The sequence below is a fragment of the Anser anser genome (genome assembly GCF_964211835.1).
Source record: "Anser anser genome assembly, chromosome: 24".
NCBI classification, from domain to species: domain Eukaryota; kingdom Metazoa; phylum Chordata; class Aves; order Anseriformes; family Anatidae; genus Anser; species Anser anser.
In genome coordinates this window covers 3,580,939-3,809,763 of record NC_139745.1, presented here as the reverse complement: position 1 = coordinate 3,809,763, position 228,825 = coordinate 3,580,939, and the positions used below count along the sequence as shown (strand labels likewise).

Below are 228,825 nucleotides of genomic sequence, written 5' to 3'. Positions count from 1 at the left end.
CTGGGGGGGGACAGGGCTTGGGGGGGGACACGGGGCATGGGGGGGACACAGGGCGTGGGGAGGACACGGGGTGTGGGGAGGGGACAGGGATAAGGTATGGGGGGCATCACAGGGCATGGAGGGGGACACAAGGCATGGGGGGGACACGGGGCATGGGGGGGACATGGGGCACGGGGGGGACATGGCATGGGGTGGGCACAGGATGGGGGTGGACACAGGGCGTGGGGGGGACACTAGGCATGGGGAGGGGGACACAGGGCATGGAGGAGGACAGGGACAGGGCATGGGGGGGGACAGGGCACGGGGTGGTCACAGGGCATGGGGGGGACATGGCACAGGGGGGACAGGGACAAGGCGTGGGGGACACAGGGACAGGACACAGGGGGTGCCCAGCAGCAGGGCACCCAGCTGGGCCGCTGGTGTAAGCCCAGGGGGACACCCTGCAGCCCCCTGACACCTAGGGGGGACACAGGGCGTGAGGGGGGACACGGGACACAGGGAGGGGACAGGGACACGTCGTGGGGCGGGACACGGGAACGGCACCCAGCTGGGCCGCAGGGGGCTCGGCCTCCCCGCAGGTCTCCCTCGAGGCCTGGCCCTTCCACGGCAGGCGGCTGGTGGTAGCCCGCTGGTAGCCACGGGGCTGGCACCGCTTGTGGGGAATTGGGCAGCCTCCAGCAGGCACCAGCCCCACAAAAGGCAGGTTTGTGCTCGGATTTTCCATACATGGCTCCGGCTGAGGCTCCAAAAAGCTGCCTCCAGCCTCCAGCTTGAGAGCCCTCGGTGCGTCCTCCCCAGTCCCCCCCCAGGGCTGTGCAGGGACGGCCCGGCGTGGGGCTGTGAGGCAGGGCAGGTTGCCGTAGAGCCGTAATCCTCCTCTGCCTGGAGGAGACACCCTCGGGGGGGGGGACAGGAGGAGGGAGAACAAAGATTCCCATTGTCCCAAACCGCGGGAGCAAACACCTGATAGGAAACGAGCAGCGTGCTGCTGCCGTGCTGCTGCCGCAGCGCTTCTGCCTGCGCACCTGGGGCATTAAATCTTCCCTCCCCTGCTGGATCACCGCCACCAGCGCCGGGCTCCTTTCAGCCGAAAGAGGCTGGAGGCATCTGTTGGGTGCTTTGGAGCAAGCCGCAGCGAGTAAATCCCCGGCAGTCCTGGGGCTCCCCCGCTGGGAGCACCCAGACCCCCGGGTACCCGCGGTGCTGGGGGCCTCGTCACCACCACCCCTCGGCACGTCCTGGCCGAGACGGGCGCGTGATCGTGGTGGAAATGGCTTTTTCTCGCCCGTTTTGCGCCGCCCCTCCATGCGCGGCGTCCCAAGCAGCGGTGCTCGGCCGTGCCCCCCCACCCGTGGGTGCGAGGCGGGGGCCGCGGGGCGAGGCGCTGCGGGAGGCCGCGGGCTCCAGGTTTTCCAGGCTGCCAGCGAGCCGTCGCCTTGAAGAAGATCTGCTTCTATCTCAAGGTGTCACAGCCTCAAGGGAACCACCTAATCTGTAGCTGCGCTGCAACCTTTATCTCTCCCCGCCTGTGTGAGAGGCTCTGTTTATAGCTGCCGAATAATACCTGCTAAATTGCGGGATCCAGCCCCCCCGCGGCACCCCCTGACACTTGTTTCTCTGCGAGAGGGATGCTCTCGCCTGCCAGGTGCCTTTTTCTGGAGGGAAATGCTTTGCTGGGGGACAGACAGCTGGGCTGCTCCTGCCTCTCTCCTGGGTGGGCTCCGGCCGCATCCAAGCCCCCCTAACCCTAGCAGGGCCCTGCCCCGCGCTGCTGCCCCCTCCAGCTCCCTCCTGCCGCTCAGCCTGGGCTCTACTCCCGGCTAAAATCCAGCAGGTCCAGCCTCATCCCTCCTCGCCACACCCCAAGGACGGGGATGAGCAGAAATCCTCAACGGGAGGGACAAAATCACAGCTTATCTCGCGCTGCGTGCTGCCCCAGCCTCGCACGAGGCCGTGACCGTGTCCTTGCCCGGAGGTGCTGGGGGATGGTGGCCAAGCGGCTCTTGAGTCCCCCCCGGGCTCTGCCAGGGAGCCTCGGGTGCCTGTCCCTGGCCAGCTGCCCCCGGCGCTGTCCTTGCCTCCGGCAGCTCTGCCTCCCCGCTGCCCCCGTGCCTCACAAAATGGCCGAGGAGCGCGGCACGGCGGCTGGCGCGCAGGCAGAATGGCTCCAGCTGCAGCCCCGCTCCCCGTGGGAAGGCAGCCAGGGCTGTCAGCACCAGAGCTGCGAGGATGCTCCGGAAACGGGCACCCAGCGGCGTGCTGGGGGCTGGTCCCAAAGCCCTGGTTCCCATGAGTCGGCATCAATCTGGGCTGCGGTGGCAAGCCGGGGTGCGTGGGGCACACGGGGTGCACGGGGTGCCCGGGGCTGGTGGGATGCACAGGGTGCATGGGGCACACGAGGTGCGTGAAGTGCGCAGGGTTCCTAGGGCCTGGGGGATGCCAGGGGGGCACAGGGTGTGGGGGGCGTCTGGGGGATGCACAGGGGGCACGGGATGCACAGGGTGCACTCAGCATGGAGGGGGCATGAAGTGCCCAGGGGGCACGGGGTGCATGGAGCACGCAGAATGCAGCAAGTGCCTGTAGTGCGCAGGATACATGGGGTATATGGGGTGCCCCTGGTGTGCAGGACATGTGAGATGCACAGGGTGCCCATGGTGCCCAGGACATGTGGGGTGCCCCTGGTCCCCAGGACACATGGGGTGCTCAGGACACATGGGATGCCCCTAGAGTCCAGGACACACAGGGTGCCCATGGTGCCCAGGACACAAAGGACACCCCTGGTGCCCAGGACATGTGGGATGCATGGTGTGCCCCTGGTGCCCAGGACACTTGGGGTGCCCATGGTGTGCAGGACACTTGGGACACATGGGGTGCCCATGATACGCAAGACACACGGGGTGCCCCTGGTGCCCAGGACACGCAAGGCACATTAGGATGCCCATGGTGCCCAGGACACGCAGGACACTTGGGGTGCCCCTGGTGCCCAGGACACATGGGACGCCCTGGGTGTGCAGGACAGACCGGACGCACGGGGTGCCCACGGTGCCCAGGACACACGGGGTGCCCGCTGCCCACCGGGGCCCCGGGCCAGCTCGGCGGTGGGCAGTTGCCGCGCCGCTGACATTTACTAATCAGCTCTAACCTCGGCTGCACACCCGCTCGTCTCGCTTGCTGTCTTGTCTCCATGGAGACTCCGCAACCTTTGCTCACTCGTTAATGGTATCTCAGCAAACGAAACTCCAACGCCACCCAGCCTTCCCCTCCCGGCCCCGGCGAGGGGGAGGCTCGCCCACGGGAGACATCCTCCCTGCTCCCCTCCATCCCCGTCCCCTCCCGCAGCCGGGGATAAAAGGGACGAGTCCTTGTTAACGAAGGACCGAGCCAGGCTGGGCCGATCCGGGGGCAAGTTCTGAAGGCGGCGCGGGAGGAGGGCGAGCCAGCATCCTCCTCGCCGCGAAAACAAGACCTGGCGATTTTATTGCTGCGGCAGCACCGATGGGCTCCGGCTGCGGGATGCCGGCCAGGAACCGGCTGCGGTGCCCGCAGCTCTTCCCAAGGAGGATTTATTTTGTGCAAAGCCCAGGGCGGTGGCCGTGCCTGGCGCGTTTGTGCCCCCCACGCCCCCACCCCAAACCCCGGGGTGAGCGGGGTGGCCGCGCACCCCCTGGGAGCCTGCTCCGTCCCCGGCGTCCTGCTCTCGCCAGTTCTGTTTTCAAATTAACATGGGAAAGATGCCCATTACCTGCTTCCAGATAATGACTATGATTAGGCAGAGCTCTGCTGCCAGCCGAGATCTGAAGGATTTCTGTGCACTCCAGCAGCGCTTGCCGGTGCAAAAACAAGAGCAATAAAGTGTAAATAAAAGACTAAAGAAAATAGCGTGGTCCATCAGCGGAAGGGTGCGAGGAGGCAGCTCTAATGACAGCCTTTCTGCGGCGGTGTCGATGGTTTCAGCCCCGCTACAGACAAGGTGAAATTGGTGAGGGGCTGCCCCACGCCTGCACCCCACGTTTGAGCCTGGATCAGCCTCTGGTCGCTCAAAACCGGGGGGTTTGGAAAGAGGGAAATAAATAAATAAATAAATAGAGATGTGCGCTTGTTTGTGCTGGGCAGGAATAGGTGAGCTGCAATATAATGAGCAAGGCTGGCCTTGGGGGACTCCCGGCCCTGCAGGAAGAGCCGTGGAGAGGAAGGAAAAGCCAGCCCCATCTCCCGAGACCTCTGCGCCAGCGCACAGAGCGCTCCTGGCCGCGGTGCTGCCCGGGGGTGCCCCGTGCCCCGAGGGCTGGTGGGGTTTTTGCCTCCCCAAAAGGATGCCTGCGGCCCTACGGGGATGGGGATGGGCAGGGGGCAGCGCACGGAGGGGAGGATGGGATGGGGCACGCCGCCCACACAAAGCTGGGTGCGCAGCTCGGCTGGAGCACTGCCACCCTCCTGGTCCCCATCCAGAGCCCTCGCTGCCCTGCAGGCTCCCTCGTGTCCCCAGAACCCCGTGGTACAGCCCAGCCTTCATCCCCAGGAGGATGAGGATGGGCCGGGACACATCAAGGGGACCTTGAGACGGGGACACCCATGGCACACGGCGGCACCCTGCCCGCCCTGCAGCCCCGTCGGGGCGGCTCCCTGTGAGTCAGAGGCAGGCAGGGCTGAGCTGGCAGCGGGGCACCGCTCACCGCGGGGCTCCGGGGCGAGGAAGAGGGCGGCCGACACGGGGCGAGGAAGGGCGGGCGGCACGTCCCAGCCTGCGGCACCCAGCCGTTCACCCGCCTGCCGGCCTCGCCTCCCCCTGGGGCTGCGTTCCTCACCCATCTGTGAGATGAAGGGGACCGGTGTCGGGCACGCATCCTGCGGGGAGGCCGGGCACCCCGAGCTGGCCGGTTTCCATGGGTTCAGCATTTGGGAAGGCAGAAACCCCCTGCCCATGCTGCCGAGTTGGGAACGTTTCTCCCGGCCTCACCTTACGCCGATGGTGCCCAGGGACAAGGTGCCACCACGCGCAGGGACAAGGCGCTGCTCCCCACCGGGGCTGGAAGATCCGCGCGGTGACCGCTGCCTCCCAAATCCTCTCCCACGCGTGGCTGCAGGCAAAGCGGCTCCCCAGGGACCCCGGTGGCCCCGTGTCACCCTGCCAGGAGGGATGACAGAGCCGCAGGGCTGGTGCAGGGTGGTGTCCCCCCCAGACCCCCATCCTGCACAGGGTCACCGTGGTCCCGGTGCCCGCGGGCGCTGTCTGTGGCCGCAGCCCGGCCGGGCGGAGGCCCAGGGAGGGAGCTAATCTCTGCCCCGATTAGGCAGAGTTCCCAGCAATGGAGGTTTCTTCTTTTTTTTTCTGCCCCCTCAGTGATAACAAATAATAATATAATCCCCTTAATCCCTCCCCGAGGAGCCGGCGTGCACACCGAGACAGGAAGCGCGGCGCTTCTGCCACCGCTGATAACTCGCACAATTTGGGCCCTCGGAAAAACAAACACCGGGGCTGGCGCCGTACCCCCCCAAAAAACCCGCACGGTGCCCCCGGGCTCCCACCCCAGCACCCCCAAACCAGACCCTGACCCATTGCCAGCCCCAAGGGACGCGATCCTGACCTCATTCCTCCTGCAGGGCACAGCCGAGGCCCCCACCACAACCAAGCAGCTCCAGCCCCCAGTGGAGCTCGCTCAGCCTTTATAGGGCGCAGCTGCCCCCTCCCCACCCCATAGCCCCACTGAGCCTAAAAGGCCTCCTGGCGGCCTCCTGTGTCCCTTGCAGAACCCCCCCCGGAGCCTGAGCACTTTTGGGGTGCCGTCCCCTTGCACCCCCCTGTTCCTCGGGGGTCAGGGACATGCCCTGAGTGCCCCCACCCCATGAGGCCCCCCCAGCCGTGCCCCAGTGGAGCTCTGGCACTGGGCGATTCCCCTCTCCCCCTCACCGGGGCCCCTCTGTGCAAGATGTGGGATCCTTGGCGTGGAGCCCCCCCTTTTTATCCCCCCCCGGTCACTGGGTGCCAGGGAAGAACCCCAGCTGCCAAACCCCATCCCCGTAACGGGGAGCCTCCCCCTGGGGTGGGCGCGCAGCCCCCCCCCTGTGCCAGCCCCCCCCGGCTCCGCCAGCCCCGCCAGCCAGCAGATATTGCTAACAGCCCGCAGCAGCCCTCGCTTTTATTCCCTCACTTTCCTGGCCCCTGCTCTGCTGATCTCAGCTCCTCCGGCTCCAAAACGGCTTTTAAAATTACCGGAGAGTGGAGACCTCTGCGAGCGCTCTGCCCCCGGCTGCCGCGGCCACCCGCGGCCCCCCCACCCCAGGCTGGGGGCAGCTCCAGCGCCAGCACACGCTGGGGACATGGGCACACGCTGGGGGGGGGTTACTGGCACACACTGGGGACATGGGCACACGCTGGGGGGGGGTTACCGGCACACACTGGGGACATGGGCACACGCTGGGGGGGGGTTACTGGCACACACTGGGGACGTGGGCACACGCTGAGTGGGGGCTCTGGACACACGCTGGGGGCTACGGGCACATGCTGGGGACACGAGCATGCACTGGGTGGGGGCTACGAGCACACACTGGGGGCTGTGGGCACAAACGAGGGCCACGGGGGCACAATGGGGACACTGACACACACTGGGGGACATGGGTATACATGGGGGACACGGGCACACGCCAGGGACATGGGCACGCACTGGGGGGCACTGGCACAAACTGGGGGACATGGGTATACTGGGGACACTGGCACATACTGGGGGCCATCGGCATTGCACTGGAGCCATGGGCACACATGGGGGGACATGGGCACGCACTGGGGGACATGGGCACGCACTGGGGACACTGGCACACACTGGGGGATGAAAGCATGCACCAGGGGACTCAGGCAGGTACCGGGGACACGGGCACACGCTGGGGGACACTGGCACATGCTGAGGGACGTTGGCACACATGGGAACCATGGGAGTGCACTGGGGACATGGGCACACACTGGGGGACATGGGCATGTACTGGGGGACATGGGCACATACTGGGGACACTGGCACAAGGGCGCATGCTGGGGGACACGGGCATGCACTGGGGAACATGGGCACATACTGGGGACATGGGCACGCACTGGGGTACATGGACATGCACCGAGGTAAATGGGCACGCACTGGGGGACACTGGCAGACACTGGGGGACACGAGCATGCACCAGGGGACACGAGCACGCACTGGGACCCGTGGCAGAGGTGGCCCCGCAGCCAGCAGCACCCGTGGGTTGGCGCAGAGCAGGGTGCCGTCCGCCCCGGTTATTTAAAAGGCGCCAGGCTGGGCTTGATTAAAACAAAGTAAAAGCCAGAGCCAGGGCAGAGAGGGGATTAGATGGCTCGGGGGAATGTTAATGGACTCCAGAGCTTTCTGCCCGGCCGGCGGCTGGGCCGAATCCAGCCGGGGTGGCTGGGGATGGGCAGGGCTTGGGCTGGGTGGGCGCAGCGAGCGTGTTGGGGCTCAGCGGGACCCCGAAACGGGGCTGCGGGCGCTGGGCTCGGGCAGAAGTGGGTTCGCCATCCCGCTGGGTGCTGGGGGGGCCCGAGCCGCTGCCGGAGGAGCGGAAGGAGAAGGAGGGTGGTGGGGGGGGACCCGGCGGGGGGGTGGTGGAAATAGCTTCCAAGGGCCTGGCCCTTCCTCTGGGAAAAGCAGGGGTGGTCTGGTGCTGCAGCTGGGCTCCGCGCCGCCCCCGCCGCTGCGCAGGGGGCCCTCCCCGCGCTGGGAACGTCCCGGGGACACCGCCACCGCCACCGTCCCCTGCCCGCAGCCCCCTTCCCAGGGCTGTCCCGGAGCAGGGGACGGGGACAGCTCGGCCAGCGGGGCTGCCAGCAGCCGGAGTGGGGGGGCTTCGGAGGGGCGCTGGCGGCGGGCAGGGGCTGCCAGATGCACTGGATTGCAGGTCTGACGTGGGAAATCGCCTCCCTTCCTCGTTAGCTTGTGATTAGCATGTCAAGTGGTTGAAGTTCGTGGGTATAAAGGATGCGAGCTAAGAATAATGGCTTCAATTTTCTTCGCGGCACAGCCATTAATTTGAAGGAGAAGGGTGGTGGTGGTGGTGGTTGGGGGGGGGGGTGTCCAAATCTCCTGGGCAGCTCCAGACAGCGCCGCCGGCCCCCGGCCCGCGCGGTGCCAAGGCTGGGCCCTGCCGCGGCCCCGAAATCGCTCGTGGGGCGAAGCAGAGCGAGGGCGACCTGCGGCGGCACGCCTGGCACCGGGGCTGGTGCCCCCGTGGCGATGGAAAGCCCGGTGATGGGCTTCAGCTGGCACCGGGGGGGGCGCATGGAGGGTCCCCCCCCCAGACACTGTGGGTACGGGGGTCCTGCGTGCCGCCCCGTGCCAGGTGCGCAGCCGCGCGCCCCGTCTTCGGCCCCACTCCTCGCTCCCCTTGGAAAAGGGGCATTTCCACGGCCTTGTCGTGTGTGTCCCCCCCCCCCCAGCTCCGTCCCCACGCTGGGAGGTGGGAGGGGAGGGCAGGGAGGGGAGGCAAATTCCTGCTTTGTTTCCGAGGGAATGGGAGAAGCCGAAATGGCAGCGAGCCGCCTCCGAGCAGAGCTGCGACGTTTGGGCTGCTTAATTAAAAAATGGCCCTGTTGGCCCCGACCAGGCACAGCCGGGGCTTTCCTCCGCCTGCTCCTCCCGCAGGCTCGGTGCAGCGCACAGCACCGTGCGCAGCACCCAAGGCTGCCAATTTTGGGGGAAAAGCTCCTAAATCCTGGTGCTGCGCCCCCCCTGCAAGCGGTTCCCCCCCAAACTTCAACAAGCGCACGCTGCGCAGATAAAGAAAGGGCAAAGCGAGCGTTTCCCATCCAAATTTTGAAGGCGTTTTGTCCTTTTTTTCTTTTTCCCCCCCCCCCAAGCAGCCTCTGCTGGCAAGACCCAGCCGAGAGCCTGGCACGGCGGCAGAGCCGCTGGGCCGTGCCGATAAACCCCCGGCGATCAGCCCGACCGCCGGGCCCCTCCGCCGCAGAGCCCGCTCGATGGATTTCATTTCATTTATTTTTAAAAATAAAATGTAAAACGTTATAAAATAACTCACCACCCCCCCAGCCCCTTCCCTCGCCGCTGCTTTCCGCTAACCAAAAAGAGGCAAAATGGTGGGGAAACGGCTCACGGGGAGGGCAAGGTGTTGGCCTGGGGTCGATGCAGGGCACCCATGGCACACCCCCCCCTCGCCTGCCTCAGTTTCCCCATTGAGCCCCATTGCAGGCAGGGAGATTTGGGGGGGGGGGGGTGAGCACAGTTTTGGGGTGTCCTGGGGGGGGTGGTTGTCCCTCTCCCATGGGTGCTGCGTGTGCAAGGGCTGTGGGTCGGGGGGCTCCAGCCTCCCGGTGCTGGGGGGCGGGGGGATTGCCAAGGGTGGGTGCCCCCCACCGACATCCCCAAGGGCATGCGGCCTCTGGGGAGGGTGGGGGGGACCCCGATCGCCCTCCTGGTGCCGGGTGATGCCGGGGGGGGGCCATCAGGGGTGCACCCAGCGCTGGGGTGCAGGCAGTGAGCGTGGCGGGTCCCCGGGGATGGGGATGCTGCAGCATCGCAGGCGTCAGCAAAGCCCCCCCCCCGCCCCCTCCCCTCCACCCTCACCTCTCCCCCCACTTTACCCCAAGGACCCTGGGGGGGAGCACCCAGGGTGCTGGAGGGGACTGCAGGGGAGCCGTGTCCCCCCCCCCACTTTGGCCCCTGCCCCGTGGAAATACAGCCTCCTCCAAACCCCAAACCGCACCTGGGGGGGAGCCACCCCCCCCTCCCAGCACCCCGGCCCTATAACGGGGTGCGGGGACCCAGCTGCACCCTGTGGGGCATCCCCCCAACCCCATAACAGCTTTATCCTATTTTTTTTTTGGGGGGGGGCCCTGCATGGCACCACGCTCACTAGGTGCCACCCAGGGAGGTGGGGGGGGGGACATGGATGCCGAGCCCCCAGCGTGGCAAGGGGGGGGGGGTGGGGGTCACGGCTCCCCAAAACATATTGCCCCCCACCTTTAGCCCCCCCAGAGCCATCCTCGGAGCCCGGCGGCGTGGCGCTGGCAGCCTCGCTCCCCCCGCACCCCCGGCCATCAGTATGCACCGTGTGTTGCTCTCCATAGCAACCTCTTTCTTCCCCCCCCCTCGGTCCCCCCCCCACCAGCGCTGCACGAGCACCTCGCTGCAGCAGCCGTGACCCCGCCGGGATTGCTAACCTCTCCCACCCACAGGTAGCTGCTGCCCCCCCCCCCCCCAAATCCCCCCCCCCCAAAGGATGCTGCAGGGCTGAGCTGCCCATTCCTGGAAGTTGCGTTTTTTTTTTTTTTTTTTTAATTGAATTTATTATTATCATTTTTTTTAATTTTTAATCTTTTTTTTTTTTTTTTTAATCCCTCTTGGCGCTTCGCCCAGCCCTTAACCTGCCCGCAGCCCCATGCCGCTGCCTCCTCCGTCACCCACCGGGGGTGGCACCCATGGGTGCTGATGGTGATGCCCCCCCCCGCGAGAAGCAAGACAGCAGCGGCACCGCTCAATATATAGGTTTCTTTTAATATAAAAAAAGTGCCTATGAAAAATTCCTTCCTAAATACACAAAAAGACCAGCTGAGGGCAAGAGCGGGGGCCGGCGGGGCCGGGCGCGGGGGCTTGGGGGCTCTCCGGGGGGGGGGCCACGGCCACAAGCACTGCGTGGGTCAGCTTGGGGGGGGGCGACACGAGGAGGGAGGGGGGGCTGCTGTTTTGACCTTTTTTTTTTTATATCCCCTCCTTTTTCTTTTTTTTGGGGGGGCATTTCGCCCTTTTCTTTTGCGCCGTCTTTCCTTTTTGGGGAGGGGGAGGTCAATTTTTTGTATGGTTTTTTTTTTTTTTTTTTTGCACAATCCACGAAGCCGTACAGGAGTTGCCAAACCCTGGGCTGGGGGGGGGGGGAGCAAAACGAGGGGGGGGGAGCAAAGTGAAGGGGGGGAGCAAAATGAAGGGTTGGGGGGAGCAAAATGAAGGGGGGGGGGGGGACAGAGGGAAAAGGTTGGGGAGAAAAAGAGGAGCCAAACCCCCCCCGGCACCCACGCACACACACACACCCTGAGCTCGTCACCGCGGGAAGGAGAGCAGCCCCCCCGCGCCCCCCCCCCCGGCTCCCCCTCCCCACAAAGAGGGTGTGTTATTGATTTCTTTTCTTTTTTTTTGTTTTTAAATCCTTTTTTTTTAAACTCCTTTTTTTTTTTTTAAACTCCTTTTTTTTGTTTTTTTGGTTTTTTTTTATACAAATTTGGATCTTTGGGTGTGTACTGCCAAAAAAAAAAAAAAAAAAAAAGCGTCGTCCTTATTAATAATAATAAAAATAAAACTCAAATCATCGTCATTAAAAAAAAGGCAACGGAAACCCAAGGAACCCATGCGGAAGTTGCACACCACAAAACCACAGCAGATGTACAGAATGCAATATACAAGACACGATTTATAATAAAACATTATATACAATAAATAGGTTATTGTTACTTTTTTTTTTTTTTTTTGTCGATCGATCTGTAAATAAATTTTCTCAGTGCATACTGGTGGGTTTTTGCTCTTCTCTCCTGCATATTCGCCTCTCTTTCGCTTTAGTTTTTTTTTATTCTCTGTCGCTTTTTGATTCTCTCTCAGGTGTGTGGCTCTCCTTTATTTTATTTTTTTTTTTTGTGAATTTTCGTCTTTTTTAAATTTTTTTTTTTCCTTAAACATTTTTTTTTTTTCTCCTTTTCTTCAAAAGTATTTACAATTGCTGGTTTTTGTGCAGAAAAACGAAACTTAATAAAATAAAAAATAAAAATCCAAAGAGTCCCTCTGCTTCTGGCGGGAGGAGAGCGCGGCGCCGGCGCCACGGCCGGGGCGGGGGCCGGGGGGGGGGCGAAGCGGGGCGGCAGGGCCGGGGGGCACCGGCGGCGGCCCCCTCCTCTCCTCTCCTCCTCTCCTCTCTGCTCCGGTGGCCGGGGCCGTCGGGTGGGCGCGGGGGGCCGAGGGCGCGGGGGCTCCGCTGGCTGGGCTGGCTGCGGGGAGAGGGGACAGGGGTGAGCGTCCGGCCGCCCCCCCGGCCCCCCCACTGCCCGGCTTCCCGCAGGAGGGATGGATCCGTGCCCGAATGGGTGGTGCCCGTGTGGCCCGGGGGTCTGGGGTCCTGTACATCCCAAATCTGGCAGCCCCATGCCCAGGGGTCTGGGGTCCTGCAACCCCCCCCCCCCCGTCTGGCACCCCCATGCCAAGGAGTCCGGCACCCGCCTGCCCAGGGGGTCTGGGGTCCTGCACGCCCCAAATCTGACACCCACATGCCCAGGAGTCTGGGGTCTCCCACACCCCAAATCTGGCACCCACATGCCCATATCCAGCACCCCCATGCCAAGGGGTTTGGGGTCCTCCATGCCCCAAATCTGGCATCCACACGCCCAGGGGCCAGGGGTCTCCCACACCCCAAATCTGGCACCCACCTGCCCAGGGGTCTGGGGTCCTGTAACCCCCTCCCCGCTCCACCTGGCACCCAGCTGCCCAGGGGCCTGAGGTCCTGCACACTCCAAATCTGACACCCACATGCCCAGCCGTTTGGGGTCCCACCTGCCCCTGTTTGGCACCCACATACCCAGGAGTCTGGGGTCCCACAAATCCCCCATCTGGCACCCACACACCCAGAGGTTTGGGGTCCTCCACACCCCCCATTTGCCGCCCACATGCCCATGGGTTTAGGGTCTTGCAAACCACCCCCCATCGAGCACCCCCATGCCAAGGGGTCTGGCACCCACCTGCCCACGGGTCTGGGGTCCCACAAATCCCCCATCCAGCACCCACATACCCAGGATCTGAGGTCCTGCTCACCCCCATTTGCCACCCATGTACCCAAGGGTCTGGGGTCCCGCTCACCCAGCACCCACGTACCCAGGGGTCTGGGGTCCTGCTCACCGGGTCCAGCACCCACCTGTCCCCCCCCCGTCTCCAGCACCCATCCACCCTGTCCTCCAGCACCCCGCACCCTGGGGACCAGCACCGAGCACCCCGTGCTCCAGCCACCCACAGACCCTGGGGCAGCCGAGGCCTCTGGGTTGGTGCTCGGCCACGGGACACCACCGGCAGCACCCATGGGTGCTCGCAGCCCGAACGGTGCCGCGGCCGTCGGGGGACAAGCACCAGCGGGGCGCACGTGGCACTTACTGGGCACCGGCTGCGTCTCCGAGACCCACGGCGAAGCTGCCAAAGTCTCCGTGCGGCCAGCTCTCCGAAACACCCATCGGCGTCATCCGGCGAGAAAAACACCCCCAGCAAGCGAGCAAACGGGGAGGAAAACAGAAAAAACAAAACAAAAAAAAAACAAAAAAAAACAACAAACAAACCGGACCCTCCGAGGGCGGCCGAGGGTCCCCGCGGCACCGGGGAGGGGGCTCGGGGCCGCTGACCCCCACGTCCCGTGGCCGCCTCCTGCCCAGCCCTGCCCGCCCGCCCTGCCCGCCGGCTCTGCCCTGGGCTCGGCGGGGGCCGGTGCTGTCCGTCCGTCCGTCCGTCCGTCCGTCCGATTGTCCTGCTGCGGGGCGGGAGGGGGGGGCGGCAGTCCGGAAAGCAGAGCCGGGTCATTCTCAGACGGAGCGGGTTTTAGTATGAAGGGGGGAAAAAAACGGGGGGTTTTCTCTCTCTTCCTTTTCTCTTCTTCCGTTATTTTTTTTTTCTCTTTCATTTCACTTATTTTTTAACTTTTTTTTCCATTTTTTTTCTTTTTTCCCTTTTTTTTTCTTTTCTTTTTTTTTTTCTTTTTTTCTTTTTTTTTTTTAGAAAACAAACAAACGGTTCCAATCCCAGTTAAATACAGAACTTGAAAAGTGTTCCAGAAAAAAAGTGCTGGCTAAATTACCTCTGCAAGAGAAACACAACAGCGGGGCGGGGGGGTGAGAAGGGCCCGGGCGCCCCGTGCCCCCCCACCCCAACAGCTCAGCACCCCCTTGACCCCCGTCCCGAGGGGGGGGGGGGTCCCGCACCTACCCTGTAACAAAACCTCGTTGTCCGGTTGGCACGTCAGCAGACACTACAATGAGGTGACCGTAAAAGTGTCCTCGGGGTGCTGTTGCTCTACCATCGGCCCCAAAAACCCGCTCTTCTGGGTGGGGGCCATGACGGGGTGCCCTTGGGGTGCAAAACTGGGGTACCTGTAGTTGTCCTGCAGCTGCAGCATAGAGTCTCTCGGTACGGGGGAGATATTCAAGTCATTGATCAGGGGGCAAGCGTAGGGGCCTCGGTGGTGAGCCCGGGCCATCTCCAAGGGCTCCTTCTCGCCCTTGGGGGGGTGGGTGCCGCTCGGGCTGCTCAGGTGGGGGTTGAGACACGAGGGGTCCGTCCTGCCCATGAAGTCCACCAGCATGCCGGCCCCCGCCTTGCCGTCGTACGAGGAGGGGCTGCGGGTGCTGGCGTTGGGCGAGTACCAGTAGGGGGGATTTTTGCAGCTGGGGGAGTCGTAGTGTGGCTGAGGCATGGGGAGGTCGCGGCAGGCCATGTGCGGGGCGTGCGGCAGGGCCCCCCCCTGCATGCTGTGTTTGAGCGAGTCGCAGGCGGGCAGCTTGCGGAGGTCGCCCGCCCGCAGGTCCTCCTTGAAGGCCAGCGTGGGCGAGCAGTTGGGCGAGAAGGCTTTCTGCAGGCCGGCCTCGAAGACAGTCTGCTGGCCGGGGGCTGCCAGCTGGTGAGGGAGGGCGGGGAAGTGCTTGCTCTCCAAATCCGGCTGCCCCAGGCCGGGGGAGTCGCTCTGAAAGCCCTGCACGAACGTCCCGTCCGAGGGGGTGGAGGGGTTCATGGAGTAGGGCCCGGCGTAGTCACAGGGGTCCCGCTCGCCCACCCCAAAGCCCCGGGACTGGGAGGGCAGGGGGGACATGCTGCTGTCCCCGCTGTAGTAGTCCAAGCCCAGGTCCGTGCTCTCTTGGAAGAGGGGGTTCACCGGCTGCGACTTGGTGGGGAACTTGGCCTTGCCCGTTCCCCGCTCCTTCTTGGAGGCGCAAGCCCCACGGGAGCCCCGGGGCTGCCGGGGCCCCGTGCTCCTCTTGGAGGGGTACACGGACGAGGAGGAGGACGAGGAGGAGAAGTTCAGGTGGGACGTGTCGAACATGTCCACCTTCTTCCGCCGGCCCCGTCCGGGCTTGGAGTTGCTCTGGAAGAGGACGCTCTGGTTCCAGTTGTAGCCGGGGGCCGAGGACGCCTCGTTCCAGTCCATCATGAGCTTCTCCAGGCTGGAGAGGCTGGACTGGCCCTCGCTGGATGAGGCCTCGCTGTTGGCGCGCCGGTAGCCGGCCGGCTGGTTGAACTGGGTGCTGTCGGAGGAGGACTCGGAGAAGGTCTCCGAGACCGTCTGCTGCTTGGCCTTCTGCGGGGTGTAGTTGGAGATGTCCAGGATGACGTTGGGCTCGTTGAGGTGGCACTCGAAGCCCGGGTTGTAGAGCTGGCTGAAGGCCTCCGAGCTCCAGTCCAACCCGCCGTAGCCCTGCCGGAAAGCCCACTGGGACGCGCTGGGGAACTGCCGGCAGTTCTCGGGCGAGGGCTGGAAGGAGGCCGAGCCTTTGGGCACCATGTAGCCTCCGGGCGAGACGGTGCTGGCCCGGCTGTCGCAGCGCAGCGGGGTGTGCGCGGCGCTGGAGAACTGGCCGCCCTCGGCGCTGTTGAAGAAGGAGGCCTTGCCCAGCGGCAGGCTGGGGCCGGCCGTCTGCTGCGCGTAGCCGGCGCTGTGGGCGCTGCTGGGGGAGGACGGGAGGCTGCTGCCGCTGCCGTAGGCGAAGCTGCAGTCCTTGCTGGTGGGGCAGTCCTGCGCCGACGGGTACTGCTTCCCCGGGGGGAAGACGCTGGCGGGCGCCACGCTCTGCCCCGCGCTGTAGCCGCCGTACTGGGGGTAGCCGGGGGTGCCGCTGGCCGCCGGGTGCGCCGTGGGCGACCGCGACACGGCCGAGGGTGGCACCAGCTTGGGGAAGGCCTCGGCGCCGCGACACTCCGAGGCTCCTTGGGCCACCCCGTAACCGGCGGCGGGGCGGCCGGGAGGGAAGGCCTGGCGGCCTTGCATGGCCGCATGGAAGGCGGCCTCGGCGCCGGGGGCTGCTGCTGACGCCGCCACTTTGCCCCCCCGGGCCGGGTAGGCGGCCAGGCCCCCCCGTTGGCCCGCCAGGGCGTTGGGGGGAGCCGTGTAGGCGGCCGCCGATTTACGGGACTCGGAGCGCGAGGCCGAGAGGGCGAAGTCCAGCAGGTCGGAGGAGTCGTCCGAGTCCAGCAAGGAGCGGAAATACCCCGTGAAGAGGCTGTGCCGCTCCTGGCTGACCTCGGCCTGCGAGGACGCTGCGCTGCCGGCGTAGAAGCCGGCCCGGCCGGAGGAGCCCGACTCCAGCGCCGCGGCGTGGAAGGGCCTGGCCTCGGCCCCCTGGTAGCTGCAGTTGCGGCTGGCCTGGCTGGCGGCGTGGCCGTGGTGGGGGGCCCAGGGGCTGCCCTTCTCCCCGGCCCACTCGGAGGCACTGTCGCTGAAGCTCTGGCCGGGGTTTTGCTCGGGGAAGAGCACCCCGTTCTTGCGGGTCCGCCGCTTGCGCTTGGGCTTGCCCACGGGGTCGGGCTCCGGCCGGCCCCTCTTGCGCGGGTGCACGGGGTCGGCGTGCACGGCGGCGGGGGCCTTCTTCTTCTTGCCGATGCCCTCGAAGAAGTCGCTGAAGGAGCAGCGGGAGGCGCGGGCGGCGTGCCCACCGCCGCGCCCGCCGAAGCCGCCCGCCTTGCCGCCGCGCCGGCGGAAGCCCTGGACGCGGTGCAAGAAGTGGGAGATGCTCTGGGTGTCGGGTGCCTGGTGGATGGACTCGGGCTCGCTGGGCGTCCAGCAGCGGGGTGGCGAGCAGCGCCCCGAGCACTGGCTCTGCCGGTTGAGGAAGGCCAGCTTGGCCAGCACGTCCGAGTAGTCGGCTTTGCTGTCGTTGGTGTCGGCGATGTAGGAGGGCTGGGGCGAGGCCAGCTTCTGCTTCCTCCTCCTCCTCTTCTTCACCTCCGGGGCGGGCTCCTTGGGTTTGGCCTGGCCCAGCAGCAGGTTCTTGGGGGGCCTGCCCCGCTTGCGCTTCAGGATGATGGGCATCTCGCCGGGGGGGAAGACCACCACCACGTTGCGCCCGTTGTTCTTCATCTTGAGCAGCGGCGTGGGCTCCATGGAGCTGCTGGCCGCCAGCTCCTTGCCCTCCAGGTTCAGGTTGCTGCTGAGTGACGAGACCTTGTAGGTGGTTTTGTTCCTCCTCCCCAGCGACACGGGGATCTTGGCCATCTTCACCACCATCTTCCGCACCCCGCGGCACTTGCTCTTCTTCCCCGCCACGGCGGGGGCCTTGGGCACCTCGTCGGGGTCCAGGGCTTCAGGGGGTGGCGGGGGGGTCAGCAGCAGGGTGCTGGGCTCCTCGGGCCCCGGGGGCACCTCAGCGGGCAGGGCGAGGGGCAGGACGCGGCTCTCGGGGGCGACGTCCGCCCGGCGCCCTCGCCCTGCCCTCCTCCTGCGGCACAGCATCTTTGGCTTGTCAGTCCGGCGCAGCGCGTACTTGCGGTGGTCCTCGCCGCACCTCCCGGCCCCCCGGCCCCCGCAGGGGCCGCGTTTCACCACGCCGCTCAGGGGACACCCCCCTAGGCGGGGCTGCAGGCCGTGGGGCCGCAGCGGGTCCCCGGTGCCCGCCTGCGCCTCCAGCAGCTCCGGTACGGGCCCCAGGGTCTGCGCCTCCAGCAGCGAGGGCTCGGTTGCCAGCAGCGGGGCCCGCGCCTCCAGGAGCTGCGGTTCCAAGGCTCCGGGCAGCGGCTCCAGCGTCTGCAGCCCCAGCGGCTCCGCCAACGGCTCCAGCGACTGCAGCTCCAGCGATTCGGAGAGCGGCTCCAGCGACTGCAGCTCCAGCGACTCGGAGAGCGGCTCCAGCGACTGCAGCCCCAGCGGCTCCAGGTTCTGTAGCTCCAGCGACTCCGGCAGCGGCTCCAAGCTCTGCGAATCGAGCAGCTGGGGCTGCGACTCCAGCGACTGGGAATCCAGCAGCCGGGACTGGGAGTCCAGCTCTTGGGCCGGGAGCAACTGGGGCTGCGCCTCCATCGACTGCGACTCCAGCAGCTGCGTCCCCGGGCACGCCAGGGAGGCCAGTTCGTTCAGGATGTCCGCCTCGGCCAGGTCCGAGTAGTCGCCGGCGTCGGGCTGGGAGCAACCGGCTTCCTCCGCGGGCACTTTGGAGGCTGGAGGAGGCTGCGGGGCGCTCCCCCCCCCGCCCTCGGCCTCCCCGTCGCGGGCCGGGGGCCGGGGGTGCCGCGGCGGCTCCGCTTTGCAGAGCACCCCGCGCTCCTCGGGGCTGCGGATGCTGTTGGCCAGGGAGGGCGAGGAGAAGAAGCTGTACTGGAGGTCGCGGTCGGCGGGCAGGAGGCGACCGTCCTCGTGGCCGCCGCCGCCGCCGCCACGGAGGCTGCCGCAGTCCAGGTGCACCCCGCTGCTCTTGAGGTCCTCGGAGAGGCGGTTGAGGTCCTTCATGATGTCGATGAGCTGCACCACGGGGTGGAGGTTGATGTGCCCGTTGCCGCACTTGCTCCGGAGCAGGGCGACGATGCTGTCGACGTTGCAGCGGCCCGAGGCCAGCGTCGCGTTGGGGAAGGTCTTGGGCGCCCGGTCGCGGGCGGCTGCCTCCTCCGCGCTGCCCCCCAGGATCCGGGGCTCGCCGGCGCAGCCCAGCAAGTCCTCGGCCGCCTTGGTGCCGCCGTGCACGCTCTGGCACCGGTCGGCCGGGTCGCCGTGCAGCAGCGAGCCTGCCTGATGCTCCCGGCCGAGCGCGGGGCACGAGCCCTCAGGGAAGCTCAGCACGCTGCAGGATAAGGCCTTCTCCGCCGGGCAGGCCGGGGGCCGCTGCGCCGGGTGCCCCGGCGGGTAGAACTTGGGCTCTCGGACGTAGTCGGGCGAGCCGCGCACAACGCTGGTCGTTACCACTGGGCCCGGGGGCTTCACGCGCATCCTGAACTCCTCCTCCCCCGGGTGCCGCTTGGCCGAGCAGTTGCTGACATGGGGGTCGGGGATGGTGAGACAGGGACCTGGACGGGGCAGAGAGGGGACAGTGAGGACCCCAGGGTGCCGCCGGCCAAAGCAGCCGGCTGCGCCCGCTCCCTCCCCGCTGAGGGAGAGGGGGGTGCCCGGATTCGGCCCCCCGCTCACCCCGGCTCCGTCGCCAGCGGGGATCAGGCCGCGTTCCCCAGCCTCCTCCCTCGCCCGGCGCAGCGGTGACTTACCCTCGGCTTTGCTGCTGCTCCTGCTGTTGCACTTGAGCTCTCTGCAAAGGAAGCGGGGCGGAGGGTTAGCCCCGAGTCGGGGGTCCCCGGGTTGCCTCCCCCCCCCCCGTGCCCCAGGGTTCGCAGCGCCAGGTCCCTGCAAGGGACATACCAGGGGCTGGTCCTCCCTGGGGTGCTCCCAAGCTGGCGCAGCCGAGAGGGCAGCCTGTGCCCATCACCCTGGCGTCGGGGCTGCGAGCGGGGCAGGGGGAGGCTGCCTCCGATCTGGGGACAGAGGGGACAGGTTGACCAGCCCCTCCACGGAGCCGGAGGGGACGCGGGTCCAGGGATGCTCGGGTTAACACCCCCCAAGTCCCCCCCCCCCCCACCACCACCCCGTACCTCCCACCCCATCCCCACCACCCCCTCCCCTCCCCGCCCGTCTCCCCCCCCTTGGGGCTCCAGCCTCGTCCCCTCGCGGCGTGCCCCGGGGTGCCGGGGCCGGGGGAAGCGGGCGCGGTGGGGGCCCTACGGCCGCGTTGCCGCTAGGTGTCCCCGGCGAGCCGCGCTGCCCGCCCGCCGAGCCGCCCGCCCCGCTCCCGGCCACCCGGTCCCCGCCCCGGCCCCGCCGTGCCACCCCCCCCCGGCACGGCCCGGCCCGGCCCGGCTCGGTTGGGGGACGGCAGCGGGATGGGCAGGGGCCGGGGGGGGCTCGGAGCAAAGTTCTTTGTTCGGGGGTGGGTGGCAGGGGAGGGCTGCTGTGCGCCCCCCTACCCGTGCCAGGCACGAGGGATGGAGGGGTAGGGGGGTGTCCAGGTGGTGGGGGTGGCCCCAGCCCAAAGGCACGCGTGGGGGGGCTTCCCGGGGCAGCAGCGGGCACGCAGCTGGGGGACCGTGGTGGTGCCCCCCGTGCCACCCCGGCGGAGGGGACGTGGCACGGGACGGGGGCGCACTGAGCCAACGTCTCCGGGGCGGCACGAGAGGGCTGAGGCACCGGGGACACCCCAAAATCCGGGGGGCTGTCACCCCGTCTCCCAGCCCACCCGTGGCCACGGCTCGTGGAGAGTCGGCGGCCTGAGGAAGCGACCTCGGCTCCTTGGCCAGCCCGGCCGGGCACCGTCTGTGTGCCGCCCCCCCGGCCCTGCGCCCAGCCCCACTTCCTTCCCTGTGCCCCCCCAGGGACACCCCACCCACAGCTGCCACCCCCGGGGAACTGCAGCAGGGCAGCACCCGAGGTGACACCACCCAGTGGCAGCAGCCCCAGGGCCCCCGCATCGCCCCCTGCCTCAGTTTCCCCTCGCTGCAAACGGGTGGCACTGCGGGGACAGCTCCGGGGTGCGCACGGGGACGCGTGGCGTTGGCACCCAATTCTGGGAAGGGGTGCCCAGCACCCGTCACGGGGCTGACACCCACGCACCCATGGCACAGCACCCTCCCAGCACCAGCACTCCGCACCCCTCTTTGCCCCCAGCCCGCTAAGCCAAGACATCTGCCAAGCCTTGGAGCCCCCAGGGATGCTCCGCAGCCTCCCCCCAGCGCCAAGGCAGAGAAGCAGCCAGCTTTGCCGCCCGCCCCCACCCCCGGTGCACCCTCTGCTCCCCGTCCCGGGGCGAGGGCCCCCCCGGGGTACCTGGGCCGCGGGTGCTTGCAGTGCAGGTTCACTTTGAAGCTGCGGTCGGGGCCGTCGCCGTCGCTGCTGGGCTGGCGGAGGCCGGAGCCCTGGGCGCGCGGGAACCACTCGGCTGGCGGGCTGGCACCGTTCTCCAGTGCGCCGGGCTGGCAGGCGACCGAGCTCCCATCTGCTCGAGCAAGCACAGAGACCCCCGGTGCATCAGCCCGGTGTCCCCCCCGCCACGCCCCGGCCCCCTGCCCCGCACCGCTGTGGGGCCGGGCACGCTGCGCGCCCCGCGTTCGATGCCTCGCCGGCTGCACCGCGACGCTTGCGTCCCCCCGGGGACATTTGGGGACGCAGACGGGGCGCGCCGCTGGGTGCCCAGGGACGCACGGGGGTGCATTTCGGGGCTGGGCGCCCCTCTGCTCCCCGCTGAGCCTCGGGTTCGTCCTCCCAGGGCGCGACGTTTCCCGCACATGTGCACGTGTGTGCACACGCGTGTGCGCGTGGCTCTGCGCTGCCTGCTCCGGTGGTGCCCGCGCGATGCCAGCACGCCTGGGGGCCGTGTGCCCGTGCCCACCGGCGCGGGGGGAGCGCGGCGGAGCCCCCCCCCAGCCCGGCGAGGTCCGGCAGTGCCTGCGTCTGGCTGCATTTCCCCCCCCCAGCCGCGTGTGAATCTCTGCCTGTTCTCTCCCTCCCCCAGCACACACACACACACACACACACACACCCAGCCACACGCACCCGCTCGGCGTGATCCAGGCTGTTCCCGGTGTCTGGATTAGCGTGACAACTTATCAACAAGGCAGGGAAGGAGAATTCAAACCTGTCAGGCCGTCCTCAGCCCCCTCCCCGTCTCCCCGCGATCCTTTGGGCGCAGCGCTGGCACGGAGGCGCAGGCACCTCTCCCGCAGCCCAGCGGAGAAACGCGGCTGTGTTGCCTGCACGGTGTAGAGTTACACCAAGGGCAATGTGGAGCAGGAAAATATGTGCTAGAAAGACCGGTCGAGTCTCTGATGAATCTGCTAATGTGCCCGGAGCTGAGAGCTGTTGGAGGGGAGTCAGGCAGGAAGGAAGCAAACAGGAGGCTTTCCAGAACAGCCGCTGGGACCCGCTCCCTGCCGCACACGCTGCGCACGGCTCGCCGGGGAGGACGGGGCACGGCCGCGTCCCCTCCTCTGCGCCCCGGCTGCCCCCGGGGGGCCGTGGGGTGCCCCTCGCACGCACCACGGGCGCACGGAGCCGCCTCCGAGCTTGCAAACCCCGGCACAGCAGGACGCCCGGGGCTCCCCACCGGTGTGCGCGGCACCCTGCCGTGTGCACCCATGGGTGCGCGCCCCACCCCCCCTTCCCAGCCGTGCCCGGCGCAGCCGGCTCTTACCGAACGCTGCCCGGCGCCGGGCTCCTGCCCTCGGCTCGGTGGGGCCACGCGGCCGGTGCCAAGGCGGGCGACGCTCCCCGCGCGGTGCCAGCGCTCCTCCCTCCCTCTGTCCAGGACCACCTGCGCCCCCCACCCAGCCGCGGGGCTGGGCAGCACCCACCGGCCCCCCGCCACCATTTGGGGGCGAGGGAGCCGGGTGCGCCGGGATGCTCGCCGCGCCGCCGCGCTCACTTTCACCTCCTCTGCTCAGCCCCAGGCAGCTGCCACATGTTTCGCATTAGGCGCTCTGGACTTCGCCATTCCTGGGTTGCTAGCCAGGGGTAGGGCCGTTTTCCTTCTTTTTTTTTTTTTTTTTCCCCTTCTTTTTTTTTTTTTTTTTTTTTTTTCCTTGCTGGTTACAAAACACCAGCCGAGACCACACAAGAGAGGAGGGATGGAGGGAGCGAGCGAGAGGGAGAGATGGATGGGAGAGGCGGGCGGGGGAGAGGCGGCGAGGCCGGGCGCTGCGGCGGGCGAGGCGGGCGGCAGGGGGGGGCGGGGGGGGGATTGCAGCCACCTCTGCATCCCACCTCCTGACCCCTGGAGCCTCGCAAAGATAACAGCCCCCGAAGACTGCTGACTCGCCTCGCAGAAATCCAATATCCTCGCCTGGTGAACTAATCGACTACCTGGGCTCGCCACCTCCCCTGCCCGGGCTTAATCCTGCTGCTGCAAATCTTTAATTAGTTTAACGGTTTCAGGCTCGGCGCAGGCTGGAGGCAGGCGGCACGGCCTCCCCCCCCCCCCCCCCCTCCCCGGCCCCGGCTGGCTTCCCGGGGGGCTCCCACTTGGGTGGCAGGGCCACCCGGTGCCGCGGGGTGGAAGAGGTGCCACGGTGAGGGCACGGGGAGGGGAGGGGGGCTGCGTCCTTCCCCCCCACCTCCTTCCCCCCCGTTCCCTGGGGCTGCTGGCACCCGGCCCCCTCCCCGGAAGGGCTCGCTTGGCACCGGCGTCGCGGCAGCTTGCGGCGGAGGGCCGGCCCCGCAAGACACGGACGTGGTTTGGTGCCCGGCTCCGAGGCCACCCAGACGTCAGGGTGGGGCCGGAGATGCCACCGGGAGACAGCCAGGCGGCGGGGACCCAGCCGCCACACAGATGGGGACACGCCGGCCCCGCGCCGCCCACCCCGTGCCGAGATGCCCGCAGCGCTGGCGTGGGGTGCGGGGGGGGAGGGGGGTCCCCCCCAATCGCCCCGCCGCCTGCCCGGCCCCCTGGGCACCGGGGGTGGGTTGTGACGGCCCCAAATCCCCCGTTTTGGGCGCCCCCATCACACGCGTGCTGCGGGTACGGGCTTGCCACGTCCGTCCCTGGTGCGCGTGCACCCATCTCCCTTGCACACACGCACGGTTGGGGCACTGTGGATGTGCCCCCTCCCCCCCAAATTGTGGCATCACGAGGGTGCCCCACTCGTGCACGCGCACCCCTTGCACGCTCCCGGGGACGCCGCCCCTCCCTCGCACACACACACACACGTGCACCCCCAGGGCACGGCGGCGGCTCTCCCCCCTTGCACGCACGCGTTTTGGGGGCACCGTGGGGGCTCCGCCTTGCCTGCTGCCGTTTCCCCCCCCCTTGCACGCTTTCGCCCCCCTCTCGCTCGCTCACACGCACCCGGCCCCCCCCCGCCCTGCAAATCCCCACCGAGCCCGTCCTGCGCCTGCTGACACCAATGGAAAATCCCCTCCAGTGACAGCTTCCTGGCAGGCGCTTTCCGAGGGTTTCCGTGTTCTCCATCCAGCCCCCCCCGGCCACCTCCTCCCCGCGCCGTGCGGGGGGTCGGGCAGGCGGGCAGACCCCCCCCCCCACACTTCACCCCCACTGCCTCCCCCCGGCCTCAGCATCGCGACCCCCGCCCCAAAGCACGCAGCTCCTGCTCCCTCCTCCGCCTCCCTACGCCCCCGTCACCCCCGTGGGGCGTCCCCGGCCACCGCCGCGATGCCACCGGTGCGCGGTGGTGCCTTGGGACTGGGGGGGCCGGGGGTGGCCGCAGGCGGGTGCCGGGGGGCGCGGGGGCTTGCGAGCAGCCCTGACGCCCCCCCCCCACCGCCTTCGGCCATCGCCCGCTCCCGGGGCTGTTCGATCCCATCCGTCGCCGCTTCCCCCCGCCGCCTCGCCCTCTCCGCGGCGGTGGTAATTAGGAGCGGGAGCAGATGGTGCCTGCGTTTCATCCTAGGGAACGGGGTCCAGCCGAGCTGCTCGGCCGCCCCTTCCCATCGCGGGGCCGTAGGTCACCGGAGCGGAGGGGTTTTGGGGTCCCCTCCCCACGCGGGGAGCTGCCGGGCCCCCCGCGGTGCTTCGGGAGGGAGACAGCACCGCCGGGAAGGGCTCGGGCGCTGCGGGGGGACGAACGCGCCGAGGGGATGAGGTCCGCAGGGAGAGCTGGTGACACCTCCCCGGGGCACCCCAGGGTGCTCAGGCACCTGGCGTGGCACTGGGGAGGGGGGGAGGCTGTGGGACCGGGGGGCTGGAAGCGCCGGGTACCTGCGGGTCTTGGCACCCCCCCCCCCAACCACACCCCGCTGCAGCAAGGCACTGTGGGAAGCTCCCTGCCGAAACAGCCCCCAAAACCCAGCCGGGGAGGCAGGCCCCCTGCGGGCGCCGCTGCCGCATCCCTCGCTGCCGGGGGGGCCACGCGGAGCTGGGGAGGCAGCACGGCCCCCAGCCACGACCCCCTCCCCTGCCGCCTCCATCCCCCTGCAATCACCGTTTGCCCCTGTACAGGCCTGGGGGCTCACAGCCCCCCAGCGGGATGCTCCCCTTGCTCCTTGGGGGGGGGTCAGGACCCCCCCCACTGCCTCCCCCCGATGCCCAGGTCCCCCCACCCCGGCGGCATCGTGCAGCACGGACGCAGCCCCCTTCGCGCTCCAACCCTCTGCCCCCCCAGCCCCCGTCCCCGGAGGGGTCTCGGTCCCCTCGCCAGGCGCAGGGAGGGGGCTGTAGGGCTGTGCCGGGGGGGGGGCGGGGGGGGGCCGGGGAGGTGGGGCCGCCAAAGCGCTCGACAGATGGACTGCAGAGACGGTGGCACCTCGGCCGGCTGGAGCCGAGAGCCGCAGTTCAGAGCTAGCAGGGAAACGGGCTAAATTTAGCTGCTTCCCTCGGTGCCAGCTTTGTTCCCCCGCCCCGCTGAGCCGGCGCAGGAGGCGAGCAGCCGGCCTGGCCCCCTCCTCGGCCCCCTCCCCGCTGGGGACCGCGGGGACGCCCCGACAGCCGGCCCTTGGGGCGCGGAGCCGGGTGCCGGGGCCGGATTCGGGGGTGCCGGGGTTTGGCACGCGGGTCCCCCCGTGGGTGCCGTCCCCGGTGCCATCACGGGGTGCCTTGCCCTGCGTGCCCCGGGCCCCCCCCTGCATGCCGGCAGGCCTGAGGCTGCGCAGACGGCCGCGGCCCCCCCCCCCCCCCCCCTTTTCTCCCCACGCTCCCTCTTATAGCCACAGCATGAGTCACAGCTCCGGTGCGTCCCTGCCCAGCGCCCGGCCACGCCGGGTCATGTAACACCCGCGGCCGCCCCGGCACGGAGCGGGCTCCGTCCCCCGGCCCCGTGCCACCCCCTTGCACGCACCCCGAGGTGGCTCCGCAGCCCCCGACGCCCCGCTGGGGACCACCAGGGGGGTCGGTGCTCAGCTCCCCCCCAGGCCCCGAGCCTGCTGCGAGGCCGCGGTGCGCCGCGGGTTAACGCCAAGCGGGGCCGGGATGCTGCGAGGCCAGTAACATTTGGAAGGCGCCAGATGGATGCGTGCCCGTGCCGAGGTCTCGCTCGGCACAGGCGATGCTCCCCCGGCGCTGGGGCTGGGGGGCTGCCCGGGGAGGGCGCAAAGGGGCCGAGGGGGGCACCGGCGACGTGCCCCGTGGGCTCCCGAGCCACCCACGCCCACCCGTGTCCCGTCCGCCCCACGGCACCGTGGGGAAGGGCAGCGGGGGGAGGCCGGGGGCGGCGGGGGCCCTGTGCCGGGCCAGGTGCACCGGCTGAGCCCGCGGCATCGCCGCTGCACCCCTTCGGTGCCGGCCCCGGGGCCAGGTGGGGAGCAGCCCCCGCGGGGCCCAGGGGGGGGTCCGGGCAGGGGGGAGCCGCCAGTTGCCTCCCTCGGCCAATTTTAGAAACTGGCTAGACAAGAAAGGCAGAAAGGGCCGGGCAGGATTTACGGCCGGGCTGGTGTCAGGGTGGGTTTTTTTTTTTTCTTCTATTTCTTTTTTTTATCGGAGGCACATAGGAGTTGAGCGGAAACTCCTGGCTGCAGATCCTGTTTCCTGGGAGATGCGGCGCGGTGCGGGGCCGGCGGGGGCCGAGCTGGGGTGGGAGCCGCCGGGGACACTGCCAGCGTGGCGCGGGGAGCACCGGGCACGGGCGTGCACGGAGCTGCTGCGCTTGTGCACGGGGCCGTGCACCAGCAGGTGTGCGCAGGCACAGGGGCGTGCACATGCAGGTGCACCCGCGCGTGCGGGATGGGCACAGGGGCAGGTGCACAAGTGTGCACGGGCACAGGTGCACGCACAGGTCTGCGAGGGTGCACGCAGCTGGGTGCACACGTGGGTGAACGGAGGTACGCGGACACGGAGGCACCGGGACATGCAGGTACACGGACAAGGAGGTACACACAGACGGAGGTACATGGACACGTAGGTACACGGACACGTAGGTACACACAGGTACACGGACACGTAGGCACACACACAGGTACACAGACATGCAGGTATGCAGACACACAGGTACACGCACACGTAGGTACACACACACATAGGTATACAGACACGCAGGTAAACAGGCACGTAGGTGCGCACACACGCAGGTGCACACACACGTAGGTGCGCACACACAGATAATACACACATAGGTACACGCACACGTAGGTACACGCACACGTAGGTACACACACACGTAGGTGCACACACACGTAGGTGCACACACACACACTCAGGTGTGCCGCCGCAGCCGCATCCGTCCCCGCGCCCACCCGCAGGCTCACCCCCCGCCGGGGGCGCAGCGCAGCACCGAGCACCTCCTGCGCCCTCCCGGCCACGTGCTGCAAGCACCCAGGCGGCACCCACGGGTGCTCAGAGCACGGGGACCCCCAGCCCCCCCATACAGCCGGGTCATCCTCACAGGCTCCCCCATCCCAGAGGCTGTCAGCGGCTCCCCAGGCTCAGGCCCCCCCCCATAAATCCCTGTGCGCGGGGGGCACATGGGGCTGGTCCTGAGCACAGCAGGTGACCCTGAAACGCAACCGAGACATTTGTGCTGCTGTTCACGAGACCCCATAACTCCCGTGGTTCGTCCCCAAAAGATCAGAGTCAGCAAGGCGGGGCGGTGCGAGCAGAGCAGCGGGCACGCGTGCGCACGGGGAAACTGAGGCAGACAGCAGGGCGATGCCTCTCCCAGGCACGGGTAGAAACCGCAAGCTGCGGCGCGTGCTCCCCGGGGAGCTGGGTGCCCTGTGCTGGCCCCAAACCCTGCTCCCACCACACCCGTCTCCGGTGACAGGGACCCGGCACGTCCCACGGGGCCGAGGTCCCCCGGGATGGGGATGGGGGCACCCAGCTCATCCCGCACCCCCCTGGGTGCCTCATCCTGCACCCACCTACACGGCGACGTGTGCTTCCCCCACCCTCGCCGGGGAGCTTGCCATTAAAATTGGAAGAACACAACTTGCCGGCAGAGCCCCGGCGCGCATCGTACACAGCCTGTCACTCACACATCACTTTGTAGATGCCCATAAATTGCTTCATTACCTCTTCTAATTGAGGAGAACGCAGCTGCTGTGGGGCGGTGACAGAGCTCCTTCCCTTTGAAGGATGCCTCGCTCTCCAAAGACGGGTCCGGCGGAGCCGCAGAGCCCCCCCAGCGTCCCAATAATAATAATAATAACAGCGATAATGGCGATAATAACGGTATCCGAGCAAAACCCCCCGGCACAGGGCAGCGGTGCTCACGTGCGCCGGAGCCCGTGGGCAGGAGGGGGACAGGCAGCTCGGCGGGCAGGGGGGAAACTGAGGCACGAAGGGGGCTGCGCCACGCACGGGGTGGAAACACAACCGCCTGCGCGGCACCGGGGGGGGGACCACGGCGGTGGCACGGATAGAGGACGGCTCGTGGTGTGAACCCCGATTTGGGGATTTGGGGTGGGGGGTGGAACTGGGGGCTCAGCGCCGCCAAAAGTCCCTTGAAAAGTCCCCGGGGAACTTCGCAGCCCACTCAGGGCCGTGTCCTCCCACCTCGGCCAGCAGGAAGCCGCCGCGGGCGCCCACGGCCCTCCCGCGTCCCCGTCCTCGTCCCCGTCCCGGGCAGCACCGCTGCGCCCCGGCCCCCCGCGGGCCCCAGGCTTTGTCTGGGAGGAGGCAGCGGCTGCGGCTGGGCTCGGTCCCCTTGCAGGATACTGCAGAAGGATTTACTGTATTGCAGCTCGCGCTGGCTGCAGCCCAGCGCACAATAGATTAGCTGTAGCCCAGGGCAGCACGTTGCGGGGGAAGGAAGGTGGGACTCATTCGGATGCAGATTGCAGGGCATTTGCTGCAGTATACTGCAGGATCCGGCCGCCCGGACCCCCGCCACCCCGCTCCGAGCTCTGCCGAGAGCGGGGCCGCCGGGGGCCCATGCGTCCCCCCCCCCACGCCCCCCGCATCGCCGCCCCCCTCCGAATCCGACGCGTCCCCACGGGGTGCCCACGCTGTCCCTGCCTGTCCCCTGTCCCCAGCAAGGGGCTGCGCGCGGGGTCCGGAGGGGCTGCGCTCCCCGAGGTCCCCCCCCATGCGCTGCCAGGGACGCCGGGCCCCCCCATGCTGGGCGCGACGGCACAAAGCTGGTGCAGGGCGGGAGCCGGTGGCTGCAAGCAGCACTAATTGATCGCGATTAATTCAGCTCCTACCTCCCCGGGTGGCAGGGAGAGATGCTGAGACACAAACCCAGCCCACGGAGCTCTCCCAAAACGGGCTCCGCTCTCCTCCGCGCACCCCTTCCCCCAGCGGGGGCACCCGGCCCCGGGGGACGCGGGCTGCCCGGCCCTGGGGACGGTGCGGTGCCCACGGGGTGAGGGCGCTGGGACCCCGGCTCCGATGGGTGCTCGGCTCCTGCTGCCACCCAGAGGTGTTGGGGGCCCACGAGGACACGGTTTGGGGTTGGGGCTTTGGGGCGGACCCCCCCCCCCCCCTCCCTGCTTGGGGTCCTTTTGGAAAAGCTGCTGGGTAAGGGGGGGGGGGGGTCTCTGCAGCTCATCCCCCTGGCACCCCACGGCTGCGGGATGCGGGGATGGGGGCACCCAGGGGGATGATGCTCAGGGCTGCGAAGGTGCTGGGTGGGTGGGGGGAGCAAGGGGGGGCACTGATGGCCTCGTTGGCTTCACCGTGGCACCTTCAGCATCACTGGGTGCAAGGCAGGGGAGCACCCCGGGCGCCGAGGCAGGCGCCCACCCCCGTTGTGGGCACCCCGAGGTGGATTTTTGGGGTGGGGTTTGTGCGTGTGTGTGTGCACGGAGAGGGGGGGCGGGGGGGGGGGGAAGAGTTTGGAGCCTGCAAATTCAGGCTCCGTAATCCGACGTCGGATGCAGTTTCCACAGCAACAGCGGGTCAGAGGGCAGCGAGGGGAGCTGCCTGCTCCGCGCCCGGCTGCGATTGTGCCGCAGCCGAAAAAGCCGCCGGGGCGAGGGGCGAGGGGCGGCCGGGAGCCGGGGCTGCGGGGGCGCGGGGGCGGCCGGGTGGGTGCTGCCGGGGGAGGCGGCGAGCGGCTCGGTGTGTGCCGCTGTCAGCAGAGATGTCACTAATTGTCTGCAGGAGCAGCAAACCCTCCTCAACCCTTGGGCAGCCGGCGGCGGGCGCGCTGCTGGGGGGTGTGGGGGGGGAGCCGTCACCTATGTGGGGCTGGGGACACGAGGGGACCGCCACCGGGCGCCGCGGGGTTCGGTGGCATGACCCCAAAGGGGTTGCCTTGGCGTGCCAGCGGTCACGGGCCTGCAGGGAGGGTGCTGGGACCCCGAGTGGGTGCCCGCGGCAGGGGGGGCAGCCCCTCTCTCTCCCTGCCCCACAGGCTCCGGCTTTGCCCCCGCGGTCGCAGCAGCACGGGGCCGAGGCGAGCGCTGGGGACACCGGGGCCACCAGGCTGGGGACAGGGCTGGGGTCCCGTCCTCCAGCCCAGGGCACGAGGCTCCCTGGGGAGAAACCAAGCCTGGGAGAGCCCCCAGCCCCGCTGCCGAGCTGGGAACGCTGCGGCCGCCCCCCCCCCCCAAAGTGCCACCACCTCTCGTGGCAGCGAGGCAGGGGCACGGCAGAGGGACGCGCACCCCTCGGGGAACACAGCAGGATGCGTGCACGGGCAGAGGGGACGCAGAACCCGCAGCCCGGCCACCACCGAGCCCTTGCACCCCACCGCGGTGACACTGGGGGACACGGAACAGGCCCCCCCCTACCCCGAGAGGTTTTTCCTCTGGTGGCACAGAGGGGACAGAGGCAGGAGCGGCTCCTCCAGCGCTTGGCTGGCTCCGGTACCTGGGAGCTGCTGGGAAGCGCTGACGCCGGCAGGAGCGGGGGGGGGGCAGCGGGGGGGCCGGGGCGAGCGGCAGCAGGGTCAGCAGAAAGCCTCCAGCTCCTGCCAGCCGCCGAGCGGGGCTTTGTTCCCGTCCTGCACCTCTCCCACCACCCCCAGCACCGAGCCGGGGGGGACCCTCTCCGGGATCCCGTGGTTTTTGGGGAGCGAGGCAGCGGGAGGAGGCTCGCATCGCTGGGGATGCGTAAAGGGGGGGGGGGGCGGGGGTTTGTTGTGCCCCCAAGGTGGGGTGAGCAGGGGGAGGTGAGGCTTGGGCGGGATCCGAATCCAACCCAAGTCCCTGCGATAGAATGGGGGACACGGTGCAGGGGGGGTGGAGGCAGCGCAGCCCCCCTCTGCCGTGTCCCCTGGTGGTCCCTGGGCATCGCCCCATCCCCAGCTGCTGCCCCCAGTGCCTGGCCGTGCCCAGGGGAGGGGCCGGATCCTGCTCCCTGCTCTCTCAGCACCCTCCTTGCTCAGCCAGGAGCTGGGGGCACTGGGGGCAGCTCCCGAGACCACCAGCCCCGGCCCCACGGGCAGCAGCGGTGGGACAGAACCCGGCCACCATGAGCACAACACCTTCACGTGGCAGGAGAGAGGGAGGAAGAGGAGGGAAGGGAGGGATGAAGGCGATGGGATGCTGCCCAGGACCCACCGAGCATGGGGACAGGCACCCTCCTGGGGACAGCCAGCAGCAGAAATGGGGACAAAACCAGTGTTCCCAGCACATGCAGCCAACAGGGACTGGGAGGTACGCAGAGCGCAGCCCGCTACCTCCACCGCAGCGTGTCAGCGGGGTGGGGGCACCAAGCTGTGACCCCCGGGCACCCCCCTGTGGGGTGACAGCACCGGGGACAAACTCCAGTCCCCAGGCAGGCACTGGGCAGGTCCCTGCAGCACTGGGGACTCTCCCGGTGCTTTTGGCTGGGATTTCCTGCGGGGCCGTGGGTTCGGCGGTGTCGCAACGCTCCCCGAGCCCTGCTCCGTCCCTGCGCGCCGCCAGCTGCGTGGGGCTTTGCAGAGCTCCCAGGGCGGCGCTGCCAGATGGGGCCGTGACCGCAGCGCCCGCCCAGTACGGCTTACTGGGCATACTGGGCATCCTGCAGCTGGCAGCTGGCACCGGCTCGACGCAGCTCGCCTGGTTTCAGCGCTGCCTGGGGCTCTCCTGTCCCCCTGCATCCCACCAGGAGCCCTCCAGCTGGGGCGCAAACACACCCTTGGGTGCAAACGCAGACCTGGGTGCGAATCCATTGCCAGGCCAGGTACAAATCCAGCCCCGGATGCAAACCCGTCATTGGATGCAAACTCCTCCCCAGGTGCAAACCCATCCCCGGGAGCGCATCCATCGCCGGGTGCAAATCCAGCCCCAGTTGCAAACCCATCCCCGGGTGCAAACCCATTGTTGGGTGCAAATCCAGCCCCAGATGCAAACCCGTCCTTGGATGCAAGCCCAATCCTGGATGCAAACTCATCCCTGCGTGCAAAATCCCTTGATGCAAACCCAACCCTTGACGCAAACCCAGCCCTGGATGCAAACCCATCCTTGGGTGCAATCCTACTCCTGGGTGCAAACCCAGCCCTGGGTGCAAACCCAGCCCCGGCTGCACATCAGACCCACGGGTGCTGCGCCCCACGACATCGCCCTCACCCCAAGCCCCTGCTCCCAGCACCCTACTCCTTCCCTTCCCGTCTGCGCCACCGCAGCCCGGTGCCACCCCGTCCCCCCGCGCGGCGCTGCCGGTCCCCTTGCTGCCAGCCTCGCCCTCCGGATACAGCAGACAGGTCTCCCCCCGCCCCCCCCCCCCGCCCCGGCTCCCTGCTCGGCGTCTGGCTGAGCTAAGCGTATTTAGCGCTTTTAATTGTTCTTAATAAATCAATCCCGCCAGCCCCTTAAATCATTTTTGTGGCTTCCCTCTCAGCCGTCCCCGCGGCTGCGCTTGTGTGGAGCCTGCTGTCTGCAGCGCTGCCGGGGGGGAGCACCCGGCGATGGGGTGGGGGGGCCGGGTGCACCCACCCTGCCCATCCCAGCACCCCTTTGCTGGGTGCTCGGCCCCCTGCTGGGGCGCTGTGCGGGGTGCCCGTGCCTCAGTTTCCCTCCCCGTCGGGGCAGGCTGGCGGCTTGCCCTCTCCGTGCTCTGCGCCTTCGGTGGCCCCGACGCCGCTGCGATTTGGGGGGGCGCAGGAGGGGCGCAAGCCCCTCACCTTGCTGCGGGCTGGCTCTGCGCCTGCCCACCCCGGGGAGATGCAGGGCTGGGCACAGCACCCTCACCCCCCGCCCCAGCACCTGCAGCCCCCGTGCCTCAGTTTCCCCCTCCCCAAAGCTCACCCCAGCGCCACGGGGACCGGCGACGAGCAGGGGCCACGCGGGCTGCGCCACGCACCCGATCCCGCGGCACCCCCCGACCCACCCAGCCCCTCGCCCACCCTCCCCACCCCATCCCAGCACCCAGCACCCATCCTGCACCCCTCCAGCACCCCTCCAGCACGCCGCAGGGCCGCCAGCCCCGGGAAGGGGGACCACGTTGGGACGCTTTCGGAGCCGGGGGGGACACCGGGTACCCTCGGCGGGCGCCCCGGGGCTGTGCCACGAAACAGCCTGCGCTGGCTTTGGGCGGAAAACAAACCCTGCAGGGCTTGGAGGGAGAGAGCTAACCTTGACACAGTTGCAGCAGTCACTAATAGCAGGCAATATGCCTGTTCTTGGGGGACTGTTGCAGTTGCTAAGATACTGGCAGCCGTGTGAATGGAAATGGGTCAGTAAACCTGTGGAGAGATAGTGTGACACTGTAACCAGCACAGCTGTTGCAGCCTACATCGAAATCCCACCCTTTCAATATTTATCACTCCCGCCTTCGGCTCCTTCCTCGCAGCAATTTTCCACGTTGCCTCCCCGCTCCCCGGGCTGCCGAAGGCGCCCGAAGCCTCGCGCGGCAACAGCGGTAGGGGAAGGAGGAGGAAGAGGAGGACGACGCGGGACGAAGGAGCCGCCACGGGTCCGGGGAGCGGGCGGGGAGGGAAACCCAAGCCCCCCTCGGCCGGGGCTCCCCCAGATCCCCCCCCCACCCCCCTTCGCCAGCAGGATGGAGCCGGTTCTCGGCGAGGTTTAACAGGAAACAGGCTGTAATCCCCCCGGTAGGAAAACGGGTGAAAAGGTCGATTTGCTCCTGCCCCTCGCTGAGGCTCTGCTGAAATTACACACTGCGGCGGGGAGCGGTGCTCGCGCCCGGCCCCTCCGGCCCCTCCGGCCCTTGTTCCTGCTGCGGCCTCGAGCGGCGGCCACGTGGCTGATGATGGCTCGGGGCTGGGTCTTGCACACGCGTGTGCACCCGCGAGGGGCTTGCACGTGTGTGCGCAGCCGTTCCCGTCACCTATCATGCCAGCCCCAGCATGGACGGGCGAGGAGCATGGCGCGACCCCCCGGCGCGGCGGCATCGCCCCAACGCTCCCAAACAGTCCCAGCACCCTCCCCAACAGCCCAGCGTTCCCCCAAATGCTGCAGCATCCCAATGCTCCAGCATTCCCCTAAATGCTCCAGCGTCCCCGAAGTACTCCAGCAGCCCCTAAATACGCCAGCAGCCCCCGAAATGATCCAGAATCCCAAATACTCCAGGCTACCCCCAAATACTGCAGCATCCCAGATATTCCAGCATCCCCCAAATGCTCCAGAATCCTCCAAATCCTCTAGCATACCCCCAAAATGCTCCAACATCCCAAATACTCCAGCGTCCCCCCAAATGCTCCAGCATCCCAAATACTCCAGCATCCCAAATATTCCAGCATCCCAAATACTCCAGCATACCCCCAAAATGCTCGAGCACCCCAAATGTTCCAGTACCTGAAACACTCCAGCAACCCAAATCCTCCAGCATACCCCCAAAATGTTACAGCACCCCAAATGCTCCAGCATCCCAAATACTCCAGCATACCCCCAACGTGCTCCAGCACCCCAAAATACCCCAGCATCCCAAATATTCCAGCACCCCAACTGCTCCCGCATCCCCTCAAGCACGAGGCCCTGGTGCTGCGGTCCTGACCCCGACGCGTGTGGGATCCCCGTCCCTGCTGAGCTCCCTGCGGCGTTTGGGGCCATTCCAGCCCGGATGGGGAGCACGGGGGGAGCCGGGGTGCTGCGGCGTGGGGCTGAGCCGCGCGGGAGGACCGCGCCGCTTGCCATCCCCGTCCCCAAACCGCTCAGCCCTGGCCCCCGGCCAGGTGTGGGGCAGGAGCGGGGGGGACCCGGCCAGCGGTGTCCCCAGGCGGCCACGTCGGGCTGGCTCCCGCCCGGACCCTGCCGGGGAGGAGGGAAGGAGGAGGAGGAGGAGGGCGAGAACATCTGGTCGCAGGGAAGAGGGACAGTCCAGGAAAATGTGCAGAGCTGTTGGAAGAGGCCCTCGCCGCGGAGGCTGGGGTGGAGCGAGGCCGGCCTCCCTCCTGCGCCGCAGCTGCGCCGGGGCTCGGCGGGGAGCGGGGGCACCGGCACGGGCAGGGGCAGGGGCTCGCTGCGCCCCCAGCCCTCCGTCCCCCGAGGGAAAGCTGAGTCCCAGAGCGAGCAATAACGTGATTTTGGGCTTGCGTCAGCAGGGTCAGCACCGCCACATCTCCTGGGCGCATCCCTTGCGCCTGGCGATGGCTCGAGGAGCGCGGGGCGGTCGGGGCGGATTTACATGGCACGGCACTCGGCACCCCAGGGGGGGTCGAGCGGGGAGGGGAGAGGTGCGGAAAGGTTGTGGCGAGCCCGCGGCGAGCTCGAGCTCGCCTCCTCCCCAAAGGCGCTGGCTGCCACCCCCCCCGCAGGTGGCTGGAGCAGAACGGTTGGTATGGAGACAGGGAAGCGCGGGCTGGGTAAGGTGACATTCGCCAGATGCCAGGTTCACACTCGCTCCAGCCAGTGGGCCCCCCCCAGGCCACCTCCCCGCCGGCCACCCCCAGCAAACACCAGGCTGGCGGTGCCCCCAGCAGGGCCACGTGTCCCCGAGGGGACGGCGGGGCCGTGGGGACAGCAGGGGACAGCGGAGAAGGGCCCCCCCCCACCCCACCACCATGGCACGGCGTCGCAGAGGGGACAATCAGCGGCTGGTGGCTAACGAGGCAGAAGCCACCTTTGGGCCGAGCAGGGGTTTTGCGCCTCCTGCCCGGGCAGGGTGACACCGCGCGAGGCTGTCCCTTGTCACCAGGGTGGGGGGGTCCAAGGTGCAACCCCCGCCCCCCCCCGCCTCGGTCGGTGCAACCAAAGCCCTGGTGCCGTGGCGGTGCTGGAGATCAAAGGGCCGTCAGCCGGCGCGGTGAGCGGGGCCGGGACAGATTCCCGTCACGCAAGGGGCCGGGGGGACCTCATCCGTGCCGGGCAGGGAGGCTGGGGGCACGCAGCCGGTGAGGGGCCGGGGGGAGCGGGCCTGGGGGGGGGGTGGGGGGGGCCCCCGCTGCCAGCCCACACAAAGCGCCTCCGGCCGCGCTCCCCACGCCCCCTGCCCCCGGCTGCTGCTCTCTGACCCCCGTGCAGGGGAGGCTGGAGCCTGCTAATGAGCTCAGCGCCTGCTCAGCATCCCCGGGCCCCCGCAGCCCCCGGCAGGTGTGGGGGGCACGGCTCACCCCGGAATCGGGGGGGGGGCGGGGGGGGCCGCGTGGCCCGGAGTGGATGCGAACGGGACGCAGGCGGCGACGGGGCCGCGTGATCGGGCTTCGGGCACCGCTCACGGTGCTGTGCCTCCTCTGCACCCCCTCGGCCCCCCCGGATGCCCCCCACCCGCTTTGCTAGGGATGCTCTGCACGGGCACAGCATCCCCCTGGGGCACGGGGACACCCGGCGGTCACAACGGGGGGCGCACACACACGGCCCCCTCTGCTCCCCGCTCCCTCCGCTGCATCCTTCTCCTTCCTCCTCCTCCTCCTCTCCGCCCTGAAGCAGGAGACAGCCCTCGCCGCTCGGCTGAGCGCCACCGAACTCCACTTCCAGATTTTCAGAGCGACCTCCTGGCTACCTGGATCCGGCGCTGCTCGATGCCCCCTCTGATCTCTCCTCCCCTCCGGCCCCCCCAGCATCCCCGAGGGAGCCCCCGGCGCGGAGCGGGATGCAGGGGGAGCTGCGAGAGGAGAGGTCAGCCTGCACCTGGACGCAGCCTCGCCGCGCCGCGGGGGCTCTGCCGCCCGCCCCCGGTGGCTTTTGGGTTTGTTTAACCCAGCCGCCGGGCCCACGCGGGCGAGGAAGAGGAGGGAGCGCGATGAAGGGCGCCTCGCAAAGCGCTCGCACCTGGGCACCCCGAAGGTGGTGCCCACGGGGATGTGCCCGTCCTCCCAGGCTGATGCCTGAGCAGGATTCAGCCCCGTGGGAGAGGTGCAGGGTGCGGGATGTGGCCCCGGCTCCCCACGTCCCCCAGCGTCACCGACCCCACGTCCCCCAACGTCACCGACCCCACGTCCCCCAGTGTCACCGACCCCACGTCCCCCGGCGTTGCCAACCCCACGTCCCCCGGCGCCGCGCCACATAACCGGGGGAAGGCTGGGGAGGGGGGGGAGAAAGAAGGGAGGGAAAGACGTAAAAGCCCCAAAATATCCCAAACCCGTGCTGGGGAGGGGGAGGAGAGCAGGGCGGCGAGGGGCCCGCGGCGGCGAGGCAGCACCGCAGGGCACCGCCAGCCTCCGGCCGAGCCCTGCCTTCAAAAAGCGAGCGGAAAAAACCCACCGACAGGCAAACAGATGGAAAAAGCACCGAAGCGCCAGGTCCGTCCCCCCCCTCCCCCCCCACCTCCCCGCCGCCCAAAGCCCCCAACCCCTCTGCCCCCTGCCCGCGGGTTGTTCCAAGCCCTCCGCTCCCCCCGGCACCCTGCTCCCCTCCGCTCTCCCTTGCACTCTGGTATTTGGTGTGTTCCTCAGCTGCAGGAAATTCCTGATGCTCTCCATCATGCAGGCTGCGCTCGCATCCCCCGCCCTGCCAAGGCTCCCCTCCAAAGGACAGACATGTGCTGGACATCCAGCGCACACGACGGCAGGAATCTCTCCCCTCCCCGCCGCGGCCGGGGATTTGCTCTCCCGCTCGCCTGCGCCTTTTCTCCTCTCTCTCTCTCTCTCTCTCTCTCTCTTTCTCTCTCTCGCCTTTTTATTTTAAACTCCAGCCCTGCAAACGAGCCCCCTCCTTCCCCGCGAGAGCTGGCGGGAGGCTGCGGGCGGGTGGCAGTGTCTGAAGCAACCCAGCCCTGGCCGTTCCCCTGCCTGCCTTTTTCCCTCCGTCTCTCTCTCTCTCTCCGCGAGACCGCTCCTGATCTTATTTTAATTCGTCTCAGACGGTGTTGGAGTGTTATTTTAAGAGAGAGGATATGCACAGACATTGTGTTTTCTGCTTTTTCCTGGCCCCAAGCCAGGCTCTCTGGGCTGTCAGCTACCCACTGTGTTGCAGTCACGTGTGGGAAGAGGCAGCCAGAGCCAGCCTCACAACTCCTGGTAGCAACATGGAAATCAAGTGTGCACTTTCTTCCCTCTGTATGTGTCTGTATTATTAATAGCGTCTCTCTCCGTGAGTTATCCATAATGTATCTTAATACCTGTCCGTCTCTAAATGATGTATTACGGTGTGCACGCACAATGGCGGCGGTGCCACTCGGGGGGAAGGCGCCGTGCCGGTGCCGGCAGCGCCCCGGGGTGAGGCACGGCTGCGATCCTGCCCCACGGACACCGACGCCGGGTGCTGGGAGCCCACGCAGGGACACAAACCCGTCCCACAGGGCCCACACAGGGACACAAACCCGTCCCACGGGGCCCCACCGGGGCCAGCCCGGCGGTCACCGTTTGGCCAGGCTGGGGACGTCGCGGGGACGCAGCGAGCCGCTTGCGGTGCCAGCACCCCTGGGTGCTGGGGGCTTCGAGGCTCCCTGACAACACCCCACAGCTGGCAAAGACAAGGCTGGAACGGGGAGCAGGCAGACGTGGTCTCTCAGAAAGGCTCGGGGGCATTTTGGGGGCTCAGAGCTGAGCAGAGCCTCCCCCCACGACCAGACCCTTGCAGTGCCCAGCAGCCAAGTCCCCACGCGGCGGCTGCCTCATGCTGCCCTTCCCCGGGTGGCTTTGGTCCCCTGTTCCCATCACGTCCTGGGGACGTTAGGGCAGGGACAGGGCTGGGCGCCTCCCCACGCACCAGTAACGCTGACACCCGCACGTATTATCGATAAATACTGAACCCCCACACCCCCCCGTACCCGTACAGTGCGCAGGTGGGTGCACGAGCGTGCCCACACGCGCATCACACGCACGCTCGCGGCACCACCTCGACACGCAGACCTTGTCCCAGCCTCCACATCGCTGCCCGGGCACGGGGCACGTCCCCAGGCGCCCTGCACCACCCACGGGTGCTGCAGCACGCTTGGGGTGCCCCTCGCTCCCCACAACGTGGCAGCACCCCAACCCCGAGGGTGTCCCGGGGCCGACGGGAGCAGGAATCCAGCAAAGCGAACGGGGAGCTCGAGGCTTTGCGTTTCTGGATTCTGGTTCCCGTTTCTGCTCCCGGCTGTTTCCATGGAAACTGGCGTCGGACCTGGGAAAATAAGGTTAGGGTTTGCAGAGGAGGCCCTCCGCCAGCGCCCGCCCGCCAGAGGGGCACGCGCCCGGGCACCCGCCTGCTCCTGCACCGAGCCACGGTGCTCGGGCCCGGGGGCTGAGCGGCACCGGCGCGCTCCGGCATCCTTCCTCCTGGGGTGCCAGGATCACGCCGGGTAATCTGGGGACCCGCAGTGCCAGCCCTGGTGGCCTCGGTTCGTCCCAGCGCAGCCGGTGGCGCAGGGAGGTGGCAGCGACCAAGGCTGCTCGGGAGGGACGCAGCCAACCCGTGTCCCTGCCCTTGCCATCCCTGCGGGACCCCGCTCTCGTCCCACCGCTCCAAACCCATCTCGGCTCAACCCTAACGGGAACTTTGCAACGACGCCCAGCTGCCTGTGATGCCCCAGCCAGCCCCACCGGCACAGGTACCACCAGGACGGTCCCCAAAAGCACCCGCTGTCCCTGGCACACCGCTGGTGGCCCCGCTGTCACACCGCCAGGGCTGTACCCGTGGGTTTTCCACGTACCCGGTGCCCTCCGGGAGCCAGGCCCTCCCCTTCCCCGGTTCAGGATCCCCATTTTTGCTCTTGGGAAGGTGGGGAGTCGGCGCGGGGAGAGAATGAGGACACGGCACCTCGGGGGAGCCGTGAAGACTAATGAATGGAGGCTTTTAAAAAGCACTTTGAGTGAGAAGGGCTAGAGTAGGAACTAATTATTCCTCCTGCGTGCGCACACACTTGTACGCACACGCGGGCGCGTGCACGCGCGCGCAGGCGTCCTGCTGTCTCCGGGAGTCGCAGCTGCAAAATCGCAGCAAACCCCAGCACCCAGCACCATGGCAGCAGCATCCTCGCCAATCAGCGCCGCCTCAGCCAGCACATCCCCTCCGAGGCGCTGCTTTGCCTCCTGCCCCCTGCTCTCCCGTGCCCCCCGGCGCAGCCACGTGCCCCCCTGCTCCCCCCAACCCCCCCCCCCCGGTTTTGCTGCCGCCGCCTGCCCAGCCCTGGCGCAGCGCTCGGCCGCGAGCCGATGGCACGGGGCGCCGCTCGCCCTCCTCTCCTCCTTCTTTTCGCAGCGCCTGCTGGTTTTTTGGAAGGGTTTCCTCCGCCCCCCTCCCCGTTTTATTAACAAGCCGCCATTTTACGGCGCTCGAAGGCCGGCCGCTCCCCGGGGATGGACGGCACCTGGCGCCCGGCTCCTCGCCGCCCCGCGCAGGTGCGACCCCGCGCGAGGCCGGCGGCACCGGCCCCTCCGCGGGCGCAATTATGGGCTGGCTTGGAGCAGAGCCCAGCCCCGCCGGAGCACGCAGCCGCCGGTGCCCCCGCGCGCCCCCGCTGCCTCCCCAGCCCCGCTGCATCTGGACGTGCCCGGCGCTGCCGCCAGCTTTGGGGCACCGGGGCCACGGGTGCCGTCCCCCCGCGGTCCCCGAGGCCGGCGCGGCGCTGAGCGCTGCACCATTTTGCATTCTGGTGCTGACCGGGCCCTGCTAACCTCCCACTCCCACCCCCACAACGGGCTGTGTTTCAGCTGCTCTTGAAATCTGTCCAGGCTGGATTCATCACAAGAGCCCTCAAGCGGCTGCAAACAAACAGAAAAAAAAAAAAAAAAAAAAAAAGGGAAAGAAAAAAAAAAAAAAAAGAAGAGGGAGCGAGAAAAGCGATCGATCGGCGCTGGGGGGCCCAAGCCCCTTCGGCGGCTCTGAACCAGCCCTGCAATGCTGCATGCCCCAAACTCATCTCCTCGAAAAGGGGCTGGGGGCGAGGGGCGTGGGAAAGGGGCTGGAGGAAGGCACCGCCGGGCATGGGAACTGGGGGCACGGGGCCGGGCCGTGCCGCCGAAGCCCCCGGTTGCGGTGTGGCGGCGGCGGTGGCACGCGGCTGCTCCTCCGCTGCTCTCCCTTCCCTGCGGAGCCGGGCTCGCGCCGCTCTGAAACTTCCCTCTTGTGGTTACTGCAGTTAAAAAAGCAAACAGGAGGCTTGGGCGCATTAAGAAAGAAATAGGAAATCGCGCGGATTGGAGCGCGGGGGCCGGGGCTGGGGTGCGCCCTGTGCCGGCTGCACCGCGGCCGGGAGCTGGGGACGGGGCACGGGTGGGGACGGGGCTGGGGGACAGGGCACGGGGCGAGCCCACGCCCTGGGGAGGACGAAGAGGGCTTGGTTCATACGGGGCCGGGAAAGGTGGCAGGGCCGTGCCGGGCACCCGGGCGCTGTTTCCCCACCTGGGCCCGGCCCGGCTGGGAGTTAAGGGCCAGGAAAGCGATCGCCGCCACCGCCGCCCCGGTGGGAATTGCTGCCACGGGAGACGCCAGCTCGGGTTGCTGCGCCGGGGTTTTTAAGAGGGGGCTGGGTCGTTTTTACCACCGCCAACGATCCCGGCCGTGACCGCCACGCTCCAGCTCCGTGCCCGGCGTCCCGTGCTCTGCGCGGGGCTCGGCCCGAGCGGTGCTGGTTCAAGGCACGGCTGCCGCAGCACCGACGGCCGACACGGCGCCGTGCTGGGCACCGGGCAGGAGGAGCGTGGTGGCTGCAAACCCCCGGGCTCGGCGTTTGCAGGAGCTGCACCGGGGGTTTTTGCAAAGGTGCCTTCGAGCCCGAGCCTCCCCGGCGGCCGCGCGGCAGGCGGCCGTGCTGCAGGACCGCCGCCACCGAGCCCAGCTCCTGCTGGCTGATTAGCAGAGCCGCACGCGGAGATTTACTGCTAATTACCCGCGCCGCAGTTGTGCTCGCAGGCCTGGGCACGACTAGGGACACGGAGGGGCTCGGGGGGTGAAAGGGGCGGCTGAGCCCCCGGCCAGGCACGCTGCGGTGCTGGGGGCTCAGCCCCCCGCTGCGTTGTGCCACCAGGGTGGCCGTAGCTTGAGATAATTTTGTGGTGGGTTGGAGAAAAGCACCAGAAGGTGGAGGGGATGCCGTTTCGGATAGCACCACGCACCTGCCCCCGTGGCCGGGGAGCCCCGTGGGTCCCACAGCGCTGACGGGGACGGCGGGTGGTGGTGGGACCGCGGGGGGCTGCCAGGCGCCCATCGCCCATCGGCCAGGTGGGGATGCCTAAGGACCCTGAGTCACCCAGCTGAGAAGCAGCTGAGGGGGTTCTGGGGGCTGCTTCCCTGCTAACTGCAGCCCACGGGAAGCAAGGGGCTGCTCAGCACCCCGTGGGGACCGATCCTGCCCCCCTCTCTTGCCAGCCCTGTGGCTTCTGGCTCTCCCTCCGCCTGCAGGCACGCACCGAGCGCGGCACCAGCCGTCCTCCTGCCGTCAGTACGCACAAACTGGGCTGAGCCTGACCCTCCGAGCTGGGGGGGGCACTGCCAAGGAGATCTCCGACCCGGGGGACTGCTCCAAGCCCGAGCCTCCCTGCCACCCATGCCCACCCCAATCCCACACGGGGTCAGCTCACCGCCCCGGTGCCAGCGCGCCCGCTGCGCCCCTCGCTACCATCAGCCCAGGGGTGCAGGTGCTCACGTCCTGCGCCCAGCACCGCACAGACAGCCCTAACAAAGACCTGCCGCAGGACGGGGTGTTTGGTGGCAGCATCCCCCAGCCCGTCACCCTCCCGCAGACCCACCGGTGTCCCCCCCCATGCCCCCGCCACCCCGCCGCCCGGCAGGAGGAGAGGGGCGCGGGGCCGGTGCCGGCACTGCAGGGCTCCTCTTCCTCCCGCAATGTCAACCTGCTGCTCTGCACCCGCCAAGGCTGCCCTTGGAAAAGCTGTCGGCTGCGCTGGCTGGGCTGCCAAGCCCAGGACAAGCTCTTTAGCTCGGCTCTGCCAGAACAGATGCCTGGCCTACTGTAATTCTTCCTAGCGTGGCCGGGGAGGGGGGGAGCAACCTCATTGAAGCACTGCAGAGGCTGCTCCTCCAAAGCCCACCCGCCGCAGCGCCGTTTCCCCAAGGGGGGGGTTGGGGGGGGACCCCAAAGGCTCGGGCGCAGGGCAGGGTGGCCCGAGGGGCTCCTCGGGGACGCTGGGTGACGCTGGAAGGGCCGGGCGGGGAGGGAGGGGAGGCGGCGCACGGCGGGAGGACGGCGACGCGCGGCGCGCGCTGGAGCAAAACGCGGCTCTGCCGCCAGCTGGGGAGGAGAGAGCGACCCGCTGCAAGGACAAGTGGGAGCCGCCAGCTCCGTGCCACCGGTGTCCTTGCAGCCGCTCGCCTGCTTCGTGTCGACGCTCCCCGCGAAACAAAGATCCCGTTCTCATGGCAATGTCCTCTGCGGCACAGGCAAAGAGCAACGCGCGGCGCAGCCAGCGGAGCCGTGGGGAGGAGAGAGCCGAGTTCAAAAGGGGCCGGAGGAACGGTTGCCTGCGCCGCTCGGGAGGGTTCGCGCTCCTTCGCACGCTCTCTGCAGGTTTCTCCCCGTGCAAACCCCCCCCCGCGCCGCACCCGAACCCCCCCGAGCCGCCCCCGAGCCGCTCGGCCATGAGGGCAGGAGCTCGGAGAGCCCGACGGGAAGGGGCCGCGCCGCAGCCATAGCGCGGCACGAAGCAGGCCGGCAGCGTTTCCACAAAGACAGTTTCTTCCACTGGCTGCAGTTTGGGGCTGCCAAAAGCCAAAACAAGAATGGAAACATCCCATTTCACTGGCCAAAATTCAACGCAGGTTTTTTTTTTGTGTGTGTGTTTTTTTTTTTTTTCTTCTTCTTTTTTTTTTTTTTCTTTCCCTCGTCTTTGGTTAGGAACGGAAATTCCCTGCCATGAAAACATGACGAAACCCCAAACCAAAACACAGCTTGGAATGAAACCTTCGCCCGGGTCCCTGGGGATGCCGTGCGGGGCAGGTCCCGGGGCTGGGGCTCGGTGCGCGGGGGGACCGAGTCCGGATGTCGGCGCCAGCGCCGGCCCCACGCGCGGCAGGGGAAGTCGTGCTGGGGGATCTCTCCAGCGGCCGATGTGCTTCCCCCTCCGTGCGCCTTTGGGGTGAGGCCACCACTTCCCATCCCCGCTCTGCGCTGCTGCACCTCGAAAACTGCACGAGGGAGCTGGGGACGGGCCCGAGCAAGGGCTGCTCTGCACATTGGGAAAGCCAGAGGGAGGTGGGTCCTGCCCGGCCCTGGTGCAGCGCAGCCCCCCTGGGTGCCCAGCTCAGGGGGTGCCGGTTTCTGGCTGTGCTCGGCTCCTCTGCAAAAGCAGCCGCTGGGAATGGGCTCACCCATCACGTCCCGGGGTGCTTGGGGCCGGCAGAGCCCCAGGCATCGCCCCTGCAGCTGCACCCCACCACCGCACCCCGGCGCCGTCCCTTTCCCTGCCCGCGCCCAGCTCTGCTTTCAGCCAGATGTTCGGCCGCAGGATGAAACAGCTCTTCCCGCCCCAGCCCCTGCCGTGGCTCTCTCCGGCTCCCGTTCCGGAGGCTGGATCCGGCCACGCAGGCTGAATAAGGCTCTGCCTTTGTCCGGCTCCCCCCGCCGCGCTTCCCCTTATCTAGCCCAGCCGCCTTGCCAAGACCACGAGGCAGCGGGGAGGACGCGGCGAGCAGGGAGAGGCTGTGCCGGCGCCTCCCGGGGCCGTTAACTCTTCTCCTGCCCCGTGCACGCTCACCCGGCCCCGTGCACGAAGCCCCCGGGGGACCACCGGCCCCTTGCCGAGCGCAGCCGGCCCCTCTCCACCCCTGCGTGCTCCCCAAACGCAGAGCATCCCCCCAGCTCCGCGCCGAGACACCTGGCCGTGCACACCCCGCCTGGTTCCCGGGGACACCGAGCATCCCCGGGAGCTGCTGTGGGGCTCGGGGTGGGCACGGGGCCCCTCGCCCCGCAGTCCGTCAGGCGTCCTCGGGGGCAGAGCGGAGCCCGGCTATCTGTCTGCAGCGCTCCGCGCGCAGCAATTAACCTCGAGAGAGCAGCCGCGGCTCCTGCCAAGAACCACATTAGGTGTGTGTGGCAGTGTCTAGACATGCAAGAGACCAGAGGCCTTGATCTGTAGGAAGGCGGCTCAGTCCCTTCCCCCCCCACCCCCAGCCAGGCGCCCCCTGGCCCCCCTCCCGGCCTTGGCACGGGGTTGAGCCGGCCCCGGCCAGCCCTGGGGCTGCTTTTCCCAGCCGGGACCACCGAGCGCCGGGCACGGGGATGTGTGGGGTGAGGCTGAGCCCAGCCCCGCATCCCTCGGCACTGGCACGGCTTGCAGCAAAGAGCCCCGTGCTGCCTTCGAAAGCATCGCCCTGCCCCTTGGCACGGCACCGCGCTGGGTCCCCGTGGTGCCGGACCCCTCGCACGGGCTGCGGGTCCCCAGAGCTGTCGGGAGGAGGAGGAAGGTGGCTGCAAGCTGCACCCAGCCCATCTCCCCGCCGGGAGACGCAACAACCATCCCAACCATCCCAACCATCCCGGGGGAGCCGGCAGCAACCCCCCCGGTGCCAGGCGAGCCGTGGAGCCGAGGACGGAGCTGGGCAGGGACCCAGCTCGACGCCTCCCAGCGCCCGTACCCGATGCACTCGGCCACGCCGCCCGTCCCGACGCTGCCATCCCGGTGAGCGGGTGGGTGCTAGAACCCCTTTTCCCCGGGCAGGGTGCTGCAGGGACGGGATGGGCACGGCGGGGATGGGTGGGATGGGTCCTCGCCCCCTCCCGGAGCCCCTCGCCCTCGCGCCCCCAACACCCCCTGCTCTCACCTCCCGGGTGCAGCCACCCCAGACGGCTGCAGGATGCTAGGGAGAAGAGATTTTCCCGACGTTAATTAATTAAAATAAACAGCAAATTAAATACAGCAAAATTAAAATAGCTCCGGAAATTAATTTTCAACAAAACCCACCTGGAAAGGCTGGATATTTAAAGAATTAATGGAGCCCTCTGAGACCATAAAGAACCGCTGAGCTCCCGGCATCCACCAGCCCCCTCCGAACAACCCCGGCCTCCCCGGGGACCCCAGGCCATGGGGAAATCGGGACGGCACCCCTGCTCGGAGCCCACCCTGAGCCCACATCCCTCGTCCCCTCGTCTGGGCGCTGCCTGCGTGGCCCCGCTCGGAGCCGCCTCGCCGCGCGGTCGCACGTGCCTGCGTGCTGCTGTGCAAGTGCGAGGCAGGGAGGGAGAGGAGGGATGCGGATGAAGGCTGGGGACGCGCCGGCCCCACTCCTGGCACGGCGCAGCACACGGACGCTGCTGCCTGCTTCTCTCCCCGGACACGAGAGCAGGGAGCGAGCACCGCTGGATGGCAGGACCCGCTCCGGCGTGGCACGGCACCCGCATGGGGACATCCCCTCCCGGCCAAAACCTCCAAAAACCGGGCTCCCCAAAGCTCTCCCCAAGCCTAATCCCATAGCCGAGGCAGGATTAATAGCAAACAGGCGGCGGGGCTGGGCAAAGCTCCTTACCAGGCGGCACCCATCGGCCGGGGGGCTCCCGAGGGGCTCGGCAGGGTGCAGGTCGGGGGCGCAGGGGGCGAGGTGCCGGGGAGCACCCCCAGCCCTGCCGGCTGCGGTGCCGGCGTGGTGCATGGGGCTGGAAGCCCCCTCGGCCTCCCCGGCCCCGTTTCCTCTCCCCGCAGCTGGGCGTGTGCAGAGGAGCAGCGGCAGGGAAACGCCGGCGAGCGAAAAAGCTCCGGAAGGAAACGGAGAAAGCGAGAAGAAGCCGGCAGGTGGGGAGCAGGAGGGGCCGGGGCCGCCTCCACACCCGCCTCCGAACCCCGCCGTGCCGCCCGCACCCCGAGAGTCCCACTCGGGGAAACTGAGGCACGGGGCGGGCGCGCCCCTCGCACCCCGCAGCCGGCGCTCAGCCCCCCCCCCCCCCCCTCTCCGCCGCCCCGCGAGGGAAGCGCACCCCCCGCCGCGGCCGGGATGACACCAGCTCCCCGGCCTCCTCCCGCTCCACCCTGTTCCTGCAGGAACCCAGGAGCCCCGGTGCCGGGCCCGTGGCCAGCGCCGCTGCTCCCGCCCGCGCCTCCCTCCCCGCCTGCGCCCGGGCGCCCGGGGCCGGCCCCAGCCTCGCGCCCGCACCCAGCCCGCGCAGCGCCCGCGGCGTGTCAGGGCGACCTTGGCCCGGCGCCCTGGCCGGTTTCCCCTTCATTTGCCAGCGATGCCGACGGGCAGAGGTGGAGGGCGATGGATTTTTTTTTTTTTTTTTGGGGGGGGGGGGGGGTCGTTGTTTTTTTGTTTTTTTGGGTTTTTTTTCTACCCCCATTGGGTTTTTCGCCGCGGGCGCTGCGGCAGTGCCGGGCCGCGGGCAGGGCGGCGGTGCCGGGCGCTCCGGGGGCGCTGGGTGGCCGCTTTCCTCCGCACACAGATGGCTGTTCCGACTCAGTCGAGCGCTTGACCTAAATCTCCTCCTGATCCACGGGAGCTGCGGTCCCTCGGCAGCACAGCTCAAGGCGAGGAAGAGGAGGAGGAGAAAGAAGAGGAGGAGGAAGGGAAGCCGGGGCCAGCTGCGGACCAGCGGCAGGGTCACGCCACGGGGGCCCCCACCCCGGGGCTTGGCGGAGGTGGCCGGGGGGGGTGGAAATCTCCCACGCTTCGAGCCCCGGCGCCCTCTCCCCGTGCGCCTGCGCGCCCGGCCCAGGCCGGGGCCGGGGTAACCGCCCCGGCAGCCTCGACGCCCCGGCAGCCCACTTCCTCGGCGAGGGGCCTCGCGGAGGAAGCTCCAACGGCTCGAAAGTTTCGGCTGTGACTCAGCGGCTGGCTGGGGTGGCCGGGGCCCGGCCCCAAGCTCGCGGGGCCACGGGACCCCAGCGGTTTTGGGGGGACCGGGGGGTTTGGAGGGGGTGGGCGGGGGATTTTTGGGCTCCCCAGACGAGGGCTGTCTGCAGCGCGCCGCGCTCCACCCCCAGTGTCAGAGCAGCCCAAACCGGCTCCCAGCGACAGCAGAAAGCTTTTAAAATCCCCTACGCGCGGCATGACTCACTCCAAAGCCAGTGCCCAAAACAAGCTCCGACACGGAGAGGAATGGAGACGGCAGAGATGCTGGGGGCGGGCAGGAGGGGCTGGGGAGGGCCGGGGAGGGGGGAAAGGGGGAAGAGAGAGGGAGACAGAAGGAGGCAGAGAAAGAGAAGAGGCAGAAATAACAGCATCTGAAACTCTGCCTGCTGGAGGCTAATTGGTTCCGGCACAGCCTGGTTTGTTTGGCAATGTTTCCTCTAATCCTTCAGGCTCTGCGCTCCCAGCCCCAGAGACACTCGGGGACATCTCTCCGCCCGGCACCGACACCCGGCCAGCGCCTCTGCGCCGCTCGGGCCCAACGCTGCCACCCCCCCCCGGGACGGGCACCGCCTGGCCTGGGGTCTCCCCGGTCCCCCCGTGCCGGCTGGCGAGCGGGGAGCACCCCAAGGTGGGGGCACCCGCAGCCCCCTTGGGCCGTGTTGGGCGCGAGGATGCTCGGAGGCGGGTGCAGGAGGCGGCCGGGGCGAGCGGGGCGGCAGAGGGAAGGGAAAGGAAGGGAAGGGAGAGGAAGGGAAGGGAAGGGAAGGAAAGGGGGGGCCCCACGGCCCAGCATGGCCGAGCCAGAGCACTCGCCAAGAGTCGGCAGCTTTGTTCCAGGTGCCGGCTCCCTTTTTTTCATTAGGCTAATGGGATGCGGATGCATTATTCCATTCCACATGCTGCTAATGAACCACTCAGGCCAGTGCATTTGCATTAATGTGCAAAGCACTGGAGGAGGGTGGAGTGGCTGCATCTGGCCAAGCCTGACCTTCCCGCGCCGCCCAGCCTCCCCGACGCACGGCCCCGGCAGCCCCCGAGTGCTGCCGCGCTCCCGCGGCTCCGCGCGGACCCTTGATCTCCCCGGGACGGCTCCGGCACACATTCCAGGACACATTAACCAACCTTGAGCCCCAGTGGCCCCAAGCACGCTGCTGTTGCAGCGAGGTGGCCGCCCGCTGGGCTCCATCACCCTTCCCCGCACAAATCCTGGCCAGGTGCTGGTGCCCCGGGTGTTGGGGACAGTGGCATCCCTCCTGCACGCCCTGACACTCCCCGGGACGCGACCACGTCCTGCAAGGAGACCGCTCGGAGGTGCCTCCCCTTTCCCAACCACGAGCCCCAGTCCCGTGTGTGTTTGCAGCAGGACCCCCCCAGGCTGCCCTCCTGCCTGGTGCTGTGCGAGGGGAGCGGGGGGCTGTGTCCCCCCCCTGCCCGGACCCCCCCCGGTGCTGGCACTCAGCGCCAGGCGCGGGCGTCATCGGAGCCCTTCGGTTGTTTGTTACAGCTCCCAACTGCCTCCGTCCCCGGAGAGGTTTTGAAGGCGAGTGACCCAAGAACTGGAATGCGCAAAGCCTCCAGCAAACAGAGCCAGCTGCCTGCGCCCGCGCAGGGGGGGCGGCAAGGGGAGAGCAGCCAGCCCCGCGGCACGGCACGGCACGGCATGGCACGGCACGGCGCTGCATAGCACGGCACTGCACGGCACGGCATGGCACTGCACGGCACGGCACAGCGTAGTAAAGCACGGTGCAGCACAGCACAGCACGGCGTGGCACAGCACAGTGAAGCACGGCACAGCGGGGCATGGCACGGCACGGTGCGGTATGGCACGGCACAGCGTGGCATGGCACGGCGCCGCACGGCACGACGTGGCACAGCATGGCACGGCACAGCACAGCACAACGTGGCACGGCACGGCACAGCCCCACGCACGCGGGATGCACGGCCCCAGCCCGCTCTCCCGGGGTGGGCAGCTGCTTGACTGGAGTGAAACGGGGCTGGCACATTCCCAGCTCCACCAGCTATTGCGAGAGGCCTCGCTCCGCCCCACCAAGCGCCTGAGCCCCCATCTCCCCCCTCCTGCCTCGCTCCCAGCCTGGTTTTTGGAGGCATGCGGGCGTCCTGGCACGGTGACGTGTGCAGGGGAGCCATGTGGGGAGGCTGCGGGGCTCCCCACCCACCTGCGTCCTCGGGGGCCTGAAGGACCTCTAGGACAGGGGACAGCACGGTGGCAGCGCCAGGCGCCCTCCCAGGTGCCAGGAGGGCTCCCAGCCAGCGGGAGGGAGGATGAGGATGGCCCTGCTCGCCCTTGGGGGGCCAGCGGGGGCACGGCGGGGTCTCAGGCAGCTCCGTGCCCGGCAAGCATGCGAAGCCCCAGCGCCCGAGCGCGTGCACGCGGGTGTCTGGGTTTGTCACAGCCTGGTGAGCAAGTTAATCTCAGGCTCCCTGACACGTGGAATAAAATCGCGATCCCGTAATGGAATTCATTCGTCTTCCTGTCCAGGCGGAGAACAAGCCCCCCGCCACCCGATGGAGCCAGGGCGTGGGAGCCGGGGCCAGGCACCCACCGGGGGGACCCTGCCAGGACCGCACCGGGACCCCACCGAGAGCTTCTGCCTGGGGACGTGCACGGGGCACCACGAAACACCCACTGCTGTGCCATGTCCCTTTCCCTGGGCACCTCGGCCACATCCACGGGGGGCAGTCGGGGTGGCCAATGTGGGCCAAACCCCCTCCGTGATCCGGGGTCCCTCCGGACGGGAGCCGGCGTGTGCGTGAGTGGGAAGGGAAACTGAGGCAGGCGGCGGTGCCGGGGCGAGGGCAATGCTGGTGGCAGGAAGAGGACACGGGACAACGTCCCTCTGCCTCCCCTCACCTGCGGTATCGGCAGCGCAGCCGGCCCCAGGGGGCTGCAGGGACGTGCTGTCCTGCGCCACCTGGCCCACGATGGCCCCGCACGGTCCCACGGGGACCAGCGTGACCCCGGGGACTGGGTCACCCAGCACATTTCCCCTGCTGACGCCGCGGCTGTACGCGCTGGAAAAAAAAAAGCCCTTTGGGGACGCCGAGCGGGCCAGGAGGCTGCAGGACAGCCCGGCTGCCATGCTGCTCCGTGCCTCAGTTTCCCCCCAGCACCCAGGGTGCCCCCTGCCCCTGGGGGTGTCCCCCCACGCACCACGGCCAGCAGCGGGCAGCACGGGTACAGGGGGGGGTCTCGCCCCGGCCACACCGGTGTCTGCACCACCTTCGAAGTCCCCTCGGACCAGAGGGACGCCGCGGGTGCCCAGCTCAGCACCCCGACCAGCAGCACCGAGCCCCAATTACGCAGCGCCGAAGGTTCGCCCGCGCTCCTGCAATGTGGGGAGGAGTAGGAGGAGGAGGAAGAGGAGGAGGAGGAGGAGGAGGGCTGCTCCTTCCCGGGCACACAAAGCCCCTTTCATAGGGGCCGCCTTTGGGTTTCCTCCACCAGCCCAGCACCTCGCTGCCTCCTGCCCTGCCAGCGCGGCGAGGCGGGGAGGAACGCTGTGGGGGGAGCGGGGCCGGGTGCCCAGGGCCCATCCTGGCCCTCGGGGCAGCGCCGGGCACCGGGATTGTCCCTGCCGGTGGCCACGGGAGCACTTCGGGATCCCGCACGCCCTGCGAGGAGGCAGCCCCCCGGGGCTCAGGCTGGGGGATTTGGGTGGCCCCTTCCCTCGGCTCGACCCTCCCTGTAATTTTCGCCTCCCGTCAGCTTTTAATTACACCCCTAATAAAAGTGGCTTGCAGGAAAACGGGAGCTTTGTTGCTTGGGAGCTCATCTGCTCCCGCTGCTCCTTCCCCGCTTTAAACCCTAATCCTCAGCTGGGGACGCTGCAATTAGCCACCGCGGAGCCGGGCACCGTGTCACGCAGGATTAGGGCTCCCTTCGGGGGGGGGGGACGGGGACGGACGGACCTGGCCCCAATGGGTTGATGGCCCCACAAGGGATGGGCTGAGCCCCCCCCTCACCGCCCCCAAAATAGCAGCCGGGGCAGGGGGTGGGCGACCTGCGGCCCCGATAACGGCGCTGCAGGAAGAGCAGGTTTGGCAGGAGATTAGTCCGGCGGGGGGGGGGGAAGGAGGGGGACGAGATGCTCGTTTACAGCCTAAGGGCCCCCCCCCCCAGCCACGCAGCCCCCCCCCGCCCGCCCCTTCTGCGGCACCCACAGACCTGCCCCCATCGCTGCTCCAATGCCAGCGCCCGCGGGGTGGTTTTGGGGTGGGGGCGTTAGCGTGGGAGTCGCGGATCTTCGACCCCCCCCAGGCGGATAGGCCTGTGGAGGGGGTGGGTGGCTGCGGATGATGGGACTAAAAACGGGGCTGGGGGGGGCTGACACGAGCCCCCTCCCCAAGCCACGTCCCCGTGCTCCCAGCCAGCCCCAGCACCCACCCGCCCAGCGGGCACGGAGCGGCGCTGCCACGCCTGGGGGGACGGTGACAGCCCCGTCCCTGGGCGGGAGGGTGGCACGGGGCAGGGACACGAAACCCCCCCGGGGGGGGTAAAAGCCCTGCGGAGCCATGCTCAGACCTGGCGGAGGGGCCAGATTTGGCACGGGGACGGGGACACGGGGCCCTCGTGCGTGGTGCGGCGGCCACGTGCAGGGCGCGGCGCAGAGGGAAGGCTCACCGGGTTGGGCTGTTCGGCCCCTTGCAGCCCCCCAAAAAAAGCTCCTGTGCACGGCTCCCCCCGTGCCTGCTCGCCAATCAGCCTCTTCCCGAGCAGGCGCTCGTTAGCGGCCGTTCATTAGGAGCCCTCTGGGAGGTGGAAGGTACCCGGGGCACCTGCACCTCCCTCTAATGAGCTGCAGCGCCAGCGCCGCTCCCCCAGCTGCAGAGGGGACCTTTGGCACCGCGGGGCCCTGGCGTGGGGGCTGACCCCCCACCCTGACCCCGGTGTAGGGTCCCCAGGCCAGGACAGCAGGGAGGGACGCGGGGACTTGAGTCACGGAGACAATTGCAGGCGGTGGCAGCGGCCGAGGGACGCCCCGAGCTCCCTGCCCTGCGCCCATGGGTGCTGCGAGAGGGCTGCGAGCACAACGAGGGCGCCGATGGCTGGCGCGCTGCATCCCACCGGCACCCACGGCGATGCTCAGCCCCTGCACGGCGCACCGGTGTCCTCGGGGCCGTCCCTTTCCCATGGAGGGTGGCCCCAGAAGGGGACAGGGCCCCCGGTGTCCCAGCCCTGGGGACATTTCCCCCGCCAGCCCCCAGCAGGGCGCAGCGGGGGGCGCAGCCCGGCGAGGGGTCCGGGGATGCTCCCGCTGCACCGGGCCCCCGCCACGGCTCCGAGAACCACCCCCCCCCCAGCTCCACGCAGCCCCCAGCCCTGACCCGCGCGGGGCTCTCCCTCGTTAGTTAATGTTTACTCGGCTTCGTTAGCGCCAGCGCATTGCCATGGCAACCCTGCAAGCTGCGCGCCGCCATCGGCGCCGCCGCTGCCACGAGGCGCGGGGACGGCACGTGGGGTCGCCGCGGGCCCCCCGCCGCGGCCACCGCCCGTCCCCGGTATTTGGGGCTGGGGGGGACAAAGAGGGGGGGCACGGGGACATCGGGGTTCGCCTCCTGCTTGCCGGGGTGGGGTGGTGGCCCCGTGTCACCCGGATGGGGTGACAGCAGCCTGCGCTCGCCCCCGTGCCAGGCCGCCTGGGCGCTGCATTATTTATAAAACAGGAGCAGAGGGCTGGGAGGCAGCTGCCACCCTGCCCAGCGTCACGGGGCCACCGAGCGCGGTGGCCTGGTGGCACTGCGGCCCCGCCGACCGGGAGGGACAATGGGGACGCCGGTGCCTGCAGGGCTGGCAGAGCCACGGGGTGAGCAGATGCCACCCTGGGCTCTGCGGCACGCGGCTGTCGCGGCACGTGGGGGCATCCAGCGCGTCCCCGTGTCCCCCGCGCTGGTGCTGAACCCCACGCTGAGCCCGGCGGCTGCAGGAGCCCACCGCAAACAGCTCGGTTTTGGGTGACGCCGAGGGCCAGCCAAGACACCAGCCCCACGCCGAGCCCCGGCTGCACCCCAGCAGCCTCCAACAAGGGCAGGATGCGGCCCCGGCGCGCTCCCCTGCTGCCTGCCCGCGCCACCGGGCTCCGCTCGCTACGGCAAACAGGTTTTCCTTAAGCCTTGCACAATTCGCCCGCCTCCTCCCCCTGCCAGTCCCACCTCCGGGCCGCGGGAAGGCTGAGTTGGGGCTTTAATTTTTCATTATTAATTTCCCATCAACGCCGAGAGGCGCCGGTGCTCGCCCAGCTGCCCCCAGCATCGCCCCCCGCGCTCCCTCGCGCTCTCCTGGAGATCTGCACCAGCTGAAGGCGAGCCAGGCTGCCGATAGGATTAATTCTGCATGACTGCCCATCTCCACAGGGGTATCTAAGACCCTCAGGCCTGCAGCAATCTTTAAAATTCCTCCAGCCCAACTTAATTCCCTCTTCCTGCAGAGCTGGCGCATCTGCTGCAGTCAGGCACAGAGAGAGAGAGACGGAGGGAGAGGGGAGACGGCACCCAGGACGCGGTGGCGTGGGGAGAGGGGTGGGGAGGGGCTGGGGGAAACTGAGGCACGCTGGGGACAGCCCCGGGGACGGGGTTTTTGAACGGGTTCAGCCCTCGGCCCCCTGGTCCCGGTGCGCTGTCACCCCCAGCACGCTGCCAGCCCCCAGAAGCAGGAGGCTGACTTGAAAATGCCATTTTTTTTCAACTACCCGCGGGCTCTGCCTCGTTGGAGGGCTTCTTCCCTGCCCCCCCGCACTCCTCCTCTGCTTCCCTGCAGCCCCCGGGGACAAAACACCAGGACCGAGCATCTCCCCCAGGCACTGCGGGGCCTGGGATTTGGGGACAGCTCCTGGAAACGCAGCTGTGGCTGGGGAAAGGCACCCCCCAGCACGGCCTGTGGGTGCTGAGCCCTCCCCAGCTGCCCCTGCCGCATCCCTGGAGCTCCCCAACATCCCCCCGAGATCCTGGGGGGCTGCGAGGATGAGCCCCCCAGCACCAACCCGACAGCCGTGGGGCACGGAGCGGGGCCCCAGCCCCACTGTCACCCCCACGTCCCCAGGTGAGGCTCCCGCGGGACGAGGACCCCAACGTCACCCATGGGAGCCACGCACAGGAGCTGCAGGACCTCGCCGAGACACCACCGACCGCAGCCGGGCTGGGGACCCCCCCAAACCCCCCCCCGTGTCCCCCTGCGTTTCCACGGCTCGGCCTCCACCACAACCTCCGGGGGGGCTGCAGGGAGACCTGGGGGGCACTGCCAAACTCCTGCCTCTGCCAGCACCTGGGCTGGCCGCCATCCTCCTCCTCCTCTTCCTCCTCCTCCTCGCCGGCAGCCGCCGCCAAAGGCAGGAGCCCTGTCCCTCTGCCTCCTTCCCCGCACCTTGCCCCGCTCTCCTGGCAGGCAGGAGGCAGGAGGGGAGCGCAGCCCACCCCAGCTGCTGGCGGAGCTGGGGCTACGCGCATTTAAATCACTTATATCTTTACTTTCTCCTGCGCTGGCTGTGAGATGGGCTTTTTTTGCATGCGTAATTAGGGGGTGGAACAGATGGCGGAGGGTTCGTTTAAAGTAATGCATCCATTAAAATAACCTTCGCTGTCGGGGACTGCGCTCCGACAGGGGCCTGCTTCACCGGGGGCGGCGGGGAGGGGGGGGGCTTTGTTCTGCGGGAAGGGGTCGGACTTTGGGAAGGTGGCTGCGGGATGCATCGCCCCGCTTACGGGGGCGAAGCCGCTCCGGGTGCGCCGTCCCATGTTACCATCACATGCAAGACTGGGAGCCTGGACCAAACTGGGGCTGAACTGGGGCTCGGTTGGTCCTCTCCAGGGCTAACCCAGTCCTTCCCAGGGCTAACCTGGTCCTCTCCCAGGCTAACTGGGTCCTTTCCAGGGCTAACCCGGTTCTCTCCGGGGCTCAGTTTCCATAGCAATACCATGGGCATCTCGCAGCGAGATGGCGGGGATGGGAAGTCCTCTGGCCAGCCCTTTGGGCCAGCCCTCCAAGCATCGCCCACGGTGGTGGGTTTCGGAGGAGCTTCCCCATAACTGGGGGGGATTTGCTGCTTGGTGGGGCACCGGGGTGAGGCTGAGGGTGGGCACGGTCCCCGCGGTCCCCACGCGGGGCAGCTCCAGCCGTGCGCGTTGGTGCACGGGGACCGCGGGGACCGTGCCCACCGCCGCCCACCCCTGTCCCACCGCCTGGCTCCTGGCACGGGACAGAAGGGAACAGCTCGCCTTTCCCATCCACCAGCAGCCGCCTCTCCTGTTTCAGGCTCCCGGGAGAGGCAGGAGGCTTTGTTCAGGAATCGGAGGAGCGGAGGCCAGAGAAAGCGCGAGTGCCCTGCCAGCTCTTGTGTTTCACTCCCGAGGAATGCCGGGGAGGGGAGGGGAGCGCGGCTCCCCCCTCCCCGACACGGGCTCCGGGCCCGGCTGCAGGGTGCTTTGCTGCTGCAGGGAGGAAGAGGAGGGCGTGGGGATGAAGGACAGAGGTCCTACAGCTATTTCGGGGAGGTGGGCGGCATCAGCACGGCTCGCGGTGGATGCGGTGGCATCCGCGCCGGGTGCCCGTGGCGGCACGGCAGTGCCACGCTGGTCCCGTTGGGGCAGCCGTAAGAATTCCGAGCAAGAGCCGCCGAGGAAACCTTACACCCTGTCTCAGACGAGAGGAGAAGCACCCATGGGTGCCCTGAATCTGGGGAGAGGCGCACACCACCAGCAGCAGCAGCGTCAGGGCCGGGGAAGGGCGAGAGCCGCAGCGAACCCAAAGCCACCCATGCGTGCTCAAATATTTCGTGTGCACTTGCTGAGGTGCCTCTGCTGCCTGCGGGGCATCTCCGCGTTTGAAGCAGCAGAGGGGAGCCGACCTGGGAACAGGGGGGGATGGGGAGCAAACGCCAGCCCCGGGGGATAAGGGGGGGGGGGTCTCTCCTTCCCAGCTGGGCTGGGGGTGGGCACGGCAGGCCCTGGGCTGTCCCCGGCCCCGGGGATCCCAAGGAGGGCTGGGATAAGCTGAACTCAGCTGTGCAGAGCTGCCCAGCCCTCGCCTCCCCCAGCCTGGCCACGGCCCCCCAGCCACACGTCTCCTCCTCCGCCTCCTCCTCCTCCTCCTCCTCTCGCCAATCCCCTGTGCTCACTCACTCGCAGCACCCTGGGGAGTCCCCGAGCACCGGCGTGGCCCAGGGCAGAGCCCGTGGCTGCGGCAACGCGGCGGCCGATGCCGGCACCCTGCAGCTCCGTGCGAGCAGCGAGACGCCGACGGCAGCCCCGGCGCACGGCGAGGGCCCGGGGGCCACGCAGCACGGCACCGCACCGGGGAAAGCGACGGCACCGGGGCTGGGGGCACCCCGCAGGGCCGAAGCGCCCCACTTCGCCCCGCTCCCATCCCCGTGGCTCACCCCTTTCCCTGCTCACCTGCGGTTCTTCCCCTCCTGCTTTCCCCGCCAGGCCCCTGCGCCTCCATCCCACCGGCACCCCCCTGGCACCCCGCGTCCCGCCGGCACCCACCGGTCCCGGCCAGGCCACGAAGCCAGCGGGAAAACCTCTCCCTGCGACCTTCCAGCCTCCCCACATCCGCGCCGGCTCCTCCAGCTGCGCGGTGAAGGCGGCGGGTCTGGGGGGGCCGCGGGCGGCCCCCCGCTCGCCAAGAACAATAGCGCCTTGTTGCAGCCCGGCTCCGGCCTCTCCTGGCCGCCGGGCTGCCAGCACCTCCCTGGGCACGCCGCTGGCCGCGCTCACCTCTACGTCTCGCTCGCTGTTTCCCAGCTCCCTCCTGACAAATCCCCGTTCCCGAGCGCTTCTCCTCCCCGCGGGTCCATATTAAGCTACATTCTCCTTTCAGCTGGGTGGAAAACAGCAGTAATAACCATGTGGAGAGAGCCGTGCCCCCCACCTCCACTTCCCTCCCACTTTGGGGTTCAAATTTCATTTCAGCAAAAAAGCTTCCCCCGCCTCCAATTTCTTCCCCCAAACCGAGTCGCTGTCGTCTCGTCTGATCTCGGCAGGGGCCGTATGGATGCTCAGCTCCTCCTGGTTCAGGATCTGCTGCCAATCTGGACCTCGCAAACTGGTTCTCACACAGCTCCCGCCTAGCGCCTCCCTCTCAGCATTTATTGTCCCTCCTCAGCCACCGAGCCCCAGCCCGCTCCCGTGCCACCGCCCCGGGTGCCCCTCGCTCCTCGGGCGCTTCTGTCCCGAGCCGAGCCACCAAGTTTGCCGGGGCGAGATTTATTCCCGGCGAATTCCCCGGGGGCCGGCAGCTGGAGGAGCCCGGCGCGGCCCCGCCGCCTGCAGCGGAGCAGCCTCCCTCTCTCCCGCAGCTGAAGATCTCATCTCCCTCGCCCAAGGCGCTCCTCCGTCCTCCTCCAGATATTTTAGGCCCAGGTTTTGCGAGGAATTTACAGGCGCCGAGCCCAAGCCGATGCGCTGAAGTCAGCAGGAGGCGAGGAGCGTGCGCAGGGCTCGGGGCCCCGGGGGCGGCGGCGCGGGGAAGGGATGCTGCTCCCGCCGCCTGGAGCTCGTTTCGCCGCGGGAAGGGCAGAGGTTGGGGCTGGCGGGTGCCAGAACCGCTCTGCTCTCCCTCCGCCAGGACCGACACCACGTTGCGCCTCTCCCTCATCTCCCCCGCGTCGCGCCAGGCGAGGCCGTGCCGGCCCTCACGCTTGCGCCGGGTTGGTTTTTGGCCGGGGAAGGGGGTCCCCGCGCCCGGGCGCCCCCATGGCACCGCGTCCCCTGCCAGCACCCACCTGGCGCCCACCCTCGCCGCCGCCATCCGCGCGCCAGCCCCGTCGCCGCACGCTGCCCGCACATGTGCCGACCCCTCCCGCTCACGCCTGCTGCCCCCCCGCCCCCTTTCCCTGCATCGCCCGAGCCCCCCGCCAGCCCCCCGAATCCCCACCGCCTCGGCGTCCCCGGGGGCTTCGCCCCGGCGCGGAGGGAGTCCCCGGCGCTGCGCCTGCCTTTGTCACGGCCCCGCTGGCACGCACCCGTCCTACGTGCTCCGACAGGTGAGCCCCCGGGGCAGCGTTCCTGCCTGGGCCAGTAACTGTCCCCACCGGGCAGCCGGTTCCACCCGGCACGTCCCTCCCTCCTTCCCCGCCGCATCCCGGCCGGCGAGGCGCACGGGGAAAAGGGGGGGGGCCGGCGGATTTAATGAGCTCCCCGGAGGCATCGCCGCGCGCCCCCCTCCCGCGCCCGGGAAGCGTCGCTCTGAAACGCAACCCTCGGTGGCAGGGCTGGAAATAAAAAATAATTAAAAAAAAAAAAAAAAACACAGGGCACATCGCTCTTCCCCCCCCCCTCCTCCTCCTCTCTTCCCCGCCTCCCCCAGCTTTTTTTTTTTGCTCTCCTGCCGATGCCAAAGACCCAGCCGGGCTCTTGTGCTTTCACTCGCAGCTGCAGCTGCCGATTTTCGCTGTAAGCCCTTGTGCCTAGAAGGCCCAGAGCGAGGGATTCTGGGACGCGCTGATTGAAGACAGCACCAGCGCGGAGACCATTGCTCAGACTTTCCCTGTCTGTCGCCCCAACGCTCAACCCACAGAGAGGGAAATAAAAAAAAAAAAAAAGAAAAGAGGAAAAAAAAAAAGGCAGAGAGCAAAATGGACTCGCGCTCGCCCCTTCCCACCCACGCGGCGCTGCGTGCTTCGCTGCGCCGGCACCGCGCGGGCGCGCGCCAGCCCTCGCCCGGGTCACCCAGCCCGCGGGGACGGACCCCGAAACCGGGCGGTGGAACTGGGTGAAGCTGGGTGAAACTGGGCTGCGTGGCGCCCAACCACCCCCGGAGCGCGTCGGGCCCCTTGCAGCACGGAGCTCGCCGTGCGCCGCGGCACGAACTCGCAGCGGGCGCCTCAGAGGCACCCTGTTTGCGTCCCCGCTACGGTGTTTTGGGAGGAAAATAATAACAGCGCGGCTTTCGAGCTACCTTTTGCAGCACGAGGGAACGCCGGCACGCAGGGCCGGGCAGCGCGCACCCGGTGCCGTGCACCACACGGCCGGATCCTCGCGCAATGCCCCGGGATGGGAGCGGCGGGAGCAAAGCCCTGCAGGTGGGGGAGCCCCGCATGCACCGCGGTGCCCCACGCCGTGCTGGGACCGTTGGGGTGCTCCCAGAGCTGGGCAAACACCCTGGGCAAACGTCCCCAGGTCCCTTCTGCACGCAAAGGCCACCGAGGGAGGGGGTCCCCAGCAGAGGGGTGCAACGGCCACCGAATGCTCACCCACCCCAGACCCCCGCACGGGACCAGGACATCGCTCGGCGCATCGCCCCGCTAACCCCGGAGCAGCAGGACCAACGCCAGCCTCGACGGACAAGCAGCGGGGAGCAAAGGGACACGGAGCACGCCGCGACCCCGCGATTTACGCCGGGGGCTGCACCTCGCCCCTCCCGAGACGGAGCCCGCAGAACCACCCCAGCCATTTGGGGGGGCTTCGCAGAGCATCCCCCAGAGACCCGAGCCCAACCCGGCACCGGCACCCCCCGAGGACCGCGAGCGGGCCGCCCGGCGCATCCCAATCCCGAAATTCGCCGCGCTGGGGAGGGGACGGGGGGGGTCTCAGCGCAAGCCGGGGGCCACCCCGCATCCGGGCGGCCCCACCACAGCCCAGCATCAGGCAGCCGGCCCCGCGGGGGGGCCCCGCTCCGTCGCCAAGTGACCCCCCCCCCGGCCCCGTCCCTCCTGCTCCCCCCAAAACGCTCCCGTCGCGAGCCCGGAAGTAGGAAACAGCCCTCCCCAGCGCTGCCCTGTTTACCAAGAGCTGGTTCCAAGCACTCGGGAGAATAGCAGGAGCATTTCAAGGCCCTGTTTCCACTCGGCTGACACACACTATTTATAGAAGCCCACAATTCTCCCAGAGCTTTCCTCGGGATCTCAGCAGAAATAGCCTGCCCCGGGTCTCTGCTGCCTCCTCTAAGGAGGCCAGGGCAGCGCCGGCCCCCCCCCCCCCCCAGGCTCCCTATAACCTTCCACGGGCTTCCATCGCTTCTCCCCCGCCGGCCGCCCGCTCCCCGCGCGTCCTTGGCTCCCCCGGCCCCGCCGCGGTGCCAGCCCCTCGCCTCTCCCCCCCGGCCGCCTCCGGCTCCTCCCGGCCCGGTGCCGGCGGGCGCGCGGCGGCTTCGGTGGCGAAGGGAAGGAGCCGGGCTCCGGTTCGGTACGGGGAGCTGCTGGTGGTGGCGGTGGTGGTGGTGGTGCTGGGGGGCAAATTGTGGGGCTGGGGGGGGGGGAGGCGAGAGCGGCCGGGCGAAAGCCACCTCCTCGCGCCTAACTGCATTGGAGCGCGGCGGAGCCACGGGGGACTCGCACCAGGGATGGAGTTGGCCTATTCAGGTTACAGAGACATGGCAGAGCGGAATTTGGCGCCGCGCCATCCCTTCTCCAGCCCCCCCCACCCCCCCTCCCTCAGCCCCCCCCTTCCCTCCCTCCCTCCTTCCTCCCCTCCCCACCACCAGCACCACCAGCACCACCACCACCCTCCCCTGCAAATTCCTGAGACCAGCAGGAGAGCCAGTGTAAGGGGACACCTGGGGGGGGGGGGGGTTGGTTTGGAAAGCCTTGGGGGCCGCGCGGGGCCCCCGCTTCGGCCGCGTGCCCCCCGAAAGCCCCCCACTCGGGTTCCCGGCTGCAAAGCGTCGGGCAGGATGCGTGCCCGCGCCCTCGGGGCTCGCTTCTGCTCTCTGTCACGCCAGGATAAATCTGGAGTGACTCCCCGGCGCGCCGGGGGCTCGCAGCAGCACACAATGAGCTCAGACCGCGGCTTTTGGTCGCTGCTCTCGCAGCAGCCGGCCAAGTGGCTTCGTGCACAAGGCCACCTGGTCGCGGCCGGGGCCAGTTCCTCCCACGGCAAGTAAACAAGCGGGGACCCGGCCGCCTCCACCTGCCCCCAGGCCTCCCTCCCCGGGGCTTTTCGAGGCCGCCGTCGGCGTGACCCCCGCGGGGCGGCCGCAGCTCCCCCCCCGCCCGGGGTCCCCGCGGTCCCCGGTGCCGTGCGCGTGCCGAAGAAGCGGGGGGCTCGGAAACGGGGTGCCGGGGGGGGTGAGGTGGAGGGGGGGGGGTGCGTGGAAGGATCCGATGGCCAACCACGTTTTGGGGTGGCCGGGGTGGGGGGGGGGGACGGCAGCAGAAGCCACAGGCACCCGCCGAGCCCTGCGCGAGGGGAAGGCGCCGCGGAGAGCACGAGTTGGGGCCAGCGCCCCCTCCCCGGTGCCCCCCGCCACCGGCTCCCCGCGCACCCGGCCGGGCTGCAGGGGGGCGGGGGGGGGGGGCAGGCTCTGCCCTGGGGGTCAGGGGGTTGGTTGGGGGGGGGGGGAGCTCCTCACGCCCCCCAGGGCTGCGAGGATAACCCCAAATTTTGTTGACATGTTCCGTTCCGCCTTCTAGCGGACGGAGCCGGCTCTGACAGCTGTCACTCAGCGCTCGCAGCCCGGGGGGGAGCCGGGGGGGGGGGGGGCCGGCCGGGGGAGGCGGCTGAACTCGTGCAAATGGGGCACGGCGGGGGATTTTTTTTTTGGGGGGGGGGGGGGGAGGAGGGGGCGATCGCCAGGACGCCCCCCCCCCCCCGTCTCCCCCCTCTCCCCTCGCCCCCCTCTCCCCTCCCCAAGTGCCATTAAACTCCTGCAATTTGGCACCAACTCGCCGCGCAACTTCAGCGGGGGGACAGCGGGGGGGGACACACACACACACACACACACACACGGTGGGGGGGGGGCGCGCCTCCCTCCCCCCCCACCCTCTCTACCAACAAGCTGGGTGCCCCCCGACGACACCCCCTTTCCCTCTCTCCCTCCCTTTCTCCCCCCCCTCGCCCCTCCGCCTCCCCACCCACGACCCCCCCGCCCCCCCCCGCCTCCAGCCACGACCCCCCCCCGGGTCCCAGCCTCACACAAAGGCAACGGTGGGGGGCGGGGGGGGGGTTTGGGGGGGGGGGGGTACACACGGACACCCCGGTACTCACCCGCCGGCTGCTGCGCTCCGAGCCCCCCGGAGCCCGCCCGCTTGGGGAGGCTCCTGCCGTCCGCCGGGGCTGCGTCCTGGCCGCCCGCGGGAGTCCCGGAGCCCTCGGCACCGCTCGCCACCTTCAACGAGAGCATTTCCAGCGCCTCCTGCTCACATTCTCCCCAGGCAACTCCGCTCCTGCCAGCCCGCCCCCTCCTCCGTCCCCTGCCTGCTCTTTTCCTCTCGCCTTTCCTCCTTTCCCCTCTTCCCCCCCAAGCCCCCCCACCCCTATTTGATTTTTTTTTTTGCCCTGTTTTTTTTTTCCTCTCTCCCCCTCTGCCTCTCGGCTTTTTATTTTTTTTCCCCTATCCTCCTCTTATTTTTTTTCCTCCTTTTTTTTTTTTTTTTTGCGGTCCGCTTTTTTTTTTCCCCTCCTCTGTTTTTTTTTTAATTTTTTTTCTCTCTCCACCCCCCCCGCCACCCCCCACCCCCCCCCCCCCTCACCCCCCCAACCCCTTCGCCTCGCACACACACACACAAAAGGCAGCGGAGCGGGAGGCGGAGGGGAACCGACCTCCCCTCTGCGCCTCCGCCGCTCAGCCGCCTGCGGAAAGCAAAGAAAGACACAGCGCAGCAGAGCCCTGGCTTGCTGCTGCCTCCCCCCTTCCTCCTCCTCCTCCTCCTCCTCCTCCACCTCCTCCTCCTCCTCCTCCTCCTCCCTCGCTCTTGCCTTCTGCCGCTCCCGGCTTTGTGGGGGCTGGGAAAGGGGGGAGCGGAGCCGGCGGCGCGGCGCGCCCTGCCCTCTCCGTGCGCGGCGGGGACCGCGGCTCCGCTTCGCTCCGCTGTCAGCGGCACGGCCAGCATCCGGCACCCCGGGGAGCCGTGCAGCACCGCCGGGGCATGCCGGGCCTTGTAGTCCTTCCTTCTTTCCCCCCCCCGCCTTCTCGTTTCTCTTCCCTCCTTCCTTTTTCCCCCCCCCCGCCCCTTCTCCTCTCCCCGCTTTTCTCCTCCCCGTCGCTGCCGAGCGGGGAGGGGCGCAGAGGGGCGCGCAGCTCCGCGCTCTGCTTGGGGAGGGGGGATCAATTTTTTTCGGGGGGGGGGGCATCCCGGGGGGTGTTTTGCCCCCCCCACCCCCGCCGGGATGTGTCCCCCCCCCCCTCCCCAAGTGGGATGCGCGGGGCGTTGCTGCCCTCTCCCGGGTTGCACCCGCACTGCGCTCCCCGTTAGGATGCGGGGTTTGGGGGGCACGCAGGCAGCCCGCGGAACCCACCCCCCCCCCCCGCCCCAATCCTCGGTCCGAATTTTACCCCGTGACACACCCCCTCGAAGCCACCTAATTAGCCTTTTTTCTTTTTTTTTCCCCACTTTATTTATTTATTTTTTAAAGTTAGCCGTGGCTAGGGCCTGGCGGCACTGGAAACTTCCCCGCTGCTTGCTAACACCCCGCTCCTCCATCCCTAGGGCACGGTGCTGTGCAGGGATCCCCTCTTGGCCACGTCCCCCTCGGCACGGAGGGGACACCGGGGGGGGCAGGCGGTGACCGAAGCCACCCAGGACGGTGGCGGCGGAGCGGGGAGATGTCCCCCAGCTGCCATCACGCCCCGTGACCTCCCTCCTCGTGGCTCCTCGAGCATCCTCAGCGCCTTCCCTCCAAGGCTCCGCCGATGTTAATGTTCCCAGAGCCGGCAGATACAATATAATTAGCGCAGATAATCCCACTGATGTTTGTTGTGACATCGTGGTTTGGTGAGTGATGAGTGAAGGGTTAACTCCAGGGAATTGGGAATATTGCCTGGCTGCTAATAACACGTGAGTCATCGATGAAATAACACATGGGTGCAGGGAGACACACAGCACCTGGCTTTACAGCAGCCCTCTGCCTCACCGGCGCGCTGCGCGTTGGGTTTTGATGCGTGGTCTGGGCTCAACAGGCGGCAGGGAGTGAATCTGCGCCCAGGATACGTGCCGGGCTCCCCGGCTCCGCCACCAGACTGGGACAAACTGGTTCAACTGGGGTCGGATCGAGAGCTGCCTTCCAGCATGGACTCATCGCCGCGCTTCGTATCCGAAATGCCAGCGGCTCCGTCCCCGGGCTCTGCTCACCCCGGCAGGCTCGGATTTGGGACCGGGGTGAGGACGGGGACCCGTCTGCACCGCTCCCAGCTCCTGGAAACCGTGCGGAGAGGAGGCCCGGCGCTCCAGCCCGGTCAGCAGAGGAATCTGCACACGCAGACAGGATCGCTGCAATTGCTGGTGGCTGAGTGAGCAACTTTGCAGGCTTCCTCGTCCCCTCGCCCTGAATGTCAGCTTTGAATTTTCTTGCTATTTTTAGGGGTGGTTCAAAACCGAGGAGGATCCCTCCCCGCTCGCCTCGCGGGGCTTTGCACCGTATGAATATTGCAAGGCTGTATCTTGATGTACCTGCCCTGCGTGCGCGTGTGCCGTGGGACAGCGGGACAGAGGGATGCCTTGCGTGTGCGGGGAGAGAAGGAGGTCGTGCAGAAAACATTACATTGCAAGCAGAATGGGTTGGAATGTAAAAGATTTATTAATTTAATCCGAAGCATTAAAAGGTCATGTATTAATCAAAGAGATGCTTAAAACTGTCAAAGTCCTTTGTCAGGTTTGAAGTGCATCTCTATAGTTATCATAAAATATATATATCCGTCTGGCATGGAGCCCTCGCCAGGGCTGGGAGCGGGCGAGAAGGAGCAAAGCGAGGTGCTTCGCAGTGGGGTCCCTGCAGAGGGGCACCCACCGGGGCTCTGCCGGGCTCCCATGGGTGCCCAGCACCCCCACATCGAGCTGGGTGACCCTGCTTGTCCCCAGGCGCGGGTTTGTCCCCAGCTTGAGTCCAGCTGGTGGTCCCCGGTGGTCCCCAGCTGGCCGCAGGGCTGCTTTGGGGCAGGATGCTCGTTGGGGTTGGATTTTGGAGAGGGGTCCCCCATCACCCCGAGCCCCCAGAGCTGCGGGCGGGCAGCGGTGCCAGGGGGCGTCGGGGCGGGGGGCGCAGTGCCCACGCCACCCGTGTCCCGGCCCCACGCGTGGCCGGCCCCCCGGTGCCACGGGGCGGGGAGGGGGGTGGCCGAAACGGGTCCCCAGGGCCCCCCGGGTCACCCGGGCCCCCCCGTCCCTCTCGCAGCCAAGTGCTGTGTCAGCAGCGTTGGCGTGGACCTACGCTACCATCTAGCGGCTGCTTTGCCGAGCCGGGGCCACCGCTGTCCCCGGGTCCCAGCCCCGTGTCGCCGTGCCACGGGGGTGGCCGCACCGGATTGAGACCCCCCCCACCCCACCCCGTGCCCACCCACCGCTACCCAAAGCCAAGGAGGGGTTTGAAGGCTCTGCTCGCCACCCTCCTTGAGATTATAGGGTCACCCGGTGACCCCACCGCCTTGTCCCCACGCTGCATTTGTCCCCCGAGAGCTTGTGGTGGCTTTGCTTGTTAGGGGCAGCAGCTGGGACCCCCCCTCCCAAAGCCACCCCCGGGTGGGATCTGGGGGCTGGGGGGGCTGGGAGACAGCGGGGGGAGAGGGGTGCGTGGTGGGTGGGCGCCAGGAGGGGATGGCAAGGGGGGGGTGCTGGATGTGGGAGCTGCCTTTGGGGTGGAGAGCAGCATCCCCCGACCCCAATTGGGGCTGGGGGCTTCCTGCCCCACTGCCGATGTTGGGGCCGTCCTGATTTTACCCCAATAACTGCAGCAGAAGAGACCTCGCCCCCGTGCCTCCGAAGCCCTGGAGCAGGGCGTTCCCCAGGCAGCAAACCCATCCTGGATTTAGGATTTTGCCGAAAAGCAAACATCTCAGTGCCACCCGGCAGCACCAGGTCCCAGCAGAGCATCGCTGCTGCTGCGACACCTCCGCGGCTGCCACGCTTCGCCTCGCTCCTAAAACCCCACGGCCCCAAACCCCCCGCCAGCAGCAGGGTCCTGGGTCTGTGGGGCCGAAGCGATAGGGAGAGGTGGGGGCAGAAGGGGCCGTGCCGTCGGGTAGCGCCTGCAGCGGGCGAGCAGCCGCGCACAGCCTGCCTCGCTCCCCAGCTGCAGGCACAGATGTTGCCGTGGCCGTTCCCAACCCTCGGCTGCTTTTTCCATGGAAAAATGCGTCCCCTCCCAGCAAGCGGTGCCGAGCCGCCGCGTGACCGCGGATAAATCCCCCCGTGCCTCAGTTTCCCCTCTGGGCACGGTCCCCGCGGGCCTGGGCCAGCAGTCACGAGGCTGGCCAAGCCTAAAATTGCATTCTTGGCCACCTTCCACTGTTGTCTGGCCATCGCCACCGCGGGGACGATGGAAGGACCGGGAGCGAGGCGGGCTCTGCCAGCCCCTGGGGAGCGTGGGTCGGGGGGAACGGGGACACACGCGGGGTCCTCGGGGCTGTGCCGGGTGGGGACGGGACCTCGCCGGTGGCGACGGAGCCGCGGCGTTTGGTGGCAGTGAGGGCCCCCCCCCCGGGGGGTGCTGGTGGTGGTGGTGGCAGCGCCGCAGCTCCCTCGTGCCAGGGTCTGCAGCGCCGGCCATCTGCAGCGGTCTCACACCTGCGCCCACCGCGCTTGGCACCGCGCGGGCACCCCCGCTCCAGCACCCCCCGAGCGGGGAGCGCGGCCAAGCGGGGCGGCACGGCCAGGATCTGCGGCAGCAGGGCTGGGGCAGGGGAGATGGGCCTGGGCACCATGGGGATGGGGGGTCCCGGAGGTGTAGGGGGGGTCCCGGAGGTGTGTGTGGGGGTCCTGGGGGTGCGTCGGGAGGGGGCTCTGATGCCACGGGCTGCGTGCGCGGAGAGGGGAGGTGATGCTGAGCTGTTTTCTTTCCTCTCCAGAAGCTGCTGCAGCCACAGCTCGGCTCTGCGGCGCTACCTGGGATGCTGCAGGGACCCTGGCAGCGCGGAGGGGAAGGGGCCAGGCCAGAGCCTCCCCCCCCACCCCCACCCCCGGGTCTGGATGCTGCTCTCTGCCCTCCCCGGCCCCCCCGGGGCTGGTGGCCGTGCCGTGCGGTGGCTGTCCCTCCATCCCCGCTCCCCAGGTCGATGGAGCCCGGCATTAACATAAAATCAATGCCCCCCTCCCCTGCCCAGCCTGCAGGCACGCTGGGCGAAGCTGCGCCCTTTAACCCCTTCGCCCCCACCTCGAGGCACCCGGGGGGGGGAAAGGACAGACGGACACAACAGGGCCCCCCCCTGCAGTGCCTTCAGCAGGCCCCCACGGCCTCGAGCCCCACTGCCTGTCCCTTAAAGCCTCGTGACAGCAGAGGGGAAAGCTGGGGACGGATGAAGGGGACAGGACCAGGGGCGTGCAGGAGGCTGCAGCGGGGAGGTGGCTGAGCCCCAGCTCGGCCTCGTCCCCGGGCTTTTTGCTGCCCAAAACCTGCTGCCAGGCCGGTGCAGGGCACCGCTGTGGCGTGACCGCGGGGAGAGATCCCTGCAGGGTCCCCCCGGGGGCACGGCACGGAGCAAACACCCGGAGCCAGCCCTGGGGCAGAGCAGGGGGCACCCGCACCGATCCTGCCGCCGGCACAGCTGGGGACGGGGGTCCTGGGCTGGGGACACGGGGGTGACATCGCATCCCACGGGGTGGTCAGGATCCGGCCCATGCTGCAGGGAGGCGGCAGCCAGGATGCCCGCACCAGCCACCAGCCTGCCCCTCCGCACCAGGCCCCGGATTTGCATTTTTATTTCTTTTTAAGTGAATTTCATGCTAGAGGAGGAAATTGCCGCCGTGGCAGCCCGGCAGAGCGGGGGCTGATCCTGCCCGCTGCTGCCCCCAGGGTCACCCAGCCGTGGGCTCAGCCCATGGGGCCGGGGCTGGGGCTCAGCACCGTGCCCCCCCAGCCCTTCGTGGCACCCAGGACAGAGGTGACATCTGTGGGCACAGCCGTCGGTCCCCATCGCGGTGGCCGTCCCCTCTCCTCCCAGCACCGCCGCTTCCAGCCCCCTTCTCCTCCCCCCGGGTGCCCAAAACGTGCCGGGGGGGGGGGGGGGACACACATTTCCCTGGGGTTCTGGGGCTGTGCAGGGCTTGGCGAGCAGGGGGTGAACCAGGCTGCTCCCCCCTGGCTGGAGGGTGGTGTGGGGGGCAAAGGGGGGACAACACAGGTGTCCCCATGGGGACAAGGGACACCCTAGGGTGGGGGACTTGCTCCTTGCGCGTGGCTTTTGGGATGCTTGTGCACCCCAAGTAGCTGGCTGCGCACACCCACACGTGCGCGCAGGGGTGTGCACGGAGCTCGGGCAGGGCTGCACCACGTGCGTGCACGTGCACCACCAGCTCCGTGTTGCGTGTGCACGCCGAGGCCGTGCGAACACGCGTGCACCGCGCACGGAGCACGCTGGCAGCAGCTGAGGGGGGGGGACGGAGCCGCCGCAATGCCCACGGGGTGCAGGCGGCCCCGAGATCCCGTGCGCCCCTGGGTGCCAGCGGCCGCAATTTGGTGACCTGCGGTGCGCCAGCGCCGCTCTGCTCCCCGCTGGGCACCAGATGGTCCCCCAGGGGATGGGGCACGGGATGGGGCACGGGATGGGATGGGGCAGGGGATTGGGCATGGGATGGGGCACGGGATGGGGCATGGGATGGGATAGGATGGGATGGGATGGGATGGGATGGGATGGGATGGGGCATGTGATGGAGCATGGCAAGGGATGGGATATGGGCTGGGGCACAGGATGGGGTGCGGGAAGGGATGGGGCATGGGATGGGATAGGATGGGATGGGATGGGATGGGATGGGATATGACACGGGACATGGGATGGGATGGGGCACGGGATGGGGCACGGGGTGGCCTCATCCAGCCCTGCCCCGCTGCCTGCCCAGGGGACGGAGCTGGACGAGGGGTGCGCGGTGTCCCCGAGCCCCTGCCCCCCTTCCCCACCTGCTGCCCCCCCCCCCCCCCCCAGTGCTGGGGAATTCATTAATTCATTAGCGGCCACAGCTGGGCCCTGCTGGGGAGGCCGGGCTGCAGGGGGAATTAACCCCTTCCTCCCCAGCCTCATGCCTGGGATCCCCCCCCTTCCCCCTTCTCTGCCTTTGAGCAAAAGCGGCTCCCCCCAACCCAAACACTGCTCAGCCCCCCCGGCTAACGAAGCCGGGGCTGCCTGCCTCGTTAGCACAAAGCCCCGAGGGGTGGGGGACAGCAGGAGGGGACAGTGCCCCCCCCAGCAAGGGCGCTCCCCTGTGGGGGAGCAGCTTTAAAACCCCAAAGCTGCCCCTTCCCCTGCTGGTTTTTGGGCTTTTATTTGCGAGGGCAGCTTGCCTGCAGCCTCAAATGGCTCAGCTGGGGGGGCGGGGGGGCATGCAGCCCCCCCCGATATGGGGCTAGAAGGACCTAGGCTTGTTAGAAAGATTTTTATTTCTCTCTATTTACAGACTGGAATTAAAAAAAAAAAAAATTAACAACAAACCTGGCCCTTCCCCCAGCCCCCCCCCCCCCGGGTGGCACAGCCTGGGGGGCACGGCTGGGTGCCCCCCCCCCCGGCCCTGCTGCATGGCTGGGGGGGGGGTCCTGGCCATGGGGGGCAGGGCCGGGACCAAGCCTGGAATATGGGGTAGGGGGTGCCCAGGTGGGGTGACCCCCCCCCGCCCAGTGCCATCACATTCACATTGCGCCCCGTGCCCCCACAATGCCCCCCCCCCCCCCCCAGTTAATGCTTGCTGCAGGGATTGGAGCCAAGCCACAGCCCCCCCCCCAGCTGCTGTGGGGGTGAATCTTACCGGGTGCCCCCCCGGTAAGGCAACAGGGCTGTGGGAACACCCCCCGGGACAGACCCCCCCCACCCCAGCACCCCTTGTGTCCCCCCCCCCCTGCAAGCAGGGGTTTATGGCTTTAAGGATTTGGCTCTAATTTAAGGACAGGAGATAAAAGGGGGGGGGGAGAAGCAAGGATCCTGTCCCCCCCCACATATAGGGGTCCCTGTGTGTGGGTGCAGCTGGGGTGTGTGGGGGGGGTGAAAATATAAATTAAAGGCGATATAAGGGGGGGCTGAGCCCCCCCCTCTGCCCCCCCCCAGCTGTGTGGAGATGAGCTGGCAGAGCTGGGGACAAGGGGATGGGGCTGGCGTGGGGAGGGGGCACCCTTGGCCCCCCCCCCCCCCCGAGGCCTCTGCTGCTGTGGGGTGGGGGTGTGGGGGGCACGGGGGGGGCACCCACCCTCCTCCCCCCAGCCAAAGCACTTCTCAGGTTCAAAGCTGGCTGTGAAGGCAACGAGAGAGGGGCTGGGGGGGCCGGTGAGGGGGGGGGGGGCACATCTGGGCAAGGCGCTGCCCCCTGAGTCCAAAATCCTTGTGCAAAGCCCCCCCCCGGGGACACCCCCTGCACGACCCCATGGGCGTTTACAGGGGGGCACGGGCAACGGGAGCGAGAAACCCCCCCTGCAAAAAGGGGGGAGATTCCCCAACCCCCCCCGGCCACCCCCCCCAATAGCACGGGGTCACTGGTTGTCCCCCGGCTGGTACTGGGGCTCGGTGGCCGTGAAGTAGTCCTCGAGGAAGGACTGGAGGTACTCGAAGGTGGGGCGCTCCTCGGGCTCCCGCTTCCAGCACTGCACCATCACCTCGTGCAGGGAGGGGGGGCAGTTCCCCGGGCACTGCATGCGGTACCCCCGCTCCACCTGCTCCAGCACCTCCCGGTTGTTCATCCCTAGGAGGTAAGGATCCGGCCCCGGCCATCAGCATCCCGCACCCCCGTGGCGAAAGCCGCCGGGGAAACCGAGGCACGTGGGGGGTCCTGCTGGGGACGGGGGGGGGCCCTGCGCCCCGCTGCCCAGCCCACCCAAGGGTGCCCACCCTGCCAGGGGGGGGCTGTACCTGGGTAGGGCACCCGGCCTTTGGTCACCAGCTCAGTCAGGAGGATGCCGAAGGACCAGACGTCCGACTTGATGGTGAACTTCCCGAAAAGCGCCGCCTCCGGGGCCGTCCACTTGATGGGGAATTTGGCACCTGGGGGGGGGGGCAACGGGAAGCAGGTGAGCCACGGCCGGGGCACCCCAGGGCACCCACACCCAGGGTAACCCACACCAGGGGTACCCAGCACCCAGGGATCCCAGCACTTGGGGTGCCCATCATCCAGGGTGCCCAGCACCTTGGATACCTATTAATTGGGGTGCCCAGCACCTGGGGTACCCAGCACCCAGGGAACCCATCACTTGGGGTGCCCATCATCCAGGGTACCCATCACCTGGGGTATATATTAATTGGGGTGCCCAGCACCCAGGGAACCCAACACTCGGGGTGCCAAGCACCTGGGGTACCTATTAATGGGGGTACTCTGCACCTGGGGTACCCTGCACCTGGGGTACCCAGCACCCAGGGATCCCAGCACTTGGGGTGCCCATCATCCAGGGTACCCAGCACCTTGGGTACCTATTAATTGGGGTGCCCAGCACCTGGGGTGCCCAGCACCAAAGGAACCCGTCATCCAGGGTGCCCAGCACCTTGGGTACCTATTAATTGGGGTGCCCAGCACCTGGGGTACCCAGCACCCAGGGAACCCATCATCTGGGGTACCTATTAACGGGGGTGGCCAGCACCCGGGGAACCCATCCCCCAGGGAACCCATAATCTGGGGTACCCATCACCTGGGGTACCCACCACTCAGGACACCCATCACTCAGGGCACCCAGCACCGGGGGTGACAGCTCCAGGCCTGTGCTGGGACCCAGCCCAGCAGGGACATGGCAGAGGTCCCCAAAGCTTTGGGACGAGGGGGGGGGGGGGGGCTCACCCTGGCGCGCCGTGTACTCGTTGTCCTCGATGAGGCGGGCGAGGCCGAAGTCAGCGATCTTGCACACCAGGTTGTCGCCCACCAGGATGTTGGCAGCGCGCAGGTCCCGGTGGATGTAGTTCATCCGCTCGATGTAGGCCATGCCTGCGGCGATCTGGGGCGGGAGGAAGAAGTGTTGACACCCTTGGGTGTCCCCCCCCGGAGGGCACCCACCCCGTGCCAGCCTCCCCGGTACCTGGGCAGCCATGTCCACCAGCTGGGGCAGCTTCAGGTAGCGGCCGTCCCCGTCCTTTAGGAAGTCCAGCAGGCTGCCTGGGGGCAGAAGGTGCCAGTCAAAGAGCCAGCTGTGCCCACCCAAGGGTGCTCTCCTTCGTAGGGACCCAGCCATGCTCACCCAAGGGTGCTCTCCCCATAGGAACCCAGCCGTGCCCACCCAAGGGAGCCCTTGGACCAGGTCCCTGCGCACCCTGGCCGTGCCCAGGCAGGGTGGTGCTTGCAGAAGAGCCAGGGGCAGCTCCGAGGGACCAGGGGGGGCACCCATGGGTGCCGCCACCCGCTCACCTTGGCTCATGAACTCGGTGACGATGTAGATGGGCTCCTCCGACACCACGGCGTAGAGCTGCACCAGCTTGTCGTGCCGCAGCCGCTTCATGATCTGAGCCTCCTCCAGGAAGGCCTCGGGGGACATGGTGCCCGGCTTCAGCGTCTTCACCGCCACCTTGGTGGTGCCGTTCCACGTGCCTGGCCCGGGGACACGGCGTCACCTGGAGCCCCCGGGGGGGGACACCCGGCCCCGGCAGGGCCAGGACGGAGGGTGCGTGGACGGAGGGTGCGTGGATGGAGGGGTGCATGGATGGGGAGCCGCATGGATCCATGCATGGATGGAGGGGTGCGCGGGTAGGTGAAGGGTGGATGGTCGCATGGATGCGTGGATGGAGGGACGAGCAGAGGAGCAAGGAACTCGGGCCAGGGCAGTCAAGGGCCACGCTACCACCGCGCCCAACCCAGGACAAGGACTCCTCCTCACCTCGTGGCACGGGGACGAGGCACCCGTGGGCTCACCTAACCACAGCCGTACCCCGTTCCCCATCCATCCGCAGCGGAGCGGTGCCAAGCGCTGCCCCACCGCAGCCTGGTCCCCGCGATGCTGCCTACGGGGCCGCTCGTGCCCCTGCCCTCCCCCCCGGCCGGCTGGGCCAGCCTTACCCATCCACACGTCTCCGAAACATCCCATGCCGAGTTTCTTGTCCAGGCTGATGGATTCCCGCGCTATCTCCCAGGCGTCCTTAGCTAATCCCAGGGTCTGGGGCTTCATAGCGGGGCACGCGCGGGTGAGCAGATGGCACAACCCGTCGTTGCACTCTGCAGGGGCGCAGGGAGGGGAGGAGGGGAGGGAGGGAGGGTGTGCGATGGGATGAACGCAGCATGCACGCCGAGCGGGGGGAGCACGGGGCGCGGGAGGAAGAGGAAGACGACGAAGGACCCCCCCCCGGCCTGGTTTTGTCTCCTGCTCATGGTCCCATCAGGGATACGGGGGGTTATATGGGATATATGCTTGCGGGTAGGGGTCAGGGAGCCCTGCAAAAGCAGGCGATGGGACATTTCCCTAGGGCACCAAGAGCCCACGCCCATCTCCGGGGGGGTGCCAGGCCTGGGGGTGCCCCCGCCGCTTCCCCCCCCTTCGCCGCTCGCCCCGGCTCGCCCGCCGGGCCCTACCCATCCACACTTCCCCGAACTGCCCGTTGCCCAGCTTCTTGAGGAGCTGGAGGGACTCGCGGGGGATCTCCCACACGTCTTTGGTTTTGACCGAGAGGTCGGCCAGCTTGGGGGTCCCCTTGGGGCACGGCACGGCCAGGCGGCAGCACAGCCCGGCCGCCCGCTCTGCGGCACCGGGGAGAGGCAGGCGTCACCCCGGGGTGCCCCCGGCCCTCGCCCCCGCCCTGCTCCCACTGCAGTCCCCCCCTCCCCAAAACACATACATGGGGTGCGCTCCCTCCCACCGGGGACAGCCCTGCACCCCCCCAGCCCCGTTATAGGGTGATGCCCCCCCAGACCCAGGGGCTATTTACCTTCTCTGGAGAGGCCGGGTGCTCCCTGCACCGAGGACACGGAAGGCTGGGGACCCCCGGGGGTCCCCCTCCTGCTGCCACCAGCACAGCCCCCTCCTCCTCCAGTTAAACCCAGCTGGCCCAGCAGCCTGGGTCTTGCCAACCGGTCCCCTGGGCTTTCCCCACCGCCCCCTCCCACCCCGCCACAGCCCCCCCACCCCACCCTACCTATATAGTGCTGGACCAGCTGCTGCACGGTGTCGAACTGGGCCCGCGTGGTGATGTAGTACCCCCCACTGTCCAGCTTTCGGATCTTATAGTGCTTCACGTGGTCGCCCTTGGCCTCGTCCCAGTCCCGGATGGAGAGGGAGTAGGCGCCTGGGTGGGAGCGGGGGTGAGGGGTGGGACACGGAGGGGCACGGGGCGCAGCCCCCCTGTCCCCACGGCCCCCTACAGCGTCCCCACGGCCCCCTACGCTGTCCCCACGGCCCCCTCCCTACCTTTCGTCGTCTCGCTCTCCCGGATGAGGAAGGTGCCCCTGCAGTTGCCGTGGCACAGGAGCTGCCGCTCTGCATCCTTGCGCCCGATCTTCCCGAAGTACCACCTGCGGGGGGGGGGCTGGCATCAGCACCGGGGGGCACCCGTGGGTCCCCCGAATGCCCTTGCCGGCACCATGGACATCGCTTTGCACCAGGGCCAAGCAACGTGCGAGCATCGTGTGAGCATCACGGCACTGTTATGGGGTGCCAGCACGCCTGGGACCCCCCGCCTGTGTGTGTCCCCCCCCCGTACTCACTCCTCTGCCTGGATGGAGTCCACGGGGGCCACGTAGTTGCTGGGGATGTAGCCCGTGTCGCCTGAGCTCAGCGACCTGGCCTCCCACCAGTCACCCTCGCTGGGGAGAGACGGACGGACGGACGGTGAGGAGGAGGGACGGACGGACAGACGGACCTGGCCGCCCTGCGCCTCCCCTCCCCACGCACAGCACCCCCAGACCCCGCTGTCCCCCACCACCGAGGGCACCCACCCCAGGGCTCTGCTGGGGCCACCCAACTCGTGACATACACAGTTCTCTTACTGGTAAGGAGGGTCCCCAGCCTGGGTTGTACTGGGAGTACTGGGAGCACCTCGCCAAGTGGGATAGGGGGGCCAGGGAGGGTGCGGGGGGGGGCTCACGTGTTGTTGATGATGTGGAACTTCTCCCCTTTCTGAAAACTCAGGTCATCCTCCGTCCTGGCCTCGTAGTCGTACAGGGCGATGAAAAGCGTCACGCCCCCACCTGCGGCACACCGTGGGTGAGCCCCGTCCCACCCAGCACCCACGGGTGCAGCCGGGACCCCCCCCCCACCCCTCCCCAGCTCACCGCTGACCTGTGATGCTGCTGCTGTGCGCCTGCAGCGTGTTGGAGGGGTAAAAGCCCGGCCCCGCGAAGGGCGCGGCGGTGGGCACGGCGGCGCCGTGGAAGTTGTTGAAGTCGGGGATGTGGGTGAAGGCGCCGCCGAGCTGCGCGGGGTCGGGGTCGTACTGCAGGGTGGGAGCCGACGAGGGCCCCGCGCCGCTCCCCGCCTGCCCCTTGCCGGCCACCTTCTCCTTGCAGTGCACGCAGCCCATCCTGGCACGGCCTGCGGGGCGGACGGACGGATGTGGGACGGACGGACGGGCACGCTCAGAGGCACCCGCAGCCCAACTTCCCCTGCTCCCCCCCAACCCCAGCACCCACGGGTGCTCCCGTCCCCGGCGGCCCCACTCACTGTGACGGCTCCGCGGGTCACTTCAGCTGCTCCATGGCACCGTGGGGAGGACGAGAGGCACCTGCGGGCGGCGGGGAGGGCGTCAGGAGGGGGGCAGAGCCCCTGCGTGGGCTAAAACATCCCCGCGAGGCTTCCAAAAACCCCGCACGGGCTGCGAGACCCCCGCGAGGGTTTAAATATCGCTGCACGGGCTGCAGCAAGCCTGCATGCTTGCAATACCCCTGCACAGGCTTCAATACCCCTCCCCAAGCTGGAACGCCCCTGCACAGGATATAATACCCCTGCAAGGTCTTAAATATTGCTGCACGGGCTCGGAGGACTCTGCACGAGCTAAAATACCCCTGCACGAGCTGCAGTCCCGCTGCACGAGCTAGAATACTTCTGCATGGGCTGAAACCACATCCCGCCGGGTCCCCCCGCGAGCCGAGCACCTCCTTCCAAGCAGCGCAGCGTCCGCCAGCCGCCCCGCGGGGCCGGAGGGAGCGAGGCAGGGCGGTGAGGAGCCCCCGAAACGTCCCCGTCCCCGTCCCCTGAGCTCACGGGGGAACTGGTGGCTCGGGGCAGGAAGGGCCCCGCTCGCCTCGCTGCGGTCGCGGCCGCGCTTTTCCGGCCAGCGCTGTGCGAAGGTGTAACGGAGCAGGAGGAGGAAATCGGACCGCTCCCGCCAGGGACGGCGCTGGCCCTTGTCCCCTGTCCCCTGGGGACAGCTGCCCCGGGAGGGACGGAGATTCGGGGGTCCCAGCCCTGCGCCGTGCCCAGCCCAGGAGCGCGGAGGTGACACCGCGGAGCCGTGCTCGGCCCCGCAGCCACGTCCCGGCCCCTGGGCAGGAGGAAGGGAGGCTCGGGTCCTGTCCCCGAGATCTGAGAGGCAAATGCCGTGGTTTTGGGGGCGAGGAAACGTTTCACATGGATTTCCCCCGTCCCAGTCCCTGACTCTCCTTTCCTTCTCTCGGCAGCAGGTTTCTAAACATCACACAAGCTCGAGTGGCCCCGGGCTCTCCCCGGCCACCTTCGCTTTCAACACCAGCCATTTGGCAAGGCCGAGGCTGTTGCAGCCGGGACAGAATTGCCAAACCTGAGAGGGCCTGGCCGGTTTTTGGGGCTTTTTTTTTTTTTTTTCTGAGAAGAAGTTGGTATTTCAGCTGACAATCGTTCCCAGCTCTCGCAAACCCTCTTTATGAGAAACACCGGCCCCCTCGCTGGCACCGCGCTCCGAAACTTCCCATTTTGCTGAATTTCTCTGCTGAACTCAGCAGCCGGGGGTCAGGGAGGGCGCGGGGCAGCTCCTAGAGAGGCACAAACCCCAAATACCCCCACACCTCGGGGTTTAGCCCCAGCCACCAAGCAGCATCCCACCCGCCTTCGAAGGGTGGCCCCCAAAACAGGTCCCTGGGGTCATTTTTGGGGAGGGGACGCGCTCGGCCCCGCGTGCTGGCGGCCGGACCTGGGAGCAGATGGGCAGCGAGCCCCCCCCCGGCCGGCTCCACCTGCACCGGTGCCGCCGCGGTGCCAGCTCGCGCCCCGCCGTGCCCCCTCCGTGCCACGCGGACGCCCGGCCAACTTGTCCACCCTGCCGCCGCGGGTCTGGGAATTGTCACCGGCCGCCTGGCCATCTGCTCCTCCTGTCCCCCCCCCCACATCCCAGAGCCTGGTTTCCAGGTCCCGGTGGCACGGGGGGGGGGTTTCCAAAGCGGGTGGCCAGGGGGCTGAATGAGCTCAGCGGTGACAGCCAGGAAGGGAGGGACCGGGAGCGCTGTCCCAGCCCTGAGCCGTGGTCTGATGTCCCGGCGTGTCACCCCGCCTGTCACCCCATGGGATCACCCCCAGCCCCCCGCCGCCATCCCCTGCCTCTGGGGACTAACGGGGACGGAGGGGTCGGGCTCGTGGGGGCTGCAGATGCACGGAGACCTCCGGAGCCTCTCCGAATATCGCAGACCCGGTGCCTTGGGGACAAACCGAGGTGGCATCGGGACCAACGCCCGGACCCGGGGCTCGGCCACGACCCCACGGGCGCAGCACAAAGGGGGGGCCCCGCAGGGACGAGGAGCAGGGGGCACCCCGCGGGCCCTGCCGGCACCCAGGCCGGCACCTTCACAGCAGGAGGAGGAAGCGGCCAGGGAGCGCGGCGTGGGGGAGGAGGAGGAGGAAGAGGATGGTGCCGCGGCCTCCAAGGGGGAACCTCGCGGCTGGCAGGGTCCCAGGCTTTGGGGGCGGCAAAATGGGGTCGTAAATGGGACACCGGCGGGGCTGAGCAGCGACACCGTGGGCTGCAGCCCCTCGGGGACCCAATGCCCCCCAGGGCCGTATCCCACCCCCTGCCCTGCACACTCACGTCCTTCCCACGTGGCCCCGCACCCCTGGCAGCTCTCGCCACCTTGCCACAGCCTCCCTGGGGGAAGAGGAACCGAGATCGCTGCGCGGAGCAGCCCCGTGCCTGCCGGGTCCCCTTGGTCACCCTGCGGCACCGGGGTCCCAGCTGCAGCCCAGCAGGGGACGGTGACGCGTTTCGGGTGCCTCGTTAGGATACGGGGCCTCCAGCCACGTCCCCTCCCGGCAGCAGGAGCCCTGCAGACACCTCTGCTGGGGAGGGGACGAGGGGGCACCTCCTGCCTCCCCGCTGCCCGCTTCTCGGCCCATGGGGACACCAGGAGAGGTGGCGGGGGGGGGGGGGGATGCAGCACCCTGCTGGGACCCAGCTCCCAACAGCATCAGAGCCTCGCCTGCGGCGGTCCCAGCGGGTGTCCCACCCTAATGGGGACGTGGCGGGGCAGGGAACCCCATGGCTGCCCATGGGACGCGCGGCCACAGAAGCCCCTTCCCCTCCTTTGCCACACGCAGGGCAGGCTGGGGAGGGTCCGCGGGGGTCCTGCTGGCCCCCCCACCAACCAGTGCCTGCCCCAGGAGGTGGCAGAGCATTGCATCCCCCCCCCCCCTACAATTATACTGGGACTATACAGAAGAGGAAGGGCACAGCACCCCTACAAGCGATCGGCCCCGAGAAGCCCACCTGCGCTGCGCCCCCCCCCAGCCTGGGGGTGCCCCTCGCCCCCCAGCCCAGCAGGAGATGCCCACAACGGAGCGAGCCGCGGCCCCCGCTCTGCTCTCCCCCCCTGCCCCCCCTCCAGCCTCCCAGCCCCATCGCTGGCGGGGAAAGCAGGATTTCCGCTGGAAGAAGAGCAATTCCCGGATCCGAGGGGCTGCAGGGGAGGAGGAAGGCAGCCAAGAGCGGAGCGCGGCCCCAAATACAATGTCCCGGGAGGAGCAGGGCGGGGAGGGAATTGTGCGGGGCAGGAAGCGCCGAGTTCCTGCTCCTGCCTGCCTGGGACACACCAAGGGCCGGGGACGAGGCAGAGCCGCCGGCCGTGGCGGGGGGGGGGGGGGAGCACCCAGCTGCAGCGGGGCCCCCCCAACCCTACGTGCGCCCGGAGCTGCCCCCCGACTCCCAGCCCCAGCTGGGGGTGGCGGAGCTCAGCACGGTGGTGCTGGCAGGCTGGGGACACCCATGGGGCTTGGAGGGGGAGCAGGTGCCCCCCACCCGATATGGCCCCCCCCCTACCCCCCCAGCCCCCTCCCCAGCTCTATTTTGTCTCAGCAGCCTCCCCGCGGCTGCGGCGCCGCCGGTTAGTGCCGGGAGGGCGAGCTGGAGGCTGCCCCCGGCCTCCCCGCTGCCGCTGCCTCCCCCCCCAGGATGACAGAGGCCGGGGGTCTCCTGCTGCACCCCCCCCCCCAATCTCCAGCATCACCGCAGAGGCTGGGGGGGCGGCGAGGCAGGGCCCCCCCCATGGTGCCCTCCGTCCCCATTACTCAGCGCCCCGTCCCGAACCCACGCCACGCTCGAGGCGGGGGGCAGCGCACGGAGACCCCCCCCCCCCAAAAAAAAACACTCAGAGAGGGGATGAGGGACCCCCCCCCCGCCTTACTGCAAGAGGCAGCGCGAGCCCCCCCACCTGCCCTCCCATCACCCCCGTGCATCCCTCCTACCGTCAGCCCTCCTGCTCCGGCTCGCATGGAGCCCGGCGGCCCCCGGCCCCCCCCCCCCCGGAGGGGGTCCCACCGCAGCACCCCGACCCTCCCGGCGCTGGGGGCCGGGGGACGGCTCGGGGGGGGCTCAGCAGGGCACGGCTGGGTGGGCGACGAGGGGAGAAGCGGGAGTGCGTGTGCGTGCGGTTCCCCGCCTCGCGAGCAGCTCTCGCCGCCGAGCCGAGCTTCCCCTCCCCTTGCCCCCCCTTCCTCCCCGCGCTCCCTGCGATGCTTCATTGTACCAGCCAGCCCCGCCGCCCGCGCCGGGGCCCAGCACCTTCCCCGTGCCCGTTGGGGACGCGGTGGCGTTGGGGACACACACGGGACGGCGGCTTTGGGGTGCCCCATCCACGGCGCAGCCCCACGCGGGGACCCTGCGCGGGGTCTGCTGGTGATTTACGGGGTGCGCGCGGGGCTGCCGTGCTCCCGAAGGCAGCGTGTGCGGGGTCGGGGTGCTGCCTGCCCCCAAACGCATCCGTGAGCCCCCCCCCGGGCAGGGGATGGCAACGGGGACAGGCACGTTGCAAACATGGGGCAGGGATAAAATGAGCCCAGGAGCGGGGTCTGTGCCGGGGCGGGATGAGCTGGGACGGGGTGAAGCCGTGGGATGGCGAGGAGTGTCCCAGCTCCCCGGGTGGGGTGGGACCGTGTCCCCTGGGGGCTCCCGTGGGTCCCCAAAATGGGCACGCTGCTCCTGGCCCACTCCCGCGGTCGCTGCGGCTGTCGGCAGTGCCCCGGACACCGGACTCCTTATTTACGCCTCGCCCGGGTGAGGCTGCAAGTGGGAGGCTCCCGAGATTTGGCACCAAACCCCAAACCCCAGCCAGCCCCGGGAGAGGCGGTGAGCCCCCCCTGCGCCCCCCCTGGGGCTCCCAGTCCAGGCGCTCGGACACCGAAAACCCCTCGAGCTTTTGGCATCCCGGCTCCGGGGGGGTTCCAGGGGGGTCCCTCGCAGCAGGGGTCCCCCAGGCAGAGCATTTGGGGCGGTGTGAGGTGCTCCCCGCAGGCGCTGACCCCTTCTTTCCTGTGTGACAGCAAGTCCGGCCCCGGGGCTTCCTGTTCTCACGCGGCGACGGGGCTGGCCGAGGCCACGGGTCCCCGCCGGGACGGGCACGTGGCCACCGGTGCCCCTGGGTGGGGGGGGGGGGGGACGGGGCACAGCAGGGGGGCGGCCGCTCACCAGAACTGTCCCATGGGTGCTGCCCCCGCTGAGGAACAAGGGCAGCTCCCGGGGTGCTGGGGGAGGCTGAGCACCCGTCCCCAGGCAGAATGTGGGCTCAGCCCGGCTAAACCACGGGGACGGGAGCCGGCTGGAGGGATCGGGGGGGGGGGGGCTGCTGTGTGCCCCTGCCCCCAGGGGCACAGCCTGGCACGGCGCGTCCCTTATGGGAACAGCCTTGCCAAGGGGGCTCCAGCCCCCGCGCGGGGTGGAGGTGGGGCTGGTGGTGCACAAACCCTGCAGGAGCGCTCCCCTCCCTGCCCTACAGCTGGGGAAGGATGGAGCCCTGCATTCGGGGAGCCCCCAGAGCCTTTGGGGTGAATAGGGTGGGTGGCTGGTGGCTTCCCCGTGCTGCTGGATGAGGCTCTCCCTTGCAGCCCGGCTGCTCTCCCCACCTGCTGCCTCAGTTTCCCCCTCGCAGCTGAGCAAGGAGGACACACATCCCCTTCTGCTGCGCGGTGAGGAGCTCCCAGCTCTCCCCTCGCACCCCGAGCACCCCATAGCCCAGCCTGTGGGGCTCCCCCCAATGGATCCAGCCGATCCCATGCGCCCCATCGGGCACCACATGATGCCGGCTCCTTCCCTCCCCCGGGGAGGGCCCAGGCTCGGCCTTAAAACCGGGAGCAGGTCCCGGCGAGCGGGGGCGACGGGGGCGAGGATGGGCGTGCTCGGCTGGCTCGTGGCCTCCGCGCTCTGCGCCGCCGTGCGGGGTGAGTCCGTGCCCCGGGACGGTGCCGAGGCACCGGGGGGGTTTGGGGGCGCCCCGAAGCTGGGGGATCCCCCGCGGGTCTCGTCTCCCCGTCGCTGGGTTAATGGGAACGCAGGGCAGGATGGAGAAGGGTTTCTTATAGGGTGTGCCAGGCCCCTTGCTCGGAGCCCCTGGGAGAGGAGGGCTGCGGGGTGGTGCAGTGCCTTGAAGGCTTGGCAAGGGGGGGAGGATGAAAATAGGGCTACGCCGAGCCAGACGGCTTTAACGCACGCACCAACCCCAGCCATTTCCCTGTTTTTGCAGAGAGCAGCGGGGGGAGGCGGGCAGGTTGTTGCCGGAAGCGCTGGGGGGGACAGGGGGAGCCGTGCCCCCCACTTCCCCTCGCCGGGTGCCTGGGGCACTGCGCAAGTCCCGGGGGTGCTGGCTCCATCGCCGCTCCCTGCGTCCTGGGCACCACCTGTGGGTGCCCCGACCTTTGGGAACCCCCTGATTTTGGGGTGCTGGGGCCCGTCAGAAAGGTGCTGACGGAGGGGAAGGCTGGCTCCCAGGGCGTGTTGGCGTGGGGTTGCACAAGCTGCGAGCCCGGGAGGAGCCGCAGGGAACGGGAGCGTCCCGCCGCAGGCTGCCCCGCGGCCCCGCAACCCGGCCCCAGCCCCGCTTGTGCCTTGCAGGACAGGACCAGGGGCTCTCCCGGCCGCTGCCCCACTTCGGATCCATCTACCATGTCAGAGGTAACGGCCCCGTGTCGGGGCTGAGGGCGGCCAGGACCCCCCAGCACCATGGGGGGAGCGGATGCTCAGCACCGGGTCATCCCAGTGCCCAGCTGGCACTGCAACTGGTGCATGTGGTGGTGGTGGTGGGGTCCCCTGGGGACAGCGGCTTGGTTCGGCTGTGGGGCCGCGTCCCCCGTGGGTGCCAGGGGTGTCTCTGATGAGCACGGTGCGGCCGGGGGCTCGGGGAGGGATGTGGGGTGCCGGGGCTGAGCCGTGCCCCGTGCTGGGTGCTCCGCAGGGGTCATCAACCTGCCCTACGCGGAGATCGAGGAGCCCTTCGAAGCCTGGTACAACCTGACGGGGAACAAGAGCCGGATCCAGTACTACGGGGGTAGGCAGGGGGGCACAATCCAGCTGGCCGGATCCATCTGCGCCCGTCCCTGTGCGAAGGGAGGCTGAGCGCGGGACCCCCGTGCCTCATTTTCCACCCTGGCTGGCGCAGGGCAGGTGATAACGTACCAGCTGGCCGGGGTGAAGCCCTACGGGATGCAGTACAAGATCACCCCCGAGACCACCGAGAAGGAGGTGAACGCCAGGAAATGCTTCCAGCTGCCCGGCTCCAAGGAGGACGCGGTCAGGATCCAGAGCGTCTTCCCCAGCCTGGATGGCTTCAAGGTGAGGGGGGGCAAAGGAGAGCCTGGATCCGACCCGCTGCCCGCAGCATCCCTGGGGCTGGGGGTGCTGGGCCGTGCTCCCCTCCGTCCCTGCTCGCCTCTGCGTGGTGCAGGGTGCCGGGGCAGGCTGCGGCAGGTCCCTGCACCCATGGGTGCAGGGAGGGTCACTTCCCCACCCGGCTCGGGGCCAGACGCCCGGCTCCTTTCCCAACCCCAGGAGCCGTGTTGGGACGTGTCGCAGCCCACACAAGCGCTGGTGTTTCGGGACAGCTCGGGCAAGTCGCTGCACGGCGGCTCGGCTCCCCCCGTCCCCAGCCTCCGGCGGGGCTGGCCGCGGCACCCGCTTTCCCCGCTGGCCACACAGACACCGGGTGCACGGTGCTGCACGTGCGATGGGTGCCCACGGAGGGGCCGGGTGGGGAGGCATGGACACGGGGTGAGATGAGGGGTCGGCACCCCAAGAACCTGTCCCCGTGCCCCCAGTTCCTGCGGGAGGAGTACTACCAGGGCCGGTACTGCGCCGTGTGGCAGAACGTCACCCACTGGGCGCAGAAGAAGAACGTCTACACCCTGTGGGTGACCAACTCCAGCTGCGGGGTGGCCCCCGTGCACTACGAGATGCGGGGCTACAACAGCCTGCTGGGCTCCCACTACGACAAGTACGAGATCTCCTACACCGACTTCGACAACAGCTTCCCCTCCTCCGTCTTCGACATCCCCGTGAATGGTGAGCGGGGCCGGGGCCCCCACCCTGCCCGCCCTCGGCTGGCTCTCGGGCTGACGGCGTCCCCTAATTGCACCCTAGAGACGAAGAAATGCGGGCTCCTGCCGGGGAGCACGGCGGAGCACCGGGTGCTGGCGAACCCCATGGAGGACCTGGTGGGGCGGCACCAGCCGCGGGCGCACGAGGTTTTCCACCACTACCGGCGGCGCTTCGGGCGGCGGTACGGCTCCGCGCGGGAGCTGGAGCACCGGCAGCGCGTCTTCGTGCACAACATGAGGTGCGGGCGGGTTGGGGGGCACCTACCGACCCCCCCCGGGGAACCAGGTGCTGCGGTGGCCTCAGCGGTGCCGTCCCCGTCCCCAGGTTCGTGCACTCAAAGAACCGCGCCGCGCTCTCCTACACGCTGGCGCTGAACCACCTGGCCGACCGCACGCCCCAGGAGCTGGCGGCGCTGCGGGGCCGTCGCCGGAGCGGGGCCCCCAACCACGGGCTGCCCTTCCCTGCCGAGCGCTACGCCGGCCTCATCCTGCCCGAGAGCCTCGACTGGCGCATGTACGGTGCGTGCCGGATGGGGTCGGTGCGCGGTGCTGCTCTGCCCGGGGGGTGGGTGCTGGTAAAGGGGGTTGGTTCTTCCCATCGGGGTCGGTGCAGTGTCCGGCCGAGCTGGCTCGTGCTCCTTCCCCATGCCAGGGAGCTCCAGAGGGACTCATCCAGCCCGAGGCAGCTCTGCTGGTGCTGGTTCCCCCATGCCCCCATGTGCTGGGAGCGATGCTCCCTGGGGATGCTCTAACCTCGGGGCGTGCAGCCAGAGGTTTGGTGCTTCCCCCACCACGAGCTGGCACCAAGCCCTGCCTGCGACGTGCCCGGGGAGCGCGGGGAGTCCTGCCTCAGTTTCCCTTTCACCCACCCCAATTGTCACCCTCCTGCTGCCCCCAGGCGCGGTGACCCCCGTGAAGGACCAGGCTGTCTGCGGCTCCTGCTGGAGCTTCGCCACCACGGGCGCGATGGAGGGTGCCCTGTTCCTCAAGGTGAGAGCGAGCGGGGACGGCCGGGGTGGCCGCAGGGTGCTTGTCCCCGTCCCTGCAGCGTGTCCCCTCCCCGCAGACCGGCGTGCTGACCCCGCTGTCCCAGCAAGTCCTCATCGACTGCTCCTGGGGCTTCGGGAACTACGCGTGCGACGGGGGCGAGGAGTGGCGAGCCTACGAGTGGATCAAGAAGCACGGCGGCATCGCCAGCACCGAGTCCTACGGCAACTACAAGGGGCAGGTGAGGGTGGCCCCGTGCCCCTGCCGGGGTCCCCAGCTCTCAGGATGGGTCCCTCTGGTCACCCTCCAGGGATGCTAACGGGCTCTGGGGATGGGCGAACCGCCCTTTCCCCAGGGCACGAGAGTCCCTGCGGTTCTTTGCAGTGCGAAGCCAAGCCCTGGGGCTCAGCCAGGCGGTTTCGTCACTGCTGCCTCAGTTTCTCCTCTTGCACAACAGGGACGAGGCTCCTCTGCCGTGGGGTGGTGACACAGCCACGGCTCCCTGGGGCGCAGGGATGGTGCGGGACTGCCCAGAGACAGGGGGACAAGGGCAGAGCGAGGGGCTTGGGGACAGAGCAAGGCGCCCCTGCTCCATGCCAGGGAAATGTCCCCATTGTGGTGGGCAGCAGGGGCTGGGGCAGGGACGCTGACACATCCCAAATCCCACATTGGCCCCTGCATGGGAGCAGGGGGCAGCCAGGGGCATGGCGGGGGGACCTGGGTGCCCCCGCTGACGCCGCCCCCCGGGGTGCCGCAGAACGGCCTGTGCCACTACAACCAGTCTGAGATGCTGGCCAAGATCACGGGCTACGTCAACGTCACCTCGGGCAACATCACGGCGGTGAAAGCTGCCATCTACAAGCACGGCCCCGTGGCCGTCAGCATCGACGCCTCGCACAGGACCTTCTCCTTCTACTCCAACGGCGTCTACTACGAGCCCAAGTGCGGTGAGTTGGGTGGCCCCCCGGTACCCCCCCCCGGACGTTGGGCAGGGCTGGAGGGGGTGAGGATCCCTGCAGCCCCCCGGGGGCTCCTGTCCCAACGCGCCCTCCCCTGCAGCGAACAAGCCGGGGGAGCTGGACCACGCCGTGCTGGCCGTGGGCTACGGGGTGCTGCAGGGAGAGACCTACTGGCTCATCAAGAACTCCTGGTCCACCTACTGGGGCAACGACGGCTACATCCTCATGGCCATGAAGGACAACAACTGCGGCGTGGCCACCGAGGCCACCTACCCCGTCCTGGCCTAAGGCACTTGCCAGCTCTGCGGGGGGAACCTGCGGGCACCCAGCCCTGGAGCAGAGCCTTCGTTGTGACCCGGGGTGCGGGAGGAAGATGGGGACGTGGGGGGACCCCCGTGGTACAGGAGGAAGCTGGGGACATGGTGGGACAGAGCTGCTGGAAAATCAGCCGTGGGCTTGCCAATAAAGACCCCAGAAAAAATAGTTTTGGTTATAATTATAATATAATAATAATACAATATTTTTTGGCTAAAATAATTTTGCCCGCCTGGCTCAGGTCCCTGTCCCGGCCCTGGGGACAGCCAGCTGCCTTCAGCAGCCCCCCCGGGACGAGGGGGGAGGCTCTCCCAGCCCTATCTCGAGTGGAGCACAAACACCCCCAGGGCTTTCTGCTGAGACGGGACATTCCTGGAGCACGGGGAGAGGGGGGGGCAGCCACCCTCTGCCCCACTGCCCTGGCTCTGTTGTGGCTCTGGAAGGGGGGGTTGGCACTTGTGGTGTCCCCAGCCGGGCTCCTCAGCACCCTGTGGGGCTGCTCCCTGCTGGGGGCGGGGGGGACCCTACAAACCCCCCCAAGGAGAGCAGGTTTGGTACGGGAACATCCTGCAACCAGCACGGGGAGGGCGAGCTCTGGCTGTCCTCCCCGCTTTGCTGTCGCCTCTCTGGGGCAGAAGCATTTTGGGGGGGCAGCAGCCCCCGTGTGCCTTGCGGTGCGTGCGGCCATCCCGCGCCCAGCCCCTATCGGCGTTGTTTGGGGCTCGGCGGCCCCGCGGGCGCTCGCTGTCACCTTGGGCCGGGGTCCAGCTGGCCCCGCTGCAAGTGGGGGGGGTGAAGGCCACCGCTGCGCTCCTGCCCGGGTCCTCCTTCCCCACGGCGCTCCTGACGTCTGGGCTCTCTCCTTTTTTCCAATTAACCCCCCCTCTAATTGCAGTCCTGGGCTCGCCCTGCTAGGACGCAGGGGTGCAGAGAGTCCCGCACCCCACCGTGGGGACAGCGGGGACAGCGGGGCATCCAGGAGGGCAGGGAGCACCCCGAGGGGCCACGGTGTGGGTGCTCTCCTGGGTGCCCTCCTGGGGCAGCCGATGGGTTTTGCCTTGTGCCTCTTTGCCCCGTGCTGCTGCAAACGCTGCCCCTGCTCGCTGCAGGCAGCAGAGCCTTGCTGCAAGCTGCAGTGCTGGGGGCACGGGGGCACCCCCAGCACCCACCCCTGGGTCCCTAATCCATGGGACCCCCCACCCCTCACCCCAGGGGATGGCCCCACCACAGGGAACCGGTGCCCACAGGGATCTGGGTCCCACCTTGCTCCCCCTGACCCCAAGCCCTGCAAGCGCACGGCATCAGCACCCACCCTGCTACGGGTGGGAAGGGCACCCCTGGGTGCTCGTGGGGGGGCTGGGGAGGGCAGCACAAAGCCCCACCTCCCCTTTGGTGTAATCCTGGCCAACGGGAGGGATGGGGCCGTGCCCGTCGGCTGCCGGCAGCTCCCTGCCCACCCACCGGGGGTATTTAAGGCACCCGTGGACGCAGGGCAGCACCGTGGGCTGGGGCGTGCAGGATGGAGGGGTTGGGGTGGCTGCTGGTGCTGGGGGCTGCCCTGCTGCTGGGTGAGCGCCCCCCCTGCCCTGGCTGCACCCCAGGGTGATAGGGGGAGGTCTGGGGGAGCGGGGAGCCCTGCCTTGGGGACCCCCAGTCTCTGCCCTGCCTGGGCAGGGTGCGCTCCCCCAGGTTGTCCCCCCTCTCCTAGGGTTTTTCTGCAGGCTTTGAGGCAGCCCTGTGCATGGAGAGGTGGGCAATCAGCAGCTTAAAAGGCTTTTTTGCTTTTATTTTATGTTTTTTAATTTCCAGGAGCAGAGAGCAAAGCTCTGCTGGAGATACCCACGTTTGGGGACATCTACCACGTCACAGGTACCGCTCGGGGACCCAGCACCCTGCTGGGACGGTGCCAGCCGAGGGGCCCAGCACCTCCGGGTGCCCCACATCTGGGGCTGGGCACGTCGCAGCCGTGGGGTGCTGTGGGTGGGAGCGGGGTGGTGATGCCGTGGGGTGCCCGGGGTGCCCGCAGGAGTGCTCAGCCTGCCCTACGCGGAGATCAGGGAGCCCTTCGAAGCCTGGTACAACCTCACCGGGGGGAAGAGCCGCATCCAGTACTACGGCGGTGGGTGCGCGGGGGCCGGCGGCCACCCCCATCCCTCTGCTCCCTCTGGGGGCCCCCTCCACACCGGGCTGGGCTGGAACCCGGTGCCGTCCCCGTCCCCAGGCCAAGTGGTCACCTACCAGTTCGGCTCCGTCGAGCCCTTCGGCGCCAGCTTCAAGGTGACGCCGGAGACCACGGAGACGGAGGTCAACGTCCGCAAGTGCTTCCGCATCAACGGCACCGACGGGGACCTCGTCACCCCGCAGAGCGTCTTCCCCAGCCTGGAGAACTTCAAGGTGAGCCCCGGGCATGGCCCCCGAGGAGCTGGAAATGAGGCAGGGGAGGGGACAAGGGACACCGGTGGGCATGGGGTGGTTGGGAGTGGGCAAATGCCTCCGTGAGAGGGCAGAGGTGGTTGGGAATGGGTAAACACGTGGCCAGATCCAGCCCCGGGTGCCGGAGGAGGAGGAGGAGGGTTCTCATCTTGCACAGCGCGGTGTGGCTGGGGTGTGCTTGCAGTGGGGTGCTCGCCGGGGACACGGTGGTGGCATGGCGTCCCTGACACCCGCTGTGCCCAGTGGGTTCGGGAGGAGCGCTTCCGCGGGCAGCGCTGCGCCGTCTGGCAGAACGTCTCCTACTGGGGCCGCAAGAAGAACGTCTACACGCTGCGGGTGGGCGGCTCGGCCCGCGGCCCCGTGCCCCTGCACTACGAGGTGCACGGCTTCAACAGCCTGCTGGGCTCCCACTACGACAAGTACGAGATCGACTACTCCACCTTCAGCCACCGCTTCTCCCCTGAGGTCTTCCAGCTCCCCGACGGTGAGCGGCCGCTCAGCCGGTGCCGCCCCGCGGCTCTGCGTCCTCTGATTTATTATAATTAATTTCCTAGCACCCCGTAATTCGGGATGATTGGCTGGGGGGGAAAAAGGGAGGTGGGGAGAAACCTAAAAATGCCGAGAGCTGGGTGATCCCGTGCTGGGCGCGGTGCGGGGACGCTCCAGCACCAGGTCTGGAAGCGGAGGGTGCAGACCTCGATCTGTGCCCCCAGGGTTTGGGGTGCGGGTGCTGCACCCCGCTGCGGGGAGGGACCTGTCCCCGCTTGGAGGCTGCAGCCCTCCCCGTGCCCCCCGCAGGCGTGCAGTGCGAGCAGTGGCCCGCGGCCGGCCCCGAGCACCGCATCGTGGCCAACCCCATGCGGGAGTTCGTGGGGACGGACACGGAGCACGTCCACCACCGCCTCTTCCACCACTACCAGGAGAGGTTTGGGAAGCGCTACGGCAGCGAGGAGGAGCATGAGCACCGCAAGCGCGCCTTCATCCACAACATGAGGTAAGGGGGCGGCGGGGGGAGACCCGGGGGGGCTCGGGGGTGCTCCCCTCGTCCCGCAGCACCTTCACCCTGTCCTGTCCCCAGGTTCGTGCACTCGAAGAACCGCGCCGCGCTCTCCTACACGCTGGCGCTGAACTACCTGGCCGACCGCACGCCCCAGGAGCTGGCGGCGCTGCGGGGCCGTCACCGGAGCGGGGCCCCCAACCACGGGCTGCCCTTCCCCACCCAGCTCTACGCCGACCTCCACCTCCCCGAGAGCCTCGACTGGAGGCTGTACGGTGAGCAGGGACCCAGCCTGGTGGGGTGCAAGCCCAGACCGTGCCCAAGACTTGGGCTCTGCTTTGCACTCCGGGCTTTGCGCAGGTCCTCGAGTCCTGCCTCAGTTTCCCTTTCACCCACCCCAATTGTCACCCTCCTGCTGTCCCCAGGCGCGGTGACCCCCGTGAAGGACCAGGCTGTCTGCGGCTCCTGCTGGAGCTTCGCCACCACGGGCGCAATGGAGGGTGCCCTGTTCCTCAAGGTGAGAGCGAGCGGGGACGGCCGGGGTGGCCGCAGGGTGCTTGTCCCCGTCCCTGCAGCGTGTCCCCTCCCCGCAGACCGGCGTGCTGACCCCGCTGTCCCAGCAAGTCCTCATCGACTGCTCCTGGGGCTTTGGGAACCAGGCGTGTGATGGGGGCGAGGAGTGGCGAGCCTACGAGTGGGTGATGAAGCACGGCGGCATCGCCAGCACCGAGTCCTACGGGCCGTACCTGGGGCAGGTGAGGGTGCTCGGGGTGGGTGTGCTCCCACCTGCACCCCATCCTCCCCACCAAGCTTTGGGGTGCACAGCGAGGCTCTCCCAAGGCTGCCATCACCCGTCTGGCACCGGATGGCTGCTCCTCTTTGGGTTATGGATGCTCCACCCAAGCCGACCCTTCTGGGATGGGTTGGATCCCCCTGGAAACCTCTCCAGGACCCTGGTGCCACCTCCATGTCCCCCCCAGAACGGCTACTGCCACTGCAACCAGTCGGAGCTGGTGGCCCCGCTCGCCGGCTATGTCAACGTGGAGCCGGGCAGCACCGCGGCGCTGAAAGCCGCGCTGGTCAAGCACGGCCCCGTGGCCGTCAACATCGACGCCTCGCACAAGTCCTTCGCCTTCTACGCCAACGGCGTCTACGAGGAGCCCCACTGCGGTGAGCTGGGTGGGCGGTGGGGTGGGGGGCACCCAGCGGGGTCCCCGTCCTGCTCACGGGGTCTGGGCTTGGCACGGGGATCTGCACACCTGGGGCGTAAACGTCGGTGCGGGGCTGGCCGAGGGGCTGCACCCAGAGCAGGGATGGGGACGGAGACATCTCCGTTTTTCTTCTTTTCTCCCTCCCAGGGAACGAGACGTCAGAGCTGGACCACGCGGTGCTGGCTGTGGGCTACGGGGTGCTGCACGGCAAGAGCTACTGGCTCATCAAGAACTCCTGGTCCACCTACTGGGGCAACGACGGCTACATCCTCATGGCCATGAAGGACAACAACTGCGGCGTGGCCACCGCCGCCTCCTTCCCCGTCCTGGCCTGATGGGACGCGGCCCCAGCGCGTGCCCCGTCCCCACCGTGTCCCCCTGTGCAGCTCTGGCTGGATTTGGGGCTCCGCGAGGTGATTGTGGGGCAGAGGGGGGGCAGCGCAGCCAGGAGGGCAGAGGGTTTTGGGGGAGGTGCTTTGTCGTTTTGGCAATAAATGCTGTGAGAAGTGATCCTGTCCATGGCGCTGGGGTGTCTTCTCTCCCCCCCCAGCCTGCCCCTGTCTGCCACAGCCCTTGCTGGGAGCGCCTTCTGCAGCCCTCCGGGTGCTGAGCTTCACGCGGTGCTCAGCCCGGCCGTGCCCCATTTGGGTTCTGTGTCCCCTAACCCCAAGGATTTCAGTGCCAGCACCCCCTTCCCAGCAGCTCCGGCTGTCCCTCTGGATGCTGGGCCCTCTTCTCTGGGCTCCTGCGTGTGTCAGTGCCTGGTGGCACACCACACGTTTGGGGAGAAAACAGAATTCCTGGGGCTTTTCATGTTCCGAGGACGGAAGGAACCCAAACGGTCCCCTGCGTTGTGGGTGCTCCTGGGGGTATCAGAGGGACCCGGGTGCTGGGAGGACACAGGGGTGCAGGACAGGGCAAGAAGGTGGGTGACGGTGACAGAGCCACGGGGAGGGGGACAGAGCTGGTTCCCAGGCACATCCCTGGGGTGGGGAGGCTTTGTTCAACCCCACAGGGAGCAGCCAGGCGTGGAGCTGCCACCCCAGCTCTGCCATGTTCCCTTTTTCACCCTTCTCCAGCGCTTTACCCCAAAACTGCACAGCCATGGGGAAACCCAAGCAGGAGCCCCAAGGGTTTAGGGAGGCCGCTGCTGCTGTGGGGCTGCCCCCAGAGAGGGTCCTGGCTGTCCCAGTGCGGTGTGGGGTCTGCAGCACTCAGGGTGCTGGTGCCCTGCTCGTGTCCCAGGTGGAAGCTGTCGGCTCTGCCCTCCCCACCTGAGCCCATTTAGGAGCTGGGGGGAGCCTGCAGGAGGGGCAGGGTCAGTGCTGGGCTCCTGGTGGTAATGGGGAGGGAGGCTGGGGGCTGAGCCCCCAGGGTGCCCCTTTTATCCTGCCCCAGATGCCCTGGCTGTGCCCACCGCCAGCAGCTGCCGTCCCCGGGGATTTCACGGGAAGCAGGCGCGAGAAGCAGACCAAGGAACCAGAGCTGCAGCTCCTGGGGGGCTGCGCCTCCACCTCTGGGGGCCTCGGAGAGGGGGCATGGGGAGGCTGTCCCCAAATCCCACGCAATTCGGGGTGGCAGCTGGAAACGGTCCCAAGGGTGGAGAGGTGAGCGGTGGAGAGCTGGGGGTGCTGAGCGCACCGCGGGGCTCCCGGTGGAGCAGCTGGTGATGGGGACCCCCTGTGTGTCCCCTGGGAAAGGGGTGACCTTCTGCCAGGGGGGTGTGTGAGGAGGTGGTGGGGAGAGCATGGGGACAGCGGTGTCCCCAGGGTGTCCCGTGCGGCGTGGTGCTCCCTGCTGGCACCTCCTGGGAGGCAGCAGGGGTGGGGGTCCCGCAGCAAGAGGAGCCCCCAGGGGTTTGAGCTCTGTCCCCTTGGCCACGGGGCACAGACCCCACTGGCTGTACTGGTGGCAGGGGCAGCGCCACCCAAACCTCCTGGGGGGCTTCCTGGAGGGGGGACGTGGGAGCCCCTGCGCATTTCTGGCCGACCTCTGGCTGCTCCCAGGGAGCAGAAGCGGGCTGGGAGCTGGGTTGCTGCTTCCATCGGCGTTCTGCATCGCCCCACGGATGCATCCCCACCCGAAATGCCAGCCCCATCCAGCACAGCCGCAAAATCCTGCCCAGGGCACGCCACGGAGAGGGCACAGCGGCACGTCCATGGATGGGGCTTCCCCTCCTGCATTTTTTTGACCTGCAAAACTCCCAAAGCAATGGGGTCGAGGGCCCCGAGACCGAAGCAATGGGGTCGAGGGCGCCTGGCCCAGCACCTCCAGCTGACGGCGATTCCCCTGTGCATACGTGGGCTGCATCCTTCCCCAAAGGGGCTTGTGGTGGCTGAGGGCAGCCGTGCTGAGCAGCTACGCCCTCGTTACACCCTTATTTTGTCTAGCAAATGGCCGGGGCGAGCACCGTGCTTCCTCCCCAGGAGCGCCGCGTCCCTTCCAGGCGGGGCGATCGCTCCCGACTGAGGGTGGCAGGCCGTAATATCGCCTTGTTTTCCTCTCCCTCGTTCACCTGCTTATTTGACAATTTGCTGCACTGATTTCTGAAGTGGTCTTTAATCATTCCCGGCGGGGGCGCCGGCTCGAGCGCGCGGCTGGGAGGGGAACGATCGCGGCGCAGGAGTGATGGGGTTTGTTCTGGGGGAGGCCGGGGCTCCGCAGCGTTGATTCTCTTGACTGCAGTCAATAAAACAGGCTTTGACTTTCAGGGAACCGTGACTTTCAGGCTCCCTTCGGGCAGGCGATGCTCTGAATTTGCTGCTGAACACGCAGGAGGCTGCGAGCGCTGCAGGGTTTGCGCCCCCAGGAAGCGTTTGGCAGGAGCCTGGAATTTCGCGTCTGTGGCACCGGGGACAGCCGAGGCTCTGAGTGCGGGTAGTTAAGCATGGCTGGGAACTTAAAAAGATGGGTTTATTTATTTTGGAAGGGGAGAATTTAAGAAAGGAGGCACCTGAGAAGGGAGCGGCTGCTTGCTGAGCTGGTGCTGGGCTGAGCCATGAGCCCCAGACCAAGCACAGCGAGGAGCAAACACCCTAAAACCCTCCTTTAGGGAAAACAAACGTGGCCTGGAGATTTACCCTTAATAAGATTTAATCCACACGTTTAAGCTTCCCTTTGGATGAGGCGTATTGTCTGCACACACCCCGCATTCCCAGCCTGCCAGCTACGTGGGAAACTCCCCAAATTTGATACCTGGCTGGTGAAACACCAGCTGAGGCTGGGTGCTTTAAAGGCAGCAGGTGCCATGAGCCAAAGTTGATTTTTAGCACCTACTTTTTGTGTGCCCCCTTGGAGATCCCAACCCCCAAACCTTCCCTGGTGCTCGTAACCACAGCAGGAGCGCGAGGCGAGATTTGGGGGGTGGCTCCATGTGGGATCCCCTCCTCAAATGGTGCTGGGAGGTGGACGTGGGGCCGAGCAGGCAGCGAGCCCGGGCAGCTTGGAGCCAGGCCGTCCTCGGGGCTGGTGGCCCTGTGCCCTCGAGACAAGGACGGGTGCTCCATCGGGGCGATGGTGGTGTCTCCTTGGGGGGGGGGGGAAAGGGCTCCCTGGCTCCCCCGTGGGACCCCTGTGCCCATGAATTCCCCTCTGCCCTCACCGGGCACGGGACAGGAGTCGCTGTCCCCCGGCACAGCCAGGTCCCCATGTGCCCGGTGGGGCGAGCAGGGGGCTCTGGGCTTCTTCCCCCATCAGCCAACATCATGTTACGCCCCTAAAATGGAGCCCCTGGGCTGCAGCCTTTCCCCTGCAGCGCTGGCAGAGTTCCCCCAGCTCCGTTTTCCCTCCGTGGGGCTCCCCGAGCTGCCCAGGCGCCAGCTCCCCGCTGCCCGGCCACCGAGCCCCGTGCCGGGTCCCCAGCTCCCAGCGGGGTTGGAAGCCTCCGGGCTGCCCCCGAGCCACTCCGACCCCAATCCGTGGTGAGACGGGGACGGGAATTCGGGGACAATCCCGGCTCCACGCTGGGCTCTGACCCTCGAATTCAGAGCCCAGCGAGGCGAGACAGAGAGCCCCATGGCAAACAGCCCCCAGGAGGGGTTTTTGTTCCAGGGAAACGCGCTTTCTGCGGGTGAGAGCACCCAGACCTGGGGGATCGATCCGTCCCCGCGTCCAGAAACTCCATCCAGAAGCTCGGGGCGGGCCGAGCTTGCCGAGGTAAATAATCCTCCGAGGCAGGGAGGCCGGGATTTCAGCGGGGTTTGGGTTTCGCCCTGCCCTGGGCCGTGCTGGATGCGGCGCTTCCCTCCCGAGAAGGGAGCCCGTGCAGCACTGCCAGGTGGCCAGAAAATGTGCTCCGGCCCCAAAGCTGGCTGCCTGTCAGCGCCGGATGAATTACCCGCGGAAACCTCTCGCGGCTCGCGCAAAACAAGGTAATTATTCAGCAGGCCGGGGACACGGAGGGAGCCAGGATGTGGAAATATTATCCGCGAGCGATTCGCAGGGCACCACAGGCGGAGTCAGGGGGCAGCAGCTGGATGCAGGTCGGCTTGGCAACTCCTGGGGTGGGTTCCCGGGGGCTGTGGCGAGCTCCCTGCACCTCCTGCGCCGGGTGCGTGGACGGGGGGACCCGGGTGGAAGAGCCACGTTGGTTTTGGGGTGACAAACACTGCGATTTGGGGCAGGAAACCTCGCTTTTTGCTATGGAAACAAGCATTTTAGTTGCCTCCAGTAAGGGCAGAGCAGTCTGTTGGCCTCCAGGAGACGGTGAGCGAGAGGCTGCTCGCTGCTGGCGAGGCGATCCTGGCAAACCACAGAGGCAGGGCCTTTCTAAACGGCTCTCCTTACCCTTCCTTCGGTAGCAGCCTCACAAACGCTCGTCCTTAGCCAAATGCTTCTCCCTTGGCGGCCGTGGCTGCTCTGGCAGGTTTGTTGCTCACATTCTCAAACGAACCGTTCCCTTTCCGCAGCTCCAGAGATTTGCAACCCCCCTGACTTCTTTTCTCTTTTTTTTTTTTTTTGGAGGTTTTCATTCCTTGCAACAAGCCGCTCGTGGCGTTTACGTTTTCCAGGTGCGCTGTCAGACCCCGGGGAGCCGGGCGGCCCCGGTTCCTCCACCTCCGCCCCGTTTCCCTCAGAAAGCCTCCTCCGAGCATCCCAGCCCCTGGGCGACGCGGAGGGTTTTTGTTTGAAGCTCCCCGGCCGCCTCTGCCAAGCTCCGCTCTGCCTTCTGCTTCCACCGCCTGCTATTTCCCCATCACCGCCACGCATCCAGCGCAACGCAACGGATTTCACGAAATTAAGTATTTCTCCTACACACGGCATATTTGCCCGGTGATTATAACTAGTCCCCGAGGTAGCCAAGCACAGCAGAATTTCAGTTTAATATGCACACCCACGCAGCCTCGCTAAAAACCCAAGGCACTCCCCCGGTCCTGCTCGGGAAGCGCTGAGCGCCGTGGCGAGCAGCTCGGGTTTCAGCTCCACCACTCGCACAAGCTAGGACTGGGAATACTCTGTAATCTGCTGTGAGGAGGGGGGAAAAAAAAGAGGAAAAAAAAAGGTGGGGAAGTAAGTTTCCGAAAGATTTCAAGGTATCCCCAGCGGCCCGAGAGCAAGCAGGGTTTAAGAACGCAGGAATGTCAGGCAAGGCAGGCACAGACGCAGCAGCTGCGGGTTTGTTAACGCAGCCACGACTCCCCGCTCGCTTTGTCTTGGGCTCGCAGCGAACTTTTAACTCCAAAACGCGTCAGTTCCCCGCTTTGTTTGGGGGGGGCAGCACGTCTGGAAGCTCGCAGCACCTGCTCCGCGTCACGCTGTAAAAACAACAACTGCTCCGCTGAAAAATAAAATAAAAAAGGAGAGAATTACCCCGGTTGCGCAGGGGATGATCTGCAAGCGGTTTGCAGCGCTGGTCCTGCCCCGCCGCCCAGACCCACCCAGCCCACGCAGATCGCAGCCGGGCTCGGCTCTGCCTGGGACCAGCTGCCCTCGCGGCGGGCCAGGAGTCAGGGCAGAGGAAAACAAGGCTTCCCCTTGGCTGCAGATGCTACCTCCTACCTCCTTTTCCCTTCCTTTTCCTCCTATTCTTACGTCTGACCTCTCAGGCGCAGTCGAGCTGCCCTGCCTGCACCCCCCCTGCCCATCCCCGGCCCCCCCCGGGCTCCGCTCCCCCTTGCCCCGCTCCTCCCGCAGCCCCCCGCTCCCTTCCTTCCTCCAGCCCCGCTCCTCCTTCCCCCCGCAGCCGCTCGCTGCCTCGTGCCCCTCGCCCTGCGCTCCCCGAGGCAGGACGGGGCAGTTACAGGCTCGGTGTGACCCCGATTCCTTTTGGCCCTGGCCTGGCTTTGGGCCAGCACGGGGCCCTGTGCTTGGCACAGCGGGGATGGAGCACAGCCTGGAGCAAGGCCGTGGGCAGGACTAGGGCCAGGGCCAGAACCCTGGATGGGACCAGGACCAAGCCCCTGGAAAGGATCAGGGCCAGGCACACGGATGGGACCGGGACCAGGACCCTGGGTGGGACCAGGACCTTGTCCTTGACCCAAGTCCCTGCCCTTGGACCAGGACCAGGACCCTGGACAGGACTAGGGCTATGCCCCTGGGTAGAACCAGACCCCTGGACAGGACAGGACCAGGACCCTGGACAGGACCAGGGCCAAGCCCCTGGACAGGACGAGGACCCGGGTCAAGTCCCTGACCAGGACCAGAACCAGGCCCCTGGACAGGACCAGGCCCTTGTCCTTGGCCCAAGCCCCAGCCCTCAGCCCAGGCCCAGGCCCCTGCACAGGCTGAAGCCCCTTCCCTTGGCCCCAGCCCCTGCTCCTGGCCCACCGTGGATCACACCCGACCTGGAGCGTGCCCCTGGACAGGCCCAGGACCCGCACCAAGTGCCTGGACAGGACCAAGCCCCATTCCTTGGCCCACCAGGGATCGAACCCCACTTGGGGGGTGCCCCCGGACAGGGCCAGGACCAGGGCCAGGACCATGCCCCAGGACAGGCCCAGGCCCCTTCCCTCAGCCCCTGCCCGTGGCCCCTGCCCCAGGACAGCCCCAGGACCCTGCCCTTGGCCCTGCCCCAGGCCCTGGACAGCCCCAAGCCCCCTCCCTCTGCCCAAGCCGCTGCCCCCTGCCCCCTGCCCTTGGCCTTGGCCCTTCCCCATCCCCTACCCCCCCCCGCCCCGCTTCCGGGTCCCCCTCCCTCCCCCCCCGCCCCACCCCGCCGCGTTCTCGCGAGACCTCCCCGCCTCTCCCCGCGCGCCCCCGGGGCCGCGTCACGCGCGGGGCCGTTGCATCACCGCCGCGCGCCCTCTGTGACGTCAGCGCTCCCCCTCCCCAACGACCGTCGCGGAGGGGAAAGGGCGGGGGCCTCCCCGCCCCCGCCCTCCCCGCGGAGCGACGGGCACGCCGGCCAATGAGAAGCGGCGGCGGCGCGAGCGATGGGGGAGGCGGCCAATGGGAGGGGAGGAACGGGCGGAGGGGGCGGGGCGGAGAGGCGGGGCGTTGGGGACGGGCGGCAGCGGAGGGTTGGGCTGCGCCTGTCAGCGCGGCGGCGGGATGGCGGCGCTGTACGCCTGCACTAAGTGCCACCAGCGCTTCCCCTTCGAGGCGCTCAGCCAGGGCCAGCAGCTCTGCAAGGTGCGGTGCGGCGGGGCGGGGGGCGAGGGGAAGGGGGACTGGGAGGGAGGTCTGTGAGGGAAGTCTGTGAGGGAAAGGGGGGGCTGTGAGGAAAGGGGGGGGGGCTCTGAGGGAAAAGGGGGGGGTTCCTGAGGGAAAGGTGGGGCTGTGAGGGAAAGGGGGGGGGTTTGAAGGAGGTCTCTGAGGGAAAGGGGGGGTTGTGAGGGAATGGGGAGGTCAGGGAAAATGGGGGGGCTCTGAGGGAAAATGGGGGGGCTCTGAGGGAAAATGGGGGGGCTCTGAGGGAAAGGGGGGGCTCTGAGGGAAAATAGAGGGTCATCTGAGGGAAAAGGGGGGCTTTGAAGGAGGTGTCTGAGGGAAAGGGGGGGGCTGCGAGGGAATGGGGGGGTTAGGGAAAGGGGGGGGGTCCTGAGGGAAAAGGGGGGGGCTATGAGGGAAAGGGGGGGCTCTTCTGAGGGAAAATGGAGGGTCCTCTGAGGGAATAATGGGGTCTTGAGGGAATAGGGGGGCTTTTAGGTAAAGGTGAGGGTCCTTGGAGGGAAAGTGGGGGGCTTACTGAGGGAAGGGGGGGGATCTTGAGGGAAAGTTAGGGGGCTTTCTGAGGTAAAGGTGGGGGTCTTCTATGGGAAAGGGGGGATCTCTGAGGGAAGATGGGGGGATCTTGAGAGAAAGTGGGCAGGGGGGCTGGGAGGGAAGGTGAGGAGGCCTCTGGGAGAATGTGGGTGGGGGGACTCTGAGGTAAAGGTAGGGAACCTCTGAAGGAAAGTGTTTGGGGGGCTCTGAGGAAAAGGTGGGGGTCTCCGAGAGAAAGTGAGGGGGGGCTCTGAAGGAAGGTGAGGGGCTGGGTGAGGCAGGGCTGCTGGGGGGGGATTTGGGGCCTGGGGGCACTTGGAGGGACTGAGGGTAGCTGAGGGGGCTGCTGATGGGGACGTCTTGGGGATGCCTGGGGCCTTGGGGTGGGCTTTTGGGGTTCATCAGGGAGCTGTGTGTAAGGGGGGGTTTCCAAGGTATGGGGGGAGGATCTGGGGGCATCTTCACGGAGTTCTTCAGGTATCGAAGGAGGGAGGTGGGTCTGGGGGGGCAGCGGGTGGGGGAGATGAGGATGGGGCAGGGCATGGAGCAGCCTGGGGGTGCTGATGGGGCCAAGCAGGGGGGCGTGGGGAGAGGAGAGCTGGGCCGGAGGCGCTGTGGGCACGGGAAGCTCGCGGAGGGAGGGCAGGGGTGTGAAGAGCTGCGGCAGGACGGGCCCTGCCCCGGAAGGTGAGGCCTTACCGTGACCCTTGTGTGGGCGTCGGGCACGGCTCAGCCCTCGGGGTGAGTCTGGGTTTACTCGGGGATCACCTGTGCCACCGTCTGCTCCTGTCACCCTGCTCCCGGCCCTCGTAGGAGCGGCACGGGGAGGAAACGTTTGGGGTTTGACGAGTGCCTGTGGCGGGGTGGAGGCCAGCAGGTGACTGGGGTTTGGGGAAGGGCGCGCTGCCCCTCACCGACCGCTTCTCTTGTGGCAGGAGTGTCGCATCGCGCACCCCATCGTGAAGTGCACATACTGCAGGACCGAGTTCCAGCAGGAAAGGTAAGCGTGGCCGCGCCGGGGAGGCCGAGGTTCGCCTTACAACGGAACCGTAATGGTTGCACACCTCTGTGACCGAGCCCGATTGTTGCTCTGGAAGGCGTGGGAGACCTTTGGTCGTCTTCGCAGGTCCGTTGGGCGAGTCGGCGTGCCTGCGCAGTGCCCTTAGATCTGTACCTCTCCCTTGGATTTTTGTTTTGGTCAGCGCTCAGCTGCGTCACCCGCTGAAGGCTCTGGGTACACCTGCCCATGAGTTTTCTCTTACCTGATTTCTGGTACCCCAAAATTATTCCTTAATATGCTTCCTGTGCTTCCGCCCTTGTGCGTTTTTACAAGTTACAGAGGAAGGATTGGTGAGCACAAAGTGTGTGGACGTTGTGTGGGGTGTTCTTCCCTGTGTTGTTGGACAAATCACCTCCGTGCTGACCTGCCTTCACCTCGTAACTGAGCGCAGACCTCCTCCAGAAGTGAGGCTGTCGCTGCTGAATCATGCCTGCCGGCAATTAGCCGGCAATCAGACGCCTGTGTTTGTAAGGACAAAAAACTGGTGTCATCTGGGGGTGCCTTAATTAAAAGATACCTCCTAGTAAGACCACTTTTTGCCAAATTATCCTCGACCAGATGGGGATAGGAAGCGCACTTTGGTATCGGAGTCCCCAGTGAAGATGAATGCAGTCTTGTCACTGGAGACGGAGCCTGCGGGGGGATCCTAACCACGGAGGTTTAGTGTTCTTGGGGGAAGTGCTAATAAAATGATCTGTCCTTCTTCCCAGCAAAACCAACACGATATGCAAGAAGTGTGCTCAGAACGTGAAGCTCTACGGCACAGTAAGTGAGCGGGGCCCGTTCGCCCCTGCCTCTTTTTCCTTTCATCTCTCTTGTCTTTATCCTGCTGGATCCCAGAGCAGTTTATGGGCTGGCTCTGTTGTGATAGCGTGACTGATCAATAATACGCAGGTCCCTCAAGCGTGAAGCTTTTACCTTTCTCTTCTCTTAGTATGGAAAAGAGCAGCCTTGCATCGTTTTAGACCAGGAAATGAACTACTGGAGATCCAATAGAAACAAGAACGTGGTCATACAAACTGAGACTGCCCCAGGAAGCGGGGATAAATCCGTTTTCCTGCTTTTCTGAAAGCTGAAGCAGAGATTTAGATTGTTTCCATTTTGGTGATAAATATTTCTGAAGATTTCGTAGCACTTGATAAATGGTCGAGGTGTCATGGCTAAACACGCTTAGCTGGAGACCAGGGGCCCAAATGCAGTTACGTCTCCTGGCTCGGCATTACAGCTAGATTGGTGTGGGGAAATAAATGTTCTGAGGTGCCGGGGAGAAGGGGAAGGAGCGATGCGTTAATGTCGTTAGAAGGCGCTACAATATCGGCTGGTCTGCTTCCTTACAGCCCAAACCCTGCCAGTACTGCAACATAATCGCAGCGTTCATTGGAAACAAGTGCCAGCGCTGCACGAACTCCGAAAAGAAGTACGGACCGCCGCACTCCTGCGAGCAGTGCAAGCAGCAGTGTGCGTTTGACAGGAAGGATGACAGAAAGAAGGTCGGTATCTGTAAAAGGAGCCTGAGGAGGTAACGGGGCTGCTCGCAGCGACTGTCCGCGCTTTCGAGTGTTCCCTAGCTTTTCTGAAGGGGGTGCCTCTTGATTGTGGAACAGTTTCTGGAGTTGGGCTTTGCTGTGGGAGCTGGTTTTGGAGCTTTGTAACCTTTGAGTCCCCCTGTTCCTTTGCCAGGTCTGCTGGGCAGGATCTCTTGAATTTGGCCGGAGGGTAGGTGAGGTGGCAAAGGAGGAGAAGGGGCCTCTGAGTGAAACGCGAGGTGCCTGCTGGGGGAGAGGGATGGGGAACGGTGTCAGTGCCATTTACCTGCCCTGATGAGCGGGTGATGGCTCACAGCCTGTAAGCAAAGCCTGAAAGGGACTGAAGTTAGCATAAGTTAGCTGCTGTTACTGAGTACTGCCTGCGTCGCACCAGCTGTGCCAAATGCACTTCTTACCCTTCCTAGGCTCCCAAGGGATCCTTTTTGAGTCGCTGCTTGTTTGTGTGCGATTTTAAAGCCTGAAGGTGCTTCTTGTCTTCGCTGTGCTTCGTTTGCGGGCAGGGAGCAAGACAAAACTGTCTCTCTTTTGTGCCCTCCAGGTGGATGGAAAGCTGCTCTGCTGGTTATGCACACTGTCCTATAAACGGGTCCTACAGAAGACCAAAGAGCAGTGCAAACACCTCAGCAGCTCTTCCCGAGCCGGCCTGCAAGAGAAGGAGCAGTACAGCAGGCTCAGCAGCGGCAGCCATTACAACAGGTAACCTGCACGCGCCGTTCTCTCGGGCAGGGCTTGCTCCGAGGTGAGCAAGGAGGATTCCTGGCTGCTCCTCACGCCCCGGAGCCCTTCCTGAAGTGACCGGGAGCAGTGCCTTGGCCTCGGGACCGTGGAACGGTGATGAATTCGGGCAGATTTCTGCTGTTTGGGGGAATCTGGCGAAGTGAGGCGTCGCTGTTTTGCAAACACCATTGTTCTGGTGTAGGCTCGTAGTCCGCCGGTGCCGCTTAGCGATTCGACTTGCTGAACTTGTGTACAATTAAAGCGAAATTGCGTTTGTAAAACTTGATTGAAATGCAGATTTTAAGCATGAGCTCCTCACCTACCTACTGATCTGGCTGACGCGTTGTTTTCTGTTTATTTTTAGTCTCCAGCTGCTCTTCAAGGAATGATTTTTTTATTGTTCTTTCTTGTGCTAGGAAGCCTTGTCTTAATAGGCTCAAAGTGGGTGGGAATATTTATCTGCTCCTCTGTCTTTGACTGCAAATCATTCAGGTTCTGACATATGATTTCCTCGTTTTTCTAGCCAGAAAACCTTATCCACCTCTTCTATTCAGAATGAAATCCCAAAGAAGAAAGCCAAGTTTGATGCCATATCTGCCAACGGTGACAGGTGAGCCTGCTACATGGGGAAATTGTGGGTGGGCGGTCTGGCGAAGTTTTAGGTAGGAGCGCTGCGTGCGGATAGCAGGAGGCTTTGTGCTAGAGCAGGGATCTCGGGCTCTGGGACCTAAAGGGGCTGCGTTAGCAGCTTTCCAGAACCCAGCAGGGCAGCGTTACTTGGCCTTTAGACATAGACTGGAAAAAGAAAGGAATGCCTGGTACCTGTACCTGCTAGAACAGGAGCTGCTTGTTGGCTGAGCTCGCCACGAGTAACAAAAACTGCAGCCAGCACAGCTGTATCCTCTCCCTGCAGTCACAGGGAAGGGGTGGCTGCCAGCTGCGCTGCAGAGCTGCGCAGTTTTTGTGCTTTCTGGGCCGTCAGACTGCTCTGCAGGGACATGGCCTCGGAGGAGAGGATCAAGACCCACCTCCCGTTCCCCCTCCTGCCTTCGGGGGGAGGGCCAAGCAATCAAACAGCTTTGCTCGACGCAGCCGGTCCCGTTCTGCTGCCGCAGTTTGTGCTGGGTTACGCCGGCTGCGTGCGCAGCAGAACGGGAGTTGCTAGCAGAAACAGGAGATTGAGATGGATTTTTTTTTTATTATTTTTTGATGGTCTTGTACATGCATATTTTCATTCCTCCCTTTCCTCTCTGATTCTCAGCGTTCCTTCCTCTCCCGAGATGCTTTGCCCCCCTATCCAGAGTGCCCCGTCCACGTTGGCGCAGGGGGCTGCTTCCCACCCGAGTCTCGGTGCCCACCATTGTCCTGTTTCTCGAGGCACTGACATCCTGAAGTGAGATCACCTCTCGTTTTCTCCCCCCTGTTGCCCTCCCTCCCCGGGAACTGTCTCAGACCTGGAAACTGCCCCTCTCGATGGATCTCCTTCCAAACAGCAGTGAGCTGGGAGCGCGGACCAGAGCGTAGGCTTTTTAGTGCCAAAGGGGGTCATTAGAGCAACTGGTAATTAATTGCTGCCTGCCTGCCTTGAAGGTCTCTTCAAGATCACATCAGCTCTCCTGTAGATACGGTTAACATCTGGGCAATGTTTGTTAGTAGATGAAATGCTGCTGTGGGAAAGAGGATTTCAGTAATTTTATAGGGCAGCGATTCCCACAAAGTGGTCTGCAGGACCGCTCGGCACTTGAACGGTATTTCTGTTAAAATCGGAAGAAATTAAGGGCTGACCGTGGCTTGGGAGCTGAGCACGGTGTGTTGAGGAGTCATCTGGCTGCCCTTAATGCCGGGGGAGCCGGAGGAGGGCCTGGAGACAGGTCTCTGCACCAGATCTCTGCCCATCGGCGGTGCTTTCCCTCTGGGACCCCGTTTTGCCCCTGCTCCCTGGGCTGCAGGAGGGTACGAGGTGCTTTTATCTGCTCGTTGAAGCCTGGGCTGAGACCCAACAACTCCTTGCAGCACCGCTGCTGGTGTGGACGTACCCAAGAAGCAAAAAGTCTAGTTGCTAGCCATTCGCCTGCAAAGCAGGAGCAGTCGTTAGAGGAGTCAGATGCCTTTATTTCTGTTTGCTCTCACGTCAGGCGTTGTCAGTCCGGCTCCTGCCAAGGCTGTGGTCTCTGCCACGGGCTCTTGACGAGTCCCAGTAACGAACCGTGTGCAATTTTAGCAGCTCCTGAAGGGCTCCAGCAACGCGCCGTGGAAAAGACGAGCTGCAGCTGCCTTAAATAGACACAGGGCTGCGTTTCCTGAGCGGAATGATAATGGTGCTTCGTTAAGTGTGATTGTGGAGCTGCTGAGGAGGAACTCCCCCCCCCCCCCCCAAAAAAAAAGCCTCCCCTCTTGCACCCTTTTCTGTAAAGCACCCCGGAGTCAGCCTGGGTCGGGGCCTGCGGCGGGGCACGAGGGTTTTTGTCAGCAGGGTGGTGCCCGAGGGGCTCCTCCTCGCTGGGTGAGCTCCGAGAGGAGGTAACGGCGGTGACCCTACTGCACAGGGAGCAGCTCTCCCCGGCAGCAGCTCCCCGCACACCTTGCAGCACCCCTTGCCAGCACCCTGGGCTCTCCGGTGTGTCCCAGCACCCCGGCTGGGCCTGGGCCTCCTCACCCCCTTCTGCCAGGGCTTCCTTGGGTAAAAAGATTCTCGTCTGCATGGAAACGTCCTGGCTTCTGCTGAAAGCGCTAGGATTTGGGCTGACCTGCTCCTGCTTTTGCTGGTGTCAGGGGAAGTGGGAGCTCAGTGCCAGTTCCTGTGGGTTTGGATGGATTTTTGGGAACAGGGAGCGTTTTTATTGCACGCTTGGTCAGCCTGCTTTGTGCCTGTTTACAGCAGCCTGGCTTAAGCAGCAAAATCTTTAAGCACGGCTTTTATTTTGCCTTATTTCAGTCCTTTAAGAGGTGTGGAGTTTAAGGCAGTCGTTTTGGTTTCTGTTCGGCTCGCTGGAGGGGCAGGTGTCTCTGGAAGAGCTCCGTTTTTAGCTGTCTCCACTGCAAGCGGTGGTAGCTCATCAGGTCATCGGCGGGATGAATTTGAGGCTGCTCGGACTCACAGAGCCCACACCTCTGTGGCACAGCCCCTGGGGATGGAGCTCACTTGTAGGGAGGATGCGTTGGGTGGTGGTGGTTTGGTTTGTTTGCTGGTTTTTATTCTTAGTCTGCAAAAGGAACGAAGTGTATCTGTCACTTTTCCTTCTAATTTTGGAGCCTCAGGCTTCCTTAATACGAAGTTAAAGACAGAGAGACCTTTCATTATTGATTTGTCACCCTTTAAAAAAAAAAGGGGGGGAAGAGAAAGCCGCATTAATTTGCCCGCTGACGCTTTTGAGGGTGGATTTTGCAGCAGCCGGACAGCAAAAAAAACCTGCCTGTGCTCCACGTCCTCAGCAGGAGGATCCGTGGAGGCCCCCGAAGCTCGGGTTCCGGCCCCGTGCTGCTCCGCGGAGGGCTGGTGGCCCTCCTGTCCCTTCTCCCCGCTGGGTGGCAGGGCCGCGCTCGCCTCCTGGCTCCGCTGGTGCTCGCAACGGGAGCTGCCAGGGAGCCGACGGTTCCTGCCCGAGCTGCTCGGGGAAACGGAGCATCTCCCCGCTCTGCTCCTCACCCCAGGGCGCAGCAGGAGGGAAGCCTGCCTGGGCAAGGCAGCGGTGCAAGCCAGAGTTTGTTTTAACCCGTAGAATTCAGTGAGGAAGACTTTATTATATTTTTTTTGCCTGTGTGGAGGCTGCTTTTTCTTTTTCTCCTCCTTCCTTTCTCTCCTCCCCAGCATATTTGCACTGAGTGGGAAATTAAAGCTACTGCTAGCAACGGAGAGGTGCCGGAGCACCCACCAGCACGTTGCAGAGCCTCCGCTTTGGGGAAATTGTACTCGGGAACAGCTTTAAAATGGAGGCGCTCTCCTCTAGCACGCCTGTTTGAACCTCTTCTGTGCCTGAGGGCTGCCCAGCGTGACGAGGCAGTGCTAAACCCCGGGGACCCGCCGTGACTTGGGGTGGGCTTTTCTGTCGGCGTGCCGCAAACAGGCGCAGTGCTTCCGCTGTGCTCTGACTTTTCCTTTGCCAAGCTTGCTGTCCCGTGGCTTTCAGGTCTGGGAAGCTGCCCCTTCTGCAGCTCCCCTCTGTAGATCCCCATCTGCCACCACGTCCTTGCCCTCCAGCCCGCTCGCCGCAGGCTGCGCTTTTAATTAGCAGACGGATTCTTTCCAGGCTCTGGAGGAGCCCCCTGCGTGAGGTGAGCAGCCGGGACTCTCCATTTGGGGGTTACAGGGGCTCGCGCTTGGGAGAGGCAGCGGTGGGGGAGCTTTGTTTGGCTCCGCACCCTGCCTGCCCCGCCCGCTGCAGCTCCCAGCTCTAAGCTGAGCGTAAGCTTCAGGATGTGTGCTGGCCCACCCGGGAGGCTTTCAGAAAACGTCCGAATTCAGGTAACCCTGGCTGTTTATCTTTATGACAGCAGCGCTGGCTGATAACTTCAAGCCTGGCCGTTATCTTCTAGGTGAAGCTTTGTTGCCTTTTTTTTTTATTTTATTACAGTTAAATTTTTATACAGCCATTTCAGGTGTGTGTGGCTGGGAGTGTGCTGCCCTTTTAGCACCCAGAGATAAAAATCAAGCTTAGCATTACAGCGGTGAGGAACAGAAGGCAGGCAGAGATCAGGTGAGCTCCCTGGGCCTGTGGCTGCAGCTTATCATATCTTGTGATCTGCTGGAGCGCGGCACTGGGGGTGGCTGCCTAGATCCTGGGTGTCTCGGAGGAAGATGCGTGGATTACCTTTGCAGGAGGGTGACCAATGTCCGGATACGTTTTCAGCTGGTTGCTTAAGTTCAGAATAGCTGGCTGATGAGCAGTGCCCTCGGCTGTTTGTCTGTCTTCCTGAAGAGCCCTTCCTGCTCTGAAGCTCTAACGAAGCTTCTCCCTATGTTGCTGTGTCATGGTGGAACCAAAATACTAAAGTCCAGCGTGTCTTTTTCCCCTTTTCCCTGCTGAGGACAGGGCTGACTTTAATCGAGGTGTCTCCTTTGGCTTTGTTTGTTTAACTCAGGGGTTATTTGTGTCTCTTTCATGTTCCCTCCTTGCCAGAATGTTTGTTTACATTGAGTGCGGAGCTTTGCTGTACATCCAAGGACTGCCTGTGAGCGAAGAGAGTTCCTAAGTGGTTGCGTAAAGTTTCACGAGCTCTCTGATTGCTGGCCTCAGCTCTTTGGTTCGAAAACGGGTCATTACTGCTTGGTGGCTGGAGATGCTGGCTGGTGTTCACCCCCAGCAGTCCTGTGTCCCTGCTGATCGTGCGATAACACAACTCGGGTTAATCACACGGAGCCCCTGTTGCCCAGCATCTCAGGTGCTTCCCAAATTCTCTGTGGGATCCAGGGCAGGGATCCAGGTAGCGCCTCCAGACCCTGTGTGCCTGGAGGGCGCAACATGTCGTAAACGATTCCCGTTCTCCCCCGAGTGCCGCCTGTGTGGGATTTCCCCTGCCTCGGTGAGGAGAAGGGGTCGTGATGAGAGTCCTGCCCTGTTCTTTGCTGCAGCTTCTCTCCGGACCTCGCCCTGGACTCTCCCGGCACCGACCACTTCGTTATCATCGCCCAGCTGAAGGAGGAGGTGGCTACCTTAAAGAAGATGCTGCACCAGAAGGATCAGATGATTCTGGAGAAGGAGAAGAAGGTAGAGCCCTTGGCTTGCTCCCCTCCCCACGGCACGCTCACAGCTGCCGTGTTCACACAGATCACACTCCAGCAGAGTCTAGCTTTTTTCGCTGTAAGCAGCAAGAGGCTTTCTGGCTGTCTCCAGGCTGTCTCCTTTCCGAAGTTAGAGGCTTTCAGGACCCACCTGGGGGGCTCTCGTTTCATAAAGGGTCATTTCCTGGCCAGCTTCAGACACCTCCGCGTGGGGGCAAGGCAGAGAGGAAATCCCGCTGCCCTGTGCAGAATGAGAGCAGCACCCTGGGCGCTTCTGCTTCTCCGTGCAGCTCTGTGGGCCGGTTCGGGTCCTGTTGCTCTCCCCTGGCTACCCCAGCACGTTTCCCAACTCGGGCAGTCTCACACAGCTTCTGCAGAGGTGTTCTCTGTGGCAGGGTGCATCCGGGGTGAAGGCGGTCATCCCTTCCTCCAGCTCATGTGCTCTCTCCTGCTTTATCTGCAGATCACAGAGCTGAAAGCCGACCTGCAGTACCAGGAGTCGCAGATGAGGGCAAAGATGAACCAGATGGAGAAGACGCACAAGGAGGTCATGGAGCAGTTACAGGTGACAGCATTTTTGTTTTAATTTGCTGAGCTGCGCTGTACCTGGGAGTGACTGAGGACACTCCCCATGAGAACAACCGTGAGCCTTTGCACGGGCAGCTCTGCTAACGCTTCTCAGCCCCGTCCTCCGGCCTCTCTGCTCTGCCCCAGCCCCGTACCACGCCGCAGCGCGCTGTAACCCCTATTTACATCCTTCTCGCTGCTCTCTACTCGGGCTCAGGCCCTCCGCGTTGTAAAGTGCTGGGCTGTGTCCCTTGTGGACCAGCTGGGAACCATCAGACTCGTTTTACCGATTGCCGACGTTGGGTTTGAACCTGTTCCTCCGGCCTGCAGAACCTGTCAGCTCCCCGTACCGCGTAGCCCCTAACGTGATTTATGTGGCCGGTAAGCGAAGGGAACAAAGATCGAGACACAATCGGCAGTTCCCTTAGCGCTCTATCGCCGTAGTCCAAATAAAGAAGTCCCTGAGCTCGAGGGAACAGGGAGAGCAGGATTTTTGTCACGGCCATGGAAACGCCAGGCGGACTATCAGCCTGAATACGTTGTGAGCCGCTGAAGAGATCGGGTCAAAGGGGAGCTGGTTACGGGGAAGAAGTCAGCCTTAGAAATGAACTTTGCACCCTTTAATTACCCTGGGGTTTATAATGATCTAAAGCCCTAGCAATGAGAAATGGGAGGGGATAAGACAAAAGGCTTATATTCCTGCTGAGAAAACAGCCCCTCCTCCATCTGCACACACCCAAGTTAATTATTAGAGAGGGAGACAGGTTTTGGAGGCTGCAGTTGCTGTCGGAAAGCTGGTGCCCACGAGCTCCTCCGCACAAAGCGCCTTCTTAAGCGACGTAAGCCTGCCTGGAGGCTGCAGGGTGTGCGGGGGGCTGGGTGCGCTCCCCGCCCCGCGTGAGCAGGGCAGCGCTCTTGGTTTGTGGTTGAGGGAGCGACGACAGCCAAAGCCTTCTGCCTGTTCTGCTTTTGTGATCCTGTTTCAGCCTAGAGCTGTTTCTGTCTCGTGGCTTTGGGCCTGCAAAGAACGACTTGATGTTCTTACTCCGTTTCCGAGCAGACAGCTTTCCCTTAGCACAAACCTCCACCTTTTGGTTGCCTCGGCAGCCCCGGCCATGAAGCCAAGGGCTGGCGGGGAGGTGCCCTCCCTCCGTGCGGTGGTTTCCCGAGGCAGGGCGCGCTGCTCGCTCAGCGTGTGTCCCCGTGGAGCCTTTTGCTGTAGTTAAAAGGGGACGTCTTGTCTCGGAAGCTGCCGGACGCCTCCCAACAGCCTTAAACTTGCTCAGTTCTGAGGGGAAGGAGGAAGCGTCAGACCCACGAGCAGGTTTGCCCACAGCCACCCTGGGTGGGGAGGGCTTCGCGTGTCTGCCGCCCGCTGCGCTGCTCTGTACTTAGCTCGGGGTGGGACCGCCCCGAACTCCTCCTCTCCGCTGTCCGAATGTTTTCCCGCAGCCGGTGCTGACTGAGGCTCTGGAAACTTTCTTCCCTGCTTCCAAAATAAAAGTTGAAATCCTCCTGGTGTATTGTAGGTGCCTTGAAGTGTTCACATGGTTTTTGATGTGTTCTTGGGTTATTTTGTCTTGTCTTTGCACCGGGGGGGAAGCAGGGGTACTGTGTTCTTCCAGCCTGCAGGAGGTAGAAGAAGCTGCTTTGCCCCACGCAGCACCAGAGCGGAGGGTTTAATTCCTCTAACAACCTTTGTGTGTTCAGTCACTCGCTGCAAACCAGCGCGGAAGGGCTGTGGCTGGTTTTGTGCGGGTTCTGCTCCTTATCCTACCGGTATGGCATAAATTACTGTGTGGGCCAGAGGTGAGCGAGCTCAGGAGTTTGTGAAAAGGGACCAAAGAGCCTTGTTCGTAAGTTGCTGTGATCTTTAATTCGGTCCGAACCAGGGAGCCGAGCTGTTTTCTCTTGGTGCTCTGGCGGGTTCAGGAGGCTCCTTGCAGGGATGCAGGCGGCGCGGTGCTGAGCCCTGGTAAAACGTTGGCAGCGTCTCAGGAAACCGAGGGTGAAACAAAGCCGGAGAACAGCGTGAGCTGTTCCACCCTGCGCACCAGTGAGGAGAAGGGTGGGAGAAGTTTGCCTTCGACTCGCTAAAACAAGAGTCAGGACGGGGCCTTGAGTCCCCAGGGTTTCTCTCCACCGCTTCTCGCGCTGTCAGACCACAGTGGCTGGCGGAAGGGAAGCGGAGGATTGAAAGCAGGTCCCAGAGACCTTGGCGAGTGTCCTTGGTTGGTTAATGCAAGTCGGGAACGTCAGATTTCACTACAGCCCCTGTAAACCTCCCACCTGCTTGTGTTAGAGCAGGGGGATGCGAGGGGGAGGGATGGTAGGGGTGAGGTGCTGGACGCGACTCGCGCTGTGATGCTGCGCAGCAACACCTCCCTCCCTTCTCATCGGATGCGGCGGTTTCTGTCCAGGCAATTCTAGGATCCCAGGAGCTAACGATGATCCCTGCCATTAAATACCCGTTTTCACTGTGTTTCCAGGCCAAGAACAGAGAACTCCTGAAGCAAGCAGCTGCCCTATCGAAGGGCAAAAAGCCTGAGAAGTCGGGAGCAATAACCTCCCCTTAAAAACCAAACCCCCGATCTGGGAGCTTTCCCCAGCATTAGCCAAGGAGTCCAGGAGGCCTGCCTGATCGCTGGAAGCCAAAACCTCAGTGTTGTCACTCTCCCACTGCCGTGGCCTCGATGGAAACGCCTGGTGTGTGTTGCCTTTCGACAGCATGCTTGAGTGTGCCTGGTTTCGATCTCTGTTGAACACCGTTCCGCATCACGGCGATCCGCGGGGAGAGGTCCCAGCCACCCCACACCCCCCCCGAAGCACTGCTGACTGGAAGAAGTGTTTTCCCGACCAGTTACTACCACTGCCACCTCTTTCGATGAGCAACCAGGAACCTGCTGCATTAGAGACTTCTCGCTGGTTTCAGACCTGCTGCTGTGAGGCAATAGCCGCGGCCAGTCGTTCCGCAGATGAGACGGGAGCTGCGTGCGGTGGGAGCTTGATTTGTCTCCGACTGTTCCCTCCTCAAAAGGAAGCCGATAAATCACCAGCCCGACGGACGTTACTGGAAGGTTGTGCCACTGCTGAGAACGGTTCATCCATCCTTTTGAAGACGCTTCCAAAGTGGGGGCTCTGTATTTATCTTGGAGGGGTTTCATTTTGTTTTTCCTTTTTTTTATTTCTTCTTTTCCCAGTGTCAGCCTGGCAAAGCCAACTGCTAGGTTTGGTGTTTTCCTGTTTTCTTATGATAGCTTTTGGGTTGGGCGCCAGAGCTCGATGATACAGACACAGACCCACCTCATCCCACCCCTGGTTACTTGGTGGCCTTTGGGGCTTGGCGGGATCGAGCATCTCTTTCTCCATTTCTTTACGCGAGGAGAGCTCGAGGCTTGGCTGCTTCCTGTGCTCCCCTCAGCCCCTGGATCGAGCTCGCCCTCTTCTCCCCCTCTCCCTGCCAGATGCAGAAGCAGGGGCCAGGCTGACTCCGGGAAAGCGCTTACTCAGGCAGCAACCCGAGCCAGGAAGTGTTTCTTGGGGCTCTCCGGGGGACGTTTCTCGCTGCTGATTAAAAGCCAGCAGAATAAAAGGGCTACGAAAGTTCCCTGCACCAGGGACGCGCTTCTCAGAAACAGCTGGAGAGCCGCAGCGGAGCCCCTAGAGCCAGCCAGGCCGCCCGGGGTGGGCGCTCCCCGGGCTCCCCACGTCTCTTGGGGGGGGGACAAAAAGCACTTGGCACCGGGGGAAAGCAGCCCCGAGCCGCACGAGCGCTCCTGGGCATCGATTCAGGGCGTGCGGAAACATCTCAGGGTTCGGAGACCCGCGGGGCGGAGGAGGAGGGGACGACACCTTAGCCTGGAGGGGTGCCGACGGTAGGTGGTGGCAAGGAGAAAAGCTGCCCTTCCGAGGCAGGCCTGGCTGCTCTGTCAGGGGTTTTTATTAAGCTTTTAACTAGACATTGTGAGGTTTTTTTTCTCCTTTTTTTGTTGCTAAAGATGACTTTTACTCAAAGGCACTTTTTTGATGTTGGCTTCCGGCATGGAAGGAGCATGCTGCAGCATCAGACACTCTGCCACATCTTTTTGTTCTTTTTTTTTTTTTTAAAGATACTTCTGATATGAGGAAAAAAAAAAAAAGTGTTACACTTTGCCAGAGTGTGACAGCAGGAAAATACTCACCTAATTTTATACTTCACATGTTTTTAGAAACTGAGGTGCATTGGTGGGATTTTTTTTAAATGGGGGCTTTGCTTTTTTTGCTTCCCTCAAGCTACAGAAACAAACGGAGGGAGAAAAGCCCTGTATATACTGTTAAGGTTTTTTTTTTTTAATTGTGACAAAGTTGAGTAGCTGATAATTTGTAGTAATAACATTGTTCCTTTGTATGTTTGTAATAAGGGAGATTTTAAAAGGGTTGCTTTGATTTGTACAAAAACTCTGACAAATGTTAAAGTGTTTAAAAAAAAACAAAACTCGTCTGTGTGTGCCTGATACTTTTTATTTGCCTGAAAGAGGAAAAAAAAAAACCACCGCCGGTCCCTGCCTGGCCCTGACTCGTCCCCTGCTCCAAGGACTGCGGTGCAGCCCCGGCTCTGGTGCGGGCGCTCGCCATTGTTTGCCTCGCTCCGACTTTTGTTTCTATCTTTAAATCCTCCCAGCCCGGCGTGTTGCTAGGATCCGCGCTCCTTGGTTACATCCCGCTTCCCAGGACCGCTCTGCCTCTCTCGGAGCAGATCTCTCCGTTTTCTTCCCCAGCCACGAAGGCAGAGCGCAGAAACCATGCGGCCCTGACAGGGAACAAAGAGATGAGAGGATCAGGGGGTTCTTCCCTTTAACCTACAGATGCAAACGACACCAGTAAGCACCAGTTCTGTCTGCCCCTTACCTCAGCGCTGAGTGGGGCTGTTTGGAAGGGAAATCGGATTGGTTTTCATTAAAAAAAGCTTCCAGTTCTCCAGCAGAAACGGGTAACCGAAGCTGATTCCCATGTGGAAGCACCCCTGGCCCTCGAGGGAGCCGCAGTTCAGGCTGTCGGGTGTCCCTCGCCTCCCGGCAGTGCCGCTCCCTGGGGGGACGAGCAGCCCTGTGCTGCGCCCCGCTCCCCTCCTGCGGGGCCGGGGAGCCGTCCTGGCTGTGTCTGTTCCCAGGGCGCTGCCTGCAGTGGGAAAATGCAAGCGCTGGCTCTGCTGGAGCACTGCAAAGGCTTTTCCCACTCAAAATCCTCTTTCCGCATTGGATTTTTCAAAGCCCGGAGTTGCACGCAGAAAATGACCGCTTGTCTGGGATTCGTTACTGGTGGCAAATGCCCTAATTCTTAGTTAAACACGGGGAAGACAAACAGTTTCTGCGGAAGGTTTTGCATGGGCGTTACGTCCTTTCAATGGCTGTTACTCTTCCAAGCTCTTTGGCTTCCGCTGCCTGAGAGGGGAGAGGCTGCGTGCAGCCAGGTGCTGGTGGAAGGAGGGCGAGGATGGGTTTCGGCTTGCTCTTTTCAGCTTGCTCTTGCTCCTTCTGGCTTGACACCCTCAGGAATCGTTGCGGCACCCGTGGGTCCTGTCCCACCGCCCCCATCACGTGCTCGTCCCAGCACCCTCCCGGCACGTAATCCAGTTTGTGTTAGTTTCAGGGCCAGAGAGAAGACCGGACAGAAGTGTTCTTTCCCTCTCTTTGGGGAAGGCTCCAGCTGTTTTCTCTGCGTGTGGTTTCCCACCTGAACTGGGGATTTCTCCCCCAATTTGCTGGGCTCCAGCACGCTGGATGAGCCCGGAGCCGCATCAAGGCAGAAAGGGCAGCAGCCACAGGGGATGCTTGGGGAGGAGGAGCAAAACCAGAGCGCGGCTCCTTCGGTGCGTGGTCTGCACCCTGCGCCCCGCGGCTGGGAGCCTTCCTGGGCTGGGCTCTGCATCCCCAGCCTTCAGCAGCTCCTGCTTCCTCCTCCTCCTCCTCAGCTTTGCTTTCCACCAAAGGTGCCGAAGCCGCAAGCTGCCACGGCTGCCGAGCCGAAGGCCGTTCCCGTGCGAGGAGGCGAGCTCACAGCCCTCGCCGGGGCAGCGCCACAGAAGTGTGCCAGTAGGACGGAGCGTTCGCACGGCGCCTTATCTCTGCTGAGGGCAGCGCAAACCTCGCCGCTGTATCCTTGAGCGTGCCCAATTATCCCCGTTTACAGCAGGTAGGGAGGCAGATAAGGGCTGATTTGCCCAAGGCTCGGCTCCGAGTCCGCGGGGAGAGCTGGGGCCGCTCTAAGAGCCCCCACCCCTTGCTCTGCATCTCCAAGGGGCCACCTCGAGTCCGCCCTGGTGGAGCTGCAGGGAGGATTTTGAGTGGGTTGCGGGCAATTTTTGCAATTCCCAGCCAGGCCTTGGGTGAGAAATGACTGGTTCCTGCCTTTATCTGCTAGCACACACTTCCTTCTCTCTGCGGTTTATCCACTGCTTCTAAAGCAGTTTGAATGTTTGCAGAAGGATATCTCACTCTATACATATATTTATTATTTGGGGTTGTGATTACTCCATTTCTATTTCAAAGCTTTAGGAAAATACGATTTTGACGGCAGTTGAATGCGCTTGAAAACGGCGTTACGTTACTGATCTCAGCCACCTGAAATCGGGGTCAAAAATGAGACTTCCAGGTCAGTGCTGCTCCCCGCTCCACCAGCTCCAGGTGAGCTCGTGTTTGGCTGCCCCTCGCCTGCCTCCAGCAGGAACCTCTCCCCGTCCCGAGGATCCCGAAGCTCAAAGGCTGCAGTTTCAGGAGTGCTGACCTGGGCAGCTGAAGGTGGCTGGGTCTTCAGGGCACAGTGAAAACCTCTTGCAAAGCATTTCTTGAGATCTACTAACCGAGAGGATTAGTTGCGTGTGTGTTTTTTTTAAAGTAATTACTTGAATAAATGTCTGCTCTCCAAACTTACAGGCCCCTTGGCAAGGAGCTGGGGCTTTAATATGTGAATGAATAAACTCTTTTGCAGCCTGACAGCGTGTACCTGCAGCAGCAGTAAACCCACAGCAGAAATAAACCGACGTAACCAGCCGGTAATTACCCAGAAACGCGCTCCCTTCCCCTCCTCACCTAATTGCTGGGGCTTTCTGGGGGTGCTGGCTCACGTGGCGTGCCCTAGGGGCAGCAGGTTTGGGCTGTAGTGTCTTAAAAAATAAACCAGCTAAGGCTCTTAAAATCCTTCAAAGCGTCAGGAACCTGTTTTGTAGCTGGTCCGGGAGAGGTGAGCACCAGCCTTGTTTGGGAGGGGAGGGGAGGAAGGCAGCACGCCCCGCTACTCGGAGCAGCAACACGAGCGGGCTGAAGAGGCCGGAGCGGGGAGCGGGGGCTGCTGCGGGGGTGGTTCGGGGGCTTCGGGGTGGGGAAGGTCCGGCACGGCCTTGGGATGGTGCCGTGAGAGGTGTCTGCACAGGAGGCTCGGCTGCCCTTTGCCTCCTGCCCAAGGAAATCTCTGCAGGGCCAGGAGTCCAAAGGCGTTTTGGCTGCAGCCCCAGCCCTCGCCAGTGCCAGAGCGATCTGCAGGATTTGGTACCCGCTGCTGCGGCACGTCGGGGCTCTCCTCCTCCCCCCTGCTGCTGGAGAAGGCTCCAGAGCCACGAGGAGCCCTTCGCCAGTACAAACCAGTGCAAGCCACTGTTCCTGTTGTGCTCGTGCTGCTGGAGCTACGTCCACCTGCGTGCCGTGCAGGTCCCGAGCGCCTGCAGCTCCTGCTGGTGCGGGTGGTGCTGCAGAGCTGGGGACCACGCTCTGGCTTAGCTCCCTCCGTGCTCCAAGCAACCCAATCGCTGCCAGGCTCCGTTTCCTCTGGCAGGGAAATTCCCTGCACCCCATAAAGAGGCCGGGCACCCTTACTGCATCCCATCAAGGCCAGATGCTTGGGGTACCAGTCTCTGGACAGGAGCGAAGCGCAGAGGGAACGGAAACGGGTTCACCAGGTGCCCCAGCAGCCCCCTGCACGGTCCCGCGGTGCCTGCCTTCGTCCTTGGGGTTTGGCCCGGCTGGACACCAGGCCAACGGGGTCCCGGGGGGACCCGGGGCAGCGGCTCACCCCAAACGAGCTCGCTGTTTGCTCTAAGGTGACTTATCTTGAGCAATCCGGCTGCCTTCCTGTTTAGCTTTCTTACCGCGCGCCGTGGAGCTAAATCAACAGACTTGTACAGTCAGCATCTCGTTAACTAGGGCGCCCTCGCTCCCTGAATAATTAGTGAGCCGTTGCATGTTTCCCATGATCAGGGCTTCTGGAAACAGGGTGTTTGGGTTCTGCTCTGGGTTTCCCCTCGAGGAAATGCTGCCTCTCCTTTGCCACCCTTTTTCCAATGAATATCGTAACGAGCCTCTGTGCAGCCAGGTACACATGTGCGAATTAGCACAGGAAAAACCCTTGTTGCATTTTATTTCCTAGCATTAATATGCTCAAACTGGGGCAAAACATAACACCTCAAGTGCTCTTGGATGAGGCTCGCAGGATGAAAGGACTCGAGGTGCTGCAGCCTGCCCAGGATCACCTGGGTTCGCTTCTGGCTCCACTGCTTCCTCCCGGGGATGCTCGGCTCCAGAAGCAGCCCTGGGGCTGGGCTCCCCTCCTGGGTGACCTGCTGGAGCTGGGATAACCTGGGTGAAGTCAGCCTGAGCATGGTGGTGGGGTTTTGGCACAGCCCCGAGCTCCTGCAGCGTGCTGGAGTGTGAAAGGCAGCAAGCAGAGAGACGCTGCCGAGGGTTTCCCGACTTTTCTAACCTGGGAAATTTCATCCTGGCTAAGGAGAGTGGGATGCTTAACCAAATGCACAGGCTCCGGGGGTATTTTTGGATGTTTTGTATATTTTTTTTTTCGTTTTTCCTACAGGATAAGCACACAGGGGTGTGGATAGAAGGGATTTGCAATGGGAAGGGGCTGGAGAAATCTTTGGAGCCAGCTCACACCAGCACCAGGCACAGCGGGTACCGGGCACTGCGGGTACCGGCCCCTCGCGGCTCAGAGGTGGCGGCAGGTCACCTCCTTCTGCCAGGCTGCTCTCGAGGCGGGGGAAAAGCTGCTGACAGCCCGAGCCGGCTGCTACGTGGGAAGGAGCACTGCAAACATGCCAGGAAAAGTGCTGAGGCTGCAGGTAACGCGCCTCTAATCGGCCGGGGTCGGCTGACCTGGGGCTGCGGAGCAGATGGGGGAATCGCGTGCCGCTCCTTATTGCCGAGCGAGTGCACAGCCGGCCGCACGCAGCCCCTCCTGCCCTCCCCTGCACACAGGGCACGGCGCTGGCCAAGCCCAGGGTGAACATCCTCCTGGCACAGCCCTCGGTGCCTTCTGGGGGGGTGTTTTTATATTAAACGCCTGGCAGCATCGCTAGCCCCGGGGTTGCAGCCCTGGGGTGCCCGGGCGCATCTCAGCCTCTGGTCCCTCATGTCCCGAGCTTGCTGGGGGGCACAGAGGGGTTCCAGATGCAGCCCCCCGCCGTGCTGCAGGGCAAGGGGTGGATTTCAGCTCTGGGCTGATGTGCTCGGAGCAAACCAGAGCTCGTGGCCTCAGGTGGCCCCCGCTGGGCACCCGGCAGCGTCTTGGCACTTTCCTCTCCAGCCGCAGGAGCGGGTGGTGGAGCTGGACTGGGTGCTGGGGCTCACCTGGGGATCGTTTCCTTCTGCCCCCCTCGGCCCCCGAAATGGGGCAAACCTGTGGGGGCTGCGCTGTGCATGTGTCCACCCGAAATGACACCGCCCTGGCTCGAAGACGCCCGTGGCCACCGGGGCTGCGCTCTTGGCTCCTGCGCTCCCACCTCGGGGCCGCACACGCACCCCTTCCCCGGCTGCCATCCTGCGGATTTGGGGCTGGTAACGGGGTGGGGGCTCTGCCATGGGGGTGACCCAGGCCAGGCTCCCAGCTGACACTCACGGGGCAGTTTTGGGGGAGAAGAGGGGCTTTGGGCTATTAGTGCCCTGCTTTCCCCCAGACACCCACGGCACCAGGTGCTCATTACCAGGGTGGGGAGCGGGAGCACCCCAGGTTACATCCGGCCCCTCTGAGCCCCTGAGTGCTCGGCTCCGTGCTAATTACTGCCACGTCCCGATGCCCAGCTGCTCGGCAAGCTGTTGCTGCCGCTCCCAGCAGAGAGCTGAGCCGGGGCAGAATTCGGCCCCTGACCTCCAGCCCTGCCGCTGGGGTGGACGAACCCCAGGTGGACCTCCCTGAGAGCAGCGGGGGTAAATCGGGAACCGGTGGCTCCCCTGGGTGGATGATGAGGATTTGGGGAGCCGGGGGTTGCCCCTCCGTGGCCCTGCAGCATCCCCAGCACCCTGTGCCCCAAAAAGTGCTGCGTTTCCCCCCCGGCTGGTGGGGCAGGCTCCCCTCTGTAGCCATTTAGAGCTGGGTGAGGGGGGCTGAAATGGCAACACCGGGCCCTGGGGGGGGATTGTGGGGCCGGGTTCCACTCAGAGCAGGCACAGCCTGGGTGTTGGCTCAGGGCTCAGATCAGGCACAATTAAAAACCCAAACCCTCTCCCAAATCCCAAATCACACCAGTGCGAACCCAGAGCCAGCAGCTTTGCCCAGGAGGGTGGGCAAGAAGGAGACGACTTCCTCACCCCGAACACCGCCCAGACCCCGCAGCCCTGCTGCAGAGCCGCGCTTGCAAAACACCCCTAAAAAACAGCCGGGGTGTCTGCGGGGCCCCGTGCCCGGGGAAGGGAGCAGCCGAGAGCTTCAAACCTCGTCCTTCTTGGGGCTGGCACGGCAGCGAGCGTGCCGTGGTGAGCGGGCTGTGGCTGCGCCAGCGGCACCGTGCCGGCGAGGCTGCGGACACGGCGGCTTCACTGGCAGCGGCACAGAACTGAGCCGGAGGAGGCTGTTGCCAGGCAAACCCCGAGTTGTTTGTGCAGGGACTGCTGTTTGCTGGACTTTGCCATGTGCGGGCTGTCAAGCAGCACCAGATTGTTATCAGCGCCGCTGTCTGGGGCTGCTGGTGCTCGGGTTGTGTTTGGCTTTTTTTTTTTTTTTTTTTTTGGCCTTCTTTTCCCTTCTTTTCTTGCAAAGGCTTGGTGCTGGGGTGGATGGGAGCCGGCGCTCTGGTGGGACAGGAGGCCATGCCTCGCAGGGAAAGGGAGGAAAAAGCTGCTCCCGCAGCTCCTGTTGCGTCTCTGCACCCCGTTAAATCCACCTGCCCTGTGCAGGGGCAGGGGGACGGGAGGGGGGAACCCAGGGACTGCTGGTGGTGGCACCGAGCCACGGTGGGAGGGGGGCAGCAGCTTCGGACAAACACCACTGCCCGTAAACAGTTTCTTTTTATTTTATTTTATTTTATTTTATTTTATTTTATTTTACTCTACTTTGTTTTATTTTACTCTACTTTGTTTTATTTTATATTTTCTTTTCTTTATTTTATTCTGTTTATTTATTTTATTTTACTTTATTTTACATTTCCTCCCTGGCCCCAGCACACGCCGGCTCCCAGCGCCACCCCCTTTGAGCCCCGAACCCCTTTCCCGAGCCCCTCTCCGCTCACCCCCCCCGTTAACAAAAACTACACCCCCCAGCATCCCCCGCGCGCCTCCCCTCCCTAATTGGCTGGGCGGGCGGGCGGCGGCCACACCCCCGCGATCCCATTGGCGGAGGCGAGGGGCGGGGCGGGGCCGCTTCCCACGCTCCCGGCTTTATGAACGGAGCGCCCGGGGCGCGCCCGGCTCCCGCAGCCCCCGGGGCCCGATCCTGATCCCGCAGCCCCCCGGGGCCCGATCCTGCGCCCACCCCCACCCCCCCCCGGGGCCCGATCCCGCAGCCATGGCAGCCGCCTAGCCCCGTGCCCGTGCCCCCATCCCGGTGCCATGCTGGTGGCCGGCTCGCAGCGCTGCCCCTCGGGGCTGGAGGAGCGTTTGGGGTGCGGGGCGCTGCGGGGCGAGGAGGTAAGAGCCGGGCTCGCTGCCCTCGGGGATGGGGCAGGCAGGGCGAGAACGCCGCCGGGCTGTGGGGCCGTGCTGCTGCCCCGCTGCCCGCCCTGTTCGTGCGGGTGGCTGCGCTGCGGGGTCCTGCAGGGGTGGGGGTCTGGGGCCCCCCGGGTGCTTGCGCGGCTCTCGGGGGTGTTTGTGGGGTTGCTTGGCCAGGGGGGAGGAGAGGGGGGTGTGGGGAGCACCTGTGGGTGGGGTGGCTCTGCCCTGGTAGGGGATGTTGGGGTGGCTGCGCGGGGCGGTTTCGGGGTCTCCAGCACCCTCCGGGAGCGGGTGCGCAGTGGGGTGGGCGTCCTGCCCCCAGGGCTAGGGGGGGAACCAAAGGGAAACTGAGGCAGGGGGTGGGGGTGGGACGTGCCCGCGCCTCCTGGGTGGGCAGCTGTGGGTGTTGTGGGTCTGTCCCGTTGTTCTGCCCGTGCCGCCGTTCCCCGGTGGCTCTGCAGGTCGGTCTCGTAGCATTTCGGAGCTGAATTGGGAGTTCTTGGCCCCCTTTGGTCGCTGTGCCTGCCCGGCAGCCTGTCAGGAGGGGGGGGCAATAAATAACCCCGGTGCCTGCGCTCAGCCAGGCAGCTCGTGGGGCTGCTCCTGCTGGAGTTTGGGGCAGGAGCGGGTCTTGGAGCAGGGCTGGGAAAGAGTTTGGGACCCAGCCTGCCCCGTGCTCCCTGGTGGGTTGCACCAGCACGAAGTGCTCGGTCCCTGCCCCAGGGGTCTGGGCCACCGTGTAGATGGGGACAGCCGCGAGCAGTCTGTAGGGCAGGGCACCAACGCACCGGGTCCGGCGTGGCTGGGTTTGGGACCTCTCTGAGCTCCCCGTCCACCCGGAGGCCTTGGGAAGGTCTTGCACAGCTTCGGGGTTATTGCACTGGGAGGCCAAAACGGGAGCCCTGGGATGTCTGTGGGGCTCTGCAGCACCCCCCCCGCTGCATCTGCCAACAAGTTTGGAGTTACCCTTATTAGTAGGGTTTGTTCTGGGGTTGCGGCAGGGGCCGGTGCCGGCGGGGCAGCCGCTGCCCTTGGTGCCCGGGGGTTGCACTCGTGTGTTGGCTCCGTGCGTCAGCGGGGCCGGAACCCGGCGCTGTTCTCGCCCCCTGGTACAGCCTGGGATGGCCTCGGGGCCGAGCGACGGTTTTTGGAGGAGCGAACCCGCTCTGTGGGGCGTCTGCGCTGGTGTTTGTTTAACCTCTCCTTATCGGGAACGATTTTCCAACACCTGACTAAGCACTGGCACAAGCGCCAGGGCTCTGCTTGGCACCATGTCCTCCCGCTCCCGGGGCATTAACTCCTTCCCTGGCTGCTTGCTCGGGGCCGGAGACCCTGCGGCCACCCCGTGCCCACCACCGCCCGGCAGCGGGCTGTGGGACTGCCACGGGGTCGAGCATCGGAGCCGTGCCTCAGTTTCCCCAGCGGCAGAAGCGGGCGGTGAGCTGCTGTTTCGCGGCGGCGCGGCGAGGGTTAAGCGTAGTGCCCCTAAAGGATTGCTTAATGCAGCAAAACATTACAAGCCTCCGCGCAGCAATGATTAAAATGCACCTTCAAAGGTCACCCTGGGCTGTCACCAAAACGCAGCGGGACGGTTTGCGCTCTCCGGCTCCCTGCTGCTTTCAGCGTTTGAAGCCTTTGGGGTCCCGCGGCTTTGTTTGTAGGGTTTTTCCTTTGCTCCCCCGTCCCGGGCAGCCTCTCGGAGCACCGAAGCAGCTCTTTCCCCGCAGGTCTGACAGCCGTGAGTCAGAGCGGCCACCTCAGCACCCGCGGCAGCGATGGCACGAGCCTGGTCCCGCCGTCACCCCGCGGTGACTCAGGGCAGGGCCATCCCATGCGCTCAGCACCGCGGGGACGCGGGTGCCGCTGGGGTGCCCGTGGGGCCGTGCTGGTCGCAGCCCCGGCCAGGTGCAGCCGTCGGAGCCCCCGGAGCCTCGCTGCCCATCACGTGGGGAGCGCGTGGCCGCGCTGACAGCTGCTGCCTGCCCACCTCGTGCCACCCCACGCCCCGTCCCCGCTCGGCTCGGGGTGCCCCGCGGCTGCCCACCGCCTCCCTAGTGCTGTGGGGGCAGCCGGCGGGAGCGGCGCTCGTGCCCGAGCCTCTCCGCTGGGGGAGCCAGGAGGCGGCCACGGGGCTCTTCCCTTTGCTGGGCACCTCCAAGAAGAGCCCGGGGAAGCTCCTGGCCACCCACTGAGGGTGGGACGTGCTGCCCTGTCGCCAGCATCCCCGCCTGCCCCAGCACCCTCGTCGTGCCGTGCCATGTCCCGTGTCCTGCAGGTGAATCCGCTCGCACGGGGACGCGTGGCGCTGGCTGCTGAGCGCGGGGCCGGGGGCAGAGCTGCGCTTCGAGTTTCCCTCGTGTTGGTGGGCTGCAAGGAGCGTGCCTGCCTCCCTTGGAGGCTCCTTGGCTTTGGAGGACGGTGCTGAGTGATGCGCTCGCTTTTCTTGCGCTGGTGCTGCATGTTTCCTGCCTCTCGCCCAGCCGCGGCACTGCGTTGGCCGTGCCCTGCCCACCCCGGGGAGCCTTTGAATTATCCAGGGGTGGAGGGATGCGGGGTCGGGAAGGGAGAATGGGGCGGTTGGGATGGGGAGAGGATTTCTGTGTGGTTGCAGGAGAGAGGAATGCAACACAACAAGGGCCGTGCCTTCACCCCGTGCCCAGGAGCAGCAGCAGCCGTGCCGCTGGTCCCTGCTGCAGCTCCCGGCTCAGTGCTTTTGCCCCGCAGCCCGGGGCTGCCTTGTGAGCAGAGGCAGCTCCCCGCAGCCCCGGGGCGCCTGCTTCCCTCCCGAGGAGGGTGCTGACAGCGCCCCGCTCCCCCCCCCCCCCCCCCCCCGCGAGCCGTTTATTTCGGGCTGTGGAGGCTGGCGGGCGGCCAGGCGTGCCTTGAGGCTTTGCTCGGGCTGGGGCTGCGTTTGCCCGCAGCAGCGGTGCCCAGAGGTGCCCCTGGGGCGGGGGCACCCAGCCCCGTGCCGTGACCCCCCCCCCCCCCCCCCTTGCTGTCACCAAAACGGGACGCGGCTATTTTGAGCACGGTGCCGCACGGGGATGGACTCCGGAGCTCGCAGGCAGGGGATGCGTGGGGTTGGCAGGAGCTGGGCTTCGGTGGCCAAGCACCGCGTGCCGTTTGCCCGGGGTGGCCGGGATGCGACGGGCGAGGGCTGGGGGCCGAGGCACCGCGGTGCTGCCCCCGGCTTTGGGCAGCAGAGCTGGGCTCCTGCTCAGAGTCCCCAGGGGAGGTGACCGGGAGCAGCCCTGCGGCCAGGAGCAGGTCCCAGCACCTCGGTGCCACCCCGGGTCCTGCTGCCTGGGGGACCCAGGGGACCCCAGAGCTGGGGGATTTCTGCAGGGAAGGGGACGTTGGCGCTTCCCTGCCGGGGCAGCGGCCGTGCCCACACACGGGTGCCGCCAGCGCCTGCATCCGCAGCATGGGTCGGAGGAAACACTGCTGGTGCTGATCCGCTGAGCGCCCCTTTCTGCTCTGAGCTGCTGCTGCCCTGCCCGGCCCTAACCCAAGCGGGGGCCGTTCCCCTTCCCCGCGTTGGCAGGGCAGTGCCCCCTCCCCTGCTCAGCTGTCGTGGCGCAGCAAGCAGCAAAGTGCGCTCGGGTCCCGGTGCTGCCCACCCTGTGCCTGGCCCCGTATTTCACCTTGTTTCTTCCATCCCCCTTTCTCCCAGACCTGGCTGTGGGCTTTCTGTAGTTTTTTCTTTTCTTTTCTTTTTTGGGGGGGTGTGCTATTTTAGCGTTCTTCAAGGGATCTGTTTGGAGGGAGTTGAAGCCCTAAGCGCGGAATGGGTTGGTTTAGCTTTGTGGTTTTCCTCTGCAGCTTCCTTCCCGCAGGTCCCTGGGCACATCCCATAATTTCCCGTCCTCTTCCCAAACGCAGATCCTGCAGCAGGACGAGCCCGGGGCCAGGCGCTGTGCCCCCCCCCCGGGTTGTGGTTGGCACCCGTGGGTGTTGCTGTGATTGCAAGGGGGGCCCGGGGGGCACAGCCCGGTGGTGTGGGGCTGGGATGGGGGGGTCAGGCTCAGCTCCATCCCTGTCTTCCAGCTCCGGGGGTTCCAGCAGGAGGGCTGGGGGGGTCCCGGTCCCGTTGTGCAGGTGGGGTGCAGCTGGACGTGTGCATCTCCCCCCCCCACCCTGCACCTAGGGACGGGCAGAGCAGAGAAAATTGGGGTTTGGGGAAAATTGGGGTTTGGGGAAAATGCGGCATGGGTGAAACGTGCTGGGGGTGCAGCCTTAAACCAGGGGGTTTTAAAAAGGAGCTGAGCTTGGGAAAGCAGCCGAGCCAGTGGCTTGCTCCTGGTTTAACCGGGGCGGGGTGGGGGGTGAAGGCCGTGCAGACGTTTATTGGCATTTTGTGCCGGGGGTGGGAGCAGGAACCCCCCCCGGGGGCGCTGAATTCGCGCTGCTAATTGCAAACCCCAACACCCGGGACGCGGCACTGCCGCGCTGTGCCTGGGACCCGCCGCTGCCCTGGGGGCTCTGATTTGATTTTTATGATTTATTAACGCCGGGGCGGCAGACGGAGCCCCCGGGGCGCTCACCCGGGCACGCGGGGCAGCCACGCCGCCCGCGTTCCGGTGCCGTCACCCCGTGTCACACCTCGGGCTCCGCAGCCGTGGGGGGGTGGCAGAGCAACACCCCGGCAGGATTTCATCAGGTACCGCCGGGGACTGATGCAACAGCCCAGGGGCGATGGCTACGGGGTGCCCGGCCGGCTCGCCGTGTCCCACGGGTCTGAGTCACCCTTCCGGGGCCACCCCCGCGTCCCACGGGGCCACTCGGCGGCACGACGCTGATGCCACCGCTTCTTCCTCCCTAGGACAGAGGGATCAAAGTCCCCCGGCAGCTGGGGAGGGGGCCCAGCGCCTTCATCCCCGTGGAGGAGGTAAGGGGGGGCGGGGGAACGTTGGTCGCTTTTGGGGTGTGGGGTCCCTGAGCTGGGGGGGGAGCAGCTGGAGGGGACGTGGTGGCAGCCCAGTGGGTTTGGGGGGGGTTAACCGGTGGTTTGCGCCCCCGGGGGGCTGGCACCCAAGGGTGGGGTGCTGGGGAGGGATTGGGGGGGGTGTGGTGGGGGGAGTGTGATGGGGAAGGGTCACCCAGTTTGGGGGCGAGGCTCTTTAGGACTGGGGGAGCAGCTCTGTTGCCTCACCCCGGTGTCTTCCTGCCCGTGCCTCAGTTTCCCTGCTCGTCCAAGCGCAGCCATGTTCCCCCCCCCCGGTCCCAAGGGGGCTCCACCCTCCTCCCGCCCCCCACCCGTCGGGGGGCTGTGCCCCAAACCCCCCGCTCTCCCCGCAGCCCTATCTCAGCTCCTGGGGCCGCTGTCCCAGATGGTTCCTCCTCGGGCAGAGATAACGCCGGGGTTTCGTCACCGCGAGGCGGGGGGGGGGCCGAGCCCCATCTCCTCCCCACCAAATAAACAACCCGCCGCTGCCGCGCTGCGCGGGGCCGCCATGGGGACCCCCACTCGCCACCTGCCCCGTGGGGCCGGGGGGACGGCTGTAGGGTCTGGGGGCACCCAAGGGTGCCCGTACCGGGCGGCGGGCAGGCGGCTGGGCGCAGCCGGAGGGGTGAGTGTGTGTTCCTCCCCCCCCAGGGTGCTCCTCGGTGCGTGGGCACCGCCGCTGGGTGCTGCCCCGCGGGGGGTTTCGGATGTTTTGGGGGTGGTGGCGGAGGGGGTCCTGTCCTCACCCCGTGCCCCCGCAGATCCTGCAGGAGGGCGTGGAGAGCAGCCGGCGGCAGCTGCTGATCGAAGCCTTCGTCTCGGCGGGGCGGGTGGACAACATCACCATGGTCATGGGGCTGCACCCCCAGTACCTCAGCAGCTTCTGGAAGACCCAGTACCTCCTGCTGCGCATGGACGGGCCCCTGCCCTACCACAAGCGCCACTACATCGCCATCATGGTGAGCACGGGGGCGGGCACGGCCTGGGGGAGGGGGTCCCATGGGGTCCCGGGGGGGATTTGTGGGGTCCCAGCAAGCTCTGCTGGGGTCCTGCTTGGAGGTAGGGGTGTGTGGGACCCCACGGGTGGGCACCGCTCTGGGCGGTGGTCCCAAAGGCTTGAAAGCCCCTTTTAGGGTTGGTGCTGGGGTGCACATCAAAGGGTGCCAGCACCCGTTGTCCCCAGGGCAGCTGGGGGTTGGTTTGGGGGGGGGCAGAGCCCCCTGTCCAGTCCTCATCCCCAGAGAAGCCCCCTGTGGGTGATGGTGGGGGGGGTGGGTGGCTTCTCCAAGGGCTTGTAGCGGGGTTGGGGGAACCCTGGGCTGTACTGGGGGGGTTTGACTGCTTGGATCTCCCCGCAGGCAGCAGCCCGGCACCAGTGCTCCTACCTGGTGGGTCTGCACATGGGGGAGTTCCTGCAGGTGGGGGGCAACCCGGCGTGGCTGCAGGGGCTGCACTGCGCCCCCCAGAAGCTCAGGAACCTCAACGAGATCAACAAGCTGCTGGCGCACCGGCCCTGGCTCATCACCAAGGAGCACATTGAGGTGAGAGCGGGTGCCGAGGGCTCAACGCCCCCAAAACGCGTGGCATTTGGGGCCACATCCCAGGGTACGGCCCTTTCAGGGCTGGGGGTGGGGGGGTCCATAAGCTGGAGGGCAGGGTCTGTGCTGCGCTGGGTGGATGGGGAAGGGGTGGCTTGTCCCACCTGGCTGGGGGCTGTCCTCCTGCTGAGATCCCCTGTTTTTTGGGGGGGCGCATCCCAAACGCCCTCCCTCCCCCCTGCTTATCCTGGCTGTGGGGTGTTGGGGGGGACCGAGCCCGACCCCGTTTGCATCCCCTCCCCGCAGGCTCTGCTGAAGACGGGGGAGCACAGCTGGTCGCTGGCGGAGCTGGTGCAAGCCCTGGTGCTCCTCACCCACTACCACTCGCTCGCCTCCTTCGTGTTCGGCTGCGGCATCAACCCCGAGGCGGAGCAGGACGGGGGGCACGGCGGCAGGCCCCCCTCGCCCCATGGCGACAGCAGCCCTGCCTCTGAGGACAGCATGGGGTGCTCGGGGGTAAGGGGGGGGGCTTCCCCGCGTGGAGAGGGAAGGGGACAGCGTGGGGGGGGGGCTGGAGCGTGTCCCCTGCAGGGCAGTGGATGGTCCCCTGGTGCCGTCACCGGAGCAGCTCCGTCTGCCCTGCGTTGTGGGGCCAGCCCTTTGCCAAGGGGGGGGGGGGGGGGACACTGTGCTTGCAACCCCCCTGCAACCTCTCCAGGCTTCAGGCAGCATTCATTCTGCTCTTGCCCGCCCCAGGGCAAGGACGCCCTGCAGGAGGTGGAGGCGCTGATGGAGCGGATGAAGCTGCTGCAGGAGAGCCAGCAGGAGGAGGAGGGCGTCACGCAGGAGGAGATGGCCACGCGCTTCGAGCTGGAGAAGACGGAGAGCTTGCTGGTGGCTCCCTCGGGTGAGGGGGTGCAAGGGCGTGCAGCTGGCCGGGAGCGGGGTCCCTGCGGGCTGGGGAGCTGGGGGGGAGCAGGTGCTGGGGTCCCCACGGTGGGTGCAGGATGCTGGGGGCTGGCTCCGTCCGGGTGTGCCCCGCGGCTCACGGCCGTGCCTTGCAGACCTCGCCGACCACTCGCTGCAGTCCAGCGTCCTGTGCTTCGTGGAGGACCCCGAGTTCGGCTACAAGGACTTCACGCGGCGGGGCGAGCAGGCGCCCCCCACTTTCCGTGCGCAGGTGGGCGGGCGCGGGGTGGCGGCTCCTGCTCGTCCCATGGGGCTGCGGCGGGCTCCTGGCACCGCCGGTGCACGGGGCTGGGACCGGGCTGGAGCCACCTCAGCTCTGCAACCAGCTGCTAAGATCTGGGGGGACCCCGACAAACCGGGAGGGGAGTGTGACCTGATTTTATCCCCCACGGAGCACCTCGCCCAGCATCCTTTCTCCGGCAGGATTACACCTGGGAGGACCACGGCTACTCGCTCATCAACCGCCTGTACCCCGACGTGGGGCAGCTCCTGGACGAGAAGTTCCAGGTGGTTTACAACCTCACCTACAACACCATCGCCATGCACTGCGGCGTGGACACCTCCATGCTGCGCCGGGCCATCTGGAACTACGTCCACTGCGTCTTCGGCATCCGGTAGGTCCCCGAGGAGCCCCCGGCGTGCGCTGGGCTGGGCCCCGCACCTCTCCCACCCCGTGCAGGACGAGGCTAACGAAACGCCGTGCCGGTAGGGGACGGGGGTCCGGGGAAGGTCCTGGGTGCGCAGACGGGTGGGGGCTGGGGTGACGTGCCCTCCTCTGTGTCCCCCCCCAAGCTACGATGACTACGACTACGGGGAGGTGAACCAGCTCCTGGAGCGCAGCCTCAAGATCTACATCAAGACGGTGGCCTGCTACCCGGAGAAGACGACCAAGCGGATGTACGCGCAGTTCTGGAGGCACTTCAAACACTCGGAGAAGGTGCTGCCCCGTCCCCTTCCCCTCCCGCGGGGCTGGGGGGGTGCTGAGCCCCCCCGCCCTGACCCCGCTGTCCCCGTGTCCCCCCCCCCCCCCAGGTTCACATCAACCTGCTGCTGCTGGAGGCTCGCATGCAGGCGGCTCTGCTCTACGCCCTGCGCGCCGTCACCCGCTACATGACCTGACGGCCCCCCGCTCCCTCCTCTTCCTCCTCCTGCCCCCACCGCCGGGGGGGGTTCAGGGGGGAGCCGGGGCCTTAAAGACTTTGCTGCCGCATCGCCTCCTGCCTTACGGGGCGTGGAGCTGGGGAAGGAAAAAGGGGGGGACGTCCCCTTCCCCTGCCCCTTATCCCAGGACTGGGGGGGACCCCCACGAAGCTGCCGGTGCTGGGAAGAGCCCGGCCGTGCCCGTGTGCCCCCTCCCGGGGCTTGGTGGAGGTGTTTGGGGGGGTGCTCGACCACTCCGTGCCTTGCTTGGGGCGAACCCCGATGAAGCCAAACCCCGATGAAGCTGAACCGTGCTCTCTGGGGGGCTGCCTTCACCCCCCGCCCCGCCGGGCGTAGGGCCGTGCTGCTGCCGTGGGCACTGTCCTCCTGCCAAAAGCCACCGGGGCGCACCCGGAGCAGGAAGCCCCCGGTGTTTCCCCCCTGCCTTTGGCACCCTGGGGACGTCCCCTTGGTGCCTGGGGGGGGCTCCTTCCAGGGCCCTGCCCGTGGCCCCCGAAATTTGGGGCTGGAAGTGCCTCTGAAACGTGGCCCCGTGCACGGAGCAAGGCGAGGGGTAGCAGAGCCCGCGGTGCCTTTACCCCGTCCTCGTGCCCTTCTGGCACCTCTCTGCCCGCTTTGGGGTGGGGTGGGGGCTGCTGCTGGGGCTGCCCCCCCCCTGCTGCAGCAGCGTTGGGAAACTGTGAAGAAACCTCGACTGCCTCCCGTTCCCCTCCTGCTCCCTCTCTCTGCTTGCTGCCGGGGGGGAGCTGGGGCCTCGCTCCCCCTGCCCTGCGTCTCCATGCCCCCAGCACCCCCATCGCTGCGGGTCCTGTCCCTGTGTGACCCCCCCGCGCTGAGCTTTTTGGCAGGAGGCGAGCTGCATCCCCCTCCCCGTGACCTTGTCCTGCTCGGGGGTGAGTTGTTGGGTGTCACCCTGGGGGTGCAAAATCCACCCTGCTGCTGCAAGGGGGGGCTGCGTCCTGCTCCCCCCCCCCCCAGCTCATGCACAGGGTGCCCCCAACCCCTGCTTGCTTTGGGGGGGCTGCTCCCGGTGCGTGGGGCTCGCTGCCTGCGTTCCCAGCGCTGTTTCAAGGCAATAATTCCCTCTTTGGTGGAGGTGGGGGGGGGGAAGCTGCTGCCACCCCCCCGGGTCCCTTTTGGGCAGCCTGGCTCAGAGCCACGTGTGCCCCCCCCCCCCCCCCAAGGCAAGGGGCAGTGCCTGCCTGTCACTCCTGCACAGGGCATAAATCTGGGGGGGCTTTTGGGAAGAGGGAAGGGTGAGTGGGGCCGAGCTTGGGGGGGGGGGAAGGTTTTGTAAAGGGTCAGGGCTGGAACACCCCCCCCCCCCCCATCCCCCCCATGTCCTGCAGCTCCCCCACACCCCTCTCCTTCCTCCCTCCTCCTCCAGCAGGGACCCCCAAATCCCCCCTCTCCCCTCCTGCACTTTATTGCACAGCCCCTTCCTCCGGGGGGGGGGTTCCCTGGGGAAGGGGCTCGTGCAGCTGGGGGGGGACGGTGCCTTCACCCAGATGTGCCGGGGCATTTCCCAGCGGCGCGGGTCGCCCGGGGGGTGCCTGGGGGTGGGGGGAGAGCCCCCTGCTCCCCCATCTGCTCTCAGCATCGCCTCTTGGCTTGTCCCTGCTCCACCGTAGCTCCAGTTAAGTTATTTCTTTTTTTTTTTTTTTTTTGGGTGTATTTACTCCTGACCGGGCACGGAAGTGCCACCGTGACTTTGCTACAGATCTCGTTTGAAAAATAAAATTGTTCTTTTTTGTTGTTGTTGTTTCGTGTTTTCCAACTGCCTCCGAGGGATGCTCTTGCCCTGGGGGTGGTTTAGGGCCATGCAGAGAACCAAAATGGGGAGCTGCGTTTTCCCTTTCCCCTTGCTCAGGTCCCCGGGCTGATGTGATATGGGGTGGGGGGCTCAGAGCAGCCCTGGTTGACAAGTGGGTGGGGGGGGAAGAGCACCCCCTGTGCTCCAAGGGCACCCTCCTTGCACCCAAAATCCAGGCCTCGGGGTGCTGATGCTCACCCACGTGTGGGTGTCCCGGGGTGGGGGGGCAGCACCCGGAGCACCCCAGCACGGAGCCCGGTGCTTATCAGGGTGCGGGCAGCAGCCCCTGGCAGCCACCGATAACAGCCCCGGGGGTGGGGGGGAGGGCAAATCCTGCACCTACCCCCTGCCTGCAGGTCCGGGGGGCATCCTGCAGAGGGGCCTCATCCTGCCCGGGTGCTGCCCCAATGGGCACGGGGGGGGCTCGGAGGGAGCCGCATCCAGCTTGGGGGAAAGGGGCGCGGGCAGAGCCCAGAGAGCAGCAGGGGAGGCACTGGGGGGGGATTGGGGCCAAGGGGGGGCCACGGGGCCGTGTTTGTGCATGGAGCCAGCTGGGGCTGAGCCGTGCGGCGCTGACTCACCGCCTCCAAATTCCTCCCAGAGTTTTTCCAGCCCTGGCCGGGGCTGCGCTGGGAGGCCGAGCTGCTGACAGCTGCCCCTGGGCTGGGGACAGGAACGCAAATCCACCCCCCCAGGTGCTGTGTTTCCATCAGGGCCCCCCCCCGGGATGACACGGAGCACCCTGGGGTGCTGGGACCCGTGGGGCTTGGCACCAGGCAGGGGGACCATGGCCACGTCCCCGGGGTCCCCAAGGTCCCCCTGTTGCTCTGGTTGTGGCCAGCCCAGCCTCAGCTGGGGGGGGGGAGGGGGGGGCAGCATTTCAGCTGCAAAGAATTGGGTTTGCTCGTCGGTTTTTGAACAGAAATGAGAAAAAAAAAATCTCTTTTCGGGAGCTGGAGCAGCTCAGGAAATCAATGGCAACCATCAGGAAAAGGTCACGCTGGGGGGGGATTCGGAGCGGGGAGCGCTCCTCCGCTCTTTGAGGGAGCCGAAGCGCTTTGTTCAAAGGGGAGAAAATCCTCCGAAAGCGCCGCTTCTGATCACGAAGGGGCCGAGCCTTTAGAGATAGAAAAAAATAAAATTAAACCTCCTTTGCTCCAGCTTCTGGCAGAGCCAGCCGGGTGCTGCTGCCAGCGCTATCGGGTGTCCGGGACGGGAGCGAGCCCCGCGGGGCCCCGGCAGCGACGTGCCCGGCGCCGGACAGCCGAGCCGGAGCCCTGCGAGCTGAGCCCGGGCGAATTTCGGAGCCCCGGTGATATCTCAGCTATGGCAAACCCGCAGCGGCTGTAAACACGCGGCCGGTGTGCAGCCAGTGCCTATCGAGGCCGGGTGAGCAGAGGTGGCAAGCTTGGGTCGGCTCTTAAAAACACATCCTGTGCTTAATAATATGCATTATATACAAAAAAATCTGTGTTATACGTGAAGTATCGATACGCACAGGGGATTTTGGGGTGGCTGGCAGCAGCCTGAGCGCCAGCACCCCTCCGCACCACCCGGCAGCACCGAGGATTTCTCCCCGGGAGAGGTTTGCAGCCTGATCCCCACGGCAAACTCCCTTGCCCATCCCACGGCAGGGAAGGGAAAAAAACCCCTTTTGGGATGCTTTCCGTAATTTCTGCCGGTCCCTGGTGGTGCCTGCAAGCTGCCGGCTCTGGCAGGGGGACCCAGAAGGGCTGGATCGTGGTGCTGTGCCCCTCGGGCACCCCCAGTTCGCTGCCAGGCCCCACTGCGTGGCCGGGTGTAATCAATCCCTTTTGTTCCCCCAAATCCTGCAAAACTCGGTCTCAGCACCAAGTCCTCGTTCAGGCTCTGAATCCTCCCCCCCCTGTTTATTTTAAACCCAGCGAGGATTTACCGCAGGCTCTGCTGGCACCCAGCATTTCCCCTGCTTCTCCCCAGGGACGGCCCCGAGGGCACCTAGGAAGGATCCGGCCCCTTCCTTTATTCTTTTCCACTTTCCACCTTCAGCACCAACGAAGCCAGGGGCGAGCAGGTGCCGCGGGCCTCCTTTAACTCATCGCCGGGCTCATTGCATCGCATTAACCACTTCCTTTATTTTTTTTTCAGATGCTCACGATTATAAACTAATAAATTCCTCACCCGGCGCCTAACGGAGGCCTGCAATTTGTGTGCGTGCGTGCAATTTATTGGCAGCTCTCATTGTCTGCCTCGCAGGGCAGAAGGCGTGTTAATGACCTCCCTACCTGTGGCTGGCGGTCGGGATCCGAATGCGGCGCCGAAATTGCGTACGATTGCCCTCAATTTAAAGCCGCGGCATGTTAATGGTGTTTAAAACGCAGCAATGCGACGGGAAAATAATAATAATAATCGCGGGCTGTGCTGAATGAGGGGTTTCAGGCTGATGGAGCCTGAAGTGCTCTGCAAAACGCGCGTTACCGGGGGCGAGCCGTGCGCTGAGCTGCCCTCGGCACGGTCCTCGTTGCTGAGCACGGCACCCGGGGGGGGATCCTGAGCGTCCCGAGGGATTGCCCAGGCTGGGAGTGAGCCAGGAGAGGGATTCGTCCTGTGCGGGGCCGTGGGGGTGAGTGGGAACGCCTGCAGCCCTCGCGTCGTCCTGGTGAGCAGCCACCCGAAGGCGCTCCGTGGGTTGAGGTGATGAATTTGGGGCAGAAGCAAAGCGGCCGCGTGGCGGAGAGGGGGGGGAGGCAGAGCTTTGGTTTGAGCACGCGGTTGGATTTTGTGGGGGGCTGGGGGCACGGCGAGGGGCAGGGGGATAGGGACTGGCCCTGGTGCTGCTTTAGCTCACGGGAACTGAACGTGTCCTGCCCCTGCGGCCCCAAATATCCCCGTGGCACCTCCCGTGCCTCGTGCCAGCCCTGCATGTCCTGCGTCATCACCTGGCCGTGCCGGCGCTGCGTGCGTCCACGAGGCCAGGTCACTGCCTTGGGACAGGGTGCGGGCATCAGGGCGCATGCGGGGCATCGCTTTTCCAGCACGCTGAGCACCGCTTTTGCAGGTGGGTTTTACCCAGGAAAGCAGCTTCGTACCCAGCCTGTGCGCCAGGGGCAGCTTGGGGTGGGCACCTTTGTGCCCCCTGAGCAGCAGGAGCCGTCCCGATGGTGGGTGGGGGTCAGGGCCCCTCTGCAAGGGGGAGCAGCGCCTCCGAAACCAGCTCCACCCTTGCAGGCACGGAGGGGAAGCTTTGCAGGGTCACTCAGCGCTCAGCCCTCTGCATTTGGCAGCAGGCAACGAGCTGCTTGCCTTGGGTTTGGGGGGGATGACAAGCTGGCTGTCACCGGGAAGCCGAGGCGCTGCCCTCGCTGGGGACAAACTGGGCTAATCCCGGGGGGAACAGCGTGCTCCGGGCACCGGGAGCTGTAAATCCCGGAGAGCTGCTGGAGCATTTCAGGCGCTGACAAGCAGCCAGGCAGGATCGATGCCATGGCAGCGTGCGAGCCATCTGGGGGGCGGGGGGGGGCTGTGATTGATGCGGTCTCACCGGGCTGCTGTGACCCCCACATTTCGGGTGCCCCCCCACGTCCCCCAGCTCCACGCCAGCCAGGGGCGAGGCAACCCGGTGGGTGCCAGACCGTCCCCATCGCGTCCAAAGCAAACAAACAGCAGCAGGCTGGGATTTTGGCTTCAGAGGGGCTGCTGCAATCTGCGTTTCTTTGCCTGCCGTCGCGTTCGAGGCTCGAAGCACCGCCTGGCACCGCTGCTGTTGCATCAGCCGGTGCTTGGGGGTGGTGGTGGTGGGGGGGGTGGGGGGGGTGTTATTGAGCACCCCCGGGAGCTGGGGCTGCGCTGCCCGGCTGCGGCTCCCCGGCGGCTCGGGGCTTTGCTGGGTCGGCAGCGCCACTCGCTGGAGAGCTGCGGCGGGGCTGCGGGAGCGCTGCAAAGCTGCCCTGCTGCGGAGCCGGCTTCCTCGTGTCCCTGCTGCAAGGCTGCCCCGTGTCCCTGCTGCGGAGCTGCCCTGTGTCCCTGCTGCCCCGTGTCCCTGCTGCAAAGCTCCCCTGTGTCCCTGCTGCGGAGCTGTCCTGCGGTCCTGCTGCAAAGCTGCCCTGCTGCGGAGCTGTCTTGTATCCCTGCTACAAAGCTTCCCTGTGTCCCTGCTGCAGAGCTGCCCTGATGCAAGGCTGCCCCGTGTCCCTGCTGCCCTCTGTCCCTGCTGCAAAGTTCCCCTGTGTCCCTGCTGCCCCGTGTCCCTGCTGCCCTGTGTCCCCGCTGCAAAGCTGCCCCATGTCGCTGCTGCCCCATGTCCCTGCTGCAAAGCTGCCCCGTGTCCCTGCTGCCCTGTGTCCCTGTTGCCCCGTGTCCCTGCTGCAAGGCTGCCCCATGTCCCTGCTGCCCCGTGTCCCTGTTGCCCTGTGTCCCTGCTGCAAGGCTGCCCCATGTCCCTGCTGCCCCGTGTCCCTGTTGCCCTGTGTCCCTGCTGCAAGGCTGCCCCATGTCCCTGCTGCCCTGTGTCGCTGCTGCCCCGTGTCCCTGCTGCAAGGCTGCCCCGTGTCCCTGCTGCCCCGTGTCCCTGTTGCCCTGTGTCCCTGCTGCAAGGCTGCCCCGTGTCCCTGCTGCCCTGTGTCCCTGCTGCCCCGTGTCCCTGCTGCAAAGCTGTCCCATGTCCCTGTTGCCCCGTGTCCCCGCTACAAACCCGCCCCGCACCCCCCCCTGCAGACCTGCCCCGGGTTCCTGCTGCCCACCGGCCCTGCAGCAAGCTACCCCCGCACCCCCGCCACAAATCACCCCACCGCGTCCCTGCTGCAAACCTTCCTGACCGCCAACCTGCCTTCCTCCCTGCTGCAAGCCGGCCCCACGTCCCCGCTCCGAACTTCTCCCGCGGCCTCGCTGCCGGCCTGCGCTGGGTCCCGGCTGCAGGCCTTCCCCCAGCCCCGCTGCCACCTCCGCGCCCCCGACCCGCCAGGAAAGCCCCAGGCACCCAAGCCCCCCCCAGGACTCCCAGGTGCTGCCTGCTGCCCTCTCCCCCCCCCCGGGGTTTGGAGCCTCCCCTGGCACAAGCGGCAGGAGCTGCCCGCCCGCCTGCGGTGCGGGGGCAGTTTTTTTGGGGGGGGGGGTCCCACCCCATCCCCAGCACCGCCCCGGAGCAAAGCCGGGGTGGGCACCCGAGGCTGCTCCGAGCACGGGGGCACAAGCAAAATGTCCCATCCTGCTGGGCGCGGGGCCGGGGTGCTGCGCGGGGACACGGAGGGGCCCCGAGCCTGCGGGGGGAGCCCCCCCGCTGCAGCCCCCGCGCTCTCCGCAGCCCCTTTCCCCCTTATTCTCTTTCCTGACACCGCAGAGAGATCTCCGGGTGTGGGGGCATTGGGGACAGGGTTTTTGGGGACAGGGGGCTGTGTCCAGATCGGGGCCAAGCGGCCGCACTGTCGCGGGCTCTTTTTTTTTGGGGGGGGGGCAGGCTGCACCTCGCTGAAGCCACGACCCCAAATTTCAGCTCCGGATTCGTGCCCGCATTTCGGGGGTGGGGGGCAGCTGCAGCCCCGGGGGACCCCCTGCGGGCACCCCGAGGTGCCAGGAGCACCCAGCAGGGGTCCGCAGCACCACGGGGAGCTGCCGCAGCACAGCTCCCCCCCCCCAGAACCCCCCCCCCCCGGAGCCTCCCAGGATTTATCTGCGGGGCGGCTCGAGGGCAGCGATTAATGGGGTCAGACGGAGGAGCCAGGGGATGCCAGTGGGGTTCGCACCTCTGAAAACTGCATTTTCCCAAAGGAAAAGCCTCGCCGGTGCCCCGTGCCCCGTCCCTCCCGTGGGCAAAGCCCGACCTTCGCGTGGGGAGCGGGATGTGGTGGCGGCCGGAGCAGAAACCCCGCAGGGATCGGGGTTAGGGGGGCTCGGACATGGCAAACGGGGGCACCCACCCCCGGGCAGCAGCAGCGTCGCAGCTCAAAAGCCTCACCCCAAGCCCCCCCCCGACCCCATTCCCCACCCCAACCCCCTCAGCCCCCCTTACGCACCACCCCAGCCCCCCGACCCCATCCTCCACCCCAACCCCATAGCTCCCTCAGCCCCCAACCCAGCCCCCAGCCCCCTCCAACCCAATCTGCCCCCAAGCATCTACCCCTCATCTACCCCCCCAGGCCCCCAAACCCCATGGACCCTTCTTACACCCCCCCAGCACCCCCCAAACCCCACTGCACCCCTCATTAACCACCCCAAACCCCACAGCCCCCTCAACCCCCACCACCTCCTGACCCAATCCCCCCCAAACTCCACAGCCCCCTGATGACCCACCCCAAGCCCCCCACACCCCCCAAAACCCATCAGCCCCCCATCACCCTTTCCAAATTCCTTTAGCCCCCCAGCACCAACCCCAAACCCCCATCACCCCAAAAACCCCCAGCACCCCCAAACCCCATTGCCCCCATCACCCACCCCAAACCCTCAGCACCCCAAAAACCCCCAGCACCCCAAAAACCCCACTGCCCCCCATCACCCACCCCAAACCACCAGCACCCCAAAAGCCCCCAGCACCACCCAAACCCCATTGCCCCCTTCATCACTCACTCCAAAAACCCCCATCACCCCCAAACCCCATTGCCCCATCACCCACCCCAAACCCCCATCACCCCAAAAACCCCCAGCACCCCCAAACCCCTTTAGCCCCCATCACCCACCCCAAACCCCCAGCACCCCAAAAACCCCCAGCACCCCCAAACCCCTTTAGCCCCCATCACCCACCCCAAACCCCCAGCACCCCAAAAACCCCCGGCACCCCCCAAACCCCTTTAGCCCACCATCACCCACCCCAAACCCCCAGCACCCCCCAAACCCCTTTAGCCTCCCATCACCCACCCCAAACCCCCTTCACCCCAAAAACCCAAAGCACCCCCAAACCCCATTGCCATCACCCACCCCAAACCCCCAGCACCCCAAAAACCCCCAGCACCCCCCAAACCCCTTTAGCCCCCTATCACCCACCCCAAACCCCCAGCACCCCAAACCCCTTTAGCCCCCTATCACCCACCCCAAACCCCCAGCACCCCAAACCCCTTTAGCCTCCCATCACCCACCCCAAACCCCCTTCACCCCAAAAACCCCCAGCACCCCAAAAACCCCTTTAGCTCCCCATCACCCCCAAACCCCTTTAGCCCCCCATCACCCACCCCAAACCCCCAGCACCCCAAAAACCCCCAGCACCCCCAAACCCCTTTAGCCTCCCATCACCCTCCCCAAACCCCCAGCACCCCCCAAACCCCTTTAGCCCCCCATCACCCACCCCAAACCCCCTTCACCCCAAAAACCCCCAGCACCCCAAAAACCCCTTTAGCTCCCCATCACCCCCAAACCCCTTTAGCCTCCCATCACCCACCCCAAGCCCCCAGCACCCCAAACCCCCCCCCCAGCACCCAAACCCCTCTATACCCCCACCTTTACCCCCCAGTCCCCTCCCACTGCCCCTCCCCCGCGGGCCGTGCCCCGTGCGGCGGGGCGGACTACAACTCCCGGCATGCTCCGCGCTCCCCCCCCTTCCCCTCCCCTCCCGGCTTCCGGCGGGGCCGGCCCGGGGGAGCGGCGGCGGGCGGCAGGTGAGGGCGGGCGGGCGGCCGGGGCAAGGGGGGGGGCGGCTGCTGCGAGCGGGGCCCTCGGGGGGGCTGTGAGGGGGGTTGTGAGGGGCTTGGGGGGGTTGTGAGGGGCTGGGGGGGTGTTAGGGGCTGGGGGGATGTTAGGAGGGGGGTTATGTAGTGGTGGGGGGAGTTATGAGGTGCTGGGGGGGTTGTGAGGGGGTTTAGGAGGGGCTGGGGGGGCTGCGAGGGGGGAGTTAGGAGAGGCTGGGGGGGATTAGGAGTGGGGTTCTGTAGGGGTGGGGGGGTTACGAGGGTGTGAGGGGGAGTTAGAAGGGGCTGGGGGGAGTTAGGAGGGGCTGGGGGGGGGTTGTGAGGGGGGTTAGGAGAGCCTGGGGGGGTTATTAGGGGGTTTCGAAGGGGGGTGAGGGGATTTAGGAGGGGCTGGGGGGGTTAGGAAGGGGGTTGTGAGGGGATGAGGGGGTTAGGAGGGAGTGGGGGGTTGTGGGGGGGTTATGTAGGAGTGGGGGGCTTATGAAGGGGTGAGGGGGTTTAGGAGGGGATTGAAGAAGGTTAGGAGGGGCTGGGGGTGTTAGGAGGGGGGTTAGGAGGGGATGAGGGGGGTTTAGGAAGGACAACCCCTTCCCTAACCTAGGAGGGGCTGGGGGGGGTTGTGAGGGGAGCCAGGTAGGGGTGCAGGGGTTATGAGGGGGGCGAGGGGGTTTAGGAGGGGCTGGGGAGTTGTGAGGGAGGTTAGGAGGGGGTGAGGCTGGGTTATGAGGGGCTTGGGGGGGTTGCGTGGGTCTGGGGGGGTTATTTTGGGGTTGAGGTGGGGGTCCTGCTCCTCCTGCGCCAGTGCTGGGCCCAGTCCTGGGGTCCGTGCCCCATTGTGTGCCCGGGGGCTGTTACATCCCTGGGTCTCCTCCAGCTGGGGCCGTTCGGTGCCAAGCCCCCGGCTGTGCCGTCCCGGCGTGCTCGCAGCTTGCGCCTCGACTTCTGCCCTCTGCAGCAGCCCCGGTGCCGTTTCTTTGTTTGCTCCGTCCCGTCCCAATGGTGCGTGGAACTTGAAACGCCCCCGCTGCGCTCGTTTCATTCTTTCCTCTTGACTTATTCCCCTCTCCGTCCCGCGCCCGGCTGTGTTTGTCCAGGTGGGGGTAGGTGAGGTCTCGGTGCCCCCCCGGGCTGGCAGCAGGGCCAGGAGGTGTTAGGGCTGCAGGAGCTGTGTGCCAGGCCAAATTCAAAGCCCTCCTCCACCCTAAGTGTTGTTCCCGCAAACTAGGAGGAGAAACATGAACGCCTGCGATTGCTCCTCTGCTCCAGTGTGTAAAGAAACCTTGACTTGGGTAGGAACGACTGAGTCGTAAACTTGAAAGTTGCCTTTGGAAAACATCGTCGAGTCCCGGGCAGCGTCTCGTTGCAGGGGGAATCCTGAGGTTTTGTGCGGTGCTGCCTTGGCAGGTAACAGGATCGGTTCAGCTGAGTTAGCCTGACGTGCTAGTGCTGTAGAAGTTGTGCACAAGTGTAATTAAAGTCCTCTGCCTGCTGTGATTTCAGTGTGAACGCCTGTTGCTCTTCAAACGCACTATTTAAATTAATCCAAATTACCCTTAAGAGTAGACAAGACCTAAAACTGTAATCTCACATAGCTTAAATTCCTTCTTAAATGAGAGTGGGGGGAATAAAGCCAAAAGAAGGCCAGTTATGATGGAATCTTGTTGGCACGCGGTTATGCCAATTTAAATTAATACCTTGGATGGTGACAGTAACAAATCCTTTTTCTTGTTCAGAGTTGGTTTAAACTTGTCCTTTCCGACAGCACCCCAAGTGACTGATCTGGCCTAAATTAACGTGGTTTTGAGCGTGTCTGCTTGTGCTTTCGCAGGGCTTGCTCTGCTCTCAGGTGTTGCCTCGGAGGGTGCTTTCGTAAGGGAATTTTCCCTCCTGGACTACCAGGAAACAGCTGGATGGCCCTAAAAGGCCCTAAAATATGGGGAGGGTCAGTCCTGCTGGGGTACGGGGCAGAGAGGCTGCCACCAACAAGGGGGATGCGATTGCTTCCTTGTTTTCGTGCCACTGGATCGGTAATCTGTGATTATACAGCCTTCTACTTCATTCAGTCGCTGGCTAATTTGATTTCCAGTTTAATTTGATGACAGTTTTGAGAGCCGAATCGCTTGTATTTAAACAAATGGCTTCTATTTTGATCAAATTTCATTGTGTTTGGCATGCGTTGGGATATCACGTGTGTCAAAAATCGCTGACACCGCAGCTCCTGTAGGTCTGTTAGCCGGTGATGAATATTCAGTTACGAGCTGTGCAAAACCTGGGTCTGGCAGGGAGCTGGGGGGGGTGGCGGCGGGGCTTCGAGCTGTGCCACGGTAGAAGTCGCACCAATAATATATTTTTTTTGTCGCTGGGCACGAAGCAAGTTGGCAGATATCCCCGTGGTCACCTCGACGTGTTCATTTTTCATTTTTTTGGGGGGGGCTGCAGGGAGCGCAAGGACACGGTGCGGCTGGTGGGGCGATGCCGGCATCTCGCTGCTGCCGTGGGTGACGGGGGGAGTACGGCGAGCGTAGGGAGGGGATGCTCCACGTCACGGTCACTCCGATTCAGTTCTTGTTTAGGCGGGATGTCCCACGTACGTGTGCTGTGTGGTTTGTTTTTTTTTTTTCTTGCAAATGTGGGAAAGCTCTGCTGCCCGTGGGATGGGAGCCCGTGCAAAGCTGACGGATGCTTTGTGTCGAGGGGGGGAAAAAAAAAGAAGTCCTTTCAGAGCTCTATTTTTGTCATTTAATTAGTGGCTCTTGCTGACTTGTCGGTGCCGTGGCGAGAGCCGTTTCCAGCTCTCCTCTGCGCGCGGGGTCACGCGTCCGTCAGCCGGCAGTCACACCTGCGGCCGGGGGGGCCCTGGGCGCCCCCCGAAGCGTGCCCCCAAAGCAAAGGGCGCATTCCTGGCGTGCCTCCCAGGTGAGGCAGCGCTGTGGAGGTGGGACAGCTGGGGCACACAGCTCTTTGAGGGCCTCAGAGGGCTTTTTGTGGGCTTTCAGCATCCTTAACTTTTCTGTGCCCCGGAGGAGTTTGTGTCTGTAAGGGGATGGGTGTGATCCACTGATGGCTGCGGGACGGGTTTGGGATCAGTGTAAAAGGCTGCAGGTTTCCTCCCGCCCCGATTTCTCGTGGTCGGAGGGTGACCACGCAAAACCTCCCAGGGTGACTCATTATCCGTTGGTGCTTCTGCTCCTCGCAAACAGGGAACCGTCTCGGCGATGCTTAAGCGATGGAGGAGGACGTCAGTCGGAAGGCGCCGCGGCGTGCGCCGCTCGGTGTGCGGCTCGTTCCGGTGCTCGCGGTGTCGGCTGGGTTCTGGTTATCAGCGGTGCTGAGATAGGGAGGTGAGAGGCAGCCTTCCTACCCAGCTCCAGCCCGGCTGGCACGCTGCTTGAATTTCTTTGTTTACCGAGGACTGTGTGCTCTTTCCACGTCGCACTAGGGCCGGGGTGGGGGAGGGAGGACTAATTATCTCCAGAGAGAGGCTTTTAATGCTATTAGCCGAAGGAACGGGCTTCGGCTCGTAGCTGAATGAATTGATTGTGTGAAGTAACATCAAGCACCAGCGGCGAAGATATGAAAATTGAGAGCGGTCCAAACGAGCGTTCTCTGCTGAACCCTGGAAATAGATTTATTTCCCGCCCCCCCCCACCAATCCGTTGGCTAGCAGCAGCCGTCGGAGGAGGAGGGAGTGGGTAAACAGATTGTTAACTTTATTCTTTTGTGTTTGTGCTTTCGGCATGCTGATTGCAAAACAGTTAGGGATGGCTCACCTGCCGGCTGGGGACCTGAGCTCCGAAGTGGAGCCGGGCGATGCATCGTCACCAAGTAATTAACCGTGTCTGCTGGATGTCACGGGGCAGGGGAGGTGCGTGCCGACGAGGTTGGTTTGTGCAAGCCTGGCACTTCCCTACCCCCTGCGCCGAGCTCCGAGCCTGCCTGCTCCAGCTGCCTGCCTTTTGAAGCAGGTTTGGGGAAGATCGTTGGACTTCGGTGAAGCCGAACGGGACGTGAGCTAGGGGGGTCTGAACCTTCTCACCTTGCGGGCTCCAGGAGGCTGCTGCTGACAGTGTGGACCCCCTGGCAGATACGCCGGGCGCTGACAGGTTTCCCTTTAGCTAACTAATCCACGAAAGTGGCCCCCTTCGAGATGTGCTGCCACGGACTTGTCTAAAATCGATCGAGATTAATCCCTGCCATCGATTTTAAGCTGGAAGCAGCCTCCTAAGAGGTCTGGGAGGGCTTCCTTCATTGACTGCCTGTCTGCGGGAGGGGTGCATCCTTGTGGAGGTGTCTGCTTTTCTGCCCTGCAGACAGTAAGCTTGCAAGGGCATAAGCAAGAAAAAAAAATGGCCCAAATCCTGCCGAGAAGCCTCGATTTGTAAACTTGGCTCACGGTTTGAGAGGCATTGTCTTGTTCCGTACCGGCACAGCGTTTAGCACCAGGGCTTGCTCAGGGCTCCGCTGCCACAAACCCCATGTTGTGGGGGGGTCCCAGTGGAAAAGGAAAAAGGTTCTGGCTCTCCGCGACCCTAGGAGGTGAGGATTGCAAGCCAGCGCTCTCTGCCACTTGCTCTGGTGCCTGTGGCTTCACAGAGGCTGCTCGTGGACGTGAAGCTTCCAGAGGTGCTTATGGATGGGGGAAAAGCCAAAGGTCGTCGCCTTCGGGGAATGAGCTTTGACCAAAGCGTGCGGCTGTGTCTGAGCCAATTTTAAGGGGACTTTGGCATCTGCTGTACTCACATGCCTTTGCGACGGTTGTTCTCCTGTCTAATTCTCCCTCTCCTACTCACAAAGTCAAATCGGGAATTTTTGTGTTGCCAAGTAAAAGTCACTGATAACAGGCTGGGGGTAATCGTCTGTTGGAGCAGCGCCTGGTGGAAGCCTCATTTCTATCGGTATTATTTCTGTCTCGGCAAGACCACCCTGCAGATACACAGCGGGGCTGCCGGTGGGATGTTGTTGATTACTCCGATCTCCAAAGCTGCTCAAAAGTTTTTGCTGCTTTGGCGCGTTGTCAGGATCTGCGGGAGGCGGGTTTGCAGGTATCGCCAGTGAGCCTGCGCGTCCTGGCGCGGGAAACTTCAGCGGGTCTCCACGGGGACAGAGAATTTGGATTGGGCTCTGGCTGAGCTGGCTGCCTCGGGTTCTCTGGGAACCCGTTTCCAAGCTGCTCCACCGCAACGTGGGCAGCAGCAGTTGTGGGACCCGCAGAACTTCGGTTGCTGACCCGTGCACAGGGGCACCCTGGGGTGTCTTCGTCAGCTGGGACCTAGGAGAGGGTACCAAGGGGCAGGCGGGGCTATGCCAACTGATTCGTGCTGCCAGCGTTGGTCTTGTTGGGGGTGTTACGTGTAGCCTGTCTGGTGCAAACCAGGCGTAATTTACTGTTGGGTAGGAAATGGCAGAAGTGGGAAAAGTCCACTGGGGTTCGTTCCCTTGTAAAGGGCGTTTGGTGCCAAAAGAGAACAAATAATTAGAAGCAAACTCTTTCTCCCTTAGATCTTTGATTAGCAGCAGGAGAGAAAGGGGCATGTTCCCTGTAGGGTCACCGAGGCTTCATCTACCTTGTGCTGAGAGGTAAATTAGTGCTCATATCCTGCTTTAACTTGACCTGGATCCTGTTCCTCCTGGCTGTGGATCAGGCCCACAGGTGAGCAGGGTCACAGAATTTTTCATCTTGTGCTTCCAAATCAGCTTTTAACGTACAGTCCCGTAATTATTGACTAAAAAAAGCCAACGGTGAGATTGCAGGCATGTTTAAACATGATTTCTCTTGGCTCAGCTGCGCCTTTTTAGAGCAATATCAACCTTTGGGGTGGAATTGTCAAATGAGTGCTGTCGGGCTGTCTTGGCTTGTGCTGTTTTACAGCAGTTTTGAAATTAGCCGTGGCTTTAGGCCATCTGGCTTTTCTGCTGCCTGCTTGGTGCAAAGTGAAGATAGTTAAGAGGACCAGCACTGATGGAGTGGAGAAACTTGAGCAGAATTCATACCCGATTACTCAGCCTGGCACCTGATATTAGAAGGCGTGAGTTTTGCTGCTGTTATTGTTCTGTTTCATTTGTCTCATAAATACTGGTGTGGTTGTTGGTTTTTTTTTTCTGGATTTGAAGATAAATAGGGTTTGCAGGAAGGGAAGTGCCCAGGCTGGAAAACTCTGCTCACGCGTGGGCTGCTCAGCTGCTCTGCCTGACGCCGGGATTCAGGCTGGCTCCTTCTGCACCTCGTCTCGGAACGCACCCGAGCGACAGCCTCGCCGTGTCTGCTGGGGGCGTTGGTGGAGAGAAGGTGGGAAACGTTCGAGGTGAATTCACCAAGCAGGCTTTTTGGGCTGTCTTGGCCGCGCTGCAGTGCGTTCGGAAGCCGTCCGTGAGGCAGGGAGGTTGCTGTGTGAACGCATCAGGTTTGGAAAGCAGAGCGAGGGAGCGCTGCGAGGCTGCTGCACCTCCAGAATCAGTTTGGCACTGGTGATTACGTTAATCAGTAGTTCTCATCTGCTGTTAGCTTCAGAACGAAGCCTTCAATCTGAATCCTAATGGCTGGGTTCTGTACCCGTCAACTAGTCTCTGAGCACGGGGAAAATAAGGATGTTTGGGTGGACAGGAGGCCTCATTTAGCTCCCAGCTGTGCCGCTGCCTTGCTGTTTGATGTCAGGCAAGCCACACTTTCCTGTACCTGTTTCATCCTCCGCAAGATTAAAAGTGCTTAGCGAGGGCGTAGTCATATTCTTGTTCGTAGCTAGAGGGAAATATTAATTGCATCTCAGCCTTGAGGGCCGTAATTAGCAGCCAGGTTATACTGGTCTGGGTCCCATCTCTTACGTGTTGCGCAGTGTGTAGATGCGGCCTTTAGGAAGGAGAACGTGAGTAACAGGAGGAAGCCTTTATCTGAGCGTTGCACGTCCGTGTTGGGTAAGTCCGGCAACGTGGATGGGTAACTGCTGCTGTGGTTTGGCTGAATCAGCGGCGTTCGAGCAGTTGCTTCTTCGTCTGCACCGCGTCCAAACGCGTGTTGGCCATTGGGAACGTGCTTCTAAAGGTTGAGCTCTGTGCTTATTTTTTTTTTATTTTTATTTATTGCTTTGCCAGGTTTCACACTGGACTTATCTGCCCGTGGGTATTGTTTTCTGTGTTGTTTCTTTACGGGGGAGGATTTTTCTGAGCTTTGCTAGTGTAATAAGAGCGAGTTTGCCTTGATTATTCTGTAAATTATTGCTACTCGCGGCAAGTGGTATTTATAAAACTGTTGTGCTGTGTTTCAGTGTGGAAAGGGAGGTGGCGGGAGAAACTACAAGACATCTGTTTTCCTTTCATATAAATGGTGTAGGTGACGCTCTTGCATGGAGAGAGCAGCAGTCCTTGAATAAACACTGGATATGTTAACATTTCTAACGAGCAAATTTATGGGTACTCTCTTCTTTTGGAGGCTTTGTTCTGATTTGAGAGCAGCGGTCTCTGGGGAAAATGAAACCTCTCTTTAAATCCACTTTGTTCAGCCCTTAGACTGGGACCTGCTGGTAAGCCAGGCCATCTTCCCCCAGCCTTCCTGTGGCCCTTAAACCAAGCAGCCCAGAAGGCGAGGAGAGTTAAAGGTTTGTGGGACCTCAGTAAAGCTGCAGGTCCACAGCTGCTGCGGTTTTGGCCCACGGTGCTGGGGGTCCCGTGGGCTGCCCCCAGCGCCTGCAACGCCGGTCTGCGCCCCGCTGCTGGGCGCTTCCGTGTCGGCCGAGGCGTACCTTTGTTTCAGGTAGCTGATTCATGGCCCTGTGTGTTTAATCACGGTTTCTATAGCAGTGAAATCTTTAACGAGAGGGTGGAGTTCGCTTGCAGTTCATTGCGGGTTTTGGGTGAATATTGTGGCTGATTCGTGGAAGGTTTCTGCTGATCAGTGATTTTTATAGGACTAATGGTGTAGGATGTTCTGTGTTCGTGGTGCGTTAAGCACGAGCATTTCTTCAGTTTTCGTACTGCGCTGCCTTGCTAAGGAAATGCAGGAGGAGGATTCCTTCTGTTGGTGTGAGAAGTTTGGCTTCCCACCTTCTGATTATCAGTCAAGGTAGCAGAACCGCTGGATCACACGTGGGTGGATGGTGCCGCGTCCTTCCAGCACTCCCCACAAATTGTTCCTTCGGGCTTTGGCATTATGCAGTCCCTTCTGTTGGCTCATGCGCTGTCAGGGCACTCTTTACAACTTCTGTTTAACCCCACCTTCCTGAAAACCTCAAACTCCTAGGTGTTCCCAAGGTGACTTTGCTGCGGAGGCAATTCGAGCCTTCATTCTTAGTGCCAGGAGCAAGGATTTTGGTTTGCATAATGAAGATAACGTGGAGGATAGGGTTTCTTTGTATATTTAAAGCTGTGCGTCGTCTTGCTCTCGTGTCCTGGCAAAATATGGTGCGTCATGGAGCTTATATTGCAGTGTTGGTCCGCGAGAAGTGCTTTAGCCAAATGTGTCCTCAGGAGCTGGCTGGCCGTGCTAGCAGCGAGTCGGGCTTCAACAAAAAATTGTTAATTTAAAAATTCTATGAGTTCTATGAAAACCTCATCTTGAAGCTGGCATTAGCAGTCGCTCTGGAGGAAGCATGACAGCTTGTGCTGTTGTTTGCCTGCACCACTGTCCACTCTGTGCATCCTCGCTTCCCTTTTGAGCTTGGGTGCTGTAGAAGCAAACAAGCGGAGCCTTCTGGTCCCAGCTTCAGGTTCTGAAGTGGCATGGGACTTGCCTCTGACAGCGAGGGCAGCTGAAATGGGCATGTGTTGGGAGAGGATTTGTGTCTGCGTGAATCAGAACCGGTGAATTGTAAAGAGTCTGCCAGAGACGCTGGTTAAAAATCCTGGTGCTCAACCGCGTGCAAGGTTCACCGGCGGCAGGCTGACTTTTGCCCGTGTCTCATGGGTGTATTGGGTTAAATGGCTGTTTGTAAGCGCCGGCAAAGCAGTCGGGGTATTTGGCACGTGGGGAGGTGCGTGCCAGCAGGCTGCTCAGTGCTTCCCTTTGTGGAGTGGCTGTGGGCAGCCTTCCGTGCCTGTTCCTTGCGGTTTCAGGTGCAGAGAGGCTTTGCCCGCTGCTCGGAGGCGTTGCAGGTAACGCAGAGGTCCCAGTTTATTTGCCTGTTCGGATCGTGTTAAAGGGAGAACCGCACTTTGAGTTCTGCTTGTAGTAGTTGGGGCATGAGATCTTCTAAAACTGCATTTGTGGAGCTTTCTCACAGTGCAGGCCTGAGTCTTAAATTCAGCATCCCCACAAGCTCTGTCTTCAAGAATAATTACTTGCTAGAAAGCTGTACTTCGGGAAGCCTCTAATAGGGCTGCCATGTGTAGCAATGGCCATTTGCCTGCGTTTAAAGTAGCCGGCGCGGGGTGCAATGTTTGCTGTCATTTAGGGAGCTTGGCTAACAGTTTCATTTCAATGTTCTTCTGGCTTTTAAGCAGATTGGGTAGATTTTGTGAGCCTGGGGTCGTTCAGTCAGGTGAGACCCTGCTGTTTGGACGGGATGAAGTAGTAGCGATGTGTGTGATTCGTAAGAGCGAGTCTACCCTGAAGAGCACGTAGGGCGCCACAAGCAGAATGAGGAAGATTTCCCAGCCTCTGGTGCTTATTGTACTCGGTGTTTGTGGCAAAGCACACCAGGAATCTCCTCCTGCGATGACTTTTCCCCTCAGCAAAGCCAGCAGGCCCTGCCGTGAATCCCTGCAGGCCGTGGGGCCTGCGCTGGTGGCCGTGAGGGAGGCGGGAGGCCGGCCCCCACTTCAGCATTTTATTGCCCATTCTCAGGGCTATCGCTTCCTTTGCGAAGGGGTTATTTCCTTCCTGTGCTGTGGTGCTGGATGGGAGGAGGGCACACAAAGTGACGGCCTGTGGGGGTGTTGGGGGCAGGTCGCACCTCAGCCCGACCCGGACCCGCTCCATCAGCCACAGGCCCCACACTCAGAGGGGTGTTAGGGGATGGGAGTTTAATTGCCCTGAGTGTTCGAGCTGTTTTGGGGCTGGAGCACTGCTGGTGTATGTCGTGGTCCCTTATCAACGTGGTTTTGTTAGGCAGGCTCTGCTGTGAGGCTGTGTGTCCCAGGCCCCTGCGGGACAAGGGCTGTGCTGGAAGCGGAGCGGGGCTCCTGCATGGCGCTGCCGGCCGGCTGGAATCTGGAAATGCCTTTAATTGTGAGGGTAGCAGGTGGCTTTTCCACCGCCATTTATTCCAGCGTCGAGTGGGGTTTTGTTGCTGGCTGCTCCGAGGAAATGGGAGCAATGAGGGGCAGAAGGAACTGGTTGAACTGGAATCCCAGTCCTGCCGGCCTTGGGCTGGGAGCTTGCTCAGGGAAGCGTTTCAAAACCTGGGGCTGGCATCGGTCGGCACCGCAGGGTTTTGCTCCGCAGCACATTGGGAGGGTTTAATGGTGTAGCTTTGTAGCAGGGACCTCAAATCATCTTACAAACGTGAGCAAACAAATCCTGTTTTGTCAAAATCGTGGATGCTCGGGGGTATCCAGCTTCGACAGGCATGGCTTGGTCTGAGTGGCGCAAACGGCACGGAAAGGTAGGGCTGGCACCTTGATGCGGAAAGGGTGAATGGAGGAGCAGGCAGGATCCGATGGTTCACAGCAGGTTTTTTCGAGCCTGTTTGTGGTGCTGGGAGCCTTGCTGCCCTCCTGCCTTGGTCTTATCCCTTCTCTGGGACCGCAAGTGACATGCTTCAGTGCCAGACCTCTGTTTTGGGCTGCAGCTGTGTAAACACCTAAAACTGCTCCACGTAGAGAAGAAGAGGCCCTATGTATTCACTCCTTTCCCTTATACTGGAACAAGTGTTTGTGGGCCATGTGACAAACAAATTGAGGAACTGAATTGGATTAAAACCAGCTGTTTCTTCAGCAGGCTGGTTTTGGCTGGGGTCAGCTGCTCCATGAGCTTCCTGATGCCAGCGGAGAGGAGGGCGGGCAGAGCTGCTCCCTGCAGCCGAGTCTGACACCACGGCTCCTTCTGCATGAGGCGTTGGGGGGGTTCAGGTGTGGTTTCTCTGGCCTGTTTTTGGCTGTGCCTGGTTGTCCTCACCTGGTGCTTGCATATTGACTCGTGCTGCTCCCTCGAAGAAGCTTTTGTGTTCAGTTGTTTCTCCAGCTTTGTTTTGAGCTCAAGCTGACCGGCAGTCCGTGATGCTGCAGGCATGGAGGAGCTGAGCTGAACTCTGTAGGGTTCAGGTGGTTGGCTATGGGGGCTCCTCGGGGCTGGTAGTTCTTGTGGGAAGCCTGTTCTTTGCTTTGGGTCACACACGTGAATGCTTCCTCCTGTCAAAAAGCTTATTTTGTCCCAAATTCAGTAGTATGTTACATTATGAGGACATCAGAGAAGTTGGGGTGCTGTGGCTCTTTGCTGCAGATACAGGAATGGGACACAAAGACCACCTTAGTTTGTGCTGTGGCAAAAGCTGCCTGCAGCTTGACTCTGCAGCAAGATGGTTAATATCCAGAGCTAACCTGAGACCAAAGGGGAACCAACTGAAGAAACTGGCCACTCCATTCCCTTTGGTTGTTAAAATGAGGATGGAGCTGGGGAGGTGTTGCAGTCGAGCAGCCTGAGCTCATCCCTGCGGCTCCATCACCCATCCCAGGGACAGGTGAGGCCATACAGGAGCGGTTCCAGGCCCCAGCAAACGGCCCTACATCGCCCGCAGAGCGTGTGCCTGGCAGCTGTCCCCACAGACCTGCGTGCTGCCCGCTGGGATGTGCGAGTGCACGCGTGTTCGCTTGGGTCCCAATGAAAGCCACGGTAGGTTTGTGTTCCTTTGGGTGTGGGTGTTTTACAGCTCGCCCGATTCCGGAGTGGCTGCGCGGTGCTGTTACCCAGCTGCTGGCTGTAAGCTGTGTGTCCAAACACTGCTGTATGTAGACACCTCTTTAAGAACCGGAGTGTTCCCCGCACGGAGTCATTTAGGAAGTGTCCATGTATAGGCAAACCCCGGAGCTGGCTGACAAGCACCCTCTGGCCTCAAGTGAATTGCATCATCTGTCCGGCTGATGTCAGAGGAAGGATACCGACCGGTCCTGAAGGCTGCTGTGAGCGTCAGTAATTGACGGAGGAGGCCTGCGAAGGAGGCTCAGGATGGATCAAGCTGCAGTTCCTTTTTACAGTGAGATAGCCAGTCCTCGATGACCTGTTCTTACTGCAGACTGAGCTTCCCTTTAACAAACCTGTAGCCGTAGGTTGGTGTCATCTGTGCAAATGCAACCGTTTCTTTGTCCGTGTCCTTTCAGCACAGCTTGGCTCTGTGTTTGGAAGCTCGGAGCGATGCGCTGGGTGTTGAAGGCAGCAAGGCTGGTGAGCTGGGAGGGCTGGGACCGAGCCGCTTATCTCACATAGCAGAGCTATGCGGCAAGGCTGCTGAATGCGTGCCCTGGCGCGTGTGCCAGGGCCGGTGTACGTGTGGGAGAGGGCTGCCGGCAGCCGGGCGCTGGGATCTGTTCCTTAGAAGGGCACGGGGCCGGGGTAGGGATGGAGAGGTGCTGAGCCCCACGTACGTCCGGCGGTGCTGCACGCGAGCAGGACACGCTGTGCTACCTCCCCGGAGCTAAGAGCATCGCCTCGGAAGCATGGGCCGTGCTGAAACATCTTTCTTCTTTTTCAAATGGGAAATTTCACCACCTGCTGCCTTCTGCTAGAACTGACCCCGAGAGGTGTGTTTTGCAGGAGTAATGTCAGCTTTCGATTAAAATGGAGCCGTTCCCCAGCTGTAGGTAAGGACGCAATCCTAACCTGTCTTCAACATCTTTTTACGTTTCTAGAAACGCTCTCAGTTTATACGTGTGACTTCCAGATATGCATGCAGCCTTCTACCTCCTGGAGCTCGCTCAGAGCTGCCTTTGAAGTCTTGAAAGCAGAGTAAAGTGGGTTTAGTTTCTCTAGTTTGTATGGGTCAGCACGGATTTAGGTCCCACTAGGGTTAACATCTCTTACAAAATGCAATATGGAAGAGGCATATTGAGTGGCCACATCCTTCGATTTCACTCCTTTTTTTACAATTTCACTCCTTTTTTACATACTGGATTGTACTGATAGACCGAGTCTCTTCCCTTCTTGATACTCGTCGGGAGCGCTGCTGGAGGCGGAGGGCTTGGGGTACTTGTGCAACCATTCCTCGTGCTGGCACCTATCAAGAGGCCGTGTTTGTTGAGCAAACCAGCAGTTTCTGGGCTGGCTGATAGCTGTGCTGGGGAGTGTGGGGGGGGTCAGCGTGTTAACGAACCTGCTCCGATGTCCAAGGACGCAGCATTCGAACAGAACAAAAAGGCTGAACCCGGCGTTTGAGAGAGGTCACCAGAAAGGCACAGCTTCCAGCTCATTTTTAAGGATTTTTCCCCGTATAGATCTGGATTTTAACTCTCGTGTGAAGCTCCTGACATGCAGTCACCGACGTTGCCTCGTGCCCACCATGAGAGGCGTACGTAATTCTCGCTCAGCTCTTGGATCTCGCCGAGGTGAGGTGAGCCAGCCGGGTGTGCGGGGCAGTCCTGTGCCTCCGCTGGGCTCCTGCCTGCAGGCACCGCCTGGGATCGGCGTGGGTTTGTAGCCCTTGTTACGGTGGAAGGTCCTTTTGTGGCCGAGAAGAAGCAGTGGTTAGTTTGCTTGAGCTTTTACCGCAGCTAAATGGCTGGAAGTTGGCCTTTCTGAGCTGGGGTGGGTGAAGTGGCAGCAGGAGGAAGCATTCCAGTTCATGGGGGGGTTTCAGGAGGGTGTCGCTGCTTCTGTGCATCAATTCTGCAACTGTCCCGAGCCTTGGTGAACATATCAGGCCAAAACCTGCGGCAGGTCTGGAAGGAGAATGGCCGAGTGTGAATTAGCGGCGGGGTTGATCCCTTTCCGAGGCTGCTTGGAGGAGCGCTACGAAAGGCACCGCTCCTCCCCACGATCAGAATCAGCTCAGGGCATGTAATTAGCACAGTCCTCATGTAAATGTCATTAGTGCTTCGTAAACTTTGTGCACGGTGGTGAGAATGGCAAATGATTTTTTTTTTTTTTTTAAAGGGAATGTTCCTGCTCAGAAACTTTATGGGCTTATTTTCACGATGGGATGCCTTCCTGCCCGTACTGGTGTTTTAAAGGGTTTGGCAGATGAGTAATGGGAATTTGTCTGTTTTCCCTGTTATGGTTGGGGCACCTTTTATTGGAGCTGGAGCTGAGGAACACAAGCAGAATAAATTATGTGGGGAGGGCTTCTGTAAGGAAATGTCGTCTCTTAATCAGAAATAATTAAATTCTATAATCAGATAATTAAATCAGAAATAATTGAATTGTTGTATTGAGATTGGGAAGGAAAAAGAAGGCTGAACTACAAACTCCACCTGAACTGTTTAAAACGCTGAACCAAAAAATGTGATTTAAGGTTGCTGCGGACGTGGTGGTGATGTGATTGCAGAGTGCCCGTGCGGAGGGCAGGGGTTCAGTCCCAAGCACCCGAGCTGTGTCCAGGTCAGGAGCGCTGACTCGATGTTCAAATCAGTGAAGATACTGACACGGCGCAGGTTTTGGGTGCATTTTTTTTTTTTCAAGAAGTGCAAACGTTGTTGTCTTTCAGTGGGGAATTTGTTCAGAGGTGCCTCTCTTGTGTTCTTGATTGCTCACCGGTAGGAGCTCAGGGTTTCACCAGCACCCCGTGGGTTGCTTTTCCTGGAATGCAGTCGGGTGTGCGGTGGTGGTGAGGGTGCTTGCAGTGTCTCGGGGAGGATTTGGCATCAGCAAATGCCCAGCAGCAGCTCCTGACTCGAATGCTGGCTTTTTCTGAAGCTCAGGTGAGCTGCTCGGGATAGGGGAGATGCTCCTCAGTGTTTAGTCTTTCTTTTCAGGTCCCAGCACTGCTCCTTCCCTGATACGATGCAGGATTGCCGGCAGGGAGCATCAGGCTTCAGCTTTGGGGCTGTGTCTCTGCTTGCTGACGTTTATGTGAGAGCTTGGCAGTGGCTAAACTAATTCCAGTTGCTTCTCGGGCAAAAAGAAACACTTCGCAAGCTAGCCTTGCGATGGCTGAGCTGAAGAACAGCCTCATTTTGGGGAGGAAATGGTGGTTGCAAATGAAATCTCCTACCCAGTCATAATTACGGGGGCATTACCGCAGCATTAGCTTGTGCTCAGCTATTTTGTTTTCACTGAGAGCTTGACGAAAATGGAAACCACAAAACTAAGGCAAAGGTGATTTATGTTGTATCCCAGAAGCCAGAGGTAAGTAACCCTTCATTACGTGCCTTTTGGGCGCGTGTCCTAGTGGTGTGCACGACGAGGGCAGGCCCTTGGCTGCACGCCATGACGGGAGGCTTGCCTTGCTCCGACATCCCAACGGGCTCACTCCCGTGCTCCGTGGCCAGCAACTGCAAGCAGGGAGCTGGATTCGTGCTCTTGGTAGCGTTTGTCAGTTTAAAATGGGCTTTGTTGACTGGGTTCTTTGAGGAGGCCCTGCTGGGCTGTAAGAGCAGCTCTTGCTGCTTGGAGAGCTGCAGGCTTCCTTGGGAACAGGGAAACCTTTTTGCTGAATCCGTGCTGCATGCGGCGCCGAGCCCGAGTGGACGTGACGGGTATCGCTGCTTTGTCTTCTGCAGCAGGGGGTGAGGTTCTTCGTTGGTTCCTGTGCAGATTCAAAAAGCCAAGTGGGAGATGTTAAAAACAGGGGAAAATGGGACTTCACATACGGTTCATTCGTTAGGAGTTGGACTTGATGATCCTTGTGGGTCCCTTCCAACTCAGGGTATTCTATAATACGTTTGGGCGGCAGGTACATTTATTTCTATCACAAAGTCGCTGTCACAAGCCTGCTTTGTGGTATTGGGTCTAGCTCCCCGTGGGCTGTCCCGGGCTTGTGGGCTGTGCAGGTTCCTCACCTCGCAGGCAGGACTCCTGTCGCTTCCAGTTGCATTTGCACTTCTCTAAGGATAACGTAGATCCGTGCTTTTTGGAGTAAATCGGCGTTCCCTGCGAGGCGAGGTACGAGAAGGAGGTCCAGCGTGAGCAGGTATGCACTGATCACGAAGGCATTTTAATTTGTTGGGCCCTGCTGTGCCGGGACGGGTTGTGGGACACAGTGGGAAGGTTCCAGCTGCGGAGCTGAACCCAGCTGCAGGACGAGCAGGGGCTGGAGCCCTCCTCCAGCCACGTCTGCACCACGTCTGCTCCCCCGAAAAGCCGGGTTGGTGGTTTGGGGAATGCAACAAGCTGGGAAAGATCTGGGAGAAAAGGAAGGCTTGTGTTGGTGGCCGGTGTTTAGGGTGGTTTAAGGCGGTCAGGCTGAAGCCTGCCTTTTGGGTGTGAAACCGAAATGCTCAATGTTTATGCTGCATGTTGGCTTATACATTTTCGGGGGGGGAAATTCAAGACTTGGTTCTGAATATCCACAGGCCTGAGGCATAGGGACCGTGCTCCTGAATGCCTTCCCTTTACGCTGGTGTAGCCCCCTCCGAAAGATGAATGGGATGCCGGGCGTTTCCCGGTCTCCCATGTGCTTCCTATTACTGCACTAATTAAATTTATACAGGCCTTGCTCTGCTGCAGAAACCGAGGCTGGTATTTTTGGAGCTATTGAGGCATGCTATGCTAGCTCAAGCAGTGATGCTATTGCTCCTGATATGGGACTGCTGTACTTGAGAATTCAGTGTGTCATCTTGCGTGTTTTGAAAAGCCGAAAGAAATAGTATGTACGGCCTAGGTTTGGGGCAAATCAGCTGTATTTGAAATATTTATTGGCTTTTGCCTGCAGCATGCTGAGGCAGGTGCTGGTGAGCGGGTTCGTTTCCTTCAGCCCCACTGCAAAAGCGAGTCGGGCAGCTGGAGAACCGGGGTCCGCTGTGGGAGCTGCTCTGAACACCTCGGCTCTTCTCCTCCTCTCCTTTCGGGGTGCCCGGATTTGTCAGGGTGCGAGCAGAACGTGAGAATTGCCATCTTCACCGTCCAAATTTATTAACACACGTTTTGCTAATTTGTGTGTGTTGGTAGATTTTTAAGTCCTGGGTGATGGTGTTGTGGATGACCAGAACGTCTTTGATATCCTGCTTTTAATTACATCTAGCTCGGTCCCCTGGCTTTTTTCTTATAAATTTCTGCTCCGGGTTGCCTTTAGTTCCCATCTCAGGTCTCTGCAAATGGGTCGTCTTGTTCAGTCTGCCATGATTGTGTGTACGTCTTCCTCTAATTTATGGAAGAGGTTTTTGCAGCAGGACTGTTCGGCGGCCGTGGGGCAGTTTCTGAGCGAGGTGGTCAAGTGCTAGGTGTGCCCGCCAGCCAGAACCTTGTCTTCTAGGAAACTTCTCCAAGCTGTATTGCTAAACGTTGGACAGACAGAGGGGATGGGGCACTAAATACCAGCTGCACACAGACGCGTGGTGACCTGCAGGTGATGAGCACATCCGTCAAGGCTTCTAGGGAGACTTCCACCTCTACTCAACAGCAGAGGTAAAGCTGAAGTTTTACGGCTCGGCTGTCAGCCAGGAGTCCAGAGGGGACACTCTCTTGCTCTCGGTGGCTTAGGGCTTGCGTTTTTGGGGAGGTCGATCAAGGAATAACCATGCCTTGCTGCCTCCCTTTGGATGCTCTCATTCCTCTCTCGGCTTCCCCAGTACGTATGGGCGCTCGTGCAGGAATGAGAGCATCTTCCCTCTGTGCTAATCAGCCGTTCTGCTTTAATTTTACACTGCCTTTGTCAGGGAGATAATTTTGGTCGAGGCGAGCCCTTCAGCTGCTTCAAGGACAGCGCGCGGGGAAGCTGCTCTGCCCTGTTCCTGCTGCAGGCTTTTTCCCCGAGCGCATCCACACCTCCAGGGCCGCTGATCGGCTGCCAGGAGGTCTGGAGGCGAATCGGTGTTTGCTGTTCTGCTAGCTAAATAGAAATAGCGTTTGTCACTGGGAGCTGGCTCGGAAGTAACGCCGCGTTCGACTCGGTGCCATGCGTTCTTACAGGCTCCTGGCTTTTTGTTTCAGGCTTGGTAAACATGGCTTGCTCGGTGAACTGAGACGCCTGGGAGAGGCTGGAGGGGGCTTTTTTGAGAGTTTGTGAGCTGTTTCGAGTAGAACAATGGAAAAACTCGGCTGTTTGGCACGTTAGCTGAGTAGGCTGGCCAGGTGGGAGTCCTGTTTGGGAGTTTTCTTTTCTTTTTGACGTGCTTTATGATGGAAATTATGCTGTTTTGAAGAAGGGGAAACTGAGGCACAGGCAGACAAACGCCTTGTCTGAGGCCGAGCGCTGTTCTGCAGCAGAGCTGCAAGTGCTCAGTGCTCTGCACAGCGTGCTGATGAGCATGAGGGTTCACAAAGTGAGCCGTAAAAGTGATGAAAGAGGTGAAAAAAGCCCCTGGCCGAGCACACCTCGCAGCCACAGAGGACTCAGCTCCCTTCCCTTCCAAAATCCACGCTGGTAACGTTATATTACTGTGCCACCCACAGGCAGCTGCCACGCTGCGGAAAAATATTTGCTGTTTAGGTGGGGAACCCGTTATTAAATGCAGTATCTGCGATGGAAAGCTGCTGGTTTCATTTGCTGTGTCACCTGCTCTATTTAGATTTCACAAAACTAGTTATTCGAGTATTCTATTTAAATTGCATTTACAGCTGTTATACCTCCGAATTTTCCCTCTCTTCCCGTTATGCTTGTCGCTTCTTCTACAAAATCTTTTTCTTTCTGCTCAGCAGCCGCCGTATTTCGCTTTTCAGCAAGCGGAGAGATGCACGCCGTGCTCCAGGTCGCAGGGCTGGGACCCCTGTGAAGACAGGGAAGCTGCAGGACCGCTAATTATTGGAGCAATGAACCGTGCTCGTTGACGCGTTGCCAGCTCGGGCTGTGAGAACAACTTGGCTTAATCTGTGTCACTTTATTGAGTGGGAATATTCTGATTTACCTCCAGGATGCAGGGGAGTTGACCTCCCCTCCGCTCTGTCTGTGATTTGCATGGAACAAACTGGGTCAGCGGAGGCTGCTCGGAGGATTTTGAAAGCAGCGTTTTGTAGCAAATGGTGTTGAAACGATGATAATTGAAGGACATGAGCAAAGCAAGAGGTTTTGTAGGTGGAGATAATTTGTTACTAGATGAAGTCAGAAAAACAGACGAGCGTTTTGGTTTCTCCTGACCTGCAGAAGGGCTCGTGCATCTCCTCCTGTCTGTCCTGCTTGGTCCAACAAGAGGTTGGAGCTCCCCTCACACCTTGGCTTTAATTTATAGTAGTGCACTTGGTGTGCTTGATCTGTTCTTTTTTTTTTTTTTTGCTGGCATGCAGAAACCGTGTGCCAGAAGAATTTCCCTTGTGATATTTAAACTCTTCTGCACCCGTGCTATAAGCTGCCCCTTGGGAGAGCCGCTCTGTGCAGCTGAGTTATTTCGCTTTGTAGAAAAGAATTTTAATATTGTTTACCATGCTCTTAATCTTACGGCTGGCGGATAAATTGAGTCACGTTAGCCCTTCCTCTGAGGACTTCATGGGGCTTCACGGGCAGCATACCCGTAGTATTAGGTGGAGTTATCTCAGCTTTGCAAAAATCCTCTCATCTGTCTTCCCGGAATGAGTAATTGATGGATGAGAGAATGAAATGTTGTTTCTTTCAGTGCATTTATAAAAAAGGATGGGCAACCAGATCTGGTGGTGCAGTCGGTAAGGTTTTGGTGTAAGCCCAGCCACAAACATTTCTGAAAGGCCGGGCTCGATGCCCTGAAAAAAGTCCTTCTGGGGGCTTGGTTTGAGTAACATTTGGTGAGCCAGGGTCTGAGGCTCAGGACCTGCCCCGACTGATGAGCAGGCTGCTCGGTGCCAGCCTCAGTCTGCCGGCCAGCGCTGTGCTTGGTGTCCCCGTGTCTGTCTGTCTGTCTGTCCGTCAGCTCCTGCGAGTCCCCTGCGGGTCTCGGCTGTCCTCGGGTCCAGGGGGACCCGCTCTGCGGTGCGCATTTCACAGACACGGCCGCGAAGCAGGGACGGAGCTGGCGTTCTGAGTCCGGCTCGTGTTTCATTTATTGTCTGCCTTTTTCCAGCGGCACACCGGGTCACAAGAAAGCGTCTTCTGGGAGGTCGGCGAGCGAGCTTGGGTTCACTTCGTGGGCGCTAGCTAATGGGCTGCGCTAACGCCAGACCCTGGTCCTCAGGCTAGTCGGTGCTTATTAACGCCTCCCTTTCCCTCTCCCCTGCTAATGGGGACAGCTCAGGACCGTTAGGAGAGCATCCTGTCCCTCCCCCACACCCTTTTTCTTTTTTTTTTTTTCCAAGCAGCCTCCGGTTTTGTCTCATTACAGTCAGAGCCCTGTGGTAGCTGCCCAGCTGCTGTCTGGGGCTGAGGACTGGTGATTTAGAGCTGAGCCAGCACGGAAACTGGCTTCGCACGCCCAAGGCGAGCCTGCAGGGAGGCGCCGCGGAGAGGCAGCGTGCCACTTCGCGTTGGAGGAGCTGTCAGTTCTGTACTTTAGCCGGGGGGGGGGGGGGAAGCAGCCCACGCTGGCTTGGTTTTAGACTTTTTGAAACATCCCGTCGTCGTCCGAAAGAAGGCATTTGGTGTTAGTGGAGGAGACGGGCAGCGCTAGATCAGAAAGGCCTGGGAGGGGAGCGGTGCAGCTAACGAGCTTCGCTGCGAAGGCATCCGAAAGCGCGCAGCGGCCGAGGGCTCTGGGCAAGGCTTGCTGCAAATGAGAACACAAAGTGGGTGAGCTGTGATCAGCAAAGCCGCCCTGCCTGGCTCGCCCCAGGCTGGAAAAACGCGGTGCCGCGGCGTGCAGCTTGGCAGCGACTCGGGGTCTGGAGCCGGGGGTGTCAGGGTCCTGCCCCAGCCCGTGGTGTGCTCCTGCGGGCGGTTTGGTTTGCACCCGGGGCGGCCCTGCCTGTGTGCAGGGCAGCTGGAGCAAGGAGCAGCGACGTGCACGGAGATCCGGACCCCGCACTGCTGCGGGACTGCACGCGGTGGAGCTGAGCACGAGGGCAGAGCTGGGGCCAGCCCCGTTCCCTGCTTTTCCAAGAAGAAATGGGGCAGAGAGCGGCTCAGAAAGCACCGCAGCACTGCTGCGAAGCCGTCCTCCTCTATTGTGTGGGGATTAGCTGCTGAGCTGGAAAAAAGCCATCACCTTGCTGTCGCGAGTTCAGAGATGGGTCAATGGAACAAGAATATGTTCTTAGGTTGGTACAAAGAGCTTAAAAAAAAAAAAAAGGGGGGCAATGTGTTTGAACTAGTGAGCCAGACAAAGGCTGTGCTCCTGCTGGTCAGGGTGCCGAGGGGCAGGCGAAGCAGCGCGGGCATCGACAGCAGTGGCAGGAGCTGTGCTGGGAGCACGTGGCTCGCTGGGGCAGGGGAGCCTCACGCAGCTGCCGAGGGAACAGCCGAGCGCTCGAGAACACGAATAATCGGTGGACCTGTACCACGGGTGGTGCTCAAAGAACTGCAAAATCCAGGTTTTCTCATGCTTACGTACCCACAGGCTTCGGGGAGGAGGGGGAACGCCTGACAGTAGGGGCTAGCAGTGGCTTTGTGTTCTGCAGGCGGGGTGTCTCAGATGCCTCTTGCAGAGCAGTTCCCAAATTGGCCTCTGCAGGTTAGCGTTGGCATCAGGGCGTGCGCTGCTCGCGCCGGGGCCCGGGTGGGCAAGCGCCTGTTCCCTAGCGAGGCAGAGCCGCGTGTCCCTGCTTTGGCAGCCTTGTGGAAACACTGGGAGCCCTGCCGCCGCTCGCTCTAGCCTCGCACTTTGCCTCTGCTGTGCCTTTTAAGCTGGTTCTGTTAACAAGCAGCTGAGTGGCCGCAGCGCTGCGCTGAGAGCATCCCTCCCGGTACGGGCGGAGGTGCTTGCAGCCGCGCCGGCAGGCGATGACAGATGTCCTTGGTGCGTACAGCCGGTGTCCGGCGGCGAGCGGGCTGCCAGCGTTAGTATTCCAGGCACAAACATGCCCCTTGTAATATGCAAAGCTCAGCGCAGCCTGTGCAGGAATGCCCTTGAAAGGCAAATTAAAGCGAACTCCCCGGTGGCTTCGGGGCAGTAGGAGGGCTGCTGTCATCTGCGCTGAGGTTAACGTAGGCTTTGAGGTGTCTGCTTTTGTTTCTCTCCTGCTTTCCCTTCCTGACGGGGCAGGGAGGGAGACCTGGCCTGCAAACACCCCGTGCAGTGGAGCTGCTCTAAGGGGGAGGTTTGGTCTGTGTGCAGGTGCTGGTTTGATATCTGCAAAAACCTTTGTGCTCTTCTGCCTTCGGTGGGGAGCCTTCGGTCTGGTTTTTGCACGTGGTGTCCTTGTTGATGCAGGCTTCAGGATAGCTGTTATCCATAACACGTGAGTTAGCCCTATTTTAATGGTGTTAATGGGTTAAGCTTTAGGGATTTTCGGGGTGTTTCCCGAGGAACTTCAGCACAACCCACCTCCGAAGTGGCCATATGATGCTCTTGGGTGCCCGACCCGCTGCCCCTCTCCGCACGGACAGCGCTTCTCCTTGCAAAGCCGTTCAAAAGCTGTGCTTGCCAGCGACGTTTTGAGCATTAATTAATCGATATCGAGGCGCTCTCCCCGTCGCAGAATGCTGTTCCGGCTGCAGCAGAGAAGTAGCCCGGAGCGCGGCTGCCTGATCAAAAGAAGCCTCTCGCCCACGCAGCTCAGCAGAGCGAAGCCCCAAAGCCCTGCTGGCGCCGGCTTGTTCAGAGGCACCTCCAGCGGGGCCGTGCTGGGGTTGTCTCTCCTCTGCCACCGCCGCCGTGGGAGCCAGCACGTGCTGGGAGCTCGGCTGGTTATCGGCTGGAGGTGACTCCGGCCCGTTAGCTCCAGCAGCGGGGCCGTGCCAAGGTGCTGAGCCCTCCTGGGCTTCGTGGTGAAGGGTTGGGCTGAAAGAGGCTACGGACAGAGCTCTTTCCCAAGCCCCCCGTGCTGCGCCTGCTGACGTTTCTTGGTTTTGTTGTCTTAATTTGAGCGTCAGGCTCCCCAGGACAGGAGCTCCCTCGTTCTGAAATGCTGAATGTGTTTTTATGGTGCTGCACACGTATATCAGAATCGAGATGTCTCCTGATTTCCCCAAAATTAGTTCCTCTTGCACCTCATTTCAGAAGTTTCTCCAAAGAAAAGCTGGGTTTGCTACTAACCCTGGTTCCTCCTCCTTATCCTCTTTCCCCGGTACATTCAGATCTGTCTTGACATTACATGAGCTCTGCAATACTTCTGCGCACGTGCTGTTCTGTTTTTGCTAGATAAGCATTAGCTGTTCCCTTTTACGGGAAGCACACATCCTTTCGAGGAGGCAGACGTGATTTTTTTTTCCCTGGGAGGGAAGGTTTGATGCTTTGCAGATGTCACACCTTGCCTTTGTTTCACTTTTCTTTCCCATTCACTACATGCGTGCTCAGAGGCTGCTGACGTCTTCAGAGAGGGGTGCAGGCACCACGCTCTTGTTCCTAGTTTGCTGGGGCAGGACTTCTGCTCTGGGTTCTCTGCCTGTCAGTTACGTGTGGGCTGAGCAGAGCTGGTAGGGAAGTGAAATGAAACCCAGGCTTTGGTCACGCTTGGAAATTAAATTTGTCTCAATTTTGTTTCCTGTTTTTGCAGGAATTGCTCAGAAAGCTAGTGTGCAAGAGGAATGGAAGAGAACACCGGTGAGTACTTAGGTGTCTTACCGACAGGTCTTGTCGACCTGTTCTTTCTTCGTTTGCTAAGTACTGTAATGAACCTTGTTATTTTAAACTTCATGGCTTTAATTCAAATGTAGACGATGATTAGAAAATGAGATCGTTTGGCAGATGCATCAGTTGCAACTCTACCGCAGTAGTGGTGCGGATCAGAACCGATCAAAGCTGCGTACTGTACATCTGGAAGATCTTTTTTGAAATCTCCCATCTGTGAAAGCTGGAATACAAGTTTCTTGAATATCCCGAGCTCTTGAAAACAAATAACATCCCCTTTCTGAATAGGTAGGAGGCTAGAAGTTCTGAGTTGGCATGTGATTTGAACGAGGCACGTGGCAAGCCAGAAAGAAGGCTCAGCTCACGGTAGTTCCTGATTTCTTTCTGAATTTATTTCCCTAGGCTGCTCTGTCTTGCAGAAGATGTGAGATTTTTTAAATTAAAATTTGGCTTTAAAGCTCTTGCTTTAGGCACTGCCTACTACTTGACCTGAGGCAAGCAAACTCCTTGCTGTGAGGTTTAACTGAGGCAAGCAAGCATTTAGCTGCAACTAAAACTGGTGGAGTTTTGGCTTAAAGAATGCTTCTATGACTTTTCCGACTGTTTGCCTAACGTGGTGGTGGAAGGCACTGGTTGTACAGCCGTTTTTTCCTCTACCATTGAAGTGGGATTTGCATGAAAGCTCTTGCCTGCCCCGTGGGAAGCCGGTCTCCATGAAGCGTGTTAACCTCGCATCTTGCGGACCGCGTTGGGGCAGTTGGTGAAACCTACCTGACTTGTGAGGAAGTGCAGCTGCGTGACCACAACTATTATTTCTAGATTACTCCTCTGCAGTCAGGTGATGCCATCCTTAAAACGTGAGAGTTGACGTACTCGTCAGCAGCGGGGGGTGCTCGGCGTGGCGGGTCTACCAGCCTGTCCGCGGAAGGCTCGGTTTTGACTCACACAACAGCTCCGAGCCAAGCGCATGTGCATAAAAACACGTCAGGCTTATAATCCTGGTGGCAGGAATTGCTGCTGTGGCCTCTAATTGTTAGCCTGGAAGGTGCACATTCAATTTGTGGTGGTTGCTTTTCCCTTACGGTTTGCTTGTGGCAAACTGAGCCCAGCTGCTGCCTTACTGGGGGAGGCGGGTGAAGGGAGCACGGTGCTGGCAGCCGAAGCAGCGGCTGCGGAGATGACAGCTCCCCGCTCAACCCCAGGATGTGGGGTTGGAGCCTCTCGAGGTTCCTGGGAGCTCCGACTCCTGATTTGAGCAGTGCTGGTGGCCTGGGATGGGAAAGGCCTCGTGTCCTGTTCGCATCATGCCAGCTGAAGTAGAGCTGCCTCCCCTCTCCCTCTGAATTCAGCTGTGAGGGTTGAGGATGGAGCATCTGTGCTTGGTCTTTGCATGCACAGACACCTCGCACAGCTGGCTGTGGAGCTTGGTGGTGTTAGTGCTGGGAGCTAAGAGCCCCACGTTAAAGGCAGTATAAACAGATGGGTCTCTTATTACTATTTTTTTTTAAATCACTTTGCTTTTAAGGATGCTCATTCTCCAAGTGCTGCTAAGCTCAGGACTCCTGGCTTGTTCCGGGCACTGAGGCTGGAGATGAGGTAAGGCGGAGCTGCGTGCAGGAGCTGCGCTCAAGTCCATGCCCTTTGTTCCTTCAAAGCCTGGTGCTTTTTGATGTCTTGCTGTCCTTAACTGGTTGTATATTAACTGCACTCACAATGCTGCATGGCTGGCTTTTGTTTTAACTGCATTGGCGCGTGTTCAGAGCTGGTGTGCTTCGAATGGCCACTGGGACTGCACAGTCGAGCATAAATCCTTTTTAGCTGTCAGGCTTCACTAGCCATGGGTGGGTGGGGGAGCTCCTCCTTGGCTGGCTGCCCTGGCTAATTAAAAATGAAATTTGCTGTTGTCTTCAGATTTTAATTCACGCTCATCCCTGAAGACCAGTAGGAGCATGGTCTCCGGGCAGCTGCAGTGAAGTTTCGGAGCTTGTTTACACACAGTTATTTTAGAACAGGCATGCAACTTAAAAATTTGCTCTCAACCCAGCCACGGGTTACTTCTCCAAGTAGAGAGAAGAGCGTACAGAAACTTCTTGCAAGCCTTGGGCCGTGGCCCTGAGCAGCTGCCTACAGTTTGTTACCACGTCGGTGATGTGGATGCGCATGCGTCGTGCAGCCAGGGCAGCATCAGGTGGCTGAGTTTGTCTCTTGTGCTGGGCTAAGCAAAACGAAATTACTTCGCTGTCGGCTGCGCCTGTGTGACCGGCACCGGCTAAGCGGATGCATGAACTACGTAGGTGATCGGCCTGAGCCTCCGGCTACCGAGCAGTGCCGTGAGACCCGCTGGAGGCAGAAGAAATGTTGGAGTGGTAGGAGCGGGGAGGTGGTGGCGGGGGGCTCGGTGGCAGCGTGAAGTCGGGGCACAGCGGGGCAGTGTGCTGCCCCCAGCCCCATGGGCGGCGGGAGGATGGAGGTCGGCGAGAGGAATAAATGAGTTGTAAATAGACGCCACGTGTCGGCCGTTTCTCCTCTTTCTGAGGTCCCACCTACGCAAGTGATCTGCTGAAGGGAAATATCCCTGGAACATTGCACCCCGTTCAGATCCTTCCTGTCGGAGTGGTGAGGCTGAAGGATCGCGCTCTATTTTCAGAGCGCGTTTCTGCTGCTGCACTCGCTGCCCACACTGCCCAGACCCCTCCTGGAGACTGCTCTGCTCTTAGGCCGCCCTGAACTAAGCTTCAGCCTTTTTCTTAGTGGAGGGATCATCTTCAGAGGCAGCATCCCATCTGCCTGTAAGTCGTGAGACCTTAAAAAGCAAATATATGAAGTGGAAACTTCGTGCCTGGCGGGACAAGCCTCACCTTATGCCCGTGGTTCCTCGAAAGCAGAGGTGTTGGAGCGACCTGATGAAGAAAGGGGCCTGCAGCTCACTCGTGGTGTCTGAGCTGAGCATTCCTGAGCTGCCATCGGGGAGCGCGGCGCTGCCTTTTTCCATAGCAAGCTTTTGCTCTTGGGTCCCTTTAGCTCCTGTGCTTCAGTGCTCCCTTTACAATTTCTGCTCGTGGCCGCTGACTTCATCTGCGGGTACTGGGATAAACCTTGTGGTGGGTTCCCTAAAAGGTCTGAAATCTGTGTGGGACAACTGTGAAGAGTCCTGGGAGCCAGCAGAGCAGCCTTCTGCACCCACAGGCTCCTGCCCAAAGCTGCTTCTATTATAGAACAACACTTGAGATATTAAATTTATGGATGCCTTAAGAGTCTTCTGCAGTTATTTCTTTATTCAAGGTTGACTTTCATCACCTTATCTCCTGCTGTGCTACTTTTTCCCAATTCTTTCCCTACTAAAAATAGGAAATACTCTTCAAGTCCTTAACCTCTGTGCAAACAAAGAAGTAATTTGTTTTAGCGTCTAAGCTGACTTCTGGGCTACGTGCCTCATAAGGAAACCAGTGTGACACGAATCTGCTACTTTTGGACACTCAGACTCCAAATATAGCCTGAGGAAAGGAAGGGGGGCTCGAAATGTGAATATTTCTATTGCGCTAGCTGTGCTGCTTGGTCCTGACAGAACGCGCGGCTGGCTTCCCAATTCCCATTTTTATCCCTAAAAACGAGAGCAGTGCCATGGGATACTCCGAGGTTCAAAGCCCTGGTGGAAACGAGTGCGTGATCATTGCACGTGCATAGGTAACAGGTTTTTAGATCGCTTCTGATCCAAAGCACGCCTGTGGAAGCGGTGCTTTGTAGTAGGGTACATCCATTGCTGCCAACTTTTAGCAACCCAGCTCTATCAGAAGCAGCTTGAGATCAAAACCAAGCGTCAAGCTATCCCGGGGCTGCATCGCCCGAGCGGGTTCTGGCACTGCTGCCTTCGATGCTCAGAAGGGGTGGATGCTTTGGTAAAGGCTTGCTGCTGGGAGCCTGTCCCAAGGCGCTTTAAGCACCGGCTTCCAGCAGCCTGCTGCACTGGGATCCGAAACAACCCTTCGCTTTCATACCTGGGACGTGTGGGTTCCCTCCTGCCCCGTCCCCCTGCTGCTGCTCGTCCCTGGCCCGAGGAGCTGGGCATCTCCTCCCAGTGGGGACCTGGGAGTGAGCAGAAGGCTTCGGCCTGGCAAAGTCTGCTCAGGGAAAACAAAACCTGCTCGGGAAAACCAGTTTTCTGCTTCCGCGCCGAAGGTGTCCGCCAAGCGGCGTTCTCCTCGCCGTTCCTTTGTTTATGGAGCCTTTTGTTTTTAGCAGCACGGCCGAGGGAGTGGCTGCTGGGATGGAAAATGTTTTCCTTGTGGGCTCAGCTTGAATCCAGGGAGAGAGATCGTGAGCGTGAGTCCCCACCTGGCGACTCCGGCGCGGATCAGCTGCTGGCGGCGGAGACGAGGACTTTGCCAGCTGCAGGTGGAGCTGCCTGCATGGGATGGGCCCTAAACCCGCAGCCCTGAGCGGGGTCGGCTGCCGTGGGGCTGGGGCTGAGGGAAGTGCCTGCTGCCGTCGGTGCCTTCTGTGCTGCAAGGCTTCAGAGCTCCAGGGCGCCCACTCCGGTCCCTTGGGCGCCTTTCCAGAAGGGAACGGTCCACGCGGGGGCAGGCAGGGCACTCGGTGTCCTTTGCAGCCTCTGAAGGACTCGGAGCAGGGCTGGGGAGCGGCTGGGTGGGAATCCTCTCGTGGTGACAAAGCCTCAGCTGGAGCCGAGCTGCTTCGAGGCTGCCGCCAGGACAGGCGTTTAACTAGCCGCTTGGTAGCATTTAGGGAAAAAATTGTCAAATGTACGCTTTTGTGTTGAACTAAAGTGATTTGGTGACGTGGTTCCTAGTTTAAACGAGGCTGCTGGAGGCAGCGTTTGTTTTTTTTCTGGTTTCGATCTGCAGAGTCGAGCACAGAATGTTGCAGTGTTAGTGCTTCCCTGTCAGAGCTCTGAGGGCTGCCAGAGAAAACCAGTTAATGCTGACTAGCCAGTGGAAATGTCTTTGTAACGTCTGTTTCACAGCAAAAGAGCAGATTTTCTTCCAGGAAGACGCATGAGCTACGATTCCCCCATGAGATCCTACAAATTATATATACGGCGACGTAACTGTCTTGTGCAGCACAGTAGAAGAGACAGCGATCAGAGCGGCTGAGATGAAACAAGATTAAACATCGAACTGCAACGGAAGGAGGCTGTGCTGCAAGCAGGGCCAGAAAGGGAGAGTCCTGCTGGTCTTTAGCCACATTTACTGGAGGGCTGCACTGGTCTCGCTGGAGACCCCTGGACTTCTAAGCAAGGTGCAGTACAGAACACTCTCTAACCTACCCGAGAGCGTTATCCTAAGTAAGGAGGGCACTTGACACGTTAGGAAAGTCCTTTGGGACACAATCCTGACAGTCTTTTGTTCTTGAATTTGCAATGGACATTCAGGTTCTTAGTGCAAATCAGGTGCTGAGTGCTGTCAGGGTGCCTGGGGCAATTCGTGCCGTGCTGGTGCTGTTCTGCCTCCTGCGTTTGCAAGGGATTCAGATCAGCTATCCACCTCCTGGTTGGCTTGGCACTTAAAAATTATTAATAATAATAATAATAATAAAAAAAAATATGCCCAGGAATTCCCCCTCTGAACAATCAGAGGATCCCAAACTCTTGCCTCATCTCTCTGCGACTCCAAGCCAAGAGTTTCACAGATTTTTTGCTGACCGTCCGGAGACCTGGTAACTCTGGCACTCCATTTCGAGTGGCTTCTGAAGCTGTTGTAGTAAACGGGCACGTGGCTTCTGCAGATAGCTCTGCCTGGAGGAAAGCAGCATTAATTTTGGTGGTTTTGTGGTTTGGGGCCCAAGCTGCGGATGTGCTGGGAGGGAGATCCTTTGGCTTAAGGGCTGGCTGGAGCGAGATAGGGGCGAAGTGCTGGGTGAGAAATGCTGGACCCGCTGGAGCGCTCTGCGATGGAGCTGAGCAGTCTTACTCCTGGTATTAAGAGATAAGACCTTGTAGGGCGTGTAATCAATCCTCCGGATGATTCAGGCCGACTCGCTGTGAAATAGTGAATGTGGAGGTATTGTGGTTCAGTAAGTAGGGCACCGAGCAGAAGTGTTAGATTGCGAGAGTTTCTAGTTTTCATTTTCAGCCTGGACCTTAAATTCACCTTGCCCTCTGGAACATTGTTTTCCGTGAGTCCTCGGGGGAGACCTCAGTAGCGGGTTTTATTGGGGCTGGGGATAGGAGAAGCCTGCCTGGAACCAGAGGGAAGTGGGTTTAGTTTAAATGAAGTGATTTTTATTATGACTGTTTCTCTTGGGTCGCACAGCAGCAATGTGTCCGTGCTGAATGGCAAAGCTGGCTTGGAAAAAAACCCCAAACACCAGTGCTCAGTGGTGTCGCTGCCCTTGCGAGCTGTAAAGGGTGTTAGCTGAGCCAGGGGCTGGTCGGGTTGAACAGTCGCACGTCGTCACCGCTGCCTTATCGCTGCTTTTACCCCAGCTCTCATTTCTGAAGGTGCCTTTTGTCTCCCGAAACACTCGAATGCAACAAAAACCCCGATACCTGGCGCGGCTTTCCTGCAGGCGTGGGACCGAGCCGGCTGTGGTGCGACCAGTGACGAGCACGGCGTGGTCAGCTTGAGGAGCAATTAAGGAAAACGGTGCTTCAGCCCAGCCTGGCTTTGCCCTGCTTCAACAAGCACAGGTTTTAGGGTTTCTAAAGGCCCTAAGCAGCGGGGTTACCATGGATTTGCACTCCTCCGCACATTAAAAACAATATAAAAGTTACTAATTCCCCTCGAACCGTTCAGCCTGCGCTGGAACTAGAAGCAAAGTGCCCTAAGGGCCTGTAAGGAGGCCGGGACCGGTGCCCAGAGCCGGGCACAGCCCCCCCCGAAGCCCCCCGAAGCCCCCCGGCTGCTGCTGCCGGCGCCGAGCTTGGGGCGCTGCGGGGCGCGGCCGCCAGGGGGCGATCGTGACCGGGGCCGCGGAGCTCCGAGCTTTTGGGGGGGGGGGCGGCTTGGGGGGCACCCCAGGGCCCCGTGGGGCCCTCTGCTGGGGGTTTGGGGGGGCACGCCGGGGCCCCGTGGGGCTCCGAGCTAGGGGGTTGTCTTGGGGGGCATCCTGAGACTGTGGAGCTCCGCACTGGGGGGATTTGGGGAGCCCCAGGGCCCTGTGGAGCTCTGTGCTGGGGGGGGTTTGGGGGTGACCTGGAGCCCCCTGGGGCTCTGTGTTGGGGGTGGGGGTCCTGGGGGGCGCCCTGAAGGCTGCAGAGCTCTGTGCTGGGGGGGTTTGGGGAGCATCAGGGCGCTGTGGAGCTCCGTGCTGAGGGGGGGGTCTTGGGAAGCACCCCGAGGCTACAGAGCTCTGTGCTGGGGGGGGCTTGGGGGTTGTCCTGGGGCCCTGCAGAGCTCTGTGCTGGGGGGGTTTGGGGGATGCCCCTTGGCCCCTCAGAGCTCTGTGCTGGGGGGGTTTGGGGGATGCCCCAGGGCCCCTCAGAGCTCTGTGCTGGGGGGAAGCAGCGGGGAGAAGCAGGCACCCGGCGGCCGTAGGGCTGGGTTCTGCTGGCGGCGAGCTGCAGGGAGCCCTGGGTGGCTCGGTGGCACGCTGAGCACTTCGGGAGAGGGACGGAAGGATAAAGGGAGGCTTAACGGGAGCAGCGTGTTGAAGTGAGCCACCCCTGTGCTGGGGAAAGGTGGGATTTCGGGGTTTTGTGCTCCACGTCCTGTAGAAAACCAAGGCCTCTCTCCCGTGGGCTAGGAGCTGCTCTGCGTGCCGTTTGCTTTGTGTTTCCCTGGGCTCCTAGGGCACGGCGTGCCTCGGACAGCTCGGCGAGGAATGCATGTCCTGCAGGCCAGGCGGTGATCCCTTTCGGGGAAGACGTCGTTTGGGGTCAGCCTCGGTGCCTGCCTGAGAGCTGGGGCACTGCAGCCAGCCCCCCCAGGGACTTGCACTGGGGTTCAGCTGCCGCGTTGGGAAAGCTGCCCCCCAGCCCTCTGATTTTAGCATTAAATCTCAGAGGCCTGGGTGGTGATCAGCAAGGTAAACGCTGCTCCTTCCCATAAGAAGGCAGAATTTTGTTCTGCCCGGGCACTGTGTACTGCAGGGGTTAAGTTACGGTTGGCTTTGGGGAGGAAAGGAAAATCTCTCGAAGTAATTAACTTAAGACGCTGACGCTAATGAACGGCCTTTCAAAGCTGGGGCTGTTGGGGAGGGTTGATGGGAATCCCCTGTTGAATCAATGACATTAGGGCCTTAGGAGTGATTCTGCAATTATTAGGCTGAAATGATGTTGAACATGAAGCTAATCCTGTTATCTTGCAAATATTGAGGAAACTGCTTGCTCTGGATAACTCTGTAATGGGATTATTCTAGTGAGTCTGGCACCCTTGACATTCCCTGTCTGCTCGGGTGTTTTTTCTTATTTTCCTGCTCAGGGTACGGTATCGATCAGTCTCCCCACAGGTAGTTTTGGGGGAGATGTCTGGGGCACTGTTTTCTGGTACTGATGGATTTTTTTTATAAAATTAGTTTGATAAAGAGCACCCCGTTGCCTTATGAAGCGATTCCTTCCTCCACGGCAAAGATCCCTCGAGTTCATCCCTAAATAAAAGTCTAGGAAAAGAGCTGAAGGGCAAGGACGAGTGTGAACTGAGCCTTCCTTCGTCACGCCGTCCTGGCATCGAGCGTCTGCAGGTCAGTGAGCTCCTGTTCTGGAGACTGTTCCCAAGCCACCGTATGCACCGAGTGCCATCAGCTCTGCTTTGAGAGCATCATCCTGCATCCCCGGTAGCCTGTAGCAATTGTTCTAGGCAAAAGTAGCCGGTGGCATCTTTCAAATGATCGTCTTGAGGGTGTTCTTCCAGCCATCGGTCTGAGAAGTTGCTGCCCAACCGATGTCAGGAGCGAGACAAGAACCGAGATGATCCGGCAGGGGGGAGAGGAGAAAAGCCCTACCGCACACCCAGTGGCTCGCTGAGGTTCATTACAGACGTGATGCTTTCCCGACAGCCCCATGGACCTCCACGTCTTGGTGGCCTGAGTTTTAGGCAGGGTTTGTCACCAGCTGGAGCAACGGGGCGATCGCTGTCAGGTCAAGTCCGTGGCTGCAGCAGGGCAAAACGCGGTGGCCTGTGGCTCTGCCTCAGTTATGGACAGGACTCGGAGTGCCGCGTGCCCTACGGGAGGTAAAGATGTGCACCCCCGCGAGGTTTAGCTCTGAGTTGAGTTTCAAAGCCAGGAAAACGTTTTTCTCTACTCTGTAGCCAGAAGCTCAATTAACAACGAAGCGAGCCTCTTTCTTTCAGCATCGCTAGAGTCGAGACGTGTTTTTGACAATACCCACTAAATGAGCAGATGTTTTTGTGCCAAACCAGGAATTTCCATAAATGTGGGAAAGTTCCATTAAGGGTCAGTCACCGTTTAGTTTCCCGGGTTGATTTATTTTTGTATTTTTGTTAAAGCCGATCCGAATCTCAGTCAGAACCACAGATTTTTTTTGGAGGCTTTTTTGTCCTCCCTTGAAAAAGGTGAGGATTTGTTCTGAGGATTGCTCTGGAAGGAGGGGTGAAAGGGCACGGAGAAAGGGTTTGATGTTCACGTTTGCACACCCAACATTTTGTGTGCCCATTCAAATGTCTTCTCTAATGCGTCCTGGCTGTAAGTACTGTTTGAGCAGTGTGTTTTGTACTGGAGCCGTGGTTTGCAGCCTCATTTGTGCGCCTTTGAAGAGCTTTTGATGGGAAGTATGGATCCTCAGGATTAGTTAATTGAAACGTGCCTGCTCTCCTCGGTGGCTTCTTTTGGACCCCTTAAAGGTGATTCTCAGCGACTCTCCCCGCGAGCTGAAGCCCCTGAACTCGCGTCTTGGTGCTGCTGGTCTCGTGCTGGGCATCTCCAGGAGGGAGCTCTTTGACGGATGCTGTGCTGGGGATTTCGTACCGATGCTCGCCCGTGGGGTCTTCCCCCCAGCCCGCAGTGCCTGCAGGGCTGCATTTTTTGATCCCAGCCCCTGTCTCGAGGTGTCTGACATAGGCGTGAGGCTTGCCAAGGGCAGGAGCCAGGTGGGCCGGCTGCGCTGCCTAGCCCGCTGACTTTTGGGGGCTGAAGGTGCGAGTACGGCTCGTGTAAGCCTGCCAGGGTTGGCTGTAGGCTTGTTGGCTTACGTACCTGAAATATTAGCGTGCTGTAGCTCTTATGCTGCAAAATTTGAGGAGGTGAGCAAATATCGGAGCAGCTGGCCCTCGCAGAGCTCGCGGGTGCTGGTGGTCCCAAAGCCAGTCCTGAAAGGCTGCGGTGGTCATGCCAGGCTGTGGTCACGGCTCTGTTTCGGTTTCCATTTCGCCGTGTGTCCTTTGGGCCCTGCCTGCAGCAGTGCTCGGAGGCTGTCTGCAGCCCCACGTGCACCGTGCCAAGCGTGAGCAGGCAGGAGTGCCGTCTGGTAGGCTCGGAAGGGATTTAGGGTGGCGGCTCTTTTTGGGGACGCCAGGCGGGGTCACCGTGGTGCTCTGCAAACTCAGCAAGTGGGCAGCCGGCGGGGCGAGGGATTTGGGTGAATTTGGGTGAAAGGAGGCTCCTGGCAATGAGCAAGGGGTCGTGTCTGCAATGGGGGAAACGGCCTCTGGGAGAGCCAGCTTCTTGCGAGGCTACCATGAGCTGCGCCTCCCGACCTGTCGGCGTTATCTCATCTTGTGACATTTCCTTTAATTATACGAAACGTCCTTGACACGGTAAACAATCGCCGTGGCATTGTCTGTGCTGCTCGTGAGTCAGGCGCGGCGCACAGGCGGCGTTTGGTGTGGGGACGGGTCTGGGGGCAGCGAGTGCCGTGAGCTGCCTGCCGGCCGTGGTCGCCTCTGCTCCTCGCGCCCTGCTCGGCTCCTGCCGTGGGCACCTGCCCCGTTTTGCTTTCACGGGACCTTTTTTGGGTTGGCAGAAGGGTGCTGTAAGAAGGCAAGGGATGGGGTTTTGGGAGGAGAGAGCTCACATTGGGCTCCTGCTCCTCGGAGCCTTTTCACAGTTCTGTCCCAACCAAAAACGGGCTCAAAAAGGGTAAGGAAGGGGACGGTCCCCATCCCAACCCCAAGCTTTGCTTTGACCATGCCAGCAGCCATCTCTCGCTCTGCCCGTGTCAATCTCTCACCCTGCTGCTGCCCAGGGACACCTCGGAGGTTGAGCAACAGCAAATATCAGGAGAGCAGAGGCTGCTGCTGGCTGGGTGGGACCCGTGGGCTGGACGTGCCGCTGCCCGGGGTGGTCCCCGGTGGCTCCACGAAACGTATTTGGCTAGACGAACTTCCTAAGCGTTATCTGGTTCCTTAAATAGAGAATAAAGCTTGTATCAACATGAATCACAAAGTTGATAAACTGGAATGGTTCCTCTTGGAGCTGTCTGCTCGTATTGAGCAAATATTTATTCGCATTGTTTCAAAAGGCATATTTGTGCAAGACGGAGGTCAAACCTGTAATTACCTGCTGGATTCGCGCTGCTCGAAGTGGTGCTGGAAACACTCTGCGCTTGAAGGAAGCTTTTAAACCCCGGTGTTTGTGTGCGATTCTGAAGCTGTGGTTAAAAACTGCAAACTTTCCACCAGTTCTGAAGCGCACGGGTGCAAGAAGCATTTCGTGGTGAAATTTAAGGGGCTGGAGCCAAAGCTGCCTGCCGCTCCTTTTACACGCTGCGCCGTGGCAGGGAGCTTGGGTTTCTTTTCCAACCGTATCTGCTCGAGATGATCAGGAGCTGAGATTGTGTGCCAAGCTCGCCTTGCATGTTAATGAGGAGCTTCCAGCCTAGTCAATAATTAAAGCAGAGCAGGTGCGGTGGAAGTTGGGTGTTCCCCAAAAAGCTAAACCAAGGCGCTTTTGTACGTCTCCCTGGCCGGAGCCAAGCGAGGGAAGGATGGTAGGATGCCCTGGCACTGGCCGGCTTTGTGCAGGAATTCGGAAAAAATGTAACTGGGGACTGAGGCGCTCTAGGTGTCGAAGGGCGATTCGGCTTCTCGGTGCGTTGTGCCTGCAATGGGCCCTTTGAGGTGGCGGAGGAAACGCTGAAATGTGCTGCTGCGGTTTCGGGTTTTGGAATGAGGAGCACGTGCGCTCGCCGAGATTTTCGCGAAACGTTAAAAAGAGGCAACTACTTTTATAGAGCTCATGCTGCCCTTCGTCCCGGCAAGCACGTGGGCAGGGAGGCTTTCGGTTCTGGAGAGTCTGCAGTCTTGGAGGAGTAGAGATAGGAAGAGAGATGTGGGACCGTGAGCTGGATGAATCAGAGCAGGGGTTGTTCTTGCTGTGAATTTGCAGCCTCCGATGTGGTGCTTTACAGAGCTGCTCCCACCATTTTACAGGTGGCACGGAAGGACAGACCTCCCTGCTAAAGGGCTTGGTTATTTCAGTCATGTCCGTGTAAAACTGCAAGGTCTTTAGGAGCAGGGCACCCAAAGGAAGGGCACCGAGTGCTTGTGCTGTGCCGGTCCTAAACCAGTGCCTGCTCGGGGCTGGAGAGGAGAGGGACGTTTGGTTGCCTTGTGCTGGGGCTCTGCTCGTCTCCTCGTTCTTTATCTCCAACATTTTGCAACCTTGGGTTACAGGTTCTCCTCTGAATACCCCAGTTCTGTTGCCTGGGGGAGAGGGCAGTTGTAAATAGGTGAAAGCAGAGCGAAGCTAAATGTCGTGTTTGTCTCTTCCCCAAACAATGGAATAATTAATGTAATTTTCTCCGTGCTTTTTGCTTAATGTTTTGCTAATAACGGAGCTGGAAGTGACAGATGGGCATCCTGCCTCTGAGTGCCTCGCTGTTGGGAATATGCTGTCGCTCTGCTGCTGCCTGATGCTCTGCTGGAATGTGGCCTGTATCTGTGCTTCCTTTGGCTTCTGACCAGCGCTGCTTTAACGCTGCTCCAAGGTGCTCCAGCAAGCAGCTTGTCGGCGCTGGAGGTTCCCTTGCCTGAAGACGGCACAGCCGTGAGTCACCGCAGCCACCAACCTAGCCAAGATGTGACCGAATCTTTAATTTTCAGGATTGCATTCCTTCGCGTTCCCTCACCTGTAAACAGGAAAATCTCCCTCCTGTGCGGCGAAGGATGACAGCGAAGGGCGAGGAGGCGCTGCAGGTGATGTGGTTTCAGCACCGGCTGAAACGACTCCCAATGAAAGCTGCGTTTCCTCCACTGGGAAACAAAGCTGTGGGGTACCGTGGCCTCAAACCCGGCCCTGGGACCCTCTGCACGGCCTCCTTTTGCTTGGTCCTCCAATTAAGCAACCCCTTTCCTCCTGGCCACCCTCTTTGCCCATAACACTTCCCAATGGCGTGTGCTCTGCTTTGCTTTCCCTTCCTTGGTGCGAGGCAGGCTGCAGAGGTTGAGCCTCATGCTCATCCTCCAGCCGTGCTCGGCCCCACTCGGCACCGCGATGTCCCGGCGGCGGCCGCCGCCACCGCCTGGCTGGGCGGACTGGTGGGGACTGGAATGCTCTGGGAAATGGGAGTTTCCCGCTTGGAAATGTCACGGGAAGCACCGAGGAAATCACGCGGTTCGGGAGCGCTTACCTCACTGCGCTCTCATCCGAACCAGCGCGCTTTCATCAAAGCGCACCCGACCTAAACAATGCGGTGCCAGCTGCCTTATAAATAAACCGCTTTCCGTTTCCACGCCGGGTTTCGGGCTGGCTCGTAATACCGCGCCGGGGGAAGGAAGAGCGTCACGGTGTGTTGGCTCGCGACCTCCCAGATGGACTGCCCGGCTTCCTTGTGCTGGGCTGCTGCTGTCGTGAATAACTTCCACGTGCTCCTTCCGAGCCCACAAACGGGCAGTTTTGTAGGCAGCCAGAGCTGCTGTAGGGCTTTTTTACGCTCTCCCTATTCTGTTGAAGCTGCTGAGGACTGCTAGCGAAGGAATTGTGATGGAGTCTGTCCGGATTAGTGCTGTTACCGCCTTTTTTTTCATTTCAGCCCTGGTAAAATGGTACCGTGGGCTGGTGTGTGTGTGTCAAGGGGGTGCATTTTTGTCGAGGACGGAGCCCTGGACTTCCTGGGCAGGAGAACGCCCAGTATCGCCGCTTGGGCGCAGCCCGCTCTGCGGGGAGGGGATAGCGCAGGAGTCCTGTCTCATGTCCCCACGGCTGAATCACGGAGCACAAACGTCTGAGTCACCGTGGATGAATGCGGTGTTTCACGTCGGTGTGAGCCGAGATGCCAACAACAGTGGCTTTATTAGCGCGGCTCATGCTCATTATGGGGTTCATTAGGTTCTGAAGTGAAACAGTCCAGGAGGGCTTCCTTTTACAGTGTGTGCAAGCAGGCAGTGCCACTTGAACGCCGGGTTTTTAATGGGATGCCGGCCTGGATGGAGAGGAAATGAAACTTCAGAGGCGAGCTTTGGTGTGCGACGTGCCCCGCTGCTTGCTGCGGGCGTCTGCTGCCCGTAACCGCTCCTCTCACCTCGTGTCACCCGCTGGCTCTCCCGAAACCCCAGAACATTTTCCTGCCAGTGGCGTTTCTTGGTTACTAAATTTTCAGAAGGAAACGTCAAAGGGACTATCAGCCGGTGACCCCTTTTGCTTTCCTGAAGAAAGCTATTTGCTATTTCGAGCTCTTCCTTCTCGTGGAGGCCTTCGCCTGTCCCCGAGGAGTAACGGCAGTACTCCGGTTTCTCCCGCGCGGCAATGTCAGATGGCCCTCCTGCGCCACGCTGGGGATTTTGGGCATTTGCTGCTTGTCCTTGCTTGAAACGTGGATTTTCCTTTAGCCTAGATGTGCACTTGGCTGGGGGCTGAGGTTTTGCCCCCTGGCTGCTGTTCGTGGAGCTGGAGCCGCCTTGGCCAGCTGCGTGCTGAGCCCCGAGCATCGTGGTGCTGTGCTCCTCGTATGCTGCTGACCAAATGGCTTGGGTCCGTGGCTTTCTCCCGTATTTCTCTCCAGCTGTGAAACAGGAGGCACTGCGGATGGAAAAGGGTCACTTTGCAGCACGGTGAGGGGCTGTCCTCGGGCTGGAGCCGAGGCAGGGACGTGCTTTGCGTTGGGTTCGCTGGTGCAGAACTTGTGCCTTTTTCTTTTTTTTTGTTGCCCCTAGAGATGGAGGTGGGATGGGCTGGTGGGTTTTTCCTCCACCTTGAAGGTAATGTCGGTGTTAATTTGGGTCTGGATTTCTGCTGTTCTCTGTGTTTTGTCGTTCCCCCTCTGGAGGGGTGTTCGTTCTTCCCCCCCCCCCCAGCAAGAAGAGCTGCTGCTGATATTCCTAAAGAGCGCCTGAAATCCAAGCCCGGCTGCAGTGTGACGTGCAGATCCGCGGTTCTTTGCTCCTCGAGCAGCTCAGCCCGGCGTTTCGTACGCTTCTACACATTTTAACACGAGCGCCTTTGTCAAGTAGTCTTGTAGATTCCCTTCAGGAAGGTTCGTTAGCCCTAATCGGTGGTACAGAAACGTGGAAGCGCTTCGTTGCAGCTTGTGATTTCGCAGCCCGGTGTGTTGCTGTGCGGCACCAGAGCCTGAGAAGCTGTCGCTGTGCATCCTTGGGGGGTGCAGCTGCTGCAAGGTGCAATGCACCGGTTTAAACCTCTCTCACTGAAACTCAGACTAATGGTTCCTCTTCCGCTAATGAAGAAATAGAGGGTCAGGCACAGTGTTGCGCCGCTGCGCTTTAACAACCTGCCACGCGTCTTCTGTCCCACAGCACCGCTTTGTGTGCTCTTAATTCACAGCAAATGCGACGTAAATTGCAACGGCTTCAGTCTCCTGGGAAGTCAGGCAGGTACGGAGCAAGCGTGCAGCGCCCCGCAGCCCTCGGATGGTTTTTCCAGACCTCCTTCCAAGCTGGACAGCTGATGCACAGGCTTAGATAGAGGCTGGAAGTCATCTCTCCGAAGTTTGTGGGTGTCTGCCAGATGGGCGCCTATTTGAATGGCTTTAAAATGGCTTTTTCTTTTGTTTCGAAGCAAAGAGCCTGAAATGAGGTGGGGCATGCCTGTAGTCAGCGCGTTAATTGCCCACGAGGAAAATGGAAAGTGCTTCCAAGACTGCGGACTGCGGCTGAGCAGGGACCGGTGGTGGGAGGGTGAGAAGAGCAGCGCTTCCAGGGCAGCGCGTGTGTCCTGCGCGAGGGAGGAGAGCGGCATTTGCTCGTCCACCCCCTCGTGTCTGCTGATCCGTGCTCCTCCACCTGCTCCTGCCGTCCGTCCGTCCGTCCGTCCTGCTGGCCACGCCGCGCAGAGGCAGACCCGCTGCCCCCTGTGTTTTTGCAGCTGTGCTTCGGAGGCGAGGGGAGAATTTCGCGAGCTTGTCTGCTGGATGTTTGGTGTGTCAGTGGAGGGACCGAGGGCATCGACACCTTCCAGGTGTCTTTGTGACTTCGGTGGAGCTTTTTTAGGCTTCACAACGGCCCCTGCCCTCTTCGGTGTGGCTGCAGAGCTGGCTCCTGCCCCCGCGTGCGGCGCTGCGTGGCGGTCTCGTTTCGGTGCCGTTCCACCGATGCGCAGCGTGCATTGCTCCCAGCTGGACCAGCCCCAGTTGATAGTCTTGGATTTTGTTGTTTCCCAGAATAGAAGCTTTTTTTTTTTTTGTCTGTGTGTTTCGCTACTGGGACCGCTGCAGCAGCGAGCTCGTCTTGAGCTCGTCCTGGCTGATGTTCAGACACTGAAGCAGCGCGGCTGCTGGCCTGGCAGAAGCAGGGACCTCGAGGGCTGCAGCAAACCCTGGTGTTTGAAACCGTTTCCAGGAGAAACCTGGATGTGTCAGATGGGTTCGGATTTCAGATTAGTCACTTCTGCGAATTCCTGTGTGTTTTTGAAAATGTTCTGTTTCCTCTGGGCTAAGATGAAGCTGCTGGAGGCTTCAGCGTTGCCCCATCCCGCTGCGGTTCGCTCTGTAGGACACCGAAGCCCTAACGCAAACTTTGGTGGAAAAGAACAGAATCCAAGTGGGAGTATTTAAATTCTGTTGTGATGCAAATGCTGAGAGGGACGTTTGTAACCACAGCCATCGAGATGAGATGCGTGTATCAAAAATAAACTTTGATTTCCCTTATCGAAGCCCCTTTGTTTAATTTAAAGGGGAAGACACTCTCCCTGCCCCTCCTATCTTCCCGGTAACTTTAGCGGAGGGGGGGAATTGTTGTTAAATTGTACTTCTATTGTGCACCTGGCTCGGTGCACAGCAGCCGGGGTGCTCTTTGCGATTCCCTTTAACCTCGGGGCCGCGTTGCAGCACGGGGCTTCCTCACCCCCATCGGTGCCGTGGCTCAGGTAGGCTCTCACCGCCCCTCCGCTCTCCCTCCTGGCTCCCAGCTTTTTCTGGGCTGGGTGCGAGGCAGGACCGAGGGGTGTTGATGATTTTGGGTTGTGCAGCTCAGTGGCTGGAGCGTTGGCTGTCTCCTCCCCTTCCTGAGCTTCAGCCCCAGCCAGCGCGGCTCTGGAATGACAGGCATTCCTGCGCCAGGGGAGCTGGCATGGGCGCCTATTTATGAGAATCAAGTGCCTGGGCTCCGGGGGACAGGACCCGCACCGCGCACCCTGCCACCGCCTCGCCTCCCGCAGCCGCCGCGCTCGCCCGGCGCTGGAGCCTTGCCCGGCCGCGGGCGTGGATTTACCATTTCCGAGGGCTCCGGAGCTCTCCCGGGGTCCCGGCTGGTTTTTCTCTCCCTTCCCGCTGCCTCCCGGAGAGCCGCTCGGGAAGGAGTCTGATGGGGCAGCCGCACTTCTCCAGACCGGTCAGTCCGGCTGCTTTCGGTGAGTAATGGAGGGCAAGGGAGAGACGGCCGGGGGAGATGGCGGGGCAGGACCGCAGGTGAAACGGAGGAGTCGGGAGGGGAGGAATGCAACGCGGGGCTTGTGTAACCTGCGCCCGGCACGGAGCCGGGAGGAGAAACCGGAGGAATAACTCCATTTCCTTCCTTTTCTCCTACGTCCCGCGCGGTGCCGCGTTCTGCTGGTCCGCCGGGCGGGCTCCGAGCCGAGGTTTTTAGGGGTGGCTGTAGGGGCACGAGCTTCAGAAATAAAACCGCCCTGCCTGGGCTGGGAGTCAGCCCCGCGGGCTGCCCGGAGCTGCCGCCTCGTGTGCGCAGCACCCCGCTTCTGGGGCTTGGCAGTCGCCTGTCTGCTTGTTTTCTCTCTCCCCTGCCAGGTAGCTCTAGGTCTGAGTTTTAGCTGATGGGATTTGGTGGACAGGGAGAGCCGATCCTCCCTTGTTTGAGGCTCTGGGGGCAGTGCTGCTTCCCAAACGCCGCTCGGTGCCGTGCCCGGGACTGGGATGCGCTGGAAACAAGGAGGCTTCGCGCGTGCTCCGCTCCTGCTGTCGCGTCCCGACGGCTGGCAGCCGCCTGGCCTGAGCTGCCCGCTCCGTGCACCAAATTAGCTGATTTTTACAGAAACACTTGACACCGCGCACAGCAAGCTCCCCGAGGGACAGATGATTTTCTCATTCTTTTTCGCTTTTATGACTTTGAACCCACCGAGCGTTTTTAGGGCTCAGATTAAACCAGTGACTTTGCTCCCCACCCCCAGTTCGCTCTGGCTGCTCTTGTTCAAGAGCTGCTAAAAATAAGTGGTATTGAGAGAGGGTGGAAGGAAGAAGAAAACTTCGTCCTTCCCCGCGCTGTCAGTAGCGATGGGCAGCATCTCCTTGGGTCTAGGGGCTGGTAGAAGACGGATCCGTCCCGTCTCAGCCTCATCTCTCACCGGGCACCAGAGATGTGGGCAACTTCGAGAGGAGTGGGGTCACCGGCACGATGATGCTGCGCCGTGCCCGAGGCTGGAGGCCAGCAGCCCGCGGGTTCCTGCGGCTGGTCTCGGGTCTTTGCTCATGGTACTGCTTGCGTAGCTCCTCCTGAACAAATTGGGACTTTGGAGGGGTGGCTCGTGCATTAATTTTGGCAGGATGCTGCTGGAAAGGAAGGTCTGGAGAAGGTTATGGTGATCAACAACATACAAAAGCTGGGGGCTGGGACTCTTTGAGGCTGCTTTGTGATCGCAGCCTTCTCTTGCTTTAAGGTCAGGATTTGTGTCTTCCCTGGACCATTCAGGAAGCGCGTGTGAAGTTTCTGAAGCTGCTATAGGAAGCTAGAAACATTTACTTACAGCGCTTTTCTGATGCTCTAACCTGAACAGCATTTCCATCAAAAGAGTCTTTGTTTGCTTGTTGGGTCGTAGCTGTTTGCTTGAAAGCTTTTTGCATTCTGAGCTGCTCAGCCTGGCACAACGAAGCCGAGTTATTCTGCAGCCCGTGCACCGGCGCTGTTTTGGCAACGGGAGCGTTTGTTGCAGTGCCACGGCGTGAGCGCACGGGCTGGGCTTTGCAAGGCGCTCTCGCTGTCGCCTTAGGTCGAGGCTCTTCTGCAAAACGCGCTCCCGAGGTGCGGTAACGTCAGGGTTATAACGAGCAGCCGCGCTCAGCAAAAAGCTCCCGATGCACCTGCAGGCCTGGGGACGGCACAACTGCCGGCGCGCTCGGGAAACGGAGGTGATCGAGGTGCTGGGAGCTGCTGCTGTGGTGTCGAGTGCCTCATTTGTCCTGGTGACATCTGGCTTTCGGTGAAGTGCTCACGCCGTAGCATGGCCTCGTGCACTGACGGACCTACGGCAGCGAGCCTGGAGGACGCGGCTGAGGCTGAAGTGCCCGGTGAGCTCCTCGTGAACAGAAATCCTGGAACTCGTGCTAATTACCGGTTACCACTCCTGTGCTACCAGTCACTGCCGCAGTAGGAGATGGGTTCTGGGTGGAATGTGGTTTGTCGACGGTAGCAATCTGGCTCCGGAGCTCACGATTTACGCACTGTGAGTCCTCTACAGAAGGAAATGAGAAAGCATCAGCGTGTTCTTTGTGAGGCTCTCTGTCCATAAGGATGGAATTAAAGAGCTCTCCCATCTCCGGACGGGGACAGAGAGCCTGCTGTACCGCGGGGGAGATGCGTCTGCTGGGGCTCAGGGCGGCTCTGCCAGCCCTCGGCTGTCTGCAGAGAGATGTGGGGGAGAAAAGCAGCAAGTTCTCGTCTTTTCCTAACAGCTTTTGTCCCGTCCTGGGGCTCACTGACCCTTCCTCCTTAAAGGAGGGTTGTGCCACTCTGTTCATGAGCACTGGAAATTAGTCGTTTCCCTCCCAGGCATTTAGGAATAGAATATGAATTGTCAGCATCTGGGAGCCGCTGCTTTGATTTCTTCACATCCTTCTTGCTTTGTTAGGGTCCCTAACTTGGGCCTTGAAGTGATTTTCAGTTTATGTAATGGTGTGTCAGTCCCAAACAAAATAAACTTCTCCATAGCCCTGCTGGCTTTTGATGGTGTGTGGCCTGAGTTTAAATGGTTTCAAAGTTCACCAGGACCAATTCTGCAGTGACCTGCACTCGATGCAGCTTGGCTCTGATTTTAATTCTTGAGTACTTTGCCCCAGAGGTGCAGCTGTCTCGTGTTCTGTTGCAGGTATCTGCCCTAGGAGAGATGGCCCGTAATGAAGTAAAGGATTTTTGCTCATGTTGGTGCCTGAAACCTCTGCGGTGCCTTTTCCTTGGCTGGTAACGCACTGCACGGAAGGATTTTTGGGGGGTTGAAGGGTGAGGATCCACTGTATTTGCTCTTGTGACAGCTTCTCCTGCCTAGGACCGCAGTGGGGCCATTAGACCAATATATTTATGTGCTGGTCGTTCCTGCAGGCCAGCTAGATAGCTGCTTGCTGTTGCGTCCCATGAGAACAAGCGTGGCGTTCCTCTGCCCCCGCAGATCCCGGCTCTGCCGGTCTGACCCCGGAGAGCCGAGGGGAGCAGTGAGAGCTCTGCCACCTTTAACAGGAACGGCTGCCCCGGGCCTGGCGGAAGCTTTGGGAGCAGATGACACATGCCGTGCCGCAGCCACTTGCTGAGGGTGACGAGTTTGGGAACCAACTGCGCGTCTCCAGCCTCTCCCACCTTCTCTGGGATAACATCGCGGCAGCGGCCGCACGCCCCCCGTGCCCTTGCTTACAGGGTGCAGTGGGAGAAGAGCTTTGTTTCTGCCTAGATTTCAGTGGTGAGATGGGAGCGTAAACGCGTAGCAGCCTGCAGAAGGAGGGTTTGGAAGACCAGCTGGCCGGGCGGCTCTTGGACTCGCTGCGTGCCGACGGAGAGCTGCGTCCCTCGCTGCTGGCACCGCCCCAGCTTTCTGCCTCCTCGCGTCTCCAGGCTGTGCCAATCGTGTGACGCTTCCCGAGACTGCTGCAGCCTAAACATTTTGGGTTAACGCGGATCTGCTGCTTAAACAGCTCAAATTCACCTCCTTGTTTTGGTGGAGTGGGATCAGGGCACGCGTTGAGCGTTTCGGAGAGATCTGCGGCAGCTTTGGGTAGGGAAGCCGGGAGGCAGCAGCCAGGGTACGGCTCCGTCCCCAGATCCACGGGGTCTGTCCGAGGCATGGCAGCAATGCACTGAAGTCTCAGCAGGTGTTTTATCACGGAGTTTTCCTCGACCAGGGCTCTGCAGCGGGGCTGGGTGAGGGCTGTGGGTGTCGGGGTGCGCTCTGACAGCTCCCCCCTGCTCCAGGGCCACTTGGCTGCGACGGGCGCTTCGCGTGGCTTTGGTGAAAGGGCTGAGCAGCTCGTTCTCTGGCACGGGGACACACTGAGACCTGCTTACTGGAAAGCTCTTGACCTTCTCATGACTCCCCTGGCTTCACCCAGGCCCGCGCGACCTCGTTCAACCTTTCCCCATAAATTTAAAATGTGTTTTCCAGCCCGGGACCGCAGCGCGGGTGAGGCTGGCTCCCTGGGCGCAGACTTGCCACGCAGGTCAGCAGCCTGGGTGCTGAGCAGGGTGAGGGCATCAGCTCCCGATGCTTCTCACCCTTCCCTCCGGGTCTGGTTCCTCTCTCGGCCCCGCTGCCTTCCCCGAGCATCCCCGGTGCTTCCTCTGCAGCTGCCCCGGGTGCGAGCCCCAGCCTCGGACCCTCCTGCACCTCGTAGAGCACAGCAAGGAGAGGCACGGAGAAATTTGCCTTGCCAGGGCTCCTTTCAGAGTGAGGTGCCCTCTCTGAGCCTTACTTCATGGAAATTCGAGGTGGAAACGGGCTGTGGTCGGAGGAAAGTTCCTTTTCCAGGGGCGCGTGAGCACCATCCAACGTGAGCAGTCACCGCACAAGGAGGGTGTTGGAGGTGCAGCTCCCTAAGAGCACACCTACAGATGCCAAGCCGCCTGCTAATTAGCAGTAAAAGCAATTCGTAATTGCACCAGAGCAGGCTATTTTAAATGTCTGTGTCCACGCGGTAATTACGGGGTGGAAAGGGGAAGAGTGTCACGGCAGGGATCGGGGCACCCCGGGCCCTCCTGCGAGCAGCCTGCCCTGCGGAGCTGGAGCCCCTGGGTGTGCGGGGTGGGGAACTGCTCTCGTGGCATCAACACGTGGGTTTTGTTCTGCCGGGAGCATGGGGTGGTGAAAACGACTTGGATTGGGGCTGGGTGCTAGGGGAGGGTGCGTAGTGTGCCTGTCCCCCCCCTTGCACGGCTGTTTTTGGACAGAACTGATTATAAAACACCAAAACCGGGCGTTTGAAACACCAAAACCGACTGTTTTCATGTTGGTCCAGACCTGATTCACGGCACAAGGCTACGAGCAGCTGCTAGCACCGCTGCTGGGGCGGCATGGCAGAGGAGCCGTCACCGAGTTATTAGATATCGATGGCGAATGTCATGACGAAACCAAGCTTTTGTATTAACCTGCCTGCTTGCAGGTAAGGGCAGCCAGGCACCTGGTGCGAAACTCCACCCCGAGATGGTATTCGGTTCGACAGCCAGACCCGGGCTGCAGGAGCTGGTGGAACAGATCCTTCCCCGTGGGATAAAGCTCGCACGTGGGCTTTCCCCCACCCTGCTGCTTCCAGCTGCGCCTGGTGTGGGGACGTCGCGTGTCCCCGACGGTCCCGGCTCGTCCTTCCGTGTCCGTCCCTTCTCCCTGGCTGCTCGGAGGTGGCCGGCGGGGGAGTGCTCGTCCTTCTCCCTCTAATTGGAAACGGAGACACCGCAGCTCGCCGAGGTCTCCCTTCATTAATCCGCGGACCTGACCGTTGAGTTTTCTTTTAATAACTCGTTCTGCTTAGCGCAGCACTCCCGACAGCTCGGGTGGCAGGCGGCACATAGGTTACATTCCTAAGAGCAATTCAAAGAAGGGACGCACACATATATGTGAAAGAAGCTCGGTACGGCCGTCTTCGGTGCTGATGCTGCTCTTCGGAGAGGCGAGGGGCACCGAACGTAGGCTCAGAAGTGCCGTGCGTGGCCCTTGGGATCCAAATTCAGCACACAGCTTGTGCCTGGCGAGCAGTGTCGCCTGCCTGGCAAGCTTTGGGAACGCTCTGCTGAGCAAAGTGAATGCTGCTTTTTCAAATTGCGTGTACGACTCGGGGGCTAATGTGCCGCTCTCTGAAGAAAGTGCCTCTGAGCATCCAGACAATTCAGCTCGGGTTTCTGGGAGCTCAAAATGCCATTTTTGTGTGTCCCTGCTTCCTCCCACCCTCCCTCCCAGCAGAAAATCACAGAATGGAGCCGCAGAAGATCACGGGTCGGTGCTGACATCTCGGATGCTGCGTTCCACCCAGATGCTCTCCTGTTACGAAGCCAGCTTTTTAAAGAAGCAGCTCAGACGCTGAATTATCATCCTTCTTTTCAAATAAACATGGACTGGCATCAGTTTTTCACTGGCTCTGAGTGAGCTTTCTGTTAGGGGGTCTGATTTTATGTTAAAAAAATAAAAAATACATCCACTCCGATCCTCTCAGCCATCACTGCATGAAATCTGGAGACCAGTGAGCGGGAGGAGAGAAACCTGTGCAGCACTGGAAGGATCGTGCGTTTTAGGGGAAGTCTGAAATGGCCACAATCAGCTCTGCAAATAGGTTTTTTCCCTGCTAGCTAGCACAGCAGCAGGTCACTTCCCTGCCATTCCAACCCCTTGCAAACCTGTGTGCTGGGCTGGTTTTCCTCTTGCTCCATCGCTGCTTAAAGACCACACTTCTGCCACGGGATCTGGATCCTCTTCCTGAAATATTCTCCATTTTTCCTTGTGCTGTGAGCGCTCTTCTCTTCCCTGCTGTGCACTGGTCTTCGTTTTGCTTGTGCTGAGAGCAAGAAGCTGGGATCCTGCTGTGCCGTGACCCCTGGTGCTCACCTGTCTTCCCCAAGCCTCCCGGGGCTCCGACATCCCACACCAGGCAGCACTGCACATAGAGCTCCACCAAAAGTCAGCAGCTGGGGTTTTCTTGGTTTATTTCCCATCCTCTGCTCTTGCCCACGTTGACAGGAGTCCGCTTTTATGCGTCTGAGTCTGCTAACTTCGGTGGGTGTTTGTGTGATCTAACAGGTATGTTGTCAGCTCTTTGTCCTATGTGCGAAATGGCTTTCCCCTAAAATTCCTTTCCCAATCTCTTCGCCCCAGGAGATGGGATTCTTGGCTGAACTCACCGCCTGGCCCAGGGGGTATTGTCTTTTCTGCAGGCGCGTCATACGGGCTTGCCTGACTAAAAGGCCTCTTGGGATCCCAGGAGGCTTGCAGACTCCACAACACTTGACTTAAAGGCTCAAAAATGAGGTGCACAAGTGCGATGTGTAAGGCAGCCCGGCACGTGGTGTTGGGCAGGACCTTTGTAAGACCGGAGGAAGTCTCTAGGCTGTTGCCCATGGTTTGTGTTCTCATGGGGCTGGGGTGCTCCCGTCTTACCCCGTGCCGAAGCCAAGGATTCGCAGCCTGCAGGCGAAGACCACGAACAGCCCCCCAGCTGCCTTCACTTAGGTTGTGCGCACTCGGATTTTTTTTTTTCCTGCATGCTCTGCTGGATTCTGCTGACTGTAAGTGTTCCCTTATAAGCGTTCCCTTATGTTTCTTGTGTTTCCTCCCATACCCAGGAACCGGCAACGCCAGGCAGGCCAGAACTGAAAGTCACCAGCGTAGGGTTTTGTGCTCTGCTTGTGCTTCCCAAGTTGTTCCTTTATGAACTTTGTTGCGCTAAGTCAGGTTTTTTTTTTTTTTGCACGTCCCTTCCCGCCTCCGTGTCCTTCTTGTGTTGTTCTCCAGAGACCTGGCGTGCAGTAGGTGGAGCGCGGGCCCGTATTGTGTTGCTTTCCTGTGTGGTTGTTGCTCTTGGCTGGCGATGCCGGCCTTATTTATAGAGGAAAAATCAGCGAGACTGAGCTCTAGCATGGGTCTGGTAATTGTGCCGTGTGTAGACGGCCGTGAAAAGGGGCTCTGCAGGCTGGGAGGGCTGCGTGTCCGTGTCGGTACGTGGGTCTGGCACCGGTCGCTTCCAGCTGCGGATGAGCAAACCGCAGCGGCGATTCGTGTTCCTTGGGTGAAGCTGTGGCCCTGCAAACTCCAACTAATCCTCGGTTCATCAGGAAGCCTCTTAGCGGTTACCCTTTGCACTGTTAACTTTGGAACCCCCCTCCCCTCGTCTCCCCGAGCAAAATGCCGGCGGGTTACGTGAAGGCGTGGAGTCTTGCTGCCTCCTTTGCATGAGCGTGCGCCGCCGTTTCGCAGGGTGCGAGGGGCTGGCTGGCGGGAGATGGCAGCTGTCCTCTGCAGCACAAAAGTAAAACTCCCTCTGTGTTCTTTCCCGTGCAGCTGAAGAGGTGGATCACCCCCCGAGTGATGCTGGCATGGGGGTAGATGTCCTGGAATCGGGCGACACCACGCCTCCCACCAAGAGAAAAAGCAAGTTCTCGAGCTTCGGCAAGATCTTCAAGCCCTGGAAGTGGAGGAAAAAGAAAAGCAGTGACAAATTTAAGGAGACTTCGGAAGGTAAGGGGGGCAGGGTGGGAATCCCTCCCTCCAGCTGGGAAAGCTGCGCCGAGCCCGCAGGCTGGTGAGGGCGGCTCGCGGCCACGAGCCCGAGCGCCGGCACGCGTGAGAGCCAAAGCGTGACTTGGGCGAAGGGCTGGCACCTGCGAGCTCTCCAGAAACACCTTGCCGTGGAGCAGTGCTCACAGACGAGCAAATTCCTTCTTGGAAGGAAGCTCCCGGGGCAGCCGCGGGGAGGGAGGGTTTGCTCCGCGATCACCAATCTAGCGCGAGGCGCAGGCCTGGGCGTGCAGCCCCCCCGCCCTCTTATTAATCCGTGCAATGCAGTGAAATTCGAAGCCCTTTTACTTCTTCCAGGGGACTTTAAAAAAAAAACAAAAGTATCGTCTTGAACTTCTAGCTTACCCTGTTTTCTGAGTGCTTTCTTTTTTTTTTTTTCAATTTAATTATCAGTTTTAGAACGAAAGATTTCTATGCGAAAGCCAAGAGAGGAGCTGGTAAAAAGAGGGGTTCTGTTGGAAGACCCTGAGCAGGGTGAGTCCGCACCTGAGCTTCTCCTCCACCTGTCTGTGTTCTGTGTAGCCGACCTTCCTCATGCAACACCCCCCCTTGCAGCCGTTCTCCTCGGGGAGGCAAATTTAAGGGCTCTTACTTGCTGATGCGGTTCTTGTCTGTTTGTCTTGCCCTCCTCGCTGTGCTCTCCTGCCTGACTTTCGCACCTGGCAGGGAAGGCAGCCCGCCTGCGCGGTTAGGAAGATGTCCCAAAGAAAGAGCAGCGCCTGGCTTGGACATCTTCCTGCCTGCTGCCAGCGGGCATCCTGCGTGTCACCCCCCACCCTGTCCCTCGTGTGCATGTCCTGGTCCAGCCACCCTGTCTTGTCCTGTCAAGCTCCTCCGGCACGCTTCGGCTCAGCACCTCTGGTTTGTTCCCATCGCGCTCTGACCATCGCGGGAGAGGCGCTGACCTTGGAGTTCAGGTTTGAAGGCTTTAGGCGTGGAAAAAGGAGACAAGTGACGACTTTGAGCTGCCCTGGGGTAGGGGGATTTCCTCGAGGAGTTAGAGATGGGTTGCCTCATGTTATGGCCTTATATTTGGCCATATTGTGGCTTATTGAAGCTTTTTTTTGGGGTGGCCCTTTGGGGACCCAGGAGTTGCACTCAGTGACCTTTGTGGGTCGCTTCCAACTCGGATATTCCATGATTCTCCTACTTTGTCATCCCTGCTCTCTGAGTTGGGGTCAACCTGCCAAAATAACCCTTTGGCCAGCTCAGTTCACCCTTGGATGTAAAAGGGAGAGGGCAGGAGCGGCGGCAGAGCAGCCCACCCGCTTGGGCAGCAGCTAAAGCTTAGCTTTGGCTAAGCCCACGCTGGTTCTTCTGAGGGTGGGTGGTTCTTCTTAGGGTTCTTCTAAGAAAGGTACCAAGTGGAAAAGTGGAGGTAAAAAAATAAAAAATAAAGTGGTTTTCAGAGCCAACCACTGAAAGCTAAGCTGCGAAGTAAAAGCTAACAGGGTTGTTTGCAGCTGCCCTGTAATAAAAGCCGCTTACAACCACCTGAGGGGGTGAGTGCTGGGCTGGAGGAAGAATTCGCCGTGGTACACAAGTGTAGGAGGTCACAGGATGAAACTGTGGAGGAGATCAAAGGCTTCATGTAGCAAACTTCCCACTGGAGATGGCAGAGGAGAGAGGTCTTCCAAACGGTAAGGCTGGACCAGAAGCGTGGCTGAGAGGTGGAATTATTTTCTGCTTTAAGTCATCTGATCTGGCTTAAGGAGCAGGAGATGGTTATAACCTGGGCAAAGTGCAAGCTCAAGGGACGAGGGAGCAATCGGTATTGTCAGGAGGGATAGATTGGAAAGCACATTATCTAAATCCCTTGCTTCTATGATTTTTAAGGCACTGGAAGGGTCATGAGATGGTGGTGGTAGGTTTCTGTATTTCCTTGCATTTTTAAGACCTGCTCTTACAGGGTCAGCTAATTTTCTTAGGCAAGTCCGTAGCAAAAAAAAAATAAATGAATAAATCTGGAAACCCCTGAGCGAGCAAGGAGGTAGGGAAGAGGAATAGCAGAGGCTTTTTGAACCCCACGCAGCTGGCAGGGGACGAGGCCCTGCTGCTCCCTGGGGAGGCCGGGTGGTCATGCTGCTGGCCTTGACCTTGGAGGAGGCCGCGGGAGCTGGAGGCCGGAGCAGCGAGGAGCCGGCAGCAGTGTGCTGCAGCTCCCTGCCAGAGAAGGGCACGCCAGGTGTGAATGACTAAGGAAAAGCAAGATCGTACTGTTCCTGCCTCCCTGGCTGAAAACTCCAGCTAGCCAGAGGCGATTGCTGCTATAAAAAGCTCCCAGCTCATCTCTTGAGTTTCAGCCCTGGCTGGGGAGGAAACTCCCTCTTGCTGCTGTCTGCACTTCCTGCATTTCAGGGAAGGGCAGAGCTGTTTTCCATCTCCCTGCAGGAACCAAGGCTGATTTTATTTTGCAGAAAAGAAAGCCTGGGGAGATTTCAGCTTGGCACCTTTGCTTTCAGCTTCTGCGTGACACCAGGGCACTTCTGCATAAGGCTGTGTTCCCCTAGGGGAGGGGAGAGAGCATCTCGGGGTGGGGAGAAGAGGGCAGTGGGTTAAATCACCAAACATTGGAGCAGCAGAACGTGCTAGAACGCCTGGCAGGCTCGTGATGCTGTACATGAATTGCCTGAGAGATGCTAGGCTGAAGATGGTGAGGATTGTGAATAAAACGGGTGATGTACATGCTCAAGTTTTCTTGAGATGGAAAGCAGTCAGAACAGGCACTGCCCCTTAAAAGGGATGTGAAGCCTGAATCTGGGAATAATAATATTGAGAGGTTGTCCTGTCAAGGCAGTTCAGGAGGCAGAGAATGGTTGGGGATTTCAGCCATTGGTAGAGCTTTAAGGGCTCTCAAAAGCACCAGGATCAAGCAGGGCTGAAAAGATTTAATTTATTTATTTACCCCAGAAGAGGTCTTGCTTCTCACATTTGGGAGGCTCCATGCTGGCATCTACAAAAGCAGAGATTGTCAGGCTGATGAAGATGCATTGTTACCTCTGGTTAACACAAAGGTGAAAAGTGAGGAAAGCTGCACTGCGGGCACAGCAGTGATCTTTCTGCCCAATTCAGGGTAGAAACACAAGGAAAACAGAGGTGCTCCAGCTCATTTTAAGGAGTTATCAAAATATATCATTTCATGTCCAGTAGAAGACTTGGCTAGTGCTGGATTTTGTGTTGCAGCAGAAAATGTGATTACTCTGTAGTGGTGAGGGGATGTGGAAGCTGCTGGAGGCTAACTGTGACCGCAGCTTCGTTGGGCACGCCAGTCTTACGTTTTTAAACGTGGCAGCATTCTTTCTAAATAAGGTGGTAGATCAAGAGGCTGCTGAAGAAGAAAAACACTTGATGGGATCCAGTGCTGTAGTATTTGCTTGTTGATAATGAAATCGAGAGCTCTCAGCCCGAGCTAGAGTTGGTTTTGCTGTGCTCTCCTCTGCAGGAGGGAGGCAGAAGATCAGCTCTTTTGGAAGCCAGAGAGAAATCGGTGCAGATCGATGGCAGCTCAGCCACGTCTCTTCTCTCTCATGCTTTCTGAGTGTTTTCTGTTGTTTCTCTCCTCCCATCCCTGTGCAGATGGTGAGGAACCAGAGAAGCTGAACCCACCGGCACTGAAGAATGGCCACACGGTCCCCATCGGTGGTCCCGGGGCCGGTAACCCGGCCAGCCAGGAGGAAGAGGCCCCAAAGTCATCCAGCCTTAGGAAGCCTGTTCCAGCTGAGGAACCAAAGAAAAGACAAGGTAAGAAACCAGAATGTGCAGAATTGGTTGCTTCAGATTCTGATAGGAGTAGCTTTGAATTCTCATCTGATTCTTCCTCCCCCCCCTGGGCCTTCCAGCCTCTTAAACGGAGCTGTCTCACCTTGCAGGCTCGTCCAGCAGCCAACCTGGTCCCGAATCGGAGCCACCGCAGGAGCCCCACGTTCCCAGGCAGCCTCTTCTTCCTCCAAAAAGACCTCCCTCCACGTCCCAGGAGGCAAACGAGGTGCAAGCAAAGGATCCTGCACCTGCCAGCAGCGCTGCAAAACCCGCACCCACCACCCCAGCCCCTGTCGCAGCAAAGACAGCCAGCTCCACAGCTGCCCCCTCCCCAGCCCCCAGGACTCTGCCCCCTGCTCTTGCCGGTGCCAACACTACTGCTCCCGTGAGCACGACCAGCACAGCTCCTGCCAAGCAGCCTCCCGTCCCGCCGCCCAAGCCTGTCAACAGAAACAGCAACTCGGTGATAGGTGAGTGCCTCTGCAAGCTGCCTTGGTGGGTGTCCTGGAGCCCTCGCTCTGCTATTCCCTTACAAAGGGGAGAGGCTGTGTTTTAGTATGATTTAGGGAATATTGTGTCGCAAACGTTTGACAGTTTTTGCTGAAAACAGCCCAGTTTGGGCTTAAAGGATCTGCCGGTGTTTAGCCAGGGCATCCGTGTAATTCCTGGGGTGCTCTGCCCTAAGTCACCCCCTCTGTCTGTCGGACGGGCACGTCTCCTACCTGCAGGAGGGGACCCTGCCTGCTTCTGGCGGGGGTGGGAGTGGTGCAGGGAGAGGGGAAGGCAGTTCTGTGTCAGCTGCACGGCTGTCTGAATGTCGATGCTTCGCCGAGAGCTGGGATTCAGCCACGGACACCTGGGATCGTGGATGGTGGAGGAGACTTGGTTATAGCCGGGCACCTTCTCCAAGGTCTGAGGCCAGGATGTTGCTGTGTTAGTCTTGTGTCCGTATGTCTTGTCCCGTGGACGAATACTCTGGTGTAATTTGAGCTGAATCTTCACACTTAGGGAAAGAATTAAGTGTCTTAGCTCTGTTTCTAAGCAGATGATCTGGGAAAAGAGTTTCTTAAAGCTGAGATCCTGCCCTGTTCAGGACTTTTAGAAGCACTGCTGGGGAAAATGAGACCACTTCAGTCCCTCGCCTGTTCGTATTTCTCAGGTCACCTGCTAGTCTTTGCACTGGGCCAGCAGAGGCTGGTACAGGTCAGGAGGGAGGTTCCTGGGAAGATCGATGGGACAGGTCTGTGTTGGTATCTCAACGCGGAGGCGTTACGCAGGTGTGGTTTGGGAGGCAGCGGTAGAAGCCGAGATTGTGTGCAAGTTACCAGCTGAGCTAGCCCGGGCCACTGCTTTCAGTGCAGGCTGCATCCCTCTGCTCGGTTTGGGGCTTCTCCTTGTCCTAGCAGGTTTTGCAAGTGACCTTGAGATGGTATTAAACACTCCTGTATGCCAGACCAGCTTGATTAGCCCGACCATGCCTGAGCACCCGATGAAATACTTTCTTGTTTTCTTTAAGCTGCTTGCACACGTCGCAGATGGTATTTGAAATGCCCCAGCACTAATTGCAGGAGGTACTTGTGGAACAAAAAATGGGGCTGAAGACAGTCTGTCCAACGTGTGTTTGGACCCAGCCTCCCCAGAATCCGGGGCTGGGTGCACCTGTGGCTGCAGGGGTGTGGAGGAGAAGGGAGGAGAGCTGCCAGCCCCTCGTTTCCTGGAGGAGAGAGCAGAGGCATGACGGAGCTGTGCGTGCCGTCACTGCTGCGCGAGCCTCGTTTTGCTGCTGTGGATAAACAGCAGCAGTGGAACTGGCTTCATGAGGTCTCTGGTGCATGCTCTGACTCCGGGCATGTTTTAGCTGTTGTGCTGCTGCTGTCGTAACGCAGGCAGGGAGAGCTGTCAGCGTGCAGACCGCCCGTTTGTTCCCCCGTGAAGCCGGTCATTGTGCTCGTTCTGCGAGCAGTCCCGCCATCTGAGGCAGCAGCTGAAAATAAGGCTGAGGAAACGCTTGCTCTTGGGGGCAGAGATTTTAATCAGCATCAGCTTGGAAAAGAAAGCAGGGCACGCGGTGCCCTCCGGACGGCTGGGAGCTCGGCGCGGCCCCGGTGCGTGGTGCTGGGCGGGTTCAGGAGCAGCAGCTGAGATCTGGTCGGGGCTGGAGCAGTGGATCCGGCCGTGGTGGCACTCGCTGGCTTCCCTCCTTATCGCGCTGAAGTGCTGGCTGGCTCAGGAGGATGCTTTAAGTGGTGCCCAGCCCTCTTCTGTCTCCTCTTTCTCCTGCCAACTACTCGGTCCCTTTCAAAATCCGTCTGCTGTTACCCAAAGGTGACCCGAGCCTGGTCCCGCCAGGCTTCGAGCGCCGCTGAGGGGACACTGCAACCCCTCCGGGCCGGTGCTGATGGGAGCTGAGGGCACTCGGTGTTTTCCACAATCTGGCTCTTAATCTACGAGGGGAAAGTCTAAAAATGCTAAACATCCCAGAAATGTGCCCACCTCTCTGCAGTTATGCGCCCTTATCTCGGCGGGGCGCTCCCTGCTCGCAGCACCCTCTTGTGGTGCGCGACTCCTCCAGCTCCCTGGTGGGGCCCGGCTGCGTGACCGTCTTCTGCTCCGCTTCCAGCAGGTGGGCGAGACCTCTCCAAGCCCCACAAGTCGTCAAAGTATGGATGCTGAAGGTTACAGGCTCCTACAGCAAGAGCAGAGCGGTCTTCATGGGTGCAACTTCTTCCCTAGGGCCTACAGGGTGTTCTAGGAACCTAAAGAGCTTTCCTCCTGCAGCTGTTCTCCTTAATGCGATGTGATTCCAGTTTCTTCCCGTCTCCTCCATCACCCAGACAAATCCGATGAAGATTCAAGGCTCTTAAGTAGTTTTGGAAGCGTTAGTAGGTTTTTTGGAGCAGAGCAAAAGCTCGTCCTCAGGCAGGAGCTGCGAGCAGCAAGGTGTCCTTGGGCCGGGCTGGCAGGGGAAGGGGAAGGGGAAGGCACGCTGCTGCCTGCAGCTCTGCTGCCTTTTGCCTCCAAATGAGACTACCCCCAATTTATTTCTTTTTTTAACGTGCAAGGGAACCGTCAACGCAACCGGAGTCTGGGGTGCCCTGCATGTCTCGGATTCCTTTGCGAAGGGATGCTGTAAATACAGCCGTGAAGTGCCCTACATCCCTGCCTTCCTTGGCTGCGTGCTGGCTCTGGGTGAGCTCCATCTGCTGCCATCTGAGGGCCGGGGCTGTGTCCCCCCGCAGCAGCAGGGCGCGCAGACCTCTCCCAGCCCGCGTGCGTCTGGCTGCGCTCCCAGCTCTTACCTTTGCTGCAGGAAGGGCGCACTGGAGGCTTGCAAGCTGCTTTTTGCTGGCACCTCGTAGCAGAAGAGCAGTTGAGGCGGTTTGGGCCGAGGTTCTGAGTCCTTCGCTGCTTATTCCACGCTGGTGAAGGGCACCCGGCAAACGCCCCGTTAACTCTTGTGTTCCTTTGGTTTCCAGCTGAACTTTCTCAAGCGATGAACAGTGGAACGGGCTTGTCCAAGCCTTCCCCTCCTCTCCCGCCGAAGAGAGGCCTCCTGCCTAGCGCCACGTCAGAGGCAGCTCTCGCTTCCAAGCCCCCGAGCGACAGGACGGTGACGGCAAGCCGCCCCGTGCTGATACCCATGCACATGGCCCCCGCGTACCCGCCGCCCTCACCATCGCCGCCGCTGCCCACGCACGTACCGCCGGAGCCTCCCCGCGTGCCCTTGCCCACCTCCACCCCCGTCCCGGACCCTCCGCGCTCCCTGGACCTTCCCAAAGAGCCCCCCCCTCCTCCTGAGGACTTCAGGCCCCCCGAGGCGGCAAAGAGGACGGCGGAGCAAGGCTTCGGCGAGCCTCACGCGCTGCCGCGGCTGCCCCCGGTCCCGCTGCACATCCGGATCCAGCAGGCGCTGGCCAGCCCCCTGCCCGTCACGCCGCCTGCCGACGGCTCGCACAGAGCCCACTCGCTGCTCTTTGAGAACGACGCCTTCGGGGAGGACAGCGGCACGCTGGGCAGGACGAGGTCCCTGCCGGTCACCATCGAGATGCTGAAAGTGTGAGTACCTCCCCCGTCACCTCCGGTAACGCTTCCCCGGCGCGCTGGAGTTGCACGCCCTGCTTCTCGCAGCCAGGCTCTGATGGCAAAGAAAGCAGCCCTGGTTTCTTTGCTCTTTACAACACTCCAGAAACCGTTTTGCCCGTTGGCTGAATCTTTCAGCCTCTTAGGGGCCCGGTGCGTCTTCCCCGTGAAGTTAACCCCGGTCCTGTGAATTTATCACTCCAAGGGAAATGTGTTCTGGAGTACAAATGCAGGCTGGTGCCAGGAATCTGGCCTGTCTTTAATTGCACTAGGATGAAACGAGGTTCTGGATTTCATCCAGTCGTGGCCTGCTTAACCTTGCCTTTTGCAAAGGGAAGTGGGAAAGGGGCTGTCTCGTGTGGTACCAGAGCTGAACCTGAAAGTCCCAGCGCAGGGTGGCAAGAGGATCGCTTGTTTCTGCAGTGAACCTGTCTCTGGCATTTCCCCCCAGAGCTCCCTGTGTTTTGGGGAGAGGGGACGGAGCAGGGTCACGGGGCTCTTCTGTCTCTGGTTACGGGGCCCCCACAGACCTGCCTTCTATGTGCCAAGCACAGCTAACAGGGCTTCATGTCCAGGGTATTCCCCAGCCCCCGTGGGATGTGCTGAGATGTAATAGTGTGCTTCTCGTTAGTCCAGACGATGAGGAAGAGGAAGAGGAAGACCAGGAAGAAGAGCAGCCTCCGGGCCCCCGTGTGTATATTGGAGATGTGCCGTCTGTAACAGTCATCCCAAAGCTGGTACCCCAGGTCCTGCCAGAGGAGCAGGAGGGAGACGAAGGGATGAGCGACTCTGACTCGGAGGGGCCCATCCTCTACAAAGATGACGAGGACGAGGAGGAAGATGAAAGCCATAACAGTAAGGCTTTGACATTGCAGCTCTCCCTCGTTGCCCCTGCTGAACTCAGTCCTGGCTGTGTTGAGATCTGTATCAAAGGGCTGGTTCACGCAGTGCTGCAAAGCTGCTGGCTCTTGGTTTCACGCTGTACCACGTCCTCTCCCCTGCCTTTTCAAAGCCTGCAGCAGCCAAACCTGCATGTTCATCTGGTGAGATGCTCTCCCTCCAGCTGCAGGTGGTTAATGCAGTAGCCGGTGCTGTCCCACCCCTTCAGGTGGGGTGGCATCAGCTGAGCTGCTGGCGTCGCGCAGGGATGCTGGCTGCTGCTGTGGTGACCAGCTCTGGCTCGGCTGGGAGCTGTAGTGCTGCGCTGGGAAAGCAAACCCCGGGGGAGAGCGCAACTGCCAGGGGCTGTGCTCAGGCACCACCGTCCTCGGCCACATCCCATCACTCTCCCTGCAGGCACGCTGGCTAACAAAGTGAAGAGGAAAGACACGCTAGCCATGAAGCTGGGGAACACAACCGCGGTGCAGGAAGAAAAGTTTGTCTTTCCTCGGAAGAGCAAGGAGGAGTGGAACCAAATTCGGAGCCAGATCGGGTCGACGCTGACCAGGTACCACAAGCAGAGGAGGGTTGCGTGTGAACCGTCGGCACGGCCTGAGGGGTGGGACTGGACAAAGCTGGTGTCTTCCCTAAGCAGCCTCTGCTGGAACACCACGGTTGGTTGGGGCAGTGCTGCCGGATCAGGGCTGGGAGGCCAAGTGTTGCTTTCCCCCCTGCGTTACAAAGGCTGGAATTTTCTCCTGGCCTTGAGCAATATCTCCTAACAGGCCCCTGATTCCAGATGTTAAATGGTTTGGGAGGGGAAAATCTCAAGGACTACAGAAGCATTACTGCCGTAAAATACACATGGCCTATAAAGATGAGGACAGATGCAGGCGGAGTGCTGATGGTGGTGGGTGAAACTGGGGCTGCTGCTATTCCAGTCTCTGCTCATCTGCCCTAAAAAATTTCCCCTGAGCTTTTGGGGGGCACAGCAGTTCCCTAACCTGGCCCTGGGGCTGAGCTGCTTGCTTGAGTGGAGGGGAGGAGAGCCCCAGACAGGGCAGCAGTGATCTCCACTGGTGACTGAGCAGCGCTGAGGAGGTTTGAGAGCACTCAGACCACAAAAGCAGTGGTGTTCTTCATCCCCCGCTGATGGATGACCAGATGACAAGCGCCTAATGTGTTCTGCTTTTCTTTAGGCGACTGAGTCAGAGACCGACAGCAGAAGAACTGGAGCAGAGGAACATACTTCAACGTGAGTAATGCTCCTCTGGTGGTCCTAAGTAATAAAAGCTGCCGTGTTTCCCATCTCACATTTTACTACATGGATATGCGGAGTCTGCCTGAAATGTGCAGATGGAGATGCTTTGGTTACATCACTGCAGGAAAGCAGTTCTGCTGACTTTTCCCAGAACGTTGTTACCATTAGAACCTGGATAAAATCAGGCCTTTAGCAGTGGCACCAAGCAATATAGTTCAAAGCATCATATTGTGGAAGCGCTACCAGTCCCCTGCCTGAAACCCCAGGGCAAAATATGTGAGCTGGTTAAGACTCTGCTCTGAAGTTACACAGCAAGGACTGTTACAGGTTTTTGTTTGGGCTGGACTTTTATTTGTGGTCCAGACATCACAGCATCGTACTGTACAGTCCAGAAAGCAGCAGCTCGTTGTTCAGTGAGCGGTGTTTCTCTTGGCCATACCTTGTTCCGCAACAGTTTTAAACATCTTGGGGAAATGTCAGTTCAGGAAGTTTCCATTTGAAATATTTATCTGCGCTGCTGTTCTCTTTAAACTATTAGTATAATAGCTTTGGGGAAGAGCGATCTGCAAAGAGGCTTGGATGTATTTTGACAGCATGGCCATTAATCTTTAACATACATGCAGCTGGAGAGAATGACTCACGCGTGCCATGTTAAGGCCCACGTTACCACTGTCACTCAGTGGAGTGCTCAGTGAGTAAGGGGATGGAGTTGGGCTGCTCTCTCTGCCTGTAGCGAGTGCAGGTAACGTAGTCAGTCTGATAAAGCTCAACATTCTTCTCTGCTCAAGTCCAGAAGGCACTTTTCAAAACCTTTGATGCTTACAGGGAAAAAAATTGCTTTTTTTTTCCCTTGGCAGCGAAAAATGAAGCTGACCGTCAAGCCGAGAAGCGAGAGATCAAACGCAGGCTCACCAGAAAGGTACTGCTGGCCGTCGTGCTGCGACTGCCATCTGGCAGAGCTGTCGGGGACGGTGGTGGCTCTGAGCACGTCGTAGGCGCCTCGCCGCGGGTGAAGTCACGGGGCTGTTGTGTAATTGTCCCCGGTGCCCTCTGACTGCGGGGACTGCAGAATGTGGTCTGTCAGCCACGGCCGGCCCTTGGCACCGCAGCCGGTTTTGGCGCTGACGGATCTGAGCTGGCATCAGGTGTAACAAGCTGGGTGAGATCTGTTTTGGCACCTGGCACTTGAAAGTTTTGCCCGTGCTGGCCTGTTACAGCAGTACTTCAGTGGCCACGGCATTCACACCATGCTCCCCAAAATTCGTTTCCCAAGGAACAGCTCGGGAGAAGCTGAGCAGAGCTGCTTTTAGCCGTGATGCCCAGGTTACTCGCTGTTACACATTGCTGGGGAAAATATCTTCCCAAGGGCCTGCAGATACGAAATGTGAGTTCTGCTGTAGCTGAAGCAGAAAATGGGCTTGGTTCAGGGGTGTCATGTGGGGCCACCCTGCAGTGGCTGTTCCCAAGCCCCTCGTTCTCTCTTCCTGGGATTGTGGCCTCGGTTCTGCCCTTGTGGCCTCGTGGTCCAAACAAGACCCCTTAGAGGTAAATCGTCTGTGAGAGGATTTGCCTGGTCCCTTGCAGGCTGCATCGTGAGCAGGACCTCGGTGTCCCAGCGAGGGAACTGGTCTCTGTTTCTCCTGGGATGGCAGCTCCTGAGCAGCTCTGGGGACAAGGCACACACTGACTTTTTGTTCTTGCATTCAGCTTAGCCAAAGGCCTACGGTGGCAGAGCTGCAGGCCAGGAAGATCCTGAGGTTTAACGAATATGTGGAAGTGACAGACGCTCAAGACTACGACCGGCGAGCAGATAAGCCGTGGACAAAGCTTACACCGGCTGACAAGGTAACAGGGAGCGTCCTGTTCCCAGGCGGGGCAGGGAGCTAGGTCAGGGTGTCCCAAGCAAAAGGCTGAGAGCCAGGAATTGCTCTTTCTTCTGTTTTTTTAACCTCTGCATCTTTCCCTCTGCCACCCCACCAAGCACCACCAGTGTGCTTCACCCACGTGTGCTGTACCCAGCCCTGTTCCTGCCCCCTCCACAGTGACACGGAGCCCACACGGGCACTGCCTGCGCTGCAGCGTGACCTGTCTCGGCTTCTGGGTGGTATAAAAGGGTGCAAGGCACAGGGCGGTGGTTGGGGGAGTGCGGTTTTTCACAGGCTGAGGCAGGCTTAGGCAAGCTGGCGGGGAAGACGCCTGTTCTCATCTTCCCTGGCCACTTGGGGGGACTGCCCGGCCTTGGTGTGGAGGAGGTGGGGCGGATTAAATTCTGCCTGGTGCGAAGGATCTGTGAAAGCTGGGGTGGCTGCTGCAATCTGAGCTCCTTCCTCTGCCAAAAGGAGCTGCGGGATTCAGGGTTATGTTTAAAAACTGCTTTTACTCTTCGCTTCACCACTGAAAGGTGATAGAAATCAGCCCCGAGCAGGAGTGTTGGAGCCACAACACCTTCTTGCCGTGTCTGAGCTCACTTAAAATGGGGGATAGAGGGTCATATGCCCCAGCAGGAGGTAAAGATCTCTCCCTTTTCACGCAGGCTGCCATCCGGAAGGAGCTAAACGAGTTTAAGAGCTGTGAAATGGAAGTCCACGAGGAGAGCAAACAGTTCACACGGTGAGACCGCAGCGCTCGCATAGTCTGTGCTGTCGGGAGAGCTGTGTTGCAGGGGTGCTGCTGGGAGGCAGAGCGTTAAATCCTTAGGAGAAACGACCTGTGCAGCACTTGCAGATTTAACATCCCTTTCCACCTTGGTGTTGTTGGGTGACAGGAGGGGTACCTGACACGAAGAGGTGTTCTTCCCTAAACTGGGGCTTAGATCCTGGAAACTCAAAATGGCCAGTGGCTGGTTTAGGGTGTTTCTGAAACCTGTGTGAGGCTGCAGCCAGTGAGCTTTTCTGGGGCTAGAGACACGCGGCAGAAGCCACAGCCACAAAGCACACTGGTAGTTAGCTCTGACGTGACCCATGCAGTAACCTGTGTGCATCGTGGCGCGAGTGATTCTTCCCCCCGCCCCCAAGCTGTGTGGCTGAGTGTTTGCAGAGCACAAATGCTTTCTAAGGCAGAGGTGAAACTGTTAACAGCTTCACTGAGGGCTGAGAATTCAGAAATGATTCAGTTCAGTAACTGTTTAACCCAAGTTCCAAGGATGACACTTTGTTGGTTTTTTTTTTTTTTTCACTTGGCTTTTAGGTACCATCGACCATAATCTTCCAAGAAGGAGCAAGAGACCCAAGAGGACTGGAAGTTCTCTGCGTCCCTCTCCTGGGCAATACAGCAAGGGTAGAACCTCGCCTCTTCCAAGATTTGCCTTCAAAACATATCCAGAAAAGGGCTTTTGGCCGGGGAAGGGGGAATCCTGTCTGAATGTAGCATTTCACTGGAACAAACACGTCTCGAGTGCCGTCAGGCTGGAACTGAACACTATACCTCGCGCAGCTCAGCAATACGCCTCTCCTCCGCCGCCAGCATCCCTGCCAGGAGTCCACGCACGTGTGAACGAGCAGTTCGTTCCCCAGCTCCCTTTCTGTCGTGACGGGCCCGGTTCTCAGCTGTACGTACTCCTTTTGGGTGCAAACCCTTCGTTTCCTCCTCCTTACCTAGAGGAGGAAAAAACTTGGCAGCTCTGGTGTTGGAGAGCTGAGGAATGGAGAGTGGATGTGCTAGGAAGCACGCGTGTATATTAGCTGTGTACAGCGAACCCTGTGCAGGTGCTGACCTGGCAGACAACTGACATGTGACTCGTAATTTTTTGCATTTGCTCGCGTCTGTCATATCTTTAATGTCCTGAATCACTACTGACCAACGGTTTGTTGTCCTGGAAGGGAATTGTATAGATATTAACATATGCTGCATCTTTTTTGTAAAAAAAAAATCAAAACGAAAGAACTTAAAAACAGAAAAAAAGGCAAAACACAAATGTATAAAGCATTCCCTCCCTGCTCTCTCACACTTGCGGTGATGTTAATGGATCTTGTCTTGAGAATATCTAGGCTTGTTTAACAAATTACAGAACCAGGAAATGACTGTTGCCTTTTTAAAACTTTTTAATTTGGGGAAGCTGTGGTAGTAGTAAATTCTTTTTATCGTCGCTTCCTCTCAGATGTTTTTTTTACTCTCCCAAATCAGGGTGAAACTTGCCTTTTCTCATTTTTTACAGCAAAACCTACTGGAAACTTGATAATTTCACTGTGTGGGTGGAAGGTGCGGGGAGGAGAAGAGGTTTAAAAAAGTGACCTTAAAATAGATACTCTTGCTCTTCTGAGAATCTCAAGTTGGTTCTTCCGGAACTTTGGGTTTAAAATCTGGTATGGGCGCACTGCTGTATCATGCACAGAACTAACCCACGTGTGAGATGCCACTAGCCATGAAGGGAGTATCACAGGCCTGCAGGTTGTGGGAATGAAGAGGAGGGCTCGCCTTGTTCGCAGACCTGCCGGCGTGGTGCTCGGGCTCTTTTGGGAGCCCCGTGGCAGGCCAGGCCTCGCTGCGCTGCCTCCGCGCCATGCCAAGGCTCGGGCCCTGCGCCCGGCGCTGCCTTCGCCCGCGGGGGGTGCGCGTCCCTCACAGCTTCCCCGTGTACAGTACGGCTGTAGACTAAATCATTGCATTGTATATCTGTCTCCTCATCAACAGATTTTAATTATTGAATAAAAGTATTTTAGGATTTTTTTTTTAAACGGCTGCTCTGGTTGTGTTTTAAATGGCTCCTGTTGGAGGAGGTTGGGGGTTCAAAGGTCTCTGCTCCCCAGAAGCAGAGAACATCGTGAGGTGTAAGGGACCCACAGGGATCACCGGGTCCAACTCCTGGCTCCACACAGCACCACCCCAAAACCAGACCATGTGTCTGAGAGCATTGTCCAAATACTTCTTGAGCTCCAGCAGGCTCGGGGCTGTGCCCACGTCCCTGGGCAGCCTGTCCCAGTGCCCGACCACCTCTGGGTGCAGAACCTTTCCCTCACACCCAGCCTGACCCTCCCCTGTCCCAGCCCCATGCCGTCCCCTCGGGTCCTGTCGCTGTCCCCAGAGAGCAGAGCTCAGCGCCTGCCCCTCCGCTCCCCTCGTGAGGGAGCTGCAGGCCGCCATGAGGCCTCCCCTCGGCCTGCTCTGCTCTGGGCTGAACTATTACCTTAAAAGTCAGTCAAATAAACTCTCTAAGGCTCAATTTGGGTTTTAGAAAGCAGGCATTCTTTAATTGTGGTGCCAGACACACGGGATCATTCCACCCAGTGTGTGCGCCCAGTTATCTGGGCTACAGCGGTTACATGCAATCAAAACATGCATATCCATTAGGTTTCCAAGAAATAACCAACACATTCATACAGTTTCCCGTAACTCATTAAAATATGTAAATGTCCCTGATGCTGGCACAATTGTTCCCACTGGTGGTTTTGGGGGGGAATCTGGTGGCCATCAGTAGTCTTCCTCACTGTGTTTGCTGCTTAAACCCAGGTCTTGTGCATGCTCAGGCCATCTCGTTCTTTATCTCATTTCAGGTTAGGCGTGCATACTAAATTAAGTGATTTACACGTGAGGACACGCGCACACCAGGACTTTCTCACCTATTCTTTACAGTTACACCCCCCAGGCCTAGGTCATCTTGCCCCCCTCCCCCGTCCTGTTTTGGGGACACAACTGGGACCCCATCCTGCGTGGCCTTACAGACAAGGCTCACTGATGAGTGCGTTCAGGCTGGAAATGAGGAGACATTTCTCCTCAGCAAGAGCGGTCAGGCGTTGGGACGGGTTGCCCAGGGAGGTGGTGGAGTCACCGTCCCTGGGGGTGTTCAAGGAGAGGTTGGACGTGGTGCTAGGGGACATGGTCAGTGGGTGGTGGTGGTGGTAGGGGGCGGTTACACCAGACGATCTCTGAGGGCTTTTCCAACCCCAACGATTCCAGAATTCAAATCTCCCCCCTCAGCCCCCTTCCCGCCTTCCCACTGCGCATGCTCTCCCCCCCCCCCCCCCCCCCCGGTGCGCCCGGCCCCTTTCCCGCCAAAGCGCCCCTTTTGCACACGAGCCGCCCGGCCCTCCCTCTTGTTCTCCGCGCATGAGCGCCCAGGCCCCGCCCCCCGGCGCTCTATAAATACCGCCGCGCGCAGCCTCTCGTCCTCTTTCCCCGGCGGCGGGCGGCGAGCGTGGAAGGTGAGCGTGGTCTCCCCTCTTTTTTTCTTCTTTCACTCTTTTTTCCCATTTTCCCATTTCTTGTTTTTTTCCCATTCTCCTCGCTGCGGTGGATAGAGCCGGTGACCTTTATATGAGGGCTGCGAAGGGCGGTGCTGCTCGCAGCCAGCCCCAGGCCCACCGCGGCCTACCTGCGCTGAGGGGGCGGCCGCGCCCCGAGTGGGGGGGGGGGCTGCTCTGAGCGGCGCCGCCCCTCAGCGCCTCCTCTCCCTTCCCTCAGGTTCGTTCCTGATGCTTGGTCCGGCCTCTGCTTGCCTGCTCCCCGAGTGAGTGTCCGCCTGCGGAGCGGGGAGGGGGACGGGGAGGGTGTAACGGGGTGAGGGGAGGCTTGGGGGGGGGGTGTGTGTGTAAGGGGGTGTGGGGGGGGCAGGCCCCAACGTGGACACCCGGAGAAGTAGCTCTCTCATGGCTCTGTCCGTGTGGCGCAGGGAGCGTAGGCCCTCGGGCCTGTGACGTACAGTCCCCTTCCACAACGTTGGAGAACGAGCCGGGCCTCGAGTCTGCAGCCTGCATATTCCTACTGCTTCTCTGAGCCCCCGGGCCGTTACAGAGGAGATAAACCATGCAGGAAACAAATTACACGGGGCGGCTCCGTTTTGGGACATGGGGGAGACGCGGGGGGGGGGGGGTGCAGGTCGGACAGTCTGAGGGCAGTTACTTAATGCCTTTTCTTTGTTCGCAGTTTCTAACTTGAAAAATTTGATGTGGGGGGAGCGCTGCTTTGGAAGGTGAGTGATTCTGCACAAATGTTGTGTAGTTACCTTGTCATCTCGATAGCTTCCCCTTTAAATAAGTTTCAGGTATTTGCTTTTAACTGGCTTACGCAAACTGAAATGGATCAGGGGTTTGAAATAATGAAATACCAGTAGTGGTGTTTAACAGCAAAAGCTTAGCTTGCGCATTCCTTAGATTCTGAGCTTTTGTTGGACTGATGTGAGAGGCCTGCTCCTGAATATTAGAAAAAAGGGGAAAAACTTAACGAAGTGAAGGTGAATGATGCTTAATTGGCTTTTGAGGCTGTATTGTTATGTGAATTTGGGAAAGAGCAGAACCGAATTTGTGCAAAGTCATGGAGGCCCTGGCTTAGACCCTTGCCCTTGTGAAACCTGACCCAGCTCAGCCATTTTGTCGTCTCAGCCTCATCTGAACAAGAACAGCCCATGTGCGCTCACCCGGACTTCCATGTTAATCAGTCCCAAAGCAAAGCAGACTTCTTTTTTTTACCCCAGGAAAAATGTGTCAGTAATGTGGGTGCAGAAGCACTGGGCTCTGAACTGGGGAGAAGGGGAATGGAAAGCACGTGGTTTGCTTAATGAGGGCTGGGAGCACGTGGCTGTACTGTTCCTGGCTGTGTATGTGATGGACTAGCGAAATGAATTGTGCTTCCTGCCAGATTATAAGTAGGAAAATCCACTTGGAACACAAGTAATAAGCTTTCTTGATTATTTTTTTTGTTTTTGTTGCAGACACTGGTGAAAGCTTGTGATTGAGTGCTACCAACAGCAGTCTGCGTACCCAGTGAGGGTGAGTATGCCCTGAGCACAGCTCCAGCCCAAATGCTGAGCAGAGGTGGTGGCCAAGGTTCGGTTCCTGCAGGGTGTACAGTCTGAGCCTCTGCAGAGTTCAGAGCGGGCTGGAAATGGGAGAAGGTGCCTACACGTGGTGACCTTCTCGGAGCACGTGCTTTGTGCTGGGGGCCTGCAGTTCTCTGCCCATAGTGACCTCCAGAGCAGTTCTCTGCTGTACCAGAGCACCCGGAGGCTGCGGGGGGTTGTGTAGCTGCTGCATGAGGTGGCACATGAAATGAAGCAGGGGCTGAACCCCTGTGGGTGAGCTGCACCCTGAGGAACACAGGGCTGGGGGCTCTGGTGGGTTTCCATGCCTCATCTATACCGGCTTGGGAGAGCACGTGTCTGAGCACCACCTCCTGGTCCTGCACCTGAAAAGGAGCCCAAGAAATGGAGTGAAGCGAGGTGTTGGGAACTGCTGTGGCTGTGAGGGGAGGCTGCCTGGTGCTGGGGGAGAGGGTGAGAGGGGGAGTATGGTGTGGAAGTCATGTACAGCTGGTGGTCGGTGTCCATCTGGGAGGTTCGCAGCTTCTGTGAATGTTCTGGGACCTGTGATGCTGTGCCTGACAAATAAAGAACTTTGAAATGGTGTCGTGTGGCTGTTTTCTCTGGTGTGACTGCTAGCCATTGGTTTGTTCTCTGAGTGGAGCTCGGGGAACCCCAAGTAAAGACTTTGTGTAGTTGGGTTCTACCCCGCTTGGATGGCGTTCAGCCTGCCCTCATTTCCAGTAGCCTTAGCTCCTGGGACTGGGAGGTTGTAGCTCAACGTGACCACTACTGGGTATTACTGGTGCGGGTACCACTAATGGAAGTTTTGTAACCCTTAGAGCCACCAGAAGTTCTGGGGTGGGGGGCTGGGGGTTGTACCCCTGGCTTTAGGGTTGTTACGAGGTGGGTAACCATACTTAGGCGTCTTTCCCCTCTGTTAAGCGAAGGACTTAGAGCTGCTTTTGTTCCTGGTGGACCTCTGAACACTCAGGGATCTTTAACCCTGACTGTAAGTAGTCTGTAGCGCCCCCCCAGGGCTGGGGGCGTTGTGAGCAGGAGAGGGGCGGCTGCCCGTGCTGGGTGAGGGCTTGGGCTGGCGAAGGAAGGGGTGAGGGAGAAGTAAAGGGGGGGCGTGGGCCTGGCGGGCTGGGCAGGGAATTCCCTGCAGGAAAAATAAAGGGGGGGGGGGGGGGCACTGAGCTTCAGGGGGCATCCCTCGTGAGGCTGAGCGAGTTGTGCCGCTCGGTTTGGGGAAAGAATTTGCTAAAAGGGGGCTGAAAATTGTTCTGGGGGCTGGGGCAGGCGGCTTTGGTTTTTTTGGGGGGGGAGGGGGATGCTCCGAGGCCGCGTTCCCGATCGTTCACGGGGCAAAGAATGGCGGCGGAGGGGGGCTTGCGGGGAGCCCCCCGTTTGTGTGCAGTGTCGGGGGGGATCCCCCCGCTCTGGGGTTCGTCCCCCCCCAAAAAGACCCCACGGGGGGGGGCTCCAGGTCCCTGCCGCCCGCTTCCCCCCCCGCACTGCCGCAGCCTCCCCGGGGGGGGGGTGCAGCTGCCCCGGGGGGCTCCCCCCGTGCCCGGTGCGCCGGGGCCAGGCCCGGCCCCCCCCGCAGCCACCACCAGAGGGCGCCGGTCCCTCCCCCCCGGTCCCCGCTGTCCCCCCCCCGGGGCCGTCCCCGCGCATGCTCGGGGCCGGGAGCGCGGCGGCGGCGGCGCGGCGGAGGTGGGAGCGCGGCCCCGGGGCCGGAGGCACCGGGCGGGGACGGGGGGGGGGGGAGGGAAAGGGACGGGGATGGGCACCGGGGGGGGGGGGCCGGGGCCTAGTGCTCCGCACGGGGGCCGTAGGTTTGCCCCCCCCCCCAGCTCGGTGTTGGGCTGGGGAAGGCCGGGGAGCGGCGGAACCGGAGGGGGGTGGCGGGGAAGGGAGGGAGGGCGGACGGACGGACGGACGGGCGGGAGATTCAAACGGGGATCCGCGGGGAAGGGGCTGGGGGGGGGGCCCCCAGGGTCCCCGCCTTCCCCTTGGGACGGTCGCGGGGTGTTTGGTAAGCGGAGGGTTTGGGGGGGGGGGCGGAGTTGCAGGAGGCTCGGCAGCGGGAGCACGCGGCGGGCGAAACGCGCAGGGAAACCGAAAATGCGGGGTTTTCAAAGTGGGGCGGGGGTCGGTGCCCGAATCCTAACTCGGCGCCTGAATCCTAACTCGGTGCCCGAATCCTGACTCGGCGCCCGAATCCTAACTCGGCGCCTGAATCCTAACTCGGTGCCCGAATCCTAACTCTTCTGCCCTCAGACCCTTAGGAGACGGAGGCTGCAGCGACCCGAGGGGAGGCCCGGGGATCGTCTTCGGAGAAAAATCCTGACAGCTGTGCTGCGGCTCCCCGGCGAGCTCCCGGCTGGGCGAGCCCCTCACAGCGCCTTTGTTTGTTTAGGTCTAAACCACCATGCCAGGAAAACGCACCGCAAAGAAAAGCCCTGTGCCAGAAGACGAGTCTCCTGCCAGGAAGAAGCTTAAAGGTAAGAAGACTCCCCCGGGAGCCCCCGAATTCCCTGCACAGCCGTACCGGAAGGGTTTCCCCCCCCCCCCCCTTCCCCAACCCCAGCAGCACACCCCATGCCTCCTTTCTGCCCCGCGACGCAGTCAGCCACCCGTCCCACCGGACGCAGCCCGGCCTGGTGCTTTCGCTGGGGCAGGGGGACGTCGGCCAGCTGGGCCTGGGCGAGGGCGTGATGGAGAGGAAGAAGCCAGCCTTGGTGCAGCTGCCGGAGATGATCGTGCAGGCGGAGGCGGGAGGGATGCACACCGTGTGCCTCAGCGAGACGGGCAAGGTGAGAGCGGCGGTTCAGGCTGGGGTGGAGGGGGGCAGTGTGGGGACGTGGGGGAGGCTGAGCTGTGACCCCCCCACACAAGCTCGGGGAGGTCCTCGTATCCTGGAGCGGGGTCAGGATCGGACCCCGCTCCGCCCCCGTGTAGCTGCGGGGTGGCAACTTGCAGGTGTCCCTTGCTCCAGCTCCTGGATGGCGTCTGTGCCACAGACCTCAAAGTTTTTGGGGTGCAGAGGGACGATTCGGCCTGGTGGGGCTCCGTCCCCTGGCTTCACGCACGTCCTGCTGACTTCTGTGTCCCTTCCCGACCGGCTTGCTCTGTCTGCAGATCTACACCTTTGGCTGCAACGACGAAGGCGCCCTCGGGCGCGACACCTCGGCAGAAGGGTCTGAGACCACGCCGGGGCTGGTGGAGCTGCAGGAGAAGGTGGTGCAGGTCTCGGCGGGGGACAGCCACACAGCGGCGCTGACGGATGACGGCAGGGTTTTTGTCTGGGGCTCTTTCCGGGTACGTCGATTTCTTAGAAAATCTCTGGAAGCTCTGCCGGGGGTTGCTGGGCTGCTTCAGTGACTCACTTGGGCGTGTGTCTCCTCACCCAGGATAACAACGGGGTGATAGGCCTGCTGGAGCCTATGAAGACGAGCTCTGTACCTGTGCTCCTCCAGCTCAGCTCACCTGTCATTAAAATTGTCTCAGGTGAGCCAGATCCTGGGTGTGCGCGGGTCAGGCTGCTGGACGAGGCTGTTTCAGCCTTGGCTGGGGGGTGAGGGTCCAGAGGGTCCGTGCCCTTTTTCCTGGGTACAAGGGTCTGCTTGCTCCCTTCTGGCTCCTGAGAGCGCAGACCTCGTGTCTCTGCTAGCCCCAGTGTTGTTTTTAAATCAGGTTGGGTGAAATATTAACATGTTTTACAGTTTAGCCGTACAGTTAGTTTACGGTTGGTCTGAAATGCTTTACAGTTAGTGCCCTAACTGTCGCCCCGTGGGGTTGAGGCACTCACCCTCTCTGGATTTTCCCTGGCAGAGCAGCCAGGGAATTCATCCAGGGCCCAGCTGAGGCTGGGGGGCACCTGTGCCTCTAAACCATCCCAGTGAAAGTTCTGTGGAGCTTCAAATGGGGAAATGGGATCAGGAAGAGAGATCTCGGTGTTTCAAGTGTTCCAGAAAGCAGCAAACCCCACCGAATTCTAGAAAGCTTGGGCGGCTGGGGTTTTGCTGTGACCCCTGGGTCTTGCTCCCACGTCTCCTCGCAGGGAACGACCACTTGGTGATGCTGACGATGGACGGCGACCTGTTCACGTGCGGCTGCGGCGAGCAGGGCCAGCTGGGGAGAGTGCCGGAGCTCTTCGCCAACCGAGGAGGGCGGAAAGGGCTGCGTGAGTGGCTTTGGTGCTCGGGGACGCTCGTGGCTGCGGCGAGCGGGCCGTGTGCTTGGGCTCCAGCGCTGAGCCTGTCCCTTCCCCAGCAGCTCAGGGGGCTTGTTTGTAAATCAGTTGCTTGAATTCGGTGATCTAAGGGGAGATGCAAAGGGTGTAAAGCGTTAGTTCTCATGCCGCGCCTTGTTTCTTGTCCCCAGAGCGCCTGCTGGTCCCGCAGCGTGTCCCTGTCAGAGGCAGAGGCAACAAAGGCAAGATGCGCTTCCAGGACGCCTTCTGCGGGGCTTACTTCACCTTTGCCGTCACGCAGGAAGGACACATCTACGGGTTCGGCCTCTCCAACTACCACCAGCTGGGTGAGTTTACTTGGGCCCTCCAGATCTCCTGCCTTCTTGGTGGCTTTGGTGGGGATCCGGAACACCTTGAACCCACCGCACGCTCCCAGTGCCCGGTGTAGGACAGACTGGAGCTGGAAATGAGCGGGGGGATCACCCTGCAGAGCTCTGGGCTTAGGTCCCAGCCCTCACAGCCCGTGGATTTGAGCAGAAATGCGATACCCTTCAGCGCTGGGACTGGGGGAGCTGGGCTGTTAGTGGGGTGAGCCCCGGGCGGATGGCTCAGTGCCGGCGCCTGGCCTGGGCTGTCCGTGCCCGTGTTCCTGACGTGCCGGGGTTTGTGCGTCCCGCCCCGCAGGGACCCAGGGCACCGAGCCCTGCTTCTCCCCGCAGAACCTGACGTCCTTCAAGAACTCCACCAAGTCCTGGCTCGGGTTCTCCGGCGGGCAGCACCACACCGTCTGCGTGGACTCGGAGGGTGAGCCCCAGTGGGTCGGGGGGGCCGGGAGCTGTGCCGAGCACCGCAGGGCTCCCGTGGGTCTCGCCCCAGCTGGGGAGGTGTTGGGGTGCGGGGGAAACGCTGAATCCCTCTGAGTCCCTGGTGTTCAGGGCAGCGTGGCTGCAGCGTCTGCGTGGGTGAGCCGGGAAGGGGCTGTGTGGCTCTTCCAGAAGCACAGCCCGGTTGAAAAAGTGGCGTGGATTTGAAGCAAAGACCGGGGTGATAACAGCAACCCACGTAGGGTCCTGTCCCCCACTGTGCAGCTGGGGGGCCCCGTGTTAGGACCTGGGGCGTGCTGCGGGACGTGGCAGGGAGGAGCCGTGCTCCCAGCTCCTCTGGGATCAGCCCTGGGGGAGGAAAGGTCTGCCTGCAGCGGCCTTCCCTCCACTTTGAGTCACCTCCTGCGCGTATCTCGTGCCCCAGGTAAAGCCTACAGCCTGGGCCGGGCCGAGTACGGCCGGTTAGGCCTTGGGGAAGGGGCAGAAGAGAAGAGCACACCCACCGTCATCCCCGACCTCCCCAGCATCTCTTCCGTGGCGTGCGGCGCGTCGGTCGGCTATGCTGTCAGCAGTGACGGTGAGTGGCAGGCACTCCCTGCCCACGGAGCGCTGCCCGCCCCTCGTCTGTCCCTCCTGGGGTGCTGCCCAACCAACCCAACCCCCCCGGGGCTTCATCACGTGCTGCTGGGGCAGGATTCGAGCTGGGTCCCGGTGCTCGCGGCCCCTGCCAAGCACCCAGCCCGCGGGAGCCGAGCGGCAGCTGCTCAAATATTTTTGTGGGCGCTTGGCGGCGAGGTTTGGGGAAGAGTGTTGACCCGGGAGGGGGTCGCTGACCTGCTGGTCCCTTCTCCGAGCTGTGAACTCGGCTGCTGCGAGAGCTCTGTGTGCTCCGGCGCTGCGTTGGCTTGCCTGGAACACGTGCAGCCCGCAGCTGTGGGAAGGATCTGCCATCCCGTGAGAACAGGCAGCGTGTTGATGGATGGGGGGGGGTCAGGAAACCTGGCTTGGGAGCAGGCTGCGTGCTGAAAAACTGCCTTGAGGGAGGCCAAAACAGCTCCCTTCTCTCACCCCTGCCTGCTTCTCCGGCACCCTTCGGTTGCCCCTTGCTTGGGGATCTCAGAACTTCACCCAGAACCCAAACTCGTCTCGCCTCTCTTGCAGGACGAGCGTTTGCCTGGGGCATGGGCACCAACTACCAGCTGGGCACCGGGGAGGAGGACGACGTCTGGAGCCCCGTGCAGATGACGGGCAAGCAGCTGGAAAACCGCGTGGTCCTGGCCGTGTCCAGCGGAGGCCAACACACTGTCTTGCTGGTCAAGGACAAGGAGCAGAGTTGATGAAGCGGCTGGAGCACAGCGGGATCGCGGGGCCCGCGCACACACCCACCTTCTGCCCTTGGTCTCTTTCTGGGAGGCTGGTTCCCAGCTCCGCTCTCTCGCAGACCACGTCAGGGAAGGCAGGAGGGCCCCCGGAGCCGGGCCCCGAGGGGTCCTGGCGGTGTCTGCGTGGCTGGAGCAGGGATCTGCAGGGATGCTCGTGTTTTCTGTCTGCAAGTGTCTGTCTTCCCGTGGTGCCAGGTGCTCTGTCAGCTCCTCCAGTTCAGCTTGGTCCTAAACTGGTCTCAGTGCTGTGGCTAGATGGGTTTTCCACCTTTTTTTTTTTTTAATATTTTCTGGCCCAGCAAAGCTGAGTGCCTTGTGCTTCACTACACGGAAGGGTTTGGGCATCAGGCTTCCTGAGGTTCCCTGGTTCCGAAGTCTCCAGGTGCTGCCCCCATCCCCTTCACCTGAACATCTTTTACCTCTGTGCCCAGGTCTCTCCTCTTACAGATTTGTCTGCTGCCACTCACGGAAGCCCCCTGGGCTTGGTCGGGTGACGTCTCAGTCCAGCAGAAACATTCCCGTGCGGCGGGGACGTGGGGAGGGAGCTCTCATTCTGTTTCCCTCTCACACCCACCTCGCAGTGGCGCAGAGGTGCTGAGGTTTGGCCCGGATGGATTCGTGTGCCCCACGGTGGGTGTTGCAGCCTGGGGAGGGGGACTGCAGCTGGATGCTGCCCATTGCACGCGGAGCAGGTGCTGCGAGTGGGACTCTTGCTGCTGGAGGAGGTGGGCTCCTCCCTCCCACCCTTCACTTCTGAGTCTGAGCCAAAATCCCGCAAGAAGCGAGGCCAGGAGCAGGATCAAACGTTCCCCAACCTCCCTCCCTCCATCTCTTTTCTACAATCTCTTCCACTCTTGCTCTTTGCTCCCGTCACCTTGGGAAACCCAGCAAAACCAGTGCCACAGAGGGGACTCGGTTCTTCTGATTTTCTCTGTTTGATTTTCTCCTCCGTCTGGTGAGGAAGGAGCCTCATTTGCTGTCAAGGCCTCGCTGAGAAGACAGAAACCAAACCCAGCTATGCACCTAGGCCCTCCAACCAGCGGGACTCTCCCCGTCGCCTCCGGTTCTTGCTCCAGCTGGTCCCGCTCCCTGTGCCCGGCCTGCCCCGGTTTTTCTTTCCGTGCTGCCTTCCAGGTACCTGGACTGAGAGGGGGGGCTCCGAGGACAGATTTTACGCGTTAAGTTGTAGCGACAGGGGGAAGCGGTGGGTGTGTGTGCGGGGCAGGGGGGTGGGGGGGCTGGGGGTCGTACAACGGCTTAGGTCAAATTTTTTTAAAGAAAATGTAAAGTATTTTGGTTGATTGAGGAAGAGAGGAAAAAAAAAAAGTAATCTTTTAATGTTTGGAATAAACTGAGTTTTGGTAAACCCTGGGCTTTCCCCTCGGTTTTGGGGGGGGGGGGGGGGGGCAGCACCTCCATGGGCACGGCGCTCGCGCCAGGCTCGCGTCTCTCAACCCCGGCGGTGCTGCAGGGGCCGAGGTTTGGTGTCTGTGCTGGGTGCGGGTGGCAGGACGCTTTCCGTGGGTGCAGGGACACCCTTGGGTGCTGCCCGTGCCCGTAGCCTGTGCACACGTGCAGTGTGGGGATGCGGCCGCAGGATGGCAGCAGGAGGAGGCGCTGGGGGCGGCAGGGTGCAGGGGAGCGGGGCGAGGAGGGGATGGTTCCTCGGGGGTCCCGCTCGCCCCGTCGCCCTCCCTGCAGCGGGGGCCAGCTGTGGGGTGGGGGCCAGCCCCGTCCTGCCCCCGGCACCCCCAGGGAGCTCGGGCTCGCCGACGGGAGCACGTTTCCACCGCAGCTGGAGTGTCGAGGCACAGCGATCGCATCCTGGAGCCGCCGGTGTCTGTTCCTCGTTAACTAGTTCGGGAGCGGGTTCCTTAATGAGCCTCCAGCTGGGGATTTGGGCTCGGGCGCGCGGTTAGTTGGGGTACAAGGAGCTGGGCTGTGGACGGCCTCAGCTCCACGGCTCCTGCATGTTTTGGGCTCGGCCGGGACAAGCTCTGAGATGCATTTGGGGACGATCTAAGCATGCAGCTGGAGGGGGGTGCTGAGCAGGAGGGGGAAAAAAAAAAGAAAAAAAGGGGGAAAAAAAAAGAGAGAAAATCTCCACTAAAGAGCTGTGTTTGGTGGCCGCAGTGCTGGGCTCCCAAACAGCTCCTTTATTTTCCGTGTAAGCGTGACGTTGGGATGTGGACCTGGGGAGCATCTTTCGCTGCCCGTTCCCTGTAATTCACCGTCAGCGTGGGCTGAGCCTCGGGCAAGTGCCCACCACAACCTGATGCTGCTCCCTGGGACCCTCGCCCCCACTCCAACTCCTCCACACCCGAGAGGGAAATTGCTCGGGGGCCTGATTGCTGGGGACGAGCTCAGCGTTAATGCCTGTTTCTCCAAAACCAGCGTGGTTATTTTTATACCCCTTCCAGGGAAAACAAACCGGCTCCCCCCCCCTTTTGCTTTGCAGCCCTTTTCAGCGCCCACCAACGGCGCCGTGACGCAGGGCTCTGAACTTGAGCGGCTCTGGTGCGGTGCTCGCCCGCACGCGCCTCGCTCCGACCTATTTAGAGCTAATAAGTGCGGAGAGCCTTAATCCTGGGAGACGTGGGGATCCTCTGGCGGCGTGTGGACGGGGCGATGCTGACAAGCTGCCTCGGCCGCGGGGGCTGCAGGAGCGGCTGCTCGCTCCGCCGCATCCCCAGCCCTGGTGGGGTTGGGGCTGGCTTGGATGCGGAGGGATTAAATGGCTGGCGGGGCTGGGTTTGGGGTCTGGGTTTGAGGTGGGGGGGTTTGGGGCAGTTCTTGGGTGGTGTGAGTGCCTCCTGAAGAGGGTAGGGCCTCTGTAAAGGTGATGGCTCGTTCAAAACTCCATGGAAAACATCTCTAGGAAGAACAAAAGGTAAGGGCTTGAGCTCAGCCCGTTGCTGAGCCCCAACCCCCCATCTCCCCCAGCCTCATCCCCAGCCCGGAGCTGGTGCAGCTGGTTGGGAACACAACCCCAGCACCCCAGCACCCACCTGCCCCGCTTCTGGGAGCAGAAACCATCCCCTCGCGGGTGAGGAGCCTGCTGGAGCTCTGCAGAGCGAGGCGGCTTTTCAAGAAAGAGGGGAAAACGTGGCTGGGGAGATCAATCACACAAACAATGGAGATTAAAATTATCTGCCTTGATGAATCAGCTCGCGTTGTCTTGGGAGCCGGAGTGACGCTTCAGGGGGAAGTTGCTCCAAATTTGGGGAAGGATGGAGCCCCTGAGGACAGGGGTGGGAAGGAAAACAACCGAGGAAAGGGAAACGTCTCATTAACGAGGCTCGGCACCGGCAGGTCGGTGGGGGGGGGAGGCGGGGGCATTTTGGGGATAAAGAGGAGGAATTTGGGCCCTGTGGTGGGGCGTGGGGGGGACAAGCCCTGCCCCATCCCCACAACAGCTGTGGGGTGCAGGACTTAGTGCACGGCTGGGGCTTTCTGCACTGCTGAGGGGTGGCTCTTCTCACCTTCCCTGTGGCTCAGCGTGGCAAACGGCTCCGGATGGCCGAACGGCTGTGGCCGGCGCTCCCGGCACTGCTCGGGAGCTGGGGCCAGAAGGAGCTCGGTGCTGCCTTCGCCAGGCACCAACCCCCCCAGAGCCCCCAGGCCCCCAGCTCCCCCTGCCTGATCCTCACCACCACCGGCTTGCACAAATCCCCTGCTCCCGGTCCTCGTGCGCTACGGTTCGGAGTGTGCAAGAAGTGTTTGGTTTACAGGAAAAATACGATCGCAGCGTGGATCTGGGGCTTTTAGCACCTGTGGAGGATGAGCGTTGTGAGGCTCTGTGGTCTCGCTGCGCTCGCTGAGCGATTGTTGTTCTATTGTTGTTCTGGCTGCGTTCTCGGCTGCAGAGCAGCTACCTGTGCAGCGCTCCCCAGGGACCCCCGGCAGGGAGGCGCGTCTGTCTTCAAGGCGGCCTGGGGGCTGCTGAGTTGATTTCTTGGCCTCCTTTTCCTGCCTTGAAAAGGAAATGAGCTTTAATTATTGCGAAGTTTCCTGCTGGCGTCCTTTTGGGAGACCTGAGCGTCCTTTGGCAGCCTTTACGCATCCCCACGCACACCGGGGCTCTGCGCTTTCTCTCTCTCCAAACCCTAACCCTAATTATGACCCCCCCACCCAACACCTACGTCGCCAAATCCTCCCATCAAATAGCGCTCACAATGGAAGCCTTTTTTCCCTGGGCTCTGGGAGCTGGCTAATTAAACTGCCCTGTGGAACATCGTCAGACCTAAAGGATGAGTCTGCAGCCGAATGAGAGGGCTGGGCATCCGCCCCACCTGGTCCCACCGCACTCGGTCGGGGCAGCGCTGAGCAGGAGTGTGGGCAGTACATCCCAGTACATCCCAGTATAACGGGGCTGGGCACTGGAGTGCATTGGGTCTGTGCTGCTCACACAGGGCTCAGCTGCTTTTAGCTTTGGCACGAAGGCACGAGTGGAGCAGGGTTCGTAACTGAGAGGAGGGGAGGGGGGAAAAAAAAAAAAAAAGCCCTGGTAATTATTCATGGCGGGTTGTTTTTTGCTTTTTAAATGATAAATCACAAGTCAAGAAGCATCTCTTCAGGCCCGAGAGCCTCAACACGTCCCAGGCTCCTCTGCAGAAAGGGTGGTGGAAGATATCTCCGTGTCCTCGCCACGACAGGCAGACTTAGTCATTTCCTTATGCATAATAATGCAATTATGAAGTCAGGCTAGACCCGTGGTGCAGACAAAGAAACAGGCGGCTGCGTAATTAATCACACGTGTAAGAATCAAGCGCGTTACATTAGGGTTCATTATTTTGTGGACTGATTAAAAAAAGAGGAATGTTCTCTGCAGCAGCAAATGTCTTCTAGGATTGCAAATGTGTTCCCTGAAACTCTCCGTGAGGTGCACGTGAGCAGGGGCCGCGTGGAAGCGCGGCTGGCACCGCCGCCTCTCCTCTGGGCTGTGAAATTGCTGGAGCCGGGGATGGGGCTCATTTTCCAAGGGTCCTGGATGCGGGGGACCGGGCTCCCCCTCCCGCCTGCCCTCTGGTTCCTCGCATGAGCATTTTGACCCTCACGAGCTTCCCCTTCCCTGGCCAAGGTCCCACGGATGCTCTGCTCCAGCCCCGCGCGCTCCCGTCCCAGCGCTTCCCGAGGTGCCGTGCCAGAAGCGATGAACACCCCAAAACCCAAAGCCTCATTAAGCGGCATGAGAGTTACAGGCTCCAGCGCCCCTTTCTGTTGCATTTGCACCAAATCCTCATTTGCATTTAAATTACAAATGTCATTTGGGCCAGGCTTTGAGCGGCTGGGCTATTAATTGGAACTGTATCTTGATGACCTGCGGCGGCCGCAGAGAGCCGCCTCGAGCGCCGCCGGTTCGGTGCGGAGCAGGGCTGCGTTTTCCCAGCATGGGAGAGTTTTTCAGACCTTGGAGGTGGAACTGCAGCGGTGCCTCTGTTCAGAGCAGGACAGAGGATGCTGCTCACTCGGCATGGGACTTTCCTTTGGGATTGTGGCATTGGCCCTGTGCTCCCTGAAAAGAGAGAAATCCTGCTTTATTTGAGCTTGGCAGCCTGGCTGGGAGATGCAGGATGTGGATTCATCTCTGGGAAGCTGTTGTATGAGCTCCCTTCAAGCGTTGTCTCATTTACACTTGCCTTCCACTACTGGAAATGAAATAATTGGGGTGAGCACCCCGCTCTGCCCCCCTGCTGCTGGTTTTCCTCCCCACAAGGGTGCCATGGGGAGCACAGCCCCTCCCCGACCATCAACCCCCCCCTAGAACACATCCCCACTCATTTTCAGCATCCAAGAATTAAAGGAGAGCTGGAACCTCTTTTTCTCTCTCTTTTTTTTTATTATTTAGAAAGCACGGATCCTATACAGCAATGCCAGCAAATCACGAGGACTGGGGGCGGTGGCTCAAGCAGGTCGAGGTCCGGGCAGGGGACCCAGCGCGGTCCCTGCCCCGCGTCTGGGGCAGAGGGGACGGGGCTGGGGGGCGCGGAGCCGCTTCAGCTCCGTGCACCTATAGACACAGAGAGGTGTACAGGTACATAGGTATGTATAAGTATACAGAGTGCCCTCTGAGTGCCCGGGGGGGCAGGATTGGGCCCCACTTTCCCGGGCTGTTTTTTGGGCAGGCGTCACTGCGGGGAGAAGCAGGATCAGCCCTCGGGTGAGAAGTGCAGCTGGTTGGTGCTCCAGGTCCGTGTCACTCCCAAGTCTCACGTGCAGCATTTGCTATCAGTGGTCCCTTTTTCCCACAGATGTCCTTTTTTATTCAGCAAAACCTAAACTGAGAAAAGCCACGAACCCTCCCCCCCCGCAACTGCCTGACTGCGGGAGCTGGGGCATTACGGGGAGCCTTCACTAATCCGGGACGAAACCTTGGCACACATCAAGCTATCAGCAAATTCACACCAACAACCTCTGCCTTTCCCTGTAAGCATCTTGGGTTTTCAGTTCCCAGCTCCTGGGGTAGAAATGGGGTTAAGATTTTCCTCCGCTTTCCATTTCTCCTTGTGCTCCTGCACCGCCCTGCTCTCGCTGCATCCTGGCTCCGGCTCTGCCAGAGCGTGGGTGAGTTTAAAAAGTAATGACCACGAGCCTTTTAACTTGCTTTAAGGCCACCGCAGAATGTTTTCCAGCAGGCTGAGTTTGGCAGGGCTCCCCAGATGGGAGGAAAGCCCCATGGGGGTGGGAAATGGTTCCCCAGCACGGTCACCTCCCCGTGCCGCAGCACCCAGTGTCTCATCACTGTGCAGCCACTGCTGTGCTGGGAACTCTGCTCTTGGCATTGGCATCTCCAGGGGACACTGAGGCACTGGCTAAGGTGATATGGGCTCATCTGATTTTTTGGGAGTATCCCCAAACTGAGCTCTCAAGTTGGATTTTAGCCTTATCCTGGAGTTTACGCTGAGATGCCCGTTCTGCAGGACATCCCCCCCCCCACAGGGAATCTCCCCCCTGCAGGGACCTCAGCACGAAGCAGCTCCACACCAGGAGCCTTTTTCACCAGATGGGGCTGAGGCTTCTTCCCCCAAGGGGGGAGGAGGTGGAGAGCTGAAGCTGGCAATCTGCAACCGCTTCTGGACTGCTCAGCATCTCCTCTCGCGGAGCTGAGGCTCACCCTTGTGGGAGGTGTGAGAGCCTTTTCCTCAGGCAGGGAGGGATGCATTGCAGAGGAGACGGATTGCTTGCGTGCCCCAGAGAGCCTTGATCTGAGATCCAAATGGGCAATTTTGCCCCATTTGGTCCTTTGAAAAACAAATTTGCTTCGGCTGCCTCGGCTGCCTCATCGGCTCTGCCTTCCAAATGGGGAGGCTGCAATTTGCACCAGCTCTGCAGCAAGGTAAGGCTGGTACGGGGAGGTAATGGCCTTTATTAGGCTAAATTGATGCAACTGGAAAAAACAGAGACACAGGCCAGCCTCTCCTTCCAGCCCATGAGCCCCAGGTGCAGCCGGGTGCTCGCCTGCTTCCTCCAGCAGCATCAATTTGCCCAATAAAAGCTATTACCGCTCCTCATGGGCCCCGTCCTTTGTGGGCCGTTTGACCTCATGGGCACAGATGTGGCTGTGGGAAGGTGAGAGGAAGGAAGGGCTGTAGCTCCCAGGGACTCATCTGTAAGCATTTAGCAGTGGAAATGCAGTCCAGAGCCCCCGGGCCAGCGCCGCCGCAGGATGTGCGCCCTTCGAGCTGCTGCAGGCTGCCGGGAGAGCGGGACGGAGATCCGGGCGAGTGCCGAGCACGAGATGGCAAAATCTTTGCTTCTGGTCTGCCCCAGGGTTATTTTTCAGCACAGCGAAGGCAGGTGGCAAATCCTAAACTCTGCCTTGTGTATCTGTGGGTTTATAAACTGCCGGGGAGTTTATAAGGGCTGGGGAGGATGAGGGGCTGGATGCTGCGCGCTCCCCAGCTGTGCGCCAGCACCGCTCATCCATCCTAATCGCGTTAGTGCTGTGAGGAACTCCCATGAATTGCTCCTGTAATGAAATCTTTCTTGGGCTTAATGTCTTTGGAGGCAGACAGATGAGGAGCAGTACCCCATCACCCTGCTGGATGCGGGGCTGGGGAATTTGGCACCGGCGATGGTGGCAGGGAGCGTGTTCCGCTCTGGCCCCTGGTGGTGTCGGCATCTCGTCTGTGTGCAGGGCTGCCCTGGCCGCTCTTGGAAATCTCAGAATAATACAGCAATAATATTAACAGTCAACAGTCATCCTCCATGGCCAGTCCTGGTTTGGAGGACTCCAGTAAACCACTGCTCACCAGTGGGTTTTCCTTTGGCCATTCCCACCGGCTGGTGATGGCAGAAGGAAATCCCAAACGCTTCCACACACGCGGCGGATGGCTCCTTGCTGCTCGGTGAGTCCCCATTCCCCCATCTTGGGTTAAAAATAATTCTTTGCAGCGAATTGCTTTCAGTCTCAGCAGCATCGAGCAACGCCGGGGCCGCCACGCTGCTACAGCTCCGTGGTGGTCACCTGGGTCACTTCGGAGCGCAGGTCGTCCCCCCTGCCGCCCCGCCACTGGCTGCCCACGGCTAGTCATGCCGGCTTGGTGCGGGCCTCGGAGGGGGTGCAGGTGGAGACCTGCTCCCGCACGGTGTTTCGGGCTCGGGAGAAGCTGTTCTGCTCCACGCGGGCTCGGAAGGGCAGGCAAAACTCTCGGAAACACCTCTTGAAGTTTTCATCCAGGAAAGCGTAAAGGACGGGGTTGAGGCTGCTGTTGGTGTAGCCCAGGGCGATGCAGAAATGCAGGCTGGCCACCACGTAGGGGTTCTTCTTGTCTATGTCCACCAGCGTCCAGACGATGACGAAGATGTGGATGGGCGTCCAGCAGATGATGAAGGCTGCCACGACCACCAGCACCATGCGCGTGATGCGCCGCAGGTTGCGGTCCTTCTCCTTGGAGCCCGAGAGGAGGCGGACGCTCTTCAGGCGCAGGATCATCAGCCCGTAGCAGATGGTGATGACCAGGATGGGGACCATGAAGGCAAAGATGAAGACGCAGATCTTGGTCACGGTGTCCCAGTAGATGGGAGGATCGGGAAACTGCAGCGTGCACAGCACCATCCCGTCTGCGGGAGAGAGGACGATGTCAAAGAGGGGTTAAAAAAGAGAGCAAACAGTGTCAGCAGACTATTCACAGCATTCAGCTGTCGTGGCTGAGCACCTCCATCCTTGGTGAAACACAAGGGGATGCGTGCCCACCTGCCAGCTCGTCACAGAGGTTCCCCGAGAGCTGTGCCACCAGCCCTTGGGGTGCCCAAGGGATGCAGAAAGTACCAGGGACCCGTTCCCCGCAGAGCCTCCTGGGCCATCCCCACGCTGTCTCCTCCCAACCACTGCACTGGACATGTCCCCATGCCACCTACTGAAACCTCTCCCCCTTCCTCAAGCTGCTCAGAGCTTTCCTAGCAGCCAGGGTCTGGCCCCACCGAACAGGAGCTGCCGAGCGTGGCGTGGGCCAGCCGGGGACTTTGCAATAAATCCTGAGCCCTGGGCATGGGCTTAGGCATCTGATTTGCACCCCAGAAGGAGGAGCTGGGGAGAGGCACTGGGGGGACTGGAGGTGGGGAAGGGGGAGGACAGCTTCTGGGGCTGTTTCCAACCTCTTTTCCCATTTCCCAGCCAAGTTGGGAAGTGATACCATGATGATTTTCCACGGCAGGACACGCTCCTGGTCCCATGGAGGGGTGACCTCCACTGAGCCCAAACCGGGGATGGGACCAGGTGGCCTGGGTTTGCCAGGACAGACGGCACAGGAGGGGACCTTTCCCCCGAAGCCACTTGCCTTTCGACTTGGTGACCGCCATGACCATGATGGGCACCCCGATGATGGAGGAGAGGACCCAGATGCAGACGTTGATGACCTTGGCCTTGGCCGGCGTGCGGAAATCCAAGGCCTTGACCGGGTGGCACACGGCGACGTAGCGGTCCACGCTCATCATGGTGAGGGTGAAGATGCTGGTGAACATGTTGTAGTAGTCAATGGAGAGCACCACCTTGCAGAGCAGCTCCCCGAAGGGCCACGTCTCCATCAGGTACTTGGCGCTCTGGAAGGGCAGTGTGCTGGTGGCCAGCGCGTCCGCCAGGGCCAGGTTGAAGATGTAGATGTTGGTGGCCGTCTTCATCTTGGTGTACCTGCGGTGGCAGACGGGAGCTTACAGGGGGTTGGGGCTGGCTCGCAAGGCTTGGGTGTGCACCCAATGCTCTTAAGGATGAGATGTTGCCAGCTGCCCATCCCAAAAGCTTCAGAAACCACAAATACTTTCTGTCCCTTCCAAATTCAATAGGAAGCGAAAACAAAAAGTATCGCTGAGCAAATGTGCCCATTTTGGGAAGGGTGAGGGACTCGCTGCCGCGTTGGGTGAAGCCAAGGGGAGCCCTTCCTATGCAAGCCATTACCTGGCCAGGGAGGTGACAGGAGTTCAAAAAAAAATCCGGATAGCTTTTCAGAGAAGTCTCTTTTCCAATTAAATCAATTTACTCCATTTCCCTGAATCAGTTGCACAATGCCCTTTACCTCCCGAAACCTCTTTTATCTGATTTTCCACCCAGTAAATCGTGATTATCTAGCTTGTTTCCCTGTTGAGTTTACTTGCAGAAATTGGATCGATTACCCCCGGAAAACAGGCCATCTGGAAGCAGCGCCGTGAGCCCGGCTGGAGCTGCTCGGCGGGAGCTTTTTGGGGGAGGCCTGGCTGCGTCGGGCCGTGCCCGGCCGGGCGATGCGGGGCCATTCGCTGCCTGCGCCCTTTGCTGGGCGCCAGCCCCGGTCCTTGTCACACCATGGTAGGAGAAACACCCGGTGCTGGGTGCCAAGACCTGAAGGTCCCCAAAATCTGAAGGTCACCAGGGGTCAGCACGCTGGGGCTGGGTCGGGGCAGCTCATCGGGAGCCCCCCCGGTTGTTTGTGGGGTGCTGGGGTCAGTGCTGTGCCAGCGGCTCCAGCCCTTCCCGCGTGCTCCCTTGCAGCAAGCCCCATGGCGCGGAGCATCCTCCGCTGCCCCCGGCTCATTTAGATGCAGCCTAATTAATTAACAAAAGTGTTGGCCTGGATGCCAGCATCTCTGTGCATGGGTGACCTGCCTGCAGCAGGCACGGTGGGGGCAGTCTGAGAGCAAGGGGGGCTGCGGCACTGCAGAGACCCCGGAGCAAATTCGGGTGTGGAGCACAGGGGGAAGATGGTGCTGGGTGGGTGTGTGTCAGGCTCAGCTTGTAGAATGGCCCCACCGTGCGTTTTGGGGTACGTGGAGCGAATTTGGGGGGTGAGGGGGGGTTGAAGGGCTTCATCTCCTTCGGATGCTGCTCGGCTGGAGAGCAGCACACCGGCTTGCTGCGTGGAGGATCAGCAGGGCTTTGGTTTGCTCTGCTGCGGGGGGCTCTGTCCCCTCCGTAACATCCCGACCCGGGGCTCTCCCCCACGCTCCATCCCAGCAGCTCAGCGGGGCGAGGGGAGCCCACCGGGGGGGCTGCGGGCCCCCAGTTCTGCTGTCAGCAGAGCCAGGAGCTGCAGGAGTGGGTCTGGCGGAAAACAGCAGCGAGCACATGTGGCCGCTGGTCCCCCGCCCAAGGGGGGGGAACATCTGATTTGAATTTGTTTTTTTAAACACAACATGCATTTGAAATTTCCTTGAAAAGTCCTTTTCACTGTTATTTCCTGGGGTCTTTTTTTGTGTGTGCGAATGCATCTTTTAGCAAAGTTTCATTCCAGGTTAAACAAAAACCTGAGCATTTTTGTCGTTGTCAGGTGGGGTTTTTTTTTTGGCTCACCTAGGTTAAAAATAGCCGTTTCAGGTAGATTCACACTTCTTTGATCTCTGCTTTCTGCGTGAAGTGGAAAATCCGTTGTCGGTGCCGTGCTCTGCCAGGCGCACTCAGCAGCGCTGGGTCAGCGCTTCTGCAGCCCGCTGCCAGATGTGCCGGGGGGCCGGGGCCCAGGCCCCCTCCCCAGGCACATGGGGCTGTGCTGGTGAGGCAAAGCAGAAAACGGGGGACTCGAAAGGACCCCAGAGCTGGGGTTTGGGGACAGGATTCGGCTTGGGACCCCCCAGGGGTCCATCGTGGTGCCCCCTCCCTGGGCTGCCCATGACACGGGTGCTCCAGGCGGGAGCTCTGTCCCTGCGGCAGAACGCGGTGCTGTGAAGCAGCCGCCTGTGCTGATGGAGCTCCCGGGGCTGCCAAACCCATCGCAATTAAGCGAGCGCCTTGATTGGGAAGTTAGGCACTTGAAAGAAGCAATCTGGAAGGGCTGGAGGGAGACAGGAGGCTTGTGTGAGGCGCGAGGGGCTGAAGCGAGCGTGGCGCAGCATGGCAGCGGCCGTACCGCAGGAGCGAGCCGGAGTCTGCGCTCCCGGCTTTCCCCCCGAGCTCCCCAAACACCTAAGTAAAAGAAACTGCTTGTAAAACTGGCTGAAAAAGCCTGGTTTTAGGAAGCCTGTGCCCAGCAAAGGGATGCTCTGGCAGCAGGCAGGCTGCCGTCCCACTGCTCAGCTCCGGGCACTCGCACTGAGCGTGCAGCTGCAAATGACGTCCAGGGGTATTTTTAAAAGCCCTGACAATGCGGTGCTAATTGCAATCCAGTCGAGCTGTCGGAAGGTGCCGGGTAGGCTTGGCGCTGGCTCTGAGCTCATTTTGGCTGCCCTGGGCAAGAAGCAGTCTGATTTTTTGGCCGGGCTGGGTTCTCGGGGTGTGCAGTGGGGTGGAGGGAAGGAGATGCTGCGCGTGCTGTTCTCTGGGTCCCCGGGTCCCCAAGCCCCACGGGATGCCCTCCAGCTGTGCCTGCAGGGGCTTGGGGAGGTGTCCCCAGGAGCACAAATCCTCTTAGCACTGGGGTCTGATCCTGAGCCGTGCCTATGATCCTGCAGGACATCGGGTGAGCTTCAGCAGGGGAACACAGTCCCGGACAAACCCCCCAAGCAGGGCGCACCTCTGCTCGTGCAGCGAGCTGCTCCGTCCTTCCTCCGCTCTTTGCTGCACGCACACAAACGGCTAGGAGCTCTGAGACCTTTGATTTTGGGAGGCCGAGCGCCCACCTCGGCTTTCAGAAAACGGGTCTCATGCAGACGAGCCCCTCAGAAACCCCACGAGGGCCCAGGCACTCGAGCAGCAGCCGAGGGGCTCGGAGGATGGCGATGGTTCATCCCCTCGGAGTTGCCCTGAACTGCAGCGTCAGCTGGAGGGCGGCGAGTGGGGGGGCCAGAAACCATGGAGATGGGGTCCCTACGTGAGTCAGGCTCCGTGAGCGTGTGCAGCAATCAGGTTACTTCGCGAGTTAAATGACAGAGGATGGTGTTTGCACATTAAAGGCTTCTCCATTTGCAGACGCCTTCCCTCCCCTCGCCGCGCTGAGCCGGCTGCAGGGGGTCTGATGGCACGCATCCTTCACCCGGACACCGTCCGTGCCCTGTGTCCCTGCAACAATTACCGTAATTTGCTTTTTCTGGCCAGGGCTGATTTTAGTGGATGAAAAATCCCTGCCGGGGCCAGGTCCCCAGCGCTCCGTCCTCCCTCCCCAGCTCGAGGTATGCGAAGAGGCAGCGGAGGCGCCCGAGGGGCGCGGAGCTGGAGGGAGCTGGCTTTGTTCCGCAGGTGAGGATGCTCCGCACCTCCTGCAGCTCCCCTGCGTGCTGAGCCTGCTCGCTGCCGTCCTTCCTCGCTCCCAGAGCCGTTGCCTTTAGTTTTGCACGGGGTTTGGAGCGTGGGTGCCTGCTGCACGCCTGATTTTGGGGTGGAAACCTGCCCAGGAGCCAGGGGGGAGGGTACCGGCCGCTGACCCGGTGTAATGGTGGCTGTGCTGGGAGTGCTGGTGGGGGGACATGGGGGAAAGACGGGGAATTTCACGCAAGCCCCGGTGGTCTCGTGGTTCTCATTCCTTATAAACCGCAGCTGTGGCTGCATTAACCCCCGGTACCCAGGCAGGGTCAGTGTGGGGCTGCTCCCCAGCAGGGAGGGAAGGGGCGTGCGGGGCCCTTGGTGCGCTCGTGGCTTTTCCCTGGGGTCCCTCCCCGCCAGCAGTGCCCCCCGAGGAGTTTGCTGATGGAGTAAGAGCATCTGGATCCGGCCCTGAGCAGCTCCTCTTGGACAAAGGGGCCGCTGGTGCGGGCAGGGGATTTGGCACCGGGGTGGGGCTGTGGTTGGGGTGGGGGCAGCGTCTGGCTGCGTCCCCCCAGACACCGGCTCCCACATCCCCCGTCCTGCTTTGTGCACACGCCGTGGTTCTGCCTCTCGCACGGCATCGGGCACACGCACTGCTCCCCCTCACCCAGGCACCCCACGCACGCGTGTGCGCTCACACGTGCTCCTCACACGCACGTCACACACGTCCCTGCTGGGCACACCCAGCTCAGTGCTACCTGGGCAGGGGGGGTAAGCCACGCAAACAGCACCCGGGGCACACCCACCCTCACTCCTGGTGCTCGCGCACACCCCTAGTGCACACACACCCTGTGCACGCTCACCCCTGCTGCGTGCTAACTCCCCGTGCACACTCGCTCCTGGTTCTCTCACACGTGGTGCACACCCAGCCCTGGTGCACACTTGCTCCTGTGGCCATCCCTTTCACCGTGCACGCTCACTCTTGGTGCACACTCGCTCCTGGCACATGCACACCCCCGGTGCACCCTCACTCCCCGTGCACACTCGCTCCTGGTTCTCTCACACGTGGTGCACACCCAGCCCTGGTGCACACTTGCTCCTGTGGCCATCCCTTTCACCGTGTACGCTCACTCCTGGTGCACGCTCACTCCTGGTGCACGCTCACTCCTGGTGCATGCACACCCCTGGTCCATGCACACCCCTGGTCCATGCACACCCCCGGTGCACGCTCAGCCCCCGGTGCACGCTGCCCCCCCGCCGCCCTTGCACGCCCCCCGCTCTCACCGGACGATGCCGTACATGACCAGGACGTTGCCCAGCAGCCCCACCACGCACACCACGGAGTACAGCGCCGTGATGACGATGGCGATGAGGATGGAGGTGGCGTCCTTGGCCCGCGGCTGCCCCGTGCCGTTGCCTCCGGGGCCGGGGAGGGGGACCCAGGAGGTGCCGTTGGCCCAGGCCGTGGGCAGCTCCGCGGGCAGCTCCGCGGGGAGCTCCGTGGGCAGCTCCATGGCCCACGGGCGACCGCGGCCCCGCCGTGCCCGCAGCGCGCATCCGAGCGCCGCGGGTTCGAGCCCCGCTCCCGGCGAGCGCCGCCGCCTCCCGCAGCCGCGCGGCGGCCGGGGGCTGCCTATAACCGGCCCCGAGCCACGTGGGGACGGGGGCGGGCAGGGCCGACCCCCCCCCCGCACCTCCCTCCCCTGCACGGCTCCTGCCTGCATCCCGACCCCGCCTCTGTCCTTGCTCCTTCCACCCCGGTCCTTGCTGCCCCCTGCCCCCCCCCCCCCCCCCCCGGTCCCTGTTACACCCCCCCAGTTCTTGCTCCCCCCCGCCCCGGTCCTTGATCTCCCCCCAATCCTTGTTGCACCCCCCCCAATCCTTCCTGCACCCCCCCCAATCCTTGCTGCCCCCGTTCCCCCGGTCCTTGTTCCCCCCCCTCCAGTTCTTGCTGCCCCCCCCCCCCCGTCCTCGCTGCCCCCCCTCCCCGGTCCATATTACATCCCCCAGCTCTTGCTGCCCCCCTCCCTGTCCTTGCTGCCCCCCCCCGGGTCCTTTACTCCCCCACCGATCCATGCTCCCCTCCCACCCCACTCCTTGTTGCACCCCCCCCGCTCTTGCTGCCCCCCCCGGTCCTTGCATTCACCCCCCGGTTTTGCCCCCCCCCAGATCCCTGCCGCCCCCCGGGGTTGGGGGGCAGCGGGTGCTGTGCGACCTGCGGGGCTGCTTCAGTTTTCCTTTGTCTGGAAGAAGGCAAAGGAGGGGGGGGGCAAACAGCCCCCTGCCCCATAGTGAAGCTGGGGGCTCCCTGATCCCCCCCCCCGTCTTCCCTCCCCCTGTTTTCTGAGATACGAGGGGTCTGAGGGAGGCTGCGTGGGGGTTTTGGGGGGGTGCAGAAGGGTTTGGAGGATGCTGCAGGGCGATTTGGGACGGATGCAGCGGGGTGGGGGCTTGGGGGTGGCTGAGGGTGGGACTCGGAGGATGCTATGGGGCACATTTTGGGGGGGGGGTGCTGGAAGGTGGGGGGCAAAGGTCTGCAAAGCGGGGGGCAGGAGCCCTGTGTTTCCTGGAGACCCAGCAGCTGCGGGGGCTGCGGGGTGCCTGGGGTGCCTCCGTTGTCTCCCTGCTTTGGGGCTGGGTTCATTCGGTGCCCAGGGAGGGAGCTGCTCGGGCAGGGAAGGCGGTGTGCTGCGGCTTGGGGTGGGTTTGGCTCGGGAGGGCTGGCACGGGGGATGCAGGACGTGGAGGGAAAGCCTGGTACCGCCGGCAGCTGCTCCAGCCCCGGGGGTGGGTTTTCATTCTGGGGAGCTCTCCGCGAGCACAAAGCTCCAGCGGTGCCAAAGCACCCAGCCACTTCAGCCAAAGCT

At 62.4% G+C, this 228,825-nt stretch overlaps 10 protein-coding genes and 3 long non-coding RNA genes across 42 annotated transcripts; 7 read left to right on the top strand and 6 right to left on the bottom strand.

The window, feature by feature from the left end:
* Nucleotides 1–11,446: 11,446 nt before the first annotated feature.
* Nucleotides 11,447–63,717, bottom strand: AHDC1 (AT-hook DNA binding motif containing 1). Of its 11 annotated transcripts, XM_083809911.1 has the most exons (8): nucleotides 63,502–63,637; nucleotides 62,791–62,911; nucleotides 20,812–20,980; nucleotides 19,354–19,466; nucleotides 19,203–19,243; nucleotides 13,953–19,007; nucleotides 13,134–13,826; nucleotides 11,447–11,983 (listed from the first exon to the last, which is right to left on the bottom strand). In XM_083809911.1, exon 6 carries the CDS (start codon nucleotides 18,928–18,930, stop codon nucleotides 13,996–13,998), a length of 4,935 nt encoding a protein of 1,644 aa, XP_083666037.1. In that variant the 5' UTR covers nucleotides 18,931–19,007; nucleotides 19,203–19,243; nucleotides 19,354–19,466; nucleotides 20,812–20,980; nucleotides 62,791–62,911; nucleotides 63,502–63,637; the 3' UTR covers nucleotides 11,447–11,983; nucleotides 13,134–13,826; nucleotides 13,953–13,995. The 11 variants fall into 11 exon arrangements, with proteins under 11 accessions (XP_083666037.1, XP_083666035.1, XP_083666036.1 ...); XM_083809909.1 differs by lacking the exon at nucleotides 19,354–19,466 and having other exon boundaries at nucleotides 63,502–63,717; XM_083809910.1 differs by lacking the exons at nucleotides 19,354–19,466; nucleotides 63,502–63,637 and adding an exon at nucleotides 63,346–63,428.
* On the top strand, nucleotides 47,298–55,044 carry LOC310885973 (uncharacterized protein). The gene is made up of 2 exons (XM_083809944.1): nucleotides 47,298–48,481; nucleotides 49,358–55,044. Exon 2 carries the CDS (start codon nucleotides 50,674–50,676, stop codon nucleotides 51,799–51,801), a length of 1,128 nt encoding a protein of 375 aa, XP_083666070.1. The 5' UTR covers nucleotides 47,298–48,481; nucleotides 49,358–50,673; the 3' UTR covers nucleotides 51,802–55,044.
* A 6,369-nt stretch (nucleotides 63,718–70,086) lies between the features above and the next one.
* On the bottom strand, nucleotides 70,087–81,354 carry FGR (FGR proto-oncogene, Src family tyrosine kinase). Of its 4 annotated transcripts, none has more exons than XM_083809931.1 (13): nucleotides 80,254–81,354; nucleotides 76,273–76,333; nucleotides 75,892–76,143; nucleotides 75,698–75,800; nucleotides 75,318–75,416; nucleotides 75,022–75,125; nucleotides 74,750–74,899; nucleotides 73,680–73,835; nucleotides 73,035–73,214; nucleotides 72,709–72,785; nucleotides 72,474–72,627; nucleotides 71,558–71,689; nucleotides 70,087–71,390 (listed from the first exon to the last, which is right to left on the bottom strand). In XM_083809931.1, exons 3-13 carry the CDS (start codon nucleotides 76,130–76,132, stop codon nucleotides 71,182–71,184), a joined length of 1,605 nt encoding a protein of 534 aa, XP_083666057.1. In that variant the 5' UTR covers nucleotides 76,133–76,143; nucleotides 76,273–76,333; nucleotides 80,254–81,354; the 3' UTR covers nucleotides 70,087–71,181. The 4 variants fall into 4 exon arrangements, with proteins under 4 accessions (XP_083666057.1, XP_083666055.1, XP_083666056.1 ...); XM_083809929.1 differs by lacking the exon at nucleotides 73,680–73,835 and adding an exon at nucleotides 74,190–74,354 and having other exon boundaries at nucleotides 80,254–81,345; XM_083809930.1 differs by lacking the exons at nucleotides 73,680–73,835; nucleotides 80,254–81,354 and adding exons at nucleotides 74,190–74,354; nucleotides 76,704–76,820.
* A 631-nt stretch (nucleotides 81,355–81,985) lies between these two features.
* Nucleotides 81,986–86,799, top strand: LOC310885966 (digestive cysteine proteinase 1-like). Its single transcript, XM_083809926.1, has 11 exons — nucleotides 81,986–82,221; nucleotides 82,892–82,951; nucleotides 83,232–83,324; nucleotides 83,436–83,608; nucleotides 84,091–84,334; nucleotides 84,413–84,608; nucleotides 84,695–84,888; nucleotides 85,268–85,359; nucleotides 85,436–85,597; nucleotides 86,114–86,303; nucleotides 86,416–86,799. The coding sequence occupies exons 1-11, from the start codon at nucleotides 82,038–82,040 to the stop codon at nucleotides 86,601–86,603; spliced, it is 1,776 nt and encodes a 591-aa protein (XP_083666052.1). The 5' UTR covers nucleotides 81,986–82,037; the 3' UTR covers nucleotides 86,604–86,799.
* An 844-nt stretch (nucleotides 86,800–87,643) lies between these two features.
* Nucleotides 87,644–91,751, top strand: LOC310885963 (digestive cysteine proteinase 1-like). Of its 5 annotated transcripts, XM_083809918.1 has the most exons (11): nucleotides 87,644–88,198; nucleotides 88,440–88,499; nucleotides 88,657–88,749; nucleotides 88,852–89,024; nucleotides 89,307–89,547; nucleotides 89,862–90,057; nucleotides 90,142–90,335; nucleotides 90,486–90,577; nucleotides 90,654–90,815; nucleotides 91,041–91,230; nucleotides 91,419–91,751. In XM_083809918.1, exons 1-11 carry the CDS (start codon nucleotides 88,150–88,152, stop codon nucleotides 91,604–91,606), a joined length of 1,638 nt encoding a protein of 545 aa, XP_083666044.1. In that variant the 5' UTR covers nucleotides 87,644–88,149; the 3' UTR covers nucleotides 91,607–91,751. The 5 variants fall into 5 exon arrangements, with proteins under 5 accessions (XP_083666044.1, XP_083666042.1, XP_083666041.1 ...); XM_083809916.1 differs by having other exon boundaries at nucleotides 88,657–89,024; XM_083809915.1 differs by having other exon boundaries at nucleotides 90,142–90,577; nucleotides 90,654–91,698.
* A 4,824-nt stretch (nucleotides 91,752–96,575) lies between these two features.
* LOC310885978 lies at nucleotides 96,576–98,566 on the bottom strand. Its single transcript, XR_014575056.1, has 2 exons — nucleotides 98,442–98,566; nucleotides 96,576–97,047 (listed from the first exon to the last, which is right to left on the bottom strand). It is a non-coding gene; the product is annotated as an uncharacterized lncRNA (long non-coding RNA).
* Nucleotides 98,567–98,681: 115 nt separating this feature from the next.
* Nucleotides 98,682–113,497, top strand: FAM76A (family with sequence similarity 76 member A). Of its 2 annotated transcripts, XM_083809942.1 has the most exons (10): nucleotides 98,682–98,840; nucleotides 100,349–100,413; nucleotides 101,184–101,238; nucleotides 101,811–101,963; nucleotides 102,559–102,716; nucleotides 103,261–103,347; nucleotides 103,999–104,130; nucleotides 108,307–108,442; nucleotides 108,920–109,021; nucleotides 111,513–113,497. In XM_083809942.1, the coding sequence occupies exons 1-10, from the start codon at nucleotides 98,760–98,762 to the stop codon at nucleotides 111,597–111,599; spliced, it is 1,056 nt and encodes a 351-aa protein (XP_083666068.1). In that variant the 5' UTR covers nucleotides 98,682–98,759; the 3' UTR covers nucleotides 111,600–113,497. The 2 variants fall into 2 exon arrangements, with proteins under 2 accessions (XP_083666068.1, XP_083666069.1); XM_083809943.1 differs by lacking the exon at nucleotides 103,999–104,130.
* LOC310885977 lies at nucleotides 113,307–120,545 on the bottom strand. Its single transcript, XR_014575055.1, has 2 exons — nucleotides 119,713–120,545; nucleotides 113,307–117,613 (listed from the first exon to the last, which is right to left on the bottom strand). It is a non-coding gene; the product is annotated as an uncharacterized lncRNA (long non-coding RNA).
* Nucleotides 120,546–120,675: 130 nt separating this feature from the next.
* On the top strand, nucleotides 120,676–131,291 carry SESN2 (sestrin 2). 3 transcript variants are annotated; one of them, XM_083809928.1, is made up of 10 exons: nucleotides 120,676–120,902; nucleotides 125,749–125,814; nucleotides 126,633–126,830; nucleotides 127,230–127,412; nucleotides 127,716–127,925; nucleotides 128,166–128,316; nucleotides 128,474–128,589; nucleotides 128,802–128,992; nucleotides 129,171–129,315; nucleotides 129,411–131,291. In XM_083809928.1, exons 1-10 carry the CDS (start codon nucleotides 120,825–120,827, stop codon nucleotides 129,495–129,497), a joined length of 1,425 nt encoding a protein of 474 aa, XP_083666054.1. In that variant the 5' UTR covers nucleotides 120,676–120,824; the 3' UTR covers nucleotides 129,498–131,291. The 3 variants fall into 3 exon arrangements, 2 of the variants coding, with proteins under 2 accessions (XP_083666054.1, XP_083666053.1); XR_014575051.1 differs by lacking the exons at nucleotides 120,676–120,902; nucleotides 125,749–125,814 and adding an exon at nucleotides 126,248–126,496 and having other exon boundaries at nucleotides 129,411–130,799; nucleotides 130,845–131,291; XM_083809927.1 differs by lacking the exons at nucleotides 120,676–120,902; nucleotides 125,749–125,814 and adding an exon at nucleotides 126,248–126,496.
* A 7,542-nt stretch (nucleotides 131,292–138,833) lies between these two features.
* PHACTR4 (phosphatase and actin regulator 4) lies at nucleotides 138,834–202,907 on the top strand. Of its 6 annotated transcripts, none has more exons than XM_083809924.1 (15): nucleotides 138,834–138,911; nucleotides 162,448–162,494; nucleotides 164,047–164,117; nucleotides 188,019–188,195; nucleotides 188,649–188,729; nucleotides 191,832–191,996; nucleotides 192,125–192,484; nucleotides 195,491–196,070; nucleotides 196,726–196,949; nucleotides 197,391–197,541; nucleotides 198,173–198,228; nucleotides 199,092–199,153; nucleotides 199,942–200,079; nucleotides 200,768–200,844; nucleotides 201,421–202,907. In XM_083809924.1, exons 4-15 carry the CDS (start codon nucleotides 188,054–188,056, stop codon nucleotides 201,434–201,436), a joined length of 2,052 nt encoding a protein of 683 aa, XP_083666050.1. In that variant the 5' UTR covers nucleotides 138,834–138,911; nucleotides 162,448–162,494; nucleotides 164,047–164,117; nucleotides 188,019–188,053; the 3' UTR covers nucleotides 201,437–202,907. The 6 variants fall into 6 exon arrangements, with proteins under 6 accessions (XP_083666050.1, XP_083666047.1, XP_083666048.1 ...); XM_083809925.1 differs by lacking the exon at nucleotides 138,834–138,911 and adding an exon at nucleotides 147,440–151,664; XM_083809921.1 differs by lacking the exon at nucleotides 164,047–164,117 and having other exon boundaries at nucleotides 138,841–138,911.
* Nucleotides 202,167–204,456, bottom strand: LOC310885979. Its single transcript, XR_014575057.1, has 2 exons — nucleotides 204,317–204,456; nucleotides 202,167–203,737 (listed from the first exon to the last, which is right to left on the bottom strand). It is a non-coding gene; the product is annotated as an uncharacterized lncRNA (long non-coding RNA).
* Nucleotides 204,313–213,739, top strand: RCC1 (regulator of chromosome condensation 1). Of its 5 annotated transcripts, XM_083809939.1 has the most exons (14): nucleotides 204,313–204,371; nucleotides 204,631–204,676; nucleotides 205,093–205,138; nucleotides 205,877–205,934; nucleotides 206,909–206,975; nucleotides 208,392–208,476; nucleotides 208,601–208,788; nucleotides 209,114–209,293; nucleotides 209,386–209,482; nucleotides 210,036–210,158; nucleotides 210,359–210,514; nucleotides 210,852–210,971; nucleotides 211,416–211,568; nucleotides 212,153–213,739. In XM_083809939.1, the coding sequence occupies exons 6-14, from the start codon at nucleotides 208,404–208,406 to the stop codon at nucleotides 212,326–212,328; spliced, it is 1,266 nt and encodes a 421-aa protein (XP_083666065.1). In that variant the 5' UTR covers nucleotides 204,313–204,371; nucleotides 204,631–204,676; nucleotides 205,093–205,138; nucleotides 205,877–205,934; nucleotides 206,909–206,975; nucleotides 208,392–208,403; the 3' UTR covers nucleotides 212,329–213,739. The 5 variants fall into 5 exon arrangements, with proteins under 5 accessions (XP_083666065.1, XP_083666063.1, XP_083666064.1 ...); XM_083809937.1 differs by lacking the exon at nucleotides 206,909–206,975; XM_083809938.1 differs by lacking the exons at nucleotides 204,313–204,371; nucleotides 206,909–206,975 and having other exon boundaries at nucleotides 204,396–204,676.
* A 6,420-nt stretch (nucleotides 213,740–220,159) lies between these two features.
* OPRD1 (opioid receptor delta 1) lies at nucleotides 220,160–227,564 on the bottom strand. The gene is made up of 3 exons (XM_083809900.1): nucleotides 227,243–227,564; nucleotides 222,153–222,502; nucleotides 220,160–221,436 (listed from the first exon to the last, which is right to left on the bottom strand). The coding sequence occupies exons 1-3, from the start codon at nucleotides 227,470–227,472 to the stop codon at nucleotides 220,904–220,906; spliced, it is 1,113 nt and encodes a 370-aa protein (XP_083666026.1). The 5' UTR covers nucleotides 227,473–227,564; the 3' UTR covers nucleotides 220,160–220,903.
* Nucleotides 227,565–228,825: the final 1,261 nt, after the last annotated feature.

Excerpts from the sequence above, each read along its gene's own strand:
- FAM76A (XM_083809942.1), top strand. The coding sequence starts at position 98,760 with ATGGCGGCGCTGTACGCCTGCACTAAGTGCCACCAGCGCTTCCCCTTC. Across the intron at positions 98,841-100,348 it reads AGGGCCAGCAGCTCTGCAAG|GAGTGTCGCATCGCGCACCC; the intron begins GTGCGGTGCGGC and ends CTCTTGTGGCAG. Across the intron at positions 100,414-101,183 it reads ACCGAGTTCCAGCAGGAAAG|CAAAACCAACACGATATGCA; the intron begins GTAAGCGTGGCC and ends CCTTCTTCCCAG.
- PHACTR4 (XM_083809920.1), top strand. The coding sequence starts at position 180,131 with ATGGGGCAGCCGCACTTCTCCAGACCGGTCAGTCCGGCTGCTTTCG. Across the intron at positions 188,730-191,831 it reads GTTGGAAGACCCTGAGCAGG|ATGGTGAGGAACCAGAGAAG; the intron begins GTGAGTCCGCAC and ends ATCCCTGTGCAG. Across the intron at positions 200,080-200,767 it reads AGCTTACACCGGCTGACAAG|GCTGCCATCCGGAAGGAGCT; the intron begins GTAACAGGGAGC and ends CTTTTCACGCAG.
- FGR (XM_083809929.1), bottom strand. The coding sequence starts at position 76,132 with ATGGGCTGCGTGCACTGCAAGGAGAAGGTGGCCGGCAAGGGGCAGGCG. Across the intron at positions 74,900-75,021 it reads GGAGAGCGAGACGACGAAAG|GCGCCTACTCCCTCTCCATC; the intron begins GTAGGGAGGGGG and ends GCTCCCACCCAG. Across the intron at positions 73,215-74,189 it reads GTTCGGGGAAGTGTGGATGG|GCACGTGGAACGGCACCACC; the intron begins GTAGGGCCCGGC and ends TCCCCGGGCCAG.
- RCC1 (XM_083809937.1), top strand. The coding sequence starts at position 208,404 with ATGCCAGGAAAACGCACCGCAAAGAAAAGCCCTGTGCCAGAAGACGAG. Across the intron at positions 209,294-209,385 it reads TTGTCTGGGGCTCTTTCCGG|GATAACAACGGGGTGATAGG; the intron begins GTACGTCGATTT and ends CTCCTCACCCAG. Across the intron at positions 211,569-212,152 it reads CTATGCTGTCAGCAGTGACG|GACGAGCGTTTGCCTGGGGC; the intron begins GTGAGTGGCAGG and ends CCTCTCTTGCAG.
- OPRD1 (XM_083809900.1), bottom strand. The coding sequence starts at position 227,472 with ATGGAGCTGCCCACGGAGCTCCCCGCGGAGCTGCCCGCGGAGCTGCCC. Across the intron at positions 222,503-227,242 it reads GTCATGTACGGCATCGTCCG|GTACACCAAGATGAAGACGG; the intron begins GTGAGAGCGGGG and ends CTGCCACCGCAG. Across the intron at positions 221,437-222,152 it reads GGCGGTCACCAAGTCGAAAG|ACGGGATGGTGCTGTGCACG; the intron begins GCAAGTGGCTTC and ends TCTCTCCCGCAG.
- AHDC1 (XM_083809906.1), bottom strand. The coding sequence starts at position 57,772 with ATGAAATTTGAACCCCAAAGTGGGAGGGAAGTGGAGGTGGGGGGCACG. Across the intron at positions 19,244-20,811 it reads TGCAAGCACCCGCGGCCCAG|AGAGCTCAAGTGCAACAGCA; the intron begins GTACCCCGGGGG and ends CTTCCTTTGCAG. Across the intron at positions 19,008-19,202 it reads GAGCAGCAGCAAAGCCGAGG|GTCCCTGTCTCACCATCCCC; the intron begins GTAAGTCACCGC and ends TGCCCCGTCCAG.
- LOC310885966 (XM_083809926.1), top strand. The coding sequence starts at position 82,038 with ATGGATCCAGCCGATCCCATGCGCCCCATCGGGCACCACATGATGCCG. Across the intron at positions 84,609-84,694 it reads GTCTTCGTGCACAACATGAG|GTTCGTGCACTCAAAGAACC; the intron begins GTGCGGGCGGGT and ends CCCCGTCCCCAG. Across the intron at positions 85,360-85,435 it reads AGGGTGCCCTGTTCCTCAAG|ACCGGCGTGCTGACCCCGCT; the intron begins GTGAGAGCGAGC and ends CCCTCCCCGCAG.
- SESN2 (XM_083809927.1), top strand. The coding sequence starts at position 126,257 with ATGGTTCCTCCTCGGGCAGAGATAACGCCGGGGTTTCGTCACCGCGAG. Across the intron at positions 127,926-128,165 it reads ACAGCATGGGGTGCTCGGGG|GGCAAGGACGCCCTGCAGGA; the intron begins GTAAGGGGGGGG and ends TGCCCGCCCCAG. Across the intron at positions 128,590-128,801 it reads CCCCCACTTTCCGTGCGCAG|GATTACACCTGGGAGGACCA; the intron begins GTGGGCGGGCGC and ends TTTCTCCGGCAG.
- LOC310885973 (XM_083809944.1), top strand. The coding sequence starts at position 50,674 with ATGCTGGTGGCAGGAAGAGGACACGGGACAACGTCCCTCTGCCTCCCC.
- LOC310885963 (XM_083809914.1), top strand. The coding sequence starts at position 88,150 with ATGGAGGGGTTGGGGTGGCTGCTGGTGCTGGGGGCTGCCCTGCTGCTG. Across the intron at positions 89,025-89,306 it reads CCAGCCTGGAGAACTTCAAG|TGGGTTCGGGAGGAGCGCTT; the intron begins GTGAGCCCCGGG and ends CGCTGTGCCCAG. Across the intron at positions 89,548-89,861 it reads GGTCTTCCAGCTCCCCGACG|GCGTGCAGTGCGAGCAGTGG; the intron begins GTGAGCGGCCGC and ends TGCCCCCCGCAG.